At 41.0% G+C, this 287,326-nt stretch overlaps 9 protein-coding genes, 2 long non-coding RNA genes and 1 pseudogene across 38 annotated transcripts in view; 6 read left to right on the forward strand and 6 right to left on the reverse strand.

Annotated features, from left to right (window-relative positions):
• Positions 1-12,638: 12,638 nt before the first annotated feature.
• On the forward strand, positions 12,639-31,868 carry CTSS (cathepsin S). The gene is made up of 8 exons (XM_008514931.2): positions 12,639-13,477; positions 14,413-14,539; positions 17,125-17,247; positions 18,370-18,519; positions 20,027-20,254; positions 21,281-21,446; positions 22,301-22,403; positions 31,405-31,868. Coding segments are annotated over exons 1-8 (999 nt in total). The 5' UTR covers positions 12,639-13,475; the 3' UTR covers positions 31,505-31,868.
• Positions 31,869-44,838: 12,970 nt separating this feature from the next.
• HORMAD1 (HORMA domain containing 1) lies at positions 44,839-62,910 on the forward strand. 2 transcript variants are annotated; one of them, XM_008514927.2, is made up of 15 exons: positions 44,839-44,993; positions 45,847-45,909; positions 46,579-46,723; positions 48,061-48,124; positions 48,554-48,590; positions 50,410-50,430; positions 50,697-50,723; positions 52,247-52,314; positions 52,859-53,010; positions 54,697-54,956; positions 56,855-56,921; positions 57,003-57,079; positions 57,817-57,900; positions 60,525-60,596; positions 62,228-62,910. In XM_008514927.2, exons 2-15 carry the CDS (start codon positions 45,877-45,879, stop codon positions 62,306-62,308), a joined length of 1,188 nt encoding a protein of 395 aa, XP_008513149.1. In that variant the 5' UTR covers positions 44,839-44,993; positions 45,847-45,876; the 3' UTR covers positions 62,309-62,910. The 2 variants fall into 2 exon arrangements, with proteins under 2 accessions (XP_008513149.1, XP_070463219.1); XM_070607118.1 differs by having other exon boundaries at positions 44,932-45,380.
• A 585-nt stretch (positions 62,911-63,495) lies between these two features.
• On the forward strand, positions 63,496-108,434 carry GOLPH3L (golgi phosphoprotein 3 like). 3 transcript variants are annotated; one of them, XM_008514928.2, is made up of 5 exons: positions 63,496-63,935; positions 66,075-66,269; positions 91,689-91,820; positions 93,005-93,119; positions 106,005-108,434. In XM_008514928.2, the coding sequence occupies exons 2-5, from the start codon at positions 66,087-66,089 to the stop codon at positions 106,430-106,432; spliced, it is 858 nt and encodes a 285-aa protein (XP_008513150.1). In that variant the 5' UTR covers positions 63,496-63,935; positions 66,075-66,086; the 3' UTR covers positions 106,433-108,434. The 3 variants fall into 3 exon arrangements, with proteins under 3 accessions (XP_008513150.1, XP_008513151.1, XP_070463220.1); XM_008514929.2 differs by having other exon boundaries at positions 63,540-63,736; XM_070607119.1 differs by having other exon boundaries at positions 63,919-63,935; positions 66,081-66,269.
• Positions 108,435-122,960: 14,526 nt separating this feature from the next.
• ENSA (endosulfine alpha) lies at positions 122,961-129,787 on the forward strand. Its single transcript, XM_008514924.2, has 4 exons — positions 122,961-123,183; positions 124,854-124,979; positions 126,096-126,262; positions 129,036-129,787. The coding sequence occupies exons 1-4, from the start codon at positions 123,127-123,129 to the stop codon at positions 129,049-129,051; spliced, it is 366 nt and encodes a 121-aa protein (XP_008513146.1). The 5' UTR covers positions 122,961-123,126; the 3' UTR covers positions 129,052-129,787.
• Positions 129,788-136,284: 6,497 nt separating this feature from the next.
• On the forward strand, positions 136,285-138,403 carry LOC139081436 (uncharacterized). The gene is made up of 2 exons (XR_011536539.1): positions 136,285-136,453; positions 138,236-138,403. It is a non-coding gene; the product is annotated as an uncharacterized lncRNA (long non-coding RNA).
• A 15,806-nt stretch (positions 138,404-154,209) lies between these two features.
• Positions 154,210-158,914, forward strand: MCL1 (MCL1 apoptosis regulator, BCL2 family member). Its single transcript, XM_008515017.2, has 3 exons — positions 154,210-154,912; positions 155,260-155,507; positions 156,039-158,914. Exons 1-3 carry the CDS (start codon positions 154,225-154,227, stop codon positions 156,153-156,155), a joined length of 1,053 nt encoding a protein of 350 aa, XP_008513239.2. The 5' UTR covers positions 154,210-154,224; the 3' UTR covers positions 156,156-158,914.
• Positions 158,915-168,236: 9,322 nt separating this feature from the next.
• Positions 168,237-179,029, reverse strand: ADAMTSL4 (ADAMTS like 4). Of its 3 annotated transcripts, none has more exons than XM_008514922.2 (18): positions 178,903-179,029; positions 176,361-176,472; positions 176,089-176,146; positions 175,451-175,806; positions 174,584-175,265; positions 174,218-174,320; positions 173,323-173,459; positions 172,809-173,013; positions 172,393-172,565; positions 172,131-172,242; positions 171,840-172,025; positions 171,532-171,661; positions 171,019-171,202; positions 170,506-170,682; positions 169,959-170,165; positions 169,676-169,855; positions 169,246-169,390; positions 168,237-169,094 (listed from the first exon to the last, which is right to left on the reverse strand). In XM_008514922.2, the coding sequence occupies exons 2-18, from the start codon at positions 176,456-176,458 to the stop codon at positions 168,958-168,960; spliced, it is 3,270 nt and encodes a 1,089-aa protein (XP_008513144.2). In that variant the 5' UTR covers positions 176,459-176,472; positions 178,903-179,029; the 3' UTR covers positions 168,237-168,957. The 3 variants fall into 3 exon arrangements, with proteins under 3 accessions (XP_008513144.2, XP_008513142.2, XP_008513145.2); XM_008514920.2 differs by having other exon boundaries at positions 170,998-171,202; XM_008514923.2 differs by having other exon boundaries at positions 169,246-169,466; positions 170,998-171,202.
• A 21,685-nt stretch (positions 179,030-200,714) lies between these two features.
• Positions 200,715-211,383, reverse strand: LOC139081438 (uncharacterized). 3 transcript variants are annotated; one of them, XR_011536556.1, is made up of 5 exons: positions 211,274-211,373; positions 209,510-209,654; positions 203,959-204,065; positions 203,390-203,492; positions 200,715-203,139 (listed from the first exon to the last, which is right to left on the reverse strand). It is a non-coding gene; the product is annotated as an uncharacterized lncRNA (long non-coding RNA). The 3 variants fall into 3 exon arrangements; XR_011536555.1 differs by lacking the exon at positions 203,390-203,492 and having other exon boundaries at positions 200,715-203,079; positions 211,274-211,383; XR_011536554.1 differs by lacking the exon at positions 203,390-203,492 and having other exon boundaries at positions 211,274-211,372.
• A 1,468-nt stretch (positions 211,384-212,851) lies between these two features.
• On the reverse strand, positions 212,852-218,348 carry ECM1 (extracellular matrix protein 1). 6 transcript variants are annotated; one of them, XM_070607136.1, is made up of 10 exons: positions 218,092-218,348; positions 216,798-216,860; positions 216,616-216,717; positions 216,214-216,294; positions 215,894-215,950; positions 215,238-215,560; positions 214,584-214,958; positions 213,846-214,066; positions 213,602-213,689; positions 212,852-213,176 (listed from the first exon to the last, which is right to left on the reverse strand). In XM_070607136.1, the coding sequence occupies exons 1-10, from the start codon at positions 218,159-218,161 to the stop codon at positions 212,946-212,948; spliced, it is 1,611 nt and encodes a 536-aa protein (XP_070463237.1). In that variant the 5' UTR covers positions 218,162-218,348; the 3' UTR covers positions 212,852-212,945. The 6 variants fall into 6 exon arrangements, with proteins under 6 accessions (XP_070463237.1, XP_070463238.1, XP_070463239.1 ...); XM_070607137.1 differs by having other exon boundaries at positions 215,894-215,947; positions 218,092-218,309; XM_070607138.1 differs by lacking the exon at positions 215,894-215,950.
• A 425-nt stretch (positions 218,349-218,773) lies between these two features.
• On the reverse strand, positions 218,774-231,956 carry TARS2 (threonyl-tRNA synthetase 2, mitochondrial). Of its 9 annotated transcripts, none has more exons than XR_011536542.1 (18): positions 230,550-230,707; positions 230,036-230,232; positions 229,598-229,721; positions 228,567-228,691; positions 227,523-227,640; positions 227,340-227,404; positions 226,801-226,879; positions 225,489-225,635; positions 225,202-225,300; positions 224,421-224,638; positions 223,778-223,940; positions 223,423-223,560; positions 223,162-223,239; positions 221,345-221,445; positions 221,033-221,130; positions 220,789-220,861; positions 220,051-220,165; positions 218,774-219,140 (listed from the first exon to the last, which is right to left on the reverse strand). XR_011536542.1 is itself a non-coding variant. In XM_070607128.1 (18 exons), exons 2-18 carry the CDS (start codon positions 230,140-230,142, stop codon positions 218,992-218,994), a joined length of 2,001 nt encoding a protein of 666 aa, XP_070463229.1. In that variant the 5' UTR covers positions 230,143-230,232; positions 231,757-231,956; the 3' UTR covers positions 218,774-218,991. The 9 variants fall into 9 exon arrangements, 7 of the variants coding, with proteins under 7 accessions (XP_070463229.1, XP_008513128.1, XP_008513127.1 ...); XR_011536541.1 differs by having other exon boundaries at positions 230,541-230,678; XM_070607128.1 differs by lacking the exon at positions 230,550-230,707 and adding an exon at positions 231,757-231,956 and having other exon boundaries at positions 221,033-221,134.
• A 3,715-nt stretch (positions 231,957-235,671) lies between these two features.
• Positions 235,672-287,326, reverse strand: part of RPRD2 (regulation of nuclear pre-mRNA domain containing 2) — an 89,111-nt gene continuing 37,456 nt past the window's right edge. For 2 of the 8 annotated variants that reach the window (XM_070607120.1, XM_070607122.1), the window contains exons 2-11: positions 284,342-284,471; positions 261,295-261,395; positions 260,360-260,437; positions 259,035-259,087; positions 258,317-258,443; positions 256,726-256,901; positions 250,274-250,556; positions 248,373-248,633; positions 246,183-246,383; positions 235,672-242,357 (exon numbers count right to left, since the gene is read on the reverse strand). In XM_070607120.1, the coding sequence (XP_070463221.1) occupies positions 239,584-242,357; positions 246,183-246,383; positions 248,373-248,633; positions 250,274-250,556; positions 256,726-256,901; positions 258,317-258,443; positions 259,035-259,087; positions 260,360-260,437; positions 261,295-261,395; positions 284,342-284,471 (4,184 nt within the window). In that variant the 3' untranslated portion in view covers positions 235,672-239,583. The remainder of the gene's footprint in view (positions 242,358-246,182; positions 246,384-248,372; positions 248,634-250,273; positions 250,557-256,725; positions 256,902-258,316; positions 258,444-259,034; positions 259,088-260,359; positions 260,438-261,294; positions 261,396-284,341; positions 284,472-287,326) is intronic. The other 6 variants (XM_070607121.1, XM_070607123.1, XM_070607125.1 and 3 more) reach the window with 5 other exon arrangements.
• On the reverse strand, positions 275,795-277,821 carry LOC139081437 (elongation factor 1-alpha 1-like; annotated as a pseudogene).

Below are 287,326 nucleotides of genomic sequence, written 5' to 3' on the forward strand. Positions count from 1 at the left end.
AGACCACATCACTCCTCTCTGCAAATCCCTCCCGTTACACTTTCATTTATTTAACAAGCTAGGCACTGTTCTGGGAATTCAGCAGTGACAAAATCCATGACCGCATGGAGCTTATATTTTAGTGACTTTAGAATATAATACAAAATTTTTAAGTAGCCTACAAGCATGATCTGGTCCCAGGTTACCTCTCTGACTTCATTTTAGCCCATGGACCTGTTCTCTAAATATGTTCTCTAAATAAAATTAGAGTTCTGCTGGAAAGGAAGTAAGGAATGAATGGTTGTTGTTAAGAAACGTTCATACCTACATAAAAGAGTACTTACCAATGTCCCCTCCCCAGTGAGACAACCCAGGGCCTTACCTGTTACTGTGTTCAGCTTAGGGCCCTAAGCTGAACACAGCTCTAAGGATTTTGGGCTAATGTATATAGTCTTCCCCATCAATTTTGGATATGCCCCCTTGAGACGTGGCAACCTAAAACTTGTTATCTATAATATATGTAAAAAATGATGGAGAAGAACAGGGTAACTACAATGAAAAGTCTAATTCTGGAAAGGGGAGAATGGATGGAAAATAGTGCACAATTATCATTGGTCCATAGCATACATTATATCCTGCTAGGCAGGAACATGGAAGACTTCATCCCTGACAGTGGAGTGAGTTTCTTGGCCAGCCAACTGCGAACCTCCAGGTTTGTTCTCTGTAGAGATCTTCCTTAATGTTCACCATGGCTCCTGGCTCTTCCTGCTAGATGTTCTTGCTTGTCCCTTATTCTCCACCGCTATGTCACAGGTGGGCATGGGGTACAAGCTTTTTCTGGAGACCGACTACTCAACTTCAGCTGTGGTACAAGTTGGGAGCCTAAAAAGGCAATAGACTGCTAGGCTTAGGGTTTCTTTGGTAATACAGTTCCCATAAAAGCCTTTCGTTTTATTCCGTCTGCTAGTTACCACAGCCAAAGATTTTTTTCTAGTCACTAGCCAGAGGGAGGCAAATCTTCAATGGGCTAGCCTTGGGACCTACAGCCATCCCTGGAGCTAGGGGTGAAGTTGCTTCTATCTTTAAGCCCAGGAATGTTTGTGTGTGGAGCGGTCCCCATTTTAAAATCAGGATGCTATTGCCACAAGAAAGGAAAATGGAAGCTAGGTGACAAAAATAAATAATGTATACTTTCAGACATCCTTAAGCTCATGTATTCTCAACTTTTCTCTACCTCTACAGAGAAGATAGATGTTGTTCACATTGGTGATACATTTCCATGGGTACACTCACAAAATAATGTCAGTCTCTGGTAACTATCCATTAATGCCCCTTTCCTCTCCTGGAAAGCATACTGGAACGCACGTCTATCAAAGTGATGTCATTATAGATTATAACAATCTGCTCTAATTAATTTTTAAATATATCACTTGCAAATTTTGATACTTTATTATTATTAACAAATTTCTTATGACTTACTTTGTAATTGATTGTAACACATCAAGTGTCTCACAACCATTGTTATACACCTATTGGGGGAAGGGTTTTATGTTTGGCACCCCAAGCACTCCTTAGTTACATCTTGTTTTGATCTCGGTGCAAAATTGACCTTCCTTGTTTGAGTACACGTTGCCAGGTGACAGAGAGAAGCACGCAGGAAAATGGCGGATGTCTACTGGGATCAAATATTTCCAGTGAATAATGCACCAAGCAGATAATCTATACAGAAAGTATTAGAAATAATGTATGTTTTCAATTTAGAACATCCTTCTTTTTCCCAGTCATTCAAGAATCACTTTTTATTTTCTTTCTTCAGAAAGTGTACAGTGGATAATTTTAATATAAAGTTAATTGATTTTATAGTCTTCTATACTCTATTAATGGTATTCTTCATCTCACTTTTGTATATTTCTTGGGCAGAAGGGTCAGTAACAAGTGAGCTATTTTAACTATGGAAATAATGTCTGTTATTAAATTCCAAGCACCAAGTTAATCACTTGCATAAATTAACAGAGAATAAAACTAGCATCATTATCATCCTAAAATTCAGAGTCCTTTTCTTTAAGAGTAAGTAAGATAGTTCCTCAGAGAAACTTGAAGCAGCTAACTTTCAGGGTTCATGAGGCTAAGAGATGGTGACTTTAAAACCTAGAAAAGGCTCTAGACTTCCTCATTCTGCTTTCATTTCCCTTTTCCACATCATTCAGGAGAAGTTTCTTCATCTGTGATGTGAGGGAGGCAGCATTCTAGATAAGATTTAGCAATGCACTATTGCAGATTCCCTTGTTTGGTTTTGTTTTGCTCTTTTAAAGATTGGCACCTGAGCTAACATCTATTGCCAATCTTTCTCTTTTTCTCCTTCTTCTTCTTCTCCCCAAAGCTCCCCAGTACATAGTTATATCTTCTAGTTGTAGGTCCTTCTGGTTCTGCTCCGTGGGATGCTGCCTCAGCATGGCTTGCTGAGAGGTACCATGTCCGCGCCCAGGATCTGAACCGGAGAAACCCTGGGCTGCCAAAGCAGAGTACATGAACTTAACCACTCGGTCATGGGGCCAGCCCCTTTTGTTTTTAATCTCTCTGGTTAAATAAATTTGCAACAGCAAGTGTGCCCCATTTCAAAGGAACCCACTGTGCAAAAATCTAATTTACAGCTTTGGAATGTTGCAGGATGATTTTTAATTTTATAAAATACATTAAGTGTACACAGGAATAGACTGTAATGACATGTTCCCCTAATATATTTAAATACTATATTTGTTTATAGAATTATATACCAGGGAGAGAGCAAAAGATGCAGAGAAACCTAAGGCTAAAAGCCTCAGAAGCTACTGCCAAATGGGTGATGAATCGCAAGTGAAGATAAAACATGTAGAAGATTATAATTAGGAAAATTAATCCAACAAATATTTATTCATTATTGCCTAAACATGTATTAAGCCGTAGAACAATACAAAGATGAGTAAGACAAGGTCATGTATTCTCAAGTTAGCGGGTGAGATAAAACGATCTTATGTGATACAAATAGAGACTAAGTTGAAAACCATGCAGTAAAATTTGTCTCATAAAAGTATATAGAAAGACAAGATGATGGAGTAGTCAGAGAACACTTCATGGAAAGGCAGTACTTGAGGTGGATCTTGCAAGACAGAGAGGCCAAGGAATGGAGAGAGCCATTTCAGAAAGGCACGAATGACCGAGCCATATGGGAGGCCCACGAGACCAGCTTGATTACAGTAGAGGGTGGAAGTTAAAAAAAAAAATCTGTTCTAAATTGAATAGAATGCGCAAGGATGGGCCAGACTGTGGGGAAATGCAACAGAAAGCATTTGTAGAAAATTGCATGATAAAAAATGTGTTTTAGGAATATAATTTTGGCAGTGATGTACAGGATGAGATTGCAAAGTAGACTGGCTTGAAAGCTGTTGAAATAATTTTAATCATGTCAGTAAATATTTATTGAATACCTACTATGTCATTTGCATTATATACTGTGGAGGATACAAAGATGAGTAAGATATAAGTAAGTTCTGTACTTAAAGGGCTAACAGGTAGATTTGTATAGCAAAGATAAAAATAACTAATATTAGGTAGAAAATTAAGAGGATGATTTTTTTGTTCTCAGAATCTATGAGTCTGTTGCACGAGAGCCTCAAAGCACTGTATAGGCTCAAAAAGAGACATCAAGCTGGGGATAAAGAAAGGTTTTTTTAAGGGAGTGTCTTCTGAGATGGGCCTTGAAGGAGGAACAGGATTCCAAGAGGCAGAGTTGAGGGGAGGAAATTCCAGACAGTGGGAGGCAAAATGATACTACTAGGTATCATTTAAAACCCACTACTTTAAAACTGGGTTCAATCTGAGGTCAGCAATCAGTTCTGTCCTCTTGAACAAGTTATATAACCTCTCAGAACTTTAATTTCCCTTCTGTAAAATGAGGATAATAATTGTACCTACCTCATAGTGTGGTAAAGATTAAATAGTAATACATAAAGAGTATAGCACATTCATTGACATATAATTGATGTCCAACAAATGTTAGCTAGGACTGTTAAAAGCGAGTAAAAAGTGCAGAAGATGATAAGCACACATGTTCTGGAAACATGAAGAAAACTAGTTGCTTTGAGTATAAGGTTCTGTGTGAGGACAGCTGTCAGTCTCTTCGGGCTGCTATAACAAAATACCAAAATCTAGGTGGCTTATAAACAACAGAAATTTATTTCTCACAGTTCTGGAGGCTGGGACGTCCAAGATCAAGCAACTGGCAGATTCAGTGTCTGGTGAGGACCCCTTCCTGGTTCATAGCTGGCTGTCTTCAAGCTGTGTCCTCACATGGTGGGAGGGCCGAGGGAGCTCTCTGGGGTCTCTTTTACAAGGGCAATAATTCCATTCAAGGGGGCTCCACCCTGGTGACCTAATCACCTCCCACAGTCCCCTTCAAATACCATCACATTGGGGATTAGGTTTCAACATCTGAATTTTGGAGGACTCAAACATCCAGTCTATAGCAATAGTGAAGATGAAGCTGTAAAGACAGGGTGATGCTTTTCGTAAAAAATAAAATTTATTTTTTAGGGCAGTTTCAGGTTCACAGCGAAATTGAGCAGAAGGTACAGAGATTTCCCATATATCCACTGTCTTCACACACTCATAGCCTCCTCCATATCAACATCCCCCATCAAAGTGGTACATTTGTTACAGCTGCTGAACCTACTTCAACACTTCCATATCACCCAAAGTCCATAGTTTCCATTAGGGTTCACTCTTCTTGTTATACATTTTATGTGTTTAGACAAATGTATAATGACATGTATCCACCATCATAGGATCATGCAAAGTAGTTTCACTGCCCTAAAAATCCTCTGTGCACCACCTATTCATCCCTTCCTCCCTGCTAATTCCTGGCACCAACTAATCTTTTTACGGTCTCCATAGTTTTGCCTTTTCCAGAATGTCATACAGTTGGAATCATGCAATGTGTAGGCTTTTCAGTTTGGCTTCTTTCTCTTGGTAATATGCTTTCAAGTTTGCTCCATGTCTTTTCATGGCTTAATAGCTTCACTTCTTTTTAGCACCAAATAACATTCCACTGTCTGAATATACCACAGTTTTACCCATTCACCTACTGAAGGACATTTTGGTTGCTTCCAAGTTTGGGCAATTATGAATAAAGCTGCTATAAACATCCGTGTGCAGATTTTTGTGTGGACATAAGTTTTCAACTTTTTTGGGTAAATACCAAGGACCACGATTGCTGAACTGTATAGTAAAGTATGTTTAGTTTTGTAAGAAGTAGCCAAACCATCTTCCAAAGTGGTTTTATCGTTTTGCTTTCCCACCAGCAGTGAATGAGAGGTAAGCCGTGATCCTCTATATTCATCTGTTAGTCTCTCCAATTTTGAGGCTCAAAAAGCCACAGGCAGTGGTTTGCTCTGTGATCTTACTTCTCTTATGGATCTAAGAAGAGGTGTTCATTTTTCAATTTATTCAGCTTTTTACTTGCTGTTAAGATGGAGCAGCAACTTTGTAATCTCTTACATGCCAGATCGGAAACTGGAAATCTCAGGTAATGCTTTTGTTGTACAGAATCTGGAATACTGGGATAAGGACTTATTCTTAAGTTATTGGGCAATATGGAGTGATTGAAGATTTTTGAGACAGGAAATGTTATGATCAGATCTCTGTTTTAGGAAAAGAAGTGATGAGGGTTTAGCCCTGTGTAGTTCAATACAGTAGTCACTATGGTAGCGGCTGCTCACGGGCCTAACGCTGCTCATCAGGCCATGCTGAGGCGGTGTCCCACACACCACAACTAGAAGGACCCACCAGTAAAATATACAACTATGTACTCAGGGGATTTGGAGAGAAAAAGCAGGGGGGAAAAAAAAAAAGAAGATTGGCAACAGTTGTTAGCTCAGGTGCCAATCTTAAAAAAAAGTCTATTATGTTTACAGTAGTATTTCTTGTACACTTTTCCTTGTACAAGTATAGTTTTTCAGCTACATTATGGGTAAGATAGGCTTTCGCTGGCTTGCCTAAGAAACTAATCACTACTTTATAATACTTCTTTAGGAGAGGGTATTCTTGGTTCTAAACAGCCTCCTTACATGTCTCTTAGAATACAACCTTTGTGCAAATTGGAAACTGCTTGTATGTATACCACCTAAAACACACTGAATTGAAAAAGGCTGTTGCTGGGCTTGTGCTTCAACTTTACAAATATAATAATGCAACTGTCAGTCATTTGCAACCTTAACGCCACCTTAGGTGTGTTCACAACCTCTGCTTTCTCTGTTATATTGCTGTTGGTTCCAAGCACCTAGCGTCTCCCTCAAAGGGCTGTGCTTATTTACCAAATCTGGCAGGATGTGAAAAGGAGAAATGGTTTAAAGGAAAGTCGCTCACTCATGACTCTGTGCTCATGTTTCCTGTTTATAATGTTTGTGGCACAGTGCCCACACTTCCACCATTTATTCCCACAATGATCTTGGACAAACTTCTTGAAGTCCCAGTTTCCTCCTCTATTATAGAATGTGGATACTGCAACCACCACTGCCTCGTAGGCACAGCTGCAACTGATGTTTTCAATGTCTCTGACAACAGAATTAAACGGAAGCTTCAGCATCCTACCCCTTCCATCATTTCTTTACACGATTTCAATCTCATTGGTCCTACTGATTCTTAGCGAAAATTAGTGGACCATGGAAAGTCTCTTCAATTTCTAGGAAAGGCTCTCCAATTTCCAGCAAAGGCATTTCTAATACCTTAAATAAAGGCACTACACAGTTCTCTTAAAAGTCTGGAGCATCCAATTTGATAGGAAGTCATCTTTAGGCATATATCTTCCATACCTCCCAAATAGGTTTTAGCAACCTAAGATAGGAATAATGCCTTTTTTTTTTTTTTGCCCTGTCATATCTCCCTAAATGCTTCAAATATGTTCGCTGACTGACTAGCCAAGATGCCAACTCGGGAAGCTTGTACCTGTGGTGACCAAACTTTTAGTCCTCAGATTAGTGCAGGTCCTTTATTCTTTCAGCAAATATTAGCAGAGTGCCTACTATGTGCCAGATGCTATCCTAGGTGCTTGAGATACATCTGGAAAAAAAGATCCTTGCCTAGTGAAATCTTTGTCCTTGACAATATTTAATTAGTCTTCAGTTAAATGATTAAAATATGGACAATGGAGTGAGTTTTTCATAAAACTAAATATATTCAATTTCTAAATTCTAAGATTATTTCCTTCCTACCCTTTTTTTGTTGAACTGATGATGACTGTAGATACTAATTTTTATTTTTATTTATTTAAAAAAATTTTTTGGGGGGGCCGGCCCAATGGCGCAGTGGTTAAGTTTGCGTGTTCCGCTTCTCAGCGGCCCGGGGTTCACTGGTTCAGATCCCAAGTGCAGACATGGCACCGCTTCTCAAGCCATGCTGTAGTAGGCATCCCACATATAAAGTAGAGGAAGATGGGCACAGATGTTAGCTCAGGGCCAGTCTTCCTCAGCAAAAAGAGGAGGATTGGCAGTAGTTAGCTCAGGGCTAATCTTCCTCAAAATAAATAAATAAATAAATAAATAAATAAATAAATAAATAAATAATGAAATTAAATTTAAAAAATGTGTTTTAAAGATTGGCCCTGAGCTAACATTTGTTGGCAATCTTTTTTCTTTTCTTCCTTCCCCCAAAGTCCCTAAGTACATAGTTGTATTTTCTAGTTGTAGGTCCTCCTAGTTCTGCTATGTGAGGTGCCACCTCAGCATGGCTTGATGAGTGGTGCTAGGTCCATACTCAAGATCCAAACCAGCGAAACCCTGGGCCATCGACGTGGAGGGGGCGATGATAACTACTCGGCCATGAGGCCGGCCTGATACTAATTTTTAAATGTCCTAATTTGGTAAACGAAAAAGACAACAACCCTAAGTTTGCCCTCTAATATTTTCTTAAAATGTTATGATTCTGGGGCCTGCCCGGTGGTGCAGCGGTTAAGTGCGTACGTTGCACTTCAGCAGCCTGGGGTTCGCCCACTGGGATCCCGGGTGCAGACATGGCACTGCTTGGCAAGCGATGCTGTGGTAGGTGTCCCATATATAAAGTAGAGGAAGATGGGCATGGATGTTAGCTCAGGGCCAGTCTTCCTCAGCAAAAAGAGGAGAATTGGCAGCAGATGTTAGCTCAGGGCTAATCTTCCTCAAAAAAAAAAAGTTATGATTCTGAAATCTGAAACTGAGAACTATGCTAATTCAAGCCAGTATCACAACATTTTATAATGCAAGTCTTGAACAAAATAAAAAAGGTTCAAAGAGAAAGGAACTCAAAATAACCATATTTAGTACCTTCTGAGTCAGTCACTCCAGCCAAGTTGTATGTTCATAAGTGTTTGACTGGCTCTCCAGAAGAAGGGTTTGCTTATTTTTCCCATCGTGGCCAATTTTAGGCTACCAATGTAATGGCACTGAAGGTGGAATCAGGAAGAAATGGGCATAAGTAGTTCTCATGAGCCAATACCAGTGAGATCCAGCTCCAGGACACTACTGCTCCAGTCTAGTGTGAATTACAGTATCCGGTCAGGCAGCAGGGAATGTTGAAAAGAGTGTGGACTTTGAGTTCCAACTCTACCACTTACTTCCACAGTGATCTTGGACAAGCCTCTCTCGCCCCACTTAGGCAACATCTGGGAATGAAGGCAGAGGACATTTATCTGTTGTCCAATTACATGTTCATGTTCTGTACTGAGTGTAGGTTTATAGACCCTGTCAGACAGAGAAATAATGACTGGAAAAAAACATGGACCCTCCTAAAAAAGGCTGTCTACATTTTTTATCTCGTTGAAAGAGATTTGTTTTTAAGCACATTTTCTAATTAAGGAAATTGAATTACATATGTCTAGGGGTACAAATACATATAAAGGCACCAAGGCTAAAAGCAAAAAATCAGGTATGATATCAGATGTGTCAAAGAAGGACAGAGAAAAAGACAATCTGAAGTAAGTGAGAGTCCCACATAACTTTCGTCTTGAGTTTCTTCTGTTCACAATCTGGGAAAAACACCTTTCCAGTCTACCTTCTGAGACCCAGCCCTTGTTTCTCCAAACTCTACACTCCTGTGGATGTCATTATTGGGTTCATCTGTTTGGTTACTACTATTTATTGAAAATTTGTAGGATGCTCACAAAATCTCTGGAAAGGCCAGAAAGTCAGTCAGGCTTGGAGATTCTGTAACCAGGAACATTACCCAAACCACACAGAGAGAACTGTTCAACCAATGATACTACGGAACAGGCATAATATTTGACATAAACACTACAACTCGTTCAGCTGACACTGAGGACCAGATGCCAGAAGTTCTGCTGTTGCTGCCATCGCCGCTGCGGAACATCTCTTCTACCGTCCTCACCAAAAGGCGGGTTCTACACACGCCTGGTTCCCCACATACCCAGCCCAAAATGATGTCTTCTATAGGTGTGTCTGATTGGCAAAGGCTAGGTCACATTTCTGTGCCTTAAGGGCAATGGAGGCTCAGAAACAAAGTTTTGGCTTCTAACTTGGAGAAGCAAAATTTATAAAGTGGGAAATTCTCCAAACATAGGAAGATTGTTCAAAAGATGCCAGATGGCCATAAAAATAAGTGAGGACTATATATACTGCTATGGAGTTATTTTCAGGATTTAATTGCTAAAATATAGTTTCCAAAAAGTTGAGAACATGGCTCTTGTACAAACATAAAAGGGACATGTCAAAGATTTTATTCAACTCATTAATCAATAAGGGGTTAGTAAGATATTAAAACTGGTTCCAATAAGAATGTGACAGCTATTTACATTCTCTATTCAGTAGGATCTACCCAGACAAAATTCATTTGCATTGCTATGTACAGGAATCATTTGCATAGTTGATAGTTTCTTACAACTTAACTCCACCCCTATGGAATTGTGAAATAGCCTAGTCACTAGCAAGTCAATCAAAGTTGCACACCCTTCTAAAAGCAGATAATCCTGCCCCCGCCTCCAGGATCCACTAGACAACGTCTAGCACTCCACTGAAAGGTCACCTGATAATCTCTTTTGCCTATTTCTAAGTACTGAAAATTTTTTCTTAACACAATGTTAAGTGAAAAAAAGCAAAGTAGAGAAAACTATGTATAATATATTACCTTTCTCTTAAGAAAAGAGGGATACTAATATATATGCTTATCTTTTAAAATGGGAAGTTAAACTACAAATTTTTTAAATGGCTACCTATCGTCAACAGAGGAAGGGAATAGTATAGAAAGGACAGAACTACAGGCTAGACTTTGAATATGCTTCATTTTGGTGATTTGGCTTTGGATTCATATAAATGTTTTATAATTATAAACAAAATTACGTAAATTTAAAAAGTATCCCTAAAAATCAGAAATAAAATGAAACAAATGAACCTAGCGGTGCACGCAGGTGGTGGCATACCCACAGCGGAAACTATTCCAGGAGACTTTAGACACAGTGACTCACTTACATCCTTAGTGGGCTATGGCCTAAGGGGAAAATATCTGCTCTCCTTTAAAATCTTAAAATTGTTCTCAGTAATAATCTTTTTGGTGGTAGGCTTGGTATTGTTATTCTAAAATATTATGAGATACATTAAATAAGTACTTATGTTGGTATTTTAGAGAACCGAAATTTTCAGCATGTTTGAAAAGAAGTACAGATGTAAAACTGATGAACTTAGGTAAAAACTCCATACTCTTGAATTTGAATTTGAAGGATCAGCGTGAGCTTGAGATCCATATAACATATATATGTAATTTCCTACGTCTGCCTATTGAAAGGCTTGGAAACAATGGTCAATCTGGTCAATCCAGGCACAGTGCTGGTGCCTAGATATGGTACTTAACATTTCCACTAAAAGGAACCAGATCTCCTTGGAGAAATGGCTGATTCCAGGTCTGGGACAGGAATTGTTCAAGATAAGCCTGCAATGGCTTGCTGTACTAGAAAGAAAAGAACGTGTTAAAGAGTACTAAAGTCATGTCAAATATAGAGACTCAGGTCTCAGAAGCCAATTTGAATAAATTCCCACTGACCAAAGATGGGATAATACAAATAGCAATAAGGATGAAACTACAATGGATTGAAACATATAAAATATGGTTAAATCTATAAATTCAAAATGATACAAAAATAACTCAATGGTTTTGCAATGTATGGACCTTATTTGAGTCTCAATTCAAACAAACTATTTTTAGAAATGTATAAGACAAAGAAATGTGAATACTGATATGATGTTTGATAACATTAAGAAATTATTGTTTATTTTCTATGTGATAATGGTATTGCGGTTATATTTGTTCAAGAATCTTTACCGTTTAGAGATACACACTGGAATATTTATATATGAAATAATCTGATGTCTAGGATTTACTTCAAAATAATCTGGGTAGTAGGAATGTAAATAAAACAAGATTGGCCATGTTTTGATAACTGTTAAAGCAGGATAATGGTTCGTGGGCGCTCATCTTACTATTATCTCTACTTTTATGTATGTTTAAAATTTTCCATAATAAAAATCCTTTTTTTAAAAAAGCCAGATGTCCACAAAGATGAAAATATCTACCACAGATGAGAAGATTCAACATTGTAATTATGTTGAATCTCCTCAAAATTACATGTATATGTAATTATATATATATATATATATAATATATATATAGCAATTCAATATAAATATAAATATATCAATTCAAATAAAAACTCTGGCAGAATTTTTCAGGAAACTTCATAAACTGACTTTAAAAACTCATGGAAAAGTTAACATGCTCAAAATGCTAAGACAACTTTGAAAAAGAAGAACGAACATAGGTGTGGCAGGGGTGACTTGCCCTACTAGACACCGAGACACAGACAAAGCTGTTTTAATTAAACCTGAGTGGTACTGAAGGAGTGATAGATGAAAAGAACAGATCAGTGAGTTTGGAAACTGACCCACGCCTATGTGGAAATTTAGTACATGACAGAGGTTTCCCATCAAAAATGGGGAAAAATAAAATAAGTTCCCTGCCTCAAACCACACTCAAAACTAAACTCCAGATGAAATAAAGACCTAAAAGCAACAACAACTCTAAAAAAAGAAAAAATATTACACTCTAAAACTGTGAGAATTATAGGAGTGTATCTTTATTACATTGGGATGAAGAAAACGTTCTTAAATGCATAAAAAGTATAGATCATAAGGTAAAAGCTAAATAAATTTTTCTTCATCAACATTTTAAAATTTCATATAGAGAAAGTCAATATAAGCAAGTGTAAAAGACAGACAAGAGACTGAGAGAAGATATTTTTAGTATACGTAACTGTCAAAAATTAGTAGCCAGAACATATAAAAAAGCTCCTACAAGTCGCTAAGAAAAAGCAACAGTACTATAGAAAAATGAACAAAAGATATGAACAGGCATTTCACAGAAAACTCAAATGGTCAATAAATGTGTGAAAAGGTGCTCAGCTTCGTTAGTAATTAGGAAAATGCAAATTGTAAAAAATCGCAGTTTATCTCGCTCCCACCTCCACCCAGGTAACCACTCTAGCAGTTAAATGTACATAGGTGTTATCTTTTTTTCCGTTAATATACTAACATATATTACTATGAATAAAGATATTTTCAATTGATGAACCAAGGAATAGTTGAGTGAGAATTAGATAATAGTAAAAGGTGAAAGATTTATGCATTCTGAAGAGAAACATGAGTATGAATTAGATAATAGTAGATCATAGATGAGTTGTGTTAAAAAGAATAAGGGTGGCCAGCCCCGCAGCTGAGTGGTTAAGTTTGTGCTCTCTGCTTTGGTGGTCCAGGCTTCATCAGTTCGTTTCCTGGGTGTAGACCTACACACTGCTCATCAGGCCAGGCTGTGGTGGCATTCCACATAGAAGAACTGGAATGACTTACAACTAGGATATGCAACTATGTATTGGGGCTTTGGGAAGGCAAAAAAAAAGCACAAAAGAGGAAGATTGGCAATAGATGTTAGCTCAGGGCCAATCTTCCTCACCAAAAAAAAAAGCATAAAAAAAAAAGAATAAGACAGATTTTCCTAAGAAATCAAGGAGGAAGTTGGGATTTCAGGAGCTTAATCCTAATCTCTTCATAATTAAATTTTGCCATATGAAAAATTTGTGATTTTAGGCAAAGTGAATTAGCAAAATGGTGAGGGATTGAAGGGTAAACTTGTTCTGCTCTTATTTTGCTGAGTTTGTTCTGTTCATCTCCTCTGCTGGGGGCTCTGTTGGGTGGCTTACTGTATCCACTTGTCTCCAGAACCACAGGAAGAGGGCGGGAGGATAGCTGATCTAGTTAGATTTTAAATGAAACTGAAATGAAAGTTTACTTCCTCCTTGTGGATACCTCATGTGACAAGTTCCAATTTCTTCTCAAAGTCGATTTAACTGAAGTCTCTTTGCTGCCGCTGAAATCTTTGGAGCAAGCCCACCTTCAAGCCTTCTTAGTTTGGGGGTGCCTGCCAGTTCCATCATGTACGTATGTCCGTTCTTTTTCTCTCATTTGGTATTTAAACCCCTCGTTTGTGTTTTTAGCTTGCTCTGCCTGCCAGTTTTAAATCTGGTTTCAGGAAGTACACTAAAAAAATCATGTCGCTCGATTTGCCTCTTCTTTTTTTGACTAAGAAGAATCTATTTTTGAAAAGTTAATGTCTGCTTGAACATCTAAGCCTGAGGTTGAAACATAGTTTTCTTTGGGATATAATTTGAAGATTTACATGCTTAAAATTCCAGCTGTTTTGAATTGAAAAGAAAACAGAATCCCGTCTGAGGGAGCTGGTCGTTGAATGTCTGTTAGTCTCGGTATTAAACTCGGAAGGGGGGTTTCCAAAAGTGGGTAATTGCTTCCTTTGAAATCGATATTTTGATTGTTGGGAAAAAAAAGTTAAAAAAAGAAAATGATCTAAGGATATGAAAACAATACATGGGAGTCATCTTTTAACTACCTCTAAAGGTTGTGGATATTTAAATAGACCAGTTAAGAAGAGCTCATTTATTCAAAAATTAAGATAAGCTGATTTTTCAAAAGTTTGTCTTCTTAAGGATGATTTTTTTTCCCAAAAGGAGGAAAGAGGATTTCCCTTGATTAGCTTTGTTGGCAAATCCTGCAAAGTCCCTGCTTCCCTCCCCTCCTGACTCCCCCCCCTTGGATGTAAGTTTGGTTTACCAGATATCGGGAAATTTCTGAAAATCACTTTTTAAAGTGCTATGAAGTATTGGAAGTGGTATTTCAAACATAAATCTGCAGTTACTCCCTGTGACTATATCCCCCAGAAAGTTTCCTGTCTAATTCTGATTTGTAATATTCTGTCCCTTTGACAGACTTTGAATTGCTATTTTTTGTTATGAAAAAATATGGTCACAATATGCGGCGAATAGCTCCTCTTCCTCTCTTGCCTTTCCTTTGACAGGACGCACTGGCTGCTTTGGGCGCTCCTGGCGTGCTCCTGTGCAGCAGCACAGCTGCACAGAGACCCCACTCTGGATAATCACTGGGATCTCTGGAAGAAAACCTATGGCAAACAGTACAAGGAAAAGGTAGATGGGATTGCAATTTGCTTTTGCTTGAGTACCCTATGCTTTCTCCCTCTCAAAATTATATTCTTATAAGCAGTGTTTTCAATAAACATTACGCAATCATTTCTTGCCAGATTCTGTCCTTGGTACTAGAGATACGGCAGGAAAAACAAAACAAAGTTCCTGTTTCTATGGAGCTTATATCATAGTAGGAGAGACGGAAAATAAGTAAATAAATAAATATATATATATATAGTATGTGAGATGATGATAACTGCAGTAGAGAAAAATAAAGCAAGGCGTGGCGGGTAGGAAGGGCCCTGGGCGACGGCTGTGAGTGGTTGGGGGTGATTATTCTACACATGTACATGATAGAATGGTCAGGGAAGGCCACACACATAGGTGACATTTGACCAGAGAATTGATAGAAGCCAGGGAGCAAGCAGACAACTGGAGTGAAGGTCCCAGGCTGAGCAGAAATGAGTGCATGTTTTTGTTTTGTTTTGTTTTTAAGATTTTATTTTTTTCCTTTTTCTCCCCAAAGCCACACCCCTCCCCCCTGGTATATAGTTGTAGATTCTTAGTTGTGGGTCCTTCTAGTTGTGGCATATGCGATGCCACCTCAGCATGGCCCGACAAGCGGTGCCATGTCCGTGCCCAGGATTCGAACTGGTGAAACCCTGGGCCACCATAGCAGAGCATGGGAACTTAATCACTCAGCCATGGGGCGGCCCCACAGGTTTGAGGAACAAAAAGGCCTTGTTTCAGTCCCTGGCACAGAAGCGCTACCAGATGTTGTTTCTTGACTCTCATTTCCCATTTTATACTTTTGTTTTTATTTCAAAGCACTTATTGTTCAGTTTTAAGACCTTAACCCCAGTGCTTCAAGTAGCTAAGTTCTGTAAGTTCATAATATTTCTGAGTTTGTAAGCAAGTATTACGTGTTTACTTATTTGATGTATGATTTTTGCATAAAAATGATACTTGTAGTAGAATGTGTACTGAGTTGTTTTCTTAGTGGTGATGAATCTTACCCTCACCCACTCCCCTTTAGGACCAAACCTCTAATTTCAAGGTTGACTAGCGTTAGATGTGCAGTTAGCACCACTACCTGGTTAAATGAATGTTCTCTCTCTTTCCAATGATTCCAGTCCCTTGGGAGGAATGAAAATAACTTTTAATGTCCTATCTTAATAATTTATCTCAAAGTTCACTTCTTTTTCTTTTCTGTACTTCATTAGATTTATTTTTCTTTATTCCACTTTTCTCCCCTCTAGTGGTTTGGAAGTGTATTTGTACTGGGGTAACAGTAAAACCTTGCTCCAAGGGAGAGGGGGCTGTACCCAGACTTATTCCCTGGAACCAGGGCCTGGGCCTGGGCTCTAACACTCAATGAAATAAGGCAGAAAGGAGTTGTTGCTGACTGCTCATTGGGCTATGGCTTATTGGAAGTGATGGCCTTGGGGTAGTGGTGAGGGTGGACAATTCTAGGAGGCACCACGTACATTGTATTCTACGTGTGTTATATTCCTTGTAAGTAAAGCTCCTGGAGGGCAAGAAAATCAACAGTCAGAATATAAATTCACTCTGGATGAAGTTAAAATAATAGAACCAAAAATTATTTTAAAATAAAACTGTACATAACATCCATACAAATGAACAAGATAATTGTGAAATAAATTAGTAATCCAATTAGAAATCCTGGAAATAAAAAATACAGTCATTGAAATAAGAGCCCAATAAAAGGGATAAAGTCCAGACTGGAAAGAGTTGGATAGAATCAGCAATCTGGAAGATAGTACTGAGGCGTTAACCCAGAAGGCAACACATAAAAAAAAGGAAAAAGCTTTAAAATGTATGTAAAAAAGATGAAAGACAGTTTGAGACTCCCAAATACACGTGATACAAGTTTTTGAAGGAGAGAATTAGACAGAATGGTGGAGAAGCAATATTTGAAGAGATACTGGTTGAGAATTTTCCAGATACCAAAAAAACTCCTGAGTCCACCAGTCAAAGTGCTCTCCCATCAGAAGGAGAGGAAAATCAAAAAACCCACATCCACACACATGTAATGAAGTGGCAAGACATCAAAGAGAAAGAGAAAAATCACACAAGTTACCAAAGTTAAAAAGAGAGGTACAACGATTAGACTGACAACAGACCTCTCATCTGTAGCCATAGATCCCAGAGGCAATGGAGAAATATCTTCAAATAACTAAAGGAAAATAGCTAGAAATTTATAATCAGCTAAACTATTTTTCAAGAGAGGAAACAAAAAGACATTTTAAAGACATAAAGATTAAGTGAGTTTACCATCTACAAAAGATATACTTCAGCAAATAGCATTTTCTAAAAACACATTTTAGCAAATTGAGGAAGTGAATTATATATATCATAAAATGTTACTAATCACCATTAAAACAAGTAAGACCAAGAATTAAGTTTAGCATGCAATTTTACTAGTTACATTGGATATGTTCATTTATTTGCATCCTCCCAGACAGATCCACATTTAGTAGAATACTTCCTAATGTGTTGATTTTGATTACAGAGCACTTATTTGTGCAAGATTCAGTATAACTATGTTCTTTTTTCCTGTCTTTTAGAATGAGGAAGTAGCGCGGCGTCTCATCTGGGAAAGGAATCTAAAATTTGTGATGCTTCACAATCTGGAGCATTCGATGGGAATGCATTCATATGATCTAGGCATGAACCACCTAGGAGACATGGTAGGTAAATTACAAATAATCCTGTTTTCCTCTCTGGGTAAGCATGATTTCTGTCTCCTCAAGGCAATTTGAAACTAAACAACAAAGGAGTATTATCTACGTATGTACAAAGTTAGAAAACAGTGAACTGAAGGACATAAGAATTTGTACAGATTCCTTATTTAGTCCTCCTGTAACCACTTTCCTTGACAAATCCCTTCCTTAAAGGAATATTTTAAACTCACAGACTACTATTGCTTTTATTTTTTATTAATTCTAAGAAAGCATTGCCTAAAGATCACTCACAATCTTTTGGAGTAAGTTACCATACTTAATTAAGTCTAAATTGACAATTTAATTGAGCCCACCTGCTTTCTTAATGGAGGAGTGTGGGTATTTAATATCACAAATAATCTCCCATTAGTTTTTAGATTCTATTCTACCCTACAAAACTTTACCACTGTGGCCAAATTAAAATCATTCATAGTACCCCTTGGAAGGGAACATCCTAGGTAGATTAACTTCCTACTGTTTGGTGTGTGTGAGGAAGATTGGCCCTGAACTAACATCTGTTGCCAAGAACTAACATCTTTTTGCTTCAGGAAGATTTCACTGAGCTAGCATCTGTGCCAATCTTCCTCTGTTTCATGTGGGACACCACCACAGCGTGACTTGATGAGCAGTGCTAGGTCTGTGTCTGGGATCTGAACTCTTGAACCCCAGGCCATTGAAGTGCAGCCCACGAATGTAACCACTACACCACCAGGCCAGCCCTTAAATTCCTACTCAAATGCAGGAATCTCTTTTGTAATTCTTTCTCACAAGGAAAACCAGTTCAGTCCACTTTTTAGACAGCCCTTTTATAAAATTCTGCCTTGCTTTGAACCAAAAATCCACCTCCCAGTAACTTCTAGTTTTTACTGTTTTCTTCTTCTCCTTCCCAATGCTTAACTAGGATGCTAATACAAAGTGTAAGACTAAGGAGGCCCAGATAATTCACCTACCGGATAGTTAGCTATGTTAGTCACAACTACCACTAGTTTTTCTTAGTTGTTAAATATATTCACAATTATGGTTATTAGGATATGAAAAAGAAGGATATAAGTGAAAGGATATATATGTATATATATATTTGCCTTGTAGACCAGTGAAGAAGTGACGTCTCTGATGAGTTCCCTGAGAGTTCCCAGCCAATGGCAGAGAAATGTGACTTACAAGTCAAACCCTAATGAGAAATTGCCTGATTCTCTGGACTGGAGAGAGAAGGGGTGTGTTACTGAAGTGAAATATCAGGTGAGTGTTATCATTCCAGGCCTCTGTACCCCAGGCAGAGCTCTCTCGTCCTTAAAAACTTAGTCTAACTTCACAATCTGGCAGTGAATCTCACAAGTCCCTTACGTCACTTTCTAATTATTTTTGTTATTCTTGTCTTCCCAACTAAATTGTAAGCTCCTTGAGGACAAAGGATGACCACAGATCATATTTTATTTGTATTCCCCACGGTCCTGAGAACACCAGTGGTTAGAGCCACATTAGACAAAACTGTGAACTAGGCAAACAGGTCTTTAAGACAAACTTTAGTGTCCGCGCTGTCCGTCCGCTGCACTGGACTCTCTGCCAGGCCGATTGCTTGAGACACAGTATCCTGTGTGGGAGACTATCGGTCAGGGAGTTTCTCCCTCCATCTCACTTATGAATTTCAGGGTTGAAAGAGAGGAAGGAACTAGGGCTGAGAGTGGTCTATAAATTATACCAGTCAAGTTACGTCATGACTAGGCTTGCATTGTTAGAATAAGAAATGTGGGCTTTGTAACTTTATTTTTGTTATTGTATTTCCTTTAGTTTGCTTGTAAAAAAAAAAAAGCTACAAAAATCCTAACTTCAGAATAACTAAGGGTGAAATGCATGGATTACCTTAGAGGTCAGGGTGCGGGACAAGAGTCACAGTGTTGTGAGCAGCGAAGAAGGTGAAAAGGAAGAAGCGAATGGTACTGTTGATCTCTTATTCTTTTCCAGCTTGATATGTTTCTTTCAACTAGTTTTGGGTTTCTTACTGGGGCTTCTCTAAAATAAAAGTTTGGGAAGACCCAATAAGCTACCAATAAGACCCAATAAGGTGTTAACTATAAATAATGACCTCCTTTACCTGGGTGCTTGCATTTTAATGGGTGATTTTACTTTAACCAAAGCAAATTAAATTTGTTTCCTTTGGGTAGGGAGCAAAGTGGGATGGGGGAGAAAAGAGACACAGCAATTATGATGGGGCTCTGGACCCTCTGCACTTTTTTTTAAACTAAAACAGCTTTGTGTTTATCTGTTTGTTTATGCTTCCTCATAAAATATATTTTGATCAAAAACTTCGGAAGCTAAAAATGTTTGAAAAATGCTAACCTTACGTTTCAGGTATCATTTGGCAAGAGGAAGGGTATTTTAGGTCGAGGGAGTCATCCCAGCTCCTCTCAAAGTCACTTTACTGTAGGCATCTATCTCCCTCACCTATGGGTGAAGATAGCCCGGATTTGGTACGTGCTTAGTAAGTACTGTTTTTTAATATATTTGAATGTGGCAATTGTGCTCTGAGCGCAGCCATTTGCAAATCTTTATCAAGGTTGGACCTTGCCCAGAGAACAATCAAGTATTTAGTCTTCATTTCCATTGTCTAAGAAAGGAGATTGTAAAGGAGGGAGCTCTTCCTGGAACTACTAACAGGGCTCAATGTTGGAAGCTGTTCCGTTTGTGTGATGGCAGTCATTCTTACTGGCTTTTTACGATTGCCTTTGTGACTTTGTCCCTGTTTTAGGGTTCTTGTGGTGCTTGTTGGGCTTTCAGTGCTGTGGGGGCCCTGGAAGCACAGCTGAAGTTGAAAACAGGAAACCTGGTGTCTCTGAGTGCACAGAACCTGGTGGATTGCTCAACTGAAAAATACAGTAATAAAGGCTGCAATGGTGGCTTCATGACAGCGGCTTTCCAATATATCATCGATAACAACGGCATCGATTCAGACGCTTCCTATCCCTACAAAGCCATGGTGTGTCACGAGCAAACTTTTTGTCCTGCCCCATGACCTTATGCTATCCCTTGACTGACTGTCCTAAAATTGCCACCAGGCCAATTGCTTGGGAAGCAGTGTCATATGTGAGAGAACCCCATCAGGATTTCTTAAACTCCCAAGAGTTCTCTTTCTTAGGAAGTAGCCTTCTTAATTTATAATTGACACAATGGTTTTAAATAAGCAAGTAGAATTCATGCTTAAAAGTGGATTTGCAGCAAAACTTTCTTAAAATTCTTTCTGGATATCTACCTGGTATTTAAACTTTTTGCCCTGCAGCATCCCACGTTCAACCTTATTCTCAGATCATCAAGCACATCATTCTTCCACCTACTAAAAAGCTAAATAACACTCTCCTCCTCCTCACAGGTTCGTTATATATGTAGTTAAATATAAGTAACATATCTATATTGCAGAAAATTTAGGAAACATAAAAAACATCACTCAAAAACCTCCTACTTTAACCACTATTGTTTTGGTTTGTTTCTTTCAAGTTCTTTTTCCTATTAACCATTAAAAAATATAGTTGTATACACAACAAACATGAGTTTGTAACTTCCCCTTTCCCACCTGAAATATACTCAGTGTTTTCCATATTATATGGTCTTTATAAACCATCACGTAAACTGTAGATCATCTTGCAGGTGTTATATCATCAAAAAGATTTTAAAGCTCTAGTCTAGAGTTTATGATCTTTATATAGCATTCCCCTACAACCCACCTCAGAGTCTGAGAGACGTTATCCTGGCAACTTCCACATGTATGAAGATGTTCACAATTTAAAACCATAGAATAGTCCTGTGTTTCCTCTGTTATTGATGAAATGTGGAACATTAGGCTTTGAAAGTTTTTATTTTTCTTTCTTTAAAAGGAGGAAGGAGGCTTAGACACTTGAAAAGGCTAAATGAGGAAAGAAAACATATTTGAAATCCAAATTTAAGATACTGGTGATTTATAAAGGAAGTTGAACTATGCTTCTTTATCTGATTTATACTTTTTTTCAAGGATGGAAAATGCCGATATGACTCAAAAAACCGAGCTGCCACATGTTCAAAGTATACCGAACTTCCCTTTGGCAGTGAAGATGACTTGAAAGAAGCTGTGGCCAATAAAGGGCCTGTTTCTGTTGCTATAGATGCAAGTCATCCTTCTTTCTTCCTCTACAAAAGTGGTAAAAACTCAGATATATTATCCTCTTATTATGTGCTGCCCTTTCACTTTGAGAATGTTATCCTTTCCCATCACGCCACCTCTGAATGCTTAGCTTAGGTTAAACAGAATCCTCCATTTCATATATGTATTTTATACCCAATTCTAATTAATAAAGTAATACTCATCAAAGTTTACTAACACTACATGCCAGGTACTATGCTAAATTCTTTCCATGCATTATCTCATTTAATCCTCACAACAACCCTATTTACAAATGAAAAAAGTAACTCTTAGATGGGTTAACTTGCCTGAAGTCGCACAGTCTGAAAGTGGTCAGCTGGCATGAGAAAGCATGCTCCTTGTGTCCAGAGCCTGTGCTCCTAACCCCGGCAGCCACTTGTGCTGGAGGTGTAGCACAGCAGTGTGCAAGGAGGGGGCCACCAAGAGTAGAGCCTCATAGTAGACAAAGGAGAAGGTTGTCATCTTTTCAAAAAAGTCTCACCTTAGAGATCATTTAATCTAGGAAAGGATGAAAATGTATGGAACAAACAACTTAGTAATATATATAGAGAAATACAATAATTGATAGTGTATAAGTTAAAAAATTAGAAAAAATTGGCAGCTTATCAAAGAAGATTTCTGAGGGAACCGTGATTGGATTGATGCCAAACTCGGCAAGAAAACTGACAAATATAATATTGATGGCAAAGAATTATGAACTCTAAATAATTTAAACATGAGATTATACATTCCTAATGTTTAACTAACCTTGCCATGTATGCAAAACAATCTAATAAAAGTAATAGCATTTTCAAGCGTTCTTCACTGTCACATGCCATTCACTCTTTTTCTCCACCCGTATTTTATTCTTAGGTGTCTACTACGACCCATCCTGTACTCAGAATGTGAATCACGGTGTCCTAGTAGTTGGCTATGGGAATCTTAATGGGAAAGACTACTGGCTTGTGAAAAACAGGTAACATATTTGCACTTTAATGTATATTTAATCAAAATCAGGAATTTGAGGGAGCCTCAGCAACTGCTTTCTTGTGATGATGATGATCGTGATATTGACAATGATAAACATTTATAGCTTCTTATAAAGTGACATTGTAAATTCCTCAGTGTCCCCATTTCTTCCCTTCTGGTTCAGCCTGCAGCACACTGTCTTCATGATTTATCTTCTACAACACTTCTCTGATCTTTCCTTCTAGGTCTCCTTTATGAATAGCTATTCCTCTGCTTAGCCCCCAAATGCTGATATTTCCTCCACGGCTCCATCCTCTGTCCATTACTCTTCTTATTCTACATTTTTCTTGGGTACCATCATTCCATTCTTATGATTTTAGCTGTAAACCATATGCTAAAGGCCTTCAAATCTCTAGCTCTAGCTCTGACCTCTGCCCTGAACTTCAGACTTATTTATCTAGACATATCCACTTCCACGTATCTAAGTTTCTCCAAACTCAGAATGTCCAAGTAATTCAGTACCTTCTCCACCATATTTTTGCTCCTCCAGAACTTCTCATCTCACTAAGCGGTAACACCATACAACACAGTCATCCAATTAGATACAATGGGTTTATCTTAGATCCCTCAAGATTCAATCGAGGAACAAAGTCAGGGGCTGGCCTGGTGATGCAGCAGTTAAGTTTGCACGTTCCGCTCTGGTGGCCCAGGGTTCGTCGGTTCGGATCCCCGGTGAGGACATGGCACCACTTGGCAAGCCATGCTGTGGTAGGCGTCCCACATATAAAGTAGAGGAAGATGGGCACGGATCTTAGCTCAGGACCAGTCTTCCTCAGCAAAAGGAGGAGGATTGGCAGCAGTTAGCTCAGGGCTGATCTTCCTAAAAAAATTTAATTAATTAATTAATTATTTAAAAAAAGGAACAAATCAAACTAATTTTATCTCAGATCTGTCCTTGATTCTGTCCCTTCTCCATTTCTTCTGTTATTGCACTAGTTCAGACATCTCTTGCCTGGACTACTCCTGTAGCCTTCTAACTGGTCCCTTTTACCCTCGAATCCGTCTTTCATACTGCTTCCAAACTGCTTTGTCTAAAAGACGAATCTGGGCTTATAACTCTTCTACTTAGTACCATTCAGTGTAAAATTAATGTTCCCCAGTAGAGAAGACAAGTCATCTGTGTTGTGGTCCTCACCTGCCTTGCCAGCCTCAACTCCTGGCACTTGTTGTCTCACACTTTTCAATTCTAGTTATATTGAACTATACACAGCTATAGTTCCCATACATATCATCTCATCTTCAATATCTTTATATCTTGGCTATGCTGTTCCCTCTGCCTGAAATATCCTTTTTCCTCACTTGGTTTATTTCTTCTCTTCCTTCAAAACCAGCTCAGACATTATCTGTACCAGACAGTTTTCCCTGAATCCTTGGTCTGGGTAAAATATTTTTTTTCTATGCTCCTAAAATATGCTATGCATACTGTAATATTTTATACACTATATTTAAACTATACGTTTACCTATCTATCACTCCACTATTCTGTATGTGACTTTGGAGTAGAGATGATGTCTTGTCTTTGTATCCTCAGCACAGTATGTGGCACCTAATGGCCCCTCGATACATTAATTAGCTGACATCTATATGATCTATAAACAAAAGGAATGTAGTTTTTAGAGGAAAAGGAGAAGGAAATATGAAAAGTTGAGACTGAAGTATGGTTGAAGTTTCTCCTTGTATTAGTTTCCCAGGGCTCCTGTAATAAAGTCACCACAAACTGAGTGGTTTAAACAACAAACATGCATTGTCTCACAATTCCAGAGGCCAGATCAAGGTGTTGACAGGGTTGGCTCCTGCCGAGGGCTGTGAGGAAGAGAATTTTCAGTGCACTCCCCCTAGCTTCTGAAGGTGTGCTGACCAAATTATGAAAGAGCAGAGTGACTGCTGGCACCAAGTGCTAACTAGGAGAGATTGGACGTGGATGTGAATTCCAGGCTCCACAGAGATTGACTCAAACGAAAATCCTCTGAGATCATCAAACCTGTTCTTATTGATCTCTTAAAATGTTAATTATGTGCCATTTCCAATGCTACCAAGTTAATCTCAAGTAAAAGAACATAGCATCTGCCTCTCTTTGTCCTCTTCTTTAATATCTTCTTTTTGTTTATACTTAGTTCTTCTGGCATGTATATAACATTGATCCATGTCCCTGAATTTTTCTCTCCTTTCTGGACATGGATCTTTAGCCTCTTTACATAATACAGTATAGCATTGGGAGTAAAAGCAGTAACTTTGAAGCCAGGCAGACTTTGGTTGGAATCCTAGCTCCCTTTACTGTCTGTGCAACCCTAGGCAGGTTATTCAATGTTTTCAGCTTTCAGTTTCCTAATCTGTAAAATGGGAATAATGGCCTCAAGATTATTATAAGGGTTAAACAAGATAATGTATGTAAAACAGCACACAGTGCCTAGTATATAATGTGTCCGATAGATCATAGTTATTATCATTATTATTATTCCTCTGTTGACTCTCTATAAAGAGAATACTATCTGGTGTAGAAAACTATGCCCTCAATAACGTCCCAACTGTAAATATAGTTCTAAGTTTTAAAGGCTTTTATAATACTAATAATATCGGCCAATGATTTAATACCAAAGCATAATTAAGTAAAAATTATTTTATGGGAGCCAAAATAATGCAAAATACCTGCCTATACAAACTTCTGATGGCTTGGCTTAATCCAGAAATAAAATTGGAGCATCTAGATGAGGAATGATGAACTATATATTTATCAGGGACATCTCCCTAAATGTTAGGCAGCAGAGATTTTGAGATTGTACTATCTGATCAGATCCTGAAGGATTGGGGTAGTCTATTTATGGGCAATTATGGGCAGATCCATAAATTTAGAAAGCTAGCTGAGCTAGAGATAGAACTGCTATCTACTTAGAAAAGTTTAGGAGCCTAGCAAGCACACATACTTGGCTAGAAGGCCACCCCAATATAAAGGACTGCCCACAAAATGGGTCAAGATTGTCTTTAGAAAAAAAAGGGAGGAGTTTAATCTAATATACAGATCAATGAATAATGGAGGACCTCAAGTTATTTGGCGCAAGATAATTTTAGCCTGGGGAAAAAAAATTAAAGGTGTTAATCATATGCTTATTAGAACCTTAAACACACAGGCACACACACCAAAAACTAAGAAAGTCCCCAGGACACCTGTAAACAATATCTGGTGAACTCTCTAAGATAAATAGTTGCAAAATAGATAGGCCTCTAGATAATGAAGTTGATGGAGTTGGTGGGTGGGGGATAGACATTGCTCCTCTTCATCCATAAGTGGCATTAAATTATTAAAACATAAGTTGGACAAAACCATATTCCATTTTTCTCTCACTGAAAACTATTGTCTGATCTTTCCAGAGATCTTGACTCTTAGAGTAGAGTTAGGATACATGTTCTATATCAAACATCATAGGAATCGATATTAAATTCATACATACTGCCTCCTCTCTATGGAATCAAAGGCTAAAAAAAGGCTAAAAAAGAAAAATGTTATAATCTAATTATTTTTCTTAGAGATTTCTCTACAAAGAGATTAAGAATGTGCATATTGGATTATAACTTAAATCATGTATTTATTCCCACCACTCCACTGAAATCACTCTTGTCAAGATTACCAATCACCGCCATCTTGCCTCATTAAACAGTCAGTTTTCAGGGCTCATCTCTCTTGCCCTCTTAACAGTTGGTGTATGATTACTCTCTCCTTTCTGAAACACTTTCTTTAATTGATTTCAGGGGACCATACTATCCTGGTTTTCTCCCTACTTTACTTCTCAGTCTCCTGAATTCCTTAGTTCCTTTTATTCTTCCTCACTTCTAAATATTAGAATGCCCCAGGCCTCAGTTTAACCCTCTCTATGCTCACTCCTTAGATGATCTCATTTAGTCTCATGGTTTTAAATACCATCTTTGCTGATGACTCTCCACTTTGTTATCTTTAGCCCTAAACTCTCCCCTGTGCTCCAGACTCCACGTCCAACAGCCTACCATTTGAACTCTCCACCTGAATATATGTAGGCCTCTTTAACGTAACATGTGCAAAATAGAACTCTTGACTCCCTGCTACTGCCCCAATTTTCCCCATCTCAGTAAATGCCAACAGTATTTACCCCAGGTCAAAACATTGGAGCCATTCTTTCTTTCTTTGATTGACATCCCACATCTAAATCATCAGCAAATCCTGTCATTTCTACCATCATTAAATTATCCCAAATCTTACCACTTCTCAGTATCTCTACTGTTAACACTCTAGTTCAAATCACCATCCATCTATCTCTTGATCTATTGCAATAATCTCCAACTGGTAGTCCCTTCCCCTCGTTTGCCTACAGTCAATCCTCTACATAGTAGCTAGAACGTTCTTTTTAAAGCATAAAGCAGATTATGTTAATTTCCTACTCCAAACCCTCTAATGGCTTTCCTTCACACTCAGAATAAAACCAATGACCTATAAAAGCAGGACATTATCTGGCCTCAGCCTGTCTCTCCAACCACCTCTCCAGCCACTTCCCCTCTCTCTCTGCGCTCCAGGTACGCTAGCCTTGTTACTATTTCTCAGACACACCAAGCTTATTCCCAGCTCTTTTCATAGACCTTTCATTACTTGTACCTTCACTTTACTTAGGGCTTTGGTCAAATATTTCCTCAGAGAAGCATTCTCTGACTACTCCATCTAAAATGTAGTCCTGACTCCCAACACTCTGTCTCCCCTTGCTGTGCTTTATTTCTCTTTATAATACTTATTATATCATATCATATTATTTATTTCATGTTTCCCCTATAGAATGTAGGCTTTAAAAAGGCTTGTCTATCTTGTTTACCTTTATAATCCTAATGCCTAGAATAGTATCTGGCACAGGCTAGGCAGCTCGGGACTGCAATTTATTGCAAAGGAAATTGGCACATATTTTAGAAGGAATGTCTAATAAATTAGCAGTCTATAATAGGCAGGGAGAAGGTAGGGTGACCACCTGTCCCGCTTTGTCAAGGACTAAGGGATTTCCCGGCCATAGGACTTTCTCTTTAAAACCAGCACAGTCCCGGGGCTGGCCCCGTGGCCGAGTGGTTAAGTTCGCGCGCTCCGCTGCAGGCGGCCCAGTGTTTCGTTGGTTCGAATCCTGGGCGCGGACATGGCACTGCTCACCAAACCACGCTGAGGCAGCGTCCCACATACCACAACTAGAAGGACGCACAACGAAGAATATACAACTATGTACCAGGGGGCTTTGGGGAGAAAAAGGAAGAAAATAAAATAAAATCTTTAAAAAAAAAAAAAAAACAAAAAAAACAAAAAAAAAACCAGCACAGTCCCAGACGAACTGGGACTGTTGGTTACCCTAGCAAAAGGCTATATTTTAAAAAGAGGATGGACTTGGGGGCCGGCCCCGTGGCCGAGTGGTTAAGTTCACACACTCCGCTTCGGCAGCCCAGGGTTTCACCACTTCGGATCCTGGGCGCAGACATGGCACCGCTCATCAGGCCATGCTGAGTCAGCATCCCACATGTCACAACTAGAAGGACCCAGAACTAAGAAAAAAATACATACAACTGTGTGCCAGGAGGTTTTGGGGAGAAAAAAGGAAAAAATAAAACCTTAAAAAGAGGATGGACTCTAGTTGAGTCCAATCAGATGGACTCATACTTGGATGACAATAAAAATAGCTACCTCTCCTTATTTAGCATTTACTACATACAGACACTGTGCAATTACTTTAAATACATTTTCTCATTTAATTTTTAAGATAGATATTTTATCCCCATAATACAGAATAGGAAACTCCTGATATTGAGAGCATTAAGAAACTTGCCCAAAGTTGAACAGTTTGAGTGAAAGGGCTATAATAAATATAATATATATAATAAATATAATATTAATATAAAATAATATAATAATATAATTGTTAATATATAAATATAAATATATATAAATATAAATGTAATAAAATATAATAATATAAAATAATAAATATAATAAGGGCATTAATAAAAATAACTTGGTAAGGACTGGAATGAACATTTGGAGCAGACCTTGTACAGTTCTGAAGGCAAGAATTTGTCTTCAGATATTTATTTAGCTTGAGATTTTTAATCAGTTGTATTCTTTAAGGGAGGATTAGCAGGACTCAGTCAAAAAGAGTTCTGGGATCTTCTACAAAGTTTGGGACAGTTGATCTTGGTCTATAAAGCTGAGCATGGAAAAGTAAGTTGTCTAGATATTGAATGGGATCTGGGACTCCTAGATCTCCCTGACTGAATTCATACTACTAGTAATGAGAGCTTCAATTCAATTTCCATTACTAAAACTTAGATCCAGACTCAGTTCATCTAAAATTTTTGGCCTATTTTTTTAAGGCAATGAAATAACTATAGTAAGAAAGGTTAAGATATGAATTATATAAGATCCTGGGTGTTCTGGTCTGAGTTCCATTCCCCATACTACCTCACTCACAGGAATAATGTAGGGATCCAGTGAGTATAAAAGTTAGAGGAGGGCTGGCCCAGTGGCATAGTGGTTAAGTTTGTGTGCTCTGCATCAGTGGCCTGGGGTTCACTGGTTCAGATCCTGGGTGTGGACCTACACACCACTCATCAAGCCATGCTGTGGCAGCATCCCATATACAAAATGGAGGATGATTGGTATAGATGTTAGCTCAGGGCCAATCTTCCTCACCAAAAAAAAAAAAAGTTAGAGTGGGCTTTGGAGTAAAACAATCCTAGATTTGAACCCTGGCTTCACAGTTTACCATCTATGTGACTTTGGGCAAGTCACTTTGCCACTCTGCTCATTTTTCTCTTTAGTAAAAGGAAGATAATACCCACCTCACAGGATGATGATTAAATCATATAATATATGTTGAGCTGTTTGGCACAGAGTTAGTGCTCAAAAAATAGTGGCTGTAAATATTAATAATAGTTTGGCCAGAATTTATTATTATAGCTTTCGTTTATCAAACTGGATACTAAAAGAGCACCACATCCACTGATAAGAGGTCACAGCGGAGTTTGGATTTTATTCTAAAGGTATTGGAGAGGCATTAAAGGATTTTAGGCAGAAGAGTGGCAATAAATGAAAGAAATCCAAGGGGCCGGCCCAGTGACGCAGCGGTTGGGTTCACACATTCCACTTCGGTGGCCCAGGGTTCACCGGTTCGGATCCCGGGTTTGGACTGGCACCCCTTGGCAAGGAATGCTGTGGTAGGCGTCCCACATAGAAAGTAGAGGAAGATGGGCATGGATGTTAGCTCAGGGCCAGTCTTCCTCAGCAAAAAGAGGAGGATTGGCAGCAGATGATAGCTCAGGGCTGATCCTCCTCCTCAAAAAAAAAAAAAAAAGAAGAAAAGAAAAAAAAATTAAAAAAAAAAAAAAGAAATCCAAAAAAGAGCCATGAAAGAATTTAAGGAGGATTGACCAGAGAGAGAAGAGAAAATCAGGACACTGTAGTATCTTAAAGCCAAGAGAGAGATGAGGGGGAAGTAGACCACCGTGTTAACCGGTACAAGAGAGAGAAAAATAAGGCCTGAGAAGTGTCCAGTGAATGGTTACTGTCTAGAACATTTAAGGCCTATTAAAGCACAGCTGGTTTCAATTATACCACTTTTCCTGCAATAAACCAGAACTACTTAGTTTCTCCACTGCACACAAAAACACAGCCTTCCTTTGAGTCCTGAGCAAAAATTTGCAATGGCTTCCCTTTGCCTGTGGAGTTAAACACAAGCTCCTCAGTCTGCTGTTCTAAGCTCTTCACAACATGGCCCCAAACCAACTTTCTATCTTCTTTCCCCACCACTCCCCGAAAGACGTCCAATTTTCCTTTCAACTAAATTTCTTGCTGCTCTCCAAATTCAAACACAACAGGCATTTTCTCAATTTCCTGCTTTTATTTATATCCTAGTGATAGCACTTCATGAATTCTGCCTCATATTATAATTATTTGTATACCTACAATTACAAAATCTCAGAATCATAAAGAACTTCAGAAATCATTTCCCTTACAAGGATTTTGTCAGTTTTTTTACTAGTCTATGGCAAAGTGAGAAAAATAAGAATATTTTGGTGAATCTTTAATAACTCTAAATTTATTTGACTCAAAGGACTATCCTTAAATTAGAGATTATGTCCTCTGAAGTTTTGTTTTTGGTGCCAAAATGTCCTTTCTTTTACACCATGATAATAAAGGGTATTTTTTTTAGTGTTGGTACTTGCTAGTTTAAAAACTGGTAACTTTATGTCAATCTGCAAAAGTTTTTAGAAATTCTCAAAGTCCATGAAATCAAAAAGGGAGAGAACGAGTGATCTTCGCTAACTCTTATCTGACCCATGAATTCCCTCTGCAACATCTCTGACAAGCTATGCAACCTCTGACTGAACAATTCCAGTGCCAGGGAGCTCACCTCCTCCCAAAGTAGCATGATCCATTTTTTAACTATGAGAAAGTCTTATCTCAGCTCCACTTCTAGGTCAAACAGCTGTTTGAGAGCTGCACTTTTTATTGCCTACTTTAGAATTCCCTGCCCTATGCCTTTTCCATAGTAGTCACCCAAAAATATTTCTTAATTGACATTCACTAAAGGAACTTAAGTTTGATAGAAAATCATCACCTATGATCCCATTATGCAAAAACATTTAGAGATGGGGCCTTAGAAAGGATAACAATACTCTTTTCCTGCAGGAGACTGATTTACAAAGTGGGAGGATTAAAGGTTTGGGATAGACCTTATATTGTTTTTCTTAGGTATTAAGTCTATTCATCAATATAGCACTAAAGCCTTTCAAACTATCCTTGAAAATTGCCTAAAAACCCTGGAGAAATTATTATATTATTTTGTTCTAATTTTGTTTTACAGCTTTCCATATATAATTACTTTAGGAAGATAAGAGATAAAAAGTTGATAATATGATTTGATTGTATTCATTTGTAATTTTGTGTTCTTTTTCTAAAGCTGGGGAATCAACTTTGGTGACAAAGGATATATTCGGATGGCAAGAAATAGTGGAAATCATTGTGGGATTGCTAATTATTGCTCTTACCCAGAAATCTAGAGGATCTCTTCATTTTATAACAAGTCAATAAAGATAAAGCACTTTCTCTTAAACTAATTTTACCTGCTGGGACTAGTAGAAATGTGTGTCATAATCAGTGTATATTTATTGTACTAATATAAAATATAGTTTGATTCATCTTTCTATAAAATATAGTTTGATTCATCTTTCTTTAACTTTGCAGATCTCGGAAAACTTTTGCCAAGTAAATTAATAACATCTTATTAATATAACTGTATGAAAATTGGTCAGCATGAGATAATCTGTCATTGTCTTATTTTACATACTTGTTTAAGTCCCCTAATATGCTTTTGTAACTTGATGGCATATAAATGCTTAATAAATATGTGTCCTTTCAACTTTGTATCATTATCGCATGCCATCCTTTTCTTATTGTTAGGTAACTATTATACTCCAGCAAGAGAATGTAAATTGTGATATCCTGGTGATGAACTATGGCAACTTTAATGGAAGAAACTATTAGGTTATTAATGTCCTGAGGGCTCAGATTGTATCTTTGTGCATAAAAGGATTCAATAATTTTTTTTAATGAATGATGTTAAATTAGACAAGTGCTTAAGAGACATTCTGTTTTCATGCACTTTGGAAGAATTATTTTAATGATCAACAATTAATATACTAATTCAAATTATTTTTACCTAGTCATTAGCAATTTGGCCAGGACCTTTTCTGAGCAAATAATTATGTCAACCTGAATAAAATAAGCAGACTGCATTTCTTTTAAAATATTTCATTACTCATATTTTTACCTAAGTCAGATTGATCTTCCTCACAACTGATCTAGATTAGTACACAGGTTCTGAAGAGGCAATAGGAACTTTAAATTTTGTAAGTTCATGCCTATGACATGAAAAGTGTGTGGGATGATGTCATTAGTATATCTTAAACTAATTTCACTACCTCTGGTTCCTTCTCCATAAAGTACATTTTAAAGAACAAGAATTGCTAACAATAAATACATGGTCATAATACATGACTATCATCAAAAGTTAGAGAAGCATTATAGTTAAAAAGTAATTAGCTGATTATTCTTTAATTTTCATTTTGCCCTCAATATTTCAAGCACTGTAAAAGGAACAAAAACATGGGTTCTTAACCTTTGTCAATCTGATGAAGCCTATGCACACCTTCTCAGAATAATGTCTTTAAATGCATAAAATAAAATACATAGGATTACAAAGAAAGCAGACTATATTGAAATACAGTTCTTAAAATGTTAAAATATAAATTTGCGCTAGAGTAATATATATGCTTCTTTATAAATGCATTAAATAACAAATTAATAACTATCTTAAATTTGAAGTAGTGATGAGTATAAGTGATGTTTGACAATATCTCAAAAACTGCAATGTGATATGAAAATAGGATCTGAGTTTTCTTCTGGTGATAAAGTTTCTTCTGGTGATAATGTTGCTAATATCACTGTGGCTTATGGACTACATTCAGAATTGAAAGAAATATTAACTTTCAGTTAGAGGTAGTGAAAATAATGATATAATTTTTTCCCATGCAAATTCACAAATTCCCTGAATTCTATCCATGGAATTTAAGAATCTGTGGATCCTAGGTAAAGAACCTCTCAACTAAGTAAGTAGAGTAATGAAATACTTAACAAAAATATTTATGGTATGTCCAACACAAGGGGAAATTTTTAGCAATAAGTAATTTCACATTTATAGAAATAAAAAGCTTTTTTTTAATAAAAAGTTTAAAACAAAAAATAAATTTAAGAAAATAATTTTGGAACCTGTATATAGGATGATTTGATGAAAGTAAAAAGAAGGCTACTGGCTAGAAGATATTATGGTAGGTATATATGTGAGGTGATAAAACCCTGGACAAATTTAGCAGCTACAAAAAAAGAAAAAAGTGAAAAACAAACAAATAAACAGCAAATCTGGGAGGCATCATAGAGTAAAAGTTGACAAAACTTTTAACTGAATAATAAAGGTAAAGTGACAAGAGGATTTAAACAGTCCGGAACTAGGAGTCCACTGGACAATGCCATTAAAAAGGAATAAGAAGAAAATCATAGTTTGTTGGAGTGACATCAGCATCATGGTGGAGTGAGCTCTTCCCTTAGACTCTCCCTACTAAGATACAACAAAAACACATTCATAAACTAGCATAGGACAGTCACATAATGCAAAAGACATCTGAGAGACCCATACAGCCATATGTCTGAAGGTGGAGGTGCTGGACTCCCTGGGAGGAAGTTGAAGGAGGTAGGGAGATCTACTCTCCCTCCCCAACTGCAGTGACCTAAGGCATGGGACCACACAGCTCTGAGAAAAGAGGGGAGAGGGGCAGCTCTCCATGGGAACACCTTCACTATTTAAGCTCCCTCACAGTCCATGGGAAAGCCTCACACAGAGGTGGCTATGCTATTGCAAGGGTGTCTTCATCAAGCCAGCACCCCAGGAGAGCAGATAGGAAGGGCAGAGCAAGAATGCCTCCAGGATCAAACACACAAAAGAAAGTGCCCCTCCCCCCACCCGAGGTTCCAGCTCAGCCAGTTGACCAGAGCACCCACTCATACATTAGAAAAGCAGCAGCTGTGAGTGGGCAAGCCAGCAAACACAGACAGGCCCTATCAGCATAGATTCCAAAGGACAGGCACAGATGCCAGGGACCATGGCAGCTTCAGAATACACAGCTCTTGCCTCCCCACCCCACTGGTGGCAGGTGGAAGCTGCAACCAGATACTATCACTATGTGAAAGCACAAATCATTGCCGTAAAATAGTATGAAGAAATATATTAATAATCCAGACCAGAAGGAAAATGACAAGCACTCAGAAATCAATCCTGAAGGCACAGAAATTTACAATCTAAATGACAGAGAATTCAAAATAGCTACCATAAAAAACCTCAACAAGTTACAAGAAAATACAGATAGACAGTTCAATGAAATTAGGAACAAAATTAACAAACAGAGGAATATTTCACAAAAGTGATTCATACTAGGAAGAAAAACCCATCAGAAATGTTGGAGATGAAAAACACAGTGGGTGAGATAAAGAAAAATCTGGACTCCCTGAATAACAGAGCTGATATTATGGAAGACAGAATTAGCAGTCTGGAGAACAGAAATATAGAAAGATAGACAGAAATATAGAAATGCTTCAAATGGAGGAGAAGAGAGAACTAAGACTAAAAAGAAATGAAGAAATTCTCTGAGAAATATCTGACTCAATTAGGAAATGCAACATAAGGATTATAGGTACTCAAGAGGGAGAAGGGCGGGAGAATGGAGCAGAAAGCCTGTCCAAAGAAATAGTAGCTGAGAACTTCCCAAACCTGGGGAAGAAGCTAGAAATGCAAGTAAAAGAAGCTAATAGAACTCCTAATTTTATATCTATGTAAAAAGACCTTCTCCAAGGCATATAGTAGTAAAACTGGCAAAAGTTAATGACAAAGAAAAAATATTAAGGGCAGCAAGGCAGAAGAAAATAACTTATTAAGGAACCCCCATCAGGCTTTCAGCAGAGTTCTCAGCAGAAACCTTACAGGCTAGGAAAGAATGAGATGATATATTCAAAATTCTGAAAGACAAAAACTTTCAGCCAAGAATACTTTATCCAGCAAAAATATCCTTCAGATATGATGGAGAAATGAAAATTTTCCCAGATAAACAAAAGCCAAGGGACTTCATCGTCACAAGACCCCTTCCCCCACAAGAAATGATCAAGAAGGCCTCATACCTGAAAAAAAATAAATAAAGGGTTTACAGAGCCTTAAGCAAGGAGATAAATAGGCAGACAAAATCAGAAAATTGCAGCTCTCTATCAGGACAGGATAGCAAACACTTAATTATAGCATTAAAGATGAAGGGAAGGAAAGCACCAAAATAAATATTATCTCATCATTTGAACCACAAACTCACAACACAAGATAGACTAAGTTGTGACAACAATAACTTAGAAAGGGAAGAGGAGAGGGATGGAATTGGCTTAGACTAAGGAAATAAGAGGCTATCAGAAAATGAACTATCTCATCTATGAGATTTTTTATACAAGCCTCATGGTAACCACTAAACAAATAATCAGAACAAAGACACAAATGATAAATAAAGATAAAACTATCATAGAGAACTACCAAACTGAATTGGTAGTCCAAAATACAACAGATGAGAAACAAGGGCAATATAGAACAACTGGAAAACAAGTGATAAAATGGCAGCATTAAGCACTCATATATCAATACTCACTCTAAATGTAAAAGACACAGAGTGGGGGGATAAATTAAAAACCAAGACCCAAAAATATGCTGCCTCCAGGAAACACATCTCTGCTCTAAAGACAACACAGGCTCAGAGTAAAAGGATGGAAGGTGATACTCCAAGCCAATGGCAAACAGCAGGTGTTGTCATACTTATATTAGACAAAGTAGACTTCAAGATAAAAAAAGTATGAGAGACAAAGAGAGGCAGTATAAAATAATAATAGGGACATGCCATCAAGAAGACATAACACTTATAAATATATATGTACCCAACACAGGAGCACCAAAGTACATAAAGCAACTATTAACGAACCTAAAAGGAGATATTAACAACAACACACTAATAGTAGGGGAACTTAACATCCCATTTACATCAATGGATAGATCATCTGAACAGAAAGTCAACAAGGAAACAGTGGAATTAAATGAAAAACTAGACCAGATGGACTTAACATATACATATAGAACACTCCATCCAAAAACAGCAGAATACACATTCTTCTCAAATACACATGGAACATTCTCAATGATAGACCATATGTTGAGAAACAAGGCAAGCCTCAATAAATTTAAGAAGATTGAAATAATAACAAGCATCTTTCCCGACTGTAATGCTATAAAACTAGAAATCAACTACAAGAAAAAAGCTAGGGAAGTGACAAATATGTGGAAGCTAAACAGCATGCTAGTGAACAACCAATGAATCACTGAAGAAATTAAAGGAGAAATAAAAAATATCTGGAGACAAATGAAAATGAAAATGCACTATACCAAATCATATGGGATGCAGCAAAAGCAGTCCTAAGAGGGAAATTTATAGCAATACAGGCCCACCTTAACAAACAAGAAAAATTTCAAATAAGCAATCTTAAACTACACCTAACAGAATTAGAAAAAGAAGAACAAATAAAGCCCAAAGGCAGCAGCAGGAGGGAAATAATAAAAATTAGAGCAGAAGTAAATGAAATTGAAATGAAAAAGACTGTAGAAAGGATCAATGAAACAGGGAGCTGGTTCTTCGAGAAGATAAACAAAATTGACAAACTCTTATCCAGACTCACTAAGAAAAAAGGAGAGAAGGCTAAAATAAATAAAATTAGAAATGAAAGAGGAAAAATTACAATGGATACCACAGAAATACCACAGAAAGGATTATAAGAGAATACTATGAATATGAATATGAATACTATATGCCAACAAATTGGACAATCTAGAAGAAATGAAAAAATTCTTAAACTCATACAACCTCCCAAAACTGAATCAAGAAAAAATAGAGAATCTGAATAGGTCAATCACAAGAAATTGAAACAGTAATCAAAAACCTCCCCAAAAATAAAAGTCCAGGACCAGATGGCTTCTCTGGAGAATTCTACCAAATGTTCAAAGAAGACTTAAAACCTATCCTTCTCAAACTCTTCCAAAAGGTTGAAGAAGATGGAACACTTTCTAACATATTTTACAAGGCCAACACCACCCTGACCCCAAAGCCAGACAAGGACAGCACAAAGAAAGAAAATTACAGGCCAATATTGCTGATGAATATAGACGCAAAAATCTTCAACAAAATATTGGCAAACCAAATACAGCAATACATTAAAAAGATCATACACCATGATCAAGTGGGATTTATACCAGGGATGCAGGTATGGTTCAACATCTGTAAACCAATCAATGTGATACACCACATTAACAAAATGAGAGCTAAAAACCACATGATCATCTCAACAGACACAGAGAAAGCATTTGACAAGATCTAACATCCATTTATCATGAAAATTCTCAATAAAATGGGTATAGAAGGAAAGTACCTCAACGTAATAAAGGCCACATATGACAATCCTACAGCCAGCATCATACTCAATGGGGAAAAACTAAAAGCCATCCCTCTGAGAACAGGAACAAGACACAGGTGCCCACTCTCACCACTCTTATTCAACACAGTACTAGAGGTTTTGGCCAGAGCAATTAGGAAAGAAAAAGAAATAAAAGGAATCCAAACAGGCAATGAAGAAGGGAAACTCTTACTGTTTGCAGATGAAATGATTTTATATATAGAAAACTCTGAAGGATCCATCAGAAAACTATTAGAAATAATCAACAACTACAGCAAAGTTGCAGGGCACAAAATCAACTTACAAAAACCTGTTGCATTTCTATAATCTAATAATGAACAAACAAAAAGAGAACTCAAGAATACAATCCCAGTTACAATAGCAACAAAAGAAATAAAATATCTAGGAATAAATTTAATCAAGGAGATGAAAGACCTATACAATGAAAACTAGAAGACATTATTGAAAGAAATTGATGATGATATAAAGAAATGGAAAGATATTCCATGCATGTAGATCAGAAGAATAAACATAGTTAAAATGTCTATATTACCTAATGCTATCTACAGATTCAATGCAATCTCAATCAGAATCCCAATGACATTCTTTACAGAAATAGAACGAAGAATCCTACAATTCATATGGGGCAACAAAAGACCCCAAATAGCTAAAGCAATCCTGAGAAAAAAGAACAAAACTGGATGCATGACATTCAAAATATACTTCAAAATATACTACAAAGCTATAGTAATCAAAATATCATGGTACTGGTACAAAACAGACACACAGATCAAGGGACTAGAACTGAAAGCCCAGAAATAAAACCACACATCTATGGACAGCCAATCTTCAACAAAAGAGCTAAGAATATACAATGCAGAAAGGAAAGTCTCTTCAATAAATGGTGTTGGGAAAACTGGACAGCCACGCGTAAACAATGAAAGCAGACCATTGTCTTTCGCTGTATGCAAAAATTAACTCAAAATGGATCAAAGACTTGAAGGTAAGACCTGAAACCATAAAACTCCTAGAAGAAAATATAGGCAGTGCTCTCTTTGACATCGACCTTAGAGGGATCTTTTTGAATACCATGTCAACTCGGGCAAGGGAGACAAAAGAACAAATAAACTAGTGGGGCTTCATGAGACTAAAGAGCTTCTGTAAGGCAAAGGAAACCAGAAACAAAACAAAAAGACAACCCACCAACTGGAAGAAAATATTTTCAAATCATATATCTGACAAAGGGTTAATTTCCAAAACATATGAAAAACTCACACAACTCAACACCAAAAACCAAACAACTTGATCAAAAACTAGGCAGAGGCTGTGAACAGACATTTTTCCAAAGATATACAGATGGCCAATAGGCACATGAAAAGATGCTCAACCTCACTAATCATCAGGGAAATGCAAATCAAAACTACACTAAGATATCACCTTACACCCGCTAAAATGACTATAACCACCAAGCCAAAAAATAACAAATGTTGGAGAGGTTATGGAGAAAAGGGAACCCTCATACACTGCTGGTGGGAATGCAAACTGATGCAGCCACTATGGAAAACAGAATGGAGACTTCTCAAATAATTAAAAATAGAAATACCATATGATCCAGCTATCCCACTACTGGGTATTTATCCAAAGAACATGAAATCAACAATTCAAAGAGATCTATGCACTGCTATGGGTCATTGTAGCATTATTTACAATAGCCAAAAAGTGGAAGCAATCCATGTGCCCACTGACTGATGATCAGATAAAGAAGATGTGGTATATATATACAATGGAATACTACTCAGCCATAAAAAAAAGACAAAATCATCCCATTTGTAACAACATGGATGGACCTTGAGGGTACTATGTTAAGCAAAAAATGCCAGACAGGGAAAGACAAGCACTGTAAGATTTCACTCATATGTAGAAGATAAACTAACCCAGGGACAAAGAAAACACTTTAGTGGTTACCAGAGGGGAAGGGCCTTGGGGGGTGGGCATAAGAGGTAAAGGGGCACATTTACATGGTGACTGACAAATAACGTACAACTGAAATTTCACAATGATATAAACTATTATGATCTCAATAAAATTAAAAAAATAAAAATAAAAATAAATAAAAATTGTAAAAAGTGTAAGAAAAATGTGAAGACAGAGACTTATACTTTAAATAAAATTAGTCTTTTCTTACTCTTCTCTAGATGAGAATCTTGATGATGCTTCAAATATGCATTCTCAAAGTTATCAGAGAGACTATAAATAACATGTCTATCTTTAAAAACAAAAATAAAAGCAACTCTTAAAGGACATAACTACTCAAGATGAATCAGTGTATCTTTGCTGATGCCCTCCGCTCTACAACCTTCAATTTATTCTCCAACCAAGAGCCAGTGGTCCTTTAAAAATATAAATTAGGTAATATCTTTCCCATTTATAACCATTCCATAGCCCCCATTACAGTTGAAATAAAACACAAATGCCTTAACATTGACTATTAAGTTCTGCCTATCCTGGCTTTATTATCTCCTCTGGAGTCAGTTCTCCACATGCGCTATGCTCTAGCCATACTGGCCTTCCTTCAGTTTTGGAAGCACTTCTTTCTTTAGGGCCTTTGCAAGTATACTTTCCCCACACACTCTTCTTCTATAACGTCTACTCATCCTTCTGGTGGTAACTCAAATGTCATTTCCTCAGAGAGACCTTCCATGACCCACCTTCTCATCTAAACTAAGTTTCTCCACCTTTGACTTTCTCATTGAATCCAGTACTTTTCTGTCATAACACTTATACAAATTGTAATTATATATGTATTTATATATTTATTTGCATAACATCTCTCTCCTTCATTAGATTTTAAGCTCACCGAGCTCAGAAATCATGACTCTTGTTTACCACTTTGTACCTAGATCTAGCCTGATGCCTGCCTTAAGGCAGTCAATCAATATTATGGAATGAAAGAATGAATAAACAATGAATGAATGCAAATGAATGACCAGCACATTACAAATGTTAGAAGTAAAAGTATGTCCCAATAGTTCTTTCAAAATATGGAAATTTAACACTTTTAGAAACTATTTTAAAATTGCAAGGAACCCATTATTCAAAACTTTCTCTCCCTTCTTTGCTCTCTCTCTCCTACCCCTCCCAGGCCTGTACTTTGGTCTGGATTTTATTCCTCTCTCCTTTCTGCTTCACTAAGATAAGGATAATTAATGAGATTGCTTTAATAAAACAGTGAGTCAAAATTTTATAGTATTCAGGTAGCTCAGTTCTTGAGGTTATTTTTATTTATTTAATTTTTAGTAGAGCTAATATATTCACATGGCTCAAAAATCAAAAAGTACTACAGAGGAGGGAAAAAATATCTCTCTCCTACCACCTCCTAGATTCTCCAGCTGGAGCTGTGTAAATTGGACTGACAATAGGCAGATTAACAGACAAAAGCACATAAATTTACTTAATATGTTTTACATGACATGGGATAAGGAAATGAAGACTGGAAAAAACAGTTAAATTTGAGAATTTTTACAGTAGATTTGACAAAGAGTGGAAAAATGTGGTAGGACAAAAGGGTAATAACCTTGGGGAAAACTTAGCAAGGCCATCATTATCAAATTAGCAAGGAATCATTTGGATTCCCCTTGGCATCCCTCTGTCTTTGGAGGTAAGGATGTTCCTTTCCTCTAGGTGTAGGGAGGGCACCTCTCACATGAGGGTCTTGTGACCTGCTTCATAGGAGAAGGGGGAGGTCAGAGAGTCCTTCCCGCAGCTGCTGTTTCCATGAACTGCTTCAGGGGAGAAGGGTCAGATAAGAGTCCTTCCTGCACCTGTCATTTCTCAAATGCCTGCAGCTTAAAATATTTAATATGCCAAGGTGCCATATTTTGGGGTAGCATGTTCTGAGCCCTGTCAGGATATAACAGACAATTCTCATTATTTGCAGTAGTTATGAGCAAATAATACTGTGAACACTGAATTATCGAATACTGAACCATTGCTTCTAGGGAAAATATAGGGTGGGGTTCTTGTGAGCCCCTGGTGACAACATTTTCATCAATTGATCAGTACATAACCTTGTTTTGTGTTTCCATCAAAGACACATCATTTAATACATTTTGTTGATTCATTAACGTTGAACTCACAGCCCACAGCACTGTAACTCATGCCTGAACAAAGCTTATCAAACACACCTATTTTCTCTGTAAGGCACATCACAACTTTTTTATGCTTAGGAACACTAAACAGCACTTCAGCACTATCCATTTTAAACAGCAAAATCACCACCAAAAAAAAAGCACAAAAATGCAAAAACATGGTACTAAATGCACCAGAGACGGACACTTGTTTACAATATGAGAGCTGAAACAAGAAGGCAGAGCATCCTCTTGTTCAGCTTCAGCTGGGAACACACATGTAGGGAGACTCAAATTTTTTGCCACTTTGTTCATGACTGCAAAAGCGCTGTATTGAATGGATCATTAATTTGGGAGTTACACGTCAATTTTACTAAGTAGGCAAAGTCACAAATATGAAGTCTGTGAATAATGGAGATCAACTACATATCTGTAAAACAGTGAAAAATCTCTATCCCTCTCCTTTCCCCTACAGACTTAGATCCCTCCTCCTTAGAAGCAACCACTACTATTAGTTCCTTCATGTCTTCCGAGAATTTATTATGCACATACAGGCAACTTAAACATACATATATGTTATTTTTTTATCATTAATTTTGAAGGGGTCCAGAATATGCCACACTGGCACAAAGATTATCTGACAACATTTGAAAATCAACAGGTGCAGGAAGAGGCTTTTTCTGAACTCCCCTTATTTTCGTAAAAGCAAAGCCTCTCAAAATAACTCAACCGTCATGAATCCACACCCAAGGAGTTTCACAACCAGGGAGGTTCAACTCTTATCACCGAATCAGCACAAGTCAGCACCTACATAAGAAATCAACTGAACAGACATTGTCATAAAACTATCATATATCCCATCTCTTCTCCTAAGGGCCCATTTCTTTTTCCTAAAAGTAATCTGTTTTCCCATAAGTGCCCCTCCCTATCCCCTATTAAGATGGCATATAAACTCAAAATTCTAGAGGTCCTTGAGTCACACTTCTTTGTGAACTCTCAAAATTAAATGTTCTTCTCTCTCGCTAATCTGTCTGTTGTCAGTTTAACTTGCAGGCACCCAAGTACTAAATTTAAGAGGGTAGAGGAAAAGGTTTTCCTCCCCAATAACTTCAAATAGCAAATGACAAATTGCATAAAAATTGATCCATAGTATGCAGATATCTCTACCTTGGCAGTGCTTGTGTAATATAACCAAGAATTTATCAATTTCTAGACAGCAAAAATTTTCTTCTCTACAGTACCTAGTAGCTGTTATTAAACAATTCAGAGGCACATTCAAAATGGTACTATGATTAACACTATGCATAACTGAAGGTTGTTTGTTTTACGGTATCTGTATATCCTAACATCTCACTCTCTTAACTAATATTTTAAAAATCAGTAATAGTGTTAAATCAATAAGAATTCTTTTAGTTGTTTCTTTTAGTATTTACTTTCAGGTTTCTAATATATTTGTATTGCTATTTTTTGATTTATCAATTTTAAATGGTATCTATATACTTACTATTATGGTAGTTAATGTTTTAGATTTCTTGTACTAGCACCACCCATTTCTCCACTCTCATCCTCAAAATATAGTCATGATCTAGCTGGTTAAATCAGTAGTTAGTGATAGCATTGAAGGTGTTCATAACACACCACCCCAAAATACGCCATTCTGGCATACTATTTTGAGTTAAAGGCATTTGAAAAACAGCAGCTGCAAAGACATCCTGATCTTCCTTCTTTTTCTTAAAAGCAGGAGACGAAATTCCATGTGAAAGATGTCTTCCCTATACGAGAAGGAAAGAGACATTCTTATCATCAAGGATGTGAAATTGAGGCCAAGAGAAATCTGTACAAACAAACCTTGTTAAACTAACCCTTATTTTCCTAGTCATTTCTCCACTCATTAAATAACTACCCTATTCCAAGCCCTTTTGCCTTGTCACTGTTTCACAATTTACTACTCTTTGTCCAGTTCAGTATATAAACATTCAACTTTGCTCCCCTTCAATGAAGGGTCTTCATTTTTCTTGTGAAGACTCCCATATTCGTGTAAAAAAAAAGTTTAAAACTTGTATGCTTTTCTCCTGTTAACCTGTTTTCTGTCAATTTAATTTGTGGGCCCAGGTAGAGACCCTAAGAAGGTAGAGGAGAAATTACTCCTCCCCTACAGCATTATTATTATTCTATGATTCACAGATGAGCTATTTACTATTTCATATATTTTTCTCTTCTCTTTAGTTAATGGCTGAAAAATAAATTTAATATAAAGCACTATATCACCAACTTAATATATCTTCATTAGGTGGTGTGGCGGCTCCCCCTCTGCCAATGTTGAAATTAATTGTGATCCCAGGAAACCAACTTTGCCTGACTTGATTTTCTCATCCCTAAAATAGGGGTAATTTTTGTGTCTCCCTCACAAGGTTTGGAAGAAGCAAACTAAGAGTAAGGTAGAATAAGATAGTGACTGTGAAAGCCCTTTGCAAACTTCAAAATGTGAGAGAAATATAAAGCAAAATAATTATTAGACCAGGGGATTTTCACTATCTTTGACCCTGAAAACAGAGTTCTAGTCTTCATTCCTCTCCTAATGGACTCTAGGCAAATCTTTTCACATCTGCGGTAGCTGTTTTCTAACAGGTAATGCAGACATACCTGTTATGAATGAAAGCTTATGAATAAGTACAATATGTTTACACTAGTAACACAACTTGGATATATAACAATCTGTAACCTAAGAAGCTTGTACTACTTGACAATCTCCAACAACCTACGAACTCTGATTTTATTATTTTGTTTCTAAATGATACATTAATTACATTCAAAGCAATCTGTGGTCCCCATAGACTTAGCACAGTAGAAATATCTAAGTAGGAGACTGCTAGAGCAACTGGTTTCCTGAAGACACAGGAAGGTGGGAATGCAATATGTAGTAGATCCAATACCAAAATCAAAAGTCAGAAAACAATCAGAAATTAATGTGATTAATTAAGTGGTCAAGAACGCCTTGGTCACTGTAGGGAGGCTATTTATATCAGGAAGGCTTTGCACAAGCAATTATTTAACCTTCCCCTGCTGGCATCTGGCTCTTCTAACTGAGACGTGCCCCGCAGGCTCTTGGGTTTCCCGGCGTGCCTTGCGCTGCTCTTGGCGGGAAAGGTGACCTCGACCGGGGGTCAAAAGGCTACTGCCGCGCCTCCGTAGGCAATCGTTGAAGGCAGGCGCATGCGCATCGAGCGAAGGGCGTGCTGTGTCGTGCGGCTTTCCTGGTCGCTCGCGCCTGGTCCTCGGACTTTACGTAATACATATATATGCTTGTTTCTCTTCTTTCGCTTTTTAATCTCTTTTCTGTCGCTCCCGCCTACTTTTAAGTTTCTTAACCTCTTAATGGTAAAAGGTTCAGGGAAAGAAAATGTATACCTACTTATTTTTCACGAGAGGCTTTTGAGACCGGGTCAACTGTGGCGTCTAGCCCAGGCCTCATCCGGATAAATTTAAACGTTCACGGTGAAAAGACGCTTCTATGAACTCTTCCAGTTGAATTGTCTGATTAAGAAAATGAAATTGGGACCAAAGAAAAAGGAAACTTACGTCAAAATATCAAAGTTACCACTGAGAAATCAGAATCAGCCAGAAAAAAAAATCTAGAATATTTTCAGTTGCTGTTTTATTTTTGTTTCACAAAGTAAGACTCTATGTTATATCCAGCGCCGTGCTAACGTTCAGTGAGAGAAAGTTACCTGATTCAGTTATTTGGAAACTACAAATTTAAAGCAAAAACTGAAAGATTATTTTAAAGGGTTTGGCGGGGCGGGTTGAGGCGAGTGTTCATTTACTTAATACCTACCGTGTAGTGTTGTCAGAGCTTAAATATTGTGAAGAAAAATAGAAGATTATGCTTTTTTTGAAAAGGTCTTTTAAGGAACTTTCTCAACCCATTTATTTGAGGCTTGCTAGTTAAATAGCTTAAAGTTAGGACCTTTCTCAAAAGAGTTGTACAGCAAAATGAATCTCTGCGTTTTTGAAGATACCATTTTAAGAAATCCTCTGATTTTTTCATATAAAATTCTGTCTGACTTGACATGTAGTAAACTAGAATATTAGGGATAAGAATAAGATATAAAGTTAAAAGTTTATATTTGTGTCACAAGGTTGAATTAAAGAAAATCCTTTATCAGAAGATGGCCACTGCACAGTTGCAGAGAACCTCCATGGTATGATTTCTTGTGTTTTAATTTAACTAATTTTATTGATTCTTGAAGTCTCGATAGTTTTTATATTTGAAAGAGTCAACTGTTGGAGGGCTTAATGATATCAGGACACTCCATGTTTTAAGAAATGAAGATATTTGCTAAACTATTTTAAATTAATGGAGAATTCTGTTGGATGTTTGATGCATTGCTTTAAATTACTGGTTCAAATTCAATTTCCATGAGGTATTAATGAAGACTTTTCTGTTACTTTGATGAAATTATTATTCATAGCGGTTCACTCCTAGAAAATGAGTGTCCGTGCCCCACAAAGATAAAATTGTCGTCCTTGCATGGGTCTTGCCTTACAGTTAGCTGTGTTAAACCTAGTCAGTGACTAAAGAGAAAATCGATGTTATCCATCTATGTATTATGCATTTACAGACAGTTAACCTGCAAGGGGATTTTTAACACAACTCTTAAGCGCTTGTTACATGTTACCTTTAGGGTGCTACCCTGAGAACATCCTCACGTCTTGGAAGCCACGCCAACTTTCTGGGGATTCCTAACCACTATGGTTAGGAATTGTTTGGGAGAGTACAGTACGTAGGCAAAATTAGATCTATTTTGAGTTAAGGAAAACTTTATTTTTAATAAATCTAGATAAAATGTGTTAATTTCCCTTGAATTTAGAGTGCACTGGTATTTCCCAATAAGATATCGACTGAGCAGCAATCTTTGGTGTTGGTGAAGAGGCTCCTTGCAGTTTCAGTATCCTGCATCACATATTTGAGAGGAATATTTCCAGAATGTGCTTATGGAACAAGATATCTAGATGGTAATGTAGTGTTTATTTTCAGACATTTTTTAAACATGTTATTTTTATTTTGGCTTGCTCTGAAACTACCATTTTTGATTTAGAGATTTTGGTTTTTTAATAACAGCTTTATTGAGATATAATTCACGTACTTAACAATTCACTCATTTGAAGTGCACAATTCAGTGATTTTTAGTATATTCAAAGAGGTGTGCAGCCATCATCACCACCGTAAATTTTAGAACATTTTCATCACTCCAAAAGGAAACCCCACACCCATTAATTCACTCTTTACTTCCTCCAACCTCCCGAGTCCTAGGCAATCACCAATCTGCTTTCTGTCTCTATGGATTTGCCTATTCCGGACATTTCATATAAATGGAATCATACAGTATGTGGTCTTTTGTGACTGACTTCTTTCCTTAACATAATGTTTTCAAGGTTCATCCATATTGTGGCATGGATTAGTACTTCATTCTTTTTTATTGCTGAATAATATTCCACACAGTTTATTTATACATTCGTCAGTTGATGAACATTTGAGTTTTTTTCATTTTTTGGCTGTTATAAATAATGTCACATTCATGTCAAGTTTTTGCGTGGACGTCTAAGTGGTTTTTTTTAAAAGTATATTCAATACCTTGGAAAGCATGTAATCATAAAAGTTTTCCTCAGTTTCTCAAGCATAATTTCACCTGACATTAGTCTTAGAAAGACTAAGAAAATAGATTAAAATATTCTATTATTTATAGCTGTGTACAATGATACTGTATGTTTTTGTGTTATTTTAAGGAAGTAAAGATAATACAGCCAGTTTATACTACAATAATAACTTATTGCCCAAAACATAATATATACATAATATTATATGTAATATTGTGTGCCAATATGTGCTGGGCAATATGTTAAGTGCTATGTTATGCATGATATCTTGTTAATTCATATTACAGGCCTATGAGTTAGATATTATCCTTGTTTTTCAGATAAGAAACCTGAGACTGAGAGATCTTCTCGGTCCTTTCCACTGTATCACATGTTGCTTCTTTGCAGGACTCTATCTTTGATAGCCAGTTAACTTCTTGGCCTTTTACAAGTATTTTGCTGGGATAAGGGTCTATAGCAAATATTCTAAGACTCTTGGATAACGATAGCATGAAACCATTATATAAGGATAAAAAGATTATTTGTTTCCATAGAACCTTTCTTCCTTTAATTATATTAATATTAGTCATCTGGAAGTTTATTGCCATTAATAATATACCCATAATACACAGCTGAAGAAAATAATCTTTATTTAAAATTTGTAGATGTTTACTAATCTTAAGAAGCTCTATATTTATATCATTTTTTTTGTTTAGATCTTTGTGTCAAAATTCTGAGAGAAGATAAAAATTGTCCAGGATCTACACAGTTGGTGAAGTGGTAAGTAAAAGAATACCTAGTGATACAAAGTTATTTTTTCCTTAAATCACATTTTTTTGTACCTTAGAAACCTTTCAATGTCTAACCCAATTTTAGTAATTCCCCTTTTAACACTGAATACCGTTTTTGCAGCTCTTTGAATTTTTGCATTAAAATTTTCCTTTATTTCATGTTACATGTGAGCAGGCTTCATTTCCTTTTGTTCCTCCAAATAGTTGTCAGAAATTTTGTATGTTCCCTTCCATCCCCTAGCAATGTTTTATATTTCTGCCATGTTGTTCGTTTTATTATTTTAAGCTGGTTATAAGAAGGGAGCTTTAATAAGAAAATTTTGTATTATTTAGTAGTAAGATAGTATGGAGATTTATTAAAAGAACTGTTTTCTGGAAATGGATTCAGTCTAAAAGTGAAAACTTGATTATTTTTTAGGATGCTAGGATGTTATGATGCTTTACAGAAAAAATACGTAAGTCAATATCTCTTTATCCTTTTTTTCTAAAGTTTGTGTTCTACAATGTAACAGCAGTTACCATGAAGTAAAATATTAATTTAAACTAACTTGGGCATAAGCCAGTCCAAATTGCTGAAAAGTCTGAACACTTGAATATTTTAAAGACTAATCTTCAACTCATTTAAAGCTAATAGAATTCATACTTAACAAATTTTGCCAAGCCAGTTTTGGTTAATTAACACTCATTTGTATTAATAACACATATTAACTTATAAAAACTTAATAAATTAAAAAATCTTTTTAAATAGTTCATTCATTAGTTTCACGTGCCTTCTAAAATCTTGTTTATACTAACAATTTAATAAATTTTTTCTTCATGAGAGTTCAAAAATAATCTCCATGTAGTCTAGGTTATTAAATTGTCACAAATTCCGAATTAGTAAAATTTCAGTTAATAAGGATTTACTATAGATCATAAGCCTTTTTGTATACTTAGCATGTGTTTACATCAACATACATAAAGAAGTTAAACAAAATTGTGAAAAAGATAAAATTTTATTCATAGTCACTGACCTCCCTGATTAAGGCATAAATATTTAATATTCATTAAATATTGAGTGCCTGCTATGTGGTAGGCACATATTCTAGGTAGGAGCTGGGTAAGCTAACAGTGGTCCACAAGACAAAGAGAGTCCCTTCTTAGGGGGAAAGGAGTCAATAAAACAAGTAAATCAGATAATTTCCAATAGTGTTAAATGTCATTAAAATATTTAGAAAAAGTCTGTGACAATTGTAGAGGTGAGGTAACTTTGGATGAGGTGGTCAGAGGAGCTTCTCTGAGGAGGGGACATTAAAGCTAAGACTTGAATGAGAAGGAACCAGCCAGGCATTGATTTTGGGGAGAGAATATTCCTAGCACAGCAGCAGATACAGAGCTGGAATGGAGCTTGGAGAGTCCAAGGAACAAAAAGAAGGCCAGTATGATTGAAGTGCAATGAGCATGGGGGAGAGTGGCATGAGATGAGCCTGGGGAGACAGGCAGGGCCAGAGTATTCAGGGCTGTGTAGGTAAGGAGTTTGAATTTTATTCTAGGTGCAAATAAAAGTCATTTGAAGGTTTTAAATAGAAATGTAACATCATTTGATTTACATTTTAAATTAAAAGAAAAATCACTCTAACTGCTATTAAGAGAATGTAGAAGGAGAACAAGATTGGAATTAGGAGAATAGCACTTAATCCATTACTACTGTACTCGTGGAAAATAATGGTGATTTAGACTAAGATGGCAGAGGAAGAGAAAAATGAAAAGATTCAGGATATATTTGGCAGTAGAACTGCTTAGACTTGTTGATGGATTGGTTGTGGAGTATAAGAAAAGATCCAAATCAAAGATGCCTCTTAGATTTTTGGCAGACTACTAGAGTGAGTGATTTCCTGTGATTCTCTATTCATTTGGTCTCCAAAGCCTCTTATCTTTATTAAATGAGCAGGGCTCTGAACTCTTTTTCTGTTTTCAAAATTGGTTCTCATACTGGCAAAGTTTAATGTGTTACTTCACGATATATATTTTCCCTGTAATTGGCAGTAATGCCCTGTTTGCGTAAGTCAGTGATCTGAATCTCGACCTTCAGTACGTCAACTAGAAACTGATATTTTGGAGAATAGAGAAGGAAATGTACGATATTGCTTTATATGCATCATATGAAGTCTGTTTTCTGCAAGATTACTTCTTATTAGGAATTAATACTGAAATAGGACAAAGAATTCTTATGATTTATCAGGAAAAATATTCTATAGAATAAAAGTAAGATTTTTGTTCTTTGTTGTATTTCAGCTAAGGATGGTTGTTCTAGCTGTAAGTATTCTTAAATTATATGTTCTTTTTTAAAGACTGTCACATTCAGCCTTGCTTAATTAAATAATACTAAAACCATCAATTGATTGTCACTTTATTCAATTAACTGATCTATTCAATGGAAAAAACGTAACAAATTAATACTTTGGGGGGTGGTTTTGTTTGTGTTTTGCCGAGTTCATTTCAGAGTTTAATCTAAAGATCCAGTTTAGTTCTTCTTGAATACTTAGCCTTATATAACTCAATTGTAAATTATTTTTAAATAGGTGTACACCGATCCAGAAGACCCTCAGGTAAATGTGCTTAAGTTAGTAAAGAAACAATGCCTCTAATATCTAAAAATAACATAAAATTATAATATAATAATATCTCATACATTTAATTGTGCTTTAATCAATGCACTTTCACGTGTATTTTCGCATTTCAACCTCATAAAGGCTTCTTTGAGCTAAGACAGGACTTGTTATCTTTAAACAGATTAATACACTTACTACAGAGAGATTATGTGACTGATCCTAGGCTATAAAACCACAAACCATTAGAAATAACCTAAATCTTCAGATTTCTGGTTCTTTACAATATTCTTTTTATAGAATTATGAAAGGGGTTGAGTTTGAGAGAAATAAGAAACACATCCTTAAACTTTGAATATTCATCCCAATCCAGTCACATCCACCTGTTCATTTGGCTGTTAAAGGAAAGAGGGGATTACAAAAAATGAAAGGGAAAACTAGAAGACAGGAAACAAAGGGGAAAGATCTATCGAGTGCTTGCTGTATATTAGGCTCTGTTCTTTGGGGCTTTATGAGCATTATCTCGTTCATCCATCACAGCCTTCATGAGGTAACTGCCATCATCATCTTCACTTTATAGGTAAGGAAACCTAGACACAAGGTTTCTTGCCTAAAGTCATAGTGGCAGAGCCAGAATTTGGACCTAAGAATGCCTGTTCATGATCTGGGTGCTTAACCATCACACTGTAGCAATTACAATGTAGTATTTCATTCAGTCATGGAGAAGCAGATTTTAAAAAAGCAAGAGCTGATCCCTATCCCTGTGTGAGCACTGAAATGTAAAGAAAGCAATGAAAATAGTAAAGCTTCACAAGGATGGGAATGTGTCTTCTCTTTGATACTCATGCCTGCAATTAATGCTTAGTGTATGTCCATAGTGACAAAGAAAATCATGTGGGCAAAGGCTGTGAATTAGTTGATTGTTTGGAAACTGACTGTTCAAAAAATGTTCGTTTATTTTCTCATGTTTTACAGTGGCACATTTTTTCTTTCAGTGAAAGAGCATCTTGCTGATAGACTAATGTTTATTCAATGCTTGGTATGCCAGGCACTTTATTAAGGGCTGTGTACAAATGATCCGATTAGATAAATATTCACAACCACCAAGGAAATAGGTACTATTTTCAACTCAGTTTATTATCTGGGAAACTGAGACTTAGAAGGCTTAAATGACTTGCTTGTGGTTACAGAATAGCAAGGACTTAAGCCCTGTGCTTCCATTCTGCCAAAGTATGAGATATGCCGCCTCCTTTACCTGCCTGTTAAAGAGTTCCTTCCCTCTGGTGTATATAACATACATTACAAAGAGTGGAGGAATAAATATCTCTCCCAGACTGAAGCCCCAAATCCAAAACCATGGGAATTGACTATTAGGACTCTAAAGTTTCCATGGACCAATAGTGATTAACATGGCAGAAGAATTACTAAATATATATTAATATGTTATGTACAAAAGCAGTATATAGCTACTTTGCAGCCAGTACTGTGTATCATATGCATAACTGCAGTGTTTTTTATTTAAGACAATCTCAGAATGTTACCAATTTAAATTCAAATACACCAGTAATGGACCAATCATGGACTTCATAAGGTATTGTTCTATAGTTTTCTTTTTGTGTTATAGATTACCACTTTACTCGTATTGACACCAAATAGCTAAACTTCAGGATTAATTCTGAAACTTGTCAGACATCCCCAATTAACCCTCAAGGTGTGGCTGTACAAAATGTCCTTGGAGTAGCTGCAAGCCAGGATTCTGTGGCTAATGATATACAATTTTAATTGTGAAACAGAGCCAAAGAATAGGAAAGCTATTGTATGCTTGAGTGATTAGACATATGATTAAAACAATTTTAATTTAACTTAAACATTAAAGATGTTTAATCCTTTAAACATCTTATATAAAATGCATATTTAATTTATGTAAAATTAAGTTAGTTTATAATAGTGATATTAACAGTGATATTAGTGAAATTAAATTTTTTCTAATGACATTAAAATGCATTTTATGGTAACTTTCAGCTTAACAACTTAATGCTGTAATAGGAATAAGAATCTCAAACACTAAAATATGAAGTTATGCTATTAGCAGTCATGGGTGTCATGAAAGAAATTAATGTGTGATTCTCTTCTAGTAAAAACCAAAACAGTGAATCTAGTATGTCATCTGCTGACACCAAGAAAGCAAGTATTCTCCTCATTCGCAAGATTTATGTTCTAATGCAAAATCTGGGACCTTTACCTAATGATGTTTGTTTGACCATGAAACTTTTTTACTATGATGAAGGTATTCTTTACAGTACATTCTGTTTTAGTTGGTACCTGCATGTTTTATTATTATTGAGACAAGTGGTTTCCATTCCAAATGTTTTTAAGCATTGAAATTGTTATATATTTTTTAATTCTAAAATTTACATTTAACATCAGTATTTGAAAAAGGAAGATTTGAAAAACTAGGCTTTAAAGTATACACAAACTTCTCCAGTAACATGAAGATATCCATGTGAGGTACAACCTCACCTATAATTAAAGAAATGAAACAGTGAGATACCATTTTTCACTTGTCAGAGCAGTAAAACTTGTAAACACATTATTGGCAAGGGTGTAAGGAGAAGCAGGCACTTTTATATACTCTTGAGGGAATGTATATAGACGCAACATTTTTAGAGGACAGTTTGGCAGTATCAAAATTTTTTTTTTTTTAAAGATTTTATTTTTTCCTTTTTCTCCCCAAAGCCCCCCGGTACATAGTTGTGTATTCTTCGTTGTGGCTTCCTCTGGTTGTGGCATGTGGGACGCTGCCTCAGCGTGGTCTGACGAGCAGTGCCATGTCCGCGCCCAGGATTCGAACCGACGAAACACTGGGCTGCCTGCAGTGGAGCGCGCGAACTTAACCACTCGGCCACGGGGCCAGCCCCAGTTTGGCAGTATCAAAATTTTAAATGCACATTCTCTTTAATCCAGAAATTCTATGGCTAGAAAAGTATCTTGAGAATATACGTACACAAATATGCAAGGTTATATGTTTATAAGAATTTTCATTATAGCCTTGGTTAAAATAGGAACAAACTGAGGGCTGGCCCAGTAGCGTAGTGGTTAAGTTCACATACTCTGTTTCGGTAGCCCAGGGTTTGCAGGTTTGGATCCCAGGTGTGGGCCTACACACCACTCATCAAGCCGTGCTGTGGCAGCATCCCACATACAAAAAATAGAGGAAGGTTGGTACAAGTGTTAGCTCAGGGACAATCTTCCTCAAGCAAAAAGAGGAAGATTGGCAACAGATGTTAGCTCAGGGCCAATCTTCTTTATGAAAAAAAAAAAGGAACAAACTGCAAACAACCTTGAGTGTCCTTCATTGGAGGATTGGGCAAATAAATTATGGTGCATCTATATAATAGAATACTGTGCAAGCTGTTAAAAATGTGCTGATAAATTATCCAAGAAATAGTAAAAACAGATTTAAAAGAGATATTAAAAACAGTTAGGTACCAAACAGTATGATCTCATTTGTGTTTTTTTTAAGGAGATAAAATATTATTATATTTTACATGCATAATATCTTCTAGAGAAACATGAAGCAACAACAATAATAACAATGTTTATTGAATAACTACTGTGTGTCAGTTCTGTTCTGAGCATTTCACACGCTTTAATTCATTTGAATTAAATGAACCCATGAAGTAGGTACTGTTATTTTCCCCATTTGACATATGAGGAAACCAAATCAAGGATGATAAATAATTTCCTCAAGGTCACACACTGGTCAAGTGAAGGAAAAAAAAAGGTTACCTTTAGGGAATAAAATAGGAACTTGGAGATAGAAGAAGACTGATTTTTACTTTTTATTATATGCCCTTCTATACCATTTGAAATTTCTTCAGTCTGCATATATTTTTATAATACTAATATTATTATTACTGTTATATTTTCTTTGATTTCATGAACAGCACAGTTTATACTTACTTTTTTGCAGTTACACCCCCAGATTACCAGCCTCCCGGTTTTAAGGATGGTAATTGTGAAGGAGTGATATTTGAAGGGGAGCCTATGTACTTAAATGTGGGAGAAGTTCCAACACCTTTTCACACGTTCAAAGTAAAAGTGACTACTGAGAAAGAACGAATGGAAAATATTGATTCAACTATGTTATTACCAAAACAATTAAAAACACCACTTCAAAAAATTCTCATGGACAAAGATGATCTAGAAGATGAACAGGAGCATTATATAAATGTAAGTATATTTAAAGAGTTATAAATTACAGTAATAACATGTTTGACTCAATTCTGAGGACTTTAATAGCTCTCATTAATATTTGTGTAAGTACTGTATTATAATAATAAACTCAAGGTTGGGACCGTAAAGAAGGTATAGTCTTGTGGTTTTAAAACTTTTTACCTTGGTGCAAACAACATTATTCTTAGAAATTTAAAAGCACAATTATTCTGAATGAAGCAGGGAATGGTTCTGGAGGCCCAGCCACTCACCACCTCACCTCCCTTCATGGTCGACTCTGAGGAAACCCGTTGGTCTGAAGCACAATTTGAAAACCACTGATCTGCTCCAATCCCACCATGTAATGTTGGAAACCTTTCTACGATGTCCCTACTAGGTGCTCAGGTCAGCCTTTGCTTGAATTTCTTCAGGGCCTGGAAAATCACTGTCCAGCCTGGAAGGTCCTGGAAGGCAGGAAAGGGTCTTATTCATCTTTGTAATCCTCCTGTGCCTAGCACTTAGATTTACAGTCTGTATTCTCAGTATTAGTTGAATGAATGGATGAATAGAAGTATTAAAAAAGCTTTTTTGTTGTTGCCTCACTCCCAGAAAATCTTTTATCATTAACATGTTTGGGTTTTTTTTCTGAGGAAGATTAGCCATGAGCTAACTACTGCCAATCCTCCTCTTTTTGCTGAGGAAGACTGGCCCTGAGCTAACATCCATGCCCATCCTCCTCTATTCTATACGTGGGACGCCTACCACAGCATGGCTTTTGCCAAGCGGTGCCATGTCCACACCTGGGATCCGAACTGGTGAACCCTGGGCCGCCAGGAAGCGGAACATGCAAACTTAACCGCTGTGCCATCGGGCCGGCCCCAACGTGATTGTTTTTTAGTCTCATGTTTGTTTTCTCTCCTCTCATTTTATTCTAAATTATGACCACAGTATTTATATAGAGAGACTGATATTCTGATTTAGGCTCTGTGGCCACATCGTTACAAATAGAAAATTCAATTTTCAACCAGTTTAGTCAAAGAAGAAATCTTTTTCCTAAAACCTAAATCCTAGCCTTGCTTTATAAACAAACACGGCTGGGATTTATGTAGCATTCTTTAAAATCTTTAAAGCTCTTTGATACATGTCACAAAAGAATAATAATTATAAATTAGACATTAAACCTGTTGCTAGGGGCCTGCCCTGTGGCCGAGTGGTTAAGTTCGCACGCTCTGTTTTGGCGGCCCAGGGTTTTGCTGGTTCAGATCCTGGGTGCGGACATGGCACCACTCGTCAGGCCATGCTGAGGTGGCGTCTCACATAGCACAGCCAGAGGCACTCACAACTAGAATGTATAACTATGTACTGGGGGGTTCTTTGGGGAGAAGAATAAAAAAATAAGACTGGCAACAGATGTTAGCTCAGGTGCCAATCTTAAAAAAACAAACAAACAAAAACCTGTTGCCATTTCTACCATACCATGACTGAGTTTATTCTTCACTAACTCCTTGAAGAGGAGTGGAGCATATTCAGAGTGCATGCTAACATCAGTATGGAAATTCCAGAGCTGCAGAAGTGGTAGCTTGTTGTGTGAACATCTCTAATTCAGTGCCCTCAAACGATAGTAAGATCTAAATGTTCTCAGAACCATCATACGTTTTTGATAAAGTTGTATATTTTTATCATTTGTCCTTAAAGCAACCCTGCAAAGTAAAGCAGTATTTTATACTTTGTCTGGATAAACTAGTTGCCTTGCTATAGTAATTATAGGACTGCTTTATTCCTAGCAAGTGTAAGGTGGCTGTAGTGTTATATTTAACTTTTGCATAAAACAAATTTGTTTATAAATACTTCCACCCAGTTGTTTTAATCTCTTTTTGAAATGTGTCTAATTTCTTTTTCTTCATGTAATTATGCAGGATGATTTTGACATTGAAACTAAAGTGGAAGAGCAGAAAAAAAACCCTGGATCTTCTGAACTTGGAGGCAAGAAGTTAATGAAAATGTACATTAATTCACTTCCAATTCAATTTGATACCATTTTAACTCTTTTGTTTTTTTCTACAGAACCAAGTTTAGTTTGTGAGGAAGATGAAATTATGAGGTCTAAAGAAAGTCCAGATCTTTCAATTTCTCATTCTCAGGTATAAACTTGATAATTCCATCTCACTTTTAACTTGCTTTTTTTTTTCAAAAAACTGTTTCTTATGTGCTTATTTAGTTATTTCTCAGGTTTTCTTATTACATTCTAGATCTTTTAGAAGAAAATTAAGTATTAAGAATGCTTATTAACAAAATCTTGGAATTATATGTTGAAAAGTTTTGAGTATATTACTCGTGGATTTGTTTGGTAATAAACCTAAATACTGTTCATAAAATCTCAGAATTACAGAGATAGATAGAATCTTAAGCAATTATTTATTCCACCTGCCTTTGTATTTACAAATGGAGAACATAACACACTTTTGTTGCCTTGGAGCAGAACATGTTTAATTTTGTTTTCCATATACATTAAAATTCTGAAATAACCCTTAGATAAAATGAACTTGACAATAATAGTGGACTGATGATTGTCCACCTTCCTCTGCACTGCCCCTCTCTCCAACAAGAGTGGGCTAAAGTTTTATCTTCTAGAAGAGTAAGTGTCTGGTGATCATTTGGGACTTTCTCAGCTTACTGAATGATCAGTCATGTACAGGGTCTGTTTCACTTTCTTTAGGTTTGCACTTTTTGTGACGGTAAGAACCAAGTCAAAATTATTGGTTTTCATTAACTCAACATAACAAGACCCTAAATTTTATGTTACTGAATTTTCGAACCCCATTACTGTGTTGTGAAAAGTTTTTATTATGTTATGTGGTTTTGTGTAATTATTTTCTAGGTTGAGCAGTTAGTCAGTAAAACATCTGAACTTGATGTGTCTGAAAGCAAAACAAGAAGTGGAAAAGTCTTTCAAAATAAAATGGTAAGTGTCTTCTTAGATTTGTTTTCCATTCTAACCTTGTAATTTTTCCCCATACGTGAGTTTATTTTGCTTTTTTTTTTCTTTAGGAAGATTGACCCTCAGCTAACATCTGTTGCCAATCTTCCTCTTTTTTTTCTTTTTTCTCTCCCCAAAGCCCCAGTACATAATTGTGTATTCTATTTGTAGGTCATTCTAGTTCTTCTATGTGGGACGCCACCACAGCATGGCTTGCTGAGTGGTGTGTAGGTCTGCACCCAGCATCTGAACTGGCAAACCCCGGGCCACCAAAGGAGAGTGTGTGAACTTAACCACTCAGCCATGGGGCTGGCCCCCTGTTTTGCTTTTTAATACTTCATTTATTGCACCAATATTTAGTAAGCGCCTATTATGTGTCAGGTACTTTACTATGTGCTGGAGATAGAGCATGAATAACACACAGTTCCTGCTCTTAGCTAAAATTTTAGAAATTGGAGGTCAGCAAGCAGTGATATAGGGCCATAATTGCACTCTGAATAGGCTACATAGAGGCACAAAGGAGAGAATGGTTAGCTTTACCAAAGGTACATTAGAGAGAACAAAGGCTTTGAGAAGGACATTATCATCCAGACTCCCAAGGAAATGTCCTAAAACGCCAAAATGTTCCCATGTTCTGTCTTATAAATGGATTATCATTAAAAATGAATGTTTTGTATATATCTTGCATAAAATGAATCTCATGTTTTTAAGCAAAAAGACCATTGCTTTATTTTAGTTTTTGGTTTGAATTATACTAATTAGAAATTCATATTTTATTTTGGACCTTTAAGTTACTCTCAAAGATTCAGAGGTGAAGAAAAAGCATTCTGTAAAATATGTAAAATACTATATCCAAAGTTAGGAAACAAATAACACGCACTAACAGTGGTATGCTGGAGCATTTCTTTCCAACTCCTAATTCAGTGACATCATGTCAGTAGCTTGAAATTGGACATGATGAGAGTATTCAAAGAATGGAAATCAGCAAATGCTTCAACTCCGGATTTGTTTCTCCCAGAGAACTGGTTGTTAAACATTTACCGGCACACCACTGATTGTAGCGCCACTTTTAGGTGTCCTTTTTTCCCACTTTCTCAATGGGAAGTTAGAACTGGCAGAAGGTAGCATTCAAACTAGTATGCTGATGAAAGCAAGAGAGAAGAGAATTTCAAAAATTGGTAGCTCTAACAGTAAAATGTTCTTCCTATTTAGGATAAGTATCCTTTACTAGGATTAGGGAGAAAAGCAAGCATTAAAAAAAATTATTAGGGGGGCTGGCCCTGTGGCCGAGTGGTTAAGTTCGCGCGCTCCGCAGCAGGCGGCCCAGTGTTTCGTTGGTTCGAGTCCTGGGCGCGGACATGGCACTGCTCGTCAGACCACGCTGAGGCGGCGTCCCACGTGCCACAGCTGGAGGAACCCACAACGAAGAATACACAACTATGTACCGGGGGGCTTTGGGGAGAAAAAGGAAAAAATAAAATCTTTAAAAAAAAAAAAAATTATTAGGCAAGATTTCCTTGTAACGTTAAGAGTCTTTGAGGACATAAATTCACTTCTGAAATTGCCCGTGTTTTTGGATATGAACGCTTCACCAAAGTACTCCTGATTTTGAGAATCATGACTGACTTATGGTTAGGACAGGGCAAAAAATGAGAATATTTAATAGTATATATACTGAAGAGGCTATCACTGACGAGGCCAGCCCAGTGGTGTAATGGTTAAGTTCATGTCCTCTGCTTCAGCAGCCTGGGTTCACAGGTACGGATCCCGGGCACAGACCTACACCAGTCATCAAGCCATGCTGTGATGATGACCCACATGCAAAATAGATGAAGATGGGCACAGATGTTAGCTCAGGGCCAATCTTCCTCACTGAAAAAAAAAAGAGGCTATTATTGAAAAGTACATTTCAAGTATCAGAAAATAAGTGTGTCCTTCTAATAGTCTCATGCTCTACTGACTGAGCTAGCCAAGTGACTGCAATATGTCCTTTTCGAGAATAGTAATATGGCAGCTAATAATTTGTTGTCATCCAATATTCATTTAAAATACTGCATGTGTAGCATTATTCACAATAGCCAAAAGGTAGGAAAACCCTAAATGTCCATCAACAAACAGGTAAACAAAATGTGGTATAGCCATACAATAGAATATTATTCAGCCATAAAAAACAATGAAGTACTGACACATGCTACAACTTGGATGTATCTTGAAGACATTATGCTAAGTGAGAGAAGCCAGTCACAAAAGTCCACATATTATATGACTGTTTACATGGAAAGTCTAGAATAGGGATTTCTATAGAGACAGAAGGTCTTAGAGCTGGTTGGAGGTGGGGGAATAAACTTATAGCTATAAGGGTATGGGTTTCCTTTTGGAATGATGAAGGTGTTCTAAAATTCACTGTGGTCATGGTTGCACAACTCTGTGAATATACTTAAGATCATTGAATTGTACACTTTTAAATAGGTGAATTGTATGGTATCTGAATTATATCTCGGTAAACCTGTTTTTTAAAAAACTGCATATAGTTACCAATAGTTGAAAAATAAAGTGTTGCTTGTTCTTGGAGAAATAACCAATTAGTAAATTTTTCTGTCTTTGTGGAGGCTAATGGAAATCAACCAGTAAAAACTTCTAAAGAAAATCGGAAGAGAAGTCAACTTGAATCTGGGAAAACAGTAAGTCTTATGATAATTTATAGCTTGAACGAAATGGCAAGTATCAGAATATCATTACTATAGATTAAATTTAAAATGATAACTATAATAATATCCCTAGACATACCTCAGAGTTCTGATATCCAAATCTTATTTAAATATGTTTGCTTCTGAAAAACGGGGTGACTTTAAAATAACATGTGCTGTGTTGGTTTATTAATATTTTTTAGTTTTTTTGAGGAAGATTAGCCCTGAGCTAACATCTGCTGCCAATCCTCCTCTTTCTGCTGAGGAAGACTGGCCCTGAGCTAACATCCGTGCCCATCTTCCTCTACTTTCTATGTGGGACGCCTACCACAGCATGGCGTGTCAAGCGGTGCCATGTCCGCACCTGGGATCCGAACCGGCGAATCCCAGGCCGCCAAAGCGGAACATGCGAAGTTAACCACTGCGCCACTGGGCCAGCCCCCTATTAATTTTTTCTATGTAAATACTTACCATCTGATTCCATGAATGATTTGAAGTAGTTGGAGGAATTTATAAAATAAATAAAAATTAGTGTCAGGAAAAATATGAATAGGATGAGAAAATGAGAGTACAAGAATATTCAGGCCATCTTATTTATATAGAGCTAAAACTAGGCCACAAATTTCATGTGAGCTTTCTAGAGATCAAAACTAAAGTAGAAACAAGATAAGTTACCAAATTCATGTGTTCCCTAAAAATATAGCATCTCCTCCTAGTACCTAGGAGAAAGAAAAATTTTCCTGACCTAAATCCTGTAACAGTTGTTTTATATTTGGAACCTTATTTTACCAAATCAGATAATGTATTTGTCATTTTTGGGATAAATATATTTGTTCAACTAGAATTTTTAGTAGTATTAGTAGGTTTAAATTAGACAACTGGAAACTTAAGACTGTTTTAAAAAATGAAATGTTAAAGGAGTAATCTCAAAATAGTTGGTTAATACTATGCTCAATTTACATATATTAAGAAGGGAATGGAATAACCTGACATTTCATTAATATATTAGGTTTTGTAATTTTCCCCAGTGTATTAAGCTTTGATTTTTTTCTGCAAAATCATAATCCAATTTGTATCCTTACAGAGTTTTTTCCAGAAAAATCAAAGTTCAGTAACTCAGGGAATCTTGTTAGGAATTTTCCTCATTCATTCTCCCATTCATTCAAAAGTGTGTGTTGAATGTCCCATATCTGTCAGGCACTGCTAAATACCAGGGACACAAAAACAAAACGTGATTTAAATCCTACTGGTACCAAGGTAGAATGTTTCTCTTCTTGCAGCTCATTTTTAAATCTTTTTTCCTCTCTTATCCCCCCAAAATATTTTACTATTTTGAGGACATAATGTTAAGTCTATCTTTCTAACTATTCCAGCAACCCTAAAGAAGACCTTATACTTTGTAAGTGTATACTGTCAGCAGCCATCAGAAGATATAAATATGTCAATAATAAAATTTATCCTACTTTTAAAGAACCAAGTGTCATATCTTAGTAGGAAATAGCTATGCTAGGTATAATTTAAAAACAAAAAAAGAAAGAAACCTCAGAGACATGAAAAAGATCTAAAATTAAAGACCTTTAAACTGGAAAGTATCTCTATTCTTAGTAGTTGTTTTCTTTCGACAGGTCCTTCATCACTTCGATTCTTCTAGTCAAGAGTCAGTGCCGAAAAGAAGAAAGTTTAGTGAACCAAAGGAACACATATAAAAATTGTTTTTTTCTTCTGCATGTTTGCAAAGTTCTTCTCAACGTTTAAACTAAAGGACACTATATTACTATTTTAAGGTGTGTTTGCCCTACCTCTGAAAACTTATATGTAGTGTTAAGCAGTTAGTACACTAAAATGAATTCTTAATTGACTATCATATGATCCTTAATCTTATCTGAGACAAATCCAAGAGAACTTTTGAATAAAACCAAAAGTGCCAGTGTCGTAATTGATTCTGTTCATTATCTATTCAATATTGATCTATTTTTCCATTTTGGTGGACACTTCCTTTAAACATATATTGTTTTAAGGCCCTCTAATGCCATTTTTGGAAACAAATAATGTTTATTTTGTATTAAATTTTGGAAGGAATTCACTTTTTACTTATGTTAAAACTATACCTTTCACTGGCTGTTTGTCATTGTGTTAAAACAATGTTCTTCGGTAGTTTGATATAGTGTATTAATATTATAATATATAATGTACAATTAAAAATTCGTGCTTTACTTTTTTTAATATTTTTTACTGCAAGACAAAATGATGACTGATTTTTAAAGTCTGGCATTTTTGGCAGCATAAATAAAATATTGTTCAGCATCTAGACTCTTTCATGACTTCTCATTTTTATTTAATTAGCAGAAAATGTTTAGACACTAATTTTGAGATCATTTTGGTAGATGTTATTTTGCAAGAGTTGAGCACACTTCCTAGAACTTTTGAGTGATAGTGTGAAGGATGCTGTGCTTTTAGTCAGAAACCTAGGACCTGGTTCCAGCCTTGATGGTTTCCTTTGCTTTAGAAAAGGAGGACTTAATACTTGGCCTGTTTGCCTCCTGCAGTTTCAGCAGCCATATTCTAAAAACATACATTATCCGTGGGTTTGCCAGTAGTGGGCACTAACAGAGAACGTTGGTATGTATGCGATGGTAGAAATGTACCTGTCCTGTTTAAAGTAAACCAAATAAATCTCCACAAACTGACCCCAGATCAGGTTTTTCTGGAACCGGAAAGTTAGAGATAAGCTAATTGTTAAAAACAACCAATTTTAAAATGTTTATTTATTCTTAGTTTTATTGGATCCCAACCATCTCACCTAATTGTCCCAGTATACACTGCTACGGTAACACACCTGCTACACTGAGATTGACCAACAGAAACCTTCGGAGATCGACAGCGGGTGCTGGCTAACGGAACGCTGTGATTGGCTGGCTTACTGGGGGTGGAGAGCGCAGCCCTTTTTCCTCTGTTCTTACCAAGGTTCCTTCATTGGATTGACCAGCTGTCAGATTTAACCCAAACCTGCCTCCTTTTGGTGGTGTTTGTCTGGATCGCAATACAATAGCCGGGGGAGAGCCTCCCCTTGTAAGCTGCGATTGGCTAGGCTCAACATTGGCCGTTTCTGATTGGTCCAATGAAGATACACCAAGGTAGGTTGCCTAGGGATCCTGAGGAAGCTGATGTGTTATTTCTTTTCTGCATCGAACGATCAGGAAGTTTGTGTTCTCTGCGTGGCTGAGAAGTTTTTCACCTACTAGGACGGGGGTGGGGGTGGGGGAGGACAGGTGTCCCCTAAAATAGAGCGCAAGCTGCACCCTGCGTCCGGCCATAACCCAGAAGTAACGTCAGGTAAGCAACGGGGGAAGTACATTTCCTAGCTACCAAAAAAAAAAAACCCTCCAAATTTTTTATTCTGTGGAGAAAGGGAGGATTTGATTTATTTAATTTTTTGGCCATTTGTTTTTTTTCAAATAGGATTTTTAACTAGTAAATGTCCAAGGCGAGTTAATTCCTCAAAGAAAATTCCCCTTTATTTTTTATCCCCGAAAACGTAAAGTTTCTTGGATTGCGTTAGGAAATAAGCCCTATTCACAGCGCCAGGTAGGGTTGGTGCCCTTAAGCTTTTATTTCATAGTTCTCTTCCTCCTTCACTCTTCTTCCCACCTCTCACCAAGAATTATATTTGAAATACAGCTTTGTACAAAGAATCTTTTTGTAAGTCACTTCATTTGTATTTCTATTTTAAATGTTCATATGCGTTTCTGAGTATTCATTTTAATCAGTATACATTTATCGAGCAGTTACAACATTAAAGACATTGTGCTAGTTGCTATGGAGAATATAAAAACCCAAGAAGACAATATCCCTGCCCTCAAGAAGTTTACAGCTGAGAGACAGCCATACCAAAAGAAAGACTATAATAAATACTTTAAAGGAAGTAAGTATAAATAAAGTTCTGTGAAAGTGCAGCTGAGGGAGAGACCAATTCTGGCTATGGGACGTATCGGTAATGGAGAAGGGGTTTCACTTAAGGCTTTAAAGTGGGTCCTCAAATGCCTTTGAAGAATGAGTACAACTTAGAGAGGTAGGGAAAAGAGAGAGAACTGCAGCACGTACAGAGGAGCAGACATGGAAGGCATGGGACATGTTTGAGAAATTATTTAACAGTACATAATTGGGAGTAATGGGAAATATTGCTAGAAGGTAGAATGGGATCCCGTCACAAAAGCTCTTGAATTCATTCTTTCCATCTTGAAAAAAATATTTTTTTATTTTTTATTTTTTTTAATTTTTATTTTTTTGTTGAGGAAGAGTCGCCCTGAGCTAAAATCTGTTGCCAATCTTCCCCTTTTTGCTTGAGGAAGATTCACCCTGAGCTAACATCTGTGCCAGTCTTCATCTATTTTGTATGTAGGTCACCACCACAGCATGGCCACTGCTGAGTGGTGTAGGTCCAGGCCCAGGAACTGAATCTGGGCTGCCAAAGTGGAGCATGCTGAAAGGCCATGTGGCCTCCCCTGAAAAAGATATTCTTTTAAATAATTGCTGATAAAAAATATTGTCTATCATCTTAAAAACTGGCATTTACATTTATCTAAAATAAACTATGCTAACTTTAAACCTTATCACAGATGATTTAGTGTAATTTCTCTTAACTGTAGATTTTTAAAACAACTGTAGTTCATGGTATAAAAGGGCATGTGCTTTAATTTTTTGTAATTGAGAAAGAATTTGCTAATCTTTTAACATTCTCTTGCCACTCCTTTTTGTTGGCAGCTATTTGTGTATTTGCAAGATGGCTAGTGAGGGGTAGGGGTGGAAGTTTTCTGGCTGTATGGAACTGCTGCACATGGGCTTCGGAGTGGTATTCCATAGACTGGTGATCTCAGTGAGTGCGTGAAATGAGCCGTTAGAGTATGGGGAGAAAATGTCAGAACATGTATTTCTATTGCTTTTCTTATTTTTTTTACTTTCTATTTTTTGTGTATGTTTTCTAATGTACCATTGAATGTTTATAGAAATTAAATATAAATTATTATATGCGTTATGGGCCTGGATGCTCACAATTTTTTGCTGTCCCATATTATTTAACTTGGGGAGGATCCATTTTGTGAAAGAGAAGTCACAATGATGGACATTCACTCCTGGATTATAGATTATGCACAAGAAATCAGCAAGTTTAAAGGGTGGTCATTTCTGCTGGTCTTTAAAATTACTGATTTAATTTCTTGTCAATGCCTTCTGTGGAGTTCAAGTTACTGTACTTTGGAAAAGATATTGTGTTACCCACCTAATTTTTCTGGTCATTACTCCTTTCTTTCTTTCTTTCTTTCTTTCTTTCTTTCTTTCTTTCTTTCTAAGTTTGTAAATATTTCTTATTTGTATACATTTTTAGTATGCATGTATGAATATCTATATGTGTTTATTTACATGAGGTATATAAACACACCTATACACATATAGATATTTTTTCATCACCCCTTCCAGAAGCAGGTGAGAATGACTACTTTAACTCACCGAGCCCGTCGCACTGAAGTAGGCAAGAACTCTGAAAGGAAGGTGGAAAATGAGGAAGACACTAATCAAGACAGGAGTCCAGATGATGAAGACTCTGGAGACTCTAAAGATATCCGCCTGACCCTTATGGAAGAAGTGTTGCTCCTGGGACTAAAAGATAAAGAGGTAATGCAGTTGGGTTGCTAGGCTGTCTCAAAGACTCTTAAGTATTAGAGTGTTTTTAGGAAGTAATCTGATAGAACATTTTCATTAATGCTAAGTTGGCCTTAGAACTGTGCTCTAGCCATCTGGGAGATAGGGAAGTTTGGGAGGGTGGCTGATACTTGGTGGGTAAAATCCAGAAGAATAATTACTTGAAGTGTAGTTTAATAACAAAATTATTCCAAAATTTTAGAGGATACAAGAGAGGATATAACACATTGTCAAGTTTTTGTACTTGTAGTTTCCCAAATGAGATTGGTGATGAAATAACCTCGTATTAAACTAAGAAAATAGGCCCACACATTGAAGTTTTCTTGAGCTTTGGGGAGAAAAAGTCTTTTAAATGAAAACACAAGAAACATGTATGATTAGCCGGCTTACAAAAATAAACAGCAGGTAAGTTTCTTATTGTAGAAATAACTTTTTAATTTTATTCTGTGCATCTTTAGAAGTTAAATAACAATGATTGACAAGGATTATTTTAATTTTAGAAGTGTTTTAAAATTAATTTCAGCTTTTCCTTTCTAAGTTTTCCCTTACTAATAGAACATTTATTTTATAATAGAACTAGTCTTGAGATAGCGACTCTTGTGATATAACCAAGTATTCTTGGCTTTTCTACTAGTAATATACATTATCCTTCATTTGTAAATTGACTTTTTATTGTGTGTTCCCATCACTTTCTTCCCTCATGAAGAGGTTATGAAGATATATAAGAGTGTTACGGAACCTGAAGTGAGTTCATTCACCCGTTGCGCAGCAAGCCAATCTCTGACACTGGGTGTGGTGGAAGAAAGTAGGAATTTTATTTTTGCACAACACTGAGTGAGGAGAGATGGCAGCTAACGCTGAAATCCCAAACTCCCCAAAAAGCTAAAAGGAAGGGTTTTAATTTAGGGTTTTAGGTAGGGGAGGGGGAGCATATGGCCTTGCTGGTCGGAGCTTTCCCACCAGCCTGTCTTTGGCCTTGAGACACTTGCAGAAAGGAGGGAGCCCGTGACCTTGCTGGGCAGCAACTTTCCCACCAGCCCGTATCTCTTTGTGGGAGGAGATGGTCCAGGTGCTTGTCCCTGGAGGAGAGTGGATTCTGGAGCCAGGAAGCCAGAGAGTAAGCAGAGAATGAGTGTTCTGGTTTTAACCCCATATATGCTGGGTTTAATGTGGGGAAACTGATATCGGGGTTGGTATCAAAGGTAGTGTTTTGTGTGTGTGTGAGAAAGATTTGCCCTGAGCTAGCATCCATTACCGATCCTCCTCTTTTTTTGCTTGAGGAAGATTAGTCCTGAGCTAACATCTGTGCCAATCTTCCTCTACTTTGTATGTGGGATGCCTCCACAGTATGGCTTGATGAGTAGTATGTAGGACTGCACCCGGCATCCAAACCCATGAACCCTGGGCCGCTGAAGCAGGGCACGCAGAACCACCCGGCCATGGGGCCAGCCCCCTATAAAAGTAGTACTTTAAACAGTCTGCTTCCTTTCCAAGAAACTCTTCATTAAATATAAAATAAAATAAAATAAAATAAAGGCATATTTGTTATTGGCCTCAGTTTTGAAAACATCAAATTAAAATGTTACTTTATATTTAAAAAATACTAAATTTGGCTTTGATAATTGTCCTTAGCTAGAAATGAATTGGCTACATACATCTAGTAACATCTCTTCTAATCTCCATTGATCCCTCAACTTGAGAATACCCTAGTTTCTTAGACTTTATGTTTATTTTCTTTATAAGACTTGTTATAGCCTCTGTATTGTTAAAATTAATATTAGAGACGTGCCCATATGTGAATGGCCAAGACACAGGTATATCAGAAAACTTTGCCTGGAAATGTATTTTCCTGTTTGCGGAGAAAGTTGATGAGGCTCTGGTTTTATAACAGTCAAACAAACGAAAAAGCAAAACTGCCTTTTCAAGGGATGTCAGAGTAGGTCTGAAGGTTGGGTGGCATAAATACTGTTTTGAGATGTTTACACAGTACCGAGGAGACAGTCACTGACTGTAGAAGAGCATATTTGAGCGAAAAAGCTATTTGGTTTGTTTTGGTTTTGAATAGGAATGATTAATTTCCTGCTAACCCTAGATAATAGAATTTTTGCTTCTGTTCTGTAGAGAAACTGCCTGTGGATATGTCTTCATGTGTTTCTAAATTTATAATAGTAGATAGTTAATATAAACTTAAGGAAATAGAATAAAAAATAAAGGAGCTCATTTAGACCTGTGATCATAGCGGGTACTCAACATATTGGTGAGAGACTGTACAAGTTGGGGAGACAATAATTAACCACCTTTCGAATTGTTTTAATTTTATTTTTGAAAGTAGTTGATAAATTAGGTCTTTAGCTTTTAGTTGACTCAAGAAGAACAAGAAATGACAAATCCTTAGATGTAAATAAACAGGAGAGGTCCAACCTTCTGATTTATTAAAGTAGTAGCAGTTGTTCCAAAGTGCAAGTTACATAATTCTCCCTCAAAATATTACACTGCTTTCCAGCACTACTTATTTTTTCTCATCTCCAAAACTACTTGTAGATTGATTTAATCAATATTTTAAAGAAATAAATATCAATATTTGGCATGACTGGGGACACTCATTATGTGCTTAGCATTATGCAAATACTAAGGTAAATATAAAATAGTATAATATATGGTCCCTGTCCTCAAGAACTGGCCTTCTGGCTGGGGAGACAAGATATACATACTTTTTAAAAGTTAAGTACCCAAAGGTCTGTCAACAGCAGAATGGATAAAAGTGAACCATCGGGGCCAGCCCAGTGGTGCAGTAGTTAAGTGCACACGTTCCGCTTCAGTGGTCCAGGGTTCGCCAGTTTGGATCCCGGGTGCAGACATGGCACCACTTGGCACTGTGGTAGGCATCCCGCATAGAAAGTGGAGGAAGATGGGAGTGGATGTTAGCTCAGGGCCTACTTCCTCAGCAAAAAGAGGAGGATTGGCAGCAGTTAGCTCAGGGCTAATCTTCCTCAAAAAAAAAAAAGTGAACCATCCATTTGTTTAAATGAGTATAAATATATTTTCTCTGCAGAATGAAAATGAACATTGTTAGAAAACATGTATGATTCTCATATAATGTTCAGTAAAGGAAGCCAGACACAAAAGAATACATACTGTATGATTCCATGTATGTAAAATTCAAAAAACTAAACAGTAATGTTTGGGGTTGCATATTTAGGTGGTAAAACTATAAAGAAAGGAAGAAAGGGATTACCATAACTGTTAGGACAGTGATTACCTTTTTGTTGGGATAGGGAGGAGGGGGGTGTTAGTGATCAGAAAAGAGCATGAGGGGGCTTTCTGGGTACTAACAGTTTTCTGTTTCTGTACTGGGGGAAATTTCATGGATATTCACTTAGGGATAATTCGTTGAGCTTGAAACTTTTGTGCACGCTTCTGTGTATGCATTATATTTCATAATTCAAATGATTTTTAAAGAAGTAAACAACAATTAAAAAAACAGCAAGTTTTTCCATGTTAGAACAGTAAAAGCCAGAGGAGTTGGAAGAAGGAGAGATCATCATGGGTTGGAATAGTCTGGGGAAGAAGAGAAGGCAGTGAAAGAAGCTGAGCTTTTAAGAATGGGTAGGATTAACGTAGATGGAGAGAGGGGAACACATTCTGGATGAGGGAACCTGAGGGAGCAAAGACATCGTGAGTTTGGCAGATAATTGAGTAACCAGTATGATTGAAGTAGGTGGTGTTCTTGGAGAACAGCAAGATTCAACGTTGGCAAATTAGATTCAGACCTTAGCATGGAGGATTTTAAGTGCCAGCCAGAGACTTGTAGGCTCTTAAGTAAAAGAGGATCAGCTTAATGAAAACAGCAAAGTCCATTTTTTTGTGTGTCCAAATTAAGGACTTAATGATATTTTCATTCTATGTTCTATGTGAGTATATGTTTATAATGTAATATATGTATATAATTTCTTGTTTCTATATGGTTTAGGGTTTGTAACATGTCAAAAGAAAATCCTAAATGTTAAACTTTGCATCCCAAAGTCCCAAAGTTCACTTTTGCTGAAGATTTCCATAAGATTCTCTGTTTAGAACTCAATACTATAATTTTTTTTTAAGATTTTATTTTTTTCCTTTTTCTCCCCAAAGCCCCCCGGTACATAGTTGTATATTCTTCGTTGTGGGTCCTTCTAGTTGTGGCGTGTGGGACGCTCCCTCAGCGTGGTTTGATGAGCAGTGCCATGTCCGCGCCCAGGATTCGAGCCAACAAAACACTGGGCCGCCTGCAGCGGAGCGCCCGAACTTAACCACTCGGCCACGGGGCCAGTCCCCCAATACTATAAGTTTTAAAAAATTGTATCCGTTTCGAAAAACATAGAAATTAGAAAATAATATAAGGAGACTAATATTTCAAGAATTGTAGGCCTAGAAAGGAATGACAGAAGGTCATATGGTCAAATTGCTCGTGAAATATTACTGTAATCCCTTTCTAAAGATTCTTCTGAGAAGTAGCTGCCTGGGGGATGGTTTTAAAACGTTAGGCTTCAGGGGGCCAGCCCAGTGGCGCAGTGGTTAAGTTCCCATGTTCCACTTCGGTGGCCTGGGGTTTGCCAGTTCGGATCCTGGGTGCGGACATGGCACCACTTGGCAGGCCATGCTGTCGTAGGTGTCCGACATATAAAGTAGAGGAAGATGGGCATGGATGTTAGCTCAGGGCCAGACTTCCTCGGCAAAAAGGGGAGGATTGGCAGCAGGTGTTAGCTCAGGGCTAATCTTCCTCAAAAAAAAAAGAACAACAAACACATTAAGCTTCATTGTCTTGTGAAAATAATGAGGAAATTTTAATATACGTTGAAGAGTCTAACCTTTGAGATACACTTAAAATTAGATGTTATCTCAGTTCAATAACACTGACCTCAACTGAGAAAATTAAACTTTAGTATCAGCCTGACCGAAATAAAATAGATTTATTTCTGTTGAAATCAAGATCCTGTTTATCTGTCATTATTGCCTTTGGTAAGAGTTTTGATATATACTAGCACCCCTTATCGCAGTTTAGCTTTCCCTGGTTTCACTTACCCACAGTCAACTGAAGTGCGAAAATGTTAAATGGAAAATCCTGGAAATAAACAATATACAAGTTTTAAACTGAGTGTACACCGTCCTGAGTAGCGTGATGAGATCTTATGGCTTACCACTCCATCCCGCCCAGCAGGTGGATCACGCCTTTGTCCGGCGTGTCCACGCCGTATATACGCTACCTGCCCTTTAGTCACTTAGTAGCCGTCTGGGTTATCAGCTCTACTGTCATGGTATCACAGCGCTTGTGTTCAAGTAACCATTATTTTACTTAATAATGGCCCCAAAGCACAAGAGTAGTGATGCTGGCAATTCAGATATGCCAAAGAGAAGCCATAAAGTGCTTCCTTTAAGTGAAAATGTGAAACTTCTCGACTTACTAAGGAAAGAAAAAAATTTATATGTTGAGGTTGCTAAGATCTACAGTAACTTTCACTACAATATCTTGTTATAATTATTCTATTTTATTATTGTTGTTAATCTCTTATTGTGCCTAATTTATAAATTAAACTTTAACATAGGTATATAACATAGGAAAAAACATAGTATATGTAGGGTTCAGTACTATCTGTGTTTTCAGGCATCCACGGCGAGTCTTGGAATGTATCCCCCAAGGATAAGGGGGGACTATTGTAGGTAGATATTATTGACTCATGGACAGTTAATACTTTAATTAAATTGCTAGTATATTTAAAACTTCTCCTTTATGAGAATCTTTATTATTAGATTCAGTTACCTGTAAGAGATGTGAGCCTATTAATGCTTTTGACTTTTGGCAATAACCGTTTCAGTTTGTGAATAGTGTTTTTTAACCCCCTTCCCTTCGTTGCCAAGCTTTCTCCTAGTAATGCCATTTATTGAATGCTTACTATGCACTGTGACATAAAAACTTTCCATCAGGGGGCCAGCCCCGGGGCCAAGTGGTTAAGTCTGCACACTCCACTTCGGCAGCCCAGGGTTCGGATGATGGGTGCGGACATGGCACTGCTCATTAGGCCACATTGAGGCGGCGTCCCACATGTCACAATGAGAAGGACCCACAACTAAAATATACAACTATGTATTGGGGGAATTTGGGGAGAAAAAGCAGGAAGAAAAAAAAAACAAAGAAGATTGGCAACAGTTGTTAGCTCAGGTGCCAATCTTAGGGGAAAAAAAAAACTTTCCATCATATTTCTCATGTCACTGGAGTAAAAATTGGTAAGAAGCATTGTTTGTTGGAATTATGGAAATATATTTTCATTCATTTGTTTGATCACCAGAAATTTGTTGAATGTCTCATATATGTCTGGTGCTGGATATTGAAAGAGAACAAAGACTATAGTCCCTGCTTTTGGGATCATTTATAGTCTAGTGGCATGGCAGTGGCTGGAGAGGTTGGGAGGGGGATCAGGAAAGCGAGTGGGCGTTGCAGTACAGTGTGATATATGTGTAACTATGTACTGAGGGAACAAAGAAGAAAGACCCCTAACTCAGACGGGAGGTTTAAAGTGGTAGTGGGAAAGGGAAGGAGAAAAGATATTGGGAAAGACTTCTGGGAGGTCGTAACTCTTAACCTGAATTCTGAAGATGAGCAAGAGCTAGTCTGTGAAGAGAGACAGGTTCCAGGGAAAAGAACATCAGGATGTTGGTGATCATCTCAGTGATTTTCAACTGAAATAACCACAGATATTTGAAAGCATCCCATCTCCTTTAAATGAACTCAGATGTTTTGAAACTTAAGTACCGAACAGAACTGTTATGTGTTTTATTGCTTCACCTCTTTTATTTTATTAAAATCAAAAGATTAAAAGTCTAATTTAGGGGCCAGCCCAGTGGCGCAGAAGTTAAGTGCGCATGTTCTGCTTCGGTGGCCCGGGGCTCAGCGGTTCGGATCCAGGGTGTGGACATGGCACCACTAGGCAAGCCATGCTGTGGTAAGTGTCCCACATAGAAAGCAGAGGAAGATGGGCATGGATGTTAGCTCAGGGCCAGTCTTCCTCAGCAAAAAGAGAAGGATTGGCAGCAGATGTTAGCTCAGGGCTAATCTTCCTCACACACACAAAAAAGTCTAATTTAGGTCACTACCTGGTCTCCTAGTTTCCTGATTGCACAAAATGAACAATAAATCTCTTGTCAGTAGTTACTGGTATTGTGAAGAGGTCAAGTGTATCACCAGGACTCGTTTGTCAGGTTTTGTCTTTTTATTAACATAGGCTGTTAAAAAAAAAAAGAAAGAACCTTTGTTTTGTTTTGTTTTTTATTATATCCAGTCATATAACCCCCAAAGAATTATTTACTATTGGTACAAAAGGAAATAAACTGGGAGACCAAGTCTTATTTTAAACAGAAAGAGGGGCCATCCCTGTGGCCGAGTGGTTAAGTTCTCGCGCTCTGCTTCTGCGGCCCAGGGTTTCGCCCCCGGTTGGGATCCTGGGTGCAGACATGGCACTGCTCATCAAGCCATGCTGAGGCAGCATCCCCCATAGCACAACCAGAGGCACTCACAACTACAATATACAACCACTACTCGGGGGGCAGGGGGGGGTGCTTTGGGGAAAAGAAGAAGGAGAAAAAAAAGAAAGTTGACAACAGATGTTAGTTCAGGTGCCAATCCTTAAAAAAAGAAAATTGCCTCCAGAAAGAAGTACCTATTTAAAAAAGAATAATAAGAAGAAAATATAGTTTAAGCTATTCCATTGAGAGCCTTCCTCTCCCTGTGCCTCGCCCCCCAACCTCTAAATGCGCACTGTTGTCTCCTAAAATGTCTGGTATTGATATGAAGGCAAAAACTACCCACTTAAATTTGAACTCATGGCTGTAACCACTGAGCGTATAAACTTGATGTGAGCCATCTCATCTGTTTGTCTCCTCCTTTGTATTTTGTGTTTGTATAACTTGAGTTTTAAAAACATTTTGCACTTTTCTCTTGCTTGATCCTGCAAGGCACATATTGTCCTCTCTTTGTGGGAGTCAAAGTTAAGTGGTTAATTGGCCAATAAGTTGTGGAATTTATGTTCAAACTGTCTCTGAGGCTAAAAAAGGATATGCTTGCAAAACAGGGATCACATATTTTTCTGTGTTTCTTACTGAGCAAAGAGAATTGTTCAGGATTGCTAATTACTAGTGTGACCCCACAAGTTGTATCTCCTAGGATAGCCTCATAGGAGTTTAACTTATGTCTCCTATAAGATAAAAGATTATTATGTTCGCAGTAATATTTAGTATGAGTTATTTTTTCAAGTCTTACCTATAACTTTCTTTTTCTAATGTTTAATGCCCTAGCAAAGCTCACTCTCAAATATTTTGGGATCCCGTAAAAAATATTAAGTTGACATCAATAATGTCAGAATAAAGGAAAGTACCCCTGTAAGCAATTTTGAATGATGTGATTTTGTTAGTGTTACTTTTCATCCCATTGCCTCAGATTTTAAGAAGGAAATATGAAAGTTTTACATATTTTTTTATCTTCTCTTTCTTCCCTCAAACAAGATATCCTGTTCATAGAAACAATAAGTCCAAGTAAGTAAGAAATTTAAATAACCTAACTTGCAAAATGAAAAATGCTTAAAAAGGGAGTAAATAATATTTAATGTATTATAATATCTTCAGACAGTCTGGTATATAAATAAATAGGCATTAGACATTTCTCCTCAGTTAATTCTGATGGCCAGAGATTAGAACCCATGCCACGTAGCCTCCTCTGGAAGGAGGTAAAGACTCTTATACTAAAAACAGATAAATAGGAGTAGATAGTGGGTTTTTTTTTCCTTGAATCTTAAAGCTTAAGACCAAATGAATAGCCAAGTTTCTTCCAGATTTTTCTGTGGGAGTGTGACTTTACTAAGTTTGCTAGGGCCGCCATTACAAATACCACAGACTGGGAGGCTTAAACAACAGAAGTTTCTTTTCTCACAGTTCTGGAGGCTCCAGGTCTAAGATTTGGTTCCTTCTGAGAGCGCTCTCCTTGGCTTGTAGATGGCCATCTTCTCACTGTGTCCTTACAAGAGTTTTCCTCCGTATACATGAATCCGTGGTGTCTCTGTGTGTCCACATTTCCTCTTCTTATAAGGACACTAGGCAGATTGGAGTAGGTCCCACCTTAACAGCCCCATTTGAACTTAATCACCTCTGTAAAGGCCCTGTTTCCAAATATGGTCACATCCAGAGGTACTGGGGGTTAGGGCTTCAACTTACAGATTTTGAGAGGACGAAGTTCAGCCCATACCAATGATTTAGAAAGGTTTTAGAGGAAATAGAAAGGTTCTGGAGATAATTGCTTAATACTTTACTTATGTTCACCTAGAGTGCAGTTCAACCTCAGGAAGTGCCATTAAAATGGTATAAAATTGTATCTTATATAATTGTAAGTTATCTTTCAGTGGTGAGATTATGGGTGGTTTTTTTCTTAAATTCAAGTCAGCCAACATTTATTGAGCACCTGCTCTACGCGAGGCCCTAGGAAAAATAAGGAAAACGCAGAAGTAACTAAGATGTGCTTATCTTCCCTGAAGGAGCATAGGAATGTGATATGGGAGAAAAGATGTGTATACAATAACCATACTGCTAGACACAATATGTAAGTGCTGAGAGAAAGGCACAGAGAGTGCTATAAGAACATGGAAGAGGAAGAAATTCCTTGGAGGTTACTCTTCACATACTCTGTTTGCCCTCACCTGTCACAGTTATCTGAAAGGTTAAAGGTGGGAATGGCAAATACAAAAAAATATTGAATCAAAGGTTTTGAGGTTTCCATGTGTTCACTGGTAGATTGTGCTCACCATTTTGGGCTATTATTGACTTCTTTTTAAAAATTTGTCTAAGATATAAAAATGGCTTTATTATTTTAAAAGTAAAATATGTTTATACTAAGGAATTCAGAAAAAGATCTACATGAGAGAACTTAATGGGGTGATAGAAATGTTCTATGTCTTGATGGGGTGTGAGATACATATAAGCATTTGTCAAAACTAATTGAACTTAACGTCTGTGCATTTCACTCTGTATAAATTATGACTCAATTTTTTAAAAAAGGTTTAAAGAAGAAAATAAAAATCACCCATAATCTCACCAGTAAAAGATAACTACTATTAAAATTTTTATATATTCTTGTAGACTTTTTTCTGTGCATAAATATACATAGACACATAATTATAAAAAAAAGGATTATATCAGACAAGTTATTTTACAGCCTTCTTTTTCCATTTAATATAATGTAGATTTTATAATCTAGACATTAATGTGACATCTTTCATGTCAATAAATATAAACAGACCCTATTATTTTTAATGGCTTCATAGGATTCCATTGAATAAATGTAAGTTATTAATAACTTTTAGAGCTTGTCTACAACCTCCGAGAGAGCAGGACAATAGCTGTCTTGCCCCACCTTATCTATCTACCCTTCTCTCTCACTGCTCCAGTCAATATGCCACTTTAGTCTTGGCTTTTTTTCTTCCACTTTTTTTATTGTGGTAAAATAAACATAACATAAAATTTATCATCTTAACCATTTTTAAGTGTACAGTTCAGTGATATTAAGTACTTTCATATTGTTGTGCAACTGTCACCACTATCCATCTCCAGAACTCTTTTTGTCTTGTAAAACTAAAACTCGATACCCATTAAACAATAACTCTCCATTCCCCCCTCCCTCCAACCCCTGGCAACCACCATTCTCCTTTCTGTCACTGTGATTTTGACTACTGTAGGTACCTCATATAAGTGGAGTCATACAATACTTGTCTTTTTGTGATTGACTTATTTCACTTAGCTAATGTTCTCAAGCTTCATCCATGTTGCAGCTTATGTCAGAATTTCTTTCCTTTTTAAAGCTGAGTTGTTACATCTTCTTGCTGTATTGAACCTCTTATTAATATATAATGTCTTGGGGCCGGCCCGTGGCCAAGTGGTTAAGTTTGCGCATGCCACTTCTATGGCCCAGGGTTTCGCTGATTCAGATCCTGGGCGCGGACATGGCACCACTCATCAGGCCATGCCGAGGCGGCGTCCCACATGCCACAACTAGGACTCACAACTAAAATTTACAACTATGTACTGAAGGGATTTGGGGAGAAAAAGCAGGAAAAAAATATACAGTGTCTTTCTTTGTCTCTTATAACCTTATTTGATTTAAAATCTTTTTTGTTTGATATTAATGTAACCACCTCTGCTCTTTTTTGGTTACTATTTGCATGGAATATTTTTTTCCATCCTTTCACTTTCAACCTATTTGTGTCTTTGGATTTAAAGTGAATCTCTTGTAGACAGCATATAGTTTGTTCATATTTTTTAATCTATTCTGTCAGTCTTTTTCTTTTGATTGGAGAGTTTAATCCATTTACGTTTAAAATATTTACTGATAAGGAAGGACTTGCTTCTGTCACTTGCTATTTTCTATATGTCTTAAGGCTTTTTTGTCCCTTATTTCCTGAATTATTGTCTTCCTTTGTATTTAGTTAATTTTTTGTAGCCAAGCATTTTAATCTCATTTCCTTTTGTGTATATTCTATAACTGTTTTCTTTGTTGTTACCATGGGGATTACATTTAACATCCTAAAGTTATAACACTCTAATTTGAATTTATATCAACTTAACTTCAATAGCGTACAAAAACTCTGCTTTTCTACAGCTCCGTCTCACCCCTTTCAGTTATTGATGTTATAAAATTACATCTTTATATGTTGTGTGTCCAAAAACATAAACTAATAATTGCTTTTTATAATGCATTAGTCTCTTAAATTATGTACAAGACAAAATGTAGAGTAACAAACCAAAGTTACACTAACTCTAGCTTATAGAATAATAATTTTTTTAATGTATTAGTCTCTTAAATCCTACAGAAAACAAAAAGTGGAGTTGCAAACCATTCTTACTATAAAAACAGCTTTTATAATTGCCCATGTAGTTACCTTTACTGACATCTTTATTTCTTCATACTGCTTTGGGTTACTGTCTAGTATCCTTTCATTTCAACCTGTAGGGCTCCCTTTAGCATTTTATTTATTTATTTATTTATTCATTCATTCATTCTTACTTGAGGAAGATTTGCCCTGAGCTAACATCTGTTGCCACTCTTCCTCTGTTTTGTGTATGAGTTGCCACCACAGCATGGCTGCTGATGAGTGCTGTGGGTCTGCACCCAGGAACTGAAACTGGTCTACCAAAGCAGGACACACTGAATTTAACCAGTAAGCCACCAGGCCAGCCCCTTTAACATTTCTTGCAAGACAGGTCTAGTGGTAAGGAAACTCCCTCAGCTTTTGTTTATCTGGAAATGTCTTAATTTCTCCTTCACTTTTGAAAGACAGTTTTGCCAGATACACGATTCTTGGTTGACAGATTGTTTTCTTCTAGCACTTTGAATATATCAGCCCACTGCCTCCTGGCCTCCAAAGTTTCTGATGAGAGATCTGTTCATAATCTCACTGAGGATCCCTTGCATGTAACAAGTCGCTTCTCTCTCACTGCTTTTTCAAGATTCTCTCTTTGGCTTTCAACAGTTTGATGTTAATGTGACTCAGTGTGCACCTCTTTGAGTTCATCCAATTTGGAATTCCTTGAGCTTCTAGTATGTTTATATTCGTGTCTTTCATCAAACTTGGGAAGTTTTTGGCCATTAATTCTTCAGATAATCTCTCTGTCCCTTTTTCTCTGTTTTCTCCTTCTGGGAGTCCCAGAATGTGTATGTTGGTTCACTTTTGTTGATGTCTCATGGTTGCCTGGGCTCTGTTCATTATTCTTCAATTTTTTTCTTTCTGTCCTTCAGACTCAATAATTTTAATTGCCCTATCTTCAAATTTGTTAACACTTTCTTTTGCCTGCTCAAATCTGCCTTTGAATCCCTCTAGTGAATTTTTCATTTCAGTTATTATACTTTTTAGCTCAAGAATTTCTTTTTGACTTCTTTCTAGGTTTTCTTTCTCTTCATTGTTATCTCCATTTTGTTCATATATCATTTTCTTGACTTTCTCCACATCCTCCTTTAGTTCTTTGAGAATCTTTTAGATGTTTTAAGTCTTTACTAGGTCTGCCATCTAGTCTTTTCTGGGACAGTTTCTGGTGGTTTATTTTTTCCTTTGAGTGGGCATGCTGAACTGTTTCTTAATATGCCTTGTGATTTTTTTTGGTTGAAAAGTGGACGTTTGAATCCGATGATATGGTAACTCTGGAAATCAGATTCTGCCACTTCCCCAGGTTGTGGTTTTCTGTTTCTGTTTTGTTTTGTTTTGCTTTTATTTTTTTCAGCTTTATTTAGGTATAATTGACAAAATTGTAAGATATTTAAAGTGTACAATATGATGAATTGATATATGTATACATTGTGAAGAGATTCCCCCCATTGTGTTAATTAACACATCTATTACCTAACATATTTACCTTTTTTTTTTTTGGTGGGAACATTTAAGTTCTGTTCTCTTAGCAAATTTCCATTATACAATACAGTGTTAACAACTATAGTCACCATGTTATACATTAGATCCTCAGACCTTATTCATCTTATATCTGAAAGCCTGTACCCTTTTGCCAATGTCTCTCCATTTTCCCCACCCCCCAGCCCCTGGCAACTTTTATACTTTACTACTCTGTTCTGTGAACTTGGTTTGTTTAGACTCCATATGTTAAGTGATAGCATGCAGTGTTCGTCTTCTCTGCCTGACTTATCTCACTTAGCATAATGCCCTCCAGGCTCACTCATCCATGTTGTTGCAAATGACAAGATTTCCTTTTTTAAGGCTGAATAATATTACATGTATATATTTATAGGATAAATATATATATACACACACATATAGATCATATTTTCTTTTTTTTAACACCTTTTTTTTTTCTTTCTGCTTTTTCTCCCCAAATCCCCCCAGTACATAATTGAACATTTTGGTTGTGGGTCCTTCTAGTTGTGACACATAGGATGCCACCTCAACATGGCCGGATGAGCGGTGCCATGTCCACACCCAGGATCCGAACCAGCAAAACCATGGGCCGCCATAGCAGAGCACGCGAACTTCTTAACCACTTGGCCATGGGACTAGCCCCCCATATTTTCTTTATCTCTTCATCCATTGATGGACACTTAGGTTGTTTCCAAACCCTGACTATTGTAAGTAATGTTCCAGTGAACGTAGAAGTACAGATCTCTCTTCAAGATAGTGGTTTTGTTTCCTTTGGGTATATACCCAGAAGTAGGATTGCAAGATCATATGGTAGTTCTATTTTTAATTTCTTGAGGAACTTCCATACTGTTTTCCATAGTGGCTGTACCAGTTTACATTCCTGCCAACAGTGTACCAGGGTTCCCTCTTCTCCACATCCTCACTAGTATTTCTTATCTCTTGTCTTTGATAATAGCCATTCTAACAGGTGTAATGTGATAGCTCATCATAATTTTGATTTGCATTTCCCTGATAGTTAGTGATGTTGAGCACTTTTTTTCATGTACCTGTTGCCCATCTGGTATGTTTTCTTTGGAAAAATGTCTATTCAGATCCTTTGCCTTTTTCTTATTTATTTTTTTTACTTATTTATTTATTTTTTTTTGAGGAAGATCAGCCCTGAGCTAACATCTGCCAATCCTCCTCTTTTTGCTGAGGAAGACTGGCCCTGAGCTAACATCCGTGCCCATCTTCCTCTACTTTATATGTGGGACGCTTGCCACAGCATGGCTTGATGAGTGGTGCCATGTCCACACCCTGGATCGGAACCAGCGAACCCTGGGCCACCAAAGCGGAACATGTGCACTTAACCACTGTGCCACTGGGCCGGCCCCCTTTGCCCATTTTTTAATTGGGTTATTTCATTTTTTGCTGTTGAGTTACATGAGTTCCATATATATTTTTGATGTTAACCCCTTATCGGATATGTGGTTTGTGAATATTTTCTCCCATTCCATATGTTGCTTTTTCATTTTGCTGATGCTTTCCTTTGCTGGGCAGAAGCTTTTTAGTGTGATGTAGCCTCACTTGCTGATTTTTGCTTTTGTTGCTTGTGCTTTTGGTGTGAAATCCAAAAATGCTTTGCCAAGACCAATGTCAAAGAGTTCACCTCCTGTATTTTCTTCTAGTAGATTTACAGTTTCAGGTGTTACATTCAAGTTTTTAATCCATTTTGAGTTGATTTTTGTGTATGGTGTAATCTTCTTTTTTGTTGTTGTTTAATTGCTGTAAGCTGTCTCTGTACTGAGGGTCAGCGTAAGATGTAAACTTAAGGTCTTCTCAAGTCTTTTCTGAGCCTGTGCCTTTCCTTGGGCATTTGAGGTGACTTTCTGATTTTCCCTGTATATGTTGTTGCTTTTGAAGGTCTTAGTCTTTGAATCTGGCTCCCAAAGGAGGAAAAAGAGAAAAATGAAGGGATGGAGAAAGGCATCAACCATTTAAATCACCTGGAAGTCACTTCAGCTGGAAGGGGAAGGGCTTGCAACAAAGGAGGAGGTTACCACAGTGGCCTCTGTATCTGCACCTTCGTGATCAGAAGCAGCAATCAGTGATCAGAATGCAGATCCCTGATATTTGGAGGACAGGGTCCTTATTGCCCACCATGGCTTCCAGAAGCTGCATATAAGCTGCTCCAAGAACACATGCATGGCTGCCTGCCATGGGGCTAGGGGATGGAGGATGGGTAGCCCTGCTAAGCTAAGAGCTGAAATTGAATGAAATTAACCACAGGCCTTTCCCTGGAAGTTGCAAGCCTGCAATACACTCCAGAGTTCCAAAATATTTATATCAGACAGATTCTGCTGGTGCAGTTGTTGTCTAGGTGAGAAGACAGGTTTCTGGTGCATCCTTCTCTGCCATCATCCCTGAATCCCCACATTTGTCTTTTATATATTCCTGCCATGTTACTTTCTCCATAGTTTGTTTCAATTTAAATTCTGCATTTCCTTTCAAACCCCATCACAAATCCAGCAGTGACCTTTCGATTCTCTGAATTCCCTTGCATTTATCATACCTCTCCATGTGCTTAGGTACTGTATTTTCTGGTTTCCTTATAGGCAGTCTCTAAAAGCACAGGCTTAGAAGCAGTTATATCTATGTTCAAATCCAAAGTCTACCACTTACTAAAGATAGGACTTGGCCTCAGTTTCCACATTTTTTTCTTTATACTTATTTTATAGAGATAATATTGACTTCATAGTGATATTGTGAGAAATTAAATTACTTATATAAAATGTTTAACTGAGAGCCTGACACATATAAAATCTCAATAAATAATAACCAAAGTGAAATAAGTCATACAGAGAAAGATAAATATCTTATGATCACAGTTATATGTGGAATTAAAAAAAAAGGCTCATAGATACAGAGAACAGATTGATGGTTACCAGAGATGGGGGTTAGAGGTTGAGTGAAATGGGTAAATGTGGGCAAAAGGTACAAAATTTCAGTTATAAAATAAATAAGTCCTGGAGACGTAATGTTCAGTGTGATGACTATATTTAATGATGCTGTACATTTGAAAGTTGCTGAGAGAGCAGATCTTAAAAGTTCACATCACAAGAAAAAAACTATGTTCGGTGATATAAAATCATTATGTTGCATACCTGAAACTAACATATAAAGTTATATGTCAACTATATACCAATAAAAAATAATAATAACCATATAAATTTATCATTTAAAAATTGAGAAGTAAAGGAATAAAGATGGGAGAAAGTGTGGGAGAGACATTAACTTTTACTTTATTTTTTTTTAAGATTTTTTCATTTTTCTCCCCAAAGGCCCCCTGTACATAGTTATGTATTTTTAGTTGTGGGTCATTCTAGTTGTGGCATGTGGGACGCCTCCTCAGCATGGCTTGATGAGCGCTGCAATGTCCGCGCCCAGGATCCGAACCAGCGAAACCCTGGGCCACCAAAACAGAGCACACGAACTTAACCACTTGGCCACGAGGCCAGCCCCAAACTTTTATTTTTTATAGCGAGTCAATTAGATATTGTCGAAAAATTGAAACATTTACTTAAATAAATGACCCCAACCTCAATAATCTTTTTTCTTAACTTTAGAAAGGAGTCTTTTAGGAAATGTCTCTTGGAATAACTAAATGTTTGAAGTTAATTCTTTTAGTCACTTCTTATGTTAAATTTAAGTAAAATTATATTTATTACATTTTACTTTGAAAATAGCACATGTAGTATGATTTATTCCATTTTTTAAAAATGTGATTAAGGTTACTTGAATTTGACATAAAAAGGAAATTGAAGTTAAACTGAATATTGCTTTTCTTCATCACAAGATATTATTTACTAAAAGTCCCCACTAAGGTTTAAAAAAAGAGCTTATAAAAAACAAGGCTATGTGTGGACGTTGCTTGGCTCCTGACTCAAACCATATATTAAACAATTGATGTGGGGCCGGCCGGCCCCATGGCCAAGTGGTTAAGTTTGCACGCTCCGCTTCAGCGGCCCAGAGTTTCACTGGTTCAGATCCTGGCCGTGGACATGGCACCGCTCATGAGGCCACATTGAGGAGACATCCCACATGCCACAACTAGAAGGGCCCACAACTAAAATATACAACTATGTACTGGGGGGATTTGGGGAGAAAAAGCAGAAAAAAAAAAATTGATGGAATTTGAAGGCTTATTGAGTATTTGATAATATTAAGGAATTCTTAATTTTTTTAGGTGTGATGTTGATATTAGTATTCCAGTTTTTTTAAAAAACCTTCATCTCTTGAGGAGGGTGTTGGAGTATTTTATGGACACCATGTTACAATAATAGGATTTTCACTGAAATAATCTGGGCATAGGGTGAGAGGTATAGATGAAAGAAGATTATATTGGGAGCTGTTGAAGCTAGAGGATACATAGAGGTTCATAATCTCTCTATTTTGTGTACGTTTGGAAATGGTAAAAGAAAGGAATGGGGTCATGTTTTCTTAACCACATGATTCAATTTTAGATAATATCCTGTCGACTCCCTGTTATGAAAGATGATGAAATTACCATTCTCATGGTTTCTTCTACCACCTGTACCCCCAATGTTTTATGAAAGTTTATGAGATACATGTTCTGTTGTTGCATAATTCACTCAAAGCTGTTTTATGAAGGAAAATCCCAGAATTGAGGTTGAGGAAGAAGCAGATGGGAAAATTGATGGGTAGGAGAGAAGATATGTGTATTATATCTATAAAGAAAAATCTGGTTTTACATACACCCAAATGATAATAGAATGATGGAATTTATGACTAATTTTTGTTTTATTTTTTATGGTTCTTCTTTTCTTTCCAAATTTTCTAAAATGTGTTATACTACTTTTTCATCAGGGAGAAAAAAACTATTTGAAAACAAATGAAATATCTTCATTTACCTAGTTTTGCTTTTCTAGGGTTTGAACATACCATAATTGCCTTTAAGTGTTAATAAATCTATTTTAAATCATTCGAGGAGATGTGGGGAAGTAGATTTAGAGCCCTAAACATAGTTTTAGATTTTTACTCCCCCTTCTCAAATATCTCTTTTGTTCTATTCTCTTTGGATAGTGTGTAGTAATGAAAATTCCTTTTTCTCATAAGTATCAGACTGTGGGAAAAAGAAAGACATAAGTTACCGTTTTTGGTGCTACAATCACTTTAAAATTTTTAGAGTAATAAATAAAGGATAGTTTTACTGGCCAGAATGAGATTTAAATCTTTTGTAGGAATATTCAAAGATTACCAATTGCTTTCCTTTATTTTGGATTTCTTTTTCACTGGCAAGGTATTACCGTGTTGGTTTTTCCCTGAACTTTTGATAATGGCTTTATTTTAAGGAAAAAGAATCTCAACTGGAGGCCCTGAGAAAACTAATAAATTGGTCATTATGACTAGTTTTGCATCTTTCCACCCAACTTCCTGAATAAGCCTGAAAGGATATTATCTTCATGTAGTTTGTTTAGAAATTTTGTCTGTTTGTCTAACTTTATAATCCATCCTTCCCAGTCATGCTGAAATCATCTGTTAAACCAGAATAACATCCAGGTCACAGTTCCTCATTCCCATTATGATTAAGCAGAGTGAGCTTTTAATGCATAATCTCTTTAGTGAAATGTCTCTATTGGCTCTGTAGACATAGAAATATAAATAGGAGTTGGAATGAATCACATTAATTTATAAAAGAGGAATTTAGATCAAATAAGGAAAACAGTGTATTAACTCTTCTTAGAGTTTTTTCTTAGAGGAAAAAAGTGAAATAAAATTAGTTTTGCTTATATAATTTTTTTTCTTGTATAATTTTTGACAATCCTGGAGATAATTACACAGACTTTAGCCTTTGGAATTGGGCATATAGAAAAGGCTTCAAGAAGACACAATAAGATTCTTTCTCTCTTGGAAGATGAAGCAATTTTAACTTTGAATCTTCAGATTTGGGGGGAGGGAAGGATTATTTTTTCTGAGGTTTTTCCTAATAAAATGATATTTTCTCAGTGTAGATAATTTAGAAAAATTAGAAAACCTTTTTTTAACATAGATGGTATTTTACATAATTGTGATAATCTTGAATACACAATTATGTATTTGGCTCTTTTTCATTCAGCTTTATCCAAAGGATTTTCTAATGTTATCCTAATGTTAGCTATAGCTTATGCTCATGTTAGCATAGTTTTTAATGATGCTTTAAGTTTCTTTGTTTTCTTGCCTTTTTTTTACCCCAAGCAGACAACTTTAAAATCTTTACCCTAAGCAGGCAACTTCAGAGTTGATTTAAGGTGTGTCTTCAAGGAAGTTTGAATAAGGAATACTTGACTAGGCGGAAATTCAGCATAAAGTATTGACTGAATTTATGGAAATCTCATTGCCCAACCTTTTACAAGAGCAAAATGACATTATAAAAAATTTAAATATGTATAATCTTTGACCCGAAAATTTCTTCTAGGAATTTTTTCAACAGAAATACCCGCACAAATACTCTTTATAGCATTTTGTAATGGCAAAAAACTTTGAGCAACCCAAATACATCAGTAAGGGCTTAGATAGACAAATTATAGTGCATCTAAAATTAAATACTTTGCAGCCATTACAATGAATGAAACAGATCTATATTTACTGATGTGGAAAGATATCCAAAATAATGAGTGAGTGGAAAAGTTGCACTCAGTATGATCTCATTTCTGTAAATAATATTAATAAATGTATATTAGAATATGTATATAAATCTAGGAAAATACCCACTAAACTGTTATCTGGAGCAGATAAGATAGGAGACTTTCACTTTATAAATTATACATTTCTATAATGTGATCTTTTTTTCTTTCTTTTTTTCAATCATGTGTTTACAGTCAAGACAAAACAAAGTCCACTATCCAAAGATCTCATTCCGCCAGTCCTCCAAGATTCTCTGTTAGTCATGAGGCAATGTGTGATTCCATTTATTTTAGTAGATCCTAAAATGTTTCTCTTTCTCTTTCCCTCATGTATATATCCTTTGGTAATTAAATTTAATGATTGAATGGTGAACTTTAGTATGTACGTGCTAGATCATCCTGCATACTAAAGCACTGGCCCTTTAACACAGAATCTTTATCATAGATGGTTTGAGAATTCACCAAAGAGCTAGATATATTTACAGGAAAATGGACCTTAGAATTATAATTATTTTTTAAAACTCTACCTGTGTATTTTTGTACTTTTTTCTATTGTGGCATATGACTCAATAAAAAGAAGCTTTTTAAAAACTTATTTGAAGAGTTTTACCTATTATGAGATACTATGATGGAAAAAGGTGAAACCCAATTTCTACATCCTGGTCTCCACTGTTTCCTTATTTACAGTGCGTCTCATTTATAGTTCTGTTGACAACCTGACATCACTGTCACTGAAACAAAATTTATATGGTCAGGAAGAAATGATAAAGGGAAGCTTTCCTATAATTGCTTTGATACTGGCTGAAATGTTTGTGCACCTGTTGACACTTATAAAGTCATCAGGATTATGTAGAAATTATGCCTAAGTAAATAACATGTTCTAAAGTAAGTTATAGTTTAACCTTAATTGTATAAGGTTAAGTTCTATAGACAGCTAAGTTGTATAAAACCAAGTACTGATCTAAAGAAAAAGCTCACTCCTTCCTTAAAGAGGAATTACAAATATGACTCTTGAAGTAGGCATGAGGCAGGCAATGAAGGAAACTAATCCCAGTTTTGAGTCTAAGATCAGGCCATCAGGAAGTTTGGATATGTGTAGGGATGTGTCTGGTTCAAGCCAACCTTTTGCCAGGTTAACATATTTACTTTCAATCATAAGTTTATGCTTTCAGGAAACATTTATTGAGAAGTACTATGTATCAGTCAGATACTCTGTTCTTAAGGAATTTTATAGTCTACTAAGGACAAACAGTTGATTGCAATGTAATATAATAAGTGATAGGGGAGAAGTATATATATGTATATAGACACACCTAGGTGAGGAACCTAACCTGGAGGGTGGAGTGGAGGGAAACACAGTGTTAGAGACAGTTTCATGGAAGATGCGACCTCTGTACTCAGTTCTTAAGAATGGGGAGGGGTTGGGGAAGGAAGAGTGCCGGTTCTTCTACAACAGGGAGAACTATGTGTGCAAAGGCCAGAGGCAACATGATGCATTAAGTATACTTAAAGTAGTTCTGGAAAGCTAGAGCAAAGTGTGCTAAGGAAAAGAGACTGGAGAGAGACTAGTAAGCAGCCCCCTGGTTTGAGTGCTATACTAAGGAATTGGGACTTGACTGGGAGGAGAATTTGAAACATTTTTAAGTAGAAGGGAAGGGAGTTATGTAATTAGATTTGAGCTTAAAGATCATCCTGGCTCTGGAAGAAATGGAATGGAAGACCTCTACCTCTGGCAGTATAATGGTCAGATATTAAAGTCTTGAATAAACTTAATTTTTTTTAATTTTTTAAATTTTTTCCTTTTTCTCCCCAAGCCCCCCAGTACATAGTTGTATATTCTTCATTGTGGGTCCTTCTAGTTGTGGCATGTGGGACGCTGCCTCAACGTGGCTTGATGAGCAGTGCCATGTCCGCACCCAGGATTCAAACCAATAAAACAGTGGGCCGCCTGCAGCGGAGCATGCGAACTTAACCACTCGGCCATGGGGCCAGCCCCTAAACTTAATTTTTAATGTATCGCTGGGCCTTCGGAAAGTAAAGGAAATCTTCAGGGCTCCCAAACAAACAACAAAATTAAAATCCTAGAGGAGCCAGCACCCTGGCGTAGTGGTTAAGTTCGGTGCATTCTGCTTTGGTGGCCCAGTTTCATGGGTTCAGATCCCAGGCACAGACCTACACCACTCATCAGCCACACTGGCGGCAACCCACGTATAAAGTAGAGGAAGATTGACAGAGATGGTAGCTCAGGACTAATCTTCCTCAAGCAAAAAACATATTGAGGACGATTAGCAACAGAAGTTAGCTCGTGACTAATCTTCCTCAGGAAAAAAAAATTTTTTTAATCTCCTAGAGGTGAGCAATAGACAATCAAAAACCAGATTGCCCTGGGGCAAATTACCAAATCAGTCCAGAGATTCAGGAATAAATCCTGGGGTTGAGAAAAAATGGGGAAGCCAGGTTTAAATGTGATCCCAGTTGTGAGGCAGTCTCCCACTCCCTGCATGTCTGACTCTCGGCAGAAGCAAATGCAGATCTTCCTCTCTGGAGGAAGGCATCCTCAGTTTAGGCCTCCAGAATCTCACAGATTCACAAAAAGTTAAATATCAAATCAAGTATCTTATGTACAAAGAAACACTCATGAGAAAGAATCAGCAGAAATAACAATAGGTCATTCAAGGATCTTGGATATTGAAATGATCAGACAATATAAAATATCTATGATGTTTTTAAAGAGATAAAAGAATCGCAAAATCAACAAAAAGAAATGATCACAAATGACCAGGCAAATGTGAAAAATAACTGCATAGAACTTTTAGATGTGAAAATAGTTGAAATCAAAATGTCAGGGTTCGTTTAACACATTAGATACATATGGAGAGAGTAAATTGGAAGCCAGATATGAAATAATTCTTCAGAAAGCAACATAGAGACAAAGGAAACAGAAAAAAGAGAGTTTTAAAGACATGGAGGTTGAATGAGAAAGATTGAAGTCCCAGAAGGAAAGAATAAAGAAAATGGAGGAAAGCCAAAATTCTTAAAAGATAAGAACTGAGAATTTTTGAGAACTAAGAAATGAACCTACAGATACAGGAAGCGTAGACCAAACAGGATAAGTAAATTCACACACAGTCATTGTAGTCAAACTGCAAAACAGCAAGAGAGAAGATCTTAAAGGACTGAAGAAAAAACACCAATCACCTACAAAGAAACCACAGTCAATAAGAATGATAGATTTCATGCTGCAACAATCAAGCCTTCTAGAAGAAGAAGGTGTATTATCTTCAATGTGATAAGAGAAAACTGGCAACCTAGAATTTTATGTCCAGAGAAACTTTCGAGAACAATGGTAAAATGAAGACATTTCAGGTAAACACACTAGAGTTTGCCTCGAACGGACTTTCATTTAAGGAAATTCTGCTTTAGGAAGAAGGAAAATTGTACCAGAAAGGAGGTCTGGGATGCAAGAAGGAATGGTGAGCAAAGAAATTGGTAAGCGTCTGAGTAAATCTAAACAAGTACTACCTGTATAAAATAATTATGATGCTAATGATAATATCTAGTTTGTGAGATAAAAAAAGAAGAAATATTGGTCAACTAGGAGAGTGGTTAAAATATTGATTCATTTTAAAAATAGATCTTATATTAATTTTAAATTAATTGTAATGCACATTAAAATTTCAAGGATAACTTTCCTAAAGAAAAGAGAATGTGTAACTCCCAAACCAATAAAGAGGAAAAATGGAATTAAAAAAGATTTTTTAATAAAAAAAGTCTTTGCCACTATTTAGTTTTGTGATGTCTGTCATGTTAGTAACCTCCATCAGCCTTAATTTCCTCATCTTTAAACTGTGACTAATAGTAGTACCTCCCTTATAGGATTATTATGAAGATATAATCAGATAATGCATGCAAAAAAGCTTAGCACAAATCTATTACATAAAGAGTATTCAATAAATATTAGGCATTACTGCTATGAACAGTGATTTAGTTTTGGTGTTGCTTTAAAGCCATGCTAAACCTCCCTGCCACATCTCCCTCACCTTCTCTCCAGTGAGAGAGAATGCTCTGCCCAAAGATAGCTGAAGAGTGTTGAACAGTTCTGATAACTCTGATGGGTCTTCTTGGTGTTAATCATAACTGCTTGCTCAAAACTTTCAGGATTCAATATTGCTTTTCAGTAAGAAGTTCAAAGCATCAAGACTTTCCACAGCCTGGCCCCCAACCAACTTGATCTCAGGATTTCTCTTTAAATCCTTGAGTTAGATCTCTAAACATATTTAAGGTATCCTTCCTTGACTCTTTTGCTTAGGATAGTTTTTTGAAGCATAGGTAGAATTTGGATGATTTCCTTCATCTGAAAAACCCTTTCTCTGCCAAAGTCAACCTATTCTTCAAACCCCAGTTCAAGTCCCATAAGAGTTCTTGATTACTCTAGCCCAAAAGTGATTTATAATTTGAAAAACTATCATCTAAACCAAACTTCCAATAGTTATGTCTGTCTCTTCTGTTGCTTTTTCAACTGAGCTTTTATTTAAATTTTGTGTTATCACAGAACTTTCCTCAAGTTTGCATGGTCTTTCCTGCTAGACTTTCAGCTCCTTAAGAGAGTGGCTATTTCTTATATGTCTTTGTATCCCCTCCAGCTCCTAGAGGGAAGGGAAGGGAAACTAACATTTAGTGCCTACTTTATGCCAGGCACTATGCTAAGTGTTTTCTTATATATAATGCCTCATTTATTCCTCCCAGCAAACTTATAAAGATAAATGTTAGTGTCCCCATTTTACAGGTGAGGACATTGCACTTGAGAAAGGTTAAGTAACATACCCGAGGCACTCAACTAGTCAGTAGCAGAGTTGAGTTTCTACTATACCATCCATCAAAATAATAATAATATTTTGCAAATAATACGTATCTTAGAGGAGTGAAAGGCTCAAAGGGTTTATACATTTTTCTTCTTGACTTATTTGTATCCCACTCTGAAATTTAGAGTGTCATGGAAACAGATGTCAAAGAAGCCAAAATTCTTCTCAAAAATTAAAATTTGATATGCCAGTTAACTAACAGCTGAACCATAGGAATTCACAAAGAGTTTGAAGTCAGACAGAAGATAATATTTGGGGGAGTTTAGATTAAGGGAATTAAAGAGAGATTCTTTGATTCTCTACTTCATTTTGAGTTCCTGCAATGTGATGCGAATCACAAGTAATGAATCACAACCAAGTGGACCATTCTTAGGGTATTTGCTGCAAGTCTGGATCTCTTTGAGAACATGGTTTCTCTTCTCTTTCCCCCTTTTCTAGGGTTACACATCTTTCTGGAATGACTGCATATCATCTGGCCTGCGAGGGGGCATCCTGATAGAGCTGGCCATGCGGGGTCGAATCTCGCTGGAACCCCCCACCATGCGTAAGAAGCGATTACTAGACAGAAAGGTACAACATCTTCTGTGAACATCCTCTTAACTTATAAAAGGGCAGATACGAATGGTCCATTTTGGAGAAATAGGGCGATTTGAGTACTGAGACAAGATAAATATCACTGACTCAGCTGTCCCATTGTCTAACAGGTTTAATTACCCTATAGCAGAGGAAGAAATTCGATATCCATAGTCTAATAGTTATAAGTTCACGGTTTTGTCTTCTTTTTTGTGCAGAAAAATCACATTTAGAATGCTGTTGATTATTTCTTCCTCTATATCTATAGCTGCAACATTATGAAAGATAGTATAATATAGGAGAAGGCAAACATTTGGGTCAGGTGTAGTCTTTACTTAACTCTGGTCATCCTCAGATAACCATTCAATTACTCTCCTTCCATTTACTGGAAGTCCATTTTCTTACTACTCTTTCTTCTACTCACAACTTCACTGTCATACTCAGCACTCTACTAAAACTACATTCTTAGGTGTCACTAGCTTCTATTCAGTCTTCAATTTATTTTTCTCTTTTAACCTGTATGTGACATTTGACACTTTTGACCACCTCCTCCTACTTGAATATTTATCCTTTCCTGGGCTTTGTTATATTACGTTTTCTCGCTTCTGTCACTGTGCCCTATTTCCTTTACTTCCCCATTCCTTAACATGTAAGTCTCAGTTTGTATCCCTTTGCAAAACTTTCTATCCTTTTGAGATATCATCTACCTTTACAGCTTCATCTATCACGTTCATGATAGTAGCTCCCAAATTTCTACGCCTGTCTTTTTTTCCATTCCCAGGAACATATTTAACTATTGGCTAGACATTTCAACTTGGCTATCCCGTATCAGTTAAAAGCAAATTTTATCAACTTTTCCCCAAAACTGGCTTCCTTTTCTGACTTTCCTACCTTTATTAATTGTTTCACGATTTGGTTTTCCAGACTTAGAGAGTTATTATTGAATCTTTTCTCCATTATTATTTATATCCAGTTTGTCACTAGGCCCCACTTCATATGTTATTTTTGTCTCTTCACTATCACCTCATACTAGATTTTAAACTTCTGGAAGACAGGGACAGGATGTTATGCTGCTTTGCATTTCCTACAGCACTTAACTAATGATGTATATGGCATATTGAAAGATTTTAACTTGAATGAAGCGCATGAACCAGGGCCCCTTGTTCCTTCTTTCCTGACAGGTGCTGCTGAGGTCAGACAGCCCGACAGGTGATGTTCTACTGGATGAAACTCTCAAACACATCAAAGCAACTGAACCCACAGAAACTGTCCAAACATGGATAGAGCTACTCACTGGTAAGATGACTCAAAATGATTCAATAATCCCACACTTTGTAATCTGTATCCTAACCTTAAGGTTAGGAAAAGAACTACAGAAATTCAGGGTGTTGGGTAAGAGATATATTGTTCACTGTTTGACTATACTTATGAGGGTCAGAAAAGACTTGATTAATCAGTACAGAAGGTTTTCCAAAGCTTCACCTTACCTTCTTCCACCCCATCCCATAAGCTCTTCAATATTATTCTTCACGAGAAATTTTTTTAACATCTTTATTGAGATATAATTCACATACCATACAGTTGACCCATTTAAAGTATACAATTAAATAGATTTTAGAATATCCACACAATTGGGCAACCTTCATCACAATCTAAGTTTAGAACATTTCATCACCTCAAAAATAAACCCCCCATACTCATTAGCAGTTTTCTCCACATTTCCTGCCCAGCTCTAGGCAACCACTAATCTATAGACTGTCTCTATAAATTTGCCTACTCTGGATATTTCGTATAAATGGAATCATACAGCTTATGGTTTTTTGTGACTGGTTTCTTAGGACAATGTTTTCAAGGTTCATCCAGGTTGTAGCGTGTATCAATACTTCATTCCTTTTTTCTTTTTTAAGGTCAAGTTCAAAAACTTACATGAGTAATTAGATCTACGGCATAAAATTTTAGGAGCATCTTCCTGCAAGGCACTTTGAGGTCACAGCCAAGTGTCACCTTTGGAACAATTTTTTTTTACTGAAATTTTTATTGAGATATTTATAAATTCACATGCAGTTGTAAGAAATAATACAGAGAGATCCCTTATATGCTTTGCCCAGAATCCCACACTGGTAACATTTTATGAAACTATAGTTTAATATGACAACCAGGATATTGAAATTGATACAATTCACCAATCTTAGTTTTTTCCCAGTTTTAACTTGACTCCTTTTTATTGCCAAATAATGTTTCATTTTATGGATGTACTGCATTTGTTTGTCCATTCATCAGTTGATGGACGTTTGAGTTATTTCCACATTTTGGCTATTATGAATAATGCTACTGTGAACATTTATAGACAAGTTTTTGTGTGCATGTTTTAATTTCTTTTGGGTAAATAGTTAATATTTTTTATTTTGGTAAAATATAGATAACATTTATTATTTTAACCATTCATAAGTATACAATTTACAGTGTTGTGTAACTATCGCCTCTCTTTATACCCAAAGTTTTCTCATCACCCCAAACATCACTCTTCCTCCCTGGACCCCTCATTCCCTGGCAACCTCTCATCTACCTTCTGTCTGTATGAATATGCCTAGACTAAGTAACTCATATAAGTGGAATCATACAATATTTGTCCTTCAATGTCTGGCTTATTTTACTAAGCATACTGTTTTCAAGGTCCAGTCATGTTGTAGCATATATCAAAATCTCATCCCTTTTTATGGCTGAATAGTGTTCCATTGTATGTATATATCACATTTTGTTTATTCATTTCATCACTTGATGGACATGGGTTGTTTCCACCTTTTGGCTATTGTGGATAATGCTGCTACAGACATTGGTGTACAAATATCTGTTAAAGTTCCTGCTTTCTGGGTCATATGCTAGTTCTATGTTTTGAGAAACTGCCAAACTGTTTTCTACAGAGGCTGCACCCTTTCGCATTCTCACCAGCCATGCATGAGATGCTAGTATCTCCACATACTTGTCAACACTTGTTATTTTCATATTTTTTGTTTTGTTTTGTTTTTAATTATAGCCATCCTAGTAAGTGTGAAAGTGAAAGTGGTACCTCATTGTGGTTTTGATTTGTGTTTCCATAATGACTAAAGTTGAGCATCTCTTCACGGGCTTATCAGCAATTTGTATATCTTCTTTGGAGAAATGTCTGTTCAAGTCTTTTGCCCATTTTTTGAGTTCTGTTGTTGTTGAATTTTAGAAGTTCTTTATATATTCTAGATATCAATCCTTTATCAGATATATGATTGCATATATTCTCTCCCATTCTGTAGGTTGTCTTTTCACTTTCTTGTTAGTAACCCTGATGCACAAAAGTTCTTGATTTTGATAAAGTCCAGTTTATCTATTTTTTCTTTTGTTGGCTGCACTTCAGGTGTCATATCCATGAAACTGTTGCCAAATCCAATATCATGAAGATTTTCCCCAATGCTTTCTTCTAAGAGTTTTATAGTTTTAGTTTTTAAATTTGGTTCTTTGATCCATTTGAAGTTAATTTTTATATGTGATGTAAGATAAAGGTTCAACTTCATTCTTTGACATGTGGATATGCAGTTTCCAAGAACTGTTTGTTGAAAAGATTGTCCTTTTCCCCTTGGATAGTCTTGGCAACCTTGTTGAAAATCAGTTGACCATATATGTGAGGGTTTATTTCTGGGCTGTCTATTCCATTGCATTGATATGTATGTCTGTTCTTATGCCAGTGCCGTACTGTTTTAACTTCCTATCTTTGTAGTAAGTTTTGAGGTCGGGAGGTATGAGTCCCCCAACTTTATTCTTCTTTTTCAAGATTGTTTTGGCTGTTCTGGGTCCCTTGCAATTCCATATGAATTTGAGGATCAGCTTGTCCATTTCTATGGAAAAGGCAGTGGGAATTTTGATAGAGATTGTGTTGAACATGTAGCTCTCTTTAGGTGGAATTGACATCTTAACAATGTTAAGTCTTACTGTCCATTAAAATGGAATATCTTTCCATTATTTAGGTCTTCGTTAATTTCTTTCAGCAATGTTTTATAGTTTCAGTGTACAAATCTCTTACCTCCTTCGTAAGACTTATTCTTAAGTATTTAATTCTTTTAGACACTATTATAAATGGAATTTCTTTCCTAATTTGCTTTTCATATTATTTATTACTAGTATATAGAAACAACTGATTTTCTGTGTGTTGATCTTGTCCCCTACAACTTAGCTGAATTTGGTATTAGCTCTAATAGCTTTTTTGTAAATTCTTTGGGATTTTCTATATATAGGATCATGTCATCTGCAAATAGAGGTAGTTTTAGCTTTTCCTTTCCAATTTGGATGTCTTTAATCTTTTTTCTTTTTTTTTCTTTTTTTAAAAAAATTTTACTTTTTTCCTTTTTCTCCCCAAAGCCCCCCGGTATATAGTTGTATATTCTTCGCTGTGGGTCCTTCTAATTGTGGCATGTGGGACGCTGCCTCAGCGTGGTTTGATGAGCAGTGCCATGTCCGCGCCCAGGATTCGAACCAACGAAACACTGGGCCGCCTGCAGCGGAGCGCACAAACTTAACCACTTGGCCACAGGGCCAGCCCCATAATCATTTTTCTTTTTTGTCTAATAGCTCTGGCTGGAACTTCCAGCACAGTGTTGAATAGCAGTGGTGAAAGCAGGCATCCTTGTCTTTTTCCTGACCTTTGAGGGAAAGCTTTCAGAATTTTACCATTGAATATGATGTTAGCTGTGAGTTTTTCATACATACTCTTTATCATGTTGGGGAATTTTCCTTTTATTTTTAGTTTTCTAGAAGTTTTTGTCATGAAAGGGTGTTTGTTTTTTGTCAAATGTCTTTTCTGAGTCAAATGAGATAATCGTGGGTTTTTTTCCTTTGTTCTATTAATGTGATGTATTACATTTTTTATTGAGATATAATTGACATATAACATTATATTAGTTTCAAGTGTACAATATATTGATTTGATATTTGCATATATTGTGAAGTGATCACTACAATAAGTCTAGTTAACATCCATCACCACACAGAGGTACAAATATCTTTTTCTTGTGGTGAGAACTTTTAAGATCTACTTTCTTAGCAACTTTCAAATAACACTAGAATATTATTAACTAGAATTTTCCAGCTATACATTACATCCCCAGGACTTACTTATGTTATAACTAGAAGTTTGTACCTTTTGATCACCTTCACCCATTTCACCCTCCCCACCCCGCTACATACGCACACCTCCAGCAACCACCAATCTATTCTCTGTACCCATGATTTTGTGTTATTTTTTTTTTCTTTTTGGGGTTTTTGTACATTCCACATATAAGTGAGATTGTATGGTATTTGTCTTTCTCTGTCTGACTTATTTCACTTAGCATCATGCCCTCAAAGTCCATCCATGTTGTCACAGATGGCAAGACTTCCTCCTTTTTTATGGCTAATAATATTCCTGGGTGTGTGTGTGTGTGTGCGTGTGTGTGTGTACATACTTAGGTTGCTTCCATGTCTTGGCTATTGTAAATAATGCTGCAATGAACATAGGGGTGCATATATCTTTTCAAGTTAGTGTTTCATTTCCTTCAGATAAATACCCAGAAGTCAACTTGCTGGATCATATGATAGTTCTATTTTTAATTTTTTGAGGAAGTTCAATACTGTTTTCCAAAGTGCCTGCACCAATTTATATTCCCACCAACAGTGCACAAGTGTTTGCTTTTCTCTACGTCCTTGCCAGCACTTGTTATTTCCTACGTAGAGAAGGGTTCCCTTTTCTCTACGACCTTGCCAGCACTTGTGATTTCCTGTCTTGTTAATAATAGCCATTCTAACAGCTGTAAGGTGATATCTCATGTGGTCTTAATTTGCATTTCCCTGATGATTAGTGATGTTGAGCTCTTTTTCCTGTATTTTTTGGCCATCTGTATGTCTTTGGAAAAATATCTATTCAGATTCTCTGCCCATTTGATTTTCTTATGTCATATTCCTGAGATAAATTTTATTTGATCATGGTGAATAATCTTTTTAATATGCTGTTGGGTTCAATTTCCTAATATTTTATTAAGGATTTTTGCATCTGTATTAATAATGATTATTGATCTATAATTTTATTTTCTTGTGATGTCTTTATCTGGCTTTAGTATCAGATTGTCCTGGCCTTATAGAACGAGTTAGGAAGTGTTCCCTCTTCAATTTTTTGGAAGAGTTTGGAAAGGATTGGTGTTAATTCTAGTTTAAATGTTAGGTAGAATTTGCTGATGAAGCCCTCTGGCTGGGATGTTTCTTTGTTGGGAGGTTTTTGATTACTAATTTGATCTCTTTACTTGTTATAGATCTGTTGAGATTTTCTGTTTCTTCTTCAGTCAGTTTAGGTAATTTGAGTGTTTCAAGGATTCTGTCCATTTCTTCTAGGTTGTCTAATTCATTGGCTCACAGTTGTTCATAATATTCTCTTTTTTTTAAATTGCTTTTTCTCCCCAAATCCCCCCAGTACATAGTTGTATATTTTACTTGTCAGTTCTTCTAATTGTGGCATGTGGGATGTGGCCTCAACATGGCCTGACGAGTGGTGCCATGTCTGCACCCTGGATCCAAACCTGGGAAAACCCAGGCTGCTAAAGCGGAGCATGCAAACTCAACCACTTGGCCATGGGGCCGGCTGCCCATAATATTCTCTTATAATCCTTTTTCATCTCTTGTAAGGTTGGTTGTAATGTCCCCACTTTCATTTCTGATTTGTGTCTTTTCTCTTTTTCTTTGACTGTCTAGCTAAAGGTTTGTCAATTTTGTTGATCTTTTCAAAGAACCAACTTTTGGTTTCTTTGGTTGTTCTGTGTTGTTTTTCTGTTCCCTATTTTATCTCCACTTTAATCTTTCCTTCCTTCTGCTAGCATTGGATTTACTTTGCTCCATTTTTTCTAGTTCCTTAAGGTATAAAGTTAAATGATTGATTTGAGATCTTTCTTCTTCTTCTTCTTCTTCTTCTTCTTCTTCTTCTTGTGAGGAAGATTGGCCCTGAGCTAACATCTGTGCCAGTCTTCCTCTACTTTATGTGGGATTCCACAACAGTGCAGCTTGACGCGCAGTGCTAGGTCCATGCCCGGGATCCAAATCTGCAAACCCTGGGCTGCCATAGCAAGGTGCACAAAATTAACCACTACGCCTCTGGGCCAGCCCTCTCTTTCCTTTTTTTCAATGTAGTCATTTACAGCTATAAATGTCCTTCTGAGCGCTGCTTTCACGTATTGCATACATTCTAGTATGTAGTATTCTCATCCATTTTGAAGTATTTCTAATTTCCCTTGTGATTTCTTCTTTGACGTATTAGTTGTTTAAGATTGTTTAATTTCCATATATATGTGAATTTTCCAGCTTTCCTTCTGTTACTGACTTCTAATTCCATCCCATTGTGGTCAGAGAAGATACTTTGTGTGATATCTATCTTTTGAAATCTGTTGAGGTTATTTTGTGGCCTAACACACAGTCTATCCTGGGGAACGTGCCATGAGCACTTGAGAAGAATGTATCTTCTGCTGTTGTGGGTGGAGTGTTCTCTGTATATCTCTGTATATCTGTCAGGTCTAATGAGTTTATGATGTTGTTGAAGTCTTCTATTTCCTTAACTGTTTTCTGTCTACTTGATCTATGCCTCACTGAAAGTGGGATATTATAAAACTGTCCATTTCTGTCTGTTCTGTCAACTTTTGTTTCATGTATTTTAAGGTTCTGTTACTAGGTGTGTAAATATTCATAATTGTTATATCTTCTTGCTGTATTGAAACTTTTCTTAATATATAATACCCTTCTCTGACTCCTATTACCTTATTTGATTTAAACTCTATTTTGTCCAATATTAGTATAGCCACCCCTGCTCTCTTTTGAGATAAATTTCTCTATTTGAATAAAATTTTTTTTCCATCCTTTCACTTTCAATTTATTTGTGTCTAAAGTGAGTCACTTGTAGACAGCATATAGTTGGATCATGTTTTTAACCCATTCTGCCAATCTTTGTCTTTTGATTGAATAGCTTAATCCATTTACATTTAAAATAATTACTGATAAGGAGACACTTATTTCTCCCTTTTTGCTGTCTGTTTTCTATATGGCTTATAGCTTTTTTGGTTCCTCATTTTCTGCATTACTGTCTTCTTTTGTGTCTACTTGATATTTTATAGTAAACATTTTGATTCACCTCTTATTTTCTTTTGTATGTATTCCATAGACATTTTCTTTGTTGTTACCATGAGGATTACATTATTAAATTTAACATCCTAAAGTTATAACAACCTAATTTGAATTTACACTAACTTAACTTCAATAACATACAAAAACTCTGCTCCTATACAGCTCCATTCCACCCTCTTTCTGTTTTGATGTCACAGATTGTATATTGTATATATATGGTGTATATATATATTGTATATACATTGTGTGCTCAATGACATAGATTAATAATTATTTTTTAATGTATTTGTCTTTTAAAGCATATAGAAAGTAAACAGTGGTGTTACAAATCAAAATTACAATAATCCTAGCTTTTATAGTTGTCCATGTATTTGCCTTTATTGGAGATTTTTATTTCTTCATACTGCTTCAGATTACTGTCTGGCTTTCCTTCATTTCACCCTGCAGCACTCCTTTTTAAAATTTGTTGGTGGGCAAGCCTAATGGTAACAACCTTCCTCAGTTTTTGTCTATCTGAGAAAGTCTTAGTTTCTCCCTCATTTCTGAAGGATGTTTTTCTGGATATATAATTCTCAGTTGACAAGTTTTTTTCTTTCAGCTCTTTGAATCAGCCCACTGCCTTCTGGCCTCCAAGGTCTGTGATGAGAAATCTGCCAATAATCTTACCAAAGATCCCTTGTGTATTGACTCGCTTCTCTCTTCCTGCTTTCAAGATTCTTTATCTTTGGCTTTCAGCAGTTTGATTATAATGTGTCTCAGTATGGATGTTTTATCTGACATTGAGTTTGTTAAGCTTCTTGAATTTGTATATTCACGTCATTCATCAAATTTGGAAAGTTTTCAGCCATATTTCTTCAGATATTCTTTCTGCCCCTTTTTCTCTCTCTTCTTATTCACTTTTTTCACTTTTTTTTTCTTTCTGTTCCCCAGACTCTATACTTTCAATTGTCCTATCTTTGTGTTTGCTAATTCTTTCTTCTGCCTGCTTAAATCTGCTTTTGACCTGAAATAGTGTATTTTTCATTTCAGTTATTCTATTTAAGCTCCAGACTTTCTTTTTGATTCCTTTTTATAATCTTTATCTCTTTATTGATATTCTAATTTTGTTCATACATTGTTTTCCCATCTTTATCCATATCTCCTTTAGCTCTTTGCTAAATGATGTGTCTTAAAGGAGCATCTGTAAGACAGTTGTAGGGGCTGGCCCTGTGGCTGAGTGGTTAAGTTCACATGCTCTGCTTCAGCAGCTCAGGGTTTCACCAGTTCAAATCCTGGGCGTGGATATGGCACCACTCGTCAAGCCATGCTGAGGCTGCATCCCACATGCCACGACTAGAAGGACCCACAACTGAAAATACACAACTGTGTACCAGGGGGAAGAAAAAGGAAAAATAAAATCTTACAAAAAAAAAAAAAGACAGTTGTTTTCAAGTCTTTGTCTAGTAAATCTAACATCTGGGCTTCCTCTGATACATATTATCTCAGTTTCTTTTGTTCCTTTGCATGGGCCATATTTTGCTGTTTCTTTGTATACCTTGTGATTTTTTTTGGTGAAAACTGGACATTTGAATCATGATGTGATAACTCTGGAAATCAGATTCTCCCTGTCCCCCAGGGTTTGCTGTGTTTTTTATTGTTGTACTGTCTGTGTGCTGTGGATCAGACTGAGGTGAAAGCTTCAGATTTCAGGTCTTTTCTGAGGCTATGTCTTTTCTTGAGGAAGCACATTGGCTTCTACAATACTGTGTTTTTGCAGTTGTTTTTGAACTTTAAAAAAAAAATGCTTTACCTTTATATCTCCTGGAAGCTGCTTCAGCTGGTGGGGATTGGAACAGTGGCAGCCAGCCTTTACCTGCATGTCAGCCATCAGAAGTTGCAATCCATAATCAAAACATATATCTTGATATTTATCGTCTACCCTAACTCCAGCAAGCCACACCAAAACCACAGATTGCTGTCCCCACAGGTGCCTACCATGGGGCTGGGAGCTAAGTAGTTACTACTGGCTGAAGGCTGAAATTGACCTATATTAACCACAGTTTACCATCTAGGCCTTCCCATGGAACCTACAAGTGTTCAGACAGACTTCAGGGTTCCAAAATAGTTATTTCAGATAGATTCTACTAGTACGATTGTTGTCTAGGTGGAGAGATGGATTTCTGGTGCTTCCTACTCTGCCATTGTCCCTGATATCATACCTCAATGATTAACATTTTTTAAAGAACTTTATCATCTATATCCAGTTTGATAGTAGGGCCCACTTCAAATATTATTTTTATATCCCTCTATGATCCCATACTGGATTTTAAACTTCTTGAGAACAGGGATAGAGACTATTTTTCACAAAGTGGCCACACTATTTTACGTTCCTACTACCAGTGTGTGAGAGTTTCAATTCCTCCACATTCTCTGTCTTTTTGTTATTCTCTGTCTTTATTTTCTTTTAGCCATCCTAGTACCTATGTAATGGTATTTCATTGTGATTTTTATTTGCATTTCCCTAATGACTAATGATGTTGATCATCTTTATATGTGCCTATTGGCCATTTGTATATCTTCTTTGGAGAATTGTCTATTCACATCCTTTGCCCACTTTTTAACTGGGTTTGCCTTTTTACCATTCAGTTGTACTTTTTAAATACATTCTAGATACAAATCTTTTTGCAGATACATGATTTGTAAAAATTGTCTCCCAGTCTGTGAGTTATCTACATAAAAGTTTTCAATTTTGATACATTTCAATTAATCTTTTTTTTCTTTTGTTGCTTGTGATTCAGGTGTAATAACTAAACAACCAGTGCCAAACCCAACATCATGAAAATTTATTCCTATATTTTCTTCTAAGAGTTTTATAGCTTTAGCTCTATCATTTAGATATGTTATCCTTTTCGAGTTAATTTTTTTTTTAAGATTTAATTTTTTCTTTTTTCTCCCCAAAGCCCCCTGGTACATAGTTGTATATTCTTAGTTGTGGGTCCTTCTAGTTGTGGCATGTGGGGTGCCACCTCAGTGTGGCCTGATGAGTGGTGCCGTGTCCGCGCCCAGGATTCAAACCGACGAAACACTGGGCCACCTGCAGCAGAGCGCGCGTACTTAACCACTCGGCCACGGGGCCAGCCCCTCGAGTTAATTTTTATATATGGTGTGAGGTATGGCTGCAACATCATTCTTTTGTATGAGGATATACATATAGTTCTGCTAGCACTATTTGTTGAAAAGACTGTGCTTTCTTACATGAATTGTCTTGGTACCATTTTCAAAAATCATTTGACCATAAACGTGTGTGTTTATTTCTGGACTCTTCATTGATCTATATGTCTATTCTTATGCCAGTACCACACTGTCTCAACTGTTGTACCTTTATAGTAATTTTGAAATCAGGAAGTGTGAGTTCTCCAAATTTGTTCTTCCTTTTCCAGATTATTTTGGCCATTCTGGGTCCTTTGCATTTTCATATGAATTTTAGGATCAGATTGCCAGTTTCTGCAATAAAGCAAGCTAGGATTTTGACAGGGATTGTGTTGAATCTGTAGATCAATTTGGGGAATATTACTGTCTTAATAATATCAGGTCTTCCAATCCATGGACATGGCTGTCTCTCCATTTATTTAGATCTTCTTTAATTTCTTTCAACAATATTTTGTAATTTTTAGTGTACAAGTCTTGTACTTCTTTTGTTAAATTTATTCCTAAGGGGCCGGCCCAGTGGTACAGTGGTTAAGTGCACACATTTCGCTTCACCGGCCCAGGGTTCGCCGATTCGGATCCCAGGTGCGGACATGGCACCACTTGGCACACCATGCTGTGGTAGGCGTCCCACATATAAAGTAGAGGAAGATGGGCATGGATGTTAGCACAGGGCCAGTCTTCCTCAGCGAAAAGAGGAGGATTAGCAGCAGATGTTAGCTCAGGGCTAATCTTCCTCAAAAAAAAAAAAAATTTATTCCTAAGTATTTTGTTCTTTTTGATGCTATTGTAAATGTAATTGTTTTCTTACTTTTATTTTCAGGTTGTTTATTTCTAATGTATAGAAATTCAATTAATTTTTTAATTTTAATTTTAATTTAGTTTAATTTAATTTAATTTTTATTTTTTTGAGGAAGATTAGCCCTGAGCTAACATCTGCTGCCAATCCTCCTGTTTTTGCTGAGGAAGACTGGCCCTGAGCTAACATCCGTGCCCATCTATCTCTGCTTTATATGTGGGATGCCTACTACAGCATGGCTTGCCAAGTGGTGCCATGTCCGCACCCGGGATCTGAACCGGCAAACCCCGGGCCACTGAAGCAGAATGTGTGAACTCAACCACTGTGCCACCGGGCCGGCCCCTCAATTAATTTTTATATATTAATCTTGTATCCTGCAACCTTGCCAAACTTATTAGCTCTGATACTTCTTAAGTGGATTCCTTAGATTTTTCTATATGCAAGATCATGTCATCTGAAAATAAAAATAGTTTAACTTCTTCTTGTCTAATCTGGATGCCTTTTCTTTTTTTTTCTTGCCTAATTGCCCTGGCTAGAACCTCCTGTACAGTGCTAAATAGAAGTGATGAGAATGGACATCCTTCTCTTGTTCCTGACAACATTCCCTCTTTCACCATTAAGTATTATGCTAACTGTGGGTTTTTCCCAAATAGCCTCTATCAGGTTGCGAAAGTTCCCGTCTAATCCTAGTTTGTCGAGTGTTTTTATCCATGTAAGGGGGATGGATTTTATCAAACACTTTTTTTGTGTCTATTGAGATGATCACTTGGTTTTTGCTTTTTATTCTATTGAGAGGATGTATTACATAATTGATTTTTGGATGTTAAAACAACCTTGCATTTCTGATGTAAGTCCCACCTGATCACATTATATAGTTTTTATTATATGTTGCTGGGTTTGTTTTGCTAGTATTTTGTTGAGAATTTTTGCACCTATATTCATAAAGGATATTGGCCTGTAGTTTTCCTGTGATGTGTCTTTGTCTGGTTATATCAGAGTAAAACTTACTGTATAGACTAAGGAAGTGTTCCTGCCTCTTCTGTTTTTTTGAGTTTGTGAAGAGTTGGTATTAATTCTTCTTTAAATGTTCAGTAGAATTACCAGTAAAGCCAACTTGGCTACACTTTTCTTTGTGGGAGGAAGTTTTAAAATTACTTGTTCAATCTGTTTACTTGTTACAGATCTATTCCGATTTTCTCTGTCTTCTTGAGTCAGTTAGGGTAATTTGTGTGTTTCAAAGAATTTGTCCATTTCTTCTAGGTTATCTAATTTGTTGGCATACTGTTGTTCGTAGTATTCCCTTATAACCCTTTTTATTTTTTTAAAGTCAGTAGTGATGTGTCTCCTCTTTCATTCCTAATTTTAGTAATTTGAGTCTTCTCTTTTTTTCCCTTGGTCAGTTTACGCTTCTCAGTTTTTTTGATCTTTTCAATGAACCAAGTTTTGATTTTATTGATTTTCTTTGTTATTTTTATTTTCTCTTTTTCTTTGCTATTCTTTATTATTTCCTTTCTTCTGCTTGCTTTGGGTTTAGTATGCTCTTCTTTCTCTAGTTTTTTAAGGTAGAAGGTTAGATTATTGATTTGACATCTCCTTTTCTAATGTAGCATTTGGAATTGTAAATTTCCCTCTTAGTACTGCTTTAAACTGCATCCCATAAATTTTGATATGTTGTGTTTTTTTATTTTCGCTTAACTCAGAGTATTTTTTTTAAATTCTCTTTGTGATTTCTTCTTTGACTCATTAGTTATTTAGAAGTGTGTTGTTTTATTTCCACATATTTTTTAATTTCCCAAAATTTTTTTGTTTTTAATTTCTAATTTAATTCCTTTGTGGTTGGAGAGCATACTTTGTATGTTTTTCAGTCCTTTTAAATTTATTAAGGCTTGTTTTATGGCCTAGCATATGGCCTATCCTGGAGAATGCTCCATGTGCACTTGAGAAGAATGTGTATTCTACTATTTTCGAGTGGAATGCTCTATACATGTCTCATTAGGTCTAGCGTTGTTCAAGTCTTCTATTTCCTTTCCCCATAGGTGAGACCTGGAACCCCTTCAAACTACAGTACCAACTGAGAAATGTAAGAGAGAGAATTGCAAAGAACCTAGTAGAGAAGGGTATTCTAACCACTGAGAAGCAGAATTTCCTTCTATTTGACATGACTACTCATCCAGTGACCAATACAACAGAGAAACAACGACTAGTGAAAAAAGTTCAAGATAGTGTCCTAGAGCGGTGGGTAAATGACCCTCAGCGTATGGACAAGCGAACACTAGCACTCCTGGTGCTAGCCCACTCTTCCGATGTACTAGAGAATGTCTTCTCCTCTCTGACAGATGACAAGTATGATATGGCAATGAATCGAGCCAAGGACCTAGTAGAACTGGACCCTGAAGTAGAGGGAACAAAGCACAGTGCCACAGAGATGATCTGGGCTGTGCTGGCAGCCTTCAATAAATCCTAAAGCCAACAGGTGGGTTTCTCCTTTTTCCTCTACTAGCTGGTGACTGTCAGAGACATCATCACTGAGTTTTGTGTGATGAGATATTTTTCATCAATTTTTTTTCCTTCTTTTGAATCAGACTCATGATTTTGGGAGAGCAATTTCAGGGCTTCTCCACAGACCTTGACCATTATAAGTAGACTTTATTTCTCCCTATATTTCCACTCCAGATGTGAATAACTGGGTGAACCCACACACACCCAATAAACATTTTCTTTCATTTCTTCGTTTACTTTCATCCAATGTGGTTTTGGATACACAGGAATATCTAAGTGGGATTTGGAGTTCTCCAGCCACAGAATGTGAATGAGATGTAGAACAAACCATTTACAGTCATGCATCACTTAACACTGGGGATACATTATGAGAAATGTGTCATTAGGCGATTTCATCATTGTGTGAACATCACAGAGTGTACTTACACAAACCTAGACAGTATAGCCTACTACACACCTAGACTATATGGTACTAATCTTATGGGACCACTGTCATATATGTGGTCCATCGTTGACGGAAATGTCATTATGTGGTGCATGACTGTATTACATTTTTTAAAGTTTGTTTTCTATCTTAAATACCTGTTTTCAGTCTTTGTCTCTCAGACTCTGCTAAGTAATGTAGCTTATTGAAATAACTGTCTCTTTAAATAAGGGGCAATGGAAACAAAACTAATTTTTGGAGCAGATGGTCTCTGGGATTATATGTCCCACTAGGGATTTTCTCATCTTTCCTTTTCTAATCTAATGAGAATATTCCAAATTTGATTTCCTGGTTCTCACAGTCCTAGAACCAGAAATATATTCTATCCTCTTTGTTAGCATTATCCTACTAGATCATTCATTAGGACAAAAGTCTAAATGAAAGAAATGTATCTCTCAACCATGTCCTTCATGCAATCAGCATTACAGTTTGTAAGGGAGGGGTGGCGTCAGAATTTCCTGGCTCCCCTGGACTGTTTTCAGTGGCTCTGCTCTGAGTGAGCTGAGGCCGTTGTAACTTTCGATTGCTAAATAGCAGCATTCAGAGTCCGGACAGAATATCTGAACTCCAGATCTTCCTGTTCCCTATTTTTTGCCTTTCTACATAAATTGATAGATTCTGTCTATATTTAAGGGTTCTGAAAGTAGTTTTGTCTATATTTAATGCACAGACATCCTCCTAGTCATTAGTCTTGTTTCAAGACAACCATCTTTCTAGCCAAATTTCTAAAATGTTTTTTCAATTTAGTAGTGAGTGCAAAGAGAAGCTTAAGAAAAAGTCTAGTTAGTGGGGCAATTGGGTGTCAAAAGTATGCTGCTGATATAAAGTCCAGTATTTGGGAATATAAAGAGGTCAGGTAACCAAGTTGTGCTAATATCAAGCATTTATTTGCTGATACTTTTAATGATCCTGCCTCTTGACTATTACAGAGAAACAGGCTGTCAAAGGGCTAATACAGATGCCCCTGACCTGACATCAAATCTTCCTGATCAGAAGTAATTAAATGAATGATTATAACTTTCATCTCCTCCTCCATACATGTCTAGCCCCCCAAAATTCCCCAACTCAATTAACATTTTTTTCGTTTTTCACTTCAGGTATCACTTAGGTGACTAGAGATGCAAATTTTAATGTGAAACAAATTCAAATGTGAGGCTGAGTAGAGCTTCAGTCTGGCTCTAAAAGTACAAAACCAGTCCATGTGTTGTCTCTACCTGGCTTAGTTTTTTTTTTTCCATTTGAACAATTCGGCATGAATTGAAACCAGGTTTTCCTGTGGAAAGTTTCAGCTTGATTGCGGGGGTAGAAGTTGAGTTGAGTTCTTTCTTGCAACTCTTGGTCAGTGTTTATTTTTATATTGTATCTCAAAAAGATATGGATGTCTTCAGTTTGAATCTGCATAATGTTCACGGCAAAACACCTTCTCATTTAATGTACATGGCCTTCTTATTTCTGTATAATAAAGATTATTGGCTCTCTGGTCTCTCTGCAGTTTTACAACTTCAGTTGTTTTAACTGGAAATAAGAACTTGCCACACAAGGCCAGTAACACTCTCCCTTTCCATTAGGATACCAGCCTCTGTTTCATCCTGTGTAGAAAATTATGGATACATAGCTATTATAATTGTAACACATATAGGCTGGGGGGCAGAAGACTAACCTGAACACCAGTTAATGTTGTAAAGTGAATAGTGTCTCCATCTCAATCAAAATGTTACCCAGTTATCCCATTATTACCATGAAGAGAATGAGTATGTTCTGTCCTATTAATATCTACTTGCAAGTGACACTTGAACTTATCTAAGAACTGAGTCTTAAGTTCCAAACATAGATAACATACCTAACTATGACAGAGTTGACAACATGTGGAAAGATAATTGTGCTTGTAACTGGCTTATTGTTCTTCCCTTCTTTATAATGTCTATAGCACAAGGGTGTAGACTATTTTTTTTTTTTAACAACAAAAAACCCCACAGTTTATTTATCTTTTAGTTCTCCAAAATTAAAAATATCAAGTCCTACTGCTAAGGAGAAAACAAATAAAATCTGAAACCGCTCCCCTCCTCTTCTCTTAAAGTCACAGAACACAGACGGAACTACAGTGGGACAGGAGGGTGCATAGAACCAGGAGGGGGAGGATGGCAAGATAACCCCCCCAAATACTTAACAAGCTGTTCAACAGAAACCGTGATAAATATAGAACAATGCAAGACAAGTGAAAATAAGAAATGTATTTACTAGGATTGTTTATACTTCCCTGTTGTTTTTATTTCAGATAAAGCATTGTTCCCATAAGTCATCCTTTATACAGGGTTTCTCAAAGAGTGGAGCAAAGACCACTGCACCAAAATAACCTCTGGAAGCAGGGAGGGTTAACTTGCTAAAATGCAGGTTCCTAGTAAATCAGTCTCTGGGTTTGGGGGCTTAGGAAGCTGCATTTTAAACAGTCTGAAGGCTTGCACATTAAAATTTGAGAACACTGCTTTATTTTATTGCCTGTAATTCATTCATCCAAAAAATATTGAGTATTTAGAAGTTAACTGGCACTTGCTAGGTGCTGACGATAAAAAGTTGTATAGGACACAGTTTCAGCTCCCAAGAACTCACATTTAAGTGGGCAAATAAGATACTTTGTGACAAATGCTCAAATAGAAGTAGAAACTTAATATTTGGAAGTACAAAGAAAGAAGTAACATTCCTCCTGAGAAGTTAGGAAAGACTTAGAGGAGTTATATTTATTTCTAGTAGCTTTCATGTAGCTTTCATGTACTGAGCACTTTTCTCCTGAGCTACTATGCTAACCACTTTATATGTTATCTAATTTAGTCCTCTCAACACTAAAAACACCTATAAGGTTATTTTAAAGAAAACTTGGAGATAATAGGCTTGCCTAAGGACACAGTGCAGTTTGAGTTCAAACACGTGCTTTTAACTACTACTCTCTCCTGCCTCTATTTAAAATTCAGTCGTGAAGAATCTTTTCAGATTGAGAAGGAAGAGCCAAGGCTATTCCCGGCAGGAGAAACAATATGTACAAAATAATTTGTTATGTGCTTGAATTTCATGAATGTGCGTGCTTCTCACATATCTCTAGATTTCCAAAAGGTATCATTCTAAAAGGATATATTCAAGAGATAGACTAAAGACAGGTTTTTGAAACTAACAAATTATCTAATTTTGTTTACCTGCATTTATTCCTTCTGTCATGCTTTTCCTTATATAAAACCAAGGGGGTTTTTGGGTTTTTTTTTTTGAGGGGGGAGGCGGTGAGGAAGATGTTCCCTGAGCTAATATATGTTGCCAATCTTCCTCTTTTTGCTTGAGGAAGATTGAGCCTGAGCTAACATCTGTGCCAATCTTCCTCTATTTTGTATGTGGGTCGCCATCAGAATGTGTCAGATGAGTAGTGTAGGTCTGTGCCCAGGACCTGAACCCGGGAACCCAGGTCACCAAAGCAGAGTGTGCCGAACTTAACCACTGTGCCAGCCCCTAAAACTGATTTTTGACATATCATTTTCCTTCTTCCTTAATAACTTCTTTCAACATTTCATACAGAATTTACAGAGTAAATTCCCTTAGTTTTCATCTGAGAAAGGCTTCAGCCTTCACTTTTGAAGGATAATTTCACTGGATATAGAATTCTAGGTTGATAGGTTATTTTTTGGCAGTTTTCTTTTTTTTTTTTAACAACACGTTAAATATTTTGCTCTACTCTCTTCTTGCATACATGTTTTCTGACATCAAATTTTAACAAAACTATAAAGAGGATTCTAATTAAAAGATAAAAAAAATTTTCCCCTTTTCCACACAGCTAAAATGCCCATAGATATATATACATATAGTTTCTAAAAATGTATTTATTCCCTAAATAATAAAAATAATTGCTTTAATGCTGAAATAAGTTAAGTAAAGCTGATTTTTTATATTTTCCTGTTATCTATTACATATGTGCATGGATCTTTGTTCCTGTGTCCCCAATTCTTCGTAGGGCCTTCATCTCTCTCCTTTTCTCCTTGGTGAGTTCCAGGTTCTATTGATTTGGGAAGAGACAGCCTAGACATGACTTCTTGTTGATAAGTGAGAAAGGGAGCCATCTCTGCCAGAAAGCAGTAAAATTCTCACAGAATGCAAGTCAGACAAAGCATGGGTCACTTCCTGGCAGAAATCTCCTTTTTCTAGCAGCCCAATTCACTGTCTACATTCAAGGTTGTAAAAAAGTAGATTCACCTGGGGGAGGAATCCCTAACAGCTCTTCAAAGAGACATGTTTTTGTGTAGAATTTTTTTGCTTGATTATCAATAGTCTGTTCACCACTTGGTTTTTCTCAACCTCATTGAACCTCCCTAAGTATAGTAGCATATTTTATCTGAACTTTAGAAATTCAGGTAGGAATCTAGGGGCTTCTGCCCCTTTGGGAGGGCTTCTTGACCAAATCTACATGTTTCTACCACATAAGTAAGCCCAGTAGATGTACATCATCTTCCTGATTTGATGGGAAAAAATTCAAAGTTTTTCTTACATATCAGAGATGTTGAAATTCCATCCCCTAATGTAAACATGAGTACTTCTCCAAATATTTCTGGACATTTAAAGCTATAATATCTCAAAATATTTGTGGGTTAGCCTTAATAATAAAAAGCAAAACTTGTTAATTTCCCCAGCTCTGTCACCTCAGCTTTTCTTGAACTCCAGTGGAGGCCAAAAAGGTCTTAGATAACTTAAGTTAAACTAATTAAATGAAATTAGATTTATTTCTGTCTGGGAGTGAGGAGGAAAAGATTATTATGATCAGAGAGACTAGAAGACTACAGAAGGTAATAAAATAGCTGACTGGATTCTTAAGAACATTGTGAACATTTAAAAGACTGAACAAATACTTTTTATTTTAAAATGCTCAAAGTAATATGAGACATGTTTTAAAAATTAGATTACTTCTTTTAATCAGTCTTTCACTTCTCTACTCCATCTTACTCTTCACATTAGATACCTTTTCTTTTTAAACTATTCATGGAACCATAACATTACTAGGGGAAACTGCATAAATCAAAATAAATAAAAATGTACAACTCAGTGTTGAAGAGTGAGCATTCCCCTGTAAGCAGTACCCAGGTCAAGAAACGGAACATCACCAGCTCCTCAAATGCCTCCTTCATACCTTCCCAGCCACTATCTCCCCCCTTAAAGGTAACCAGAATCCTGACTTTTAATACAATAGATTGGTTTTGCATTTGAACATTATATAAATGAAATCATACAATAGGTATTTTTTGTGACCATTGATTATTTTACTTTGAACGTTTGGGTGCTTCTAGTTTGGGGCAATTATAAATAGAGCTGCTATGAACACGTTTGGTGAACTTAAGACTGCGTTTCAGTTGGATATATGTACCTAGGAGCGGAATTGCTGGGTCGTAGGGTTTGGGTTATGTTCAGCTTTAGTATATAGTGCCACCAGTTTTCCACAGTATGGTTATATCAATTTACACTCCCACCAGCCATACTACAGATTTTTTTAATTGTCAATTCATAAATTTGGGGGCAATGATTGTGCTGAGACAAATCTGAATAAATGAAGGCCACTGTTAATTCCTGTGACAATGCTTTAATTTATAGAAACTGGACTTCTTGGGTAGGCCCCAGAGGGTCTCTGTGCACCCTGAAAATATGTACAATATTTTTGCACATTATGCATGTGTGCATGTGTGTATTTTGGACAGAGAAGAAACACAGCTTGCGTCAGATTCTCAAAGATCAGATTTCCCTACTTTGGAAAACTGGTGGCGATCTATACTAAAGCAAAACATAATCCAGTCCTTGACAAAGACACAAAAAAGTTAAGAATGATTGCTTCATGGGAGCCCAGCAATCAAGAAGCTATTATTACTCAGGAATACTTGGCTTGCTATTAGCAAACACTGTTCTAGGTTGGTAGTGGTGCGTTGACATAGACAGTCTGAATAGCCAGGTTTCCTGTGGCTAACGGAGAGGGATTAACACTTTTGACTGCTTAATTTTCCTTTTATTTTTAGTAGGTTAAAATCCTTTATTGACATAGCTTCATGATGTTTTGATAACTTTTTATAATAGCCTTATTGATATAATTCACATACCATATAATATACCTAAAGTGAAAAATTCATTGGTTTTTTAATATATTCACAGCATTGTGCTATCATCACAATCAATTTTAGAATATTTCATCACCCCAGAAAAAACACCGTACCCATTAGCAGTCATTCCCCATTTCTCCCAGTTCTAGGCAAACGCTAATATACTGTCTACCTCTATAGATTTGCCTATTCTGGATTACTCATATAAATTCATGCAATATATGTCTTTTGTGATGCTTCTTTCACTGGGCATAATGTTTTCAAGGTGCATCCATGTTGTGGTATGTATCAGTGCTTCATTTATTTTTATTGCCGAATAATATTCCACTGTATGGATATACCACATTTTATTTATCCACCAGTCAATGGACTTGGTAATTATTTTAAATGATGCCTATATAGAATATAAGGCCAAAACAAAATCTATGTTTCCTCTCCTAAACCTCCCACCTCAGATGTCTCCATATTAGTACATGGTGCCATCATTCACCTAGTTGCTCCAGCCCAAAACTTTGAAGTTATCCTTGATTCTCACAACAGCAAATTCTGTTGGTTGTACCTTCAAAATAGATTCCACATCCAGCCATTTTCAGCCTTCTCTGTAACTACTACCCCCTAGTAGTTACAAGTCCCTAGTCCAAGCCACTGTCATCTCTTCCCTGAACTTTTATAAAAGCCTAATTGATTTCCTGCTGCTGCTTCCACACTTGGCCCCAACAGAGCAGCCAGAGTGATCTGTTTAATACATAAATCAACCTGTGTTACTCCCCTGCTCAACACCATCTCCTGGCTGCCCGTCACACACAAAATAAAATCCAAAGCCTTTCCCATGGCCTAAAAGCCAAAAGTGATCTGATCCTTGCCTACATCTCCTCTTTTTCTCTGGCTCTAGCTACATTGACCTTGCTGTTTCTCAAGTTAACATGTCCCTGTTTCAGGAGCTCTGCATTTACTGTTCCCTCTGCCTGGACCAGTTCTCCTCCAGACAGCAGCTTGGCTCACTCGCCCACTTCATTCAGATCTCTGCTCAGATATCTCAGGTCCTCCCTAATCCCTCTGTCTAAACTATCACCTCCTCCCACCCAGTCACAAATAGATTACTAAACATACTTTATACCCCAGATGTTGGGCTAGTTTTAGTGAAACTTCAGTCTTTTTTATTGGCTTTAATTCTAAGTTCCCCCCTTCCTAATGCTCAGCAATTTAGCTATATCAAGGGTAAAAGTGTGATTTAAATCATTCCCTTAGTGATCATAGTTTTTATATATTACTCTTTTTTCTTTCTTTTGTGAGGAAGATTCACCCTGAGCTAACATCTGTGCCAGTCTTCCTCTACTTTGTATGTGGGATGCCTCCCCAGCATGGCTGGTGAGTGGAGTAGGTCCACACCTGGGATCCAAGCCTGCGAACCCCAAGCTACTGAAGTGGAGTGTGCATAACTTTAACCACTCGGCCATGGGGCTGGCCCCTATATATTACTCTTAAGCAGAGCTTGGAGTTAGAAATATCTTAGCTTGTATCAGAAAGTGTTTTCCAAAAGAACTTGTTTATCTTTTAGATACTTAAACTAATCTCTTAAACATATTCATAATATATTTTCACCATAATTGCCCAAACCTCATTCGACCAATAGTTTCCATTTTCTTCCTCTACATGACCTAGCTTGAACTTAACCTGCCTTCTTTTATCCCTTTCCTCTATCCAGTCGAGCCATACATTCAACTGGTTACCAAGTTCTGTTGGTCTAAGTTCTTAATATGTCTCATTTTTCTATGCCCTTCCATTCCTATTGCCACTGCCCCTTGTCAATAAGCCAAAAATGGAATCTTTAGACCTTGGAAAATTAGCAGTGGTTGGTGATTCTGGGCAAAAATATGAAGATCGTTTCCTACACTCCTTTATACCCTCTTTTATTATCCGCACACTTCCCTAAGGCAGGTGAAAAACAGAGGGGATTTTTATTTGTTTTGTATTGTGTTGTTTTCACTTAAGCTTTTTATTGAAATATACATACAGAAAAGTGCAAATATCATAACTGTGCAGCTCAGTTTTCACAAACTGAATGCACCCATGTAACCAGCACCAGGATTAAGAAACAGAACATTACTAGCACTTCAGAAACCCCGCTCACGCTCCCTCCCAGCCACTACCCTCCAAGGGCAACTGACCTGCTGACTTCTAACAACATTGACCATTTTTACCTTAACAGAGTTTTTCAGATAAACGGAAAAAGCTTAAATGGGGGAAAAGTTGAGGAAAAGCACATCTTAGAAGCCTGAAATGAAAAGGAAAAGAAGTTGGGAAGGGGAAGTCTAGACAATCGAAAAAGAAGAAAAAGGAAGAGGAAAAGAGGAAAGGAGAGGGAATGAGAGAAAGCAGAGGTTTGAAGAGAGAGAATCATGCTACCTGGTTGGCTGCCCAAGAAACCCAACTGTAATATTTTTTTTTTCCTCCCCAAACGCTAGTGCATGGCAATATATCCTAGTTGTAGGGCCTTCTAGTTTTAGTGCTATGTGAGCTGCCACCACAGCACGGCAACTGACAGACGGGTGGTGTGGTTCAGTGTGGTTCCAGGACCAGGAAGCAAACTTGGGCCCCCAAAGCAGTGAGAGCTCTGAACTTTAACCACTAGGCCATCAAGGCTGGCTCCTGATACCCTTCTTAAGCCTGCCCTCTCCTTTCCCCCTGCCCCAGCCTCCACCTCTTCCCCACCCCACCCCCACTGACAGGATTTTAAGGTTGAAAGCCCTCTGCTCCAACTCTCCCTCACAAGTTTTTAGCTGGCACATTAAACTTCATTAGTGATCCATTCTTTTGAGTTAAAATTGCCCTCTTTGGGCTGAAGACTTTTTAAATACAAATACTACAATGAGTAAGCTGCTATTAGTAGCTGACACATAATAGTGCTAAGTAAATTTTCTTCCTTTCTCTTTCTGTGATTTTCTCTAGGGCCTTCCCTAAGCCAGTATTTCACAGTGTAGCTGTTAACTAAATTTGATCTGATTACTTAATCCAAGTTTATATATTTCTTTTTTTAAAAGATTTTGTATTTTTCCTTCTTATCCCCAAATCCCCCCAGTACACAGTTGTATATTTTAGTTGTACGTCCTTCTAGTTGTGGCATGTGGGACGCCACTTCAGCATGGCTTGATGAGCAGTGCTAGGTCCACGCCCAGGATCCGAACCAGTGAAACCTTAGGCTGCCGAAGTGAAGCTGTGAACTTAACCACTCAAGCCCCTACTTAATCCAAGCTTAAAATGGTAACTGATAATGTTGATTTGGTATCTTCTGGATAATATATTTGCACTTTAACCAGGAACTTAAATGCAATGGAAGACAGAGGTGAGATATTTATGAGAAGAGAGGCTTTTTTATTCTCAGAGGAAAAATTATAAAAGTCTTTGAAATGGGCAAAAATGTTATTGGGTATTGTCTAGAGGAGCCTTCAGAGTTATTTGATCTATGCCTTTCATTGTCTTTGAACTATTTTACAATTTGTAAGTTGAGAGAACTGATGGCAATGCAAATGATTCATATACATAGAAAGACAAGTGAATTTTGTCCAGTGAGATATGATTGAATTCCACCCTATGGAAAAGATAATTCCAAACATTATATTTTTTGCCCCATAAATAATGACCAATTTTACAACTATTAAGAAATTCTTTTCCATATTCCTAATTGCCCATATATGTGTTGGTCTTCAGATTCTCTTTTGAACCAGTTTAACATCTTACTAGTTCCCTCATTTGCATGAGTTATGATTTTACTTTTTTGAAAATTATCTTTAATACTGAATTGTTCTGATCACTTAGCTACTTTCCCGAGGGTACTCTTAAGGCCAGCCCTAAGAGTAAATGTGTAGAAGAGGCAAGGAGAGGCTTCAGCTGGGTTAATTTCCTGGTATTCTCAGTCTGGCCCATCAGAGGGTGCTAATGATGTGTGTCTTAACCTAGATGTTCCTGCCCCCCCTTCTTCTATAGAATGTTGCTTAAGCACTGATGAATTTTATAGTGTTGTTCCCAGACATCTCATCTCACACCCTGAAAAGATGTATGTCTTGCCCTGAAGAATTAGGGCATAAGGAAGAAAAAAAGACTGAAAGATGATGAATAAACATGGAAGAAGTTCAGATCCTCTTCTCTCCTTACTTTCCCTCCTCCAATCTGCTCTTCTCCGTGTATTTGCTTTTCTGTAAATGGCACCACCTTTCTTTCAAGAAGTTGGAATTCATTCACCTTTATTCCCTACATCCAATATCATTTGTCTCGTCAGCTCGTCTCCAATCACAGGGCCCCTGGCTTTGATCAGGCCTCTCAAGTCCTGCCTGGATGACCACAATCAGAGATCAGCTGGTCTCCCTCTCCCCTCCATTCCAATTCCCACATGGCTACCAGAGTTACATCTTTCCAAATCCAACAGAATTGAAAGCTCAGAAATAAAACCACACATCTATGGACAGCTAATCCTTGACAAAGGAGCCAAGAACGTACAATGGAGAAAGGAAAGCCTCTTCAATAAGTGGTGTTGGGAAAACTGAACAGCCACATGGAAAAGAATGAAAGTAGACCGTTATCTTACACCTTACACAAAAAATTAACTCAAAATGGATTAAAGACTTGAATGTAAAATCTGAAACCATAAAACTTCTAGAAGAAATTATAGGCAATACACTCTTTGACACTGCTCTTGGCAGCATCTATTTGAATACCATGTCTACTCAGGCAAAGGAAACAAAAGAAAAAATAAACAAACGGGACTATGTCTGACTTCTGCAAGGCAAAGGAAACCAGGAACAAAACGAAGAGACAACCCACCAATTAAGAGAAAATATTTGCAAATCATATATCTGACAAGGCGTTAATTTCCAAAATCTATAAAGAACCCATACAACTCAACAACAAAAAAAGAGGCAGAGGATATGAACAGATATTTTTCCAAAGAAGATATACAGATGGCCAATAGGCACATGAAAAGATGTTCAACATCACTAATTACTAGGGAAATGCAAATACTGCTATGAGATACCACCTCACACCCGTCAGAATGGCTATAATTAACAAGACGAGAAATAATAAGTGTTGCAGAGGATGTTGAGAAAAAGAAACCCTCATACACTGCTGGTGGGAATGCAAACTGGTGCAACCACTATGGAAAACAGTATGGAGATTTCTCAAAAAAATTAAAAATAGAAATATCATATGATCCAGCTATCCCACTACTGGGTATTTATCCAAAGAACAAGAAATCAACAATACAAAGAGATCTATGCACTCCTATGTTCATTGCAGTGTTATTCACAATAGCCAAGATGTGGAAGCAAACCCAAGTGCCCATCAATTGATGAATGGATAAAGAAGATGTGGTATCTATCTACAGTGGAATACTACTCAGCCATAAAAAAAAACAAAATCGTCCCATTTGCAACAACATGGATGGACCTTGAGGGTATTATGTTAAGCAAAATAAGCCTGACAGAGAAAGACAAACACTGTATGATTTCAGTCATATATGGAAGATAAACAAACACTTGGACAAAAAGAACAGATTAGTGGTTACCAGAGGGGAAGGGGGTAGGGGGGTGGGTGATAGAGGTAAAGGGGCACATATGTATGGTGATGGATAGAAAATAGACTATTGGTGAGCACGATGCGGCCTATACGGAAACTGATATATAATAATGTACATCCAAAATTACATAATGTTATAAACCAATATGACCTCAATGAAATAATAAAAATAAGAAAGCTTGAAAAATAATTTTAAAATGTTGATTAAATGTTTAAATAATACTATTTTGGATATATTGGGTTAAATATATTAAAAATTAATTTCACCTGTTAAAAACAATCTTTCCAAATCCCAAATCTAACCATACCATTTCTCTGCTTGAAATCAGAGGCTCCCTTTGTCTTCGTGAAACCCTAACACATTAGCATGACTTACAAGTCTCCTCAGGGTCCCAGCAACCTGAACAGCTTCATGTCCTGCCGCTCCACACAGGTTCCCAGATCCACCTTATTTGCAATCTCTCCTTAGGGAGCTTTTCAAAATACAGGTTCCCAGGCCCCCGCCCAGAGATGCCAATTCAATTGGGGTGAAATAGGGCTAAGGAAATCAGTATTTTTATAAAGTTCCCTGGGAATTTCTAGTCAGCTAAGTTTGAGAACCAAGGATCCAGTACATGGAGTTTCTTATGGTTCTGAGTCTTTTCACATGAGGCTCCTTCTGTCTGACAAGAGCTTCTCCACCCTTTCTTTTTACCTTGAGTGTTCCTATACTTCCTTCAAATGTCATCCCCTCCAGGAAGCTGCATTTGATGTTCTTCTCCAGTGTAAATTATCTTTATCTCTTATCTCCTCACTCATCTGTGCACAACTTGAAGAGACTGTCTTTTATTTTTGCATCCGTGGTGCTCAGCACAATACCCAGCACATGCTATGAATGCTCAAAGTTCACTAGATGAAGGAGGAGTCTTGCTGGGCTGACAGGATCTCACTCCCTCCCAGAAGTTGTTATTCCTGCTACAGTTTCTCTCTCCCTTTTCCATTGTCCTCAATCAGGGGTCAGTCACCCTCTAACCTTTTATAAGACAGCTGATCCTCTAAATTGCCTCCCTTTTCTCCCTTCCTTTGCCAGTCTCCAAACTTCCTATTCATCCTCGTAGTCCCAGCTTAGGTTCTACCTCACCTGAAACATTCTTTGACCAGCTCAGCCAGAAATAATCCTTTAAACACCTATAAATAAAACTCATTTGGCAAGTGTCATACATCATCTAATATTGTAGTTGTTTCTACATAATGTAAGGAACACAATATGGTGCCTTACATACTTAAATACATGTGTTAGAGACGTACAGCTCACCCCCAATGCATGGGTCACAATCACTGTCCTAACCTCCTTCCTTGTCATAATGCTGTGGGACTTGAACATTTGTGACTTCACATTTACTTGATTATGTCAACATCAGCGACTTTTGTAGTCGTGCCATATCTGCCCCTAATTATGATTATTATAGGCTAGAGCTCATCATAACCTATAATTTCTCCACCTTCCTAGATACAAACTGAAACTTCCTTCTCACTGCAACTTCCTACTCTTATGGCTCTATCAGTCATTCCCACCAAATCTGAGCTTCATCTGTCTCACCAGTTCTTCACCTCCTTCCCATTCTCCCAGTTCATCAACCTCATTCTGTCTTTCCTAAAGAATCTAGGTGCTATCATCAGCCATTTCAACAAAGTGGCAAACCAATCTCCTCCCTCCACTGTTCCTTCTTTACCAGTCCTTTGTCCTAGTTAACTCAGGCTGTTTTCTCCATTTCAAGGCAGCCAGGAGTTACTGACGATGCCATGCTGATTGGGACTACTACAAATTCATACTTAGCTAATCTCAGGTAGATCTTGGTATTTTGAATCATTGCTATTTTCTATGGTGCTGTTTCTACCCCTATTTTTCCTAGATCCTCCATCCCACCCTGGCATCCTTTTTATTCTCAAAAGATTGACCTCAAAGCAAGTCCATTCAATGTGACTTCCCTAAACATTTAGCCACTTCAAAATCTCTCTGTACATTCCCCTCCCACTCTCCATTTACAGTTGCCAAAGTCCTGTCTACCTCTCTCCTTCTTGAACTAATGATTTCCTCTGAGACTTTAATTCTTTCATGATCTCTTCTTTAAAGTAGATCATTACATTTTAAATTTTTCTTAATTAGCCTCTTCCCCTTTTCTAAAAACATGCTTGAGTCTTGCCTACCCTCCAGAAAAGAAAATTTGCTGGTAATTGCCCTAATTCCTTTCTTTGCTTCACTGAATATTGCTACCACCTCGTCACTCTTCAACCCCTTGCAATTAGCTTTTATCCCCTCCATCTTTAACTTCTCTGTCACTTCTTCTGGTTCTTCTCCTTACCACTCTGATCATTTGTCTCTGCGTCCCTTGCCGACTTTTCCCCAGGTTATTGCCCTGGGACCTATTTTTCTTTTTAACTTTCTCCTTCAGTGATCCCATCTACTTCCACAATTTTATTTATATTTATTTAAAGAAGCCCAAATTTTATTCATTTTATTCAGATTCTACTTTTCTCTCAAACTCCAGATCTATATTTCCTAGAACCCTAAAATTTCAGATATGGAGATCTCAGAGGTCATTTATCTTAAGTCTTTAGTGACTGGATATCTCCACCACATAGCTCACTGGCTTTTAAAAAGTCAATGTTTTCAAAATTGAACACCTCATTTTCTGTCTGCTTCCAATTCCATTTGCAAATTGAGTCCCCTTCTTGAATGTATTGCTTCTATATAGAGTCGACTTGAGGCACAGCCTCCTCATTGCCTATACTCAATCAGCTGCTAATTGAGTAGATTCCATTGCGACAGACTCTCTCAATTACGTTCACTGTTTTGTATTCTAAACTACCACATTTCTAGTTTAAGTCCTATTTATCTCCCACCTAGAGTATAGCAGTGGACTCCTGGCTAGACTGCCCACCTCTAGTATCTTTCTGCTTGGAATTCTGAATTATCTTTATTCATTACCACCAGATTAATATTCCTAAAGAGCTGTTCTGATCTGCCACTCTCCGGTCTAAAAAGCTTAAATGTCTTTCATGGATTACTAAATTATTCACAAATTCCTTATCCTGGCATTCAAAGCCCTCCATGTTCTGGACTCAGTTCTGTTTTTCTAGCCTTCATGCTGTGTTCATCACCTTAAATATCCTTCCTTCCTTCATCTTTACCTGATAAACTTGTTAATTCTTTCAAGTTTATTTCAAATACCACCTCAGTCATGAAGTCTTTTTTTTTATCCCTAAACTGAATATGAGCCTTTCTTTGAACCCCATAGCATTTTAATAACACTTTTATTTCAGTGCTTACCAGATTTTGCCTTGTATGAGAATAATCTACGTATTCCAGTGCTTCTCAAACTTTTCCATTAGAAGTGCATCTAATTATACAGAAAAATGAACAGATATCCCCAAGGCTATTTGTCACAAGAAGTTACTCGGAAAATTAAATTTTAATATGAATTTTTCAGTGTTACCATTAATAGACTGTTTTTAATATAAAAGTGCCATGCTTTTTGACTAACACTCCAGCAAGATGTATCTATTTAATCTTGGGGATTTAGGGTACACCTGGCACACTGTGAAAACCCTCTTCACATGCCCACTAAACTAAGCTTTCCAAGGCAGAGACGTCTTTACTGTATATGTATCCTCTGTAAAACTAATACAGTACCATCTACAAACAGACGCTCAAGAAATATTGTTGAACTGTGACTCAGGATAGGTTAACTACATAGCGTTAACTATAGTTACTAAATGTTAACCATGTACCTAGAACTGTGCTTGGAGCTTGGTCTTCATGGGATGAGCCTGAACAAGAATAAAACTGTACGTAAGAGTTAAATTTTGGAACATAGGCCGCCTGTGTTCTGCACGACTCTGGTTGGGGACTCAGTCTCTCCATTCCACACACCAAATTACACATAGGAATAGTGTTGAGTACTGCTTTAAAGTCCACTCCGACCTCCAAATTATTTTCCGGAGATTGATAATTTTCTGCTAACACTGCGCAAAGCTTAATCCTTTCCACCTGAAAAAAAACACGTTTCCATCCTTTCGCTCTCCAGTTTGAAGCTCAGCAAAGCATCCCGGGGGCGGGGTGGTGGAATTGAAAGAAGTCTCATCCCACCAAAGGAGCAAAACCCCACAAGCTAACAGCACCGCCCCGTAACATCCCCCACGGGCTTCCAATTGGTCCTTGTGGCTCATTCTCTTTCCAGATTGGTGTTCCAGCTTGCCCGTCGCCTCCACAAAAACCCACCTTTAGCCAGTGACTATTGGTAGATCGTTACGTCATTGCCCCATCTACCCTCTTCCTGTTGGCTCCCATACGAAGGGGCGGTCGCAACGTCACAGGCAAGGGCCGCCATTTTGACTGAGCAGTCCTAGTGACAGGAGGCGAAGCAGCAGCGCAGGTTGTCCCCGTTTCCCCTCCCCCTCCCCTTCTCCGGTTGACTTCCCGGGCCCCCTACACTCCACAATCCCGGTCCCGCCATGTCCCAGAAGCAAGAAGAGGAGAACCCTGCGGAGGAGACCGGCGAGGAGAAGCAGGTGAAACGGAGGGGGTGCGGGCGGGCGAGCCGGGGGCGACCGTGATGAGGCGGGAGACGGTCTCCCACCAGTGCGGATTGGTCGCCATGGTCTCAGGCTCTGCAGGGGTTGGCCGCTTCTTGCGTCACGCAGGGTGAGCCTCAGCGCGGCTTGCTGCTTTGGCACTGGTTGGTTGGGTCGATTGTCAGTCGGTTGTGTACCCTTTCTGATTGGCCAATAAGCCTACGGCTCAACTTGTTAAACCTGTGCTATAATTGGCCGAGCTCGGGCGCGGGGCGGGTGTTTGGAAAGACTGGGTGAATGAAAGGGGTCTGGTGGTCCCGGGTTGCGGAGTGTTATTGGTTAGTAGCGGTAAAAGACCCCACACCCAGGCTGCGGCGGCATCCTAAGTCCTCAGAAAGAAACAGTTCGAGGTAAAGACGTTTAAAAAGGACCAGCGGTGGGGGAAGGGAGAAGAGTAATTATTATCGTAGCTGGTTTAAGGCGGCAACTTTCTCTAGAGACCTATTTTGATGGTTGGGGACGGTCTGTTGCCCACCTTCGATGAGGACCGAACAAGGTTGAAGACTGGAGTTCCGTACAGAATAATGGAGATTTAACCTAGAAAAGACGCCGAGAGAGTCGTGACAAGAAAGACGCCGCCCTATTCCCCCCAGACTTCCAAGGTAGTGAGACTTAGTTCACCCGCAATTCTGTGATGAAAACACTCCAGATAAACCTCCTCTGGGGTTTGTATTTGACTTAGAACGTTTGGTATTGGGCTCAGAGGTTCGTGAAATACACCTGGTGTTAATTTGTGCCGGATTTTCAAGGGAAGGGAATATGATTCCGCTAAATAAGGAGCCACAAATTGGCTTTAGGCCCTTTTAGAGAGTCATTAAAGAAGAGGGCGGCGGGGCCCACAAAAGGCAAGAAGAAAGTCGCAACAAGAGAGCCTCTGCAAGCTAATTGAGTTCTTGGCACGTTCCCCAAACTTCCATCGCTTGCCCCATTAGGGAAAGTGTTGATTTTTTGGCAAAAACTGGTGGGTAAATACTAGTTAACCTACTGTATCTTTGTTTTCCTGAGGTTGAAAACAGTGTTATTTTCATTTCTGTTTACCTGTCACCTTCCTACCACAATGTTTATGGAAATGCTGAAGCAATGCTGTTCTATTAAGGTGGAGATTTCTGGAAAAGGCCACATAGCCTCCTCCACGGACTTATCAGATAACTGTGTTAGACTTGGAACAATGAGGGAACGTCTCAGCAGAATTATCCCCTTTATTTCCCATTCAACCTGTACTGTGTGTTAGGGACAGCCAGGGAACTTTCCTACTCATCTTGTATCACCAGAAGCCCTGTTAGCTTTCTGTCTTCTGTGCTGAGTGAGCAGTGGCTCACTCCGTGATTAAAGCATTGTGTTTAGGTATTAAACCTAGTGCTCGCAGGTCACGGAGGTGGTTCCCAGGGCATAGTGTGAGAAGCAGCTGGTCTTTTTCTTCTCACAGTACAGTCATCTTGAGCTTTAAGGATTTGAACAAAGGTCTAGCTTTATTTAAGAGCAGAGTGGAGATAGCGTGTTTGCAAGTGGGTAGATCTCCAGGAAAAGTTGATAGTATAAAGGTTATCAGATATTAGAAGCAGTTGCTTCTCAGTCTTTAATTTTATTGGCCCATTTGTTTCCTCCAGGACACGCAGGAGAAAGAAGGTATTCTCCCTGAGAGAGCTGAGGAGGCAAAGCTAAAGGCCAAATATCCAAGCCTAGGACAAAAGCCTGGAGGCTCCGACTTCCTCATGAAGAGACTCCAGAAAGGGGTATGGAGCACGATCTTACCCTCTGACTTTGGAGCTAAAGGGGGGCTTTAGGGTTGAGATCTGTAGAGATTCTACTGAAGACTGATCTAGAGGTTTTGTTGTTGGGCAGTGGTAGAAAGGAATTAGAAACTTATAAAGAGCAAGGCAAGTTATTGTAAGTCCCTGATATGGTATCAGTTATGTTCTGATTTTCCATATAGGAAATTAAGGCTTTATGTCAGGGCATTTGGGTATGAGGAGTTGGAGGAATGAGGGAAGGGTGTTAGAGACTGGTATGCTGACTGCCCCCAGGCATTTGCCTCTTTGGATAGTGAGAGTTCCAGGACTGCACTTTTAGGATTAGAGCTAAATTTGGGCATGCATCATTTCAGAAGTCCCCAGAGGTACCTAAAGCTGACTGAGGGATTGTAAATTCATTAAACTGGAGTGTGGTCCTCTGTGTGGATGAAATGGAGAGAGCAGGAGATCCCTGTGGAGAATCCTAGTTATTGAGTCTTAGTCACAGAGGATGATGTGATGCTGATTTGCAGCTTACCTTGCTGTAGGCAACGCAGGCGTGGGCAGGCTGTCACAGCCATGGAACATGTGTGGGAGTGGTGGGAGTCCGAGGGAAAGTACATTTTCCTCACGAACAAGCCCAGTTTCTATTCATGGTCTGAGAGAATGAATTTTAATTTTGAGGTTGTTGGCTTGAGGTTGATCTCCTGCTGATTGCTATGATAGCCCCAGATTGACCATTATGTCTTATTTCCGTTTCCCCAGCACCAAGCCCATTGGAGGCTAATAGGTCCTCAGTAAGCCTTTATGAATAAAGTCAGTAATTTGTTTGAACCATCCTTTACTAATGGGGCTACAAAGGATGTAGGGGCTATCTCTTAACTCCAAAAAATCTATACTCCAGCTAGGAAATTGCTCACATTCCTGAAAAAGCCAGAATGCATTGGGGAGAAGACATAAAGTAAATGTGATTAATGCTAAGTTATGTATGCATGAGGTTAATCAAAGAAGCTTTGAAAGACCCGAGTGTACATAGGAGTTTGTAATGGATGTGAGTCTCCTTGCTTTTGAGGAAGGCCAGAGCTCCTCACTCACCTAAGCCTCTCTCTTGTCTCTTAGCAAAAGTACTTTGACTCAGGAGACTACAACATGGCCAAAGCCAAGATGAAGAATAAGCAGCTGCCAAGCGCAGGACCAGACAAGAACCTGGTGACTGGTGACCACATCCCCACCCCACAGGATCTGCCCCAGAGAAAGTCCTCGCTCGTCACCAGCAAGCTTGCGGGGTAACCTGGGCCCCCCTTCTCCTCCCCTTACTCACTCACTGGACTTTTGTATATCATAGGCAGGGATAGAATGGGCACCTAGTTAGATCTTCTCAGCTTGCTAGCCAGAAATGACTGTGATTCTGCTGGGGGCTGCTGAGAAGGCAGTGCAAGTTGAAGAGGGGCTCTTGAGTTCATTTCTCTGGTTTAATTAAGATTTCCACACCCTCACTGTAGCCCAGGTAGGGGTCCAGAAATAGGAGACTAGGATTGGATAATGCTGCAAACTGTTTTTTTCTTTTGTATGAGAAACTGGGGAGATGTGATTTCTCCTTTTGAAAGAGACTATCCCCAAATTAGTTAGGCTAAGCCTTGGGAATACTACAGCAGATTTAACATCCCGAGGGTAACTTGACAGAGTTGGGAAAGGTAGATTGAATGAGATCTGTTTTCTGTGCTTCTAAGTGTTGTGTCCCTTAGGCTGCCATTGCTTCATGTTTCCATTATGGCAGGTTTAGAGAATCCTCAAAAAAGAAAAACTGATTTGCTTGCCTAAATTATAATGCTCACTTAACCTCCCTTACTCAGTCAGTGTCTCTTACAGTTTGCCCTGGCTCTTAAATAATGTAAATAGATTGGAGACCATTATCCACATAAAATGGGCACCTTCTCTCTCTCTTCCAGCATGTTGCTTTTGAACGTATCATGAGATGGTGGAAAGAGCACTGGTTTAGGAGTCAAGATAACTGGGTTCTAGTTGTACTCAGTCTTTACAGAACTGATGTGTAACCTTGGTCAAGTCATTTAACCTCTCTGGATTTGTTTCCTCATTTGTAAAATAGAGTTGAATACAGATAAGATTGATTGGTTTTTAAGTCCAATAACTGCCAACTGAAAAACTCTGTGCTATTCATTGTAAATCTAAAAGTGAGGAAGGCCCATGGGTGTGCCTACAGAGGGGAACCGTTTGAAGACTACATGGGGAGAGACGAAGTTGAGATTTGGGGCTTATAAATTCAGGCAAGAGGGCCTTAGAAGTATCATGATTTTGAGGATCACGAAAAAGAATTTTAAGAAACTGGCTATAGAAGCTTCTTGCTTCTGCTCCCGCCCACTTTCCTGGCCTACAATCTGGGCCTTCGCTGCTAAAAGCTGCTCTGGCAGCTGAGCTGTAGGCCTGAGGAAACATGCTCAGTCATGCACACGTGGAGTCCCACATTTCAGCTGTAATCCAATGCCAGGCGCATTGTTAGGGAGACAAGAGGGAAATGGATGAACTGAGCTAGTCTCCAGGGCTTAGCACTACTGCAGGGCTGGAGCAGCAGGTTCTTAGGAGATGATTCACCTTGGAGGAAGCTGGGGAGGGGAGTTAGGGAGAGAGAAAAGGAACACTGAGAAATCTCTGCCTTCCCAGAGCACTGTAACCCAGCCCCTGTGTGATGAGAAGTAGCAATGCTGATTCGTCAACAGGTGGACGGAAGGGGTTGCAGGTGGCCAGCATCTTCAATTGAGTTATCATTAGGCAGGCCTGAATTTTACTGAATGCAGCTTGCTAGTTACGACAGAAAGGGCCAGGGGGAGAACTGTTCAGGGGAAGAAGAGTATGTAATCCTCTCTTGTCCTCTCACCTCAGAAATTCTGAGAGGTCAAACACTTGGCGCGATGAGAATGACTGATGAACTTGCTGGTGCGCATGTGGAGAGATGGGGTGCTTATATACTTCTTTCCTGACTGGCCATTCACTCTCAGCCTGTCGTTCAGATTGGATAGGAAAATGTTGGTGAGGAAGGAATGGAGAGAGCAGGATCCCCGGATTCCCTGGCCCCACACTCCCTGACTGTCCCTTGTAATTGTATATAATTTGTGTTTCTTGCTCCATTTCCTCATGCTGTCTTCCTTAGTCTAAAGTCCATGTGGGAAGGGGAAAATGCCGAACATCCTTGTATAGTTTCCTCAACTGTCCCAGCTGTGTTGTACATAGATATGTCATGTTATTATATATATAAATATATATATAATTTTGTACCTTTTCTTCATCTCCGATCTTCTTGAATTTTGTACTTTTTTCTTTTCTGTCTGAGCTGCGTTCTCTGTTGGTCCATTTGAATCCTGAAGACTGAGGTCACAATGAGTCTGGTTTTTAGGAAGGAATAGAAGAAATAGGGAAATCAGAAAAACTGTTGGTCTCACTCTTTCTCCACCTGGTCCTCTTCAAGGCTAAGCAAACAAAGAAACAAGCTAAATTCTGTATTTGCCATCTATTTCCACAGCATGAAGTACATAGCTTCCATGGCAAATAAGAGTCATTTCAGAATCCAAATCGCCTTGATTAAACCAAGGTTATTCAAGCCACTCAGAACAACATGTGTGTTGTCTGGCCCTGGCCTCCACACAGTCACCACCTCATCACTGTGTGCCCCCAGTCAGTTTCCACTGCTGCAAGGAGCTGTGGGCAGGCCTCTGTAACTCAGCCTGCTCTGAGCCAGGTAGCTTACACCCCTGGAAACCTCCAGTTATTTTGATCTTGTCTAAAGAATTGTTTTTCTGTCCTTTTTTCATGGATATCTCCAAAAAGACAGAGAGCATTTTGTTGTGTGGATAGCAAAAGACTGAAATTCTCTTTTTTTTTTTTTTTTTTTTTTAACAACTCTATAGATAGGGCTGAGGTGTATTCCAGGTAGCCTAATGATTGAATGGTTAAGTGTGAAGACTGATGGGGAGACTGGGATGGAACTGAGGGGTTTTTCCGTTATTACTTGACAGTGTTTTCTTTTTCTTCTGTGTTCGTCTGCAGTGGCCAAGTTGAATGATGCTGCCCGGGGCTCCGCCAGATCCTGAGACGCTGCCCCCCTGGGTCCTTTGCTGGCTCCTGCCTCTCCCTGCCTTTGCAGCCAGGGGTCAGGAGGTGGCTTGGGCGCGGGCTGGAGAGGCAGAAGCCCCTGCCCGTCGGTGTCCCAGCGCATGGAGCCCCTTGGGCTGAGCACCAAGACTTTGAACCTTTTTTGTTTTTCTTTTTTTCCAAATAACTGTTGGGAGAAATCTCAGTGAAATTCTGGGGGTGGGGGTGGGGGTTTGAGAGGGTGGGGTGGGAGATTTGGGGGAATATGAATGCAGGCTTGGAGTTGATAAAAACATTCCTGACTATCCTCCTCCTTAACCATGTGGCTGGTGTGAGGTGGGTGTGAGGGGGAAGAAGTGGAGCAGACTACAGATGAGGGGTTCTAATTCAGCTCTGTAGAAAAATGCCTTGTTTGCTTGGATGTGGCTGGGGATCTGGTGTGAGATAAAAGAAACTGTCCATCTAAATGTGACAGATGCAAACAGCTCCTCTAGTTCTGCAGAGCAACCTAAGAACTCAATTAATGTTAATTGTTCATTAAAAAAAAAAAAGTGCTGTCCTTGAAATAGATTTGCTGTGGGGAGAAGGGCAGTGAGTGTGGGGAGAAGGGGCCATGAGTGTGGGGAGCCCCACAGAGCCCAGGGGACTTTTTCAGTATTTGAAATAAAAAAGAAAAGAAGACCCACAAAAAAAACCCAACCCAGAAATACTCTGAAGCAGTTGGTGTGTTTTATTGGGGTTTGGGGAAAGGGAGGAAAATAAGACTGAAGACACCATTCAGGGGAGAAGCTGGTGTGGGGCCCTGAGTTTCTAAGGAATAGGAGCCCTTAATATGGGTAATAGCTGAGCTCGCCTTTTCCGTCACTCAGGGAAAGGGAGCAGGGACGTTGGCGTACAGACCAGGGTTTTCCTGACTCCTGTACATCCCTGTGTTTTGGTAGCTAATGCAGGAGATGCAGCAACCTCAGGTTTTGGCTCACAAAATGAGGGATTTGAGGTATTTGATGTGAATGGTTTATTGCCACCTAAAGCTTAGTCCAGGCTAAGCAAAAAAGGAAGCTCACTCTTCCCTCTCCCTTTTAGTCTTCCATTCCTTCACAAGTTCTCATGTCTGGGAAGGAGAAATGTGACCTCTGGTAATAAGCCAAAAGGAACTCAAGCCTTTCTGTTTGTGGCCAGCAGGAGGCAGAGTGACTTCTTTCCTTATGATGTCCCAACCACCACTGGAACCCTGCCACTGAAAGAAGTTAAAAACTCCTTGTAAATGTAATATACAAAAGAAATGTTACCAAAGGAGAAATAAACTCACACTTGTCTCCCCCCTACCCACCCCAACATTCACACTTGGTAGATCGAAACTATTTGCCCATTTTGCCCAAGTTTCATTAGGAGAGTTTATCATGGTATTTTCCCAAATGTGATTGGCCTCTCAAATGAATATGCATCAAGGAAGATAAACAAGGTCCAGGAGACATAGATATTCCAGAGAAATCTCCATCATATTGAGGGGAAGGGTACTCCTGAACAGGAGAAGAAATATTGTTCTCAGTATCTAACTCATTCTGTCTCCTTAATCAGAAGCTTTCCAAATAAGTTTTCAACTACTCAGAATGTTACTGACTTGCTCTCTCCTGATTTAGCCAGGGGATTTTGATGCCTCCTAACCCTCAGCCTTTCTGAACAGCATGCTAGACACTGAGCGAGCCAGGTGGTATGGAGATACGTTAAAGAAAGGCATCCCCTATCTTTGTGAGGTTTATTGTCTAGCTAGAAAAAAATACATGAAAAAATTCATACACTTCAAAAGATACAAACTCAAATGGAGATGGATCCTAATTTGTGTGTGTGTGTATACATATATATGTATCTACATGTGTGCGTGTATATATATAAAAAATACATTAGTAGAGTGTTTATTGTGGTGGGGTTAGTGAGCCTCATCCTGTTCCCCTTAAACCAATCCTATGAATTCTTTTTGAGCATGTTGTCCCTAGTTTATGTTTGCCAGATGGATATAGCTGGGGAATGGAGTCAGTGAGGCTGAATGTGGGATCATTCAGCTAGGGCAATTTCATTTTAATATACAGGTACGGAAGTTGAGGTATGGAACTCAACTACTTAGAAGGTGGCAAAGCTAGCTTACTGAAGAGCTTGAGTTAGTATCTAGGCCTTATATGATTTTTCCATTATTCCTGACTTCCCTGGTCCTGTTTTAAGCTGTAGCCTTAGGAATCCTGAGGTCCCAAGAAGTGTTTGTGGCTATCTCTATTTCAGTTTAAAAATTGCCATTCCTTCTCCTTCACTCCTGTACTATAGGGCTAGGCAACCAGGACAGATGGATTCTGCAATGCTTCGGATAGTCTGCCCATTATTTTAGCTGGATGTTTTCTAACATCTGTATTCCAAAGAGTGGAGTCAAGGGTTCTTCCACTCCTCCAACATGACTGAGTGATGATTGTGCTGACAAGCCTCTCAGTTGAGCCATCTGATATGCAGAGTGGCAGGAATGAAGTCACCATTATTATTGTCCAGCAGCATTTATTTTAAGCTGATGTGGCCTGGGCATGGAAAATGCAGGCAAAGAAAAATAGCTCAGGGAGTTGCCATTGAGGATCTATCCACAGCGAGCCAGCAGCACCCACACGAGCAGCCCTCGCGTGTATAGTGCCCTTTACTGGGCCTTGAGGGAGGTTAACAAGGAAAGGGAGGCTCTCATCCCTCGTGAAGCTAAGACATAACGATGGCAAACAAATAAAAGCAAATTTGTGTAGTTCTAAGCAGAGTGCCAAGAGCTAAGGGAAGGAGAGTCAGGAGATGAGCTGTTAGCTAAACTTTCTTAGAGATGGATGACTTACTAAGCTAAGGCCGCCCATGCTTGGGCAGCAATATTTTAATTCACAAGTAATTGGTGAACACTGACTTTGTGATTAGAAATATTAACTGTTGTTGGGCAGATAAACAACGTAAGGGATGGTGTCTGCCCTGGTAGAACTTGAGGACTCACTGAGAAACTTCTACGTATAATGCAGGACAGCATATGATTAGTTAGGCAGTGGTAAAAGAATTCTAAGAAGGGGAAATTCAAAAGGCTGGAATCATTGGGTAAATATTAGTAGAGGAAATGGAAATTGAACTGGGCCTTGACAGATGGGTAGTATTGGGGCCAGTCCTGGTGGCGCAGCAGTTAAGTGCGCACGTTCTTCGGCGGCCCGGGCTTCGCCGGTTTGGATCCCGGGTGCGGACATGGCACCGCTTGACAGGCCATGCAGTGCTAAGCGTCCCACATAGAAAGTAGAGGAAGATGGGCACAGATATTAGCTCAGGGCCAGTCTTCCTCAGCAAAAAGAGGAGGCTTGGCAGCAGATGTTAGCTCAGGGCTGATCTTCAAAAAAAAAACAAACAAAAAAACTGAGTAGTATTTAAATAGTCCAGGTCAAATATCCCTTTTTTTTTTTTTAAAGATTGGCACCTGGGCTAACAACTGTTGCCAATCTTTTTTTTTTTTTTTCTGCTTTATTTCCCAAACACCCCCCCCCCCCCCCCCGGTACATAGTTGTATATCTTAGTTGCAGGTCCTTCTAGTTGTGGGATGTGGGATGCTGCCTCAACGTGGCCTGACGAGCAGTGCCATGTCCGCACCCAGGATCCGAACCCTGGGCCGCCGCAGCAGAGGACGCCAACTTAACCACTCGGCCACAGAGCCGGCCCCCCAGGTCAAATATCGTAATAAATGCCCACAGTATGCTAGGCACTGTGCTAAAACATAAGATGAGTGATACTTGAGTGCTGCTTTTGAAGAGATTACACTCTGGGGGGGAAACTACGCATGAGGAAATTGTATTACAATGTTCAACTTGCAGCAGTAGAGGCCTAGTGACAGGAATAGGGATGAGCATTTAATAATAATTACTAAATATTTTGAGTGCTTGCTATGTGTCAAGGCCCACGCTAAGTGCTTAACTTACATCATTCATTTAATCCTCACAACAATTCTGTGAAGTAGATAGTCTTACTATTGCCATTATACAAATGAGGAAACTACAACAGTAACGTGTGCAAGTCACACAGCTTCTGAGAGTGGAGGCAGGATTCACTCCACTGCCTGCAAAGGGATGGGGAAAAAGAGTGGTCAGGAAAAGTTTCATGGAGTAAGTGCCGAAGGATGAACAGGATTTCTCCAAAAAGGTAAGATGAGAAAGGGCATTTTGGTAGAGGGACCAACACTTAGAGAAGGATGAGACAGTGAGGAATCTGGTGGTTCTGCAGTAGCAGCGCTGGGGAGTGACTGGAGACCAGGCTAGAAAGGAAGGCAGACAGGAGCCAGATTACAGAGTATATGGCATGCAGGCAGGCCTGGGAACCACTGAGGGGATTACAAAGAAGAGATCTGGTCAGATCTGTTTTATTTATTTTTTTATCTTTATTTTTTGTGAGGAAGATTGGCCCTGAGCTAACATCTGTTGCTAATCCTCCTCATTTTGCTTGTGGAAGATGGTTGCGGAGCTAAATTTATGGCAGTCTTCCTCCATTTTATGTGGGATGCCACCACAGCATGGTTTGATGAGCAGTGCTGGGATCCATGCCCCAGATGCGAACCGGCAAACCTTGGGCTGCCGACACCGAGTGTGCGTCTTAACTACTACGCCACCGGGCTGGCCCCTGGTCAGATGTTTTAAATAGGTCACTGCCAAATTGTGTGGAGAAGGGATTTAAAGGTAATGAATTTAGTGATGGACTGCTTTGAATGTCAAGCTGCCTGGTTTTAAAACCCTGATTTTGATATATTTTGATAACTCAGGACAGGTTTCTTAAACTTTCTTTGCTTTAATTTACTTATTTGTAAAATAGGAATGATGTGGTACCTACCATAAAGGACTGTTGTGGTGATTAAACAAGAGAAGGCATGGAAAGCCCTTACTGCAGGGACTACAGCAGCACATAAGAGATAGTTCCTGCCATCAAGGAGCTTCCAGACTAGAGAGAGAGATAATAAAGATGGGTAGATGGACAATTAGAATACAAGGATTCGCTGCTAAAATAGGGATAAACCCAAAGTGCTCTGGAAGCACAGAGTAGGGGCAGTCACCTAATTTGGGGAAGTAGGAGAACAGTCAGGAAAATCCTTTCATAGAAAGTATGTTCTAAGCTGAAATCTGCTGGAGTAGTAGGACTGAGATAAAGGGGTTAGACTGCGAAAGGAGTCTTCCGGGTGGAAGGAACAGTATGTAAAAACATGCAGAGGTATTACATTCTGGAATCCAAAAAGAAACGAGTGGCTGTAGCATAGCACGCAAGGGGTAAAACCAGAGATGGGTGGAGGGAAACAAGAGTCAGATTACAAAGAGCCCTTTGGACTTGATGCTGAAGGCAGTGAGAAGCTGCTGTTTAAAGGTGTTGAGCAAGGGAATGACATGATCAAGTTAGTTCTTTGGAATAAGCTTTCTGACTGCAGTGTGGGGAACAGATTGAAGAGGGTAAAATTGATGTATTAAACATGCTATTAGTGGGACAGAAAAGTTGAGAAGGAGTTATGGCTTTTGTGAAGAGGAAGATAATGAGTTCAATTTGTGGCATAAGTTTGAAGTAACAATGAAACACCTAAGTGGAAAACTGTACGACACTCCATTTAGTAAACTATTACCATGGGCTAGTTGAATTATGACAGACTATTATGTTGCTACAGTACTGTAGGTTAGATATCATGAGGAACTAAAGAAGGTAATGGTAGTGGGGATGAAGAAGAGTAGACAGATTCAAGAGGTTTATGAGAAGTACGGTCAAGAGAACTTGATGTGGCATGTGGGACTTGGAAAGAGACCAGACTCTAATAAAAAATTCCCAGGTTTCTGGCCTGGATAACTGAGTAAATAATGATGCCATAACCCAGATAGAGAATACAACTGGAAGAGCAAGTTTGACAAGGAAGATAATGAGTTCAGTTTTGCAGAAGGGTTGATAGAGGGGCCTACAGGACATCCAAGAAGAGATGACCGGTAAGTTATTGGATTTATGAGTCTAGAGGTTAGAGAAGAAGTCAAGATAGGAGATAGAGATTCTGTGGACTTTGATACATACTAGTAAAGCTTTGGAAGTGAAAGCATATAGAGCAGAAAGACTGAAGAGCTGACCCTGATGAAGGCTAACATCTGAAGGGAATGGAGAAAAGGGCCCAACAAATAGAAGAATCAGAAAGATGTGGTGCCCAAGAACAGTTTAAAGGACGAACTGGATCAGTCAGTCGTGTAAAATGCTTTCGGTGGTTAAATGAAGTAGAAAATGAGACTATCTCACCCAGGTAATAAAAGTGCCCAAAAATTTCAGGAAAGAAATGTGCCCAAATCATGGATACCTCTGTCACAATTATGGTTTAGGGGGTGTGTGTGTCCACCTTCTGTACTTTTCAAGATTTTGGTAATGAGCATGTCTTTGATAATTAGAGGTAATTTTTATTCTAAAAACAATAATAAAAATCACAAAATGTTAAAAAATGGACCAAAGGGTGTCCATTTGATTCGGCAATTAGTAGTCTTTTTGACATCAGCTTCAATCTTGCTTGTAGAACTGAGTAGTGGGGGAAGGTTTTGTTGTTGTTTTAGTATGGGAATGATTTAGTCACATTTATTGACTGAGTGAAAGGAACAAGTAAAAGTTGAAACTCAATAGAGAATGACGATAACCAAAAAAGCAGGGTTCTGAAGAAAAAAGAGGGGATGGGAACAAGAGCTCAGGGGGATATGGTTAAGTAAACAACACTTGAGCAGACATTTATTAAGCACTTAGTATGTGCCAGCCACTGTACAAGGTGAGGTGCTGGGGTTAGTCTAGTTGGGAAGCCAGCTTAGTAAGAAATTGGTCTCAATCAGGATGTATAACTCAAAGTGAAGATATAACAATGGGTAAACTCACAGATAATTGGTGGGAGTCCTTGTCCACCAGCTGTAATGTTCTTAGTGGCGTAGGATGTGAAGTTGCTAGATGAGAGTTAGGGAGGTGGCAGTTAGACAGGGACCTTAACAAAAGTAGCCATAGTTTAGAAGAGAAGATGAAAAGGAGCGGAATGGAAGAGAGCAGACAAAAAATACTAAGGAAAAAGGTTAGGGAGCAGTGTTGAGCCTAACAGATTAGAAACGACGAATGCCTAATCCTTGGAATGTGTAATCCATTGGAATGGTACCAACTCGTATATTTCTACTCTTTCCTCTAGCAACATCCAACTGCCTGAGTACAAGAGCAGAGAAGTCACATATATTGTTGTGTACGTCCTGGATCATGATTTGTAGACACATGAAGTAGACTGAGAAGGGAACAAGGGGATTGAAGGTGCTGGTGAAAGACAGTTCAGGGAATCCACCTGATCCAGACTGGGAAAGAAGGTAGGGTAAGGAAGATATGATAACCTCTGGTCAAGAGAAGTCTTAATAAGGTCAAAGAGCAGATGATTTAGAAGTCAAAGAAATGATTAAGCTGGAAGCTCAGGACATGGTAGTCAGAATGATGTTAGAGTCTAAGATTTTAGAGTTGGAATTCTTCCAATGTAATGACAAGGGCAGTGGGAGTGGGTGTATAGGTAAAGGTCATTGGAGTGTAAAAGAACTAAGGGAGTTCCCACATCCAGCTGCCAAGGAAGGTAGCTTATTTATTTGGTGTTCTGTTATCATGTTAAATCCAACTGTATTTTTTTATATTAAAGGAAAATTAAAGTGTCTACCTTAGAAAGCAACAACAACCAAAAAGAATTATGGGCTTGGCGTGTTGGATCAATAAATCAAGGTGTTTAAATCCAGAATTATGCAGGACTGTGGAGAAGACGAAGCCAAGTGCCAGTCCTGGTGTAGGAGTGACCGGGAATATGAAGGAGAGTTTAACCTGGTGGAATGAACTCCAAAGCAGGAGAGGTTGCATGCAAATATCTTTAGAAGAATAATGGCCTGAAAATGACACTAGGGAGCAAAGAGGGTCTCAGTTCCCCAACTTTCTGATGTAGGAGGGAAAAAACCCACCCTCGAGGGCTGCAAATAAAGCTGTGTCTTAGGGGAAACCTAGGTGTAATTTGAATGAGTGGGTTGAGGGAAATTCTCTAAAGAGTTTCTGTGTGATGGGGGCCGGCCCGGTGGCGCAGTGGTTGAGTGCCCACCTTCCGCTTCGGCAGCCGAGGTTCGCCGCTTCGTATCCCGGGTGCAGATGTGGCACCGCTTGTCAAGCCATGCTGTGGTAGGCGTCCCACATAGAAAGTAGAGGACGATGGGGATGGATGTTAGCTCAGGGCCAGCCTTCCTCAAAAGAAAAAAGAGTTTCTGTGTGAGGCATCATTTGAGGGGACCAGGGACGAAAGTACAAGTGAGTAGGAGAGTTCTGCATCTGGGCAGGGTCCAAAGATTATAGAACTATTGTACAAGGAATTAGGCTTAAGTTTCCCAACTTTGGTTTAAAAGTTCTTTGGTACCAGTCTTGACTGAAGGCCCCAGAGGGTTATGGAGCCCAGAGACTCTCAGGGTGGTAAGTGGTAGGTTAAGCATTCTACTTCTGAGGAGACATTCTATGAAAAGAAAATGGAGCAGTAGTTTGAACAGTGATTACAAAGAGGAACACGTAAGCTAGACAAGCAAACAACTGAAGGAGGGTGTTTCATCCACTCATTGAACAAGTATTTCTTGAACTCCTACCAGGGTTTTGTCTGTTCTTTGTTATATCCCCAGCATAAAGAATGGTGTTTGACACATAATATGTGTTCAGTAAATATTTGTTGAAGGAATGATTAATCTATAAGTATTCAGGAAAAATTAAAAAGCTTGGGGCTGACCCTGTGGCCAAGTGGTTAAGTTTGTGCACTCCGCTTCAGCAGCCTGGGGTTTCGCCACTTCAAATTCTGAGTGTGGACCTAGCACTGCTCATCAGGCCATGCTGAGCTGGCGTCCCACAGAGCAGAGCCAGAAGGACCCACAACTAGAATATACAACTATGTACTGGGGGGCTTTGGGGAGAAGAAGGGAAAAAAAAGATTGGCAGCAGATGTTAGTACAGGGCCCACCTTCCTCAAAAAAATTTTAAAATTTTTTTAAAAATAAAGAAGAGTTTGGGGCTGGCCCCATGGCCAAGTGGTTAAGTTTGCGTGCTCCGCTGCCGGCGGCTCAGTGTTTCGTTGGTTCGAATCCTAGGTGCAGACATGGCACTGCTCATCGAGCCACGCTGAGGCAGCGTCCCACATGCCACAACTAGAAGGACCCACAACTAAGAATATACAACTATGTACCGGCGGGCTTTGGGGAGAAAAAGGAAAAAATAAAATCTTTAAAATAAATAAATAAATAAATAAAAATAAAAAAGAGTTTGATCTCTTTAAACAGTCTCTGAATGGCAGCATTAGTGGATAAACATGGAAATGAAACCTCTAATGAGAGAATGATGTTGGAAGGTTACTCTCCAGACAACGCTGGGTCTCTTTTGGAAAACTTTTCGATGAGCCACATGACTAAGAACAGACAAAGGCCAAGTGCTCAGATTATCAACCAAGGATGACTTTTTCTGTAAGACATTAAAATGTCTCTTGATGACAGGAAGAGAGCACTAAATACCAGTAACCGCATTGTGGTAAATTGGCCCCTTCAGGTAAGAAAAGTTTTGGTATAAACAGTTTAGTGACAGAGGCACTTAGTGTATTTAGATAGACATTTTTTGAACCTTGTTCTGACATATATTTATCATGGATAGATGCTAGAGATTAATACAAAATATGAACTTTTAGTTAATAAATCTTTATTATAATATTTAGATTGAAAATACTGAACTAAATAGAATTTATACAGTACACAGATTTTCTCAGATTATTCATATTAGCTGCTAGGACTACATACCCATCAATAAGCATCATTCTTTTTTTTTTTTTTTAAAGGTGGCTGACCACCAGCCCACTGTTTTATGTGCTTTTTTTTTTTTTTTTGGTGAGGAAGAATGGCCCTGAGCTAACATCTGTTGCCGATCTTCTTCTTTTTTTTTTTTTTCTCCCCAAAGTCCCTCAGTACACAGTTGTATATCCTAGTTGTAGGTCCTTCTAGTTCTTCTGTGTAGGATGCCACCTCAGCATGGCTTGATGAGCAGTACATAAGTAAGTCCACGCACAGGATCTGAACTGGCAAACCCCGGGCTGCCAAAGTGGGGTGTGCAAACTTAACCACTCGGCCATGGGGCTGGCCCCCAATAAGCATCATTCTTGATCTAGTGCCAGCTACCTACCTTACAGTCCCGAACCCAATTAGTAACGTCAAACTGATACCTGTGCTAGAATATTTGTATTGTTAACTGGAGATAAAACTCCCGTGGTAGAAATTCAAACATTAGCAGACCTATGGGGGAATTTTTTTTGGCAGAGACAACTTATGTTGCTAAAATCCCCCCATGTAGACACCGCCTACTCAAATATACAAAGCAAGGTCCTAGCACCATTCAGTGCTCATGAGTCCTGGTTTGACATTAACGCCCATGCCTTTTGTGATTAAGAAAGTCTGAGTCACCCTCAGACTTTTCTCCATGCATTTCTGAGTCATTTCCTTTTCCATTGACTCAAACTAGGTAAAAGAAATATCCAAAAGTACAGGGTTTTGGAACTAAAGAGGCTTTAGAGATCATGAGTTCAGTGTACTCATTTTACAAATGGAACTGAGGGCAAAAGATTGTGCCTTTTGTCCAGTTGCACAGCCTTTGTCAGGCAGCTTTTCCTATACCAAGGCTCTCAGAAGCAGCTCATTTCACAGCAAATTTGAGACTCTGGCTTAGATTTGTTTTTGTTAGAAGTAAACAAACTAAATACTGGGGTTGGAGGTTGGAGAGGAACTTAGGGCCCAGAGGAACAAGCTGGCATTCATGGTATCCCCTTCAAGTAATTTGACCTATCATTGGTGCTCCTGCAATGGACCAAGGAGGGGACTCATGAAGGATCAGCATCTTTTAACTCAGGGTTTCTCTACCTTGGGACTGTTAACATTTTGGACTAGATAGTAATTCTTCGTTGTGGAGGCTATCCTATGTATTTTAAGATGTTAACAGCATCTGTGTCCTTTATCCATTAGATGCTCAGTCAATACAATCAGAAAAGTCCCCAGTGGGGCTGGCCCCGTGGTGTAATCGTTAAATTCGGCACGCTCTGCTTTGGCAGCCTGGGTTCCCTGGTTCGGATCCCAGACGTGGACCTACACCACTCATCAGTCCTGCTGTGTTGGCATCCCACATATAAAGTGGAGGAAGACTGGCACAGATGTTAGCTCAGGATGAATCTTCCTCAAGCAAAAAAAGAGGAAGATTGTCAACAGTTGTTAGCTCAGGGCCGATCTTCCTCAGCAAAAAGAAAAGTCCCCAGACATTGCCAAATGCTCCCTGGGTCCCCTGGTTGAGAACCACAGTGCTAACTTAAAGGGCTCTGTAACTCAGGCCTGGGCCCATTTAATCCTCTCAGGAGTGCCTAACCTTGCTCCTGCACCCCTGGTGCCTGGCTTCTCTCCCTCATCTTTCCCTCTGGGGCTATCACACCATCAGATGGGATCCTCGGACCTCTCTACCCTCAATGGCCCCGAAAGTGGCACCTGGGGTGAAAATGGGAAGCAGAAGTTTCTACCCTTCCCCTCTTGCACCAAGGGGATCCCCCTGGCTAGATAGGAATTTACATAATTGGTTAAAATAAGACGAAATGTATGCAGGGCTCAGCTGTTAACTGTGCCTGCTGTGAATCAAGTAGAGATCAGAGCCTTAAGCTCCTTTCCTACCTTGGGGTGGGCTGGGAGGGATAGATGAGGGCATACCAACGGAATCTGCCTTTTCTGCACAATTTCCCCTTGACTCAGCAGTCCCACTTCCCCTCCCCAGCCCACACTCATCCTCACCAGTGCCAGTATTTAGATAGACGCTGCAAGCTTGTGTTGTCATAGAAAGACAGAAACCAGATGGTTGCTATGGAGGTTTGTTTACACACCCCTAGAGTATGGCCCGGCTCAGTGGTAAGGGTAATGGCAGTGCTTGCTAGGACATGCATTTTTCTTCCTCTTAACTTGCTGTTCCCCTGCCTCTTCTATTCTCCCCACAAGTCCATGCTTCTTATTCCTGCTCCCAGACGCCACTTCCCACTAACCAGTATTGTTCTTAAACCTCTCCTTTGCCTCAGGAAGTCACAGTTTAAGAACAGAATTACTTAACCTTTTGAGCCTCAGTCCCTTCATGTGTAATATGAGGATAGTTATACTACAAACCTTATATGGGTTTTTTAAGAATTAAATTAGGGGGTCCGCCCCCGTGGCCGAGTGGTTAAGTTCACGTGCTCCACTTTGGCAGGCCAGGGTTTCACCAGTTTGGATCCTGGGTGCAGACGTGACACTGCTCATCAAGCCATGCTGAGGCAGCCTCCCGCATAGCATGACCAGAAGGACCTACAACTAGAATATACTACTATGTACTGGGGGGCTTTGGGGAGAAGAAAAAGAAAAAAAAGCATTAAATTAGATATATACAAAGAAACTTGTATCATGGCTGGCAAAGTAGATGCTCAATAAATGGAATTTGTTCTTACAGTCAAATAAAATCATGCTCTGGGGCACTTGGGAACCAACCACTAGTGCCTTTGGAAATCTTGGCTTGTGCTTCCTCTCTGATAGTAGGAAAAAGCTGTTGTGGGAGTGTGCCTTGTCCTGTGGAGTGATGGAAGAGCAGAATTGTAGGGGGAGGGAGGTTTGCTTTGTTTTTTATCTTTGTTGTACTCAGCTGGAAAGCTGTTCTGGGGGAAAAATCTGGACATATGATCTCTTCCTTTCTGCAATTTGAAATGAAAGCCACAGGGAAGAGAAGACACAAGACGGAATCATCCTTGCCTGGCTAAAATGGAAGAATATAAAGGAGGTAGAATGGTCTGTGGACCATTAGCTCTGGCTCCCTCCTCCAGCAGACCCCTATCCCAGAGGAGGCTGGCTGTGTCAGTGTAGCAGACTGAGGCTTGTTCCTTCTATAAATCCTGTGCGTGATGTCTGTTGAACTTTTTGGAAAAAAATAAACAACTGGTATTTTCTAACACCGGATAGAAGGCAGGTAGCTCCACGCCTGGAAGCAGGTAAGATTTCTCTTCAGTTTGAATTCAGTGTAGAACTGTGTTCCTACAGGAAGTCTCAGCTCCTCCCAACACACTGAGGAAATAGAAAAAAGAAAACATTACGCACCTTGCATTTTCACCTCCCTTCTGACAAAACGGATACTACTATCCTGTTTTTACAGGTTAAAAAAAAGAGATTGAGTTGAAAAAGGACTAGAAAGGTAAACACTAAGCTGAGAATTGTGGTTACATCTGGAGGGAAGTTAAGGGAATGGGATTAGAGGTGGTCATCAAAGGAAATTTGGTCTCATCTGTAATGTTTTGCTTTTTTACAAGGAGAATATCTATGCATTAGTTGTGTAATTAAAAATTAAATTTTGAATTAAAAGGTAAGACGATTTTACACAATTTTAATGAAGCTCAGAAAAGGTCATTTATCTAAGGTCATAGAGAACTAGGTTTGGAGCCCAGAGGGAGTCCTGAGCTTTCCCTCTCAGGGACCTGAGGTCATCGTAGTGGGCCCCTGGCCTTAGTTTGGCTTTTTAATCACTAAAGTGGGGCATGACTGGACCATGTCAGACCAACTTGATGACTGCCCTATGACTTAGCCTGTGAAGTATGACTAAATCACATAGACTCCAGGTAGGAAATGAGGAAGGATATAAAGAAGGATTGATAAAGGAGATTATGTTACACTGAACAAGATTTTAAATTGGATATTTAGCTGGGGTACCAAGATATTATAGATAGGGAATTCCAAAGGGAGACACCAGACAGAAATGCAAAGGTTTAAAGGAAATTACTAAGGACCAGTTCCACAGTTCTTGAACCTCCTCTTCCAGTTCAAGAGTATAAAAAGTGGACCTAGGGTTTACAAAAGAGCTTTCTTTGGAGAGAGCTACCCCCGTGTTGTGAGCTGCATCCAATCTCAAAGAGAAGAGGTAGGGAGTACTTCCCTTTCTCCTCAAACCCAGAAAGAGGGACCTCAAGGGACCCCTGAAGGAGTTGATTTTTGTTCCTGGGTAGATGATTATTAGACTGTATGACTCATGGTAGAGGAATTTCAAGGCAAAGGTCGGCTAACAACGGAGGCTGCACTGCAGTAACAAAGTAGACAGCTACATCTTGGAAGTAACTGCACTCCCTTCTGACCAAGGGTCAAATACGCATGAATCCTGGGCACCAAGTATGAAGCCAGTTTAAATCCTACTCAAGAGAACTTCCTAGAAGCATAGAGGGACTCTTCACAAAGGGTTCTGTGTAGAATGGACCTCTGAAAAACAAGATCAGAGGGGAGTGGTGGCCATAGAAATACAATGCATCATGTCACTTCAGGGAAGCTGACATTGCCATTGAAAAGGCCCAGCAGGGAAGCCTCTGATGGATCCATACAATGTCCATGAGACAGTCAGCTTTCAACATCAGCTCGACCTAGAGAGCATGAAGCCACCAAGAACATTCCTCCCTCTTCCTTCTGCTCCATTCCTGGAGGTGTCAGTGTCAGCATCTAAGAAATAGAGAAGGAAACGTAGCAAAAGGAGAAGAGAAGCCAACTGCACCTCTTCCACAAAGGCAAGCTGGCAGGCTATATTAACTCTAGTTGTGGGGTGGAGATGCTCTCACCTATGATGGAGACTGATGTGTGTGTTAATATATTTCTGAATCAAGAGTGTGTTTTGCTACTTAAAGCGATTGTGAGGCTGTTACCTCAAGGTGATGAAATGTTAGGGGGGATGCTGGAATCTTCATCCAGGTCAGAGGAAAACCTCTGCCACTGAAATAAATTTTGTAGAGGCAGGCTGCAAATCTGGCTGAGGCCAAGGGAATTTAAAATAGATTCAGTTAGTTGAAACCTTGAAGATCATCTAGTTCCAACTAATTCCTCCTGAATTTATCTTTTCCACAGCCTCCCTGTCAAATGATCATTTTGTCTTTTCTTGAATAACTCCAGTGTCTTGGAATATACTACTATCTTCACCCTCATTAAAACTCTACAAGTTAAAAAAAAAAAAAAGCAAAAAAAACTCTACAAGTATTTGAGGACCACTTCTCTTTACATCTGCTTTCGCTAGTCTAAACATTCTCCCTTCCTTCAGTTATTGCTTTCTGACATGGTGTGGACTCTTGGCATCATGTCAGGTGTTTTCTGGATGAACTCAAATGTGTCAATGTGCCTCTCGAAGTCTGGTCCAGATGTGGCCTGACTGAACCAAGTAGAACTAAACCATCACCTGCTTGGTTGCGGATTATAGAGATTAAAATCTTAATTCAAAAAAACTACAGATAAGGCCAAAGTCTTCTTTGACCATTATCTCAAATCCTGGTGCTTTCCTTCCAGAGATAAACAGTGTTTCATTTTGGTTATGTATCCTTCCAGACTTTTTTGCATGTCTTTACATGGATATACATTTACATGTAGAAATAGTGTAGTTGTATGGGATTTTAAAACATAAATGATATCAAATAGTTTGTATTATTCTACATCTTTTTTCACTTAACATGTTTCAAAGAACTTTTCATATCAGTACATGTAACTCTTACATGTTTTGACATATACTCTTTATAACTGCTATATAGTATCCTATAGTATGGATGTATCACAGTTTATCTAACCATTTTGTCTTTAGACATATAGATTTTTTCCAGTTTTTTGCTTTTACAATGTTTCACTGAAAATTCTTTATGCCTCTTACTATACTTAGTACTATACGTACTATACAGGAGTATCTCTCTGGGGTAAATATGGAGAAGTTCAATTGCTGAGTCACAGGGTATGCACATTTAAAATTTTAATACATACTTAAAAATTACCCTAAAATGATTTATATCCCCACCAACCTTGTGAGAATTCCCTAGCCATGTTCCTATACCTTTGCTAACACTTGGTATTAGCAGTCTTTTGAATTTTTGCCAGTATGAAAGATGAACAAAAGTGATATATCACACATACATACATCCATATGTATGTATATATAGGTATAAGAGTGCGTATATGTACATGCCATTTGTATGTCCTCTATTTTAATTGCCTAAACTTTGCCCATATTTCTGTTGGGTCTCCTAAGTAATTTTCAAAACATATTATACCACCTCTCCTATGTCATTCATATATTTTTCTTTCTTTCTTTTTTAACCTTTGTGCTAGACTTTACATTTAACCCATTTAAACTAAATCTTGTTAGATTTGGTCTAGCCTACCAGATCTCTTTGCATATTGATTCTGCTCTCCCACATATTCCTTATCCCTCCCATATTCTTGATATCTACAAGTGTGATCATCTATCACCAGTGTTAACTGAATTATTTGTACAAACATTGAACAGGATAGCACCCAGGTCAGAGCCTGGTAGTATGTACTAGAGACCTCTAATTTGGTATTAATACATTTTCAGTTAATAGGATTCTGGACGCTGCTCACAATGCCATTTCAGCCAATAGCAATTAGGAACCTGGTTCAATTGGAACCTGCAGCTACAGGCCCCATTGTCAGACTTCCCAGAAGGGAAGTCTGTGTTCCATGTCCCAGGCCAGAAGGAGAAAAATTGAAATGGAGTAGTAAACCAAGTTTACTACCCCTTTCCTGGGCTTCTGTCATCTGGGTCAGCTTCTCCAAGGATGTGCTGCTTCCATTTCAGGACCCACAGATTTTCTAAAAACTTATAAAATTGTCATTCATTCTTCAATTTTGTATCACTTAGTTTAGGCCAACTACAGTTGAAGTCTCCCAGATCCTTTGTAGCTTCACTTCTTTCCCTGCCCACCTTAAGGTCCATGGATAATGATCTCGAGACACTTTTACCACACCTTCCATTATCTTTGTCTTTTGTTCTTTGCTCCCAGCTACCTCACCCCTCCCCAATACTAGATCAGTCTAATCTTTATTCAGTCATTTAAGAAATATCTATCAAGTGCCTATTGACATGCCAAGAGTTGTTCTAGGTATTGGGGATAGAGGTGTGTTTTCTCCATTTCTGGTTGTTGGCTGTTGCCTTATGGGAGAGCATTGGAACCAGTGCCAGTGTGTGGTTTCCAGCCTTAACTTGGCAGTCCTTGGGGCAGCCAGATGCCTTGTGAACTTCCTACAGCTGCTCTCCTCAAGCCCCTCTCTCTAATCCCAGTCTCTGCCATTTGTAGACCACCTTGCATTACACCTCAAAAGGAAAATGGACAAGTGCCAAATTCCCCAACATTCCTCTTGACCTCTAAACTGCCCTGTGAGGGTCCCCCATATGTATCTTCCTGCCTGGCTAAAGAAGAGGATCTCCTTATAGAGGTTTTAACTTGAGCCTCTGCCTTCCTATCTATCTCTTCGGGAATACTGTGCCCTATCAATTGTCCCTTCTCTCTCCTTTATCATTTCTTTCATTCCACAAGATCATGTTTGAATCCCTCATTCTAAAAAAATCTTTCATCTTTAACCCAACTACCCTCTGCTTTCTCATCACTCTCAAATTGCTTGAAAAAGAAATTTTCAACTCCTATTTACTCTTTAGCCCAATGAAATTCAGCTTTTGCCCTCATTATTTTACAAAATCCATTCTCAAAATGACCTAATTGCCAAATACAATGCCCTATTTTCAGTCTTTCCCTGAATTTTTTCCTCTCCTGTCTTTCGGCGAACTCCTAACTTTCTTTCTACCTTCATATAGTCAATAAATATTTATTGATCAGAACTTTCTGTGTGCCAGCCACAGGGCTAGGTGCTGGGAATATAGCAGTGACAAGACAGACCAAGCCTCTGCTCTCATGGAACTTACAGTGAGAGGGTAAGCGGGCACAAACATTCAGCAAAGAATCAGATTTCCATTTCCAGCAAATAACAGACTAGATACCCTGACAACTATACCCCACTACAAAACACCAGCTCAAATATAAAAAGCAGGGGCTGGCCCCGTGGCACAGTGGTTAAGTGCGCACATTCCGCTTCAGCGGCCCGGGGTTCACTGGTTCGGATCCCGGGTGCAGACATGGCACCACTTTGCAGGCCATGCTGTGGTAGGTGTCCCACATAGAAGGTAGAGGAAGATGGGCACGGATGTTAGCTCAGGGCCAGTCTTCCTCAGCAAAAAAGAGGAGGATTGGCAGCAGATGTTAGCTCAGGGCTAATCTTCCTCCATCAATCAATCAATCAATCAATAAAGCAAAAGCATGATCCAAAAATGTAAGGCTGAAATTGGTAGCTGCTCTAGAGGCATCTGCTAATCCCCAGTGACAGTCTTAATGATTGTTTCTCAGGGGACAGTAGACAAAGCCTAGGGCTTGTGCAGAAAGAGCAGCTGGACTGGAAACCCCCTGAATAAGGCTAGGACTCCTGTGGGTTCCAATCTCAGTGAAAGGGTAAACCAGAAACTACCCACCCTGAGAAGAGAGACAGCAAGGAATGTCCCTCTCAATTTTGACCTTGAATCAGGGGAAAAAAGATCTCCCCTGGGAATTCATAAGCTAGTCTTCTCACGTTTATAGCCTGAATTCACACTACCCAAAGAAACAGAAGAACTTCAAGCCCAGAATTTAAAAGTACTGTAGTCACAGGTTGGTAGTTTCCGCAGGCACTTGAGAGAAACAAACAAATCCTCTCTGGAGGAAGGCAGCTTCAATCCAGACTCAAAAAACCCTTAGAGATCAATTTCCTTCAAATATGAGTTCACAAATAGAAACCTCAAAACATAAGGCAACAGGAAATAAGGCACCATGAATGAGAAAGTTATAAATAGCAGAATTAAGTCCACAGAGAATTTGGATATTGGAATTATAATACAGCATATAAATAAGTACATTTAATATATTTAAAGGAAAAAAAGTAATAAAAGTATGACTAAAGAATAAGAGACTATACTGGGGCTGGCCCCGTGCCGAGTGGTTGAGTTCATGCACTCCGCTTGGGTGGCCCAGGGTTCCTCATGAAGCCATGCTGAGGCAGTGTCCTACATGCCACAACTAGAAGGATCCACAACTAAAAATATACAACTATGTACTGGGGGCTTTGGGGAGAAAAAGGAAAATAAAATCTTAAAAAAAAAAATGAGACTATAAAAATTATAAGACATATTTTAAAAGGTACAATCAATTTCTAGAAATGTAAGATATAATAATTAAAATAATTTAAAATTATTAAAACACATAATTAAAATTGATATATATGCTGTAAAGGAAAATAAGGGATGCCTGAAAACACAATAGAGTGTGATGGCCTCAAGTGTATCCCCTTAAAATACATGTTTAAGTCCTAATGCCCAGTACCTCAGAATATGGCTGTATTTGGAGTCTTTAAAGAAGTCATTAAGGTTAAATGAGGTCATGGGGGTGGGGCCCTAATCCAATATGACTGGTGTCCTTCTAAAAGTAGATTGAGAAGCTGGCCCCATGGTGTAGTGGTTAAGTTCAGTGCACTCGGCTTCAGGGGCCTGGGTTTGTAGGTTCGGATCCTGGGTGTGGACCTACACCACTCCTCAGCTGTGCTGTGGTGGTGACCCACATATAAAGTGGAGGAAGACTGGCACAGATGTTAGGTCAGAGCTAACCTTCCTCAGGAAAAAAAAAAGATCAGGACACAGACATGCCCAGAGGAAAGACCATGTGAAGACAGGAGAAGACGCACTTGAAATCTCAAATTTTATCATTGGCAACAAATACTGTCAGTTGTTTTTCTTGAAGTGACAGGCTCACTTTGTTCAGTTTTGAGAAAATACAAAATACTCAAGTCTAGGGGCCAGCCCAGTGGCATAGTGGTTAAGTTCACATGCTCCGCTTTGTCAGCCCAGGGTTTGCAGGTCTGGATCCCGGGCGCAGACCTAGCACCATTCATCAAGCCACACTCTGGCAGCGTCCCACATAAAACAGAGGAAGATTGGCACAGGTGTTAGCTCAGTGACAATCTTCCTCAAGCAAAAAGAAAGAAGAGGATTGGCAACAGATGTTAGCTCAGGGCCAGTCTTCCTCACAAAAAAATTAAATGAATAAGCATACCCTTAAAAAAAAAGACTGAAGTCTAATTATCCATAGTTTGACTGTCAGTCATTCTTTCAAGTTAAAATGGTGTTTCATTAAAAAAGCAACTTGGGGCCAGCCCTATGGCCGAGTGGTTAAGTTCGCACACTCTTCTTCAGCAGCCCAGGGTTTCGCCGGTCCGAATCCTAGGTGCAGACAGGGCACCACTCATCAAGTCATGCTGAGGCAGCATCCCACATGCCACAACTAGAAGGACCCACAACTAAAAATATACAATTATGGGGGCCAGCCCAGTGGTGCAGCGGTTAAGTGTGCATGTTCCACTTCCACAGCCCGGGGTTCGTCAGTTCGGATCCCAGCTGCAGACATGGCACCACTTGGCAAACTATGCTGTGGTAGTTGTCCCACATAGAAAGTAGAGGAAGATGGGCACGGATGTTAGCTCAGGGCCAGTCTTCCTCAGCAAAAAGAGGAGGATTGGCAGCAGATGTTAGCTCAGGGTAATCTTCCTGGAAAAAAAAAAAAAAAAAGAGGAAACTAGATACCCTTTGCCTTCCCTTTTCTCCTTCCTGCTGGTTGGAATGCAGATAACATGGGTGAAGCTAGCCATCTTGGACCATGAGGTAGAAAAGCATGTGTGAGGATGGCAGAACATAAAAGAAGGAATGTGAGTTCCTGATCATTATGGAACCACCATGCCGACTCTGGGTTCTGTCTGAAAGGAAGAAGAATGAATATTAGATAAGGCAACTAGCAATGTCTGTCCAACCTTCTGAAAGGCTACTGAACCCTAGTTATATGCTAGTGTTACCTATGGAGACTAGGGCCTGAAACTATGATCTTGTAGGCAGATAATAATTATGGCGCTGTAATGGCAGGGCAGGAAGATGCTGATGCCGGAGGCACAGTATGGAAGAGTATGGTATGCAATAAGAAGTGCAGAAAATAGCCAATTAAGCAAGAAGCTCAATTAATGATTTTGACACAACATGAGATCAACCTTTTTAGTTTGTGATCAAAATAATCTTTAGAGATTATTTATGGTCACGGGGGATTGCTTAGGAAAAATTATGCACATTTTAGAAACAAGGCAAAAAGATGACTACGTGACCTTTTAATATCATGGTAGAGCATTTTTGAATAAGTCTGCCTGAGGGTCACCAGATTATCTTGGAGAATGTAATTTTGATTAGCACCCAGAAGTTTTACCACCCTTAAAAAGTTAGAGGGTAAGGGCCAGCCTGTTGGCGCAGTGGTTAAGTGCACACATTCTGCTTCCACGGCCTAGGGTTCGCTGGTTCGGATCCCGGGTGCAGACATGGCACCACTTCGCAGGCCATGCTGTGGTAGGCGTCCCACATAGAAAGCAGAGGAAGATGGGCACAGATGTTAGCTCAGGGCCAGTCTTCCTCAGCAAAAAGAGGAGGATTGGCAGCAGATGTTAGCTCAGGGCTAATCTTCCTCAAAAAAAAAAAAAGAGGGTAACGTATAGAAAACTAATAAGGTACAGTAATTTTTTTCTAGTCTGCTAAAGAACATAACCCTAAAAGTTATAGTTTATTGCCTTATAGGACATTAACTGCTTTAATACCTAATTTAGTATCCTTGATCAGCATCTTCCCCTATTGACTATATAAATCCCAATTTCTCATATCTTCACGGAATTAGCTTTCTCATCTATTGATTCCTTCATTACTGAGGTAAATAAAATTTTGATATGTGAAAAAAAAGAAAGAATACGGTATGAAGAGGCCTTAGAAAGAGCTTAAAGGCAAAAGATTAGCCTCAGTTTAGAGGAAGAGAACAGGATATTCCAGTAATTCTGGAATTTTCTACCAGCAAAGTGGAATGCCTCTCAAAATTCGAGTTATATATAGGGCCTAAAAACAAAACAAAACAAACAAACAAAACACTGCTTTACCAGGCTGAGGAATAAAAGGGTTGAATAATTAAGAGAGGCAGTAAGGATAAGAGCAAGAGTTTTTTAATTAGATATTAAGTATGCAGGCAACATGAGATATTAAGTATGCCTGATTCAGGCCCTGAAAGACTGGAGAACAAGGCTATTAGAATACATCTTAGTTCCTACATTGGGACCAAATTTTTCTTTTTTCTATTTTGAAAGAAATGATGTAAATGAATTCTCTGAAACAAAGGCACATTTTGAGGAGGAAATGTGCTCACAGTTTGGAGAAGTTTCAAAGGATTCAATACATGCCTACAAGAAAGACTGGGCACAGTCAGGATGTCAACAATGCTTTTCTTTTGAGGTTCAGGACTGTGGCCAATATAGTCATCCTAAGAACAAGAGCCATTCTTGATCAGCAGTGTTCAAATCCAGAGGTTCCAGGGACTCTGAATAATACTAAGGATCAGAAGACCTCCTAAGTGAACTAAAATTCCCTGAGGACAGGAGCTGCCAGACATCCTGGAGACATGCTGACTCCTTGCCTCTAAGCTGCACAGACCCTTTCTCCTACCAGTGAGAGTAGTGGTTTTTTAGGACAGTCCACAGGAGTCTGGAACTACTGTTAATCTTACGTAATACGGATGCCTAATTTATGATATCACACTCTGTCATTCTCTTAGTCATCAAACCCTATAGACCCTGCTTCCACAGTGTCTCTTCATGTTATCTTTTCTCTTTGTACTACCACCACCTAAGGACAGGTCACCATTAATTCTGGCCTATCATATTGCAGTAGCCTCCTAATTTATTTCTTTGCTTCCAATCTTTTCTCCCTCAGTCTATTCTATAACCCACAACTAGAGGAATGAACCTAAATTAGAGCATAGACTCCAGTGCTCTATGGTTCCCACCTGCCTAGAAAAGTTCAAAGCTCTGACTGGCTTTCAAAGCCCTCAATATTATGACCCCATCCAAGTTTTCTAGCCTTTATATATCCCATATTAGTAAATATTCAGATTCATCCATTAAACAATGGACTGTCTGCCATAGGTCAGGCATGGCTAGGGTTACAAAGGGAAACAGGGTAAGCATCCTCATCAAGTAGACAACCAGTGGAAGAGAGAAATAAAACTGAAGAGTAGCCAGTGTGGAAGAAGGGACAGTCTGGTGCCCTAAAAGGCACATGAAGAAAATGTTTCAAGAAGGGAATGATCAACCACCTCAAATACTGCTAAGAAGCCAAGTAAAATAAGGACTGCAAATTAACCACTGAAACTTGGCCACGTGGAGGTCACTGATGACATTGACAAGAATGGTTTCAATGGATTGGTCGGAATGAAAGCTTGATTGGGGTGGGTTCAAGAGAGAAATGGGGGTAAGGAGCTTGAAGATTTTTGATATAAAGGGGAATATCAAAGAATTTAGGTTCTAGGAAAGCCTTTTTAAAGAGCTGAGAGAGAATGTCAAGTTTGTATGCTGATGGGAATGGTTCAATAGAAGTTGACGATACAAGATGTAAAGGGAAAACTGCAAGTACTTGCATAGGCAAAGGAGATGGGATCCAATGCACAAGAGGAGACTGATCTGAGATAGCAGGGAAGCCTCATTCATTTTAACCATAGGAAAGACAGAATGGGAATAGAAAGGAGTAAATAAGTAGATTTGGTGGTGAGAAATGAAGTTTTTTTCTCCTGATTGCTTCTATTTTCTCAGTGAAGTAAGTTAACAGCTGAGAGTGTGAAAGGGAGGAGGGAATATTGGAGGTTTAAGGACAGACGAGAAGGTATGCAAGAGGCATCTTGGATGGAAGGACAGTGAATTGATTAAGAAAATTTTCTCAATCTCTCTCCCCTTGACTGACAAAACCGTATCCTAAAAAGTCCAGCATAAAAGCTACCTCTTCCATAAGGTCTTCCTTCAGCCTGCCTAGCCCAAAGGGAATTTTCCAACCTCTCAATCCAATATTAAGTTGTTGATGCCTCCTATAGAGCATATATTCCATCTCATGTTATGATTAGATGCTGTATAAGATTAGAAGTTCCTTAAATAGAGAAACCATTTCTTATTCACTACAACCACAGATGTTTCTCTCCATCCTCTCTGCCAGATATTATAAATCCGCATGGTTCTAGGTCCTGTTCAAATGCATAATTGTGTGATGTGGGTACCCTATCTCCTTATTAAACTGATGTTTGGGGGAATAGGAACCTTGCTCACCTTTCCTGCTTGTGTCCTTCAAATACCTTGTTCTTGAATTAAACTATTATTATTTTTACAGATCTTTTAACAGAAAGAGATTGCTTCAATTAATGTTAGCTCACATATATGGGATATAACAGGATCCTTGTCCTCAAGAGGTTTACCCTGGAGTCAAATACGCCTTATTATCAGTACAAAAATAAATGGTGTCAGGAGTCTCAGAACAGGTGCTAATAAAGTAAGGTCTATATGTAAACAGCACCAGAGACCGGGGAGTAGAGATGAGGATGGGAGACTCAAGCAAGTAGGGAGACAGGAATAAAATTTGGCTGGGGCAGAACAATTTCGTTTAGTCAACTTAGATATAAATGATTCTATAGGGCAGTCCATGGAGCATTCCCATTTCCAAACATTGTTGGAAGGACTAGAGAGCTGAGGATGTGCAAAATAACTACAGGTCCCCAACAGTGCCCTCTTATTTACCCATATTATCTAAGACACTTGTTCCCCATCCCTGGCAGAACTCCCTCATCGCCTTTCCTCAATCTCTGAGTGACTCAGTGGTTAAGACTTTGTTATGGAAAAACCTCTGGCACAAAAGCCACAGCAGGGACTGGCAAATCAGGGCTCAGAGAAGCACGGGGGCAGGCGCAGCAAGACCAGGTCCGCACAGGGCAGGAGCGAGAGCGCAGCGCGCAGGCGCCCGAGCCGCCGTTACGTAAGCGGGCGGGGCGGGGCCCCGCGAGCCGGAAGGCCGACCCCGCCCAGGTCCCGCCCAGGCCCCGCCCCGTCCGGCGGTTAGACGCCGTGTGCAGTTCTCCGGAAGCTTCCGCCCCTTTCCCTTTTATAGGGGAGGCCTTTGTTTTTTTTTTTTAAAGCGTTGCTGACGCCACCGCGTAGGACTGGCCCTAAAACCGTGATCTAGGAGCACTTGTCTCACTCCTTACTTCCGCTTCCTTCAAGTAAGCAGTCGGGGTCTCCCCCCTTTTTCTCACCCGGACGACGGCGGCGGCGGCTGGCTGGCGATGTTTGGCCTGAAAAGAAACGCAGTAATCGGACTCAACCTCTACTGTGGGGGGGCCGGGTTGGGGGCCGGCGGCGGCGGCGCCTCGTCGCCGGGAGGGCGGCTTTTGGCTGCGGGGAAGGAGGCCACGGCCCGGCGAGAGGGAGGGGGAGGGGAGGCCGGCGCGGTGATTGGCGGAAGCGCCGGCGGGAGCCCCCAGACCACCCTCGCGCCGGACTCCCTGAGGGTCGCGCGGCCCTCCCCCATTGGCGCCGAGGGCCCCGACGTCACCGCGCCCTCCTCCAGGCTGCTGTTCTTCGCGCCCACCCGCTGCGCGTCGCCGCCTGAGGGGATGGAAGCCCCGGCCGCCGACGCCATCATGTCGCCCGAGGAGGAGCTGGACGGGTACGAGCCGGAGCCTCTCGGGAAGCGGCCGGCTGTCCTGCCCTTGCTGGAGTTTGTCCGGGAGGCCAGCAGTGGCCCCTGCACGGACGGCTCGCTCCCCTCGACGCCGCCCCCAGCAGAGGAGGAGGAGGACGAGTTGTACCGGCAATCGCTGGAGATTATCTCTCGTTACCTTCGGGAACAGGCTACCGGCGCCAAGGACACGAAGCCAATGGGCGGGTCTGGGGCCGCCAGCCGGAAGGCGTTAGAGACCCTGCGGCGGGTCGGGGACGGAGTGCAGCGCAATCACGAGACGGCCTTCCAAGGTAAGGGGCTTGGTCACGAAGGCCGCGCTGCCCTTTTCCATCGGGCCCTGGACTCACCCGCCTTGGGCGGGTGGAAACCGAAACGAGTCAGTGTAGAAACGATTCTCATCTATTTCCGAAACCAGAATATTTGTGGCCATGAGTCACTGTTTCCGCCCATCTTGATTCCTTTGGAAATGGCAGCTCTGTTCAAAGCCCGGAAAGGGTGGGATGTCAATTTTCGAGTGGGGTCGGCCTGAGTTCTGTAGAGCCCAAATAGCCATTTCGCCCTCCGTGGGTGGGCAGGCGAATGGTGCCTGGTTTAGACAAAGGAGGCCGTGAGAACCTGCATGCTTTCTTCCTCCCAGGCATGCTTCGGAAACTGGACATCAAAAATGAAGACGATGTCAAATCTTTGTCTCGAGTGATGGCCCACGTTTTCAGTGACGGAGTGACAAACTGGGGCAGGATTGTGACTCTTATTTCTTTTGGTGCCTTTGTGGCCAAACACTTGAAGAGTATAAACCAAGAAAGCTGCATCGAACCATTAGCAGAAAGCATCACAGATGTCCTCGTAAGGACAAAACGAGACTGGCTAGTCAAACAAAGAGGCTGGGTAAGTTTGTTTTAAGGTTGAAGTGGGGCCTTGGAGTGGAAATGGAATGGAGAATTTTATAGAGAAAGTGGAGATATCTAAGGGTTTTTGTGATGCGCAACTCAGTTTTCAAGATCTAACTTATGGACGTCTGGTTGCTTCATGTTAATTTAAGTAGTAGGTCCATGAAGATAGTGGTATTGGTGTCTTCAATAGTTGCATCAAAAATCCTGGTTCTCTAGGTTATTTTACTGGTTGTTAAGTCTTCGCTTTTGGTATTTTGTTGTAGTTTAGCTTGGTACTCTTCACACCAGTAGGTTGAAATTATGAATACTAAGTATCACTTGGGGGTAATAAACTACGTTCCTGGGTGCCACGCCCCCTTAACTGAATAGTGTGTTTTTTGCCACCCCCAGAATAAATAATAATTGGTACATTGCTGCATTTTGGGGGGAACCATAGATATTTTAATTCATCTTTTCTCTGTAAATAATGTTTTTAAGCCACTGGAAACCCATACTTGAAAGTGTGCTTTTCTTTTTTGTTTTCTAGGATGGGTTTGTGGAGTTCTTCCATGTAGAGGACCTAGAAGGTGGCATCAGAAATGTGCTGCTGGCTTTTGCAGGTGTTGCTGGAGTAGGCGCTGGTTTGGCATATCTAATAAGATAGCCTTTAAGTGCAATAATTGACTCTTAACCAACTCCAGCCACCCAAAACCAAGACATCTGCTGTGAAATCAAATGTATTTATGAAGTTGGACTTCAGGATGTCCAGGCTGTAACCTCCAAGCAACATAGAAAAGCAAGTGGCAGGAGGACTATGGCTAACAGGAATAAATAATGGGAAAAGTAGTGCCCCTTGAAGAGTCATTGTCTGAAAGAAGCAAAGTTCAATTTCAGAAAGAGGCAAACTTTGGGAGGCCTTGGAGGAGGACTTTTAGATTTAGACAAGATGGTAGCATGGAAGACTTAATTTCCTTCTCTAGAACAGGAGAGAGGCCAGTAGCCAGGCTAGTCATAAGAGTTCATTAAATGCGCCCACTGAGTTCAACTTCCTCTAGTGTTAAAAGAGAAGCACTAACAATGTCAGTGAACTGTGTAAAATGGATTTAAGCTACAAGGAATAGAGCTATGACTGGAAGCCTCAGTACTGTACAACAGAGTGTAAAGGGAAGCTTTTTTCCTCTCTCTACTTCGCTTTCCCAGGCATACTGCAGAATAGAAAATTCAAGTGCTCAGGACTTGGTTCTGCCAAAGTAGAACAGGCTTCAACTGAGTGATTCTTAGTTTATTAGCCTCGTAATGGCCAAGAGTACTTGACTTAGGGCTCAATTTTTAAGACAAAAACAACTTGTAAATGTATTTGTCAGTAAAAATTGTATATATTTTTACAGAAAGTCTGTTTCTTTGAAATGTAAAGGGAGGGAGCATCTTGAATTTACATTATTTTTTTCATACCTCTTTGAAATTCATGACTTGTCTAGGTAGGAGCCTATTTCTTACAGCTTTTCTATTCTAAACTTTGTCCTGGCCAGTTCTAGATTATATACAGAACCAGTTGATGTAATTGTATGCAACCTGGTTGTAGTGGAACAATTCCGATTCATAACTATGCAGGCTTTAATTTTCCTATCTGATTTTGGTAAGTATTTCTTAGGTAGTTTTCTTGTTTTGTTTTGTTTTAACCTGGGACTGAGAAATTGAGGGGTGGAAATTAATCCTTTCGCTTCCTTACATGTAGGTTTTCGATAATTGATTCAACGTGGAGTTTTAAGGGGTTTTGGGGGAGGTGGGGACGTGCAGGCTGATGGCTTACAAATAATGGGCTCTGATTGGGCAACTACTCATTTGAGTTCCTTTCGTTTGACCTAATTTAACTGGTGAAATTTAAACTGAGTTCATGAGCTCATCTTCAAAGCTTTTGCTAAAAGATTTTCAGCTGTTCCAAATGGGACTTATTAGTATGTATATAAAAAGATCACATCGGGTGCATGAGAGACATTTGATCCCTTGTTTGCTTAATAAATTGTACGATGGTGGCCTGGAAAAGCAGGCCATAGTCTAACCATGGTGCTATCATTAGGCTTGCTTGTTAAACACAGGTCTAAGCCTAATATGTCAAACAAGTATGATTGTTTCATTTCTATTAATGATTCCCAAATTTTGTTTTGAATTTTTGCATTGGCATCTCTTTGGATTTCAGACTCGATGTTCTGTTAAACTTAGTTTATTTCCTATCCTTCCTTGAAATACTTGCTGCTTGTTCTGCTCCCTCTACAGATATATCAGTTCTTATGTGTTTACCCTGCCATCCCTGAACTCTTAACTAGCCCTTTTAGTTTTTGGCACTAGGAACCCCAACTAGGAACCTTAAATAACCCTCCCCAGGAGTCCACAGACCTTCGTCTTTGAGTGGTAGTACAATGGATGCAGTGACAGTAAGGGTCATGAGGTGGGAGGAGTCCCCTTAGGAGTTTTCAGAGGAGGGAACAACATCTTATGTGACTTTCTCTAGCTTCGGTTGTATTTGAATGTGCTCACTTAAAGATAGAAAAAGAGGTGGGCTCTGTTAAACCTCAAAGTTATATAAAAGCTACTTTAAACTGAAGAAAGCTTATATAGTGGAACTAGGGTCATTTAAAAGTTTCAGCCTCAATGTGATCTTTAGTCTGTGGCCTCCAGATGAAAATAGACATGAATAAAATGACTAAGAATGTAATAGAGAAGAATTGCCCTGCCTGCCCATCTCGGAGCCATAAGGTCATCTAGCTAGAGCTGTCTACCCATGTATTTATCGTTCTTGACTCATTAACCACTTATTTATATCATGTCTGTATCTCTAAGGACCTAAAAGCACTTTATGTAGTTTTTAATTAATCTTAAGATCTGGTTAAGGTGACTAAAAAGCCTGTCTCCCCATATCCAGTGGTGGAAATAAGCGCACAGATGTAGATTGGTGGAGTTTTGGGAGCCTCACTTGCCAGTTTACTAGGTGTGACTGCTGCAGTGTGGATGAGGAAGTCAGTTGACGTTTTGGGTCATGGGCGATGAGGGCTTAGGGAGCCCGAGTGCTTTGGGGAAGGATGGGTGGTTTTATAGGGGGAAGAGGCGCATGTTCTAAGTGCTGACTGGCTGCATAGTCCAGGCAAGTCCTCCGAAATGGACAGGGAGGGGCTGCTTGGAAAGATGGCTCTCTCAGCAGTTTCTGTCTGATGCTTCTCTCAGGGAAAAACATACAGTACTCGATGTGGTCTGTACATTCTGTCGGGAGTGAATACCTAGGTTCTAGTTCAACAGCTAAGGCTGTTGACAGCTGTGCTAGGAAGGGTTAGGACCAACTACAGATTAATGTGGGCTGTACAATGTAGTGTGTTTCCCTAACTTCCTGTTTTTCCTCAGAAGAGAATAATAAATCTTTTTTTTCAAATACAAGGTGTGATATGGGTGTTTTCTAATCAATGCCTGTCTTCCTTCCCCCTCTTAGGCAGGCATTTTGGGGAAGTCAGCTGAGCAAATAAGTATAGGTGAATTACCAAGCAAAAGCCCCATAAAGCTGATTTGCCTCACAGCAAAGGACAGTTCCCTTCAGAATAACCCCTTCTTTCATTCAAATTAGAGGTGTTAAGTTTTTAATTAAATATGTTACTGCTGTACTTTAAGTAGTTCCTACTTTTTAAAGCAAAGTTCAAAATCCCTTTGCTGATTTTTCCTACGGTCACCAAGTGTTGATAGAATTTTGATGTAAGTGGGTTCAGTACAGCAGTTACTCTGTCTCCCCATCTGACTCATCCTTTTGAGATGAAGGAGCTGGAAGAATTAACATCCACGGAGTTTTGATACTAATGTTTCAGTACTTGTACACTTTCCCCAAAAGGAGGTGAGAATAAGCAAGTCCATTTCAGGAACCCTATCCTGTCTTTATTTTCAGCTGCTTTGGACGGAGTGGAATCACCATGGCAATGTGCAAATATGAGTTTTGCATGTTGGTTTTAAGCCCTGAGCACCACATGCTAATTGTGCACACAGTATTCAGTGCTTTCCCTCATTCAGGTTTTGTCTGTGCATTTAAAAGTGCATTTCTGCTTAGAAGCGCCTCTTTTTCTGAAGCCTAACTACCAGAAGACAGCATCCTGTTATCATTACAAAGGAAGCTGTTTTGTACAAGTGCGCTCAGAAGCAGAGGGGTGGAGGGAGGGTAGCACAGGACACAAGGGCCCAAATCTTGGCTCGAGTCCACTTCGCAGTACTGTTGATGCCATTGACATGTTGTGATGTAAAGCCATTTCTGTGGCAATGTTCCTTAGTTTTAACACCTTAAAAATGGGTCAAATGGTAACCAGGTAACATGAGTCACTGAGGGAGTCAAAATAATCAACACTTCCCTTCAATTGACTCAACCAGACTTTTTCTTTCAGTTCCTGTTTTGCAACTTTAGAGCCTTTCTTCGTACTGTTCCCTTTCAGAAAACTTTAAAGCAGTTGTGACGGCTGGAGGATTTTACAAAAATTAAAGTGAAATAACTTGTACAACTGGTGTGTAGCATGGCTCTGGCCAGGTGCCCAGAGCACAGGCGGGTAATTCCTGGAGTTCAAGATGATCGGCTGAGTGTCTCTTAATTTATCCTAGTCCTTTTTGGCTCCACTTGTTCCATTTTTACAGAACTTTATCTGGAAGCCTCCTACACTGTTCAAAGACTTCTCAGTTTCAAGATTTGAAAACTTAACTCTGTCCCTCTGCTTTAGTTTCCAAGTTGTTACAATGTTATCTTAGTTATGTGAAGCATGTGGAAAGATGGGGGTTGGGAATCTGCCTAAAGGCAGATAGAACCAACCTCTGAGAATGAAGTGGTCTTTACTAGTATTCTTGTGAGGTAAAAAAAAAAAAAAAAAAAAAAGAATACCTGTGGCAGGCTTTTGTTTCCACACTATCCGGGGTTTCTCTTTTGCAGTACCATTCTTGATCTGCATAGAATAATAGTTCCTGAATGTTGGGAAATGTGTTAGGGCCAAGAACACTACTCTGGATTTTACCCCTTCCAAGTATCCATTTCCATAGCTTGTTTCTGTACTTTCACTTTGCCTTCTCTCCTCATCCCCTGTTCAGGGGTTACCTTAGTTTATTAGAATGTTTCAACACCACAATGAACTGGAGCTCTAGGCAGCCAGATGTCTCTTCGTTTATCCATTTCGTGGCAGTGCACTGCTTACTATGTACCACACACTGTTGGATGCTGGAATTATAAGGAAAATAATTCTTCCCCTTAAACTCGGTCAAAAAAAGATTAGGGAACAGTCGAAAGAAACATGACATCTAAATGCAGGGTGATCTTTGGATCCTGGATGGAAAAAGCTATAAAGAACATGGGGACAATTAGGGAAATTTTAATATGGGCAATATGTTAGTACCATATCAATGTTAAATTTCCTGAGTGTTTTAATTATATTGTGATTAGGTAAGATAATGTCCTTGTTCTTAGGAGATACATGCTGAAGAGTTTATGCATAATGAATCCATAAAATGAGAAAGCAGTTGTGGCAAAACGTTAAAGCTCACAATCTAGTAGAAGTGATAGCATGGACAAAAATAATTAGAATACAGTGCACAAAGTGCTATAATGAAAGTATTATAAGGGATGGGACAAAGCAGAGTGACAACTTCTGGAAAAAGAAGGTGGTCAAGAAGGCTTCAGAAGATTTTTGATTTTTTGTTGTTGAGTTGTGAGAGTTCTTTATATATTATGGATATTAAGCCTTTGTCAGATATATGACTTGCAAATATTTTTTCCCAGTTAGTGCGTTGTTTTTTTGTTTCAATCCTGTTTTCATTTGCCTTGAAGAAGCTCTTTAGCCTGATGAAGTCCCATTTGTTTATTCTTTCTATTGTTTCCCTTCTCTGAGAAGACATGGTGTCCGAAAAGATCCTTTTAATACTGATGTCGAAGAGTGTACTGCCTACGTTTTCTTCCAGAAGCCTTATGGTTTCAAGTCTCACCTTTAGGTCTTTGATCCATTTTGAGTTTATTTTGGTGAATGGTGAAAAAGAATGGTCAATTTTCATTCTTTTGCATGTGGCTTTCCAGTTTTCCCAGCACCATTTGTTGAAAAGATTTTCTTTTCTCCATTGTATGCCCTCAGCTCCTTTGTCAAAAATGAGCTGTCCATAGATGTGTGGTTTTATTTCTGGGCTTTCAGTTCTGTTCCATTGATCTGTGCACCTTTTTGTACCAGTACCATGCTGTTTTGATTACTGTAGCTTTGTAGTATGTTTTGAAGTCAGGGATTGTAATGCCTGCCGTTTTGTTCTTTTTTCTCAGGATTGCTTTAGAAATTCGGGGTCTTGCTGCCCCATATGAATTTTAGGATTCTTTGTTCTAATTCTGTAAAGAATGTCATTGGGATTCTGATTGGGATGGCGTTGAATCTGTAGATTGCTTTAGGTAGAACGGACATTTTAACTATGTTTATTCTTCCAATCCATGTACATGGAATGTCCTTCCATCTCCTTATGTCGTCATCCAATTCTCTCAGAAAGGCCTTGTAATTTTCATTATATAGGTCCTTCACTTCCTTAGTTAAATTTACCCCAAGGTATTTTATTCTTTTTCTTGTGATTGTGAATGAGGAACCAAGTTTTTAATACAGACCTGGCAGTGCTATGCTCCCTGCAGAACAGAATTTTCTGCAGATTTTATTCTGAATTTGCCCGCAAAAGTTATTTGACTGGACCCCAAGATACTGAATGGTGGCTCCACTCTCCCTAATCCTGTTCCCGTGGGAGACTCAGTTACAGCTATTCCCATCGTAGTTCAAAAAACCAGTTTGCTCTGACTGCCCAGACTTCCCCATGGGCTGCATTCTTGCCCATGAGCTCATTGTTTGGGCTTCTCTGCCTGTATAAATCCACAGCCAGTGCCAGAGGTCTCAGCCCGGGCCCCCTAACTAGCTGGGGCTACATTCCATTCAGAATTTCACCACCCCCACTTGGTTTTCTTCCTGCCCTCATGTGGTCACGTGTATGTTTATTCAAGTTAGGCTGGGACAAGGTGTGCTGGGAAATAGCCAAGGAAAAGAATGTTTAACTGTTAAGTTTCATCCTGGATTAAAATGAGCTTTCGACTTTATTTTAAGAAACACCTTTAATTCTATGCCCCTAAAAAAGGTTAACTTTCTTTTCTAGTAGGAGGAGCTGGTTTTGAAAATCTGGGTACACATTTTATTGTCTCCCCCCTACTGTGCTGATATGACTCTCAGGTGTTCAGATTTGGGGGGAAGGTAGGGATTTTTTGCATTTTATTCGCGAACCTCTATGCCCAGATCTTTCAGGCGTTCCATTTTCAGCTCACACCTCCATTCCTGAGGTTCCCTGGAGCAGCTCCCACCCAGCTCCTGTCCTTGGTGGGAAAGTGGGGAGCTGGGCTGCTGCAAGGAGCAGCTGTCAGGTTTCACAGCTTTGTTTCTGAAATTTCCTGGGAGGATGGCTTGTGTATTTCCTTAGACCCTGAAAGCCCAGATCTCAGGCAAGGTGGGGCCCGCCTTGGCTGAAGGGCTATGAGAAAGGCGTTTCTCTTTGTAAAGTTTTGGATTAATACTATATGTTAAGCAGTATACTCCTTTCCTCTAACCCTCTCCTCCTCCTCATTTGTAAAAACAAAACTGCAGACAGGCTGTGGGAGGTGACATTTTTTCATTTCTCAGAAGTTCCTCCTGAGGCAAAGCAGAGAAACAGAAAGAGGGAAACAGCTTCGTGTCAAAATGTAATGAAGTTTTGTCAGTGTGTGTGCACGCATGTGTGTTTTGAAATGAGGTGGCTTGTTTTCAGCTTTAAGGAACAACAGCTCTACAGAGGAGCTTAGTAATGATAGGGAGGAGCAGTGGTTACCTGCTTCCTTGCCTCTTTCCCCCACAAAGTTTGGTAGTTGGGGTCAGGTCTCAACAGGATAGAGGTCTCTGTATCTTTCTTTCTCCATTGTGAACCAAGAAGGATATGAAAGAAAATCATCAAATACGGAATAGGGATTTAGTAAGCGATCCCTGATCTAGGTTATTTAAAAAAGAAATGCAGCTGCATTGCTTTTAAGTACAGAGTATATTAACATAACACACCACTGTGAGTGATAAAGTTTGTCCTAGGAAAAAAACTGTCAATTAGTAATATATAAGCCTGTGTTTGCATGACAGTGAACCTTAAACAAAGACCATGTATATTTAATTATTTCCTTGGACCCAAATACTGGATTCATTTGAAAAGATTTTTAACTCCTTGAAACTGGGTTGAAAAATAAAATTTAGACAGGATTTTCCTAAAATGCTGAAAAGTCATGAGCAACATTTGAAAGCAACAACAAAAACAAAACCATCCAAGATCTGGATCACTGTGGTCCCAATTACTGAGTATTTTATAGAAGGTGCCCTGTAGAAGTGAAGTTGAGTAAAAGAACAAAGGAATTAGGTAGAATTTTAAAAGTGAAAAGACTACGTCTCAAACCTTAATTTTCTCCCCTGTAATCTGGGTTTAACAGTACTGCCTTCCCTGTCTTCTTCTTGTGAAGATTTAAACACAGGATATATACAAGTACTTGACCTTAAAGCACTATACAAACGTAAGGAATTTCCCTTAAAAGTGTACTCTCTTAGCCATTTCCAAGTCGATGAATTCCCTGGGAGAAGCCACTGAGAACCAGGCATCAGTGGATAGGACGTTGAATTAAAAAGTTCTCCAGCTGTATTTGGAGGCTCACAGGGGACACAAACCGGACTTTCAGAGCAAGAGTCCAGGCAGATGGAAAAAACCCCAGGGTCTGCAAACCACCCGCCTGCCAAACCTGCCCTAGTGCCTGGTTTTGTGTGGCCCGCGCGCTAAGAACGGTTTTTGCGTTTCTAAACGTTTGAAAAAAATAATATCGTGTGAGACGTTAAATTTATATGAAATTAAAATTTCAATGTCATAAAGTTTGCCTGGAACACAGCCACGCCCATGTGTTTACATATTGTCTATGGCTGTTTTCGCGCTGCAACAGCAGGGCCCAGGAGTTGCAACAGACATTCTAAGGCCTGCAAAGCTGAAAATATTTACTCTCTGGTTCTTTAGGGAAAAAGCTTGCCCACTCTTCTGCTAGCGCTAAAAAGGAGTCTTATTATGTGATGAAAGAGGCAGGCAACCAGGAATCAATAGAAGGGCCGGAGCGAGGAAGACATGAAAGAAAGGGTTCTCCTGTTCCAGGAGCAGAGTTACTCTGCCCCTCCCATCGAGGGCAGGGCCTTTGCCACCTTGCCTTTTTGGGCCTAAGGATCCCAGGGACCCAGTCTGCTCCTTTTTATGAGGAGCCCAACCCTCTTTCCCCCAGTTTCTTTTCCTCTTCAAAGTTCTGTAGAGCTGTCTCTTAGATTCAGGCAAGGCTCAGAAGAGTACGGCCCCCACACATCCTAACCCCAGCCTGGGACCTTCCCGACATGGAACTCATGCCTCCTCCAACTACTGAGGTGCTTTCCCAGGCCACTCAAACACAGCTCTCTGGTGCCCACCAATAAATGCTCTGACCTGTCTGGTTCCTGGCCATCTCTGCACCTTCCCTTCAGCTGAAGTGGCTGATTGGTTCCCTAGGATCTGACTGCCACGGCTCATGCGTCCCTTGTGTTGGCCTAGTCTTGCACATGCTCCCCTCGAGACTTTTCCACCTTTAGACCTCAGCCCTGAAACTCCCCGCTGTAAAGTTTTCCCCAGTCTCCTGGGTCAAGGAGCCCAAACTCAGATTCAGGATTTGTGCTGTCTAGTTTGAGGTTAACCCAAACTGTTTATCTCTCTTGTTGACAGACTTAAACTTAGGTACTTTCCTGAGACTACTTCCTGTAGAAGGTGCCTCCCACCCTTTAAAGCTGACACCTCTTCATCACCTGTCTGTGACAAATAAGCCCCCTCTTTGATTTCCACACCCAGCTGACTCCCAGCACCAGAGGTGGTGGATTTGAGGGATGTTGGTAGGAGAGAGAGGGAACGTAGGAATCCCCAGCCCCACCACACACACCCCCAGACTATAATCGCTAGTCTAGCATGATTCTTCATGGTTCAAGGAGAGGAAAGGTCTCCCTGACTCAGCTGACTCTGGTGGAGAAGGGTGTTAAATTAAAATGAAGTCTCTATTTGTAAAACTGGGGAGAAGGGGAAAGCTCTGGTTGGAGAGAACCTTGAGGGGAGCTTCTCCTTGCATTTTGTTCTTACTCTAATCCCTCTGCCCTCGTCCTGCCCTTGAGGTCTATCCAGATCCTCCGACCATAGCACTCCGGTAAAGGGCTCCTGAGAGAGGGTGTCTTAAGGCCGAGACGCTCATGCTGCGAGCCAGCGACTGGGTTCTCGTGCCCCGCTTCAGTCCTAGTTACCAGTGAGGCTGACTCATATCTGTATGAGTAGAGTATGGGTCTCCACAGACCCACCCCTGCAGCTGTGAACACCTGCTTGCAGGGAGGCCCTGGGGTTGGGGAAGTCTAGGAGGTAAATTTAGACTGAAGGCTGCAGCTTAATTGGGTGGGTAATTACCCTGGGGAAGCTGGGAGGGGGGAGGAATTCTGACCCAGCTGAACCGGGACCTCACAGGTTCACCCCTAAGTACACTGATAGAGAACCACTGTCCCTTCCCCCAGCACTCAAAATGAGGAGCCCTCAGCCTTTCGCTGGCCTTCTGCATGCTTGATCTCTCTTGTGCATATCGAGATTGTTCCTATCGTCACCCCACCCCCACCTCAGTTCTCAGGGGTCCAGTTCCTCTGAGTCCTTCCCTAAACTCCCCTCAGTGCGCCAAACCTAGGGGCCCCTCCACCACATCTCCTTGGCCTTGGGTTGCAGCTTCCTCTCTCCCAAGACCTTCTAGATTGTTTCAGAGGTCAACAAAGAGGTGTCTGGCCACACTACCCCCCTCTAAGGGGCCAGGAAAAGGGATGGCTTGGGGTCAGGTTCCCCTTCCTGAAAATTTCCACATTGACCCCATACTGACTTCAGTGACCAGAGGAAAGACTCCTTAGGGGTAGCAGTGGCCCTAGCTTTAAAATGAGAGGGGAAAGGGGACAAATCCCCAGATGAAAGCCCACCTCCTTAGAAGTCAGAGGCTGGAGGCCATGAGGGAACTCGGAGGCTATCAGAAAGAGAAAGGCGGTGATGAAGCCTGAAGCGGGGGGGGGGGGGGGGGGGGAGCTCTAAGAGGGGCTGTGGCTGCTTTCAACACCTGTGATTGGTTCTCAGGCTCAGGCCAAACGCCAGACCTGCCCAGCAACAGCCCTGTGAGGCTCTGTAAGAGAGAGGAGGAACTTGTTCGGGGAAGTCAGCTGAGTTGGGGCCACCGCCCAGCCAGCGAAGCTTCCAGGAATCGCTGGGGGAGGGCCTCCCTTGGTTTTAGGACTCCGCCTTCAGTTCTCAGTATCTACAGGGCTCACTCAGGTCCCACTTCCCTGGTTCCCCACATCTTTGATCCCCTAACAGGTTCACCAGAGAGAGGAACACACCTGACACCTCCCTCTAGGCCGGGCAGAGACAGGCTTTCCTTGAACCCCCTTTCCCTGCTCCTCGCCCTGGGCTAAAGTCAGTTTCATTTTCCTTTCCTCCATTCCCTTTGCCTCCTTCCTCAACCGCCCTCCTCCCAAGGTGTTGTCCAAAGTCTTCCTTCTCAGCCACTTCCAAGCCAGGGAAAGCCTGAGCAAGAGGAAGACATGAGGGAGCTGCTAGAGAGAGAAGTCCTGCCTTCTCAGGCAAGGCTGGCGTCTTTCACAGGGTCCGGGTGTGCTCAGGAAATAGTAGTCACTCAGTTCAACTGTTTCTGCCGGCCTTTATTAATGGTCTTCCTCAGCCATACTTGTGGAGGGGCAGGGATCAGGGAAGGAAAGCTTCCAACGGGGAGAGGAGTCTGGTTCTGTTGAAGTGCCCCCCTTCCTAGGCTGAGGGACCCCTAGGAAGTATGGCTTCCAGAAGTGGAGACCTGCATTCAGACCTCAGAATTGTAGGGGTCAGGGAGAGGATGTGTATTATGGAAAAGACTGCTGGCTCTCACACCACCTCTAGCAAGCTATTTACCTTGAGATGAAACGGGTGGGGGAGGGAGGAGACTAGGGTGAGGCATCTCTGAAGAATGTGTCTTTGGCAGGACATCCTGTACTGCCATGGCTCCTCCTGCAACTACGCCCTCCCAAGTCCCGGAGAGCCAGGCAAGGCTCCGCCTCCTCCAGCCATTACTGCTGAGGGAAGGAGGGGCCGGAAATCACTTCCTTTCCCCTCACCCAGTGAAAAGCAATAAACCAAGAGCTTAATAAGGAAATGGATAATAACAGAAAGGATGGGGGAGGCAGGAAGGCAGGGGGAAAGAAGGGAACAGGAAAAAAAAACCCTTGAAAAGCCAGCTGCCATTCAGCTCGGCTACAAATTAAAAGAAGTGCTGCTAGATTCCAAGAGTCTTTACAGAAAGACTCAGCCTACCAAGAAACCCACCAGAGACTACGCAGTTTTTTCCTCACCTCTCGACCCAAGCTCTCAACTCCATACCTAAGCTGGGAGAAGTGGTGACCTCTAGTGGTCAGTGCCCAACCTGCAGGGCCAGGATCCTGTCGCTCTGACCAAGGCAGTGACTGGGGCTCACTCATTCCCTTTTCTGGACCCAAACTCTCCCCGCCTGGGCTCTAAGTGCTGGGCCCCTTCCCACCCTTCATTCTGACCTCACACTGCTTGCTTAGGTGGCCCGTATGGCTGGGTTCCCATGAGGACAATAAAGAGCCTGTTTCTCATTTGTCATAATCATCTTTAATAAAAAATAAATTAGTTCTGGGGTGGGAACCATTTTAGGAGGTGGGGAGCGGAAGCAGGGGCAAGGGTGTCTTATTCTAACCTTTCTCTTTTCCTTCCCCTGCCCAGCTGGTCCCTGCTCTGGGGAGGCAGTCCCTCTTCCTGGGGTGACCCCCATCCCTAGCTAATTGAGAGAGGTAGGGACAGAGAGACTAGGTAAGGGGAGAAGGGGTCAGAGGACAAAAGGGTGGTTTCGAAGATATGAGGCCTGAACATGAGAAATGAGGTTTAGGGCACAATGTTGGGACTGATGGAGAAGCCAGTTGCTAAGCAGTTCAGATTACTAAGGAGCTGTAAACTTGCTTTCCTCTCAGCCTTGAAAAGTCTCAGGGACACAGGCATTGTCCCCTCCCCATTCCTTCTCAGTCTAACTTCTTTTTGAGAAGTGATACACACCTATGAGTGCACACACATCCATGCAGGCCCAGAAACACATTTAGGCGCACATGTGCACACACACCATCACACCACCACACAGACCCAACCACCGATCTTGATAGTCACTGTAAGTCATCTTGCCACCTTTAACCACCCTGGGGGACATCTCTGGTGAGACTAGGACAGGCTGAAGAGCCAGAGGGTACGGAGTGAGCTGATTGATGAGTGACTGATGGGAGCATGAGAAAACCATGAGGAGAGGGTCTTCCGGACCCATTTCAGGCGGGCTCCGGGGGAGACCGCTCCAGGACATGGGCACAAGAGCGGCAACAGGTGGCTGTGTAGTAGGGATAGACGCAGAGCCGGGCCTGTACCACCAGGGGGCAATGTGGAGAGCTGTCCTTGCATTGATCATCTGGGGACAGAGGAGGCCAGTGGGCACAAGACGGTCACCAAGATCCATCCCTCTGGAGGTGTGCTGCCCACTCTCACTGGTCTTTTCTCATCTCCACCCACACTTCAGCTAACTCCACTCTATTTGGGGTTGGGGAGAAGGAGCTCTTTACCAGGGCGCTGGCTGCAGGGTTGGCTGTTACAGGGTCGTTTCCTGGAGGGCCGCAGGTGAGCAGGGCATCGGATGCTGAGGGTCTGGTTGGCAGTCAGGCACTGGACCTCCCTTGTCTGAATGCCCCCCTGGCAGGAACGAGAACACTGGGGAGACCCCGGCTATCATATCAGACCTCTGCTGTGCACCAGGCTCCTCCTGAACCCCAGGCCTCCTCCATCTCTGAAAGGAGTGTGTGTGGGTGGGGTACGTTCCTGGAGCATTATGAAATCCCACATGGAGAGGGACCACCTGTCCTCCAAGTCTACAGGAAGTGGGACAATGTTAAACCGCAGCTGGCCTTATCCTGGGGCACAGAAGGAGGGAGAGGGAGAGGAGCCTCCCCTTCCCTGACGTCCACGCTGAGCAGGGCAAGGGAGCCAGGCACTCACCGGACTCCAGGTTGTAGAAAACCATCGGTCCTGGCAGTCCTGCCCCTGACAGGGCTGCAGGGCGGGGGGCCTGGGCAGGTGGGCACAGTTGCTAGGAGATGTCACATTGAACTCAGTCCCCAGTTTGGACACACAGATGATGTCTCTACGCTGTGTGCCAGAGCCACATTCTGAGGAGCACTGATGTAGGGAAGGGCAGGGTATGTAAGGGGGAGAACAGGGATCTCCCAATGCCCACATGGAACCCCACTGACAGGCACCCCCTCCCCGGCTCGTAGCTGACCTCAGTCCAGGGCCCCGTGTACCAGCACCATGTCATCTCACAGGGCCTCAAGCTGCAGGCACGCATGTCAGGGGGGCGGCTTCCTGGTGCACAGCTTTGCTCACTGGTTCCTGTTCCTGTTTCCTCCTGGCCCACTCCATGGGCCTCCCCACTCCCGAGGCAGACCACAGAACGTCGCTGGATTCCTGTCCCACACTCAGCTGAACACTGTTAGGAAGCAGAGCAGGCTGTGTGATGGGAGGCAGCTGATGATGAACAGGGGAAGAGCAGGGGGCTGAGGACAGGCGCATCATGGTTCCTGACCCCAGGAGTGAGGGAATGCCCCCAGGGGTACCAGCCAGATAAGGGGAAACTTTGCCTGGGCTCCAGGACCCTAATGTAAGTTTTTCTCACTTATCTCTGAGTTCCCAGCATCAGCAGTGTCTTCCACACAGTAGGTGCTTTCTCAATAAATGTTTACTCAGCTGTGCTGGGAAGGCTCTGAGAGGGTGTCCTGGGTGTGGAGCACCAGGGATGTGGGACTTAGCGAAGGGGGTGTGGGGCCTACCTTGGAGCTCCAGTCACTGTGGAACCAGGCCGTGGTACAGGGCCCCATGTCACAGGCCTCTCTGTTGGGGGGCCGTGGGGGGCCTGAAGCACACTCCCGCTCACTCACTTCATCACCGTTGTTTCCAACACAGCGAACTTGCCGGCTCCTCTGGCCACGCCCGCACCGCACAGAGCACTGAGGGGATGAGGGGGATCCAAGGAGTGGGTTTCCCAGGTTTCCTTGCCAGCCTCCATGGCTTTTGAACCAGATCTGCCTTTGATCCCTAGCTCAGGAGTTACATGGCTTTGTGGCTCGAGGAGCAGGCTGAGCCTGGTGCTCTGGGCCCCCCACCCCTGTTCAGTCTCTTATCTGACTGATAGTTTGGGGGTCCATGTGAGATCTTGTTATAAAGTTTCTGCTGATTAAAAAGAAGTTGGAAAAAAGCTGACTGGTACCTACTCCTCTAGGATCCTTCCCCCTCCAAGAGACTCCTTGCCTAGTCCCACTCACCTGGCTCCAGGGGGAACGAACCTCCCAGTGGCCACAGAGGCGCAGCTGACAGGGCTGGGTAATGTTGGGCCGGGGGAGATGTCCACAGCGCTCTGGAGGCACTGAGGAGCCACCCCCACCAAACTCTTGCCGGCAGCGCAGCTGGCGGTGCTGGGTGCCAGGGCCACAGGAGCGGCTGCAGGACGTCCACTCGCCAGCCTCCCAGCTGTGGGCATGGGCAGGGCGGGAGGAGACAGAGACACAGATGGCAAAAAAAGAGATGTGTGGGGCTGCCATGTTCAGGGAGAGGGACGACTGACTCGGGGTGGGGACCCCTCAGAGGAGAGGGGGCATATTTAGTGTTTGGAGCCTGGGTTTCCTCGTGGAGCTCAGGCTGCCAGGGTTTTCTTGCTGTCTATGGAATGTCGGCCTTTCTAATGGAATTCTGTCTCTCTGCAGCTAGGACATCTTGTGCTGAGTGCACAGTCCAGGTGAGATCCTACGGGCAGCCCAGGGCAACTGAGGATCCTAACACTCCCTGTGGGTCATACTCACTATGGGGGGCATGGGGGACCATGGCAGGGTTCTAGGGAGGCTGGGGGCCTGGCGCCCAAGGCACAGCTGCGTTCATCCAGTTCCTCTCCTGACTCACGAGAAATGCAGAGGAAGACAGGGCGCCAAACACCTGAAGGTAGGGAGAGGGAAGCCAGGGGAGGCGGGATGGTGAGTGTGGTCCAAGGCACTGGAGTCTGACTGGCACAGAGTCGAGGTGTGCACCCATGATCCCGGATATGAGATCAGGAGCGCCAAGCTGGGGATTTGGGCTAAAGGTGCCAGGCATAGACTGGTGCATGAAGTCTCACCTTTTCCACAGGATGCGGAGCACTCAGAGTGCCCCACTCGTTTCCAGTATCCAGTTGGAGACCCCAGGGGAGTCCTGGGGTGGGGTGGGGCAGGCATCTGGGGGATCCGCACCTGACGCTGGAGGGTGCCTGGGGTGCGGGCAGGGCGGGGTGCTGAAGCTGGTGGGGGCTCTACCCTTAACATCTCTGTGCAGGGAAAGTGGAGTAAGCAAATCAGATGCAGCCCCACGGCCTCGGAGCTCCCCGGTTCAGCCTCTCCCCTCCTTCTAGGTCTAGGGATTGAGGTCTCACCAGGCTGCAGTTGGGGGATACGGGGCTCTGGGGTGGGGTTCTCAGGGTTTGGAGGAGGTGAAGAGATGACATACTGATAAAAAACACCTGGGTTTTCCTCCTGAAAGATCATCTGGGGAGAAAAAGAGATGATAGTGAATGTTTGGGGATGTGAGGGGGGCATACCACCAGCCTTCTCCCCCATCTTGAGACCCCCAGCTTTGCCCTCAGAGGGAAAGGCCTGCCTCCCCAGCAGCCCAGCTTCCCCAGGCTCCAAGCTCACATAGACATCCACAGGCTGGGTTGTGGGGCCCTCGGCTGACAGACTCTCCCCGGTGCCCTCCTCTCGAGGAGGACGGTTGTACCGGAAGATAGTCCCACCGGCCGTGTAGGACCCAGGGGGATCCACAGCCCAGTTTCCGTTGATGATGGACTGGCCCCCAGGGCCTCGAAGTGCTGCAGGTGAGAGAGCAGGACACGAGGTTAGTCAGACTGTCCTCCTCTCCCGCCACTTCCCGAAACACACGGAGCCCCACACACGCCACCTTCTCTCAGCTTCCTCGCCGCCTCCCCAAGGCGGGGAGCCCCTGACACTCCCTGCTTGGCTTCTGTACTGCGCTGAATGCGGATGTGGAGGGCAGAACCAAGCGACCAGGAATGGAAGGGAGACCCAAGACGCAGGGGATCCAGGGGGCTCACCCAGGTAGTTGGAGCTGGGCTGGAGCTGGGCAATGTGGAGGCGGGAAGCTCCAGCAGGAATCAACAAGATCTTCTGATAGCCCAGAGGGCCCCCCCGGTTAGTGAGGTTCCCCGAGACGAGGCGACAGGTAGAATCATCACCCCCACAGACTCCACAGCCATCTCGACGCCTGCCAGAGCCGAGGATCCCATCGCAGCCGGGGCTCTGGGGGAAGGTGGGGTGGGGGGAGCTGCTCGAGGCCAGGCACCACCTCACACCCCAGCCTGGTCCTCTTGGGACCCTGTACTACAAGTGAGAATGTGTTTCTTTGTCAGCCCCCCATCCCCAGCTGGCCTCAGGGACACTTGGATGTGCCTGAGGGGATCCCTTCAGTTCACCTCCTGGCTCTGCTCAGTTCAGCCTCGCAGGTGAGAACTTTCCTCTTTGCAAACTTAGTCTGGTGTTTTCTTGTGATGATGAAAGAGGAGACTCTGTGTGTGTGTGTGCAAGTGTGCGCACACCATCCTCCCTCACCAGGCAGCGTCCAGCCACACAGATGTCTAGGGCTCCGGGCTGACACAGGGTCCCATCCTGGACCTTTTCGGTGTGACGGACATAGAAGCGGAAGCCACGGGGGCGGCAGTTCAGTTCACAGCGTTGGGAGCCCTGGACTAAGAGGCAGGGTGGAAGGGTAGTTAGCTAGGGTCCCTGCTAGGAGGTTAACTGGGAAAGACCCCAGGGTCCTGACGGCAGCTTGGCTTATATTAGCTAAGGGGCATCCTGAGGTTGCCCAGGTCACTGTGATAAAGGGAACATGACAATTCCATACTCTAAAAGGTTGGTTTGAGGGTCACACAAAAGTTGAGTAGGGTCAACTGAGGTCACTGAGACCAGCAAAGGGGTTGTGAACTCTGAGAAAGGAGAGAGACTTGAAACCATGTGTGAGTTCAGAGCTCGTGAGTGGCTGTCCTGGTATCAAGTTGACACAGGCCTAAAATCAGGTGGATGGGAACTTGGGAGCGAGTGATGTAACATCACTCAGACCCATGGCACACCCCACCCTGCTGTCACCACTGGACAGGATCTCTCTGACTGTGCCCCTCAGTCACGTCCACACCACCTCCTGGGATAGACTTCCTCCCAGAAGAAGCCAGCCAAAGGGCACCTACGGACACCTCCCTCTCCCAGCCTGACCCTCTCCTTACCACCCACCACCATCTGACAGCTGAGGCCCTGTCTGAAACTCCCTCCCCCTTGCCAGGCCTGTGCTCGCTCTTCACCTCAACCCTGGGAAATAAGAAACAAAATATGACACAGAGACTACAAATTCTTCCCTACAGAGGAGAAACGGAGGAGCTGGGTGTCTCCCTCTCCCCATCATCCCCCAATCTTAAGCCCCCTTGTCCAGGGAGTGGGCTAGAAACCTCACCTTCTGTGAAGGGCTCCCATTGGTAGAGCTGGCCCATGAACTCCTGCGAGTCAAAGGCTGCACACTGCAGGGCCCGGGGGTCTGGCTGCTCAGGGGGGCAGGGCTGAGGTGGGGGGATACAGAGGAGTCAAAGCTGGGGAGGAAAACGGGGGTGTAGGTCAGGGCTGGATTTGGGGGGTTGGAGGGAAGGTCAGATCTATGGACGAGCTCCAAGGCCCCTACCCTGAGGAGGTCAGATGCCAAGGCCCTTCTCCCTCAAGTCCAGATCTGACAAGCTGAGGACCCAGACTCAAGGTCAGGGAAGGAGAATTGGAAGCTGGGGTGGGGGGCGGGGGCGCGGGAGAGATGGTCCAAGGAAGAACTCACCACTTGGATGCAGGCTCTCAGCTGCTCACTCTCCCCAGAACATCTTGGAACAAGGCTACTGGGAGCAAAGAGGCTCCAGAGGGAGCTGGAATGGGGGCCAGCACTCAGCAGAGGCAACCAGCCAGCTGGGTGGTGCGGGGCAGGCTCTGTGAGGGACCTGTGAAGATGCCCCCCAGGTCTCCAGTGCTCCCGGCTCTGCTGGCCTCGGCCCCAAGGGACAGAAAGGAAAGGATTAGGGTATCTCTCTGTCACCCGGGGGCTGGCCCAACCCTGGGAACTCGGCATTCCCGGCTGAGGGGACACATGGAAGGAGCTACTTTCTCCTGGGGAAAAGATGGATGAGGGAGGCTCTGTGCTGGAGGCCTGGGCTCTGGGGTGGGGCCATGTGGGGTCAGGCCTGGTTCTAGATGGCACCTCTGTCTGAGCCATTTCGGGGCTTTGGGGTTCTGCTGGCGGGGATGGGGTGTGGGCAGACAGTTCTGTAGGAGGGAGCTGAGTTTGAGGGGTGTGGTTGGCAGAGGATGGCTCTGCTCTTGGAGTCAGGGATGGAAGATCTGAGGCCTGGGAGAGCTCAGATCTGGGTGACCTCCGGGGGTGCCTGCGGTTCCGATGGAGCGGCAAAGCAAAGGGCACTCTGCCATAACCAAACATTCCTGGCTTGATGGGGTCTCGAACCCGGGACCTGAGAAGGTGTTGCAGACATGGAGTCACAGCTCTGGCGTTTCGGCTCCTGCCTCCCCAGCCCACTTCCTCGCACAGAAGATAGGCCTCCCTAAGTCATCATGTACCCTTTCCTCCCCTTTCCTTCATCCAAAGCCCCACCCCTTGCCCAAGGCCCACCCCTTCCGTCAAAGCCCCATTCCTCACCTCCTGGCTCCTTGAATCTCCTGGGCCTCCTCTCTCCCTAACTGAGAAACAGGACCTCCAAGTGGGCCACTTGTTCCCCGAGGCTGTGGCCTGTACAGGGGGAGGGTTGCTCTGGAAGTCTGGGGTCTGGGGCCCTGACCCCCAGGGAGCAGGGCTTCTGGAAGTCTTGGGGGCCGGGGTGGGAGGGGCAGGCCCTGGTGGAGTTGATCTGTAGGGAGCTGACATGTCCGGATCCTGCGCTGCACCCCCACCCCACAGGGCTGAGAGCAAGAGGCCCACTGGTCCCAAGGACCCCAGACGCCCTCAGGGCCTTGGCTCTCCTCAGGGGCTGTCTGAAGAGAGTGTCCAGATAACACCTATGTAGACAAAAAGGTCAGAGAAAATTAGAAGGACTTTCGAGTATCTAGTCCAAGGCTGGGGGCATGGAGCGGTTGTTACTGGCCTAAGGTCACGTTCAGTAGCAGAGGTGAAACTTGATGTTATCTGACAGGGAGTTAGGGAGTTGAGGGGCAGGGAGCGCTGGGAGGGCCAAGTGTGTGAGAGAGAGGCCTTGGCTCATCAGAGGCTGCGGCAAATGGAGAAGGGGGATGGGAGATGGAGGGAGATGGAAGGATCACAGCCTCTCATCCCTGGCTCACCTCCTGATCCAGGCAGAGTTGAGGGAGGGACAGAAGCAGCATCAGATACAACCCGGGCCTGCAAACCAAAGGCAGGAGTGGGGATGTCAGATGGGAACCAGAGGAGGTATTATGACACCACCCCTCACCCCCAGCAGGCTCCCCACATCCTGATGACAACTTCTCAGAAAGCAGAAGTTACTCATCACTTCCCCCAGCCCCTCCCAGTGACCTTTCCCTCACTTCCAGGGACAAAGCTATCCTTCCCCCTCCCCCAGAGCCCCACCTCTTACCTGCCTGCCCAATTCTCCATCACTCCTCCCTTGATGGCCCTGGGGCAAAGGAGGAGGGGACCGGAAGCCAACACGCCACTACTCAGGCATCTGGGCATGGAGGGGGTGATCTCTGCAGGGGCAGAAGCCTAGTGGTCATCTCTCCAGTCTCCAGAAAGCTGGAGGTTGGGAGGGATGACTCCTCAGAAGGACATCTCAGAGTGAGGATGGAGTGGTGAGGATGAGGGGATGGAAGACTGGTCCACCCCTCTAAAGTCCTAAGGGTGAGGGGGAGAAGGAAGGCTGCCCTTGTCCGTCTGCTGAGGCTGGAGGGTGGGGGACCTCAGCCTCCCAACTCAGGCTCCAGTCCCCTCCCTTCAGTTTAGGAACTTCTCAGCTCCTGCCTGGTCCCAACTAGGAACTGTCTGTAGGCCAGCTCAAGCTTTCATCTGACTCCTCCTCTTGCCCTCCCAGAGGTCCCGGAAAGTTGAAGGGGGAGGCTGGGGTGACGACATGCCAGACACGCCCCCTGAGGAGTTAACAAGGAGCCCCTTGGGCTTTCCGTTCTCTACCTGTTCCCAGTTTTTTCTTCTCTTCTTAGCTAAGCTCCTTCTGGAACATTCAGGCACATCTCTGCCTGCCCCAAACCCTTTTAGCCAAGGGATAAACTAAGTGAGCTGATGGTTTAATCTCTAGAGAAGCAGGTGATTTTCCCACTGCGACTTAACTTCTCTCTAGGGGCCAGCATCCAGCACTGGTTCAATGAGGGCTTATCTCAGGCATGACTTTGATGGGTTGGGGCAACCTGGGAAGCAGAGATGCAGCTAGAGCTGCCCATCGTGGGTCCCCAGGAAGTCCATCCTGAAGTCTAGCTTTGATCATCAGGGAAGTGGAGCTTGGAACCCTAGCCTGGTCTCAAAGCCTGACTCTCCCCACTGCTCTCCCTTGCCCTCCAGCCCCTTCCTGCTCACTATAAGCCCTTCCTACTCCCACCCTTCATCCCACTCTTAGTTCTGCTTTCCAGGAAAAAAAAAAAAATGTTTCTGTTGGATCTGAAAGGCACCCGGGAGAAGAATCCAAGGAGCTAATGCGGAGGTGGGCCAGCTCAGGGGCAGGAGAAATGACAGAGGGAAGGGCAGGAATGTGCTTGGGGGCAGCAACCCTCAGCCCCACTCCCCTACCGAGACCCTGGGACTTGGGAATTTGAGGGAGCGATCACAGTGGTTGAGCCTGAGCCCGCAGGGTCACCTCAGCTGCTTGGGGTTGGGAAGGGGGCTGATGACGGCTGCTCCTTCCCCTCGCTGGGCTGTCCACTGAGGTCAGCAACCCTGCCCTGTTGCGGGGTGGGGCTCCAGAGAAGGGTCAACCTTCCACACAAACCTTCAGCTCTCTGCCTGACTCTGTTATTTGGGGTTGAAGGGAAACAGAGACGGGGGTGACGGTTACTGTCTGACCCGTCTCTGCGGCCAGGTCCTCCCTCCACTCCCTCTCCGCCTCTGCTTCTCTCTGCTACCTCAGGTCTGTATCTTGCTGTCTCTCCTATGGGTCTACGCAGTACACATAATCCCAGCCTGAGCTGGGTTTGGCTTTGGCAATTCCCTGGAGAAGTGAGGGTTGGCGGGTGGGGGTGACGTGAGCTCCTGGGGCCGGGGCCAGGCCTGGCTCCCTCTCTGGAAAAGTCCCACCCGCCCCCCTGCACAGCTAGGCAGGGGGCCGACATCCCCTCCACTGCGGAAACAGACACACGTTTGTGCTTTCACCCCTTTTCATGTCCCTCATCTGGTGTGTCTCACTGCCCGGGGTGAGGAAAGGAGAGAGGAGAGATGAGAAGCGGTTACTCTGGTGCCAGGTTGGACACTGGTCTAGACAGACCTGGGCTCCTCCTGGCCAGACCTCCACTCTGGCCAGTGCAGATCAAGGAGGAGACCTGGGCAGGGCTCACCCCTTCTCCCCGCCCCCCCCCCCCACCTCCTTCTGGGAAATGGGTCGCTGCCGCAAGGGAGGGAGCTGGACAGCATGTTTCAGGGCTGGCGTGGAGTCCCTGCCTGTGTCAGAACGCCTTGTTCCTCGTTGTGCGCTCCACTCCTGGGTCCTGGAGGACCATCCCGACAGGTGCCCTTCCTTTCTAGTCATCAGTCTGAGCTAGATCAAGGGCACCCACCTGCATCCCTCCCAGCGTCCCCGTCCCCAACTCCAGGACTGAAGGGGGTGCCGGGGGCACACATGCTCAAGGAACACCCTCCTAGAGAGCAGGAGGCGCGTGCAGGGAGGTCCTGGGTAGTATGTTTTCCAACTTTTACGATGTGATTTAATAGGAATTTTGGCTGATTCTCCGCCCGGGTGATGGGGCCAGAGTTCCACGGAATCAGAGCCCCCTCCCCAGGAATGCGACCCCAGGGACTGGAAGATCTTCCGAGGCTGTACGAGCTGGGACCGGGGTCGTGGCTGGGGCCCGACAGCGGGGCGCAGGGAGCGGGGGCGGCGCGGGCGCGCGGGGCGGGTGGTCTGACGGGGCCGAGGAGAGAGGGCGGCCGGGGCCGGGGGTCCCAGGGAGGGTCTGTACCTGCTCTGCGCAGCCCCGGCGGCCCGTTTACCCTCCTGCGCCCGGGCGCTCTCTCGAGGCAGCCTCGCTCCGCGGCGGCCACTACGGCCCCTGAGCCGGGCTCCGGACACTGCCGCCTCGGCCCGGCTCCGCCCGGCGCCCCGCCCCCGCCCCGCCCGCCACGCGCGCTGCCCGCGCCCCTCGGCGGCCCCCGGGGGCGGCCCACCCCAACTCCTGCTGCCGGGGCCACCCACCCCGGGGCTGCGGGCCTGGCCGCCCCTGCGTGCCGGGCGCCCGCCGACGGCTCGAGGGGCGAAGCCGAGGCGGTGCCAGCCCGGTCCGGAGGCAGCCGTCGCTCCCGGGCACTGTCCCTGGGCTGGCGCGCGGCCCGACCGGTGCTGGGGACTCCGGGACCCCAGCCCGCGGACCGGCTCGGAGGGGGAGGGGCGGCGCCGGGACCGAGCGGCGGGGGCGCGCCCCGGCCGGGATGGTCCCGCCCGACGCCGGATCCGCGGCGCTCGAGGCCCTCTCCTCCGCGCAGCCTCTGGTGCAAGCCAGACATCCCTGCCTCTCCTAAGCTGGACTGTGAGCCGCGTGGTTCTGACTGCGCCGGGACCTCTGTGAGCCTCGGTTTCTTCATCCATAAAATTGTACACATGGAGCGTAGCGAAAGGAATGCGCTGACTTAGGAGTCGGACGATCTGGATTTGCATCTCAGTTCAAGTACTTGCCAGCTTTGTGCCCTTGGATGAATACTTTGACCTTTCTGTGCTGCAGTTTCCTCATCTGTAAAATGGGGCTAATCTGATGTACATGTTGGCTTTGGAGATATGTCTCTCTATTCATTTCTATCTGAAAAAATGCACCTCAAACTCGGAATTAGTGGCGACGCCTGGGGAGGAGGGAGGGGTTGGGGGAGGGCAAAAACAGGCTTTTGCCTTTTACTCTGTATGCTTACGTGTTGTTTGAATTTTTAATCAAAAGAGTTATCTGTGCTATCAGTTATGTTAAAAATAATATCTATAAAATGGCTGAGTAGATAATAAATGGTCACTACTATTTTTAAGGTTTTATTTGCCATTTACTCATGAACCACAGTCGTGTATTGTTGGATCTACTCGATATTTTATTTCTTTTGTGTGTGTGAGGAAGATTGGCCCTGAGCTAACATCCGTGCCCAGATTCCTTTCCTCTGTATATTGGAGGCCTGCCACCCCATGGCTTGATGAGCAGTGGGTAGCTCCGCACCTGGGACAGGCGGTCCCAGGCGGCTGAAGCGGAGCCGGCAAACCTGATCACTACGCCCAGGCCCAGCCCCTCTATTCAGTATTTTAAAGCTTTTGGGTTTTTTTTTTTTCAGTAATTTGTTAATATTTTAACACCAGGGTGTTTTATGTTTTTTCTTGAAAACCAAAAACACAGAAGTAGAAGCTCTGGTAGCAGTGTTCTGCATGCCCCCAGAACAGCAGGTCTCAGATGCTGCCACCTAACATTTCTTGAGCACTTTTTGCACTTGGTGCTGGGGGCACGGTTAGAAGACAGTCTCGGGCCTCAAGGAATTGGGTCTAGTTGGAGACAGCCAGCCATGGGAGGTAAGTATTGGGCTCAACAGAAGCAACCGTTATCTCTAAGAGATGAGGGAAGTGAAAATATAAATGCTTTTGAAACATAAGAATTGTATCCTCATTTGAAGTTTAATATGCATATTTTGTTTTCTCAAATCCCTAAGTTCTTTCAAGACAAGGACTATTTATACTACTTTGTATCACCTGTATTTTTTCTTTTTTTTTTAATTTTAAAAAATTGTTTATCTATCCAGAGAGCTTGAAGTCAGCAATTCCAAAAGTCCTATGCACCCCAATGTTTATTGCAGCATTATTTACAATCACCAAGGTGTGGAAGCAACCTAAGTGCCCATCAACAGATGATTGGATAAAGAAGATGCAGCATATATATACAAGGGAATACTACTCAGCCATAAAAAAGAACAAAACCGTCCCATTTGCAACAACATGGATGGACCTTGAGGGAATTATGTTAAGTGAAATAAGCCAGATAGAAAAGGACAATCTCTGTATGACTCCACTCATATGAGGAATTTAAACCTGTGGACAAACAGAACAGATTAGTGGCTACCAGGGGAAAGGGGGGGTGAGGGGTGGGCACAAAGGGTGAAGGGTTGCACCTACAACATGACTGACAGACAATCATATACAACTGAAATTTCACGGGATTGTAACCTATCATTAGCTCAATAAAAAATTTAAAAAAATTTTTATTTTTTAAAATTTTTAAATTTTTTTTTTAAAGATTTTATTTTTCCTTTTTTCTCCCCAAAGCCCCCGGTACATAGTTGTGTATTTTTAGTTGTGGATCCTTCTAGTTGTGGCATGTGGGACACCACCTCAGCGTGGCCTGATGAGCAGCACCATGTCCTTGCCCAGGATTCGCACTGGTAAAACCCTGGGCTGCTGTAGTGGAGTGCGTGAACTTAACCACTCGGCCACAGGGCCAACCCCTCACCTATATTTTTTCATATTTTGTATTCATGTTTTGTTTTTTGTATTTGTAGGGTTAAAAGACGTATTTAGGTTGGAATGTTATAGAGCAAATGAGTTCCAGCTGCCCAGGCCTGCTGTCCCGACTTTTCCGCCCAAGCTAACAGGCCCATGGGCAAGTGGGTAAGCTGGCTGGGGACACCTGAGACCCCTGTTATTTTGTGGGGATGCAGGCGAATGTTGTTAGAGCTTCTATTTTTGTGTTTTTGTTTTCCAAGAGAAGTTATAAAATACCTTGGTTTTAAAATATTAAGTCACCAAAAAAAACCCTTTAAAACACCACATACACCACATAAAACATGACTATTGGGCAGATTTGTCTGCAGGCCTCAAGTTTGTGTCTCTTTTTTCTTTTTTTTTTTTTTAATTTTATTTTTTTTCCCCTTTTTCTCCCCAAAGCCCCCCAGTACATAGTTGTACATTCTTCGTTGTGGGTCATTCTAGTTGTGCCATGTGGGACACTGCCTCAGCGTGGTTTGATGAGCAGTGCCATGTCCGCGCCCAGGATTCGAACCAACGAAACACTGGGCCGCCTGCAGCAGAGCGCGCGGACTTAACCACTCGGCCATGGGGCCAGCCCCTCAAGTTTGTGTCTCTTAAAACATCCTCTGGGGCCGGCCCTGTGGTGGAGTAGTTAAGTTCGGGCACTCCCCTTCAGTGGCCCAGGGTTTCGCAGGTTCAAGTCCTGTGCGCCGACCTAGCACTGCTCATCAAGCCATGCTGAGGTGGCGTCCCACATAGCAGAGCCAGGAGGACCCACAACTAGAATATACAACTATGTACTGGGGGGCTTTGGGGAGAAGAAGAAGAAAAAAAACCAATTGGCAACAGATGTTAGCTCAGTGCCAGTCTTTTTTTTTCTTTTTTTAACATTTTATTTTTGTCCTTTTTCTCCCCAAAGCCCCCCCGGTATATAGTTGTATATTCTTAGTTGTAGGTTCTTCTGGTTGTGCTATGTGGGACGCCGCCTCAGTGTGGCTTGATGAGCGGTGCCATGTCTGCACCCAGGATTTGAACCAGTGAAACCCTGGGCCGCCGCAACAGAGCACTCAAACTTAACCACTCAGCCACGGGGCTGGCCCCAGTGCCAATTAAAAAAAAAAAAAAAAATCCTCAGTCTTGGTCCTGTGTTCCTAAAGAGTTTGGGAAGATAATGGGTTAATATCACCACTCCCCCCATCCCCCCAAGGGTTGGTTTATCTAGGGACTGTGGTGACACACAGTCCTAACCCAAAGGCGTATTTATAGTCCTGGATTTGGAGCGGAAGCCCCTTTGCTCCACCTCAGGGGACAGAGGAAGATATTTTAGGTCAGGGACTTTTCAGTGCCCCCCAGTGACACCTCATCAGCAGTCGCTTATCTACAAGGAAGCAAGCCGAGGGACAGGAAGGTGGGACTGAGGACAGCAGAGTGGGAAGGGAGCCTGGGAGGAGCGAAAAGTTCCACCTTTGACATTTGTAACTGCCGTGAACTGAAGGTCAGAAATAGTCCTTTCCATTAAGAAGTGGCTGCGGACCAAAGCGCTCACGAGATTTACTCCAGCTGTCACCTCCCAGGACTTGGTGGTCTGAAAATATTGTGTAAAGAAGAGAATTTCCTATGCCTCAGCAACTTGTGAAGGACCAGACTAAATTCGTGGACACTGTCTCAAGGATAAAAAGAAGTCTCTTAAAAGATTATGTAATAAGTAGATGTTTGCCCAAAAGTATCTCTAGGACTAGGACAGATAAAGGACAAAGAGAGGGGACAGGCTGAGTGACGGTTTGACTTTGGGCTTAGCAGAGTGATTTAATAATAATAATATGCCTAACATGTATACAGCACTGCCTCTGTGCCCAGGGCTATGATAAGAGCGTCACACGTCACCTCAGTCAGTCCTCATTGTCACAGATTTGGAAACAAAGACACAAAGAGAAATTCAGTAATTTGCCCCACATCTCACAGCTAGAAACTGTTCTCTCTATATATTGTGTGCAAGTGAAATTTGTGAGAAATTTAGCTCGGTTCTATTCATAATTTTTTCTTCTGGTAGGAGATTAAGGAAGTTTTATTTGCGTTGAATTAAATAACATTTTAAGCTAATGTTTCCTGTGAGACATTGCCCCTATTCCAAGTTAATGCTGATGCTAATGCCAGTGTGTACAGGGGGCCCAGAAACGAATGTGAAACGATCTGTCTTTTGGTTTGTGGTCATAGCAACCTTTTTCAGAAAGCCTGGTGTTTGCCTTTCTGCCTCTCGGAATCATGGTTTGCTCAATTCCTTTGTTCTAGAAGAGCCACTCTATTCCCAGTGGCTACACAGCAGGCTGGTCTCCAGCCGTTGATTCCCAGTGTCCTGTCATGTCGTTTCACACTGTTTTCTTTCACTGATGCCATTCTTCTGACGATTTGGCTTTGCCTTGTCCCTGTTAGCTCACTCCTGACAAGAGTTATGAGAACAACCTATTGTGACCTGGTCACTTCAAGGAGCCTAGGGGGTGGGGACCACCTGGCCATGTTTACCTTTGTATCCACCACCTCACCTTGCACATAGTAGGCATTTAATAAATGCTTGTGGGACGAGCCCATGAATGAGAACCAGCGAGCACTGCCTCAGCTCTGGCCATATTCCAGCACTTTCTGGTTATTGTCTCACTGCATCATGGCTGAGCTGGTTCTGGGGTGATGAAATGATGAAGAAACAGGATGTGACCTGTTTGGTTAGATGAGGACCAAGACGTGGATGGGATGTTTTGGTCTCCCAGTCACTGCTCTGGAGATGTTAAATTTCATCAGAAACTCCCAAAGCCAGAATTCTTCTTGATTTGATTTCCATATTTCAATCTACCAGTGCCTCTCAGGCAGGTCCCTGGGTTCTGGGTGACAGAGTTTGCCTTGGTACTGCCCTGAGCTGTGTGTCTGGTCATTGGTATTCGGAAAACAGGAAGTGCTCGGTAAATGTTTATGGAATTGAATGAATTGATCAGACATAACCCTGGCAGCCATTAACTTTCCAAACTGATCAGTACTTTGACAACTATGTTAAGTGGTTTGAACCCGTGTGCGCATCTTCTTACATGTGTGTTTGGGAAACATGGGCATAAATTAGAGCCTCTGGATTAATTCTGGCCTCCAGAATGTTGGAGGATATTCATTGTCTGCTGAGCTGGGGAGATTTCTCAGATGATATTTTTCCTCTATTATAGTCTCAACATAGCTGATTTACAGATTTAATAAAATGATCCCCATCACTGGGAGTGGGGAGCGATTAGCCAGGACCCGTCCCTCTGACACAAAGTCTTCCACCCAGTCACCTCTGTCCTCATGATCTTAGAGAACATTCCCAAGCAGTCACTCTGCCTCACAGCTACCAGGGCCTGGGGAGCCTACCACAGTCTGTGTTGCTGCTGCTGCTGCTGCAAGGTGGCGAGACTCAGCACTGGGTCCTGAAGAGACTGAGTGCAGGAGAACCAGGACTGACCCAGATTCCGGGCCCAGCTTTGCCCTTTGGGAGCTGTGTGACCTTGAGCGTGCTAAGCGTCAGCTTCCTCATCTCTCAAATTGGAGTAACAACAGTACCCAGCTTATCTACTTCATAGGTTACCGTAAAAAGCAAAATAAGAATGAGAGCACTTGGCTGGCCAGTGGCACAGTGGTTAAGTGTGCATGTCCTGCTTCGGCGGCCCGGGGCTCGCCGGTTGGGATCCCAGGTGCGGACATGGCACCGCTTGGCAGGCCATGCTGTGGCAGGCGTCCCACATATAAAGTAGAGGAAGATGGGCACGGATGTTCGCTCAGGGCCAGTCTTCCTCAGCAAAAGAGGAAGACTGGCAGTAGTTAGCTCAGGGCTGATCTTCCTCAAAAAAAAAAAAAAAAAGAATGAGAGCATGTGTGTGAAAGCTGTAGAGTCATATAGGACGTAAGTTAGTGTCATGATTTATGAAGCTGTTCAAAGTTTGTTTTAGTTGATGTAACGTGTAGATCAAGACTCTGAGTTGTGTGAAGACTTAAACCTGCCCCGTCGTGGTACCCAGAGCTCTTTGCTGAGGATGCCCTCTCAAGCCTAGCAAGACTCTTCGAGGATTTGCCAGAGACAGCACATATTACTGTGTTCTCCCAGCAGGTTGCTGATGGCGGCCCAGCCTCTGTGCCAGGGACTGGGGAGGAAAGTTATGCTGCTGTGTGGGCAGAAGCTGTCTTCCCCACTAACACCTGGCGGCAGATACGCCACCAGCACTGAGTTCTGTGATGTCTTCCTGGCTTGGCGGGCTCCTTCACCTTGGGCTTCCTGGACCAGAATGTGAGGTGCTGTGGGCCGGCATAGGTTCAGCAGCTGCTGAGGGCAAAGATGCCCCACGAAGACTGGCCGGGTCACAGCGCGAAGGACCAGCGCTGCCTAGCGGTGGTGGGGACAAGGCTTGAGGACTGCAGGCATTCCGAGAAAACAGAGCAACCTATTGTTTTGTTCTTGAGTCTGGAATTGCCCTTAACGTCCTGGCCACACGCAGAACTGTGACCACTTCCAAGATCAATTGCAGACGTGAAGTAAGAGCAGGAAATAGCATATTTTGTCCCAAGTAATGAAGGTGACAGAAATCTTTCTCCCCTCCCCACGGAGGCTCCTACGAGAGACTAAAGGTCCATATGATATTGGGCCCAGTTTTCAACCCCTCGCTTTATTCCAGAAGTAAACTCAGAATGTCTGGCAGCACAGCAGAGACATAGGGATGCAACTCTGGAGGCAAGGCGGGCCCCCACGGGGTGCGAGCAGTGTCGCTCTCAGTTCAAGCAGAGCAGGGAGAGCAGGTGGTGTGCCGGCTTCCAGGGGCCAGAAGCTGGATAAGTGAGTTTCACCACTTGAGCTTGAGAAGTGGCTTCTTTCTCAACTGGGTTATCAGTGAAGACAGGGGCCTCTAACCTCAGGACGGCCTTAAGGAAGGGGCCATGGTAATTCTCCCCACATGAATCTTGCTCTTGTGCCTAAAAGTTTTCCTGCCCTTCCAGAGAAAGCCAAATGGGTGTCAAATTAATGTTGACAGATTGTGCTGAAGGCCAAAGAAAGGCAGACATAAAAGGGTAGGAATAAGGGTCCAGACTGGAAACGGCGGCCAGAGAGGCGGGCAGGGCAGCCGGAGGAGAGGCGAGAATTGCATTCATACCAAGGACTTGAGGTCAGAAACAGAAGAGTCAGGGCATGCTGTGAGGACATTTGGGCTGAGGCAGGAGGTATGTGGGCCTGCCCCTCTGACCTTATGCCCCAGCTTATCTCAGAGACCTCAGGGGCCCTCGTGGCCAAAGAAGCCAGCATAGCACGTCACCTTCTGGGGCTGGAGAGAAGCTCCCTTCTCTGTTCTCGGCCTTCCCTGCTCCTGGCAGCTTCGGGATCCAGTCCTGGCTCTTAGCTTGGCGTTCAAAGCCTTGCCTTCTGGCCTCAGCCTGCCTCTCCAGCTTCACCCACCCCGAACAGGCCAAGTGCCCCAGCCAGGGCCTGTGCACCTCCTTGCCTGGAATGCCCTCCCCTCCCTCTCCTCTCGAGCTTGTAGCATCCACCTCCCAGCCCCAGCTCAGTCTCTCTGAGTGAGCCCCTCCCGCCCAGGACCACCTCTGTCCGTCTCTCTGCCAGGCCCAGACCCCTGGCCAGGAGCACTCTCACTTAGGTGTGCCTGACAGTTGCCTGCGGGGACTATTAACATACAAGTCCCCGGTCTGGCTGATCTTCCTGAGCTCCACAGGGGTTCAGTGCTTATCAAAGTGTGAGGCCCCCTGGTCTAAACCACTCCCTGGGAAGATACTAATCTGGGTCCTTGGAGCACGGGTTTGCAGGAACAGCTTAACTGATTTCTCAATTACAGCCTAATTTCTGCTTCCAGCGCCCCTACCCCTGGGCCAATGGAAACTCCATTGTCAATGTAGGGGTTCCCCGTCACCTGCGGGCACTCAGCAGCCTAGCTTCTAGCAAGATTGTGTCGGTGAGGAGCAGGTGCTTATTCCCTGAGGGAGAAGCTGACAGATCTGAAGTAAGAGCTGGTTCCTCTCCCTTGCTCTGTCCTTGATGCAGCCGGGGTCACAGTCTCCCGGAGGAGGAAAGCAGCAGATGCCGCCTCAAGATGGAGGACAGATCAGCCTGTGGCAGTGATGACCTAGAACCCACGGAAGGAAGGGTCACGACGGGGTCCTCTCAATTTAAAACTGAAGCCTTCTCCCCAAACCTGCTTCCTCTCCTGACTTCTCACCGCCTGTCGTTGGGACTTCTTCAAAATCCTTGAGTCATCTTTTCTCCTTTCTCTCCTTTTTCTAGAATAGTATGAGATGTTATAGGTCATTTTGCCCAGTCCCTTCATTTTCCAGGTGAAGAGATTGTGGCAATTTTTGGCAAACCCAGAATTAGATCTCTGACCGCGTCACAGACATGAAGTCCAGTCCTCTTGCCCCAAAGACTCCATATCCTTCACATAAATATGTATTCTTGTCCATTCTGCGGCCGTCACCTGATTAAGCTCTCTTCACCACCTACGTGGATGACAGTGACAGTGATCCATGCAAACGTGTGACACTTTGGTCACGGCATCGATGGAAGACCTTCTCTCCTCCTCCCCATCCCTCACATGCTACTCATCCTTCAAGGTCAGCTCAAATGCCACCTCCTCCAAGAAGCATGTGTGGGTCCGGCATGGCCTCCCTGCCCCAGCTGCATCCGGCGCTCCAATCCTCACGGTGGGATCGTAGGCAGGCTGCATCTTGATGCTGGTGAGCTTCCAGTAACTAGATTACAAATTTATAAGAGCAGGGCCTTGCCTCACACCGGTTAGCTTCCCCTGCCGGGCCTGGCTCTGAGGACAATGTGAAAAAATTTCAGTCCCCTCTTGTGTGGTGCATGCTAACAGGGGAAACTTTAGCAAAATCATTAGAAATGTCCACTGAGCCCTTGGCCAGCGTAAAATGGGGACACAAACTCAGAAGCAAGTAAGCTATGAGAGTGGCTGACGGTGGAGGAAAGAACTGGTGCATCAGACCAGCAGGCGTGTGGCTCCAGAACAGGAGGAGAAGGACTGACATCGGGCGCGGGCGGTGGGGGCTGCTGCCAAGGAGGAGAGGCAGGAGGTAGCACAGCTCGCCCTCCAACCGCGGGCCCAGCATCATCCACTCACAGATGTACAGATGCGCCCGGACGCTGGCTGTCGCCACTGGCCCCAGTGGGATTTCTGGGTCTCTAAGGTGACGACTGGCCTTCCTGAGGCTGAGAAGTGTGTGGATCCCTGCTCAGCGGCCTCGTGTTCAGTCCAGGGCTTCAGCCTGGCTCCTGGGCTTCCATGCCCCTTCCACCTGCCGCTGGAACTTGATTCTTTTCGTGACTCTGTTCCCAGGTTGGCCCAGACAGGGAGGGAGGGACTCCGAAACTCCGCAGCGCGGCCTCGACCTGGGGCATTTTGGAGCTCCTTGTTCTGTCTGGTGCAGAGCAGGCGCTCGATTACATGGTTTACTGCACGAACTGTCATATTTGGGGTCAGCTCCCTGAGGCTTGTCCTTTGAAGCCTGATGAGTCAGCACAGGGCCAGCGTCAGCAGGAAAACCCGTTTCTGAGCTCTTCCGTGTCTTCTCACTTCGCCATGGCCACCTGGAGGCGGTTCAGCCAGCCCCAGGAAGGGCCTGCTGCCACAGGAGGGGCAGCCTGGACCAGTGGAAACTGTTCTGGAAGCGTGAGGAGGGGCGGCTATGCCCAATACTGCCTGCCATTCTCCCCCTCAGGCCGTGTCCTCATCTGAGACTGGCAAACACGGGCAGGAAGAGGGTGCAGAGATGCCCGGCCCACTTCCTCACCGTGCAGAGCCTCACGGTCTGCAAGGGCTTTCTAGCTTCATCATCTGGGTGTTCCCCGGAGTCTTACAAAGTGGGGGTGGGCTGGTGGACATTACTTCCATTTCTCAGATGAGAAAAAGGAGCCAGGAGATGTCAAGCGCTTGACTTTGGAAGCAGAAGTGGAGCCAGAACCCGGGTCTCCTGACTCCCGGCTGCGCACCTTCCCGCTGGGACCGGCAGCAGGGTGGCAGGCTCGGCCGGCCGGGTCTTCAGAGAGCCGGCATCCTGGTAGGGGGAGTTTATGCTGTTACCCAAAGGAACGTGCAGCCTTTTGGAGGTGGAGGGGCCAAGTCCAGGCCTTCCCCTTATTTTACAGAGGAAACAGCCCAGAAGGTCGTGAGCTCCTCCGGGCCATGAGGTCCAAGAGTGCTGGGCTTCAGGGAGCCCGGGTCCCCCAACTCCAGGCCTGCAGGTGCCCATACTGTGCACTCTGAGCCCACAGTGCAGAACACTCAGGACCCGGGTTTTGAGTCTCTGGTTCCTGAGCCGCAGACTGGATCCAATTTGGTGCAAGATTGTGGGACCCTTCTGCCAATCACTTTGTCTTTATTGATGAGCAGCTGTAGGCCCAGTGGGTTCGCATCCCAGCTCCCTGACCCACCGGCTGTGTGAAAGGGGGACATCACCATATCACCGCCTCGGGGTCCTGGGAGGTTTAAATGAGATGACACGCATGGTCTTTAACTGAACAGTGCCTGGCCCACAGTAAGGCCCCACAAATATTGGCTGGCATTATTATTTAATTTAGAGTTAGAAGAGTTGCATTAAAATTTATTTGTCTACACGAGTATGAGTGGCTGTGCTGACACCCCAAGGAGGAAGCTATTGAAAGGTCTGAATGGTTCCACAGCAGGAGAGCTGCTCTGTGGTTGAACTGGCCTGCACAGGGCCTCCCTGGTACCTCCCCAGCGTGACCAGGAGGCCCTTGCCTGCTCTGCACCCTGCCAGGGACCTGTCATCAGCAGCTTAATCCACGCCCCAACTCGTGGCCTTGGATTACCAGGGATCTGAATACCCCGAGGGAGGCTGGTCCTTGCCCACAGACTGATCTCTGGGACCAGGTGGGTCCTGAAGGTCAGGCCAGACCTCTCTGTGGGGAGGCAAAACAAATACAAGCTGAGATTCTGGAGAGAATTAGAGAAAACATCTCCATGTCAGCCTCCATCTGCCCCACTAGGGCTGGGCGTGCATACCAGGCAGAGCGAGGGGAACTTTTACTCAAAGCAAAATGATCAGCAAGGACATTGGGAATGGACCCTTCACAAAAGCAGCTGAGAGATGCGTTCAGATCTGAGCCAAAAGCTCCTGGTGGGGTTGGCAGGGTGCTGTGCTCCAGAAGCCCGGGCTTCCCTCCGTGAAGGTGCAGGCCTCAAAGGAGCGTGGGGCACAGGCAGAGGAGGACGGTGGCTTCAGTGACCTGAGCAAAGGGCATCTCCAGGGGATCCGTTCTGGCCACTCCCTGAAAGCAGTGCAGTTGGCACTCGCCGAGCAGCCGAGCCCTCTGCGGGCTCAGGGCAAGGAGCCGCCCTCCTGCTGCGCCTGCCTCTCTGGGACAGGCTCTTGGGAGTTGAAGCATGTGAGCACAGGTTAGGGGTGGGGTGGGTCAATTTAGGACCCACGGGTTTGTCACCGCCCTGCCCTGGCCACACCAAGACTTCGCACCTTCCTCCCTACCTCAACCGTCCTTCAGTCCTTTACACTGAAGAGGATTTTTAAAAATAGGCAAAGTATGTGGTACACAGTGAAAAGTGTCGCCCTCTGCCACCAGCCACCCATCCCCCTCCCCTGCGGCAACATCTGTATGTCCTCACTAAGACGGCATGTGCATAGGCAAGCACACACATCCATATTCTCCTTATCTCTCTTCTTTTGGTCACAGAGACTCCTCTGAGAGTCTGAAAAAACTCTGGGTTCTTCCCTAATTAGTGTACAAATTCAGGGGTGTACACACAATCTGTGGCCCATTTTGTCCTTCTCAACAAGAGATTCTGGTGTGCCTTATAGCAACTGGGTCTGATCCACGTTTTATTGCCTTGACGCTGTCCCCCACATAAATACATTCCCTAACTGCCTGGTGACAAAATAACTAAGTCAGGCCAGCCATTCAGTGCCTCTTTTCAGTGGTTTCCTATTGTACTTAGAATAAAATAAAACAAACTCTTACCATGACCTGGAACGCCCTTCATGCATGGTCTGACCTGAGCCTCCTTCCTGGTCTCATCCCACCACTATTACCTTCTGCTCATGCTGCTCTAGCCGCACCCACCTTCTTCCTGTTCCTCCTTGAACATGTCAAACCTGGTTCCACCTCAGGGCCTTTGCATAAGCTGTTCCTTCTGCCTGGAAAACTATTTCCTCTGATAGTTGCATTGCTGGTTCCTTCTGGTGTCAGCTCAAATGTCATTCCTCCAAGAGGCCTTCCTCAACCACCCTTCCTAATGCTGTGCCCCCACACCCAGCACCCCTTCTCTCCATCACCTCATCCTATTTTACTTTCCTCAGGGCACTTACCGCTTCTGAAATTCTTATTTTTTCAGTCATTTACTGTCTGCCTTCCCCCACTACAGAGTGAGCTCCATGAAGTCAGTGGCCTTGCCTGTCACATCTCCAGCACCTAGAACAGTACCTGGCACACAGACCACTCAGTGAATATCTTGAATTGAATAAAGAGTCTTGGTGGAGTTTAGATAAGAATCTTGACGCAATTCTTCATCCCACCAAGGCAGCTTCAGGCCATCCCTGGATCCTGTTCCAGGCAAAATTCCTGCCTTTCCCTCACGCCTCTATTCCCAGCTGTCCTACCCTCTTCCCAGATCTCTGGAGCCCCTCCCTCCCAGTCAGCATCTAACAAAAACTCTTTTGTGATTTTATGCCCGGGGGATTTAATCTGAGTCAATCTGCTCCAGCTCTCACTCAGCTGAGTCCAAAGGTTTGATCAGTGTTTCCAGTGGAACAGCCAGCAACTCTGCTGTCCAAGGGCTCAGTGCTCCACCCCAGGGGGAAGGAGGGAACTGACAGAGGACGGCCTGAGCCTCTGCTCCCTGCGCTTTCCTTCCTGGGTCTTGTGGAAATAAACGAAGACCAACCAAATGGGAAAAGCAGTGCCTATTTATTCATAGCTTGCTATAGCAAGGGAGTCAGCCACAGTCGCTTGCGTTTTAGCAGAGACAAAGGCAGGCCGAGGGGTGGGAAAGCCTTATGGTGGAAAAAGGGAAGGCTTCAGGAGTGCCCTGATTGGAGGCTGTTGATGGTGGGGGGGGGGGGGGGGCGGCGGTGGGCTAACCAGAAGCCCAGCATCCTGTATGACTGGTTGGGGGTGTGTGTTTGGCTTCCTCTGGTTGGTTCTAAGTTGCAATGGGGATAAAAATTAGGGAAGCTATCAGTTATTAATCAAGTCCTGGGCATTTTGAGCAAATTGTTCCAGAAGTTATTATTTAGCTTCCTGGATTATTGCTACAGACAGTCTGACTTCCTACAAATCTGACTCGTAGATTCCCTGGGTGGTTTATTGTGGATAAGGAGCCAGTCTTCCGGGCAGGTTTCTGCAGGTCGTGGGTCAGTGTTCTATTTTTCCATCCAGTCTGGCCGTTGTGTGTCGTGTGTCCAGTCTCTGAGTATACAGTGCAGATCCATCTCTTGGTGACTCTGCCCACCTCCCCTTAAATGTGAAGCCTTGGAATAGTAGACTCATCAGGTATGTAACTGCCTTCATTCAGCAGCTCTCTAGAGAAGGCATTCTCTGTGCAAAGAATGGTGACAGGTGCAGGAAAGGAGCAGGACTGGGCCGGGCCCTGCCGCTGGGCATGTGCAACCTAGTTAGGGAGGTAAGACGCGTGGTAACCATGGGACTGTGCACCACATCACACGGTTGGTTCAGAACAGGGAATTCCAATTAGGGGAGTTGGGAAGGCTTTACGGACCGTGTGGGATTTCTCGAGCGGGATCGCTATAGCTGGAGACCGGGAGACACGAGGGAGACTCTGGGAAGGGATACAATGAGGAGGGGCCTTGGAGTTGGTCACTTCCTCTCTCCGGGTCTCAATTCTTTGTAAAGCTGCTGGGAGGCAGACACAGTCTGTGTGAAGGTGCTTTGTGAGTTGTGAAGATTTCAGTGTGAGGGAAGGCCATGGAAACCAGCCGGAAACGGCATCTCTCACCAAAATGAGAAACCAGAATGTACTGAGGCAGTGTTAATAATAATACCACCGTTTAGTGAGTTTGAATCCCTGCTCTGAGCCTGCATAGAAACCCTACGGCAATCCTAGGAGCTAGTCACTATCATTATCTCCGTGTTGCAGATGAGAAAACGGAGGCACAGAGCAGTTAAGCAACTTGCCCTGAATCACACAGAAAGTATCAGAGGGGAGAGAATGCTTAGATTGTGTGCTTTGCACAAGATTAGCCACAACTGTGCTCCCCCAAATGCTGATTCAACATCTTTGTCCTTGAATGTGTGTCCTGATGCATCACTAACCATTAGTTATAATAAAAATTAGCTCTTGGAGCGCCTGGCATGGTCCTAAGCATTTGCATGTATTAATTCACTTAATCTTTACAACAGCTCTCTGAGATAAGGACTAGGATTATCATTCCCACTTTATTTTATTTCATTTATTTAATTAACTAATTAATTTTTTTTGCTGAGAAAGATTTGCCCTGAGCTAACACCTGTGCCAGTCTTCCTCCAATTTATATGTGGGTCACCGCCACAGCATGACTGATGAGTGGTGTAGGTTGGCACCTGGGATCTGAACCCATGAGCCTGGGCCACCAAAGTGGAGCTCACCAAACTTAACCTCTACACCACGGGGCCAGCCCCATCATTCCCACTTTATAGAAGAGAAAACTGAGGAGCTAAGTGGTATGGCCCAGGCCTCTGACCTTGGAGTCTGCGCGTCTACCATTGTGCCATGCCACCTCTTGTCAACAAGAAGAGTTGTGACTGTCCGTCAATCAAGTCAGTGATTCACACAGTGGATCCACAGCTAGGAGCCAACTACAGGTCAGTGGGTCTTGCCTTGCTGGGTCACAGACCCTTTTGAGGATCTGGTGGAAACTACAGACAGTCTACCCAGAAAAATGCGTGCGCGTACACACCCACACACACCATTTGGTACACACTTTAGAAGATTCACAGACCCTTCTAAAGCCTTTCCATGCCAAGTGAGTGATGGGGAAAGACTTCTGGGGTGAGTGCTTCAGCCAAGGGATATTGTCCAGTCTGGAACAAAAGGGCAAAAGTTTGAGTTCTAAAAGGTTTCATTTATTGAGAGAGTAGAGACAAAATTCCATGTCTACTTTTATTGACTTTACAAGAGAACAGAACAGAAAGCAGCCCGGCCTGAGAGGCCCCATCTTTGCATCAACCTAATTACCCAGCTTCTCCCCGACACCCAGACAGCTGAACGCTGCTGGAGGAGATCTCATAATTCTGCCGATTTATGCCAATGCACATTTATGGTTTCTATCCCAGCTGGGTCCGTAACACTACTTGGCAACTCTTACTTGTACCAGATAAACACTCACACCCAGTTCTCACGATGGCCATTCCAGCCCCTTTTTAATGATTCTTTGAGCTTTAAAAGTTTTCATGTGTTAGAAGAAGCACAATTGTACACATTTTAATTTACATCCTCCAGGGTTTTTATCCAGTTTCTCTCTCCACTTGTGCTCCTGACTCTTTTATTTATTTATTTGCATATTTATTTATTTAGAGGCTACTATACCTGGCACTGGACTGGGCTCTGGGACACCTACCATGGTCTCTGTTCTCATGGAGCTTACAGCCCGGAGAGGAAAACTATTGTCCAACAAATAATTACAAATACATCGACAGGTACTAGAGCAAAAGTAGAGAGTGTTATCAAGTCTGTTGATCTGGGAGTGTCAGGAAGGCCTCCCTGAGGAAGTTACATTTAAAGCTGAGTCTCGAAGGATGATGTGTTGGTGAGGAATGCTTTGGGCTACAGACAACAGTGAAACCATAAGGATATTTATTATTTCTTTAAGAAGCCTAGAAGCAAAGTGTTCCAGGGTTTTTACGTGGCTCAACAATATCCAGAGCCGTGGGTTGACATCTCTGCAATTTTCTTGGCTTTTCCCTCAGTCATAAGAGGGTGCCACAGAGTCAAGGGTGACTTCCTTACATAACATCATCTCAAAGCAAAAAGAAGAGAAAGGGCTCTGGTTTCCGAACAGATCTCTTGCAAACGGGCACAAAAATGCATCCACAATTTCCCAGAAGAGTTCCTCCTGTGTCTTTTCACCCAAAAGTGGGTTATATACCCACCTCAGATGGGCAAAGAGGAGGAGGGATACCATGATTGGCTTAGACCTGTCACGGTTTATCCCACGGCACAGTGAGGACCCTACCTCCTCTAAAGATATTTCTCCCCATTGGACTCCTCACTTGAGGGTGAAAGGGCCCACCAATTCTGGATATGGAAGCCTAGATAATTCAAACAAACCCTCATACCAATAAAAATTTTCTTAAAAAAAAGTTTAAAAGTCATCTTAAAAGCATTAGAGAAGTAACCAGATTTGAGGAATTACTGAATTGAGACACTGAGATGCTGAAGAGGATGGGAAACTGGAAAAGTGAAGCCTGCCCTGAAGGCCGCCTATGCCTGGAGGTTTCTGTTCTGGAAAAAGCTGAAGAGTAATTCTGGCAGTATGAGGGGCTAGGGTGGAAATTTCAGGACCAGAGTCCTGCCAAGAATAGGGATCCCAGTGAATATCTCTCTACACTGGGTGTGATGCTGAAGAGATGCGTGCTGGGTGTAAGAGTGACCCAGAAAAAAGCAAGACCTGAACTTGATTTAAGGTGATCCAGATTGCTAGTGACCTCAGGAGCTGGCAAAATAATAAGGTCCTGTTACAGGAAGACAATAGCATCTTGAGCCTCAAGGTATTTCTAAAAATAATTTTTCAAAAAGAATGTCCAGGGGCCGGCCCCATGGCCGATTGGTTAAGTTCACGTGCTCTGCTTCAGTGGCCCAGGGTTTTGCTGGTTCAGATCCTGGGGACGCACATAGCACCGCTCATCGGGCCATGTTGAGGCAGTGTCCCATATGCCACAACCAGAAGGACCCACAACTAAAATATACAACTATAAAAAAAATAATAAAACATAAAATATACAACTATATACTTGGGGAGTGGATGTGGGGAGAAAAAACAGTAAAAAAAAAAAAAAGAAGAAGGGGGCCGGCCCAGTGGCCAAGTGGTTAAGTTTGCGCACTCTGCTTTGGAGGCCCAGGGTTTCGCCGGTTCGAATCCTGGGCCAGGACATGGCACCACTCATCAGGCCATGCTGAGGCAGCATCCCACATGCCACAACTAGAGGGATCCACGACTAAAAATACACAACTATGTGCCAGAGGGTTTTGGGGAGAAAAAGGAAAAAAAATAAAATCTTTAAAAAAAAAGAAGAAGATTGGCAACAGTTGTTAGCTCAGGTGCCAATCTTAAAAAAAAAGAATGTCCAGCACACAAAGATAACCCACAGACATAAGACAGCATGAACAAGAACGGTAGGTACAAGAGATAAGAGAAATAGACTCACAGGGTCTCCAAATATTGAAATTATTAGCATAGGTTACAAAACAATTATGTTTGTTATGTTCAAGGAATAAAAGCCGAGAATGAAAAATTTGGCTGAGAACTAGAAACTTAAAAAAATGATATAGCAAATTTAAACAGGAAAAAATGTAAATTCTGGAACTTAAAACTATAATAATCAAAATTAAGAATTGAAACAGACGGGGGGGCTGGCCCGGTGGTGCAGTGGTTAAGTTTGGACGTTCTGCTTCAGCGGCCTGGGGTTCACGAGTTCGGATCCCAGGTGCGGACATGGCACCATGTGGCGAGCCATGCTGTGGTAGGCATCCCACATATAAAGTAGAGGAAGATGGGCATGGATGTGAGCTCAGGGCCAGTCTTCCTCAGTGAAAAGAGGAGGATTGGCAGCAGTTAGCTCAGGGCTAATCTTCCTAAAAAAAAAAAAAAGAATTGAAACAGATAGTTTTAGCGGCAGATTAGAAATAGCAGAAAGGAAAATTAATGGACTGGAATATAGGTCAGAAGAAAATATCCAGAATGATGCATAATGGAGTAAAAAGATAGAAAATAAGAGGAGTGGATAAGAGATATGGATGTCACAATGAAAAGGTCTAAACAGAGTCCCATAAAGGAAAGAACAGACATAGAGAATATTTGAAGAAAAAATGGCTCAAATTTTTCCAGAATTGATGAAACGCATCTAATCACACATTTAAGAATCCAAAAAATCCTAAGCAGGATAAATAAAAAAGAAACTCACTGCCTTACACATCATAGTGAAACTCCAGAAAACTGAAGACAAAGAGAAAATAGTAAAAGCAGTCAGAGTAAAACAAACAAACTATCTTCAAAAGTCAGAGCATTTGGAGAATTCACACTTCTGAATTTCAAAGCTTGCTACAAAACTACAGTAATCAAGACAGTGTGGTATTGGCATAAGGGTAGATATATAGGTCAATAGAATAGAATTCAGAGTCCAAAATAAATCCTCACCTTTAGGTTCCATTGATTTTCAATATGGGTACCAAAAATTCAATGGGGAAAGAATAGCCTTTTCAACAAATGGTTCTGGGACAACTGTATACCCACATACAAATGAATGAAATCTATCTCATGTCTTACACAAAAATTAACACAAAATGGGTCAAAGACCTAAGTGTAAGAGCTAAAAGTATAAAATTCTTAGAAGAAAACAAACATGGGGTAAATCTTCATGACCTTGGGTTAGGCAATGGTTTTCTAGATATGACACCAAAAGCATAAGCAACTAAAGAAAAAAACAGATTAATTGGACTATATGAAAATTAAAAGCGGGGCCGGCTTGGTGGCGCAGCAGTTAAGTTCACACATTCCGCTTCTCAGTGGCCTGGGGTTCGCCGGTTCTGATCCTGGGTGCGGACATGGCACCACATGGCAAGCCATGCTGTGGTAGGCGTCCAACGTATAGACAAATATCTGATTAAAAAATGGGCAAAGGGGGGGCTGGCCCCGTGGCCGAGTGGCTAAGTTCGCGCGCTCTGCTGCAGGCGGCCCAGTGTTTCGTTAGTTCGAATCCTGGGCGCGGACATGGCACTGCTCATCAAACCACGCTGAGGCAGCATCCCACATGCCACAACTAGAAGGACCCACGACGAAGAATACACAACTACGTACCAGGGCTTTGGGGAGAAAAAGGAAAAAATAAAATCTTTAAAAAAAAAAAAATGGGCAAAGGATTTGTATAGACATTTTTTCCAAGAAGACATACGAATAGACAATAAGCACATGGTAAGAGGTTCAACATCATTAGCCAGTAGGGAAATGCGAATCAAAACCAAAATGAAATACCTTTTCACACCCGTCAGGATGCCAAAATAAAAAAGACAGATAATGACAAATGTTGATGAAGTTATGGAGAATTTGGAATCCTCACATACTGCTGCTGGAAATGTGAAATAGTGTAGCCACTTTGGAAAACAATCTGGCAGTTCCTCAAAGTGTTAAACATAGGATTACCATCTGACCCAACAATTCTACTCCCAGGTACATACCCAAGAGAAATAAAAAATTTGCCTGTGCAAAAATTCCTATATGAATATTCATAGCAGAATTATTAATAGCCAAAAATTGGAAACAATCCAAATGTCCATCAGCTGATGAATGGATAAATAATATGTGCTATATCCATACAATGGAATATTATTCAGCCATAAAAAGGAACAAAGTACTGATACGTGCTAAGGCATTGATGAACCTTGAAAGTATTATGCTGGGGGCTAGCCCCATGGCCAAGTGGTTAAAGTTCTGTGTGCTCTGCTTCAGCAGCCCAGGTTCGCAGGTTCAGATCCTGGGTGCAGACCTACTCCACTCATCAGCCATGCTGTGGAGGCATCCCACGTACAAAGTAAAGGAAGACTGGCACGGATGTTAGCTCAGGGCTAACCTTCCTCAAACCAAAAAAAAAAAGGAGGAGGATTGATGGCGGGTGCTAGCTCAGGGCAACTCTTCCTCACACACACACACACACACACACAAAGAGTATTATGGTAAGTACAAGAAGGTAGACACAAAAGGCCACATAATGAATGATTCCTTTTACATGAAATTCATCGAACAGGCAAAATCCGTAGGGACAAAAAGTAGATTAGGGGTTGCCTAGGGCTGGTGGGTGAACGGGAGGTGGGCAGAGTGTGCATGTGGGGAATGAAGATAACTGCTAAAGGGTAGAGGGTTTCTTTTCTGGATGATAAAATTGTTCTAAAATTGGCTGTGGTATTCGTTGCCCAACTTTTGTGACTATATTAAAAACCACTGAACTGTATACTTTCAATAAATGGGTGAGTTATAGGGCATGTGAGTTATATCTCAGTGAAGCTGTTACAAAAAAGAATAAAGAACATAGAACAGGTGGGACAAACTGAAATAGATTTAAATACCAAAATATCGCTAGTTATATTAAATGTAAATAGACCAAATGCTCCAGTTAAAAGACATGGTTGTCTGACTGGATTTTTTTTCTTTTTTGAGGAAGATTAGCCCTGAGCTAACATCTGCTGCCAATCCTCCTCTTTTCACTGAGGAAGACAGTCCCTGAGCTCACATCCGTGCCCATCTTCCTCCGCTTTCTATGTGGGACGCCTGCCACAGCATGGCTTGCCAAGCAGTGCTATGTCCGCACCTGGGATCCAAAGTGGTGAACCCCAGGCCACCGACGCAGAACGTGTGAACTTAACCAGTGCACCACCGGGCCAACCCAGGATGTTTTTCTTTTTTCTTTTTTTTTTTTTAAAGATTTTTTTTAAATTTTTTTCCTTTTTCTCCCCAAAGCCCCCCGTACATAGTTGTGTATTCTTCGTTGTGGGTTCTTGTAGTTGTGGCATGTGGGACACTGCCTCAGTGTGGTCTGATGAGCAGTGCCATGTCCGCGCCAAGGATTCGAACTAACGAAACACTGGGCCGCCTGCAGCGGAGCGCGCGAACTTAACCACTCGGCCACGGGGCCAGCCCCAGGATGTTTTTCTTTTAAGTCCAACTATATGCTCTTTACCAGAGATAGAGAGGGATACTTCATAATTATGGAAAGGTTCAATTCACCAGGAAGATAAAACAAGTCTGAATTTGTTGCACTAATAACATGACCTCAATGTATTCAAAGCAAAAATTAAAATAAACAAATAGCTGATTGTAGTGGAGATTTTCACACACTCTTTCAGTAGAAAAGAAAATCGGTAAAGATCTAGGAGATTTATATAACACTATTAACTAATTTTACCAAATAAATGTATAGAATATTATACCTGAAAAACTGCAAAATACACATTCTTTTCAAACAAATATATAGTTTCTACAATAATCGCCCATATACTAAGCCATAAAGCTAGTTTCAACAAGTCCAAAGGATTGAAGTCATTCAGAATTTATTCTTTAGCCATGCTGCAATTATGCTAGAAATCTAAAACAAAAGGATAGCTAGAAAACCCCATATGTTTGGAAATAAAACAATATACTTCTAAATAATCGATGGGTCAAAGCAGAAATTATAATGAAATTTAGAAGTCTGAACACAATAATTTAAAAATATTACACATCAAAAAGTGTTGGATACAAGCTGTTCTTTTGAGGGAAATTTATAGCCTTACATAGTTACTTTAGAAAAGAAGAAAAGCTGAAAATTAATGAACTAAACATGCATCAAAAAAGTAGAAAAAGAATAGCAAATTAAACTTGATGAAATTAGAAAGAAGGAAATAACAAAGATAATTGAAAACATACACAAAATAGAATAAAAATAAAACGCATGTTGATACTTTGAGAAGACTACTGAAATTTATAAACCTTTGGTGAGACGAAAAACAAAAAAAGAAAGAGAAGGCACAAATGAACCCTATCAGGAATGAAAAACAGGGCATTACTATAGCCCTTGCAGAACCTAAAAAGAAACCAAGAGGACATTATGAACTTGATGCTGAAGCATTTGAAAATTTTTACGAAATGGATAAATTCCCAAGGGGGAAAAAGACAATTCACAACATTTTATCCAAGAAGAAACAGGAATTCTGAAGAGACCAACAACTTAAAAGAACTGAAACATAGCCAAAAATTTCCCCCAAAGCATGTTCCGGGCCCACAGGGCTTCATCAACGGCTTGTATCAAACATTTACAGAAGAAATGAGGTCTCTCTACACAAACTCTTTCAGAGAACAGAAGTAATTACATTTGCCAACTCATATTGAGGCTAGTATTATACCATGCATACAATGTATTGTATATGGTACAATGTATTGTAAATGTATATTTAAAATTTTTTCTATATATTGTTTTGACATCCTAAAAAAAACCTTTCTGGCCAGAGAGAGACAATTCTTAGAGACAGCCGAGGGCACAGTCCAGAGCCATACCGCCTCTATCTTTTCTTGCCCCCCAGGAGGCAATATTCCTCTCTCTTAATCCTCCCAGGGCCAGGTGCCAGGCAACTAGGAACCACCCCAATAGCCCAAAGCCAGCTGAAATTATTCAAAATAACCAGTCTTAAATTGTTCACCCTGCCCTGCCTGCCCTTTCCTGAAGAAACCCCCATAAAGGCTGTGACCTAAATCTCCCTCTACCCCACTGTCTTCTCCTCACCACCCTGGTGTCCTTCCCATGTGCTTCTTGTCTCTAGGACCTGTGAGTTATTTAATAAACTTTCTTTTCCTGAGCCTCTCTTCTGTCTCCTTTTGTGGCTGCACAAGATTGACTACATCATAAAAACCACAAAATACATAATTTTTTGTTTGTTTTTTTGAGGAATATTAGCCCTGAGCTAACATCTGCCACCAAATCTCCTCTTTTTGCTGAGGAAGACCAGCCCTGAGCTAACATCGTGCCCATCTTCCTCTACTTTATATGTGGGACGCCTGCCACAGCATGGCTTAACAAGCAGCGCCATGTCCGCACCTGGGATCCAAACCAGCGAACTCTGGGCCACCAAAGAAGAATGGGCAAACTTAACCGCTGCGCCACCAGGCCGGCCCCTAAATACATAATCTTGATACAAAAGCCTGAGGAAGACAATATGAGGAAGAAAAATTACAGGTAAATCTCATTCACGAACAATGACAAAAATTCTAAACAAAATATTAGGAAGTTGAATCTAGCAATATATAAAAAAGAATGATTCACCATGTCCAGGTTGTGCTTATAATATTATTTTAGCAATACAAGCTAAGTTTAACTTTAAAAAAATATCAGTTAATGAATTTACCACATTAACAAACCAAACAAGCAAAACCATAGATCATCTCATTAGCTACAGGAGAGATATTCAATAAAATTCAGCATCCATTTATGATACACTAAACTCTTAGCAAACGAGGAATAAACAAGACTTTCTTAATACGATGAAGGGGGCCTCCCAAGCACGAACAGCAAACATCTTGTTAGTGGTGAAATGCTGAAAATGTTTCCTTTGAGATCAGTGATTTATTGCTGTGTAGCAAATTACCTCAACATCTAGTGGATTAAAACAACAAGCCTGTATTATCTCATGGATTCTGTGCATCAGGAACTCGGCAGTGCTTAACTGGGTGGCTCTGGGTCTTTCATTGGGCTGCCGTCCAGAAGTCAGCTGGGACGCAGGCATCTGAAGGCTCGTCTGGGCTGGAGGATCTTCAGAGTCGCTCCTGTGGCTGTTAGCAGGAGGCCTCAGGGCTGTACTCGCCGGAGTCCTCGGCTTCTCACGACGTGGACCTCTCCTCACAAGATGACGGCTGGTTCCCCCTAGAACTAGTTTCCAAGAGAGAGAGACAGATGCCACTACGCCTTTTATGTCCTAAAATGTCCTCACTGGTGGAGATAAAAAATGGTACAGTCACTTTGGAAAACTGGCAGTTTCTCAAAAGTTTAAACACACATTTACCATATGACCCAGCAATTCCACTCTGCTATCTACCCAAGAGAAATGAAAACATATAGCCACCTATAGACTTGCACACAAATGTTCGTAGCAGCATTATTCACAATAACTAGCACTTCTGGTTATGCTCAACTGGTCACACGAGCAATATGAGAGGGGGCTACACAAGACTGTGAATACCAGGTAGGCAAGGATGCTCGGGGGCCACCTTGGAGGCCGGCTACCACAATCAGGAACAAGACAAGGTCAGGATGCCCTCTGTCTCCACTTCCCATCAACGTTACTTGGAGGTTTATCCCAGGTAGTAAAAAAGAAAAGAAATAAAAGGCAAAAGGATTAGAAAGAAAAAACAAATGTATTGACATTCACTGTGGATGTGACTGACTGCACAGAAAATCTCGAGGACTCCACAGCTAAGAGGCATCTTCTTTCCCTCACAGGCACCTCCAGATGCCTGATCCTAAGCCCTCATCTTGCGGTGCCTCGAAAGCCAATTCCACTGAAGGAGTGTTAGAGGTCCTAGGGGGACCTTTCAGGGTAGGGTTGCCCTGAAAAAAATTGAAGCTAAGTAAAAAAAGACAGGAAAGGATAAATCTTCAGATTAAAAAAAGTCTAAACAACATAGAAAGGAAGCAAAAGCAAAACAGAGCGTTAAATGAGAAGAAAATCGAAACCAAACAAAACGAGAATGTTATGTGAAGAACACCTCAAAGAAAAGGAAGGAGAAGGAAGAGAGGAAGAAGACTCACCAGAGAACACTGAGACGGGGGACCAGGAGGGGCCGCCTTGCACGCAGGAGACGGGGAAGCCAAACGCGGGTTTTACACCAGGGCTTATCAGTGGTCCTTGTACTACCCTTCAAAATAGTTTAACAATTGCTTTGCAGATGCATGTTTTTAGTAGCCCTAGAAGATTTTTTAGCAGCCAAAAACAAATTTTCGAGAAGGAGGAAGCTCTACTCCATCTGATTATTTTTTACAAATTTAGATAAATGTAAATGTGTTTTTTATGAAGTTGTTGATTCTTCTGTACAACCATAAATTAGTGGCATTTTGAATTAAGGAAGACTTTTATTGTCTTGAGTACAAACTTAACATTCCAGAGGCAGGGAAGGAGGGGTAACTTTCATAATGGATAAACAAATTTTGGTGAAATACAAAGCATAAATCAATGGCAACTGGAATCATAATCATGCATTTAACATGTCCTAAACACTTTAAATGGTCTATCTTCTATACTCATGTTTTTAAAAATAACTTTCAGGTGTACAATTCAGTGTGTTTAGTAAATTTACCAAGTTGTGTAACCATCATCGCATATCAGTTTTAAAACATTTTCATCACTAATAAGATCCCTCATGCACATTTACTCTTAACCCTGTTCCCCCCTCCTACTCCAGGTGATCACTAATCTACTCTGCCTCTATAGCTTTGCCTTTTCTGGATATTTCATATGCACAAAACCACACAATATGAGGTCTCTGGTGTCTGACTTATTTATTTCACTGAGCACAGTGTTTTTAGTGTTCATCCATGCCGTAGCATGTATCTGTATTTTGTTCCTTTTAATTGCTGAATTATATTCTATTGTATGGATATATCACATTTCGTCCACCCATTCTCCAGTTGATGGACATTTAGGAGGTTTCCATTTTGGTTATTATGAATAATGCCACTAAGAACAATTGTGTGCAAGTCTATAGGTGGCTATATGTTTTCATTTCTCTTGGGTAGATACCAGAGTGGAATTGCTGGGTCATATGGTAAATGTATGTTTAACCTTTTGAGAAACCGCCAGTTTTCCAAACTGACTGTCCCACTTTTTACACCAGGGATGTTTGAGGTTTCCCATTTCTCTACAACCTTGCCAACATTTGCTATTATTTGTTTGACTATCACCATTATAGTGGGTGTAAAATGGTATGTCATTGTGGTTTTCTGGGTTTTTTTAAAGATTTTTTCTTTTTCTCCCCAAAGTCCCCTGGTACATAGTTGTGTATTTTTAGTTGTGGGTCCTTCTAGTTGTGGCATGTGGGAGGCCACTTCAGCATGGCCTGATGAGTGGTGCCATGTCCGCGCCCAGGATTCAAACCAGTGAAACCCTAGGCCGCCGAAGCAGAGCGCAAGAACTTAACCACTCGGCCATGGGGCCGGCCCCTTTGTTGTGGTTTTGATTTCATGTCCCTAATCACAAATGATATTGAGCATCTTGTCACATACTTATTAACAATTTTTATGTCTTCTTATGTGAAATGTCTGTGCAAAATCTTTTGCCCATTTTTTGATTTCGTTGTTTGTTTTCTTATTATTGAGGCATAAGACTTCTGGATATTTTCTTTGGGATACACACCATGTTGTTTTTCAGTAGAATTGTCTCTCAACACACAGCTATGCTCTGGGCATGAATCTCCCTCTCAGAATGTATGGTATCCTTGACGTCTTTGGTAGCAGTAGTCTAGTTTTTCCTAATAACTTTAATAACGTGCTATGAAAGTCTGGAAATTTAAATTGAGTATATGGTGTGTATAATATTAAAATTTAAAAAAATTTTAGATTAACACTGACAGTATTAGCTTCTTATGGCTGCTGTAACAAATTACCACAAATTTAGGGCTTAAAACAACAGAAGTTTATTCTCTTACTGTTCTGGAGGCCAGAAGTCCAGGAGGCTGGAGGCCAGAGTCTTACAGAGCCAAAATCAAGGTGTCAGCAGGACTGGTTTCTTCCGGAGGCCCCAGGGAAGAAACTTCTGCTTGTTTCTTCCAGTTTCTGGTAGCTGCCCACAAATCAACCATTCAAATCTCTGCTGCCATAGTCAAATTCCTTCACCTCTTTTGTTGTCATATCCCACTCTGCCTCCTTCTTAGGAGGATCTTTGTGATTACATTTAGGGTCCACCCAGATACTCCAGGATAATGGCCCCATCTCAAGGTCCATATCCTTAGTCACCTAAGGTCTCTTTTGCCAAGTAAGGTAATATTCGCAGGTTCCAGAGATCAGGACCTGGATATCTTTGGGGCCACTGTTCAGTTCACCACACTGTCCAACAGAAATATAATATAATGTGAGCCACAAATACATGCCACATATGTAATTTTAAATTTTTTAGTAGTTAATTTAAAAAAAGGTAAAATGAGACAGGTGAAATTAATTTTAATGAAATATTTAACTCAGTATACCCAAAATATCATGCAAATATGTAATCAACACAAAAATTATTAATGAGATATCTTGCATTCCTTTTTTCATGTTAAATCTTTTTTTTTTTTTTGAGGAAGATTAGCCCTGAGCTAACATCTGCTGCCAATCCTCCTCTTTTTGCTGAGGAAGACTGGCCCTGAGCTAACATCTGTGACCATCTTCCTCTACTTTATATGTGGGACACCTGCCACAGCATGGCTTGCCAAGCGGGGCCATGTCCGCATGCAGGATCCGAACCGGTGAACCCCGGGCCCCCAAAGCAGAACGTGTGAACTTAACCGCTGCGCCACTGGGCCGGCCCCCAAGACACTCTTGAAAAAGAACAAAGTGAGAGATATCAAAATTTGTTATAAAGCTATAGACTGTGTAGTACCGTGCAAGATGAAGAAATACTAGAACAGGGGGTTCAGAAATAAACCCATGGAAACATGGACACGATTCATGACAAACGTGGCTCTGCACAGCCGTGGAGAAACAACCAGTTTTTCAACAAATGGTGCGAGGATAAGTGAATCTCCAAATGGAATAAAAAATGAATCATGATCCCTATCTCCCAGAATAATAATAATCAACTCCAGGTGGATACTGGCCTTAAATAAGGTAGGCAAAAGAATAATACTTCTCAGAAGATAGAACAGGAGAGGATCTTTGTGACCTAAGGGTAGGAGAAGATTTTTTAAAACAGAAGGAAAAAGCACTAAACATAATAACAATTACATTAAATTTAAGAACATCTTTTTAATCAAAGACACTATTAAGAGAGTGAACAGGCAAGCCACAGAGTAAACAATGAAGAACGAACCACAAATCCATAAGGAAACATCTAACGGAAAAATATGCAAGAGACTTGAGCAGGCATCTTACAGAGGACATCCAAATGGCCAAGCAACACATAAAAAGGTGCTCAACCTCATTTACAGTCATGGAAATGCCAATTAAACCCACACTGAGATGGCAACACAAATTCACCAGCATGACTAAACAGACAGACAACCTCAAGAGTTGGTGAGGATGTGGAACAAGGGAATTCTCATACACTCAGTGAGAGCGAAAATTAGTGCAACCACTTTGGCATTCTCTAGTTAGGCTGAAGAGATTCTATGACCCAACAATTCAACTCCCAGCTGTATACCCAACAGAAGTGCATGCAATACGCACCATTTTTATATTGGCATATTTGAAATAGCCTAAAACTGGAAATAACCCAAATATCCATCAACAGTACAATAGATAAATTATGGTATATTTCTAAAATGGAATGCTATATGAAAATGAACAAACTACAGGTATATGGAGTAATATGACTGCAAGTTTAAAAAACCAGACACACAAAGACTACATTCTGTCTGATTCCATTCTTATAAAGTTTAAAAATGGGAAAAATTAAATGATTGCACATTATTCACAGTAGCGAAAGTGTCCCAAGTGTCCATCAACAGAAAAATGGATAAACAAAACGTGGTATATCCATACAATGGAATATTATTCAGCCATAAAAAGGAATGAAGTTTTGATACATGCTACAACATGGGTGAACTGTGAAAACATTATCCTAAGTGAAATAAGCTAGACACAGAAGTACTTACAAATATTGAAGGTACTTACACAAGGTTCCTAGAATAGGCAAATTCACAGAGACAGAAAGTGGATTAGAGGTTACCAGAGGCTTGGGGAGGTGGGGATGGGAAGTTACTGCTTAATGATTACAGAGTTTCCGTTGGGGTGATGAAAAAATTTTAGAAATAGATACTAGTGATGGCTGCACAACATTATGAATGTAATTAATGCCACTGAATTGTACACTTAAAAGTGGTTGAAGTGGCAAATTTTATGTTATATATATTTTACCAGTTAAAAAAATTAATAGTGTAGAATACCAGAATCCACCTATTTGTACATTTTAAGTGGGTGAATTGAATGGCATGAATTATATCTCAATAAAGTTTAAAAAAAAAACCCTAAATGACTGTTTTTAGGATTCATATTTAGGTGGTAAAACTATAAAGACAAAGCAAGTGAAGGATTCCTAGAACTATCAGGAGAGTGGTTGCTTTACAGGTGTGGGAGGAGTCTTAACCAGAAAGCAGCATCATGAGGGCCACTGGGGAGCTGGCAATGTCCTTTTCCCTGACCTGGGTGGTTGTTGCTGGGAGTTTCATTTTATAATAATCTATTGCACTATACATTTATGTTTAGCACACTTTTTAAATGTGTGTTACTTTTCACAATGCTTTTTTTAAAGAATAAAAATTCAGCAAGAACAAAGTATTGGGGGGTTGGAGGAGGACGGCTTGTTGAGTAGACAAGAAGTGTCTGCCACAGGAGAACAGAGCTGACCCATCTGAGCAGATGGAGAAGAGAGTTCTATGCAGAGAGAGCTGCGTGTTAAAGTCCCCGAAGCAGAAAGAACATGGTGAACCTGAGGAACTGAAAGGTGACCAGCGCAGTGCTGACCAGGCTGAGAGAAGGAGAGGCAAGAGCGTGTGTGATGAAGTCCGAGCGCTGGGCAGGGGCCAGATGGAAGGCCATGCAGCCATGTGAGGATGTTTTAGACATTGTCCTAAGGGAGCAGTGGGAGGTCACTGAGGGGTCATAAAACAGCAACGTGACCTGATCAAATCAGTAAGCAGGTCATCCTGCCTGGAGCGTGGGGCGTGGATTGGACAGGGTCAGGGGTAGGAGCCAGGAGACTAGTTAGGAAGCCGTTTTGATAACCCTGAGGGTTGGTGGAAGCTTGGACTAGGGGGGAAGCAGTGGAAAGGCGAGGAACGCAGTGTCCTGTGCCCTGTGCCCTGTGTGCATTTAACAACTCTGTTCAACTATACGCAGCACTCTCTCATTTTTTTATGTAGTTAAAAATAATGTTATATTGTGTACCCTACTATATACTCTACCTTACTATATACAGTACATGCTTACACATACACACTGGTACATACGTTTTGTATACACAGGTGTGCACACAAAACCGTGGCGACTGTATTTCATGAGTGATTTAAGGGATCTCCAGAGGTTATGTTGACTATACAACTTTTGCCTTATGTGCCGACTTTAGAACCTAACCTGGTGAAAGGGGCAACTCCACTGTTGATGGACTTACGAGATATTTAGGGGCTCTGGTGACTGCAATAGAAGGGAGAAGGAGAAGGATTAACTAGAGAATGATATTCCCAGGTCTCTTGCCCAAACAACTGAGTAGACGGTGGCTCCATTCACTGTGATGGGGCCCACTGGCACAGGAACAGCTGGAGGGTAGAGATCATAGTTCATCTTCTCAATATTTTATGAAAAAGTTCAAAACGCAGAAAAGTTGACAGATTGTATAGTGAACACCCATATACTCACCACCTAGATTCTATAACTCACTTATTGCTATATTTTCTTTTTCACATCCTCCCATAGTCCCAGAGGAGTTAATTTTTGAACAAGCTGAGTTCGTGGTATCTAAGAGATTTCCAAGTGTCCCGTCTAAAGGCCCTGAGTACAGAGCTACATTTAAAGAGCAGCCTACGCTTGCTGCCTCCCCTTCTCTGCCTCCCCTTCACTCTCAGTTCCCTAGAATGTGGCTTCTGACATCTTCCTTCTTAAGGTGGTTTCACCAAGGACACCGACTACTGAGGACTCCAAAACTGAACTTATCACTCTCCTGTAAAACCTGCTCCTCCTCCCGTATATCCTACCTTACAGTGACCCAAACCTCAAACTTGGGAGTCATCCTAGACATCTTCTGCAGCAAACAGGTGCTGTCAATCCTACCTCCTATAAATATCCTTAAAAGATGTCCGCTTTCGCTTCATCCCCTCTACTATCAACAGCGTTCTGGATCTCAGAATTTCTCATAGTTTTATTGACATTTAAGTATTACAGTTTCAACCTCTGAACTAGCTCTACCTTCTCTCCAGTTCGTCTATTCCAATCCACCTGTTTGTCAATCTAATTTATCTTAAAAAAAAAAAATCTGTTCACACCACTTTTCTTTTACAGTCCTTTACAGGTGCTTATCCCCAGGTTGGCATGACTTTTATATTTCTTCAAGATTTTCCAGAAAGCATGACTAAGCCTAAATTTCCAACCTCATGCCTAGCTACTCTCCCACACCATTGCTACTACTTAGTGGCTCTTCAAGTACGCGAACCACACTCTCTGCTTTATTGCCTTCTCCTCCAGGAAGACCTTGAAAGCCAGGCTAGACGGCTCTCATAGAATCCTGAGAATAGATATTCAACCTCCACAGAACTAAACATCCTTGAGGATAGTGACTTAGTCTTCTTCATTGCCAGACACTAAGCACTCTGCCTAACACAAAACAGACCCACAGTGTTGCAAACACCAAGTGCTTTGTACATTCTCCCCTTCCCTTCAACAAAATCCTCCTGAAGCTTGAATTTCTCCGTGAAGCTTTCCCGGGCCCGGCCAAGTAGTCAGGGGCTCTGACTCCTTTATCTACCGCCGCTGAACTTCATAAATTATATTTTAATAGTTTATCTATAGCACTAATTGCCGTAAATGTTAACACTTCCACCTTTTTTTGATAACAGCAATCCTATCCACGCTTCCGGGCTCTATTCAAAGCCACCTCCTCCATTTACTAGTTCGCTGCTTCCTTTTAACTCTCAGCTCCTGATGCTTATATCTATTTAGCACTTGATATACTTTCATTATAGCTGCTTATTATTGCTTTCCTGGTTCCTTTCCTCTCCTCCCAGAGTGTAAACTCCTAGGCCTGGGACCTGCTCCTCTCTGACTCCCTCTCCAGCACTGGGCGCGGCGCTTTGCAAATACAGCCCTAAGGCACCTCCGGGAAGCTCCTGGAGGGGCAGAGCCCTTCCGAGACGTCTCCGCCGGCGGATCCGCTAGCCCGTACCTGCACGGCCGGAGCTCCGCCCCCTCCACGACCTCTTTTCGACCCGGGCACGGAGGGCGGGAGAACCCGTCAGGAAAAGAGGAGAGCCGACCCTGCCCTCTCCCTGCCCTGTCCCTAGGTCCTAGTGCCTGCCAGAGTACGCCGGACCTCCGCGCAAGCGCAATGACGCTCTCTGAGCACTTGTGGCGAGCAGGAGGCCCGGGGCCGCCCAGGCTAGAGTGGGCGGAGTTGCTGTTGCAGGGGCGGGGCACAGCGGAGCTCTCGCCCGCTCATTGGCTCCCGCGCTGACGGACAGGCGAAGGAGCTGCTGAGACGCTGCTTGGTTAGAGACAGCCGTCTGGGCAAGATATAACTAAGTAAATAAATAGAAGGCCGTGGAGGAGGGGAGGAGGGAGCGGTGGGTGTCGGTTTGAGAGCGGCTGGAGCTCAGCTCATCCCTGGCTGGGGCAGGACGGCGGTCCTCGGTTCACTCTCTTCCGCCATAACTGGGCCGGGGAAGTCCGGCTTTCTGGAAAGTTGTTCTGGCAGCAGTCGCAGAGGACTTGTCCCCACGGAACCCGAGTCTCATTCTACGTCCTTCAACTCCAGTTTTGTGGCTCCGGTTTCCTAGGGGCAGCCTCCAAGGGCTGGAGAGTTCCGCCACGCTGTGGTCCAGCTCAGGATTAGGGACTTCAGCCCCCTCCCCTCGGGCACTGGCACGACACCCTCCGAACTGGCCTCCCAGGTTTCTGCCTGGCTGCAGATTTTGTAAAAGGCAAATCTAAACACATCCTTTGCTTGAAACCGCCAGTGCCCTCGCGGGCAGAGGCGTCAGGATCCACTTTCAACCTTGGGGTATGAAGCGGTTGTGAAGCGCTCCTGCTTATCTTTCCAGCCACATCCTGGAGGAAGACCAACAGAGTCAGGCCCTTTCAGTCCTTGTGGTTCTGCATGAGCTGTCCCTTCTGCCTGGGCCGTACTTGCTCGCGCGCTCGAGCTCGCTCGCTCGCGCTCTCTCTCTCTCTCTCAGGAGCTCAGACCTCACGGCCATATTGTCCCTGGCCCCACTCCCACCTCTGGACTTGGTTATCTCGCGCTGCGAGCATACTGGCACTCTGGCAGCCCTGTACCACAGCTTATCACACCTGCTAGGTTCCTGGAGTGTAAGCAACTTGACGGAAGGGACTGTGTTTTCCAGATGTGTAGCCTCCAGTCTAGCACAGCGCACATCCATAGGAGTTCAATAAATGGATACTGAATGAATCAATGCATAACTTTTGATCCAAGGATCAAAAGTGAAGATTAAAAAATGTCAGGCTGGGCTGTGGCACTTTTGGGGCTCACTAAAGACATGAACCATATCTTTTTCACCTCTGAATCCCAATAGCTAGCTAACAAGGTGACGCTCCTTTTTAAGTATGTGAATAAACTCAAGATGACAAATTGTGAAGTTAAGCAGTTTAGTTATGGTCCCATCACAGCCTGTGTGATAGGACTTCTGCTCAGTCAGTGGGGGCAGGGCAGTAGGCCTCAGGGCCCAGTCACTAAAGAAAATTCAAGCAGGCTTAGAAGGGTGAGACGTTACAGACAACAAGGATGCCAAATCCAAGAGGTGTTTACTGTAATGAGTGTTCAGGGAGGGTGAGGTCGGGTGGGGTTCCCCTAGTCTGATCCTCCAAGGCTCTGGGGTGACTCATTCTTCTTTGGGTCCAGGGGTGGGGCTGATATTTGTTCCCTGAGTTGGGCCCTGCTCCCCCTGGCCCTTGGCATCCCTAGTGTCTCCAGCCACTAGGGCCACATTCCTCAGATAATTAGTATTAAAGCAGTTGGTCTGTTCATCTCCAGAATTCAGGTCACAGCAGAAGGCAGAGTCTGTCCAGAAGCTACGTCGGGAACCACACAGTTCGTCTATGAAGGCTGATTTCTAATGAAGAAGAGTGAAGCAGAAATGACAGGGAAGGGGTTGTCAGAAGTCAGGCACGGATACTTGGGTGCCCAAAGTCCCCCTTCCCTCAGCTTCTACTGCTCTCTCCATGGATCCCTTCCTGGGGCCCAGAGAGAGTGCAAGGCTGTCTTGCATAGCTAGATTCATTGTGATGGACAGATGTGCACATCTGGAAATGCCTGAAGCTTGAGGCCCAGAGAAGGTATAATAGCAACTTATAAGTGGGGAGAGGTCAGGCCAGGAATGAAGACTTCTGGAACCAAGAAAAAAGATCTCCTCCACTAGTCCTCATTATTTCTCTGGGCTGGTTTGAGGTACTAAAGAGAAGGGGTAGCCTGTAGTTTCAGCCCCCCCCTCCCCCTTCCCCTGCATTCCTTTGGAGAACATGACCCCCTATCCCTCACCTCCTCCTCGGCACAGCATGCCTGCTCTGGAAACGGCAGTTCACAGCAGCGGGCAGTCATCTTCCGGATCAGCCCAGGAATCTGTTTACTATGTTGGTGAAAAAGAGCAGGGGTCAGGCTCCTTGGATATCCCCAGGTATCAAAATGGTACTTAGAGACCATGATTTTTCTCTTCCCAAGAGTGCCCCAGAAGGAAGGTTTTTGGGAAAGGAAGAGAGTTGGGGAAGAACTGGGCAAGACTCACTGCTTGGTGAGAACTCTTGTATTTCCACAGAGATGGCCCATGAGGTTGGGGGTGACTCGGCTGAGGTCAAGGGTCAAGATGTCCCGGTCATAGTTGGGGTAGGGAGCCCGACTGGCAAAGCACTCATCGCGGGCAGGGCTAGGAGGGTGTTGGCAACACGAGTGGTGATGGGTCTTTACAGCCTGTTCCCGATCACAGTATCTATCAAGGGTATCCTCCCACTGTGGGCCAGAGAGAGGGAAGTCAGAGGCCTGGACACTTGGCTCCTTTTCTCCTGACCCTCTGCTTCCCTTATTGCCCATACTATGAGATGCGGGACTCCCAGCCCCAGGTGCTGAAAGAGAGGGGAAGAGAACCAGAGGGCAAGGAGGCAGCTGTGGGTATATGGGGTTGGGAAGGCGGAAGGGTGGAAGCACAAATGAGGTTTGGAGCTGCCCACAGGAGATGAGCTGGAACGGCAGACGGAGAGGGTCAGGTGAGGTCACAGCTGGACGGACGGATGGTGGACAGGTGCACATGTGGGATCATGGGTGGACGAGGCCAGGAGTGCGGGATGAAGGCTCAAGATGAACAGACTCAGATGATGAACACAATGGATGGACGGACAGTCACAAGCAGACGAATGGGTAGCCATGCTCACAGTGGGGAGGTACATGGATGAATGGACCGGTGGGATCAGAGGTCGGAGATGGGTGGGCAGGCAGACAGGCTCTTGGGGGGGCTGGGATGCCCACTTACGGCCTTCCATGTACAGGTGTGGTTATTCCCCTGCCGGCAGCAGCGCTGGAACTCCCCCTCCAGCCGGGTCAGAGCCTGCAGCTGCCTTTGGATGGGGTCAGTAGCTGGGAGGTTTCTTGGCACAGAGTGGAAGCGTCTTAGGTGGCAGATGTTCTTGATATTGTCCAGAGTGGGTACCCCAGGGGGGAAAGGCAGCTCGGGGCCCGAGGAAATACCAGGCTGGTGGCTGGGGCAGGCCTGGAGCTGGTAGTGTGGCTGGGGCGCTTCCTCTTGGAAGCAGGAGAATCGAGCCTCCCCCTGCCGTTTGCAGCACCGGTGGGCTCGGGTCTTGACCGAGAACTCGGCCTCACAGAACTGGGTCATTGCATCCTCCCACTAGAGCAAGAGGGGTAGATCAGCCCAGCAGCTCACTGTCCGCATTCCTGTCTTCCTCCCAGCTCCAGAAAAGGAACCAGGGCAGGTAGATAAGAAAGAAGCAGCAGAAAGAAGCAGAGGCTGTCCTCTGCCCTCCTGGCACATTGGGGAGGCCCAAGGGAGCGCCAATAAAAGGGACCTGAGGTTCCTGCAGGCCTAGGCCTCTAGTCCTTAAAACACACACATACATACTGTCTGGGGGTTAAAGAATACCCCCAGAATCAAGAGCCCAACCCTTACCACGAGTTTTGCACACTCCAAGCGTTTCGTGTAGCTGTGGCAGCGGCAGCAGCGAGAATATCCAGTCTCCAGCAAATTGAGGGTCTCACCCTGGCGAGTAAGGTGGGAGTAGCCAGACTGTGGCAGGTTCCAGGGGCCATACACCACATGCTGACGATTAGGAAGGCAGATCTGGTCCAGATTGTTGGGAGAAGGCTGCCCAGGGGGGAAGCCATCCAGTCGGTGGCCCCAGGCCCCTCGGGATTGGCCCTGTCGGCAGTGCTGGGCTGCATTCCAAGACTCCACCTCTGGGGTGCCACGGCTCATGAAAGGAGTTGGTTTTCCTAGAATGGGGAAAACAGAGTGGGAAAGAGGAACATGTGGAGGAATAGACAAAGGCTAGATGAGCTGGGAAGACTGAAAGAACTTGGGGTTGAGGAGAAAGGGCTGGGAGGATGTATGGGAAAAGAGGAAGAAATGAATTTGCAGCTCTTACCTTCAGAATGACTGACCGAAAGGAAAAGAGAACTGAGGCATGAAAGGTGTCCCCCTTACAGACTGCCCTCTCAATCAGGCCTGCTCCCTGTGCTGCTTCCCAAAGCTCAGGCTCCCTGCTCCCCTCCCCTGGGTCCTGAGAACTAAAGCAGGGGGGAAGACTGACCAGAGCTGTCACTCACCCTCTCCCTGCTTAGGTGGGAAGGTCATCTCCTTCTGATGTGGGAAAGGTGGGTCTACTAGGGTAGAAGAAGATTCGTAAGCAAAACTCGTGTTTGGATGGGCACCTCTAGAAGAGGGGACCTGCTCAGTTCCCATTCATAAACAAGAGCTCAATAGAGAAGCAAGTAAAAGTAAATGCTCTTTTCATGCCATTTAATCTCATAACTTTATAAAATAGGTATTATTTCCCCAATTTTACAGATGAAAAAACGAAGGCCTAGAGAGGTAACTTAAGGTCGGGGGGGGGGGGGGCAGGTAGAGAGGAGAGGGAGTCACCTACCTTCCTTCTGTTCCAGAGGGAGCTGGGGAGGGGGCAGCTCTTCTTGGAGGGGGATGGCTTCCTGAGGAAGAGGGGGATCCACTGCAAGACAGGGGCAACAAGGATCAGACTGATGTCAGCAAGATCATGGGGGCTGGAGGCTGAGGCGAGGGAACGGGTGAACACTCGCCTTCCTTTTGCACAGGGAGCTGGGGAGGGGGCAGCTCCTCCTCTTGGACAGGGATGGCTTCCTGGGGGGGGGGGCTGCACTACAGAAGGGGGAGTATGTGAGTAGCCCACCTCTTCTCCTAGCTAGGTCAAGGAGAGCAGGCAGGGCCTTCTTCCCCTCCCCATCTGAAGAACGGGGGTAAGCCAGACCAGGCACCTGGAAGGGTAACTGAGAAGGGCGTGTGGTGGACTTACCTTCACTCTGTCCTTCAAGTTGAGCGCCATGCTGAGAGGTGTCAGGGTGATCCATGGGGAGGGCTCGGGTCAGGGGTGGGGAAGGGGGTGCTGCATGGCCAACTAGAGGCAAGAGGGGAGGTGGTTAGAGTCTACAGTTCCTCCTAGACCCTCAATCCCATGCCACTAGCCTAAACTCTTACCTTCTTGAAGGTGGTGGGTGAGCTGCTCTGGCCCCAGCTCCCTCTGCCCTGGAGCCTTGAAGCCTGGAGTGAGGAAGGGTGAGTCAGGGGTGGTTTTGAGGAGCCCCTTCTGAGCACAGGATGGAGAGGCAGTAGAGATCAAGTGTAGGAAAGATGACCAAGACACTTGAAGGCCCTCTGTATTGTTCCTGCCCCATGTCCCCTAATCCACCCCTCAGACACACCTAGATATGACTGACTGGGTTCTGAGAAAGCCTGTGATATTCTGACAGCCTCACCTCTACCAGCCTCAAAGCTTCAGGTCTCCTGAGTCTGGGCCTGAAGGGAATGTGACATTTGGGGCTGGAGAGGAAGGCCCTAATCTCCTGTCAGTGCCTTCCCCTCAGGGCCTCTGGGGTCTCCTCCCACAGCCACTCTGCTGAGACGCTTCTCTCGCTTCTCTCGTTTCCAGAGGAGGAAGTCCAGACCTTGAATTGGTTGAAGTCTTACCTGTCCACCTCCTCTGCCCTCCCTCCAACTCCAGGCCCTTAAACATCTTTGGGCCTTCTGATAAGGAGCCCACCCAGAAGTTTAAGTGTCTTCCCTTCAGCTAGTCCCTGATCCTCCTTAGTTTAGGTCTCAATTTAGGACCTGGGGAACTGGGATGGTTTAGGACTCCTGAGGCAAATCACCCCACAGCCACAGGGAAAGGAATCACTTGTAGCTGATCTGCAGTCACAAAGACTAGGACCTAGGAGGGACAAGATGGGGCCTTACAGAGATACAGACTGCATCTATGACATCTCAATAGTTTCCCTCAGTAGCATTTTGTTCAGCATCCCAGCAGATAACATGTGTATGCTAGACAGAGGGTGGCTTTGTCTGGTCCCCTGTGGAAGGACGACACCCTCTCAACTCCTCTCCAAACAGGCAAGGAGTCAGTCGAGGCTCTCTGTGTCAGCAAACTCGATTGAGCAGCCTGGGCCCCACACCCCCTCCCCCGGCCTAAGAGGCCCCATATATACATCCTCCTCAGGCAGAGGCCCCTCACTCTGTGAATCCACCCACCCCTCAGGAATTGTCCATTTGACTCCAATTTTGTGTTTCTTGGCAGCAATCTCTAGGAACCCCTCTCCTGTGCTCCTGCTCCCCCTCCCTGGTTAAAGGCTCCAGCGCCCAGGCCCACCGTGAGCCTGTTCAGCAACAAGAGGCCAAATGAGAATCACCCTGCTGGTGATGAGCCATCTAGGATGGCTGAGCCAGGCCCCAGGCCCATGCTGGCCGGGACCTCTTCCTTGACTCCAACCTCACTCACCTCCCTTGGAGGCTATACAAGCAACAGCCAAATAGGCCAAGACCAAGGCTGCTCTGGACATGGTCCCCATGCTGGGGCAAGGACTGGTCAGCGGCCACTCAGGAGGTAGGTCTTCAGGCAGATTTGGATTTGAAGGGCTGAGTTGCTGGGAGCCTGCTTCTCCAGTTGCTGCTACTGCTGTTGTGAACTTGAGGGCCGGTTCGTTCTTTTTTATATGGTTATCTGGGATAGCTCCCGCCCTCCTCAGCTTCCTGCCATGACTCAGTCCCAGCTGCTCCTCCTCTGGTAGCCACTCCTCCCAAATTCACCCTGGAGCCTCCTGAGAGGATTGAGAAGAATGGGGGTGATGGCAGGAGGGCATTCTTATGGCCCCAAGAGAAACTGATTCTGAGAGCCATGGAGCAAGAGATATTTGAGACCTTATTTTATGCTTTGATTCCTCCGTTTGCATGCTGCCCTCTGTGAAGAAGGGATCTAACAACCCGCTGAATTGGGAAAGGGAAAACAGAGCACTAAGGAGTTTAGGGTGGGGAGCCAGACATCTGTCCCAGGGAGCTCCCCTCCCAGTGAGAGGCCTGGGCTGCCCCTTTTCAATTTCCCCAACACCCTGGGACAAAAGAGAGGAGACAGAGTCAAACTCTGCTTTTATCCCTCCTCAGGAGTCAGAGATGAAGACACATACTCAGTAGCTTCAAGTTTATTTTTAGATTCACTCTCCTCACATCCAAACAGCTGCAGCTTCCCCCAGACCAAATCTCTTTCCAGGACAGCAGATTCATGCCTCCACACAAGTTCTGAGGGGTCTGGGGGACTCCAGACTCTGTCAGTCAGGTGGGGCTCTCTTGTGTTCAGGGAGGTTGGTGGCTCCTGCAGGTCTCTGTCACATCTATATACAGAAGCTCAGAAAATCTCTTCAGCATTTGGCACCCTGGTGTTCTGTAGCTCCAGCAGCCGCTGCACAGCTTCAGTCAAATCCCATTCCCCAAGTCGACGATTATCTCGAGTCCGAATGTTCACTGTTCTCTTACTCTGCTCTTTCTGACCAACCACTGCAGAAAGAGGGGAGGATTGGGAATCTCAAACCAAATTTATCCACATGGGGTATTTCCTTTTGCTATGCAGAAATTTAACAGACCTAAATCTTTACGAAAGGTGAGAGCAGAGCCCAGAGATAGTTCAGGAAAAGGACGTGTTTAGTTGTCTCTTGCTTGCCAGTTCCCTAGGGGCTCATCCTGAGGAGATAAACATTCCACAAGCCTTATCACTTCCAGTCAGGAGTCAGGGCTCAGAGATAGTAGGGTTAGCCAGAGAAAGACAAACAGGTCAAGCAGAAGTCACAGAGAGAAACTGTGTGTGTGTGTGTGTGTGTGTGTGTGTGTGTGTATACATTAAGGAAAGGGGAGGGTGGCAGGGGTGGAAGATACACGTGCAGGTCAAGGGGCAGCTTGCTCTAAGTGCTGGCAGGGCGCGTGGGTGTGTAAAACTAGAGAACAGGTAACCTGGTCAAGGAGTTTTTGCTCCTTGCCTTCTAGACAGAGCTCTGAACCTCGGAAAATGAAAAAGGAGCAAGGTAGGCCTAGAATTTTCTCCTTAAGGCCTTTCTCCTCACCCTTAGGGCTGACTCCATCTAAGTCCAGAATAAACAAAGCTAACTAATTAAGGCCTTATTAACCCTTCCTGACCCTTTCTCTCCGATGCTCCCTTGGTTAATTAACCTAACAGACACCAAGAGCTAGTGTGAGAGTCAGAAGAAAACTGTTTGAGGGTCACAGGTGGTTGTCAGGGGGTGAAGGAACCTAGGGCCCAAACGTGTCCTGAATCCTGACTCCTGCCCAGTCAAGTAATGAGCCCCAATTTACCCAAATATGCAGATGAACAAACTGAACAGACAGAAAAAAAGCACGGTGTAGAGGGCAGTGGTGTCGGGCTCCAAGGACCTGTGCTGACGTGGCCACTTACCAAACTGAAAGTTGTAGTGGGCGAGCTGAGCCCTGCGGACTCTCCGGCTAAGGGTCAGTCCGGAGTCAGCATCGAGGTCGCAGACCAGTCCTGCAGCCCGCAGGCTCCGCTGTGCCTGGGGCAGAGGTTTGGTGACAGGAACTTAATTTAATGGAAGGCTGAGGAGGTAGAACAGGCTGATACTATTCTTCCGCAAACCCCAGCTGTTCCTCCTTCCTCTGCCTCAAAGCTCTCCAGTTCTCAGGACAACCCCTCCTCATACAATCCCTCCTCATTCGTCTCTACACTGAGGCCTCTCCCCAGGCCCCACAGCTTCTTTGTCTGCCTCCTACTGAAGCCAAGTTCGCCAATAGTTGCCTGGACTCTGCCTGCTTCTAGCTACCGCTCTACCCAACCAGCTGCTCAACTCTGGTACCTTCCATATCCTTACTTCTCTCTAGAAAGGAAAATAAAACCAACATTTATCCAAGCCCCTTTCTGTGCCAAGTGCTCTGTTGTCAGCATTTAACATTTGTTTATTTGTTTAATTTTCACACAGTCTCCACAAGGCGGGGATTAGTCTCATTTCTCAGACGCGGAATTTCCAGCACACAGGCTGGCAGCCATCCAGTTCGGTCTTGTGGCTCCAAGTGCTGTGCCCCTTTTACTATCCCATGTGACGGCCATTACCCACTCACTGCCCAGCCTCAGACTCCCTATCAGTCCTGCTTCCACCCATCCTTACCCCCAACTCCTTACCTCCCTGGCATATCCCTCTTGCTCAGTCCCCACAGGGATGACCACCACCTGGAATGGGGACAGCCACAGTGGCCTGGTTGAGAGAACAGAGGAGGGAAAATTATTCTGGCTCTGACTGTAAGTGTCGCTGTAGGGAGCAGATTCTAGGAGGAAACAGATGCTGTAGTCTAAAGGGGGCCAGGATCTGGAGCATGCACTATCTGGCTTGAGGGCCAGAACAGAAATCTGTGGTTAGAGGTCTCACCATTTTCCCCCACAGCTTTCTGCCAGCATTCCCAACATTCTTTCCACAGAACCTAGCACTGCTCGGTGAATGAGGACTGGATGCTCCAGGGCCCCCGCCTGCCTTGGAGAGAAAAAGGAGGGTGGGTGGAATGCAGGAAGTGGCATAAAACATGCACCCAAGATCACCTTCCAGTTTTCAAGAAATATTCAGTCCTGGCAGGGGAGGGTGTAGAGGATTTGGTTTAGTTTTTAGGGTCAAAGGTGGAAGGGGAAGTCGTTCTCCACCTATTCTATGGGCAGCCAAGAAAGGGGATGCAGTGAGGCTCTGTACCCCTTGTACTGGAGGTCAAATCTCAGGGGCAGTTGGAAGTCAAGCTGGATTGTCCCACACTGATGGGACCGACCCAAGGCATCGTGGAGGTGCACATCAATCTGGAGGAGAAGGATGAGAAGGCACCAGAGAAACCAGAATCAGTATATCTTCCATGATTGGTGCCCACCACTCGCCCGCCCCCTACCCCTGCCTTACCTATGTTCCAGGTTGTTTTGAGATACGCATCACCCAGCTGTATTATACTCTACTTCACTCACTGGGGACCCTGCAGTAGCTCTTTCCATTTAATGGTATTATAATATTAGGGGACATCAACATTCACATGAACAACCTATCCACAGCCTGGCCTCTCAATTCCTTGAGCTCCCCACCTCAGGGACCTTTACCCATACCCAGACTATGGCTAGACCCTTCCTCCTGTCATTGCCCAGAACGGCTGCCCCTCTGAAACAGGCCCTGAGACCCTGCTCTGATTACTCTTGGTCTTCTGGCTCTGAGAATGATTCCTATTAACGGCTCTTCAATCTCTAGGTTCCTTAACTCCTCTTCTTCCTTCCCGTTCACAGGCCCATCCCACCTTTGTTTCTTCCCCTCATGCCGCTGTAACCACTCTCCCTAGTTTCCCTCCTATCACTGTTCTCCTCTCACATCCACATGGCAAAACCCCACCCTGGTGGCACCCTCACCTCCCACCTGCTTGGGCCTCTAAAAGAACTGCTCAGTGCTGCCCAATATGTCACATATCACACAGATGCAAAAACAGGGATGGATGCCACCACACAAGTCGCTGTTTCAAACCTTACCTGGGCCCTTGCTTGCCAGCAATCCTCTCACTGCCCTAATAAGCTCTGTTTTCCTCAAGGATTTTCAAGCTTTCTCCTCTTTCGTCGTATCTTCATCCCCCTCACTGGCAACTCTCCTCTCCCCTACTCCTATCAGCAAATGATCCTGCCTCCGATCCGACGGAGAATTCAGAAAACTGACATCATGAGATGGGAAAATGTTTCAACTTCCTGTCACCACACCTATAAACTTCCTTGCATCTACCTCCAGCCTTTCCTCCTGCCTCCAAAACAATGGCAAAGGTGGTGCCTTCTGTGGAGGGTTCTCGATCTCACCCCTCAAGCCTTCCCAGGAACTTTCCTCCAATGAAACACCTTCTACAATGTCAACTTCTCCCTGACCCACACAGGCTCCCTCTCATCACAGCATTTCAACATTCTCAAGTCTCTCCCTTCACAAGCATCTCTTTTGACTACCCAGGCCCTTCAGCTCCTCTCCTCTGTCTTTAGAAAAGCCAAAGCCAAAGTTCTTCGAAGAGTTATGTCCATTCATTCACTTCTGACTCCACCCCCAATCCCTACTTTATCAAAAATGGTCCTTCAAAACCTAACAGCCTTTTTACTAAATCCAGCAGACACTTTTCAGTCCTTTTTTCCCTTGACTTCTTTCACTTCTTCCAACTTGCCAGGTGAGTTTTCACCCTTCCCCCCAGCCTCTGCCTACACTGTTCCCTCCTGAAACACCCTCTTTACTTGGCCAACAATTACCTTTCAGATTGGAAAGAGATTCCTGTAGGAAGCCTTTCCTGACCCCCTTTCCTTTAGTACCTACACAGCACTGATCCCATGGTGCTGAAATGCCCGATTTACCTCCCACAGCCCTCATTAGACCATAAGTTCCATGGGGGCAGAGAATGTGTTGCTCTTCTCTATATCCTACAAAATTTAAAAAATATCCCTTCGTTTGTTAAACATTTAGTAAAACAAAACAAAAAATGAACAAATAAACTGTAACCAGGGCCCCCAGCTTGCCTTAGGCCCATAGAAGGCACCATCTCCAGGGTTGAGGTCCCAGGGTTCTCCAAACTCTTCCAGGGCCTGTTGAAGGACCTTTACAGGGAATGAGACAAAAGAGGATTACGTTATCTTAGACTTTATGAGCAACATATCCCTCCAGTCCCCAACAAATGACCCTCTCAGCCTATGCCTCTGCTGAGGATCCTGATTCCCATCTCCCGACCCCTCCCATAGGAGAGCAGTTTGTCTGCCTCTGCTTCCTGACCACCTGCTCACCTGCTCAGCCTGGTCCCAAAGGCAAGGCTCTCCCAGGAAGCCAGAAGGTCGGGTGGACAGTGCCAGGCGGAAGGAAAAGCCAAGGACAGCATAGATAGAACGGAGGAAATCAAGACAGCCTCGGATCTCTGCTTCCAGCTGGGGGCAGGAAATAAAGGTGAGTGTGTGCTAGACAGAACTTGGGGAAGACGGTAGTTTGGGGAGAAAAGAGGGCAAAAACAGAGGAAAGTTGGGAAGAGAATGTCGCTGAAATGTAGTATATAAAGAGGGCCACTGAGGGTCAGGACTGTTGGTGGTTCACAGGGAAAATGGAAGGTGGTGTAGACAAGCTTTGGTGGAGCTGGGGAAAGGCCACCTGGTCTGGTGCACAGAAGATGTGAGCGTCATCCTGCTGGAAGCGCCGCAGCCGGGTCAGTCCTCCCAGACTGCCAGAAACCTCTGCCCGGTGCAGGGCCCCAAAGTCTGCCAGTCGCAGGGGCAGCTCTCGCCAAGATCTGGGCCGGTGGGCGAACATCAAGCTGAGGTTGGGGTGGGGAGGGGTCAGGGCCGCAGGGAAAACTAGCCCCTGAAGACTGCTCTTCTGCCCACTCTGCTTGCTTCCTTCTCTGCACCATTAGCTAAGGTCCTTTCCAGCCTTGGCATGCCCTCCTGTTGAGTCCTGTCAGTCTGGCTCATCACGAGCTGAGCCCCGCCTGGTTCAAAAGTGAATTTCTCAGCAATGCCAACAGATACCATTTACTGTGCTCCTGTTCTGTGATAGGCACTGAGATGAAAGAGAAACCTCGGATAGCAGTTCCAAACCCTTGATGTTACACATAAAGAGACTGAGGCTTAGAGAGGTACAATGACTTTCCCAAATTCACATGGTTAGCTAGAGGGCAGATTCAAAACGCAAATCAGGCGTCCCAGAATTCATCCAAGGTACTTTCTCTTACTTCTATTTAGCAACCCTGCTGCCTAGCCCTGCGAGGACCCAGGCCTCCTGGCTCCCAGCTCACCAGTGCGCAGGGCAGTTCATGGGCTTGAGGGCGAGTGTGTCTGTGGGATGGCTGGTGGAGTGGTCGCTCTGGGAGCCAGTGGGCCTGTCAGAGCCTGGGGGCTGCAGGGCAAACATGTCTTCCTGGTAATGCTCCCAGTGCCCTGATAGTTCCCAGAGTTTCGTAGAAAACAGTGTAGGGGTTTTCACTTCTGAGAAACCACGGCGGGAGTACTCGGCCTGCAGAGGAGGGTAAAGATATTGAATGTCAGAGTGACTTGGGGGAGAGGAGGCAGGGTGACTGCTGTGTGATTCTCCTGGCCCTCAGGTCATGCTGATCACAGCTACAACCTGTTAAGTACCATGTTCCCACTCTATGCTCCCACTGCAGACCACACATTTTTAATACCTTGATAAAAGTCACCAACACTTTATAATATTTGTATTTATGCTTCTAAGTCCTCTCTTTTTTTTTCTTTTGAGGATGATTAGCCCTGAGCTAACATCTGCCGCCAATCCTCCTCTTTTTGCTGAGGAAGCCTGGCCCTGAGCTAACATCCATGCCATCTTCCTCTACTTTAGATGTGGGACACCTACAACAGCATGGCTTGATAAGCGGTGCCATGTCCTTACCTGGGATCTGAACTGGCGAACCCCGGGCCGCAGAAGCAGAACGTGCGCACTTAACCACTTAACCATTGCGCCACTGGGCTGGCCCTAATTCCCCTCTTTTAAAACTTAGCCTCTTCTGGGCCCTTAGTCCCTCTCTGGTCTTTCTTCCCCTGGACTGGGGTCCTCCTTACCCTGATAAAAGCCACTAGTGCATTATACACCCTTGTCCCTCGAGGCAGGAAGAAGCAGCTCCCAGGGCTCAGTTCATGGAAGAAGAAGAGCTCTTGTTCCTGGGGTCAGGAATAGTAACGGTCACTTCAAGGGGGAAGCAGGGGCTTTGGAAGCCAGAAGAAATAACTGACAGAGCTGCTCAATCTGTTGGATTCCGAATCTGCTCCAACTTCACACTCAGTTTCCTTCCTCTCTCTCCAACCCTTATCATCACCCCCCACACACACCATTTTCCTAATTTCTGTACCTTCCCAATGCGCCGGTGGTCCCGTAACTCTGCTTCCTCCCTCCATTCTTCCCAGGCCCTCAGCTCCTCTGCTGTGGGGAAGGAAATCCCTGATACTCTCTGCAGTACGTCTGGGGTGCCTGAAGACCTCCATAAGGATGACGAGTTCTGTGGAAGGACACAGGGAGTCAAAGGGCAGATGGGCAGAACTGAAGCTACCCAACCTCTCTTTCAACCTCACATGATACTCTCAGTGTAAGCATCACAGGTATGCCACTTGACAATGATCCCACCTCATCTCTCTCACTTCTCTTCCCAGCATCACCACCAGGAGGATGGCCACTGCTATCCCCCAGGCTCCCCTTGCCATGGTTACAGCCTTGGAGGTGCCTGACTCTTGATTCCTACATACGCCCCGCCCAAGCCTAACCTCACTCTGCCACCTCTTTTTCTCCCCATTCTCACTACCGCTGCCCTACCAGCACCTCCTTCCCTTTCTAATTAAGGACTGCTGAGGGGAGTAACCCAAGGCTCTGGTCAAATGTCAGTCTGTCCATCCCCCTATCAATCTTCCAGACAGCTGCTAGGAAACTCAGTCTCCCACACTATATCCTATTCTTGGCCACATGAAATTCAAATGTCTCTCCTTGCTCTTTCCTTGAATGATAGTACTAACAAGAAACAGCATGCATTATAGCACTTCTAACTTTTCCGCAAACACACACTCCTGCATTAACTGGTTTTGTCTCTATGACATGGATTTACTGGTAGGACGGGTACTAACAGCCTCATTTTATAGATGGGGAAGACAGGTAAGGAGATTTACCCAAGGTTACATACTTAATTAGCAGCAGAGCTAGGACCAAACGCAATGGCTAGGTTTTCAGTTCAGGGCTTTCTGCTCTACATATCTATCTGCCTCTCTTCTCTCTCCCTGCTCCCACTCCTCTAACAAGTCACCTCGCCCAGAACAGTATTTTCATAAACGGCAAGCCCTTGACTTAGAGTATTCTACCTGTGCCTGTCAAACAGTGTTCTACACCCCTCTGCCCACAGGAGCCTCCCTTATGTGACCCTGTCCAGCCTGTTCATGCTCTCCCTCTCCATGTCTGACATGGAATTTGAATTGGTTTCTGGGCCCTGGCAGGGTGTCTAGTATCTGCCATCAGACTGAGAAGTTCTAGAAGGCGGAGACTAAGTATGTTTCTCCTTCTAGATTCCTCCCTTAGCTAACAGAGTAGAGACGGCACTGAGAGAGAGGCTCATCTTCCCATTTTCCTACTCATTCCAGTGAAAATGGGTGTCGCATTCTAACCCTGCCCTCCCAACTGACCGTTACCAGCTTCAGTGCTCCAATCTGTCCAGTATGCCGAAGGTGGGGGCCTTGGCAAAGATCAACCAACATGCCACACCTAGGAGAAAGAAGGGGCCAGTCAGTGGTTTCCAAATTCTTGAGCTTCTAGCTTTCTCTCTCATAGTCTTTAGTTGACAGAAAAAGGAAGTGAAAAATAACTACTGTACAGGGGTCAGCCTGGTGGCATAGTGGTTAAGCTTGTGTGCTCCACTTCAGCGGCCCAGGGTATGTAAGTTTGGATCCTGGGCGCAGACCAATACACCGCTCATCAAGCCATGCTGTGGTGGTGTCCCACATACAAAAAATATAGGAAGCTTGGCAACAGATGTTAGCTCAGTGCCAATCTTCCTCACCATTAAAAAAAAAAGAGAGAACTATCGTACAGAGAGAGCAATGGGAGATGAAAATCAATTCCTGTCCCCATTTCTTTTCTTCTATCTTCTTTCCCTTATCCCATTTCTGGCCTTCTTGGTGCATCCCTACCTCTCCCTGTTTTCCTCAATCTTGGCAACTCTCACCCATAGACTGTTGCTTTTGGACCTGTCACTTTCTCCTCGATCAGGCGAAGCTTAAAGGGGTTATCCTGGAAGAAAGAAAGAGTGAAGTCAAGTCTTTATTCCCATAAAGATGTCCTGGGAGAGAACCACCTCTTCCCTCATGCCTCTGGATCTTCCTCCTAAACCTGTGTGTCTCCACCCCACCTTGAAGAGCTGGCGAAGCTGATCCTGGGAAGCCTCCAGCCTCCGGAAGGGCTGAGCAGCAGCTGCAAGTTTCCGGCAAAACTGCTCCAAAAGAGGCAGGTCTGAGCCCCGGACTGTCCTGGAAAGATGATGGTTGGCTTGCATCCTCTAAGGAGTATCACCTGGGTGACACACCTGTTGGCTAGGGGGTGAAATCCTGCCCTCCGGAAATATCTAGAATTACTGGCAAAGACAGACAAACTAAAAGAAAACATAAATAGGAAATCAAGTACAAATTTTACAGCTGGAGCAAAACATTTATGTATGAAATTAAAAGCTGAGTGCAGGCAATTTGGGTGGACAAAATTAGAGCAATAGTAATAAGGGATGAAGTGTACGTTGAAGAATTCATAAAGGCTAGAGAAAATAAGTTTCAAGCAGAATTAGACAGAAAAGGAAGAACACGAACTAGTGGAGAAGGTGCTACCAAGGTCACAGTTGAGGCTTGGAGAGGCCCTCCCTCCAGCTTTCTCCTCCAAATTGAACATGCCTGAGGCCCCAGAAACCACCCCAGTAAAAGGGTACCAACTTTTACTTATAAGATGAATAAGGTCTGAGGAATTAATGTATAGCATGGTGAGTATAGTTGACAATTTCGTATTGCGTAACTGAAATTTTCCAAGAGTACATCTTAAGTGTTCATCAAAAAAATAAAAAGCATGTGACGTGATGCATGCGTTAACTAACTCAATTGTGGGAATCCTTTCACAACGTAAGTGTATATCAAATTATTACGTGTATATTTTAATCATATTACAATTTTATTTGACAATTATACCTCAAAAAAGCTGAAAAATAAAGTAACATATGGTGAAATCTCTACAAAAGAAACCACCCCAGTTTGGCAACTGTGAAGCTAAGGAGATCCCGGCCAGGCCGAGGACGTCAGATCTAACTGTCCTTGCAGCTCTTCGACCCTCCCCTGAAGTCTCTCAATAAAATGGTTTGAACTCCTCCACAAAAGGACACCCCAGAATCATTCTCCTCCTTCTTTGCACTACTCACCGTTCCTTTCCCAGGAAGAAATCATGGTAGAAGCCACATTCTGTACTTGGACCTCGGCAGAGGACAGCACCCAGGAGTTGTTCAGCTGCCGACCCCAGGACATGGGTGCTGGAGTGCCAGAACACCTGGGTTCACAAGAAAGGAGTTCATGAGTTCATAACCTTCTCCTTTAACCTCTAGCTCTCTGATCCTCTCCTTGGAGAAGCTGGTGTGAAACCAGTATGGCTCTTCTAGGAACAACTACCGCAAAATGGGGAACCTGACCTTGAAGGTGACCAGTAAATAATAAAAAGTAAAAAAATGAGAAAAGAAAGGGAGAAGGCCAGTGGAGGCAGTGCAGAGAGAGAGTACCCTCCAGCCCCACGCCTTGGTGCTTCCTGGTCCAAGGGCAGAAAAGTAGAAGGCCAGTCGGTTTTCTTTTGCTACTTCTATAACATCTCCTTTTAGGGCTTCAGAGTAAACTATCTTCTTAAGGCAGTGGTTCCTAAGGACAGTTTGGTCTTTTAGCCCTATATGTTTTCCATTCCAGGATCTAGCATGATGCAACCACTCCTCTAGGATTTTGTCACCATTTACACACAGGTGATACGAGAACTCCATTTTCTTGGATCCTAATAGATGAGGTCTGCATTACCCAAGCTGACATGAAGAAGACAAAGTGGGGAGGAGGTCATGTGCTCAGTTGTGGAAGTCATGTTAGAATTAAATATATGCTACAGATGACTTATACTGTGTGTCTCAAGTGTTGGGGGGCGGGAGAGCTGATGGGCATATTATCCTTCTGTTTTCAACTTATTATCTCTCCCTTTCACTAGCACAAACAATGTCTCCCTAACAAACCTAGGCTAAGTAAAAACTTTCATCCTAAGTTTCCAGGTTAGCCAGGAATAGTCAAGACACACAATCTGTAGCAGGTCTCCTCCTAATTGCAAATGGAGAAACTGAGGCAAAAGAAAATAAATTCTAGAATTGCACACTTAAATCTCTCTTAGTTTAGTAGCTACTGTATTCCCAATAAGGAAGAAACTTACTGCTTTCCCCTCTGCAGAATCAAATGTCAGAAATCTGAGGTCAGAATCTTTCTCCAAGGGCCGCTCCAGATCATAAGGTTCTCCATTCACTTCAGCAGCCACAGCAGTATCTGCCAGTGTTGAACTTCAACAGCGGGGGTGGGGATAAAGAAAAAGACAGGGTTACAATCCACAGGGGAAGAGAGGGACTCATCTCTCAGCAACCCCAAACTTGCAAAGGGGAAATGTGTTACCAGAGCAATAGAACCTATCATTTTTTTCTGGACCTATAATAGAGAAAGAGCAAACTCTGAAACTAATGCAGATAAAAACGAATCCACAGGAAAGGCTATCTTCATGGGGGTGAAATAAAAAACATGCAGAGTTTTCTTTCCCTGCTTACATCAGAGAAAGTAGAGAAGTAGGACGATCCCGGTACGTGTCGAATGGGCCTGGTACCTGATCTGCTGGGCTAGCTGGTAAGGGGTTGTGTTCCATGCCACAGCGTCCACTTTGTGACCTCCAGGAAGTGCTATCTTAATAGTCCGGTGTTCCTTCTGTGCCATGCTTGCTACCCTCTTTACTTGAGCAGCCCATAGCTCCTCAAAAAGGCCAAGCCGCTCTGCCAACCAGTGAGGAGGGGTCGGGACAGCTGCCTGGAGGGAAAGATTGTAGGCGGTAACACAGGTCCCATCATTCCTTCTTGCAATTGAGGATGGTGGGAGATGAGGATACTTAAGTGGCCGTCGTCCTAATTCCCAGTCTTTAAGAGGACTGGATGACAGAGGGCCCTAGGCTGCCAGCCCTAAAGTGCCCAGGCTGTTGGCCCTAGGAAAAAGACGGCGCATCTAAGGGCTAGGGTAGCCGGGTCCGGGGACGCAGGGCGGGAGTAGGGGGTGTCAGGCTGGGCTGAGAGCCTACATCTTGGGCTTCAGCTGGGCTGCGGTTCGCAACTTTTGAGTACCTCACGCACCGTATGTAGCCCGCAAGCGTGTAACCCCGGCAGCCAGAGCCGTCGCCACCTCTGATACAGCCCCATGTTCCTTGAAACCCCTGCTACATCCTCAAACAAATTATGGCCGCTTCTCCTTCACCGGACTCCCCATTGGCTTCTGGCCCAACAATACCTATGCCTATTGGTTACTGCAGCTGCCACTCTAGTGTGGGACCACCTCCAGGAAATCCGAAGAGGTACACCCCACACAGCACGAGCAGCGGTGTGGGTGGTTCCGGCTGACCGGAAGACCTAAACTGTTACACACACCCGCAATCCTGAGACCTGCATTTTCAGCCCAAAGTAGCAATAAGGTATCCTGCGGCTTTGAGAACAGGAGTAGGAAAACTCTTGAGAGTGGGAGTGGGAGAAAAACGGACCGAAAGAGGTAGTCATTTCCTTTTAACCATAAGTTTTCTTTTACGTAGTCTTTACTGGCAGGTAGAAAACAGGTAAGAGAACCAGACAGACCTAGTGTAAATCCTGGCTCTGCCATTCGCTATGTAGTTTGGGGCAAATTATTTAATTTCTTCTAAGCGTCAATTCTCACCTGTAAAATGGGAATAATAATAGTATCACTGCCAATTGTTGAGGTTAATTTTGTGTAAATCGTCTAATATACCGCGTGATGTACAGTAATGGCAACAATGGCGGACAAGCTATTAGAATAAGTGAATATAACAGCTTTAGGGCTGGACCAAAGAATCTACAAAGGGCACTTCTTGGAGTCCCTTCATACTCAAGGTGCTTAAGCAGGACCTTAGATACCTTTTAATCTTACAGGAATTTAAGTTCAGAGAAGGTAAGTGATTTAAGGTCAAATACTAAGTGCTGATGCTGGATTCTGAATCCACGTCTTGTACTCTTTTACCACACCAGGCTTTCCCTGGTAATAGAGTTTACTTCCATTATACTCCCCCATCACTTCAGAAAGAGATGCCTGACCCTAGAATCTTAGCGCTCTGCTTCGTACACAAGACCTCTGCCTCTCATTCCCATCCTAGCTCTCAACCTCCTTTATCCCTTCTCTTCCCTCTCCCTGCTGTATCTAGGATACAGGACTAGGTATATTTGACTTATTTTACACAGTAAAAATGGAAACATGGTCAGAATTGTAGTAAACTTTGAGAGGAAATGGACTTGGAGGCAGCTGTGAGGTTCTCAGTATTCCCATTAGTCCCCTCACCTGGGGATGGGGATGGTTAGAGTTGGTTCTCAAGTTTCCACTGGTGACGGAGTGAAGGATTGCAAAGGAAGAGCTGTCAGAGAAAGCTGTTTAATCTAGGTTTCCAGAGGCCAGAGGTTCTGTCTGGGGAAGGCAGCAGTTGATCTGAGTCAAAGGCACCAATCTGGATCTTGGCTCCATCTTCTGATATGTCAGACACCCTGAAATACAAAAAGAAATAGACAAGACTGTGGAAGAGGAAGATTGTGTGTGTGTGTGTGTGCGCGCGAGCACGTGCATGTGGTTGGGAAAAGGTCGTGAGAATTTAACAATGGCATTCAGAAAGTGTGACAACAGGCAGAACTTTTCCCATGGCTCTGCAACAAAAGGGTCAAGGGAGTGTTATATTGCAGGCAACAAAATGATACGCTCAGTAAATAATTATTAAGAATGTACCAATCATGTATTGACTTGAAACCCCACAGGATACATATACGGACACACACATTCTTTGATCATTCTACCTTGTCTTCTTTTTTAAGGACAGTAGACAGATGGTGGAATAAGTTGGCTACACTGTTATGGCAGCTCCCTGCACTCATCCCTCAAACATTTACTGGCTGCTTACTGTGTGCAATGCACTGAGCTCGGTGCTCAGGGGATGCTGATCAATCAACTACTACATCACCTATGTAACTCGTGTTGCAGTGCAGGAAGGAATGTCAAATTATTCCATTCCTCCCCCTGTAGCAAGCAAGCTAGTTAACAAACTAACAAGCTAGCTAGCAAGCAAGCAAGCAAGCAGCAAGCTAGCTAAGGACAATTCATTAATCACTGATTCTTCTACAACTTCTGATTTGTGACAGCATGTCTCAGCCTCAGGGAATTTTAACCCATTAGCCTGCCCAGCAAATGTTTATGCCTAAAACTGCTCTTACCTTCCACCCAGAATATCACCAAACTACTACTATGTGCCAAGTGCTAAGCCTTCACTATCTCATTTAATTCCTAGAACAACCCTGACAAGTAATAGCTCTTCTTATGCTCCCTTTGAAGCAAGGCAAATGACCCTCAGAGAAGTCAAGCACCAGTCTTTCTGAATCCAAAGCTTGTGTTATGCCATGCCATACTGTCTCTCAGGGACCAGCATAGTCATAATGCATGTTTGGTAGCGCAGCTCCGTTTTTCTCTCCAGCGTATACTACTTGGAGCCTTTGGGGCCAAAGAGGCCGAGGCCTTTAATATAGGGTGGACAGGTGGGTCCAGTAAAAAGCCAAGAAAAGAGGTGTCTTACCAAATTTTCTCTACCAGCCTAAGGTTAAGGGAAAAATGCCAGATGATTTCACAGAGGTCTAGGGAAAAGGGAATCCCAGTAAAGGGTATCCTAGATCCTTAGTCAAGTTTTGGGAAACTCTCAGCTTTACTCCACTTAGACATCTTAAGTTAGCTAAAGCTTTGGCTGAGGAGGTATTGCTTTTATAATCTTAAACTATATGTGAGAATGCTCTCCATTAAAGGTAAAGATCCCAATCTTCATTGGCATCAAAACGTACCTCCAAATCTATCTCAGCTCTTAGAAGCAAAAATTTCCTTGCCACAAGGAGATAGAAAAGATACTAGAGGTAAAAAAGAGAAACTTAAGAAGGTAAGATATATAAAGAAATGTTTCTATCATTGCTGCCAAATGCTTTTGAGGCCCAAAGAACTAGCTACTGGTTCTAAAGGTACAGTAAGTGGTGTGGAGAGGTTATGTTTATTTAAAAAATTTTTCCCTAGCAATGAAAATCTAGAAAAGAGCCTAGCTTTTACTGCAAGATGCCACAAAGGGAGAAAAAGTCCAGCCAACTTTGCTGAGTAAACAAAGAAGGGGAGCTTCCTATCTGAAGCATGGGGATAAGGTCAACTTAGCTTTGAAAACAAAGCCTTGAACTCACCTAAAATCTCTAAGATTTCCCTCCTTCAAGACATCTCTTAAGTCGGTAGAAGAGAAACAATGAAACAGCCACCTCCACCCCTACCTTGACCTGACCTGATTTGTCAGGTCAAGGCCAAGGGAAAAATATAAGGAAGTCTCCCAAACACAGGAGCCAGTGCAGGGATGTGTCACCTTGGGTTCCAAGCTTAAGTAAAAAACAAAGGAAAGAGCAAAGCACTTTTAAAGAAGGTCCTAGATTCATCTGTAGAAAGCAATAAATTAAGGCCCACTACCCAATAACCAAGATTTCAGAATAATCCTTTACTAATCTCTACTGCCCTTGGCAACGATTGGCTACTTAAAAGATACGGGACCTTAAGTATTGTCTCATGTAGGTGCAAAGCGGGAAACAGAAGGAACTAGATGCTGTCCATCTCCTTTCTTTCTACCCATTCCAACTGAAATACCCCAATAAAAGTGTAAGAAGTTTCAAGTCCCCTTATCTCTTTTCCACAAACTATGTGGCAATGGACTTGAGTAATTCTCAAAAATAAGGGGGGATGAAGAAGTTAGTTCCTGGAACATCTAATCTGCTATGAACCCCGACAGATCCAGGGTGGACTGGTTCAGCCAACACCCTTTTGAGTCAAACACAAAAACCCATAGGCTGTGGTTTTTTTTTTTCCTGTTGGCATTGCTCACTAGCCCCTCCACCCACATCTGTATTCTCAACTTTTAACTTGTGCAACAGTGAGAACAAATGGAAAGGACAGGAAAAAATAAAATAAAATAACGGAACCATAAGGTAACTGAAATATCAATTTCTAAATAGATCTCAACCTTCTTATCCCCTTCCCCTCAAATTTATAACTAAGCAGAAAAAGTTTCTCCTGTCCTCCCCCTACAGTTAGAATTCGATAGTTTTACATTGCACTTGCTCCTTTCCTTTAAAGCATATAGGCTTCCCTTTACTTCTACACAGGCGAAGGGAAAACAGGATGTTTACTTAAGAGCCCCATCTCACTTACTGGTGTCCCTCTCATAGCTTTGTCTAGGCCGCCTCAGTGAGTTATTACTCAGCAATTATAAACAGCAGCTGCCCAGACTTGTCCAGTTACTCATAAACAAGTATGAGAAACGCCCCAATACCCCAAAACCCATTCAGATGGTGTTTGTGTTACTGTCTACATACATCAGGGGGTAATTCATCCCTCCTCTACAAGATTGGCTTAAATAAAACAATTTAGGGGGAGGAACTTAATGAATTTTCAACATGACCAGAAAGGCCAGTGAGGAAGTCTAAATAAGCTGTTGCTCCCTTGGGGGTGGAGACAGGAATCAGGTGGGCAAATCAAGGTCCCCAGAGGGGACAAGAAAGGGTGAGCCACATTCCAGAATCGTCCAGTACAGTGGTACACCCTACCCACTGGGTGTGTTCCTGGGCCGCTATTTCTGAAGTGTCTGGTGACACACGTGTGTAGCTTCACGTAATTAAGGCTGCTATTTAGAGCCTTATACCCTGCCAGTGACTTAGGCCTGGTCTACATGTGGTGACTCTCTTTACCCCTTAAAGCCAACATTCCATTTATTAAGCCTCACTAGGTTATGAAAAAGAGATCGGACAAGAGAGAGGGGTTAAGTGTGACTTCTGTATGACAGACTGCCAATATGCAGCAAGATGGGTAGATGTGGGCAAATAATTGGCCAGAAGGATCTCTACCACCACCCCCAGCCCAATTCTATGCTTGTTTTAAAAATACTTCTTTGCTTACAATTGTACAATTTTTTGAAGACATACACAAATAATTATCCATACAGTATATCCCATTACCAACCACTCCCTGAACATCTTCATCTCACCCCACCCATCATCCTTTCCAAAACTGAATTATACAAAGGATCAAACAGAAAACCCACGAGGCCATGAAGATCTTAGAGGCTCAGATTGCCTTCAGTGACACTGAGTGCAGAAGTCAAAGGGGACAGCTGGACCAGATCAATGTGAGAGGGGAAAAGTCAACCACACAACAAAGGAAACCATACTTTATTAAACTGGAAAACAAAAACATAATATTGGGGAAATAGATTAAAAAAAAAAAAGAAGGAATGGCTGGAAGAGAGGAAATTGCCAAGTGGTAACAAGGAAGGGACAAGATAGGTGGTCAGTGGCATCTTTGTGTGTGCCTCAGAAATGGGCAGGCACATACATTAGCACCTCTACCCCGTACACACTTTTAGACCAAAAGCCAATACAATCGTTATCTTCGGAGAAATATCCAGGCTTTTCTTTCTGCATTCTGTAGTTGGTTTCACCTTCAGCCCTGGACAGTCATGTAAGGTCTTTGTTGGAGAAAATTTGGGTTTTTCAACCACGGGCCTCCACAAAGCAGCAGTTTCAACTCCTGGAGAAGTTCCCTCCTATTTGCACTCAACAGAGAAGCCAGGGCCCTTGGTCAAAGCCCCAAATCTCAAAGAAAAATGTCAAACCTTTAGAACTAGTTATTTTATTAAATGATATTAATACACATTTCAAAAGGATTTCATTGTTGTTGCCTCTAAAGCATGTACTTGTTTTGTTTTCCACACTGAACATGTGAGAATATCAATCCAACATATCTAATTTTAATCTTAACAGGCACCCCCACCCATTCAAAAAAAAAAGGTGGAGGAGAGAGGGCAGGAAAAAAGGGGAAAAAGCAGTAATTTACAGCGGCTTCAAAACAATAACAGCTGAAGCTTAATTCTGCATGACCCAGTAACTTCAGGATTGGTAGTGAATATTCTGCAATTAGGAAGTTTAGCATATTCACATTATCTAAACAGGTTTGCTGTACCATATATACCACAAACATTGTATTCCTGGGATCGGAAAGGATAAAAGTCCTACTCTCTGATCATTTTACCCTCCCTGGAATCAAACCAAGTTCTATTTACTCTCAGCCGTTGGGAGGGCAGAGGGGTGCAGGGAGAGAGCTCTCATCTACGCTTGACTGAAAGTGAACTCTTACAAAATACTGAAGGACTCAATTTCTGATACTGTGTCACTGAGTTGTAAGTGGTACCAGTGTATTCACGACTCCCACCAATTCTCTGTCTGTGATTTTACAGTGAGCACCAAGGTCCTTAGTGACAACTTCACATTATTTTGCTTTCATATGAATCATGTCCTTGCCAAGACACACTATGTTATGCTTTCTTTAAAAAATATCTTGTTTATTTTTTTAAACTCAGGTTGAAATACAAAAGTCAGAGCATGGGCATGGAGTTTTAAATCACAGACACAGAAAGAATAAAACCCCTTTGTTTCAATGTTATGAATATCAGAATTGTTTTTTTGTTTCACTATATCACATATATACATTGTCATCTTCATTTACTGCTGTAGACAGATTTCCTTAAAGTTAACAGCTGACAGTCACATACAAATCCTCATTTTCAGCCTGCAACAAACGCATTGAGGATTCTGTGGCTTAAAAAACAAAACACCCCACAAAAAAACCAACCCTTAAAAGTCCATCTTATAAACTGTACAACAAGGTCTTTCCTTCGCGTATTAGCCATCATGCTTTTGAGGGCAATTACCCTACCCCAACATTCAGGAAGCCACTTTCCTGACATCCCTACATTTTCTCATAAAATCAAATGGTCAGAGAGCCTTTTCAAGTAAACACTACTTAGCTTAAACAAGAGCAGCAGAAAGAATTCACATTCTTTTATTCTAGAATGAAAAACATCCCACTTAATTTCTGCAAAAAAAAAAAATCAATTTCAGTTTTAAGTCAAATAGAACTCTCCCTCCCCCTCCCCCCACCCTCACTCTCTCACACTTTTCCCTAAACAAATGTCTTAGGACTCAATATAACTATATTGTTTCTTGGCTTTGCTACACTATATACCCCCATCCCACATACAAGGTCATGGTATCATGCATTTTCGTGGGGAGAACTACAGGACAGAGACGCTTGAGAGGGTCAAAGAAAGAACAGTTGGCTTAAGACCAAAATGCATTAGGAAGATGAATAACTTGCAGCATCCTAACCACAGAACACATGGCGAGCCCAAATAAATAACATGGAATAAATTACAAAAAACTCCCAAACTATGACACACACTGGTTTAAGCTGTTTTGTATCTGCAAAGCAAGTTTATTCGGAGACAATCATCTTCGTCACTACATTGTCCGCTCTACAATAGTAATCCCCGTACTTCCTAGATTTAGTTCTACACTAACTTGGAAGAACAGAGGAAACTTGCCAAGATTCCCTAAAACACTCAACTCAACACGTATCGTTTTACTCATCTAGCTGGGGATTACCAGTGTGTACCTTAGGGCAAGACACTAAATAAAAAATGTAGTAAAGTAACATTTGCTTTTCAGTGTCCCTAGATAGAAAGATATAAACACGCAAAGTGCAGTGATTGTCTTTTTCCCAGTACTAGTTGTAGAAATACAAACAAGAAGTCTTTCAGTTCAGGGAGAAGAAAAGCACTTCTTTCTCATGTAAAATGACTAAGGGTAGAAACCTTATTTCCTATTGGGAGTGGGAGGTGAAAATAAGGCTTGAGCCTTGAAATGGGACAGGCTATCTGTAGAGTGGGGTAAGTTTGGATTTATCAGGTCTTCCTGTTTCTCTGTAGAGATATGTATGGTAATACCCACTTGTCACTAAGACATATCTAGAGAGGTATAATATAAAGAAAATGCTATTGAATCTCCTCCTCTGAAATACCAACAACACAGGTGCAGACGGGACTAGGCAAGGGGAAAAGGAAGATGAAGACAAGTAATTGCCTTCCCCTGGTAGTTAACCCTTGCTGAAGACCGCCCCCAAACCTCACTCCCATTAGGGAGGCACCACGGTAAAAATGTCTACTGCTATGAAAAATATAGGGATAATATTCCAGTTGCCCCCTTGTAGCAACTGTCAACTGTAGTGACTTTCTTTCTGGTCAAAGTAGAAGTGAAAACTGAGGGAGAAAAAGTCAGTCAAGAAGAAAAGCAGGAAGAGCTTGGTGCAAGACGTGTGAAACTACCTTGAAAACGTTTCCCATTTATTCTCTCTGGTTTATGAAGGAAGGGCAGGTCATATCACACCATTAATGGTTCCTTTCTCTAACTCCATTTTGTACTTACTCCTTATTTTAACCTTGAAATTATACCCAGTCAACTCTCTTTCATTCCAAGGATAAAGAGGAAAATTTTTGCTACGATACAATGAGGTTTTTTATCTCCCCAAAGTTACTGCCTGATGGTACTTTAGAAGAGGGTGATTAAAAATAAAATAAAATTAAGATTTCAGGAGAAAGGTAAAGAACTCAACTTCGACATGCCTTTAAAAATAAAAACAAAACAAAAACAAACAAACTTGACAGGTCCAAGGTCTCCCACATTTCCTCCCTTGCAACATCTCTTGGCTGTTAGCAGGGCAGAGAGCATACAGGGAAAGGAGCCAAGCTGGTTACAGCAGTTACTTAGCTGGAGAAGGGGACAGGAATCTTTCCATTGACTACTTGATAAGCCAAGCCCAAAATAACATCCCAACATTGCACGTGTTATTATCTGTACTGATGGAAGTTTTATTTCAAATGTAATAATACTCTTCAATAGATGGGGTGAAATAAGATTTGTTTTCCTCCCCGCCCCTCAAACCCCCAGCCAAATGAAGTGGCTTTGGTTGTGTTTCTTTGCCCCCTCCCCTGTAAAATACAAACAACTTGGGAAGGGTAGGTAAGTTGCAGTGGGAGGAAGGACTGGATGGAATAGTGAAATGTAAGCATATATGACTTTTTAATTTGGAAGGGAGACCCTTTGTCATAATAAAAAGAAAATAAGTCAAAGGAGGGAAAACAAATATAAACAACAACAATAATAAACCAAACTCCTACTTCCAATGCTCTCTAGACTGTTCAGAATGCCTTTCCCTTGGTTTCCATCAGTACCTGGGAGGGAAGAATGGGCGTTTTGGTGCAAAGAACGGAGGGCCCCTAGCAAAAGGTGGCCTGGGTCTCTTTAAACTGTGGAACGGGTCTCTGCTGAGAAAAGGTTCCCTAGGCCGAAAGTCTGGCCGGGGATTCCGCAAAATCATACCACTCCGGTTGATGGCGTCTCTGTGTGAGGGACCCAAGGGGGGGCCACTGCTGCTGTTGCTGCCTCCCCCACCTCCTCCTCCATGAGCTGGGCCCAGGTGCTCCAGAGAGTGGGAGGGTAGGCTCAGGCTCTCGCGTACATGGCTAAGGCCAGGGCCGTTGAGGTCCCGTTGAGTAGGGCCCCCATGGTCCCTGGGTCCTGCAAGCACCCCAAAATGCTCAGCCAGGGTCCCTTGAAGGAGAGAACTACGGTCCTTGGAAAATACTGCAATGGCCCCTGCCACTCCGTGCTCTGCCAGTGGTGGGGTTGGGAAGGGTACAACCCCAGCGTGGTCAACAGGGGGTGGAGGAGGAGGTGGAGTAGAAAAGGGGACACCACTCCCACCACTGCTGCTATGTTCCCCAGGGGGTGGAGGAGGGGGTGGAGTGGGGAAAGGAACTCCGCTGTGCTCTCCAGGAGGAGGGGGTGGGGCAGCATGGGCCAGGGCTGCCTCCTTTGTGAAGGGGTTCGAAAGATCCACAGAGGGTAGATGAGTGGGTGCATCTCGAGAGAAGATACCACCATGATCCTTAGCAGGGGCAGGTGGGGCAGATGATGGCCCCACTGACTCTCTCTGGAAGGGTGTCCCATGTTCCAAGGGGGACGGGGGGAGATGATGCTCAAATGTTGAGTTGAAACTGTTGGAACGAAAGCTGCCGACACTTTCCTGAAACTGGGGTGCCCGTTCCTTGTATGGTGCTGTTTTAAAGCCAGTGAGGCCTCCGCTGCCCCCACCCCCAAGGGATGCCAACTCAGAGGCACTTGAGGGGCCATTGTCAAAAGAGCTGCCCGAGGTGCTCAGATCAAACCAACCCACCCTTGAAGCCTCACGCCCATGTCCTCTATTTCCCTTCCCAGGAACTCGGATGGACTCTACGGTCTGTATTGGCTCCCCTGACATCCTCCTATTGGATGCGTTATGATAACCCAAGGTTTCTATAGGGGCCCCTTTTTCTTCCGTACTATCAGGCAAGTCTAAGCAGGAAGAGGAGACTCGGGTTTCTATGCGGTAGTGCTCTTCTTGCTGCTGCTGATCAGTGGTGGTCAAGCTGGGCTGGGCGAGGTTTGAGAGACTGACACCATCACTTGAAGTGCCCTTGCTGGGAGTCTGGCCAAAATGCTTATCATCTGAGGGCTTTCGTGAGGCGTTTTTAAGCATATTCTTAAACTCAATCGTCGATGTGGTGGAAATGGTGGAGGCCAGGACTTTCTCCACGCCTGATGTGGGTGGGTGGCCCGTGGGAGCGGCAAGGGTATTCTGCGGAGAGAAAAGGGAACGATGTGGAACTGGGTGAGGAGAGTCTGGGTACTGCTTCTGTGGCAAACTGAGATGCCCAGTGGTAGATTGAGACAAGCTATTGTGGTTGGAGTCAGGGGTGAAAAATGAATCATTCTTACTCGGTGATGGTGACCGGTCAGACCCAGGTTCATTCCCTCTTATGTTGAAGGCACCAAATAGCCCAGGGGAAGATGAGAGACGGTCACAGTTCTCACTAGAGTCCAAGAGGGCCCTTACAGATAGAGGGAAGGCAGACTTTACCCCAAATTCTTGGGCCCTGTGGCTATAACTGGACAGGATTGGCTGGTACTCGGTGGTATCAGAAAGCTTGCTTGATTTCAGGATAGACTTGGCTGGTTTCTTCTCTAGGTTCATCATGGCAGAGGGTGGAGGCCCTGAATACTCAAAATCTCGGTAATCCTCATCTTCCTGGAAAGAAGTATCTGGATAGAACTTTTCCTGTGAAGAGTCCATCAGGGAAGATGGTCTCTCCATTCCATCAGAAGGCTGCTTATAGGGTGATTCACTCCCCAGGCCAAAGGGTCGATATGTAGATGCAGAACTGGAGAGCTCCCGGGGGTAGCTTTCCTCTCTCCCAGGGGGTGGTGATCTTGTACTGCTGGGTGTTGAGGAACCAGGGCTAATAATCTTAGAAAGCAGGGACATGGTATCTACACTGCTGGATGTGGGCTTGTCCATCATCTCATCCTGGGTGGGTGTCCCACTCCGTTCATCACGCACAGGGGTTCCATCAATGTTGTCGACTGACGTGCTAGTAGGGCCACGCTGGAAGTCTGAGGGATGGTTTTCTGCTGGGGCACTGGACCCCAAACTGCTCAAGATTGGGATGTTTAAATTTAAGCCACTGAAACCGGGATTACCTTTTAAGAAGTTGTGGATCTTCATTTCCAGGCTTGGGGAGGTGGACTCGGACTCCAGCTTTGGTTTGGAGATCTCTGAAGATTGGCACATGGCAACTTCAGTAGGTGGGGCAGCAGGGCTAGTATTGTGAGTACCTGAAAACCCCAGAGAGTTGGACGGGAGCTTGAAAGTAGTGCTTGGGAGCCCTGGGCTTTGCCCAATTGAGGCCTTGCTGGCTGAAGTTGAAGACACTTCAGAAGTTGATGAATTAGGAGAATAGTTGAAGCTTTTGGGAATAAAGGATTGGGTATTGGAGGGCAGATTTCTTCCTTTTATGCTAGAGACTGTGGTACTGGCAGGGGAAGCTGAAGTAATCTGGGATGTAGCTTCACAGGCTGGAACTGGGTTCCCAGTAACGCTCTGAAGTAAAGATGACAGGCCTGTAGAAACAAAGATTAGAGGAATTAAGAAGAACAACTCCCTACCTTACAATAAAAACAAGGTAGGCTAACAGGATATTCTCATTCATGCCAGTGGGAACCAGATAGACATTAAAACATGAGGCCTAAGGGAATCCAGACCAAACAAGCAATGGCTAAATTTCACAGAAAACACTGGACCTATTTATCAATATAAAGAGAGCAAATCACTGAAATGTTTCCAGTACAGTCACAAAACAAGTCCAACAAGGCATAATAAAAGTCAACAGGAAAGGGGGAGATTTTAGTGTCAGAATCATTCCTAGTTTAAACAAGACAAAGCAGAGAAAGAAAGGGGGCAAAATTATTCTTAAAATAACACTTTAAGCCAGTATTTCTTAATGTTTGATCGGTGGAACTGTTTCCTAAATGCAAAGAGATATTCTGCCCTACCCTTCCTGTCCAGCCTCCACAACTGTCTCTAATACTTTAATGTACACTGTTATTCTAAAAAGGGATAGAGCATATGCAAATCGCAGAAATTTATTTGAACAGCAACACTTTTTTCAAGATGCATCTCTTGCTAGACTAGTGTTTCCTTTGGGGAAACAATGTTTTTAGTTATCATTTTTCGTTGTAAAATGTAGCAAGAATAAATATACAAACATACACCATAAACACTTACAAAGCTAGACCATCAGGGGCACTGATCCTTTCACAAGGAAACACACAATCACCATCTTAGAGCTTAGAAAATTCAAAGATTACTGATCTATCCAGGTTGACACTGATGAGATTCAACCCTACTCACTGACAGACAAAACCTCAGAAGCACTGAGAAACAATTCTTTGGGGCAAAGGCTGAAGTCCACCAAAGCAAACTGCTCCTGTAGAAGACTTTTTAGAAAAATACTTGACAAAGACATAACAGACAGTCCCATAAAGTCAATCATATTTCAGAAGATTTACCCAATTTATGGTCATAAATGAAAACTTTCTATGTACATTTCACTCAAACTTATAGCTTTAACTCATATACTAAAACTTTTCCTTGATAACGATATGGTGAAAGAAAATAATATTCCACATAATACTTCAATTAATGTTTCTTCAAAATTTCAATTTTAATCCATATTTGCTAAGAGATTTAAGGTCTGATGAACTTTAAGGCCACTCCATCCTTGTAATATTTTTAACTACCACCTACTTTTTTTTTTTTAAAGATTTTATTTTTTCCTTTTTCTCCCCAAAGCCCACCAGTACATAGTTGTATATTCTTCGTTGTGGGTCCTTCTAGTTGTGGTATGTGAGACGCTGCCTCAGCGTGGTCTGATGAGCAGTGCCATGTCTGCGCCCAGGATTCGAACCAACGAAACACTGGGCCGCCTGCAGCAGAGCACGCGAACTTAACCACTCGGCCACGGGGCCAGCCCCACTACCGTCTACTTTTAAATAATGGTATGTGGCAATATTCAATAATACCCAAATAACTGGAATATTGTTTACTATACTCTTAAAAAAAAAAATCCATGCTTGATTTCCAAAAAGTTCCCTGGCTATATAATTTTCCCCTTCCTAATAGATACTAATCAGATTTCTGGTATAGGTGAAATAACCTCTCACCACTAGATATTACTTTTCTTCAATCTTAACAAGCCATACTCAATGGACCTCTGCTCACTGAAGTTCTTTTGTGTTGAGCCTTATCTGTCAATAAGGGCTGTGAGTGACAAAATCAGAGCACAGTTCTAAGAGATTTCCTTTACAGTCTTTGAAGAAACACATCTATTTAAGTCACTGGATGTAGTTCTTTTAAAAGTCAAGGAGAGGGGCTGGCTCCGTGGCCGAGCGGTTAAGTTTGCACGCTCTTCTGCTGCAGGCGGCCCAGTGTTTCGTTGGTTCGAATCCTGGGTGCGGACATGGCAGTGCTCATCAAACCACGCTGAGGCAGCGTCCCACATGCCACAATTAGAAGGACCCACAATGAAGAATATACAACTATGTACCGGGGGGCTTTGGGGAGAAAAAGGAAAAAAATAAAATCTTTAAAAAAAAAAAAAGTCAAGGAGAATTCCACTTTTCATAAGGAAATGAAAGATGATGAACTACCCTGTCATTCCACAAAGGTTGTTTTCTGGGATTCCCGCTTTCATTTTGTCAGAATACATTTAGTTCTGTTCAAATTTTGCCTGATGAGAAGGTCCACATGATACTGTTGCAACAATTTGCTGAAAGGAAAACCTTCTTCTTTAAGAGGAAGTATTTTATCAATATAAGAAGCAAAAATAAAAGTGAGTTCAAGATTTTTACTTTAACTATAGAATGGTGATAGAAGAGAGACTAGAAGGGAGAAATTATAAATATGCCAATCTCTCAAACTAACTATCCCTGAAATTAGCAGTCTAAGACGCGCTGTAGTATCATCATTAATTCTTTACTGCTGGTCCCAAGATATGGGGGCTGTGGATTATTATCTAATAGTATTTAGTTCTTTCTAACAAAATTCTCCTATATCTTAAGACAAAGTTCACTCTAATGTAGTGCTTGGCTGACCCACTTATAGAACAGTTTAGAGAATAAGAAAATTAATAGATACCTGTACTGCTCTCTATTCATATAAAGCAGGATTTCTCAATCTCAGCACTATTGGCATTTTGGGCTGGATAATTCTTTGTTGTTAGGGCTGTCCTGTGCATTGCAGGATGTTTAGCAGCATCCCTGGCCTCTGTCCGCTAGATGTAGTAGCACCCCTACCCCAGTTGTGACAAACAAAAATGTCTTCAGACATTGCCAAATATCCCCTGAAGGCTCCTGGTTGAGAATTACTGATACAGAGTAAATCACTATATTGAAGATACCGTTCTGGTATTTGTAATTCATTGAATAATTATACTGAGGTATTTAAAAAAGGTTATGTTGCTATCTGGAGGGTCTGAGAACAAAGAGCAGGTAAGATTTATGAAAAAATGTTAGAAGTAGACATTTTTAGGCACAAAAGAAATAATTAGCAAAGCTGAATAGAGGTTCACATAAGGTAGAGATTATAGGTAGGAGAAAACATAAAAGATGTACTCTATAAATATAGGCCTCTATAAAACATGAGGACATAAAAAAAAGAGATAAACATGTCTCATAAGATTTTTGATAGCAGATTGACCTTTCTTACTGTCTTTAGCTTTGTTTAATATTAAAATATATAAACCTCAGGGCTGGCCCCATGGCCGAGTGGTTGGGTTCGCGAGCTCCACTGCAGGTGGCCCAGTGTTTCGTTGGTTCGAATCCTGGGCGCGGACATGGCACTGCTCATCAAACCATGCTGAGGCAGCGTCCCACATGCCACAACTAGAAGGACCCACAACGAAGAATATATAACTATGTACCGGGGGGCTTTGGGGAGAAAAAGGAAAAAGAAATAAAATCTTAAAAAAAACCCAAAAACGTAAACCGCAATATATCCTAACCTGTACTAAGAGCTAGGATAAATGAAGCTCCTAGGGGTGTCATGGTATAGGTGAAAGAATACTGGACTCCAGTCAAGAAATCTGACTTTTAGTCTCAGCTCATCACCGAATAGATAGATGTGTGACCTGCTTCAGGTCACATCACCTCACTGAGCCTTGATTTCCTCACCTCAAAAGGAGGGGATTAGACTAGACGATATTTAAAGTCTTTCTCAGCTTTGATATTTTATAATTCTGTAAGTGCCAGCTCGTAGGTGATAAACATAAAGAGAATAATGAATAAACTGTATTAAACATTCCATGGTTTTGGATCTGAGATAAAATCCAGGATTAAGCCAGAGACGAACACTCACAATGCAAGGCCCTCCGGCACATGCCCGTTTACCTTGCAGTGCAGGGGCCGACTGCGTCTGGGTTTTGGAAAGAGCAGACAGAATGCTCTCTGGGGTGATCTCCACCTTCGAGAGGATGTTTGCCAGAGGGTTGTGAGATGTGGTCGTGGCAGGTGCGGGTGTTTTCAGGCCACTGGCGAGGTTGCTGGGACTTGTAGGAGTTCCTGGAGAAGGTCTTGATGCAGGACTGACCCCTGGTGGCAGAAAGATTAACTCAAAAAATTGCAATTCAAAAATTACCTTTAAATTCATACTTTCCACTCACTTAATGGAGTTTGGTATGTTTACCGGGAATTCTTTTTTGACTGATCCACAAATGATCCATATCATGGCTTGCACAAAGAAAAAATCTGAAAATCAGACTAAGATTTGCTGTCAACTATTTGGAACACTCCTAAAATAAACAAGTTTTAAGTTTTTTTCATATGTATTCATTAGTTTCAAAAGACTCAACAGGAAGAGACCAGGGAATTTATTTCTTTTATCTCTACCAAATGGCACCTACAGCTCAGAGTCCTGCTGACTGACTATGATCAGGGCCATTACAATTGTCTAACTCAACCACTGCATAATTCCAGGTGATTAGTAAGTTGCTTGTGAAATGGCCTCTTAAATGAGATTATATAAACAACTTCCTTTACATTTTAAACACTGGATTGATATTTTAATGACCAAAAATATGAACAAGTATTTCACAAAGTAAAATAGATAAGTGAACAAAAAGAATTTTAACCACATCTTTAATCAAAGGAATACAAATTAAAACAAATGACTTTTTAAGATTGAATTTGACAAAGATTAAAACAAAACAAAACAGTGTTGGAGAGGTTGAGGAACAACAGGAACTTTCATATACCTGGAACATAAAATAGCACATTTTTGGAGATCATTTTAGTTATAATATGAAAAGACTTAAAAAACCTACATGCTGACTTTTTTTAAGAGTCTTTATCTTTTATTAACACATTTTTTTCCTGGTTTTTCTCCCCAGATCCCCCCAGTATATAGTTGTATATCTTTTTAGTTGTGGGTCCTTCTAGTTGTGGCATGTGGGATGCTGCCTCAGCGTAGCCTGATGAGCAGTACCATGTCTGCACCCAGGATCCGAACTGGTGAAACCCTGGGCTGCCAAAGCGGAGCGTGCGAACTTAACCACTCGGCCATGGGGCTGGCCCCAAGAGTCTTTATCTTTTAAAACTTGTATTTAAGGGGCTGGCCCGGCGGCGCAGCAGTTAAGTTTGCACGTACTGCTTCGGTGGCCTGGGGATCACCGCTTCGTATTCCCGGTGCAGATCTACGCACTGCTTGTCAAGCCATGCTGTTGCAGGCATCCCACATATAAAGTAGAGGAAGATGGGCATGGATGTTAGCTCACAGCCAGTATTTCTCAGCAAAAAGAGGAGGACTGGCAGCAGATGTTAGCTCAGGGCTAATCTTCCTCAAAAGAAAAAAAAAAGAAATAATAATATACAAAGTATTTATGAAGAAATAAAATAATTGCGATTTTCTACAAAATAATCAGGATTGGGTTGGACAGAGAAGAAACAAGACTGGCCATGTGTTTACAGTGCTGAGGATGAGTAAGTGGAGGTACTCTATTTTTGTATACTTTCATTAAAATTTCCATTGGAAAGAAAAGCCCTGTGTATTCACCAACTCTTTTAGGAAGGGTTATGCGTAAAATTTTAGCATCAAGGTTGTTCATTATAGTATTATTTATAACAGTGAAAAATTGGAAACATACTAGATATTCAATAATAAAGGCTTAGATAAATCATTAAATGCTATGTAACTACTAAAAATTATATAGATGAATATTTATTGACTTACAAAAACATTCATGATATGTAAATTTCTAATAGCTGGTTTCAAAACAGTATATGCACTATGCTTTAATTATTAAAAGAAAAATTACTACAAATATTTAATCTCCCCAAACATTCATTTATCCATAGGACTTGTATGGTTAGACACAAGTAGTTTCCCCTTTGGAGTAGTGGGATTATGGATATTTATTTTATTCTCTTTATTTTTTAATTTTTCTATAATGACCATGTATTGGCTTTATTTTTTAATTCAAAAAATTACTTTTAATTTTAAAAAAGTTACAAAAAAAACCAGGCTGATAGTTCAATTAGAAACATGGAAATCAGCTTTTTATCCTCTTTACTAGGCTCACTTACCAGTATTTTTCATGACTGATGTCAGGCTGCTGAGGATGGAACTGATCTTTGCCAGATCCACGTTAGCCAGGTTTGGCAAAGCCAATGCTGGGGAAGGGGAAAGAAGAGAAGTATTCACAGGCTTTGGAAGAGGTGGAGTTGCTGTCATGGTCACAGGCACTGGGGTACACGAAGAGGCCTTTGAGATACTTTCTGTTGGCTTTGTAGGTACAGAAGTGGATACAGCAGACTTCTCCATAGGTTTTTCCTTCCTGTCCTCTACTGTTGAAACAAAGGAAGGACATGATAATGCATCCTAAAACTTTCCAGATGGTACTTTCAGTATGAAACAACATGTCCTAATATTTCCTCATTTGGGGGTAAAAAGCACTATGCTTTTAGAGAAAACCACCTACTTCATGATTTTTTAAAAAGTCATACTCTTTATAATATATGATCCTTTCTGCCCTCAATATCTGCTTTTCCAAATTCTTTTTTTTTGCTGAGGAAGATTTGCCCTGAGTGAACATGCTTTGTCAATCTTCTTCTATTCTGTATGTGAGTCACTGCCACAGCATGGCCAATGACGAGTGGTGTAGGTCTGCACCTGGAAACCAAACCCAGGCCGCTGAAGCAGAGCATGCTGTACTTAACCATCAGGCCATGGGGCCAGCCCCCCAAATTCATTTTTTATCTTACTTTTATTGATCTCCTTGCATCTTCTTAGTATCTGTGTAATAAATTTGTACATTTCTGGAAGCATGTTATTATTTGGTACACAGTTGTGTTCTGTCTTTTGGTAATATTTATGTCATAAATTGTCCTGTCTTTTCTCTTCTGTTAACCTGAGAGCTTTCTAAGAGATACAAACTCTGTACATATTTTTATTTATCTTCCTTTAGCTTCCTGAAGTTGGCCTACAGGGGGGGTGCAATTAGGCACTAATTTGAAACTGCAATGTTTTAACTCTTGATGTCTTTGCAATATACTCCTTTTAATACTTTAAAAGCTAAGCAGTATATGAATAGTACATTAAATTCAACAGAAGTTAAACTGCCTGATAAGAACAATTACAAAAGCTGGAGATATCAGAAAAACAATTCACCAATCCAGGTTAATTTTGGAAGCATGGTTAACAAATGGTGGTTCTGGAATCTTTAAGATCAAGAATGACAGAAAATAAGGAATTCCAGTATGAGTCCCTCCCTTTAGAGCAGTGTTGTTCAATAGAAATATAATTCAAGCCGCATATGTAAGTTTAAATTTTCTAGTAGCCACATTAAAAAAAAAGATAAAATTAATTTTAACAATATCTTTTATCTCAATATATCCCAAATAATTTCATTTCAATAAGTTATAAATATAAAAATTATTAATGAGTTATTTCACTAAGTACTAAGTTTCTGGAATCCAGTGTATATTATTTTATAATTAGAGCACATCTCAAGTTGGCCATATTTCAAATGCTCAATAGTCACATGTAGCTAATGGCTACCAAATTGAACAGCACAGATCTTAAGCAATAATTCCTTTTTTTGCTTTTCCTCCCCCAATCCCCCCAGTACATAGTGGTATATTTTAGTTGTGGGTCCTTCTGGTTGTGGCATGTGGGATGCCGCCTCAGCATGGCCTGATGAGCAGTGCCATGTCCACACCCAGGATCTTAAGTGTCAAAACCCTGGGCTGCCAAAGCGGAGCACACGAACTTAACCACTCGGCCACAGGGCTGGCATGAGCAATATTTCTTAACCCATGTGGCATACCAAATCTTAAATCACCGCTCTAGAGACAATAATGCTACATCGGTGTTCTAATCTTATAAGAATTAAACTATCTTTTAATACCTGCCTATGATAAGATTCACTGGTGGGAAAGCAAAGCAGATAAGGAACAAGCTGTCTATTCATCACATATGGACATACCAATGATTTTTGACCCATCATCTTCCACATCTGAGAGTTCCATGTCTTCCACATCACGATTATCTGTTGCAGGCTCAGGTGTTGCAGATTTCTCACTCTCCACAGTTGGTGACTGGGATTCCTCACCTCCCATTCCCTGAAAAGGAGACTCAGAACCAGTCGGGGAGGGAGCATCCATGCTTGGCGAAGGGACTGGTGATTCTTCAGGATCTGGAAGAGTTGACTTCAACTGATCCAGCTTTTTCTTTAAATTGTTCACTCGATTAGCGAAGGTTTTGTATGCCTAAAAGAGAAAAAGAAGAGTTAACTCCTCAGAGAAAAGAACCAAGAAGCTACCATTTTGACTTTAATCAGACTGATACAAAAGAAAAAAATACCATCTGTCAAATCATGGAGTAGTTTTCAATCTCTACTTTTTGTATTCCGTAAGTGAAAAGGACCATCCACGCAGTTGCCTAAGTTAGAAACCTAGAGGTTATCTGTAATTCATCCTCCCTTGCTCTCTTCTATCCACCCAATCAACCACTATTTACTGAGAGCCTAAATGTGCTGGCCACTATTCTAGGTAATGGAGATACAGCAATGACTAAGAAGACAGAAAAAATCAAATCTATAAAGTACAGCCTGGGAGGTCAAATACTATTGATTTTTTTAAAAAATAAATTTTATTTTACAAGAATTTTAGGTATACAAAATTACTGTGAAGATAACAGAGAGTTCCCACATATCCTGCATCCAATTTTACCTATTATTAACATCTAACATTCGTATGATATACTTGTTATAATTAATGAACCTATTTTGATAATTATTATTAACTAAAGTCCACATACTTTATTCAGGTTTCCTCAGTTTTTATCTAATGTCCTTTTTCTGTCCAGGATCCCATGCAGGATACCACAGTTCACTTAGGAGTCATGTCTGCTTAGGCTCTTCTTGTTTGTGACAGTTTGTTAGACTTTCACTGTTTTTGATGACTCTAACAGTTTTGAAAAGTCCTGGTCAGGTATTTTGCAGACTGTCCCTCAACTGAGATTTTCTGATATTTATCTCATGATTAGACTGTGGTTATGGCTTTCTGGGAGGAAGACCACAGAGTAAAGTGCTACTGTCATCACATTATATCAAGAGTACATACAATCAATATGATGTACCACTGCTGATGTTATGATCACCTGACTTAAATCCTAGTGATCTGATTATCTTAACTGCCAATGCCTTAAAGCTATGTCTCTTTTTCCTTTTTTATTGTTAAGAGCCTTGGCCCATTAGGATTGTGAAATAATTTTGGTTGGTCATTCAAGAAGCATTATTTTAAAAATGGAGGGGCCAGCCCCGTGGGCAAGTGGTTAAGTTCATGCACTCTGCTTCAGCAGCCTGGGGCTCACTGGTTTGGATCCTGGGTATAGACCTTTGCACTGCTTGTTGGGTCATGCAGTGGTGGCATCCCACATAGAAGAACTAAAATAACCAACAACTAGGATCTATGTACTGGAGCTTGGGGAGGAAAAAAAAAAAAGAGGAAGATTGGCAACAGATGTTAGCTCAGGGCCAATCTTCCTCACCAAAAAAAAAGAAAAAGAAATAAAAAATAGTCTAGAGGGGATAAAAAAGAACAAATAAAACAGAGCAGAAATCTAAGAGTACATGAGACATGTAACTGGAATCCAAGAAGGAGAAGAGAAAGAATGGAAGAGAAGAAATAACAGAATTCTATATCAAGAGAAAATATTTCACAGAAACCAAAGTAAAATAAAGACATTTTCAGATAAACAAAATCTGAGAAATTTATCACCAGCAGTCCTGTACTACAAAAAATGCTAAAGGATTCAGGCTGAAGGGAAATGATCCCAGATAGAAATGTGGATCGGCAAAAGGGAATGAAGAACACCAGAAATCGTGAATATGTGAGTAAATATAGAAGAGTATGTTTTTTTCCTTAATTTCTTTAAAAGTCTACTGACTGTTTAAGACAAAATTAATAAAAATTATCAACTATATAAAATATATGCAAGTAAAATAGGTAACAATAGCATAAAGATCTGGGGGAAGGGAACTCTATTATTGTAAGGTTCTCACACTGTAATTGAAGTGATAGAATATTAATTTAAGGTATTATTATAACAATATTAAGATAGTAATATTAAATTAACACAGTTTAAAGAGGTAAGTTAGGGATGTATACTGTAATGCCCCCAGAGCAACCACTAAGAGAGGGAGTGAGAGAGAGATAGGGAGGAAAGGAGAGAGGAAGTTGGGGACGGAAGGAAAGTGAGGAAGGGAGAGATAGCAACAAGAAGAGATAAAATGGAATCTAAAAATTACTTTATTAACAACAACAAAAAAGGCAGAAAAGGAATAACAAAGAAACAAAGGACAGATGGGACAAACAGAAAACAAGTATCAATATGGCAGACAAACGCAAGCATATCAACAAATGAAATAAACACTCCAATTAAAAGGTAAAGATTGTCAGACTGAATTAAAAAACAACAATAAAACAAAAACAAGATGCAACTAAGTGCTGTTTGTAAAAGACACACCCAAATATACAAATTTATGGGATGCAGCTCAGAAGGAAATTTATTGTATTAATACCTTTTTAAAAAAGCTGAAAATCAATTACCTAAATATTCATCTGAAGAAATTAGAAAAAGAAAGAAATTAAATAATGTAGAAGAAAGAATATCTCCCAGTGTACTGCATATAACGAGTAAGTTTCGTTTTGTAAAACTTTTGCTGTGTGTATATGCACATGCTTGTTTGCAGATCTCAGTTTCCACGTAAAATCTTTCTTGTGGATTGTAGTCAAAACCTTTTAGAAAATACTGCTTAGAGGTTTAGTTTTTCAACATAAGCCAACCTGGATTACTTCAACAAGCTCCTAAGTTGTCTCTCTGCCCCTAATATTCTCCATTCTGCTAGCTAGATTTGAAAATGCAGACCTTATCACATGACTAGCAAAATTAAAATCCTACAACTGCCTCCCACTGCTTTCTGGGTAAAATTCAAAGGCCTTAAAATAAATACCAGGACTTTTCTTCCTGACTACCTCTCCAGTTTTATTTATCACTATCTCATACACACCCAGCTATAAGAAACTACTCTCAGGCCCACCAACTTTGCTGTGCTCTTATGTTCCCATGCTCTTTTATTTTCTTCTTCTCCCCAAAGCCCCCCAGTACATGGTTGTATATTCTAGTTGTGAGTGCCTCTGGAAGTGGTATGTGGGACGTGGTCTCAGCATGGCTTGATGAGCAGTACCAGGTCCACGCCCAGGATCCGAACTGGTGAAACCATGGGCTGCCAAAGCGGAGCGCACAAACTTAACCATTCAGCCAAAGGGCCGGACCCCCAAGCTTTTGAAAATGCTCTTCAGAGAATACGGGCTTTCATTTAGCTAACTCTTGCAATTTCAGAGTTCAGCTCCTTTGGGAAATTTTTCTCCCTATCTTCCAGCTCCACTTTCAAATCAGCTAAAGCACCTATTAAATCTGTTTTCACAGTACTATAGTTACCTCTATTATAGCATTTATTACACAAAATTACAATTATGTGTTTTCATTGTATTTTCTGCATCACATCAAAAGAGTTCTATAAGAATAGAGTCTCTGTCTTTTTTCTCTGTATTACACAACGCTTGACATAGAATAAGCGCTCAATAAATGCTTGCTGAATAAACCTCTCCCAGACATTTGCTGAGGAGCCTCCAAAACAGACTAAATGACTTTATATGATTTCATATATAAGGGCCCTAGGGACTATTATAGGTCAACACTCAAAAATTATAAAATGGTCTTTTGGTCAAAATGATGAACTGACCATTCCCATTCATGGTTTCTCCTTCCTAAGACTCCTATAAAATGAATTGCAAAGGAATACAAAAAGGAATAAACCAACAAGAAGCAGCAAACCTGAGAAACAGATTTCCGCATATTTTCAGAAGACAAAGTGTGCAAAGTGAGGAGGCAGGGTGGAGAAAAACGAGGTTAGGAGTATGCAGAAAGGAGCTGATTTGTCTTGCAGAATCCCTGAGAGGCTTTGATCCAGGAAATGATGAGTATAAAAGGGTTGAGTGAGTAGTGGGATTGATGTCACAATAATTAATTAAAAGTGTGAATACCAAACATTCACTACCACTTCCTCTGCAATCTTCATACTTGGCAGCCTAGGCACTATGCCCCGGGCAAAAAAAATATGAGTTCCTTCCTAAAGAGTTAAAATATCTGGGCAAAAGACTCTAGCCTTCTGACATTCAGGGCTCCTCCTACCCTAAGAGCCAGCTCCTCACGTGTCACAGACTTTAACGGTTAAACCCAAGAGTACATAATCCCTACCTACATACAGAGAACCTCTCAATTTTTTCATATCTCATTCTTAAATATGAATGGACAAAGAGATATTATCTGACTTTTGAGGAAAAGCAGAATGATAAAAGAAAAAGTCCAAGATAATTAGAGGGGGGAAAAAGACCCTAGAGGAAAATAAGACAATTCAGGAAAGACAAAAAAGTTGTATCCTCAAAGACATCATATACTGGATCCATAAAATGAGAAAGAGCTGCCATAAAAAAGGAACAGAGATCAAAAGCGAATTCTTAGAAATTTAAAATATTAATGTCAAACATAAATATGAAAAGATGAAGCTGGAAGATAAAGTCGAAATCTTCCAGAAAGCAGAACAAAAAGATTAAAGTTGAGAAAACACAGGACACACAGGTGATCAATCTGGGAAGTCCAGCATCTGATTAATCAATATTCCAGAAAGAGAAAATAAAGAAAATAAAGATAAAGAAATTATCTCATAGTTGAAGAATACCAATCTTTAGACTGAAAGAGCACACCAAGTAAACCTAGAATAAATGAAAAAAAGAAAATCTCACATGTCGACATATCACTGTAAAAATTTCAGAACACCATGGATAAAATCCCTAAAGCTTCTTGCAAAGACTTCATATCAACATATTAAAGACAATGGAGTAATGTCTTCTAAGCTATGAGGGAAAATGATTTTCAACCAGGCAACTATCAAAGCAAATGTGAAAACAGAATAAAGACATTTTTAGATATAAGAACTCAAAAAATTTCTCTCTTGCAAAGCTTTTTTTGGGGGGAAATTAATTGAGGATGTGCTCCAGCAAAACAAGACAGAAAACCAAGAAAAGAAGACATGGAATCTGGAAAATAGAGGGCTCATATAAAAATAGCAGTAAAGAGTGGTCCTAGTATGAAATCTAGAGACCTAGAGAGCAGGAAATGGAAAACTCCAAAATTTCTAATATACCCACAGTTACTGTAAGGCCTTGCAGTGAACAATGTTTACATAGTTATAATATAAACTTTGTCTATTAATTTTCAACCTTTAAAGCAAGGAAATAAGACAATTATGATTATAAAATGGAATGTAAATATTATCAACCTTGACAATGTAGTCTACTGAAGTTGGGAAACTAAAGGGATAGACGAAAACTAATGGGAAAGAATAGGGATGTTAATATCCTCATTTTACAATGTGAGGAGACTACAGTCAGTGGTCAAAAAATAGTATATATAGTAGTTCAATTTACAAAGGTAATCAATATATTTAAAACAGTTACATAATGATATTGGGAGAGGGGGAAGGCAGGTGAGCATAAGCTAAATTCTCATTTGTCATACCAAGTTAACAGATATTTCTTAAACAGGATAAATCAAGAAAGAACAATATAGGCATATTATTTAGAAATATGGAGACAAAACCCAGAAAAAGTAGCTAAATGAGTTAAGAGAAACTGCTTTTAGGAAGTGGGACTGGTGGGATCTACAGTACTATATGCTTTTATGATAGTGACTAAAAATTAAGTAAGTATAGGGGCCGCCCCGTGGCCGAGTGGTTAAGTTCCTGCGCTCCACTTCGGCGACCCAGGGTTTCGCCGGTTCGGATCCTGGGCGCGGACATGGCACCACTCATCAGGCCATGCTGAGGCGGTGTCCCATATGCCACAACTAGAAGGACCCACAACTAAAAATACACAACTATGTACCGGGGGACCTTTGGGGAGAAAAAGGAAAAATAAAATCTTATAAAAAAAAAGAGAGAACCATAAGTGTGTTTAAAAAAAAATTAAGTAAGTATAAAATGGACAGTTTCTTTCAGAGGCCATTAGACAAATATCCAATCATTAACACTCCTTCCAGTGGAGGTGGGAACAGAGAGGGTCCTTAATTCAGTCAACTTGCATAAAATTTAGTAACGATGTTTCCATCAAACTAGATGGTTAAAAAAAAAGGTTATATATACTTCTGCCTTATTTTATATATTACCTGTACAAGATTACTAACTCTCTTCAAAAGTGACTTCATCTGTGAACTGGAGATAAGAATGCTTATCCTCATAGAGTTAGGTAACACATATAAACAGTCACTGACATATAGGAAAGCAATCAATATAAGATATCTTTAATTATTACTTACATTGGCCACCACTTTTACTTCTTTGTACTGTGCTTCGTAAAAAATTCCCGCATTTTCCAGTGCTTCTGTTAGTGAGGGTCCATTTTTCACCTGCTTATCTAATCCATTCACAAATTCCTCCAGCTTGGAGCTTGCTTCTTCAAATTCTTTGGAGAACTTCTTCCCACCTGTCTTATCTAAAATAACAGAGGAAGTATTCATTTTAGGATAAAAAGTAAAAAAATTTAACCTTTTGAAGAAAACCCCTCTCCAGATGATCTGTGAACCTGTTCTTGCTGCCTTACTGTGTAACAGTCTCTTAGTTTCACCTTAAAGAAGCTTCTCCAAATGACAAAAATCACAAAACAGATTATTAAAATGATTCATGTGAATCTGCTAGAGTTCAGCAAGAGAGCATTAGGAAGGCACCTGTAATTAAGGTACAGAAAATAAAGTCCAACTAAAAGAAAGTTTATTGATTGCTTTTCTTCACAAATTTGATGCCACACTGCTAACTTAGGAATAACAGAATGAGGCTCAATTCTGTTCACTTATACCATTAAGTTTTACTCTATAGAATGTATAAAATATGTCTCTTAGATGAGAAAACTAAGGTTCAGAAAAGTCAAGATAAAGTGACCTCTGTGTGTATAACATTAAAAATTCTTTCCAATCTGAAGAAGATTCCTGATAATTTCATATCAGAAGAATAATAAACCATGAATTATTTCTTCCAACAACAGTGACATTACAAACTGTTACTTACTTTCCTAAGTATACTTATTTCCCCATGACTGTTGGAATATGGCTTTAGATATGGGCACAAATTTTGGCTTTGCCTCTTATCAGCTGTGTGACTTGGGCAAACTACTCATCTCCTTTGGAAGCCTCAGATTTCCCATTTATAAAACAGGTTTTTAATACGATTCTGAGTTGTTGTAAGGATTAAACTAGGTAACATATACTAACTTTAAAGCATGGTACAAGAACAAAATAGGTGCCAAAATGAATATGTAGTAGCCATTTACTAACTATTTCAAAAATATTTATCATATACCTATTATGCACCAGGCATTGCTCTCGGCACTGGGATACAGCAATGAACAAATAGGGATAATTTCTACCTTCATGAGATTTACATTCTAAAAATTAATAATATGATTATTGCTTATAATTCACAATGTTAGAAAAAGAGAGCAACTAACTAGATTTTATAAGGCATTACAGTAACCTTATTAAAGATCACACCCAAACCAGTTAATTACACATGTGAGACACACTTGTCTAGATATAACCCAATACATTAAGAAAGCACTAGAAGTGGGGAAAAGGACAGAATTTGTTTGTTGGGTTTTTTAAACTTATTTTTTCTCCAGCTTTATTGAGATATAATCAACACGTAACACTGTGTAAGCTTAAGGTTCACAATGTGAAGGACATGAATTTACCTATGAAAAGTATATGCAGGAAATTACAACCTGGGAAACCAGAGGTGCTACAACTGCTCTCCACAACCTAAGGTTCTCTTTATGGGAGAAGCCACTGTGATCTGAAAATGACAGATCTGGAAAGAAAATCTGAGTTATTCTATTTAAAGGGATATAAGCATTACCTTTTAAGCATTTGAGGGTTTCTGTGCTACACACATCTACCCTCATTGTTGACAGCTGTTTTTCCTTCAATTCTATTTGATCTTCTGAGCGCTTGTACAGCAACAGCTCTTCAATGAGGGCCTGAGACTGAACACACACCAGAGTCATACTTCATTTATGAGATGATTCACTTTTCCATTTTTCCCCACTAAAATAAAATATGACTAAAACCTAACAAAACTCCAAGAGGAAAAAGTTCTTCATGTTTCCTCAATCAGGGATATTAATATCAATTCTCATGTCAAAATCATATTTTGTTATACACTTTAAAGATCCTTTTCCTTGTTATTTAAAGCTAATTTAAGGATACAGGGTTAAGACCGAAACAGACAAAGGTCCACTTATATCCACTTTAAATTTTAATTAGATAAGCATAGTCTTACTATATTAACACTAAGAAAATTCTAATTTAGAAAGATGAATCCCTTGTTGGGGGGGTTCAATAAAGAACTCAACTGGTAAAAGATATTCTGGAAGAAGGTTATTTCTTCCGTTAGGGGAAGAGATAAAACTTGAAGACATCTGATTGCAATCTGGATTCCTTTAGAACAACTCAAACATGTTTAAAATATAACTGATGTACAACTGAATAAAAATAAACCTTACTGGACTGTATAGGAATCTAACACAAAAGGGGTGAACAATGCTTTGGCATGTTAAACATATTCTGTAACTTACTCGAAATTCAGCAACTATCTTAGACTTGAGAGCAGCTTTTGGATTCGTGGATGCTGTTGGAATTAAACAAAAGATCATTAAGAATACAGACACAAAAAGTCAACTAATATTTAGGAAGATTTTCAACTCTATAGTTAAGGGTGTAGTCTTTGACTATGTGTCAAACATGCACATTTAATCATGATACAATTCCTAGAATAAACAATGGAATACGAAATTTCAACACTCCTAAGTATAGTCAATATAAAAATATACTATTTAGACGAGTCTAACCTACTTACCTCCAACAGACCCTTTAAGTGACAAAGTCCTAGAATTACTCATTTGGAGATACTGAGATACATAAAGTACATTTTCTCCTAGTCTGACTGAGTGTAAGAGGATCTCAATACTTCAAATTAAGAGTGTTCAGGAGCAAGACATCCAATTAATCCTGAGCACTGGCTGAAGAAAATTACCTAAAACATTAACTCTATTCGTATGTATTTAGCTTAAGATTCCTTTTTTCTGTCGACTCAATTCACAGCAAAAATAGGCAGGGAGAGTTCTAAGTACATTACCACTGCAGTTGAACTTTGGCTGAAATGATGACTCCTGTTGTTCCTAAGCATGCAATTTATGACCAAAAGGATGTCAGAGGACTCCCTTATGATGATGAATATCATATGCTTGCTGGAGCAAAACCATCCCAAGTGTCTTGTTTCACCTCCCAATTCTCACTCTCTTTTACCTTGTTCCCTCCACACCTTCAAGTCTTTCTCAATATTCCTCAGTGTGGCCCACAGCAGCCTACAACATGCAGTATTTCACTCCCTTGTTCTCATGCTGGGTAAACATGATAAACATAGCAGGAGCTCCTGTTAAGAGAATGAGGTTCTGGCCAGGATTTGAGGCCCATGTCTAATCTGTAGAGTGTATCCCCAAATCTGAAGGATTTCATGGCTCCCACAGAAATGCTTCTTAATGCCTAGTCTCCTCTTCAGCTCTGTTAATGCCAGCTGGCTCTAACTTCATTATCTTTGAACCTGAGGGTTAGCCTGGGCACTATCAAGTATTTTTTTTCTTCTTTCAATCCCCCAACTACTCTTGAATCTTCACTCATTTAAACCCTTTTTCTGCATTTCCTTTGCTTAAAAGCAGCTTTTTTTTTTTTTTAGAAGTAACTCCATGATGGCTTGTTTAGTGTAAGTCACTGGGAGCCTCCCAGGCCTGGAAAACACAGGCTTGCCCATGGTTTATGCCAGGTACGATGTCAAATGGTCTACATTTTCTTCAGCTCCAAAAAGAGGAGGTAATTTTATATTAGTTGAGATTTTGTTCCTTACTTTGTGATTTCTTCCACTGCTTATTCGGTTGTTTGTTCAGATTTTCTTTCAGCTGCTTCTGAGTTTTGAAAGTGGTACCTGGAAAACATTTCAGTTTTTGCAATCTGGCATTATGGGAAGCTGTTCTGTCTGTCCACTTCAGTGTCAAAGTTGTAGCATGAAAAAAGGCAGTCCGAGACTGTGTTCTTTCTTTCCTTTTCTTTCATTTTTATAAAAAAAATTAAAACACCCACCATATCTAAGAAGCTGTCAAATAAACATCATTTCTATAATCAATGAAATTACTAATTTTGAGAAGAATAGGGCAGTAAGCTAAAAATACCAGTTAACACATTCAAATGAAGAATTTAACAGCTTCTTAGAAGGTATTATTTTTAAAGTAAAGCTCTAGTCAAACAATGGTCACGGTATCAAATATCACCAGCCTCCATTCAATGACTTAATTACACGCATCTAACATATAGAAACTAAACAACTTAAAAAACAGATACACAACTTACTGCAAATCTAAACTACAATAGAGACAGAAGAATGTCGATATATGCTTAATGTCAAATATCTTAGTAAAAACTGGAACCCTGTCCAACAATCCTCCAACAGTAAAAGGACAGGACAGTAATTATTAAACACAAAAATGAACAGTTTAAAACACTCAAAGTAAAGCAAATGCAGGAAAATAATCAGATGGCCATCATCACTGAATATACTTGACTTTCTTTAGTCAATAAAAATAAAATTCAACCCTCCCCAAAACAATTCTACTTAAGTTTTAAGTCAAACAGATCTTTGTAAGCATTTAATTTTATATAAATAGGGCCAAATACAAAACTTTATTTTTCATTATTAAGCAACAAGACCAGATCTATAAAACACATACAATTTTAAAGACTGAACAATGACACAAATTTTCCTTTTAGGATAGAAAAGATACTTACTCAAAGCTTCTCTTAATGCCATAATCATTTCTTCTGGGTATACATTTCTATCTTCCCAGATTTTAAAGATTCGTTCTATAGACTTAGAGACAGATGGATCCCTGAGGAGAAAGGAAAAGTGAGACAGACATAAAAACGTTAACTTATATCTTAAACTAGAAATCTGAAAATAAAGTTGTCAACAAGATTATTTGCCAAATGTTTTCTGATGTTTATTTTAAAACATTTTTTTTTCAGAGTGCCTAGGACTAAAATCTTACTTAAACACTCTTTTCAACACTTTTTATCAATGACATAGATGAGGCTATGAATGACATACTGAACTTTTAGAGGCATATGAAGTTGAGAGGGCTAGCTGATGTGCCCATTGACACAACTGGTATCCCAAAACATAGGCTGAATCTAGGAAGAGGATATCTAATAAGGGAAAAGCTGGTCCAAACAGCCAATTGCACTAGTGTAAATGAGAAGACAAAGGCTTAGCAATGCTGTGCGGTTTTCTTCTTCTTAAAGGTTTGGTCGAAAATAATCACGAGTCAATCACATACTATGACATGTTTTCCAAAAAGTTATCACCTAATACTATAAGAATACACATCAAAATGAGGGAGGTGAGGAGTATCACTTTACTTTGTTTGCTTCACAGATGGGCTTCTGCGTCAGGCTGGTCATCTTACTTAAGGAGGAAAATGATTGCAGTAGAAGTGCTTGACAAATAATTACCAGGAAGCAAAAATTAAAATTATATTTTATGTGGAATTGTAGAAGAAACAAAAAACAGTGCAGGGAGGACATTAACTGTTGTAAAGAAGAGGGATCAAACTGGTTTTGTGTGATCCCAGGAGGCAAAATAAAGACAAAGGCATACAGTTACAGAGAATGAAATTTCATTCTAACCAATCTGTCAAAGAACTGAGAACATTCTAACATTCTTTTTTTTAAATTTATTTTTAAAGATTGGCACCTGAGCTAAAAACTGTTGCCAATCTTTTTTTTTTCTCCCCAAATCACCCCAGTACATAGTTGTATATTTTAGTTGTGAGTCCTTCTAGTTGTGGCATGTGGGATGCCGCCTCAGCATGGCCTGATGAGCGGTGCCATGTCCGTGCTCAGGATCCGAACCAGCGAAACCCCGGGCCGCTGAAGTGGAGCACGTGAACTTAACCACTCGGCCCTCTAACATTCTTAACAGATCTGTCAAAAGACAAAAACAGGGAAAAAACAAAAAACAAAACAGGAACTTATCCTTTCTCTAAGCAAATCCATCAACTCTTAAGAAGACTGAAGAAACTGAACTATGTCAACTTTATGGCCCCTTTCAAACAGGAGAGTCCATGAATCCATAACATCACAGTTCACAAAGGACTTTTTATGGCCTAATAACAACATGCACAGGAAACAGAGAAAACTGTACTAAGCGTCTAGAAAATTTTATTTTCTAGAGATTTATTAACCAGAATGGACAGACGCTATTCTTGTTTCTTTTCTTAGGCTTTGTATGCTGACATCTTTCCTCTTATTATCAAAGAAATACATATACACTTACATATAATAGTATATATACCATTTATATAATAGTACTTGTATTTATAGTGTATATCCTAGTATATATAGCACTTATGACTATCATATATTACAGACACTAGAATATATAAATATATTACATATTATAAATACTATAAATGTATGTATACGTAACACTGAAAAAATTATAGAAAAGTATAAAGAAAATTCCACTCATTTCCACCAAATGGAGATTCACAGCATACCAATTTCAGCATTATCTTCTAGTATTTTTTTCCCCATGGATGCAGTATTGTATTTGAAATCAATTTTATACGTGTGTGTGCACATAACTGTACTCTATTCTATTCATTTAGCAAAACAAGCACTTCCCAATGTTCTAATCAACTCTTTATAAGCATTACTTTTAATGACTACACAATACTCCATATGTAACTGCTCCAAAATTTACCACCTGCCTACCATTGGATACTTAAGTTGTTTCTGGACTTCTGTTACTATAATTAATGCTGCAATAAGTATCTTTTGGTCAAAGCCTCTTTTTCTCCTTAATAATGCCAAAATGCTTTCTAATAGGGTTGTACCAATTTATACTTGTACCACTAATATGAAGTTTACTGTTCACCATACTTCTGCAGCAATGGTTAGTCTCATTTGTTTGTATTTGTAATCTCAATTTAACCATTTCCCTTTCTCTAAAAATTTTTACTCAAAATTTTCAAATATACTTCAAAGTAGAATCACCCAGATCCAAAAAATCATCAAGATTTTGCCATATTTTCTCCATCTATCTTTTTCTTTTTTGCTGAAGTATTTTAAAGCAAATTTCAGCTATTGTGTCATTTTACCCCAGTCTAAAAAAATTCTAATATTTTGCTGTATAGCTATAGTACTACTACCATGCCTGATAAAATTAACAGTAATTCTCTGACATTGTCTACATTCATTCCATAATCAAATTTCCCTGAATGTTTCAACGTCATTTTACTGTTAGTGTGTTTGAATTGGAATCCAAAGGTCAACATGCTACATTTGGTTAGGGTGCTTAAGTCTCTTTTAATTTAGAGCAATTAGATTAAATTGTTCTCAGTATTTGTTCCATGCCATTCATTGACTTGTTGCAGTCAAGGGGTCAGCTGTCCAGAAGAATGTCTTATATTCTAGCTTTATTTGCTTTCTTTAGTCATTTAACTTGTTCTGCCAATTCTTGAAGTTCCTCTAGATGAAAATTAGTTGGATTACATCCACGTTGAAATTTTTTGGAAAAAATATTTAATAAATGATGCTATATGCTTATACTGCATCCCATCAGGACATATACAATGTCTGGTTATCCCACCTTTAATCATACTAAGATTAAGGCTATCCCACCTTTAATAATACTAAAATTCATCAACAGATTGAGGTGGTCTATTCTCTTGTGAACTGTGCCTATCGGCTCACTAGTATTTTAGTGTTTTTCTAATGATTAAATAAGTTTTACATATAAAAATATTATTTTGCCCACATTACAATTATCTTTCCTCATTTTGCACTTTAATGTTTAAGTTACATTTTAAAACATAGAATTTTAAAATGTAGCCTTGTTAAAGTAAAAAGCACTCTCTATTGCCACCACTTTTTTTTTTTTAAAGATTGGCACCTGGGCTAACAACTGTTGCCAATCTTTTTTTTTTTTTCTGCTTTATCTCCCCAACCCCCCCCCCGTACACAGTTGTATATCTTAGTTGCAGGTCCTTCTAGTTGTGGGATGTGGGACACCGCCTCAACATGGCCTGACGAGCGGTGCCATGTCCACGCCCAGGATCTGAACCCTGGGCCACCACAGCGGAGCACGCGAACTTAACCACTCGGCCACAGAGCCGGTCCCAATTGCCACTTTTTAAGTGCAGAAAATTTTCCTACCAAAGATTTTTAAAATTGTAACATTTTTTCTCTCTTTGTTTTTGGTGAGGAAGATTGGCCCTGAGCTAACATCTATGCCAATTTTCCTCTAGCTTTTGTATGTGAGACACCACCACAGCATGGCTTGATGAGCGGTATATAGGTCCATGCCTGGGATCCAAACCAAAAAGCAGGAAAAAAAAAAAATGAAGATTGGCAACAGTTGTTAGCTCAGGTGCCAATCTTTAATAAAAATAAAATAAAATAAAATAAAATAAAATAAAATAAAATCTACTGGGATACAGGATGTAAAGTCGAGCTCTAAATATATTTCCTATTAATTGTTCCAATATTATAATTTCTCTTTTCCTCATTGATTTACTGTGCTTCCTTTAGCATACATTTAATTATTAATCTTTTTCTAGGCTGCAAATTCAGTTCCATTGATCCATTTTTACATTATATTGTATTATCTCCCAAACTGTGGCGTATCTTCTCTCATGACAATTATATTTCAAAATATATATATATTTCTTAAAGATTTTATTTTTCCTTTTTCTCCCCAAAACCCTCCGGTACACAGCTGTATATTTTCAGTTGTGGGTCCTTCTAGTTGTGGCATGTGGGATGCCACCTCAGCATGGCCTGATGAGCGGTGCCATGTTGGCGCCCAGAATTCGAAACAGTGAAACCCTGGGCTGCTGGAGTGGAGCGCGTGAACTTAACCATTCGACCACGGGGCCAGCCCCCTCAAAATATTTCTTAGTTATATTCTCACTTGCATATTTTTCCAGAGTAAATTTAGAGTATTGTTAAGTTTCAAAAGGGGGGAATCTTGGCATTTTTAATTTAAATTATATTAGGCTCGTATATTAACTTAGACAAAGTATTATCTTTCTATTAACACCTATGAATTATTAATACATTATTCATTATTGCAGCAAAACATTAATACTTATGAATTTATATTCAACATTCCCAACTACAATTTATTCATACAGGTCTCATATATTTCTTATTAAGGCTATTCTTATAGATATTTCATAAATTTTACTGCTAGTATGACTCACCATCCTTCTTATTGCTAACTTTTCAGAGTAAAACTGATTCAGAAGTTTCTTAATGATAAATTTATCTCAGTTTTTGTTTCTCTGGAGATATCTTTATATGGTTTGTCTGGGTCTTGAAAGCAGTCTTGCTTTGTATGCAAATCTATGTTGACAAAAAATCTATGTCCTATGAATGCTATAAAAATATTTTTCATAACTGCATTCTAGCTTCCACTGTTGCTATCGAGAAGTACGTTGTCAGTCTAATCGTAGTCCTTGTGTATGTGATCTTTCTGTCCTTTCTCTTTGGCCTCCTTGTTTTTTGTTTCCTTTTTAAAAAATTGTGGTAAAATAATATAAAATTTGCCATTTCAACCATTTTTTAAAATACAGAACTCATTATATTCACAATGTTGTAAAACCACCACCATCTATTTCTAAAATTTTTCATTATCCTAAACAGATACTCTATACCTGTTAATTAATTTCCCTTTACCCTTTTCTCTCCAGCTCCTGAGAACTTCTAATCTACTTTCTTTCTGTACAGATTTGTCTAATTGTAGATATTTTATATAAGTGGAATCATACAATATTTGTACTTTTGTGTCTGGCTTATTTCAGCATAAAGTTTTCAAGGTTCATTCACATTGCAGCATATACCAGAACTTCATTCCTTTTAAAAGAAATTGTAGCAAAATACACATAACTTTACCATCTTAACCATTTTAAGTGTACAGTTCAGTAGTGTTAAGTACATTCACCTTGCTGTGCAATTGATCTCCACAACTCTTGCAAAACCGAAACTCTATAGCCATTAAACATTATCTCCCCATTCCCCCTACAACCACCATTCCACTTTCTGTCTCTGTGAATTTGACTACTGTAGTTACTTCACAGGAGTGGAATCATACAGTACTTGTCCTTTGGTGACTGCTGTATTTCACTTAGCATAACATCTTCAAGGTTTATGTTGCAGCATGTGTCAGATTTCTTTCCTTTTTATACATTTTACGTATATACCACATTTTGATTATCCGTTCACCTGAAAATTGACACCAGGGTTGCTTCCCTCTTTTGGCTATTGTAAATAATGCTGCTATGAACAAGTGTACAAATATCCATTCAAGTTCCTGCTCTTGTTTCTTTTGGGTATACCCAGAAGTAGAATTGCTGGATCATAGAGTAATTCTATGTTTTACTTTTTGAGGAACCACCTAACTGTTTTCCACAGCAGCTGCACCATTTTGCATTCCTACCAGAAATGTAGAAGTTTTTCCCCATCCTCTCTAACACCTGTTACTTTCTCGTTTTGTTTTGTTTACAAATTACAGTTATCCTAGCAGGTATGAACCCTTTGGCTGCTTTCAAAATCTTTTGTTTTGTAATTTCATCTGAATGACTAGGTGTGAATTTCTTATTTATCCTGCTTATTATTAGCATGTGTTGTAATTCCTGTATCTGCAAATTCATGTTTTTCATCACTTTCAGAGAGGTCTCAGTCATTACCTCTTCAAAAGAACTCAGAAGTTCTCTCTTCCTCAATTCCAACTTGATGTTAGTTACGGCTCTCATTCTAATCTTCACTTTCCCACCTCGTTCCTCTCTATTGCTGCATTCTACTTTCTTCAGAACTATTTTCTAGCTTAATCTCTTTTTCCTCTCTACAATACCTATTGGTTCTTTTGAAACGTGTCCAAATATCTTATCCATTGTTCATCTTATTCTATTTAATCTTTAATATTTCTTACACAGTTGTTCTATATATTCTGTCTGATAATTCTAATATCTGAGGCTCACTGTGGGGGGATCTAAATCTGCTGATTATCATTCATGGTGGTTTGTTTCCCAGTGTGGCTGGTGATCTTTGTGAGCACATATTTCTTCAATCTTAATCTATGGGATTCCTAGTGGTCTAAGTAGGAAATATGTTCCTAGAGAGACAATCCATACTGGAAGCAAGGGGAGCTTATGACTCCAGACCACTTTATCCCGTCTCCAGAGTCTCAGTCTTAGTGCCTAGATCACATGGTTCTGATACAGGCATACAGGTCAATGTCAGCTCTGCCATTTTAATATGTCCGCTGTTGCTGGTTCAGCTTATATTCTGTCAAGAATGTAACTGTTTTATAAAAAAAGGACTCTTTGGGGGGCCAGGCTGGTGGCGTAGCAGTTAAGTGCGCATGTTCTGCTTCAGCAGCCCGGGGTTCACTGGTTCGGATCCTGGGTGCGGATATGGCACTGCTTGGCAAACCATGCTGTGGCAGGCGTCCCACAGAGAAAGTAGAGGAAGATGGGCACGGATGTTAGCTCAGGGCCAGTCTTCCTCAGCAAAAAGAGGAGGACTGGCAGCAGATGTTAGCTCAGGGCTAACCTTCCTCAAAAAAAATAAAAGGACCCTTTGGAATAGCTGGTTGGCCACTCAGCCAGCTGTTCTCATAATCTGTAAATGTCTGTTTTTTAAACCAGACTAGAGAGCTTCTTCATGGCAAAAACTGTAACTTATTTGTTTTTTCAGCACCTACAAGGTGCTTACTACATACTAATTGAATGAATGACAATTGAATTTTCTCATTTTTAAACCAAACTATTCATTATGAAGTCCTAGTAGCTATTTACCAAAGTCCTCAAGGAAAATATGCTAGAAAAACAGCAACTGCTAAGAAAACATACAAATAAGACTAGGGGGTATAATATAGTAAAAATAGCATTAGATGGGGAAATTCTTTTAGGAATTCTCCTAAAAGAAAACAAAAATCAAATCCAAAACAGCAATTTTACTTACCTTGTTATTCTAGACCTCCATTTTAGCCATTACGGATCACAATCTCAATTTCTACAGAATATACAATTATTACCACACATAACATAAAACAAATTAATTACAAACTCTGTTGTTTGACTTGTAAGTAACAAAAATTGGCTGACCTTGGAGAATTCCTAGGATGTTTAATAGATGCTTCCTTTGCTAGCAACCCCCTACCCCGCCTTTACAACAGCAAGATGTTAGCAAATTATTTCAAAGTATAAAGTTGAAGAAGAGTACAAGAAGGGGTACCCAAGTATCTTTTCTTTATCAATATCTTATTTCTGGGATGCCATCAGAATAACGTGTTATATCTCGGAGGTCTTTAGTAAATATTTGCTAACTGACTAAACGGAAGGCTAAATAATGGGTCAACTCAAGGAGGAGACAGTCAATACTTAATCAGAAAACCTTGAAGCTCAGAAAACAGATGGAGATAGATTTCCTCTCTAAAAACTAGATACTCTGGGGGGCCAGCCCCGTGGCCGAGTGGTTAAGTTCACACGCTCTGCTTCAGCAGCCCAGGGTTTCGCCAGTTTGAATTCTGGGCATGGACATGGCACTGCTCATCAAGCCATGCTGAGGCGGCATCTCACATGCCACAACTAGAAGGACCCACAACTAAAAATATACCAACTATGTACTGGGGGGCTTTGGGGAGAAAAAGGAAAAATAAAATCTTAAAAAAAAAAAAACCTTGCTACTCTGTATTTCCTAAAATAATCCTCATTTATACAACTTAACTTTTTTATTTGCCTACAACAAATATCTTTCCTAGTGTGTCAGTTGTCTTTAATTTTATTGTGTCTTCTATAATGCAGTAGTTTAACTTTGATGTAATAAATTCATAAATACTTTTCTTTGTTATCTGTTCTTTGTGTCTTAAGAGCTTTTTAACCCCTATAGTCATAAAAACATACATATTTTCTTCTAACATTTAAAAGTTTTGCTTTACACATCAAGGTAATTCATTTGGAATATATTTTTGTGTATGGCGTAGAAAAACATTTAACATTTAATTTTATTTTTTCCACAGGGAAAGCCTATGTCCCAGAATCACTTACTGAAGAGTTCACCTTTCTCCCAGTGATTTGTAATGCAACGTCTACCATTTACAAAGGGCCCATATATGTATGGGTCCATTTCTAGGCTCTGTTTTGTTCCTTAAATCTGTCTTATCCTTGTAATATCACACTAATTACTAAAGACAAATAATAAATCTTGATATTTCATAGATTAAGCCCTACTTGCTTTTTTTGTGTGAGGAAGATTGGCCCTGAGCTAACATCTGTTGCCAATCTTCCTATTTTTACTTGAGGAAGACTGCTGCTGAGCTAACATCTGTGCCAATCTTCCTCTATTTTATGTGGGATGCTGCCAAAGCATGGCTTGATGAGTAGGGCTAGGTCCATGCCCGGGATGTGAACCTGTGAACCCCAGGCTGCTGAAGCAGAGCACACAAACCTAACCACTACACCACTGGGCCAGCCCCCCACTTGCTTTTTATAAACAGACTTGGCTACTGCTAGACACTGACTCTTCTCTATGAATTTCGGAATCAGTATAACAAGTTACTTAAAACGTCTTATTGGGATTTTGATTAAAGTGTACTGTATTTACATGCTGATTTTTGTCTTTTTCTAACAGTTTATAATTTTCTCCGTAAAGGTCTTAACACACTTTTATTCTAGGTAACTTACAGAGCTTTTGTTGTTACTGTTAATAATATCTTTTTATCTACTATGATTTTTAATCAGTTATTTCCGATATATTGAAATGCTATTGATTCCTATGTTAATTTGTATCCAGTAACCTTGCTAAATCCTTTTTAGTCTGTAAATTCTCTTGGATTTCCTATGGATCACAAAATCTCCATATATCTTTTTACCCCTCATTATTCCATTGATTACATTTAATAGTTCTTCAATAACTATAAATTGGAATTTACAAATTAAATACAAATAAAGCAAATACCATGCACACTGTTGAAACTAATTACAAACTGCAATGTGAACATGATACTGAATATACACATTGAATATATACAGTCTTAAATTTATCAAGCCTACACCATTATCATTCAATTATTTCACCATTTTCTTCATTTGAACTATCATGAAAATCTTTTTCATAATGTATGGTGAAATTATTAGTGCCTTCAAGTGATGCAAACAATCATTTATATATTAAAGTCACCTTTAACCTTTCCTCATTAGCCTCTGATAAAGTAATATTATCTTAAGCAAAAATACAATCACAAATACATGTTAACATAGCCACTGAAAATAAGTCACAGAACTGTTACAAGGCAATGATACAGATGATTCTGAATATGCTTACAATTACTTTTGAATTATTATAAATTAAAAATTTAAATTTTATTTCTCATAGCTAATTCTCAGATCCTTTAAACTACATCCATCGATCCACCTAGGAATACTGAGGCCTGTAAGAAACACCGATTTACAGCACTCCATGCTATTTCCATCCATCCATCCATAATCCATTTTAGAAGCATTTACTAATCACCTATGAAGTGCCAGGCATTGTGCTGGGAACAGAAGCTCAAAGTCTGGGGGATAGAAATGTGACAAAAGGCACTTGTACCAATTACAACGCAGTATGTTAGGTGCCATAATAGAAGAAGAGATAAGGTATAATGGTAGTAAAGAGAAAGAATTCTTTAATCCAGATTGGGAAGCAGAAGACACGAAGAGAAAATTTCTTGAAGATACCAAATCTTTTTCTTTTATTTTTTCCTTTTTCTCCCAAAACCCCCTGGTACATAGTTGTATATTTCAGTTGTGGGTCCTTCTAGTTGTGGCATGTGGGACATCGCCTCAACATGGCCTGATGAGTGATGCCATGTCCGCGCCCAGGATTCGAACTGGTGAAATCCTGGGCTGCCAAAGCAGAGCGTGCGAACTTAACCACTTGGCCACGGGGCCGGGCCCGAAGATACCGAATCTTTAAGGAAGGTGGAGGCATGGAGTGACCAAAACCTTACAGAGCTTATCATCTAATTGGGAATATGGTACTGCTCTATGGTTTATTACACAACTTATTCTTCTAGGCTGCCAATTCAACTTTCAAAAGGAACCAACTACCTCAACTCATTACTCAGTATTGTAATTTGAAAATCATGTTCAGTCTAAATAAGTCTGTTTTTGAGCTCTATTTCCATCTATTTACGTGGTGACATTTCGTGAAATTATGAGATATCCATGACAGAAAAGTCACATAAAACATACATATACATAAAATTATTCAACAAAAAATTAAAAAGTGAATACCCATGTAATCACAGCCCAGGCCAAGAAATAGAACATTGCTGGCTCCCCAGAAGACCTGAGTGGGCCCCTTCAAGATGATAATCCCTTCCAACCACCTGAGATGGTAAACCTTTGTGGTTATTATTTCCTTACTTTTCTTTAATGTTTTAACATCTAGGTATGCATAAATGGTTTATTTTTGCCAAACGTGAACTTCACATAAATGGAATCATATCACATATAAATATTCCTTTGTACTTTCAATCAGTATTTTGTGAGATTTATCTATGTTGCTGCATGTAACAGAAAGTCATTAATTTTCTTTGCTGTCTGGTATTGCAACATGCCACAAGTCATTCATTTTATTGCAGAAAAACATCTGGCTTGTTTCCAAATTGTTATTATCATGAACAATGCTGCTATAAAAATTAACTTCTACTGATCCTATTGCACATATGCAAAAGTTTCTCAGGTGTAAAAGCCTAGGGGTGGAATTGCAAGATCACAGGGTGTATATAACAGTTTTTAAAAGGAGGTTGTTTTATACCAAGCAAGCCGCAAACCAACAGAATGTGAGAGCTCCCACTGTGCCACAATCTTACTAATGCTGGTATTGGTGGACTTTAGAGTTTACGCCTTATCTGGTAGGTATGTGTGCCAGTTATTAATTTATTACTTTTCAGCTCTAAACCCACCCTTCCTCCTCTTACTGGAGGCAGACTGTGCAAACTCCATTTCTCCTTTGCTCAGCGTTAGACTCTGCCAATAGAGGGCCCTAGCGTGACAATGAGATGCTGGAAGAGGCAGTAAGGATTCTTCTCTTGGTGTTCTCTTCTGAAGTGGATCAGCATGTAAGCGGAGGGCTGCCCTTGCACTTCAGCAATGAATGCTCTCTCTCCAGCCTGTTTCTTAGCCACTGCAGTGGCAGGTAGCATGTTTGTGTAGCAATCTGCTCTTTCTTCGGGTCTGAATCTCAGCTTGGAGGAGAGAGGGCTCCTTATTCACTTTTCCCTCAGATCCAGAGGTGGTAGCTGCTTTCAGCAGATACTACCCCATCACACCTTAGAGTTCTTTTATTCTTTCTAGTAGTCAGCTACTTTTTACCTACTTAACAAAATTCGTTATATTAAGTTTTCCCTGTTTAAATTACTGGTGTGTGGTTTCTCTCTTTTGATTGGAACTTGACTTATACAGTATGTAGTACTATATCTCAGCAGTTCTAGGGCTATATGACATGTATTATCACCACAGACTGAATGCAGAAGCATACAAGAGAATTTACCTGTCTGCCTTTAAGCTAGATATTAAAGAGATCCACAAGAATGCAAAACACCACCACTCTTCTCACTAAAAATTATTTTATTTACATTTATTGTTTTAAAAGTGATTAATAAATATCCAAACAATTTCTGTTTTAATTTCTGATAAGTGCCAGGTGAAATCTTCTAATTTTTTTTGGTCTTGTTCTTATTATATTGTATATATTATATATGCTGGATACGAACACTTTGGTGACTGCGTTGCAAATATTTTCTCCTGTTCTATGGCTTGTCTTTTCACTCTTTATGGTATCTTTAGATAAATGGAAGGTCTTCATTTTAATGTAGCTGAATATATCAATCTTATGAGGTAAGGTCATGAGATATTCTCCTATGTTGTCTTCAAAAAGATTTATAGTTCTTTCTCATTTAGGTATTTAACATGGAATTAATTTTTTGTGTATGGTGTGAATGGGATCTAATTTGGTTTTTTCCTATATAAATAGCCACTGTCCCAGCAATATTTATGAAAAAGTTATTCTTTTTACACTACCAGTAGTTTGATACACAGACCAAGTATACATATACATTAGTCTGTTTCTAGACTTTATTACATTCCACTGGTTTCTCAGGCTATCTCTATAGGGCCAAGTCCATACTGCTTTATTTATCATAGCTGTATAAGAAGGCTTGACATCTGGTACAGCCAATATTCCCACCTTGTTCTTCTTCAAGAGTTTCTTGTCCTTTTCTTTTTGGGAGAAGAAAAGGAGGGAGCGCTCTGCACTTTCACATAAAATCCAGAGTCAATGTGTAAAATAGGGGGAAGAAAACTCTACTGAGATCTTAATTAAGATTGCATTAGATTTATAAACCAATTTGGGAAGAAGTGACACTGTTAAATATTGTCTTTCCTACCACAAATATTTATTTAGGTTTTCCGTAATGTTTCTCAATTACGTTTTATAATTTTCTATATAGAGATCTTACATATCTTTTGTTAAGATTTCTAGGTACAGTCAATCTTCATTTATCATGGGTTCTGTGTTTACAAATTCACCCACTTGCACTAAAATTTATTTGTAAACCCAAAGCACTACTTGTGCTCTTGCAATCATTCCTGGACATGTATAGACTGGTGAAAAATTTGAGTTGGCCAATGTGTGTGTTTTTAGATAAGGTCAAACAAGGTGATGCTGTGCCATGTTGTTTCAACTATGATACTAAAAAAGTGTCCTTTTCATAGTCTATTTAGTGCTACATTTCTTTGCATTTTTGTGCTTTTTCTTGATGATTTCGCTGTTTAAAATGGCCCCCAAGCATAGTACTGAAGTTCTGTCTAGTATTCCTAAGCACAAGCAGACTGTAATGTGCTTTACAGAGAAAATACATGTATTAGATAAACTTTGTTCAGACATTAGTTATAATGCTCTTAGCTGTGAGTTCAATATTAATGAATCAACAATATATTAATATATATACTAAATAAGGTATCTTTACATAAAACAAGGTTACATATTGATTGGTTGACAAAAATATGGCCAGGGGCTTACAAGACCATAACCCTGTATTTCCCCCAGGAGCAATGATTCACTATTCACTCATTCAGTGTTAACAGCAACTTCATGGAACATAATAACTTGAATAACAAGAATCAACTGCGTTTTTTTTCCAATATAAAGAATTTAAATGTTTTTCATTTTCTTACTTTTTTTCTCATAGTCAAAATTAATTTAACATATTGATTTGAGTCCAGCAACCTTGCTAAATTCTTTTAATGCCAATTATCTACCTGTAGATTGCTTTTCTATGCATACAATCATATCATCTGCAACTAATGACAATTTTGGTATTTTCCTTTTCCAATCCTTTAATTTATACCTTTTATTTCTTTTCTGTTTTTTGCCTTACTGCTCTGGCTAGGAACTCCATTACAAAGCTGAACACAACTGTTGATACTGGGCACTATCCTTGCTTTGTTGCTCTTAGGTAGCATGTTTGCTATAGGTTTTCATTTTGGGAAGATAATGCATTACTAGACTGAAGATGTTCCTTTCTATTCCTGTTTTGTTTTAGAAGAAATGGATTTTTACTCACTTTTGGGGTACCTCTTAAGATGATCATACGATTTTCTTTTAATTTTTAAGCATAGTAAAACAGATGATTTTCCAGCATTAAACCATGCTTCCATTCCCAGGATAAACTCCACATAGTTATGATATATTATATTCTTTATGTTCTGCTAGACTTAGGTTGTTTTTTGCATCCACATTCATGAATAAGATCAGTCTATAAATTTTCTTTTCTTGTACTCTCCTTCCTAGTCAAGTTTCGGTGTCAAGCTTATGTTAGTCTTATTAAGATGAGTTGAGGCATATTCTCTTTTTTCCTCTGAATGAGTGTGTGTAAGACTAGAATTATTTCTTCCTTCAATATTTGGTGAACCTGCTGGTGAAGAATGGAGGTCAGGGACATTCTTTTTTTTTTTCCTCATTAAACTTTGTTTTAATGGGTCTCAAAATTGTGTGACAGACGTTTCCATTAAAAAGTACTGATTTTGAAAACTAACAAATCAAAACTGCCCCTCCCCTCGCAACAAATGGTCCACAAAACATTTTCTTTTCCTTCTCAAGGTTTTACCATGCACTGTTATCATAAACTAGTCCCTTTTTCCCGTATTGTCTTTTAGCATTTATCACATATGTAATAATATTAATTTAATAGACTTTACTTTTTAGAGTCCTTAATCAGTCTTTTACTATCCAACTTAAATGGCCAATTGAGACAAATAGCTCTGAGACAGTTTTTCCACCAATGATTAAGACTGGGGTGACAGGAATAGAGATAATATTCACTCTGCCTTCTGAGTTTTCTGGGCAGACTTGGCGACTTCGCCAGCTCCAGCAGCCCTCTTGTCCACTACTTTGATAACACCCATAGCAAGGATCTGTCTCATATCACGAACAGCAAAGAAGCTCTCAACATACACAGGCTTGCCAAGAATAATATTAATGATTTCAAGAGTTTGGGGCCATCTTTCGGCTTCTTACTAGAATGGTGATCAATCTTCTTCTTTAGCTCAGCAAACTTGCAAGCAATGTGAGCTGTGTGGCAATCTAGAAGAAGTGCATAGCCAGTACTGATTGGCCTGTATGATTCAGGATAGTCACCTGAACTATGCACGATAAGCATCTTTGACAGACACACCCTTGACACTGATGGCCACACTGTCCCCACGAAGAGCTTCACTCAAAGCTTCATGGGTGCACTTCAAGAGACTGTAGTTGTAACACTGATCAGAGCAAAGGTGACCATCACGCTAGGTTTGAAAATACCAGTCTCTACTTGGTCAACAGGGACAGTACCAATACCACCAATTTAGGAGACATCCTGCAGTGGCAGACAAAAGGACTTGTGAGGTGGACAAGACGGTGACAGAATGCAATCCAGATCTTCAAGCAGCATGGTTCCACTGTCACTGCCAACTTCACAGGTGACCTTCTCTCTCTTGAACCAAGGCGGGTTAGCACTTGGCTAAGCATGTTGTCACCATTCCAACCAGACATTAGCACAAATGCTACTATCTCAGGATTGTCACCAATTTTCCTTTGTTTTTAGATTTTATTTTTCCTTTTTCTCCCCAAAGCCCCCCGGTACATAGTTGTATATTCTTCGTTGTGGGTCCTTCTAGTTGTGGCATGTGGGACGCTGCCTCACGTGGTTTGATGAGCAGTGCCATGTCCGCGCCCAGAATTCGAACCAATGAAACACTGGGCCGCCTGCCGCGGAGCGCGCGAACTTAACCACTCGGCCACAGAGCCAGCCCCCTCCCCCCCTTTTTTTTTTGAGGAAGATTAGCCCTGAACTAACTGCTGCCAATCCTCTTCTTTTTGCTGAGGAAGATTGGCCCTAAGCTAACATCCACGCTCATCTTCCTCTACTTGATATGTGGGACGCCTGCCACAGCATGGCTTGCCAAGTGGTGCCATGTCCGCACCCAGGATCTGAACCAGCGAACCCCAGGCCACTGAAGCAGAACATGCACACTTAACCGCTGCACCACCAGGTCGGCCCCACCAATTTTCTTAAGGTAGGTGCTAACTTCCTTAACGATTTCCTTGTATCTCTTCTGGTTGTAGGGTGGTCCCACAGAATCCATTTTATTAACATCAACAAATCATTGTTTCATACCCAGTGTGTAAGTCAGAATGTCATGCCCATTCTTGGAGATATTGTCTTCAAATTCACCAACACCAGCAGCAATAATCAGGACAGCACAGTCAGCCTGAGATGTGCCTATAATCATGATTTTGATAAAAGTCTCTGTGCCCTGGGGTATGACTGACAGTCACATAATACTTGCTGGTCTTCAATTTACACAGGGAGATATCAATGGTGATACCATGCTCACATTCAGCTTTCAGTTTATCTAAGATCCAGACATACATGCCCTTTCCCATCTCAGCAGCCTCCTTTTCAAATTTTCTGATGGTTCTTTTGTCGATCCCATCACATTTCCAGATCAGATGGCCAGTCGTAGTGGACTTGTGTCCAATGATGACAATATTGGTATGAGTCTTTTCCTTTATCATTCTGGCTTAGCTTTAGTAGTAGTTTTCATGACACCTGTGTTCTGGTGGCAAATCCATTGTGAAAAAGGAGGATGTTCTTATGGGAAGATTTCTGACTACTGACTGAATTCATTCACAATAGTTATAGGATTATAACTTACGTCCTCAATTTTTTTTCTCTGAGCCACTTTTACAACTTGTATTTCTTTGAAGAACTTAACCATTTTGTCTAAATTTTCAAATGTATTGGCCTAAAGCTGTTCATATTATCCTCCTTTTACGGTCTGCAACATTTGTGATTGTGTCCACCTTTTACATTCCTAATATTGTTTATTTATGCCTTCTCTCTTTTCTTGATCAATCTCATCTAAAGTTTATCAGTTTTATTACCTTCTCAAAGAATCTATGCTTCCTTTGTTAAACGCTTCTATTGTATGTTTGTTTGGTCTTATGGTTATGTTTTTTCCTTCAATTTTATTTTATTGTGGTAAAATACAAGTAACAAATTTACCAACATAACCATTGTTAAGTGTACAGTTCAGTGGTATTAAGTACATTTATATTGTTGTGCAACCATCACCATCATCCATCTCCACAACTCTTTTCATCTTGCCAAACTGAAACTCTATACCCACTAAATAATAACTCCTCATTCCCCGCTTCTTCCAGTCCCTGGCAACCACCATTCTACTTTCTCTACGAATTTGACTATTCTAGGTATCTCACTGTATGCTTGGGTTTTTTATTTCACTAATTTCTCATTTTATTATACCCTTCCTTCCTTTCTTTGGCTTATTTTGCTCTTCTTTTTTGAACTTCTTGAGATACATACTCAGCTCATTAATTTCTGGAGCACGTTTATGTTCCTGACACTCTTATAACCGCTTTACAGATATTAGCTTGTTTAATCTTCACAATAACCCTAAGAGACTCTACTATAAAAGCTGTACTATTATTCTCATTTTACAGGTGAGAAAATGGAAGCACAGAACAATTAAATAACTAGTCTAACAAGTGGTAGATCCAGGATTTGAACCTAAGAAATCTGATTCCAAAGCTTGGGTTCTTAACTTCTAAGCTCCATTGCTTCTCAACAAAGAAGAGCTATTCCAGGACAAAAACTTCACAAACACTTATATTAAGACATACAGTACGAGAGTTTGGCTAGAGCAATGGCTCATTACTGGGACATGGGAGAGCTGGTGATAAGAAGGGGAAGGAAGGTCGGGATTTGATTGTAGAGGGCTTTAAGTGCCTTCCCAAGGAGCTTGGATAACAGTACTGTAAGGTAAAAAAACTCACTGAAGGCTACTGAGTGACCCGATCTCATTCTTTCTTATTTTTTTATGTTCTCTTTCCTATCTTAAGTTAGTTTTATACAACTTATTTTATTATCAGTATCCTTATTTGTAAAATGAAGATAATCTTTGCCTCTATATTATAGAGTTGGTTTGAAAATCAAAGAAAATAACAAAGATGGAAAGGAATTTATTAAATCATAAAGTAATATAAAAATATATTTTAAAGAATGATCAGAGTAGTGACTTGGTAAAATTAATTTGTCAATAATAGTAGGAGTAATCATCATCAGAGCAGCAGCAAACATTTATTAAGTGTTTATTATATGCCAATCACTGTTCTAAGTTCTTTATATGTATTATTAACTCATTTAGTTCCCACACTCTCTCAGGTAGGTACTATTATTGGCTCCATTATATAGATAAGAAAACTGAGGCTAATTTAAATTGCCTAAAGTTATAGAGCTGGGAAGTGGCAGAACCAGGATCCAAACCCATGTACATTGGTTCCAGAGCCTATGGTCTTAAACTATTATATCTCTGGACATCAATGTGTATGTGGCCTAAAGTGGATGAAAAAGATATCAGAAACTGAGAAACTAGTTGGCAGGCTGTTATAATCATATAAATACACCAAATCAAGATGATAATGGGAAACTAAAAAGCAGAGAGAAAAGGAGGAAGAAACAGCAAAGAATCAGCCCCTGCTAAGTGACTAAGAAATGAAGGGACAAGAATTTAAAACTACTAAGGGGCCATTATAAGATGAAAAACTGTACGTTAATGTTTAGGAGGATATGTGGTAGAATAGAAATAACAAAGGACTATGAGTCAGAAAAATCTCAGTTCTAGTCTCAGCTCTTTTACTAAACTGTCATTTTATTTTGGGCAATTTCTTAACTGTTCTGGGCTTCAGTTTTCTCATCTTGTAAAAAGGAATAACAAAAGCCAATCTGCTTACCTGCACAGTTCGTTACTTTGAATTTTCAATAACACTGGTATAACAATTTTTAACTTATACTTTCACACAAATTGTAGGAATAGGACTTTATACAAGCGTAAGGTGTATTACTGCTTTAGACATTCAAAGCTGAATATCGTCCTTAACAATGAAGCAGTAATTCCCAGAAAGCAGTTGAAGACATGGTCAAAAATCTAGAGAAACAGATATAGCAGTTATTAGTACAAGAGTAACAGTTAAATCCACGAATAGGTAAGTCTCCGAGAGAGAGTATATAAAGACAGAAGAAAGGCAGCTCTGACAGTTTAGTCAGAAAGTGAGAAAACTACCAAAACCCAAACTTCCAAATGGTTTCAAAACTTTCTTCAATAACCAACAAGTAGCCATGAAACCCTTCTTATGTTGGGTTTATTTCAGAATATAAAGCTCATTATTTCCCCCCAAATCTTTATTTTTTCCCAACAAAGGTCATATATACAATTTTCTCTATACTCACAGTCAAAAAATAAATAAATAAAACAAACAGAACCCACATTAAGCTCTGATGATAACTGACATAAATTCACTTTTCAATTCAATTAAAGATGATAATTTAAAAGAAAAAATGACTGCCTTTTATGAAGGTTTGGGATGGCGACAGGCCTTAGGAAAGTTCCACCCACATCAAAGATATACCTACACTCAAACAATCCTGACACAATACAAGCAAACCTTCAGTTCTTAGAGGAATTCTTCTAAATCTAAATATAACATGTGCGTGTAAAACTTATTGAAGTCATTGCTGGTGGCAGAGTAGTCCACAGTTTTCCAAGTGGTAACTCAACTCTGACATTCATGAAGACATTTTCCCTGTGCTTCAAACTGAAGTTTCAACTATTCTGTGCCCACAATGATGTACACATTCAGATAAACTGACATTTTTGTCCCTTAGCTGAGATCTCTAGGACACAAGTGGCAAGCAAATATCATCAGGTTGGTTTACTTTCATTTATGGCCCTCCCTGTCATAGACAGATTTTCATTACAATAATAACTAGTACGTCTAAAACAAAATCCTCAGGTTCTCAGCCTACAGAATTTCAAACCAATGAGGGAAGGACAAACTGAAATTTAGTAAAAAGGAACTGTGATAACCAGGTAATTATTTGGAAAGAAAGAGCTTTACAACCCATCTGAAAGCAGTAGTTTTCCTCTTCAGTCCTCTCTCTCAACTCATGGCTGTGAGTCCAGCCCATATCAACCTTTATTGAAATTGAGTAGCTCCTTAAAGGGATTAAAGGAATAAAAGAAATGCCTTATTGCAGAGGTCTCTAACAGGTTGCCCATGGCTCAAATTTAGTCATTAGATGTGTTTTTGTCTGCCTAGCAATATATTTTTTAAAACGTGATTTAGCTTCATACATTTTTTTTTTAGCTTCACACATGAGACACTGGACTCATATTTCCTCATGGCCATAGGCTAGGGCTGAGTAGTGCTGCCCCTTTAAATAGGTTTTTCCTCACATTCAACCCACTTCACTCATCTATGTTACCTGCCTAGAACTTCTAGACGTGTGCCCCTCCTTAATCAAAGAGATTAAAATGATAGCCTTAAATTAGGAGAAAAGAATTCAAAAACTATAGAACTGAGTCTAAAGTATTACTGTGAATAGAAATTTAAAAGGGGATAGTCATGGTTAAGATGGAGCTGTTTATCGAATACTGAAGCTGGTATTTTAATGTCCTCTCATTTATCATATAAACAAGGATATATTATGTTTCACTGATATAGTCTTCTGCTCCTGCCTCTATTATTGTTGTTGGTCTTTTTGTTGATACTGTTTTTTAACCACCCAGGGGAGATCAAGGCTCCCTGGAGGTATTTATGTGTTTGTTTGTTTGTTTATTTTTTGGTGAGGAAGATTGGCCCTGAGTTAACATCTGCTGCCAATCTTCCTCTGATTTATATGTGGGATGCTGCTATAGCATGGCTCTATGAGCAGTGTGTAGGTCCACGCCTGGGATCCGAACCTGCAAACCCCAGGCCACCGAAGTTAAGCATGTGAACTCAACCACTACGCCCCTGTGTCGGCCCCTATTATTGTTTTGAAATATATATTGATAGCTGACAGGGGAACTCTAGCCTTCCTGTTCTTTTAAAAAGTTATCTTTGATATTTATCCTTCTACATTAAATCCTATTGAGATTTTGACTGGGATTAGAACGAATTTACAAATTACATATTGGGAAAGAATCGTATTTTTAACAATACCAAATGTTTCCCTTCAAAATGGTATACATATTACCTCTTCATTTATCCAGACCTGCTTTAATAGCTTTTAGCAAAGTTTAAAATTTTTCTTCAAAAAAGCTTTACCTACTTATTACATTTATTCTTGGTTAGAGTTTCTCTTATTTTGAGGGGCAATACTTTTTGTTGGAAAAGGAATCTTTTCTTCTGATTACATTTTTTTAATTGGTTACTGCTAGCATACAGAGGAAAGCTACTGATTTTGTATGTTGAACCTGACTGGCTATTTAACAGAACTCTTTCATTAGTTGATTCTATGTAGGCCAGGGTGGCAAACTATGAACCTCAGGCCAAATCGGGCCTGCTGCCTCTTTCTATAAGCAAAGTTTTATTGGAACAGTCACAGCCACTTGTTTATATATTGTCTATGGCTGCTTTCATGCTAGAAAGGCAAAGTCAAGTAGTGGTGACAGAGATCCTATGGTCTGCACAGCCTAAAACACCTACCATCTGGCCCTTTACAGAAAAAGGCTGCCCACCCCTAACGTAGACAATCATATCATCTGCAAATAATGACAATTCTGTCTCTTCTAACTGCATTCTTATTTATTTAGAAATAAATGGGATCTCTAGCGTTAAGGGGGAATATTAATGACAATAGATGGCATCCATGACTTGGAATGCTTTTATTGTTTCACCATTAAGTCTGACGTTTATTACAGGTTTCTGAAGATACCCTTCATTGAGTTAAGAACATTTTCAGAGATTAAAATTTTAATTTAAAGGACTGTAACTTTATTCTGAGATTATGTTCTTTCCACCTTTTTCTATGAAATAGTAATACAAAGTGGTTGTTTTAAAAACTATCTTTACATGGTAAAATAAAAGCTGACAACCGTATATTAATCCATGAACTAGGCCATGAAATCTAAGTCTAGGAAACACTAGGTTAAGTTTTAAAGAGACTATAATGATATCACAGCAGACACTCTAAGTGAAATCATCCAGTATACTGCTTTTCTTACTCAAAATTATACTGGGTTTATATATGTAAAGAGGCAGCACAGATTAGTGGTTAAGTGGCAAAGAACACAGGCTTTGGGGTCTAGACAAACTTGGGTGAGAATTCTGCCTACCCATCCCCTACCCTGCCCCACGTAGCTATGAGAATTTAGGCAAGCTACTAAATCTCTCTAAACCACAGTTTCCTCTTCCTCAAAATAGGGATAATAGTAGTAACCACTTTGTAAAGTTGTTCTCTGGATTAAATGACTTAAAGCACACAAAGCACTTTGTATAGTATCTGGTCAATTATGAGTGTTCAATAAATGTTAGGTATTGTTATGGTTATTACTTTATGTATTTCTTGATGTGTATAAATCTTTATCACTTAGTACATTCAATGAGGACCATATTTTAATCTTTTGTAATACCAAAGTAGAAATCCCAAGTTAACAATCAAAAGGAGGGAACAAGGATCATTCAGTTCTGACCGGGTTAATACTAACAAATGAGTCAATAATATACAACATTCATATATTTATATAAATATATAATATTATGCTAATAATATATAATTTGAGGAAACATTTAGCTATTTTGATTGTTCCATATAATTGTTTATCCTCCAATTGTGTGTGTGTTTCTTGCACCAAACAACTTACAAATATGGATGAAACACAAGGAAAGCACTATTAATACAGAGCAAAAATAAGATCAAATATAAGTGTTCCATGCACTTTGGCAAATGATGGATACAATTTTGCTAAGAATGGAACAAATCGATAAGGAGTTGGGAACAAAGATTTCCATTTTTCTTTAATTATACAGCTTTCCTGGAGGGGGCAAGATTTCAGGAAGACTCTGAAAGAACAAAGGAAATGTGTAAAAAACACAAAAACAGAAGAAGAGGTGTAAGGCAGTACAGCCAGAGAGTATGATCAGGAGACACATATGGTCAAGTTAGAAGAGAAGAGACAGAGAGTAAATAACAGACAAGCTTTCAAAAAGGGAAGAAAGGGTTTTTAAAAGACAAATGTGTGTATTAGCAGGAAAGTTACAATGAACAATTTGGGCAAAATATCCTTGGATCTTCAAGCATGTGCAACTATTACAGTTCTTACTAATGGATAAAAGGGGAACTAAAATTCTAAATTTTGTAAGTTTAGATCCCAAAGAGCCGTAAGAATTTACTCACTTCACTAGAGCAGCTGCTTCAGGAAGCACATCAGCAAACGATTCACGAAATACGATGGCGTTTTTCCTTTTGCAGTTCTGTATGACATCGTTGGCAAGGTAAAAGAGATTCAAACGGTGGGGATAGGCAGCTGGAGATGATAAAAGACAATAAATAAAACCAAGTGAGTCAACTTATACTTGGTTCAACTTATTCCAAATACAGCGTTCTCAAACTATGTAACTGCCATTACATGGATGGATAGACGGATAAACAGACAAACAAACTAACGGGTCAATTTACTGAACTTAGTTTCTAAAAACCTTGACTGCTTCAGGTTAACTTTCTGTTCAAGGTACTCCTTGAGTAGATTTCTACTTCACTTTGTAGATGTGTGGCAGTAAAAAACTCATTTACTCTGGAGAAGCTACAATAAAACAAGATTGTTCTCCCAAACATTTAGAAAGATAAAAAAATTAGTTGAAGCAGCTCAACTTGTTGCAAAAACACCACGGTTAGTGGAAAGAACACAGGCTTTAGAACCCAATCAGAATGTGACCTTAAGCAAATTGGTTAACCTCCTCTACATAATTACCGTAGATAGCTTCTTTTCATCAACTAGTCCAGACACCACTTAGTTACACCTAAGTCCTCTCACCTACTGAAAAAGAGGCTGTGTTGCTACTTTCATCACAAGGTGAATGTCCTAGGAAATAAGTAATCTGCTCCCATAAACACACCTACATCAACGTTTTCAAAGGCCCATGACAAGGCCCAATAAATTTACGATCTTGAACCTTGAGCTAAGTCACCCAAGTTTGAAGTTTCATTATTATCCTGGTCAATGTTAATGTCCATGTAGATGATCTATCACATTTTCCTGTCTCTCAATTTCTTCATGTCAAATTCAGCGATCTACAAGAACCACTCCTTTGTATATTTTATTTTATTTTTTTAAAGATTTTACTTTTCCTTTTTCTCCCCAAAGCCCCCCAGTATATACTTGTACATTTTTTTTAGTTGTGGGTTCTTCTTTGTGGCATATGAGATGCTGCCTCAGCATGGCTTGATGAGCAGTGCCATGTCCGTGGCCAGGATCCAAACCAGTGAAACCCTGGGCCACCGAAGCAGAGCGAGCAAACTTAACCACTGGCCATGGGGCCCGCCCCTCCTTTGTGCATTTTAAAATCCCCTTTTCTGACCGTTACGTTCCATTCCCATTATATTTGTTCTTCAATTTCAACAAGATCTCAGTTCTTTCTCTCTCACTCTACAGTCTCTTCCAGTACTAAATTCTTTATCAATTTCAGAGTCTTTGATCCATTATTTAAACCACTCTTTTATCAAAACCTTCATTTTCTTTTCCTCTTCCTCCTTAATTTAGCCTTTTGTTATGTGCATTCAACAAAATCCTAACGCCGGATCAATCTAACTGAATGCCTTTACTGCACCTTTATTTCTGCTCCTGGGTTCTGCTGAAGAAAAATCATACACCAGGAAAACTGAAACCATATAAATTCAGTCTCCTCCTTCAGTTGGGCCCTTACTGCTACGGTCCTTCCACATGTCCTTTATTAGGGTAAGCCCCCTATCTTACCAGATTCCTTCTCACTCTTAGGAGATAAACATATGCTATTTCACAGAGAAAGCAGCAATCATTAGTTAGGAATTATGTGATCTCAAAAAAATGTATCCATATTTAAACCCATCCAGATCAACTTACCTGAGTCAGCTAACACCTTTCAGATTCAGGGATCTGAAAGAGTTTCATATACTCACTGCCTCCACTTTAACTCTTACTAACTCCATAATTATACGAGCTACCTTTTCCTTCTCTACTTAAAAAAGGCAACCTACTATGCTAAGAGCTTTATATAAATTATGCTATCTCATTTATGTTGCCATCACTCCACTCAAACAGCAATTACCAAAATTATCAATAAATTTCAACTTATTAAATCCAATGGAGATTTTTTAAAATGTTATTTCTTTGCACACAGAATAATCTGTTATAGTAATTTCTCCTTTGGTTTCTGCCATAACCATTCTCCTGGTTTTCCTCCTACCTCTCTGGCTCCTCCTCCATCCATATACAGCTGGGCATGTATAGGTAAACAGCTCTGCCTGTGATTATCCTCCTTTAAATATTGATGCTCCCCAGGGTTCTCTCCTGAGCACTCTTCTCTATTCACCCACAGCATAGTCTTTAAGATTTCAGGTTTTAAATCAGATAGTCTGTTCCATTCCTGGCTTTGTCACTTATTAACTTTGGGTTTTTATACATTACTTAACTCTTCTATATGTCACTTTCTTTTTCTTTGTAAAATGACAACCTTACAAAGGGCTGTTATAAGAATTAAATGAAACAATGTATGTAAAGCATTTAGGACAATACTTAGCACACAGAGAATGGAATACTATCAGCATAATCATCAACTTCCATGGCTTTAACTACTACCATCTATGTATCAATGACTCCCATATCCAAAGATATCAAGCCTGGATTTCCCTTTACCAGTCAATGCACATATGCACTTCTAAATCTGAGAGGTACCTTGAAATTGATTTTTCAGTATTTTATTAATAATTTTCAGGGGCCAGCGCCGTGGCTGAGTGGTTAAGTTTGCGTGCTCTGCTGCAGCGACCCAGGGTTTCGCTGATTCGGATCCTGGGTGTGGACATGGCACCGCTTGTCAGGCCACAGTTAGGAGGCATCCCACATGCCACAACTAGAAGGACCCACAACTAAGATATACAGCTATGTGTCGGGGGGATCTGGGGAGATACAGCAGGGAAAAAAAAAAAAAAAAAAAGATTGGCAACAGTTGTTAGCTTAGGTGCCAATCTTTAAAAAGAAAAAATAATAATAATAATTTCCCACCTCTTCCCTTATTGCTCTTGTATTTAGCCAGAATTTTAGCAATCTTTGACTCCTCCTCCTCCGTCCCTGACCCTCACTCCCATAGATAAATCTCTAAGTCCAGACAATTCTATCTCCAATAACTC

The sequence above is a fragment of the Equus przewalskii genome, unplaced genomic scaffold (assembly GCF_037783145.1).
Source record: "Equus przewalskii isolate Varuska unplaced genomic scaffold, EquPr2 ChrUn-10, whole genome shotgun sequence".
NCBI lineage: Eukaryota > Metazoa > Chordata > Mammalia > Perissodactyla > Equidae > Equus > Equus przewalskii.

Bases quoted from the DNA above. Each gene is read 5' to 3' on its own strand.
- HORMAD1 (XM_008514927.2), top strand. From the start codon at position 45,877: ATGGCCACTGCACAGTTGCAGAGAACCTCCATG. The intron at 50,431-50,696 runs GTAAGTATTCTT...ATTTTTAAATAG, and splicing joins TAAGGATGGTTGTTCTAGCT to GTGTACACCGATCCAGAAGA. The intron at 57,080-57,816 runs GTATAAACTTGA...ATTATTTTCTAG, and splicing joins TTTCAATTTCTCATTCTCAG to GTTGAGCAGTTAGTCAGTAA.
- MCL1 (XM_008515017.2), top strand. From the start codon at position 154,225: ATGTTTGGCCTGAAAAGAAACGCAGTAATCGGACTCAACCTCTACTGT. The intron at 154,913-155,259 runs GTAAGGGGCTTG...TCTTCCTCCCAG, and splicing joins TCACGAGACGGCCTTCCAAG to GCATGCTTCGGAAACTGGAC. The intron at 155,508-156,038 runs GTAAGTTTGTTT...TTTGTTTTCTAG, and splicing joins TAGTCAAACAAAGAGGCTGG to GATGGGTTTGTGGAGTTCTT.
- GOLPH3L (XM_008514928.2), top strand. From the start codon at position 66,087: ATGACTACTTTAACTCACCGAGCCCGTCGCACTGAAGTAGGCAAGAAC. The intron at 66,270-91,688 runs GTAATGCAGTTG...CCCCTTTTCTAG, and splicing joins TGGGACTAAAAGATAAAGAG to GGTTACACATCTTTCTGGAA. The intron at 93,120-106,004 runs GTAAGATGACTC...CTTTCCCCATAG, and splicing joins ATGGATAGAGCTACTCACTG to GTGAGACCTGGAACCCCTTC.
- ADAMTSL4 (XM_008514920.2), bottom strand. From the start codon at position 176,458: ATGCCCAGATGCCTGAGTAGTGGCGTGTTGGCTTCCGGTCCCCTCCTC. The intron at 172,566-172,808 runs GTGAGCCCCCTG...TCTCACCTGCAG, and splicing joins GCCCAGCTCCAACTACCTGG to CACTTCGAGGCCCTGGGGGC. The intron at 172,243-172,392 runs GTGAGCTTGGAG...TTTTCTCCCCAG, and splicing joins CCCAGCCTGTGGATGTCTAT to ATGATCTTTCAGGAGGAAAA.
- CTSS (XM_008514931.2), top strand. The intron at 14,540-17,124 runs GTAGATGGGATT...CCTGTCTTTTAG, and splicing joins GCAAACAGTACAAGGAAAAG to AATGAGGAAGTAGCGCGGCG. The intron at 22,404-31,404 runs GTAACATATTTG...CTTTTTCTAAAG, and splicing joins TACTGGCTTGTGAAAAACAG to CTGGGGAATCAACTTTGGTG.
- ECM1 (XM_070607136.1), bottom strand. From the start codon at position 218,161: ATGGGGACCATGTCCAGAGCAGCCTTGGTCTTGGCCTATTTGGCTGTT. The intron at 215,561-215,893 runs GTGAGTGACAGC...TCCCCATTCTAG, and splicing joins CCCACCTAAGCAGGGAGAGG to GAAAACCAACTCCTTTCATG. The intron at 213,177-213,601 runs GTGAGGGATAGG...CTTCTTCATTAG, and splicing joins CATGCTGTGCCGAGGAGGAG to AAATCAGCCTTCATAGACGA.
- TARS2 (XM_008514905.2), bottom strand. From the start codon at position 230,615: ATGGGGCTGTATCAGAGGTGGCGACGGCTCTGGCTGCCGGGGTTACAC. The intron at 225,636-226,800 runs GTCAGTTGGGAG...GTCCTTCCACAG, and splicing joins GAGCACTGAAGCTGGTAACG to AACTCGTCATCCTTATGGAG. The intron at 221,135-221,344 runs GTACAGAGCCTC...TTTCTCTCCAAG, and splicing joins TTTGACCTCCAGTACAAGGG to GCAGGCGGGGGCCCTGGAGC.
- ENSA (XM_008514924.2), top strand. From the start codon at position 123,127: ATGTCCCAGAAGCAAGAAGAGGAGAACCCTGCGGAGGAGACCGGCGAG. The intron at 123,184-124,853 runs GTGAAACGGAGG...TGTTTCCTCCAG, and splicing joins AGACCGGCGAGGAGAAGCAG to GACACGCAGGAGAAAGAAGG. The intron at 124,980-126,095 runs GTATGGAGCACG...CTTGTCTCTTAG, and splicing joins TGAAGAGACTCCAGAAAGGG to CAAAAGTACTTTGACTCAGG.